The sequence below is a fragment of the Manis javanica genome, chromosome 15, assembly GCF_040802235.1.
Source record: "Manis javanica isolate MJ-LG chromosome 15, MJ_LKY, whole genome shotgun sequence".
In the NCBI taxonomy this organism is placed as follows: domain Eukaryota; kingdom Metazoa; phylum Chordata; class Mammalia; order Pholidota; family Manidae; genus Manis; species Manis javanica.
In genome coordinates, this window is record NC_133170.1 from 23,767,240 (window position 1) to 24,044,552 (window position 277,313).

Consider the following 277,313-nt stretch of genomic DNA (forward strand, 5'->3'; position numbering starts at 1 on the left):
GCCAATCTTATATCTCCCTGCTAATTAAAAGTGCCTTCTTTATCACAACTTAAATTAACATGCATTCTAAGGATTGTTTCTGAGTGATTTGTTCTATTCCATTGATTATTGTTTCACAAGTACTAAAACATTTCAATTATTATAGCTTAATAAAGTGTTTTAATAACTACTATGGCTGGTCCCTCCTTATTTTTCTGTTGTCATTTTTCTTGGCAATACTAAGTTTGTTATCTATTCAAGGTAAAACCTTGAAATGTTTTTATTAGGTTAGTAACCCCAAAATCATATCAGGTATTATTTTGCATTGCATTGAATATGAATTAATTTATAATGATTGTGAATGTCAATATTTTGTAATATTTAGCATTTCTCTATTCATTTATTCAATTCACACAAAGTGAAATCTAATTTTGACTTCATTTCTGAATTTGGACTGAATTACAAAGTTAAAAGATCAACTCCATGCACATATATAGTGAGATAAACTGAGAGCATAAAACAGTGTATACATAGAGACAAATTAAAAGATATGGAGAAAATAAAATTACAAAAAGAATGAAAGACTAGAACAATAGTTCTGATTTGTTGACCGTAACCATTGAAAGACTTTAAGCAGCAGAATAATATACATTTGTATTATGAGAGTTAATCTTCTAGTCAAATACATAACTCCTTGGTGCAGAGGGCAGCTCACTTCTTGCTGAAGTAAGTGTTTTAACACACATGTCTCTTCCACACTTACACAACTCTGTACTTCAAAAAATTGTTTATTTTCCTCTCCTCTATTCTTAGATCTCTTTGAAAGCCAGATTGTATCTTAATGATGTCTGCAGCCTGTTCACCCAACATGGTGCTGGGAATATCATAGGCACTCAATGAAACATTAAATTGAATAGGTCAGTGCCTGAGTGGACATATTCCCATAGACAGGTAAATAGAGGAGAAATGGTGTAACACAAAGGTATGAGCATACCCAATGGAGAAAATGAGCTTCCATTTTCATTCAAACCTGACTTGAACTGATTAATGTTTTGCAGATACTTTATGGAAAAGATTTTCATACTTGACCAAAGCCAACTAAATGAGGACAAAAAGGAATTTTGGTTATTTATTAGGACTTTAAACAAAATTTGTCTAAATATACATTTTATATATTCATTCAGTTCTAAGAGAGAAATGATTGCCTCCATCTTGCAAAACCAGCTGTCAGCAATCATCAAAAGGGTAAATATAAATGATCTCTGTTGTGGGTAGGATTGGGTCTCCCCAAAAGATGTTGAAGTCTTAATCCTTGGCACCTGGGAATATGACCTTATTTGGAAATAGGATCTTTGCAGATGTATTAAAATGTAAGTTAAGATGAGGTCATACTAGAGTAGGGTAGACTCTTTATCCAGTATTACTATTGTCCTGTGAGAGGAAAAGATACATGGAGACAGATACCTACAAAGGAAAGATGATGTGGGACATACAGAGAGAATGCCACGTGATGGTGGAGACAGAGGGAATACCAAGAGTTGCCAGTAGCAAAGGAAGCTCAGAGAAAGGCACAGAGTAGACACCCCCTTAGAGCATTTGAAGGGAGCATGGCCTTGCCTTGATTTCTGGCTTCTAGCCTCCAAAACTCTGAGAGATAAGTTTCCCATGTGTTAAACCACCCAGTTTATGATACTTTGTTATGACAGTCCTCGGAAATCAAAATAATATTTTTTTCATGTATTGGTCCAGTTTACTTAGTTCATTCTTATTTGTCTTTCAAACCAGAACAAATAAATGAGCAGCCCCAAATGACTGAGTGGAGAAAGAAGAAAGTAAGGAATTTGGTTTTGGTTTATATACTTGCACACTGTTTGATTTAACAATGAAAATGTCTTGTTCTATAACTTAAAAAATAAAATCTGAGATACAGGGGTCCAGTTTTTACTTCTATTCCTCTGCCATGCTTATATCTCAAAAAAGATGAATCTCTTCCTGTTAAAAGTTCTCCAGGAAGAATTCTCTAGTTTATTTCTCCTGTGGTCATAGGAAAATAAAATCATTCATAATAAAAAACAAATAAATCCGTAAGTCATTAATATTGCTGGGCTTTAATGCATGTTTAAGTGGAAAGACTGATTTTCTACAGACCGCAGATTTAATCTGTGCTGGTCCACCCCTTTAACAAACGTTTGATTAGCATTTAATACAAAGTAGAAGTATTTTGTATTACCTAGAGACCTTTCTTCTTAGTAATTAAAAATATATATAATTTATATTTCACTGTTATTTAAATAGCAACAGTGTGAGAAATATCTTTATGCTTTTCACTTAATATTCTCAAGCACTTTTCTTCTAAAGTGTAGGAATCAGAGTTCATGACATAACATTAAGTAAAGAATTCTCAAGGCACTCAAGGCAAAAGTTCCACAAGGATTCAAGTTATTGTTGAACAAAGCTTTGCCTGAGAATATCTGTGCCCAGCTGTAATGTGTACAAATCTGACAAAACAAAATTTATCATGGCCAGTAAATGATCTTTGATTACTCAAACTCTGTTAATATATAAACCACACAAAAGACTTTCATCATCAATATACTTGGTTAACACTGGACCCCAAAATTCTCTCTCCATGAGCACTGAACAGCTGAATATAAGATTAAATTGCATCTTGATATCAGGCATTAAAAAAAGAAAAAGGAAATGCCCTTGTCAGATTGTATACAGTAAAAGAGCACTTTTCTATAGAATATTTTATAATTCATACTGTAACTCATAGATATTATTAATTATGGTAGCTTCTTATTTTGACAAATTATTTGTCAAAGTATAATCTTCAAAAAGAAAATATATGTTCATATTATATATAAAGAAAATTTATATTCTCAGGCAAATATAAAATGAACATGTATCAAAGATTTTATTTAACCTATTAATTAATGAAGTGACCAGTAAGATGTTATAACCAGTTCAAAGAGCATCCATAAAATTATGATATTTAAAGACAATTTAACAGAAACTGCATAAGAATGATGGGTTAGGTATAAGGTTGAATAATGTAAATTATACCATAAAATCTTTGGGATTATCTGTTCCACTGGACAGAAATTATTAGCAATGGGTACCTGACAAAAATCAACAAGTAACTTCACTAAGTCTAGAAACTTTCATTTGTAGTAAATAATGAGATGAACTAAGTATATTCTCCTAGATAATCTTCAAGTGGCTTTGCCCCCAAGTTGAAATAAATGTGCACTTGTCATTTTTGCCATTGTTCCCATAGGTGCCTAAGAGGGTTAAGTAGCCCTCTGGGCCTCCTTGAGTTTGTCTGTAAATCTTGAATCTGCAGTAGTAAGCAACTATTAATACCACTTGATAAACTTCTGTCCAAAAGCTTTTATAAAAAATTTTGGTTTAAACTTTCAAGAACCTCTACAACTCATTATTTTATCTGTGTGAAGACTTTGTAGGCATTGACTCCATTGATAATTCTCAATAATGAGCTTATCATGTCTGAATAAATGAGAATTATTTTCAAATATTAGTCTAGGTATGCTTGATTACACAGTCAACCTGTCCAATTACATCCAGGTTAGGAAAATAATGACAGGTTCTTATAAAGCAATGCAAAAAACTATGCTGCCTTGAAAAGTACAGATTGAGTGAAAGGATTTGCTTCTGAATTCTAAGGGAGCCAGTAGGAATCAGGTATCATTTTTACATGTTTTGTTTCATCCACAGAAACAAAATCTACTAATTAGTTAAATACAATGTGAAAAGAAAGAGGACTTTTCCCCATATTTCTTAAGCATACATTTAATGTAATACCTACCATATTCCAAATAAATAGCCACATTTTAATTTCCCTCCTCAGTTTGTTCAGCCCTGGTAATATTTATTCTGATTGATCTTAGGTCAAGCATTTTTCTTTCATGAAGTATATTTGCTTCTTACCTAAAAAAGTCCTGGAAATCCTGTCTTGATACACTAGTACAGTCTGAAAGTTGTCTAATAAATAACAGTTCAAAACTGAATCCAAGCGTCTGTTCTTTGAAGCATCAAATCCAGGGTATCTAGTAGAGTCCTTTTCAGAAGCATCAGCAAGTATCAAGAAGCAGACACCAGCTTGACAGGGAAATTAGTAAATTTGTTACAATTACTAATAGCATGACTATAGAAAAGGACAAGGTGGCTTCTTCATAGAGGTTTAATCAATGTTTTATTCAGAGGAAGAATACACTGTGTGGAAGACATTGACAAATCTCCAGCTGTGTTCACAAAAAAAGGCACAATTTCTGAAATATGTATATTAATACCATTTTACCTATGCAAACTTAACCTAGGGAAGGCTGAGTCTATCTTCCAATATGATCTTTTTTCCCATGTGGCTTTTACAACACTGATGAGCCCATTAACAAATGTAATGAAAAATATCCTAACTTTAATTTTTTTTTATATTTAGGATTCAATATTGACAAGGTCAAAAAAAAAACGGGTTGCCAAATGCATTTAAATAGCAGAAACAAAGCAGCAAAATATTTTTGAATTAATGCAAGAAAAGATTGTGAAGTCAACACAAAGCAGAGAAAAATATTCCAGTGCAACATTGAAAAATCGTTTTTTGGACACATAGTGACAGAAAATAAATAATAACCTCAAGCATTGTTAAGAGCAAAATCTACTAAATTGCAAGTTAGATACAGCATAAAAAAGAGGACTTCTCTCGTTAAGAACACAGTATTTAAAATAATATCTTCTATATTCCAAATATAACCACAATTTAATTTCTAAGACTAATATACCATTTAACAGAGAAAAAGCCAAATTTCAGTTTTCCATTAATATAATATTTTGCTGTAAAATTACATAAGTTTTTAAAAAAATTAATAAACCCATCAAAACTGAGCCAAGAGTAACATCAGCACATATGGTGGAGTAACAAAACCCAAAATATCAAATGTTCAGGGATTGGAAGATTTTTATACTAATATATGATATTTATTATATATTACATTTGTATAATTACATTAATATATTAATATTGTTAAGATGGCAATATACCCCAAAACAATTGATAGATTCAATGCCATCCCTATCAAAATTACAACTGCTTTTCTTCCAAAAATGGAAAAGTTGATCCTAAAGTTCATCTGAAGGGGCAAGGAACCAAGAATAGCTAAAATGATATTGAAAAAGAAGAACAAAGAAGGAAAACTCACACTTGCCTATTTCAAAATTTCCTGCAAAACTATGGTAATCAAGACAATATGGCCCTGGCAGAAGGATAGATCAATGAAGGATAGATCTGGAAGTGAAGGGAATGAATTCATAACTGGCACAAACCTCAATCACTCATAACTAAAGCCAACCAACAAAATAAAAAGATAACATATGGAACGGGAGAAAATATTTGCAAATCATGTATCTGATAAGGGGTTAATAGCCAAAATATATAAGATGCTCATACATATAATAGCAAACAAACAAAAACCAACCAAACAGTATAGTTTGGGCAGAGGATCCAAATAGACATTTTTCCAAAGAAAACATACAAATGCCACCATGTATATGAAAAGGTGCTCAGCATCCCTAATCATCAGGGCAATGCAAATCAAAGCCACAGTGAGATACCACCTCACACCTGTTAAATGGTTATTATAAAAAAAAACAAGATAACAAACACTGTGAAGAATGTGGAGAAAAGGGAACCCTTGCACACTGTTAGTGGGAATGTAAATGGTGCCGCCACCACTATGGAAAACAATACAGAGGCTACCAAAAAAAATTAAAACTAGATCCATATGATCCAGCAATCCCACTTCTTGGTACATATCCAAAGGAAATGAAATCACCATCTTAAAGAGATATTCGCACTCCCATGTCCACTGAAGCTTCATTCACAACAGCCAAGACGTGGAAACATCCTAAGTGTTCATCAGTGTACAAGCAGAAAAAGAAAATATTTTACACACCATACACACACACACACAGTAGAATATTATTCAGTCATAAAAAGAAAATCCTGCCTTTTATGACAAGATAGATGGGGTTTGAAGACATTATGCTAAGTGAAATCAATCAGACAGAGAAAGATTAACACTGAATGATCTTGCTACATGTGGTATCTTAAAAAGCTGAACTCATAGAAAAATGCAGAATGACGGTTGCCAGGGGCTGGGGGATGATGGAAGTGGAGAGATGTTGGTCAAAGAGTACAAACTTACAGTTATAAGATGAATAAGTTCTGGCTAATGTACAGCATTGATGACTATGTTAACAGCACTGTATTATGTACTTGAAAGTTGCTAACAGAGGAGATCTTACATGTTCTCACCACACCGAAAAAAAAAAAAGGTAATTTTGTGAATTGATGGAGGTGTTAACTACTCTTATCATGGTCATCACTTTGCAATGGTGTATGCGAATCAAATTATCATGTTTTATGACTTAAACTTACACAATGTTATATGTCAATTATATCTCAATAAAACTGGAGAAAAAATAAATCATTTTGATTAATGGTAGATATGATTGGAAAAACAAAGTTGTGAAATAAAGACTAACTTTATTAGGGAGAGCATCTACTTTATGCAGAGTGGCCAAGGAAGCCTCTCTGAAGATGATGTATTAGGCTGAGATATGGAGGAAGAGTAAGAAAGTTGATGAGAAGTTCTCAAGCAGAACCACTATGAGAACAGATGCTGGCGTCCGCAGCCTAGGGGGGTCACTGATGTTCAATTTGAACTGGACTCCAAGTTCTGTAAGAGCATAGGCACTGCTATCCTGCTCAATATTGTATTCTCAGCACAAGGGTAGCATTTAAAACTAAAAAAAAAATCTTGAATAAAATATATGATGTGGTCTAAGCGACTCAAACTTTGGTGTCCAAATAGCAGTAAGAAAAGATAAGCACAGTTAGAATTTGATCCAATAAATGCTGTGAAATAGACGAAGGTGACCTTTGATAATATCCACCTCCAACACATCTCATCTTTCCTTCCCCTCATCTCAGGCACCTGCTTTGAGTCACTTTCTCCCAGAGCGTTGTACTCAATCCAACTCTCAAGAAGTCCCCCTAAAGTTATATTACACTCAATCTCAGAAAGGCATCTGTGTTGAATGAATTACTGGCATAGTGACATGCTCATGGGTCCTGACCTTTTTTGACACCTACTTATAAGGATTTTGAAGGAGTTGGAGAAAGGTCAGTCAAAAGTCCCTTATTAGGAGCTTTGCTGTCATGGTATAAGAAAGTTCATTGTTACTAGAACATGAATTTTATCCTCTGGAAATGCCTCAGAGCCTATCAGAATTTAGCCTTGAGCATAATGAGGCAATCCCAGAGAGCAATGACACTTTAGGGAATCTGTGCCCAACTCTGAACTCTATTTGGAGGCCTTGGGTGGGGCTTATTTGCAAATAGCAGCCAGATAAAGCCTGGTAAATTTGAGAGATCTCAGGGACCAGGCTGAGGGCAGGGAGTTGGGCACAACAGAGCCCCTAAGATTTGTCTCTCACTATGGGGAAAGACAGACTACCTTGTTCATGTCCCATGCTCTTTCTCCTTGTCCTGTTTTCTGCCAGCCCCTCAGACTCGGCAGAACCGTAAGTCTCACTCAAAGCTCTGTCCTCAAGAGTACATTATTTCAGTCTCTCCCTTATATCTTTTCTTTGCCTTTCCTATTAAATGCTACCCTTCCATTCCTTAAGATACCTTCCAATCATAAGAGATTAATCATAAATGATTAATACCTTTTTTCTTCTATTTATCTTGCACTCTTGAAATAATATTTTCATTGGATCATAGTCATGGATATAATAAGTAGTCACTAGGAAGCATAATTTTTTAGACACAAAAACCTCAGATCTCACCTTCACAGAATCATTCTTTTGGGTATAAAGTATTGACTATAAAAAAATGTACAGTCGGGTGCAATTTAATACATTTTGTAGATCATATGTGTAGAGAAAGCATAGCTCCTTTATTTTTCAATAACTTATTGAATCTTCATAAAAGCCCTAGCAAATGGTAATGTTGACTGGGGGTGAGGGAGATAGGAGAGTAATTTTAATCCTATTCAGTAGCAAAATTGGTGAAATCCAATTCTTTAAGGCTTCTCTTCCACCTTTTCACAGTTCCTCCCAGGCAGTACCTGGAAGGCTGTGACCTCCATTACTTCCTGGTGGAGGTGAGCCAGAGCCCTTGGGGCTGAGAGCTGCCTGTCTTCCATGGCTACCGTTCATCTGGCTTCTCCTGACCTGCTAGCATTCAGCTGAGTCTTCAGCCATCTGGTTTACCTTTGCTTCTGGACCAAGAAGTCCAGAAGTCCTCTCTGGCTGACTCTGACTCACCTCAGCTCTTTCTCATCCCATAGAACTGCCAGCTTCCCACAGCACCCTGCCTCCAATCTGGTGGCTGATGCTCCAGCACAAGTTGTACTTTAAGGTCACCTTCCCTTTTGCAGTTCAGGACTGCTTGAGGTTCCTGCACTCCACCCAGCTGCCGTTACATTCTTTCTGGAGAGCTGTCAGATTCTTAGGAGCAATAACAGTGCACAAGCACTGAGGTGTCCTGGGCAATTAAACTTCCAGCCCTCCTTTGCCTACTCACCCTGGAATCCTGCCTTTGATGCAGCTGCCTTCCACATTGATACAGGGCAGCCTCTGGAGTCCTAAATGGGGAGAGGCAAAGACACTTTCCTCTGTGTGTTGCCTTAGTCCACTTAACACAGTTGGCCCTCTCCAGGCTAAAGCACAGGAAACAGAAATCAGAACTCCGACCAACTCACTTTCCTATGTTCTCCAGGCTTCTATGAGGAACAATTTTCCCTAACCAGTAGGGGTACACTTCTCTTCCATCACCCTCCATCTCATCTACAACTATGGATGGCACCACCTCCCACTGCATTCCACCCAGACAGCATTGGAAAAAGGGGGTTAAGGTTTTGCGTACAGGTTGAATTGATGAAGCAAGTGGTATTTATTGGGTTGGAAACGTTAAGTAGTGTATGTTTCCAGCCTTACACAACATAGGACTATTCTGTCCATTGAAAACTATCAGTTTATATCATGGCAACCATTTGACAAAGACCAACCCCCATGGCCTAGTCATTATAAATAAAAGTGCTACCTTCTTACTAATGAGAAAACCTTGCCTCATCCCTCCAGCATTATTAGCACTTAAGGTGATAAATGCAAGATACTGCCCACAAGATCCAGTCACTATTCTCCCTCACCTTGGGGCAGGAAGCGTTAGAGCAGGGGAATATGATGGAAAAGAGGAAATTTAAAGTCATCAGTTTATTATTTGCAAAATTTAGTCACTCTTACAAAGGCAAATATTTAAAATGCAAACATTCATGATTGAGTAATATATGAAAACATTTTAGTTGCTTATTTACAGATAAAATCTTGGGCAAATTATTCCATTTTGATGGATCCTAATTTCAATATCTATTAAATGAAAACTAATCAAACCTTTGTGAAGTAGTTGTTTGAAATATCAAATACAAATGGAACTAACTCATTCAATTGTGATATCAATCAGGCTTATAACTAATAAAAATAAAGCAAGTATAGTGAATAAATTTTAATGTACTGATGGCTTCTTTCATTAAGATCAAAGAACTAGAGGGGGAAGTGTTAAAATGATAAATTTTTAAATCATTTATCATATCTTTGAAAGAAATTATTCAGGAAATCAAAAACACCCAGATGCTAAAAAGGCACTGGCTGACAGGTATTATTTGAATTATCATGGGTATTACTTAACTGCTCTGAGCCTCTTGGCTTCAGAACGAAACCTTAGCATTTATGCAATTAAAAAATTCAAGATTTTAATTATTTAAGAGTAATGCTAAAGATTCATGTCATATAGTTTTGCCAAGAAACAGCTTAAAACACACACAGCAAGACTGATGAGCTGGAGCAGACCCCTTGGAGAATGGGAACCAAACTGAACTTCCAGATTCCACAGCTAAGCTGTCCTTGCTATTCCCTGCTCCTGTCTCACGCCTATTCACCTTGCAAAGTGATAACATTGAGTTTCATGTGTCAAATCGCCTGTTGTTTTTTTAAGGGTGAGAGTTTATGGTGGGGGTGGAAGGGATAGGGTAGTAAAACAATACAAGAAAAGAATAGTTCTTTTTTTCTTAATTTGCAAATTAACCCTATAAATAAATGACTTAAACTGTGTGATTTACTGATTTAGTGAGAAAGCAGAGTTTTATCTTACTGTTATACATTTAAATATGAGGAGTGGCAAGGATCTCATGTTTTAGCTCTTATGAACATGAAGAATATAATTTATGTACCCTATAAAAGAATGGATAGAATTGTGACCAGAAAATGGTGTGAGAGGAGAGAAGGGACATAAGAAATAGAAGAAACACATCAACGCAGTCAAGGCAAGAAAGTAAATCTCACATAAAAAAATCGCCATACCTCAGAGTAATGAAATGTATTCAGGAATTTAAATGAAAGAGACTGAAAAAGAGTACATGAACATGTTTTTTAACAAGATAAGATAATTTATCCACCTACATTGGCTTGACACAAGCATACATTTATGAACATAGTATGAACAATATTAGTATTAAAATATTATTACTAATTACCTCAGACTAGGAATGAAGAATGGTAATCAAACATGGGGTGCACTTGTGAGGTGTGTGTCATGAAATTATTAGTAAAAGCAAAAACTTATTTAAAAAATTAATGTTGGCTAAGCTATATCTCAGGATCCTAAGAGAAATAGCATTGTCGCTATTAAGAAAATTGTTTTGTTTTGTTTTGTTTTGCTTTCTTAGCCATTGGAGTCAGTAGGAGAGGAAGAATTGGGTAAATGCACTAGAAATCATATGTCAAAGAGAGGTTGTAGCTAAGTACATATATGTATTTTATTTAAATTTATATAAATAGATACATGTTCACTGAAGTTCTTTCAGGTGAATTTGTATAAACCCAGTCATGGTGTTCATGCACAAGGGGTGTTTATTTAGACAGATGTTAATGTAAATCTTTTTATAAAGTGAATAATCACCCACAATTTATTATGTATGGGCACTCTTATGGATATGTATGCAGGAATCCAGATATCAATGCTCTTTAAAACAAAGAAAGCCTATAAAATTGTAACACCTTGGAAGCCGACATCCCGTAGATTGTGTGGCTGAGGCACCACGGAGGAGTGGAAGATACAGTTCTTTTGCCAGATGGTGATAGAACCTTCCTCTTTTTGTTTTTAGTCCATTGATTCTTGGTAAAGATTCAGTTGTAGCAATAAACACAGATTGTTAAGGAAAATACATGTATGTTTTGCAAATGCTTGCTTATGCTCCGATTGTCTCTTTAGTTAATCGTCTTCTCTTCCCAGGCAGTATATGGTGCTGGTCCCCTCCCTGCTCCACACGGGGACCCCTGAGAAGGGCTGCCTCCTTCTGAGCCACCTGAATGAGACAGTGACTGTAAGCGCTTCCCTGGCGTCGGTCAGGGAGAACCGGAGCCTCTTGAATCTCTTCACCCACCTGGTGGCAGAGAAAGACTTATTCCACTGTCTCCTTCACTGTGAGTACTGGCTGCCAGTCTTGTCTGATATATCATACTGAATCCTGGTGACGGAGAGCTGGCGCTGAATCCCCCCAGAAATGACTTTAAGAATGGTGGCAAGGACATCAGAAATGATGGAAGAGTGAGTTTTCAGCTACTAAGGAACAAAGCATACATTTTCCACCAGAGTAGGAGAGAAATATTTTTCTAAATCTCACAATTCAATGTAAGTCCTAGAAAAATCCTATTAGCCACAGAAATCATATGTCAGAGAGAGGTTGTTCTAACTTTGAAATGTAACCATCTCTTAAAAGCCAGAGCTGGTCAGTGCCTAGAAAGAGATTATACAAAACTCTTATGCTAGGAGAGCATGTAGGTTATGAAGAGATGTTAGGTGTCTTTGTCCTCGGAATGTGTAAATGGTGCAAGATTCCAGCAAGCACCCAGGAGCTCTTCGAGGTGGCCCAACTCAGGATACTCAGCTCTTATATTTTCCCGTATTTTTACAGAGATGCTTCTCTCCATGCCTTCAGAATATATATGCTCTGTTAAAGAGTATAATTTAATAAGTAGAGGTCCAACTAAGCTATATGAAGATTTGGGTTTTCCTGATGGGTGTTCTTACTGATATATTTCTCCTATATCTTTTATTATTACCTCCACTTTTATATATGGAGACATACTCATACCTACCTAGCCTTGGTAAAGCTCGAAAGGCAACAGAACACGACAATGGCTGAAGGATACAAAGGGAGGAGTCTGGTCCCTCACGTAGTCATTGTTCTTTAGCTGCCAAGGATCTCAGCTTCTTCAGAGGAGGTGTTCCTCACTGTCCAGATAAAGGGACCAACACAGGACTTCAGGAAGAGGAACACAGTGCTGGTAAAGAACGCTGAAAGTCTGGTCTTTGTCCAGAAGGACATACCCATCTATAAACCAGGACAGACAGGTATGTAGGTAAAGTCACTGGTGGGAGCAGCCCCGAGGAGAGTTCACTTCCTCCGCAGCTTTTCCAGCCAAAGTTGCCATTGTCCCACTCTCTCAGCCTGCTATTACCCAAGTGTTCTGCTCTATCATGTCTGAGTCTTACCAGAGAATTTCCTTTTTAGTAAAATTCCGTGTTGTTTCTGTGGATGAAAATTTTCACCCCCTGAATGAACTGGTAAGTATCTCAATAGCTGTGGTTTGGGGGTGGGATGGGAGTGCTCCCTCTAGGTGGAGTGGGAGGCCCAGGAAACGCAAGAAGATAAAAGATAATTCTTTTTGGAACCTGAGCTCTGGCCCCACCACAGATCTAAAGTCTTATACAAGGCGTAACTGTGGGCTAAGAGATTATGTTACTTATAACAATAATTAATCAGTCTGGCAATAGTCAGCTACATTTATTTCTCTGAACGCACTATATTAAGCATGATGAAGAGGCACAGTGAAAAAGCTAGGTTCCATCTGTATCCACACTCTCTAGGAGTTCGTGGTTAATTAAAGCACCAAAGAGTTTCACTGCCTCTGAATGTATATGTACATATAATAGATTGTAATATGACAATATACACGTGTACATATAGATTATATTTATATATATTGTATGCACAACATATATTAATTCTATATGTATATTTCATTTATATATATTTATACATATTCTATAATACATCTTATATGTAAGACTTAATTCATACTAGTTTGGTGTCCCTTCCTCCAACTAGTTATCAGTATTAAGGCAAACAAAGCTACCTTTTCTAAAAGGCAATTTTGAAATTAGAAGAAATACTCTTGGTCAACTATTAACCGAAATTCTAGCAATTCTTTTGCTATTGGGTCTAAATCATAATGACATATTACTCTGTTAATACCCATTTCCTAATTTATTTAAGTAAACAGTATAGTCATATTCTTCACTAGGAAGGTGTAAGTACCTATTGGTGAACAATATTAATAAGTTAATAAACATTATTCACCAGTAATATTTTTCAGGGATGTGGCAATGTGATGATTGTTGTAGAAATATATATTATGTGTGCTTTTCTCAGAACTATTTACTGGTTTCTCTGAGCAATTCCAGTTCTTTGATGTTTCAGATTTAATTTTATATATAAATATATACCTTACTGTAGGTATACTTGCCTCATAAGCTGTTTGATCCTAAGTCTGAAATCATAGCATTTGGTGAAATTCTAATTACATCTCTTCTTTCCTGTTTTCATATAGATTCCACTGGTATATCTTGAGGTAAGCATCGGAAAGAGTATTCTATAAAGAAATCGGTACATTAAGGATAAGAAGTTCTGATAATATTCCAGACAGATGAGACTCAGATCCAAATTTTCCTACTCCCAGATGTCAGGTTTGTTGTGCTTTATCTTCCTTCTGTGTCTGTCTTTCTTGAAGGCAGTGCCAGCTACTACCCTCAAAGTCATTTGTTTTGTTCAAGAACTACCATGGCTAAATAATTTTTCCCCATGCTCTTTGTTCACTATTAGGACCCAAAAAGAAATCGAATTGGACAATGGCAGAGTCTCCAGTTGGAGCATGGCCTCCAAGAGCTGGCCTTTCCCCTCTCATCAGAACCCCTTCAGGGCTCCTACAAGGTGGTGGTGCAGAAGGAAGCAGGTGGAAGAATAGAGCACCCCTTCGCTGTGGAGGAATTTGGTATGGCTTATGGAAAATGAAAAGGACATAGCTTTTTAGTTCATACTATGAACTCAGATGTTTTAAATTTCCTGTAGGTATCCTGAATTTGTATTAGAGTCAGCTATATCTATAAAACTATCACAATACTGTGAACACAGAAGCTCATAAGAGCTTGGTCACTTTCAATAGCAAATAGTACAAAAATTCTTATTTAGGGGAACCATCACCATCTGTGTCATTGAGATCTGCTGGGGTCACAAAGTCAGTTTGATTTTGCATAAATTGTTAAACACTATCTTAAAGTTGGTACATTGAAAAATGCATCTAGTTTTTGGGGGGTATCAATTTGGGAAAATTTACTGACATGAAAATATTTGTGTATCCATTAAACATTTACCAGCCTCCCCATTTCCATTGTCTCTACCAACAGTGCTTCCCAAGTTTGAGGTCAAAGTTCAGGTGCCAAAAATAATCAGTATCCTGGATGAAAAAGTGAACATATCAGTATGTGGGATGTGAGTAAAATTGTTTTTGTCTGAAATTTCATATTCTGCCTTAGTTTTGAGTGATTATTTAGTTAGGAACATATTATAAATTAATTCTCCTCTATATTAAAAAAAATTATTCCAATGACTTCTCTTGTATCAACTGCTTATTATTGAAGTTTTCAAATATACAAAAGAATTGAGATACCCATAATCATGATTTAACAACTAACTTCTCTCCATACTTGCTACATTTTTTTTTGCCTTAGTATTTCAGAATAAATTACAAAGATCATGACATTGTCCCCTAGATGCAGCATTACGTACCTCTCAAAGCTCCTGACATAATTTCCTACATAATCATGATGCCATAATCACACTTAACAAAATTAAAAATAGTTTTCCAACACTAATTCCAAGTTTATGCTCAAGTACACTCAAACTTCCCGAAGACTCTCATAGAGCTGGGTGTTTACACATTGCTTTAGTTATTATGACTCATATGTACACATTTTTGTTAGTCTAGATAGAGGTTTTCCAATTTTGTTTATTCAAAAAACCAACTCTTACTTTTACTGATTTTGTTCTATTGTCCTATAAGTCTATTTCTGCTCCAATATTTACTGTTTTCTTCCTTCTGCTAACTTTGGGCTTCATTCTTATTTTTCTAGTTTCTTGTGGTAAACAGTGAGATTGTTAGTTAATATCTTCTTTTTTAATGTAGACATTCATTGGAATAAACATCCTTCTTATTAGTGCTTTTGCTGTACTCTGTAAGTTTGAGTTTGTTATGTTTTTACCTTCATTCTCCTGAAGATATTTTCTAATTTCCCTTTTTATATCTTCTTTGGCCCAATGGTGGTTTAAGAGTATATTTATTTAATTTCCAAATACTGTGAAAGTTTGCTTTCGTTTCATGCCATTGTGGCTAGTAAAAATAGTTCGTATAATTTTGATATTATTAAATTTGTTAAGATTTGTTTTGGGACCTAACATGTGATCTATCCTGTAGAATTGTCTGTGTGTACTTGAGAGTAATTTGTATTCTGTTGCTCTTGGGTGGAATATTCTAAATATGTCTCTTAGGTCTGCGTGACTTATAGCATTGTTCAAGCTCACTGTTTCCTTATTGATTTTCTGTCTGGATGTTCTGTCCATTATTGAAGGTGGGGCATTGAGATACCCTACTGTTATTATGTTGCTATCTGTTTCCCCCTTCTGTTCCAACAATGTTTGCTTCATATACTTAGGGCTCTGATGTTGGGTGCATGTATATTTTAAATCACCTTCTTGAATTGACCCTTTTATCATTATATACTTCCTCCTTTGTCTCTTGTGACAGTTTTTGACTTAAAGTCTATTTTGTCTTATATAAGTACAGCCACCTGTGATCTATTTTTGTACGCATTCTCCTGGGATATTTTTTCTAAACCTTCACTTTCAGCTTATGTGTCCTTAAGCCTAAAGTGATTCTCTTGTAGGCAGTATTTAATTAGACCTTATCTTTTTATCTATTCATCCATTCTATGTCTTTTGATGGACAATTTAATCCATTTACATTTAAAATAATCACTGATAGTGAAGGACTTCCTAATGCTATTTTAAAAATTGTTTTCTGTCTTATAGGGTTCCCTTCTTATTTAGCCTTTTACGATTACAGATAACTCTTACAGTTCATTTCAAACTTGAGAATTAAAACTAATATCCTACAAACCAGCAGTAGGAGAGGAAGAATTGGGTAAAGAAATATGCCCATCTAAATATCACATACCAAGCATCAAAGCATCTGGGCCTCAGCCTCAAGTCTGTCTTGGAGTAATGGTCAAGGTATTACCTGTCTAACTTAATGGCACCCTAGTACAGATATCTATATCTGGGGGAGGGGTTCCCAAATAAGGTGTTCTAATTATATTTTTTATATGAAGTGATATTGGAGTATTCCCACCAATAGGAAAAATAGGAAAGGAAACTAATCCCCGAAGCAAAATGATTATCAATTATTCCATTTTTATTAAGAGAAATAATATAAATATGGAGTGTGCACAACACACACTGTTTTTTATTTGCCCCGTGGTGGTTTGCTCAGGGCTTTGTCTCTCCTTCTTTCTGTGTGTATGTATATGTTTTATTGTGTTTGAGTCTGCTTGCTCATTATTTATTTTCATTCTTCTGTTATCTAAATTTTCTCATTTATTTATTTTCATTCTTCTGTTATCTAAATTTTCTCATTTTTTATAAATCACAAATTTTGATTTTGTGATGACAGAAATAAAAAGAATGATAAAAACAAATTGGCTACAAGGAAGAAAGCTAAAAATTCCAAAGGGAACTTGGTTGTATATTGTAGAAAAGTTTCAAGTGTTCTAATGGACAATACTTCCTGAAGAGATGTTTTTCAGACATGCTTCTGAGCCTGAAACGATAAGATGTACAGAGAACTACAGAGAGTAATTGTTTGCTCTATGGTGGATTAGTAGTAGAAAATTTAGATACCTTCCTCAGTTCCTGATTTATATCTAATGTGACAGATACACCTACGGGAAACCTGTCCCAGGACTTGCAACTGTGAGCATGTGCAGAAAATTACTTTATGCTCCTAATTGTCAAAAACAAGAGTTCTGTGAAGAATTCAACCAACAGGTTAGTGTGCAGTGTGCTCTGAAGGGGCTCTCCCTGTGAATGACCATAGAGCCGTCCCACTTTACTAACTAGAAAGAGGACATCAGAGTAAACTTGTCCCAAAATGTTCCACACCAAAAAAGAAAAAAGGAATTTCCACTGAGCAAAATGAGAATTTTGTTGACTAACGTTAGAATGTGAATGTTAAATTCCTAAAGATCAATTAGCATGTTCATCCCAGAGAAATTGTCCTACCATCAGAAAGAAAATAGTAGATGTGGTGACTATTGGTCTTAACTCAGTGTGACACTTTTCAATTTTTGTATTTCTGTTAGCTCAGCAGCAGCGGCTGCATCACCCACGAAGTAAAAACCAACTTGCTCCAGATTAAAAATGCAGGTTATGGAGCGGGAGCCAAGATGGCGGCGTGAGTAGAGCAGTGGAAATCTCCTCCCAAAAACACATAGAGCTATGAAAATATAACAAAGAAAAATCTTCCTAAAATAGAGACCACAGGACACAGGACAACATCCAGACCACATCCACACCTGCAAGAACCCAGCGCCTTGTGAAGGGGGTAAGATACAAGCCCCAGCCCGGCGGGACCCGAGCGCCCCTCCCCCCGGCTCCCGGCGGGTGGAGAGAAACCGGAGCAGTTTTTTTTTTTGGCAAGCGCTTTTTGGAAGCCTTAGAGGGACGGGCCCCCGTTGCTGGGGAGGCAGGGTGGCGGGACCGGTGAGGAGGTGCCTGGGAACGGCGCCGGAGGACAAAGAATATCCCGCGTTTCTCCCTGCGAGACCTGGGGGCGGGTGCCTGAGACCGGTGCCTGAGGACGGAGGAGGTCGCGCGTTTTTCCCCTTTTTTTTTTTTCTCTTTTTGGCAAACGCTTTTTGGAAGCCTTGAAGGGACGGGGACCCCAGTGCTAGGGAGGCACGGTGGCGGGACTGATGAGCGGGTGGCTGGGACCGGCGCCTGAGGACAAAGAATATCCCCCGTTTTTCCCTGCGGGACCGGTGGGCGGGTGCCTGAGACCGGCACTTGAGGACAGAGGAAATCGCGCGTTTTTCCCCTTTTTTTTTTCTCTTTTCTGCGAGTGCTTTTTGGAAGCCTAAAAGGGACAGGGACCCCGGTGCTAGGGAGGCAGGGCGGCGGGACTGGTGAGCGGGTGCCTGGGACCGGCACCTGAGGACAAAGAATATCCCGCATTTTTCCCTGTGGGACCGGTGGGTGGGTGCCTGAGACCAGCACCTGAGGACGTAAGAAATCGCGCGTTTTTCCCCTTTTTTTTTCTCTCTTTTTGCCAAGTGCTTTTTGGAAGCCTTGAAGGGACAGGGACTCCGGTGCTAGGGAGGCAGGGCGGCGGGACTGGTGAGCGGGTGCGTGGGACCAGTGCCTGAGGACCAAGAATATTGAGCGTTCCTTCCCTGCGGGACCGGTGGGTGGGTGCTTTTTGGAAGCCTTGAAAGGACAGGGACCCTGGTGCTAGGGAGACAGGGCAGCAGGACCAGTGCGCGGGTGCCTGGGACCGGCACCTGAGGAAAAAAAAAAAAAATCGCGTGTTTTTTCTTTTTTTTTTCCTTTCTGTTCCCTCTCTCATTGTTGCTGTTGTTGTTTTGGTTTGGAGAGTGCTTTTTGGAAATCTTAAAGGGGCAGGACAGGTCACTTAGACCAGAAGCAGGGAATCTGGGGATCTCTGGGCACTCTAACCCCCTGGGCAGCAGGGAGCACAGAGGCCCCTTACGGACATAAATAGTCTCCTGGCTGCTCCCCCTCTAACGGGGCTCCACCATTTTGGAGGAACAGCCCCAGCCAGGCCAAGCCCACAGCAACAGTGGAGATAAACCCCAAAGCAACTGGGCAGGAAGCAGAAGCCCTGTCTGCGCACAGCTGCCCAGCACAAGCCACTAGAGGTCGCTATTCTCCCAGGAAAAGGCTACAAACCAACAAGAAGGGAAGCTCTTCCAGCGGTCACTTGTACCAGCTCTGCAGACTATCTCTATCACCATGAAAAGGCAAAACTACAGGCAGACAAAGATCACAGAGACAACACCTGAGAAGGAGACAGACCTAACTAGTCCTCCTGAAAAAGAATTCAAAATAAAAATCATGAACATGCTGACAGAGATGCAGAAAAAAATGCAAGAGCAATGGGATGAGATGCAGAGAAAAATGCAAGAGCAGTGGGATGAGATGCAGAGAAAAATGCAAGAGCAGTGGGATGAAGTCCGGAAGGAGATCACAGATGTCAGGAAAGAGATCACAGAAGTGAAACAATCCCTGGAAGGATTTATAAGCAGAATGGATAAGATGCAAGAGGCCATTGAAGGAATAGAAGCCAGAGAACAGGAACGTATAGAAGCTGACATAGAGAGAGATAAAAGGATCTCCAGGAATGAAACAACACTAAGAGAAATATGTGACCAATACAAAAGGAAAAACATTCGTATTATAGGGATACCAGAAGAGGAAGAAAGAGGAAAAGGGATAGAAAGTGTCTTTGAAGAAATAATTGCTGAAAACTTCCCCAAACTGGGGGAGGAAATAATCGAACAGACCATGGAATTATACAGAACCCCCAACAGAAAGGATCCAAGGAGGACAACACCAAGACACATAATAATTAAAATGGCAAGGATCAAGGACAAGGAAAGAGTTTTAAAGGCAGCTAGAGAGAAAAAGGTCACCTATAAAGGAAAACCAATCAGGCTAACATCAGACTTCTCAACAGAAACCCTACAGGCCAGAAGAGAATGGCATGATATACTTAATGCAATGAAACAGAAGGGCCTTGAACCAAGGATACTGTATCCAGCACGACTATCATTTAAATATGATGGTGGGATCAAACAATTCCCAGATAAGCAAAAGCTGAGGGAATTTGCTTCCCACAAACCACCTCTACAGGGCATCCTACAGGGACTGCTCTAGATGGGAGCACCCCTAAAAAGAGCACAGAACAAAACACACAACATATGAAGAAGGGAGGAGGAGGAATAAGAAGGGAGAGAAGAAAAGACTCTCCAGACAGTGTATATAACAGCTCAATAAGCGAGCTAAGTTAGGCAGTAAGATACTAAAGAAGCTAACCTTGAACCTTTGGTAACCACGAATCTAAAGCCTGCAATGGCAATAAGTACATATCTTTCAATAATCACCCTAAATGTAAATGGACTTAATGCACCAATCAAAAGACATAGAGTAATAGAATGGATAAAAAAGCAAGACCCATCTATATGCTGCTTACAAGAAACTCACCTTAAACCCAAAGATAAGCATAGACTAAAAGTCAAGGGATGGAAAAACATATTTCAGGCAAACAACAGTGAGAAGAAAGCAGGGGTTGCAGTACTAATATCAGACAAAATAGACTTCAAAACAAAGAAAGTAACAAGAGATAAAGAAGGCCACTACATAATGATAAAGGGCTTAGTCCAACAAGAGGATATAACCATTCTAAATATATATGCACCCAATACAGGAGCACCAGCATATGTGAAGCAAATACTAACAGAACTAAAGAGGGAAATAGACTGCAATGCATTCATTGTAGGAGACTTCAACACACCACTCACCCCAAAGGATAGATCCACCGGGCAGAAAATAAGTAAAGACACACAGGCACTGAACAACACACTAGAACAGATGGACCTAATAGACATCTATAGAACTTTACATCCAAAAGCAACAGGATATACATTCTTCTCAAGTGCACATGGAACATTCTCCAGAATAGACCACATACTAGCTCACAAAAAGAGCCTCAGTAAATTCCACAATATTGAAATTCTACCAACCAATTTTTCAGACCACAAAGGTATGAAAGTAGAAATAAATTCTACAAAGAAAACAAAAAGGCTCACAAACACATGGAGGCTTAACAACATGCTACTAAATAATCAATGGATCAATGAACAAATCAAAATAGAGATCAAGGAATATATAGAAACAAATGACAACAACAACACTAAGCCCCAACTTCTGTGGGATGCAGCGAAAGCAGTCTTAAGAGGAAAGTATATAGCAATCCAGGCACACTTGAAGAAGGAAGAACAATCCCAAATGAATAGTCTAACATCACAACTATTAAAACTGGAAAAAGAAGAACAAATGAGGCCTAAAGTCAGCAGAAGGAGGGACATAATAAAGATCAGAGAAGAAATAAACAAAATTGAGAAGAATAAAACAATAGCAAAAATCAACGAAACCAAGAGCTGGTTCTTTGAGAAAATAAACAAAATAGATAAGCCTCTAGCCCAACTTATTAAGAGAAAAAGAGAGTCAACACAAATCAACATAATCAGAAATGAGAATGGAAAAATCACGACAGACTCCACAGAAATACAAAGAATTATTAAAGACTTCTATGAAAACCTATATGCCAACAAGCTGGAAAACCTAGAAGAAATGGACAACTTCCTAGGAAAATACAACCTCCCAAGACTGACCAAGGAAGAAACACAAAAGTTAAACAAACCAATTACAAGCAAAGGAATTGAAACAGTAATCAAAAAGCTACCCAAGAACGAAACCCCGGGGCCGGACGGATTTACCTCGGAATTTTATCAGACACACAGAGAAGACATAATACCCATTCTCCTTAAAGTGTTCCACAAAATAGAAGAAGAGGGAATACTCCCAAACTCATTCTATGAAGCCAACATCACCCTAATACCAAAACCAGGCAAAGACCCCACCAAAAAAGAAAATTACAGACCAATATCCCTGATGAACGTAGATGCAAAAATACTCAATAAAATATTAGCAAACAGAATTCAACAGTATATCAAAAGGATCATACACCATGACCAAGTGGGGTTCATCCCAGGGATGCAAGGATGGTACAACATTCGAAAATCCATCAACATCATCCACCACATCAACAAAAAGAAAGACAAAAACCACATGATCATCTCCATAGATGCTGAAAAAGCATTTGACAAAATTCAACATCCATTCATGATAAAAACTCTCAGCAAAATGGGAATAGAGGGCAAGTACCTCAACATAATAAAGGCCATATATGATAAACCCACAGCCAGCATTATACTGAACAGCGAGAAGCTGAAAGCATTTCCACTGAGATCGGGAACCAGACAGGGATGCCCACTCTCCCCACTGTTATTTAACATAGTACTGGAGGTCCTAGCCACGGCAATCAGACAAAACAAAGAAATACAAGGAATCCAGATTGGTAAAGAAGAAGTTAAACTGTCACTATTTGCAGATGATATGATACTGTACATAAAAAACCCTAAAGACTCCACTCCAAAACTACTAGAACTGATATCGGAATACAGCAAAGTTGCAGGATACAAAATCAACACACAGAAATCTGTAGCTTTCCTATACACTAACAACGAATCAATAGAAAGAGAAATCAGGAAAACAATTCCATTCACCATTGCATCAAAAAGAATAAAATACCTAGGAATAAACCTAACCAAGGAAGTGAAAGACTTATACTCTGAAAACTACAAGTCACTCTTAAGAGAAATTAAAGGGGACACTAATAAATGGAAACTCATCCCATGCTCATGGCTAGGAAGAATTAATATCGTCAAAATGGCCATCCTGCCGAAAGCAATATACAAATTTGATGCAATCCCTCTCAAATTACCAGCAACATTCTTCAATGAATTGGAACAAATAATTCAAAAATTCATATGGAAACACCAAAGACCCCGAATAGCCAAAGCAATCCTGAAAAAGAAGAATAAAGTAGGGGGGATCTCACTCCCCAACTTCAAGCTCTACTACAAAGCCATAGTAATCAAGACAATTTGGTACTGGCACAAGAACAGAGCCACAGACCAGTGGAACAGATTAGAGACCCCAGAAATTAACCCAAACATATATGGTCAATTAATATTTGATAAAGGAGCCGTGGACATACAATGGCAAAATGACAGTCTCTTCAACAGATGGTGCTGGCAAAACTGGACAGCTACATGTAGGAGAATGAAACTGGACCATTGTCTAACCCCATATACAAAGGTAAACTCAAAATGGATCAAAGACCTGAATGTAAGTCACGAAACCATTAAACTCTTGGAAAAAAACATAGGCAAAAACCTCTTAGACATAAACATGAGTGATCTCTTCTTGAACATATCTCCCCGGGCAAGGAAAACAACAGCAAAAATGAGCAAGTGGGACTACATTAAGCTGAAAAGCTTCTGTACAGCGAAAGACACCATCAATAGAACAAAAAGGAACCCTACAGTATGGGAGAATATATTTGAAAATGACAGATCTGATAAAGGCTTGACGTCCAGAATATATAAAGAGCTCACACGCCTCAACAAACAAAAAACAAATAACCCAATTAAAAAATGGGCAGAGGAACTGAACAGACAGTTCTCCAAAAAAGAAATACAGATGGCCAAGAGACACATGAAAAGATGCTCCACATCGCTAATTATCAGAGAAATGCAAATTAAAACTACAATGAGGTATCACCTCACACCAGTAAGGATAGCTGCCATCCAAAAGACAAACAACAACAAATGTTGGCGAGGCTGTGGAGAAAGGGGAACCCTCCTACACTGCTGGTGGGAATGTAAATTAGTTCAACCATTGTGGAAAGCAGTATGGAGGTGCATCAAAATGCTCAAAACAGACCTACCATTTGACCCAGGAATTCCACTCCTAGGAATTTACCCTAAGAACGCAGCAATCAAGTTTGAGAAAGACAGATGCACTCCTATGTTTATCGCAGCACTATTTACAATAGCCAAGAATTGGAAGCAACCTAACTGTCCATCTGTAGATGAATGGATAAAGAAGATGTGGTACATATACACAATGGAATACTACTCAGCCATAAGAAGTGGAAAAATCCAACCATTTGCAGCAACATGGATGGAGCTGGAGAGTATTATGCTCAGTGAAATAAGCCAAGCGGAGAAAGAGAAATACCAAATGATTTCACTCATCTGAGGAGTATAGGAACAAAGGAAAAACTGAAGGAACAAAACAGCAGCAGAATTACAGAACCCAAAAATGGACTAACAGGTACCAAAGGGAAAGGAACTGGGGAGGATGGGTGGGCAGGGAGGGATAAGGGGGGGGAAGAAGAAGGGGGGTATTAAGATTAGCATGCATGGGGGGGAGGGAGAAAGGGGAGGGTGGGCTGCACAACACAGAGAGGACAAGTAGTGACTCTACAACATTTTGCTAAGCTGATGGACAGTAACCGTAATGTGGTTGTTAGGGGGGACCTGATATAGGGGAGAGCATAGTAAACATAGTATTCTTCAGGTAAGTGTAGATTAAAAATTTAAAAAAAAAAAAAAAGAAAGAAAGAAAGAAAAGGGGGATTACTCCTTAACAGGATAAAACTATTGGTAAATCAAAGATCAACGCATGCTTTAAATATCCTTAATGTTGATCACTTAAAGGGTGTCAGATGATCAGCTATGGAGGTACTCTTTTCTGATAATATTCCTTTCTCTTAATTAAAAAAAAAAAAAAAAAAAAAGCAGTTACTGTGTGCTGACCTCCAATGAGTTCTGCACAGTGGTATAGAGGGCATGTCAAAGTGTGGGCAAAGGGTCTGTTTGTTTCTACGCAGAAGATCAAGGCCTAGCTTGGATACCCAGAAAATGAACTAAGATACGATATGAGGAGGAGCTTCCGGCATCAGCACTCTCTGGAGGACTCGTGCCGGGGGATGATCATCAAAAAGCCTCCACAGGGATCCGGACGATGCTGCGGTTGTGGCTGCATCCAGCCCACCATCTCCTGGACTTGCCATAAGAAGGAGGAGGGAGATGTCTAGGCTGGCATGTGCATACAGTGAGACAACGAATTTGACTGGATCTGTACTGTTGGAACTCAACCAGGAGTTGGGAGGGGTGCAAGTTGTAGCACCCCAAAATCTCATGACTATAGACTATCTATGGTTAAAAGAACATATGGGATGTGAACAGATCCCAGAAATGGGCTGCTTTAATTTGTCTTATGGTTCAAGTACAGTTGGAAAATATCCATCATATCATAGATAAATTTTCACAAATGCCTAGGGTGCCTAAATGGTTTTCTTGGCTTCACTGGAGATGGCTGGTAATTATAGATTTGCTTTGTTTATGTCACCGTATTCCTATTATGTCAATATGTGTGTGCAAATTAGTTAGTAGTTTAAAACCTATACATACTTAAGGTACTATACAAGAAGATATGTCAAAGAAATAATCAATCCTCCCAAGTTTCCTTCATATGCTACATCTATAGCTTTTCTTCTTCCTTCCTAATTACAAACTTTAAATAGAATTCGTGCCTCATATCGAATTTACCGAGTATCATAATTCCTCCAGGTGGTAAAGATACCTCGAGACAAGTGCTGGGCATAGAAGCCACAGGGCATAAATCTGCAAAGAAGTAAAAAGCTAACCTTTGCAAACAATATGGCTTCTCTCTCACTTACCAACTTTACATTTCCCTGTATGGCCCCGGAAGATGACTGGTTAGCCAGAGACGGGTAAGATTCCTCAAGGGAGGAACAACCTAAGACAGGCACAGTCGCAGGGGGGCCATCAGGTGAGAATTTGGGGATCAACAGAGGTGAGGCTCAGAACCTCACCCCCCCTGCTTTGAGAGAAATCTTCTGCATCCGTGGATGTCTTGCTGCCCTTGTCTAGCCTGGATTAATACTTAGTCCATAGGCACACACCTGATCATCTGATCATCTACATTTGCCTTCTTACAGCACTAAACTATGTTTTCTACCTTTATCTTGCATCTACCTACCACTTCAGCATTTTATTAAAAATAAAAATAATAATAATAATAGGAGAAATGTGGGATCAACATATAAATCAAGTACAAAAATCAAATGAATATTCATATTTGACCTGATGGTTTATAGGTCATATTGCATGATCAAAACCGAAAGTTTCTGTGATGACTGCCCTTGTACTGTTCACCATGTAAGAATTTATTCACTCTGTAAGAATTCGTTCACCATGTAAGAACTTGTTCGTTATGCTTCAGAAGATTGGAGACTGACGAGAATTAGGCTTGAGATGGATTAATGATTGTACATTGAGCATTGACCCCCCTATACTGAATTTTATTGTTGTTAACAACCATTTGATCAATAAATATGAGAGATGCCCTCTCAAAAAAAAATAAATAAATAAATAAATAAATAAATAAATAAAAATGCAGGTTATGAAATGAAACTTAGAGTGGAAGCCAAGATCAAAGAAGAGGGAACAGGTTTGAGTACTAAATTAACATGGGAAAGAAAACAGTAAGCATTGGTGTGTTTTATAGAACAAAATAACGGTTTGTAAAGAAGGAGGTCGGAAATGAATTTTAGGACTTAAAGGAACTTCCAGAATTACTTACTCTTTTCTACATATTTTTAGATGTCGTATTCACTGGAAATGGAACCAGTGAAATCACAAACATTGCCACCAGACTCAAGTTCCTGAAAGTGGATTCACACTTTAGACGAGGTGTCCCCTTCTTCGGACAGGTAGAGTATATGGGGAGTCACGAGTAAACAGATGTGTCCGGTTGTGTAAGTCCAGGGCACAATGAGGTAGCATATTCCTAGTTAGAGCTATCAATTAATTACTATGACCAAAAGCACAAAGCCCAGCAAAGCTACTTCCTCTTCTAAATATCACTGATAAAAATGTCCAAACCCATACTACAGTATTATAAGACTCAGAGGTACTATTTCTTTTTTAGACATGTAACTAATAAAGATGCTTAATGTAATATGAATTGATTATAATTCAAACCTCTTCTCCCACCCATTTGACAACAAATACATACATTTCTCCCATTATCCAGCCAGCATCAGAATTTTAAGAAAATTTCTTACAAATGACTCAATTTATAGCTGCCAGTATCCTTCTTTATATGTGTTCTATTTAGAAATAGGTGGATAAATGGTTTTGATTTGAGACATAGGAAACATAATCATGTACCTTCTAGGGTTCTTCTGATTATATTATTTTTGTGCTTAAGGTATATATTTTTTAATAATATGTTTAGAATATTAATTTTATTCATTTAATAGTTCATCTGACCAGTTTTATGATGATTGGATTTTTCTCCAAAAGAAACTCTTGGGCAGAGTTGCCTCTATGGTTTTTTCAGGAGAATAAAAAAAAAAATGCATGAGGATCCCACTCGAAGGAAGGAGTTCTGTGATACATCTGGAAGGGCAGTTTGGTGATTGGCTTTTTTTAAGTTGCAGCAGCAAAGGAATTTGTGCCATGAGCTCTGCCTTTCCCGAGTATTGGCCGCATGACCTACCAGGTAATTTTCTACTCCAGGTGCTCCTGGTGGATAGGAAAGGTGTGCCCATCCCCAACAAACTCATCTTCATCTCCTCCAAGAAAGCCCATTACCTTCACAATGCAACTACCAATGAGCAGGGTCTTGTACAGTTTTCAATCAATACCACCAGTATCTTGGCTAACAAATTTTATATCACGGTAAGTATGCAAAAATAAAAAATAAAAATAAATGCCTGAGGAAAAAGAAAAGCCTCACTAACAGTTAAGTATCCAGAAGTGAAGAAACAAACACACAGATTGTCTTTAAGAGACAGAAACAAGAAGCTGCCCAACTTAGCAATAAATTTGAGGCTTAAAATGTTTGTTAAGACACTAGAAGAGATACTAGAGAAGTGTCTGAGCCTTTCATTGGCATTATCTTTACAATATTATGTATTGTGCCAAAAAAAAAATCTTGCTGGATTTGGTCCTGACCAATATCAGTTCTTCAATTGTAAGTAATTTGTGCAATTTGTTTTATGTCGTTTTTACCATGCCCACTTAGACATTGTTTAAAGTGTTCAGAACCCTCCACATACATACTCTCAGCATATATTGCCTAATGAAGATGATCAATAGATTTCTGCAACTAAAAGGATTTTATGCTAATAATCACAAGCAAGGAAGTGGTAAAAGGCAATGGTTTATTGATTTCAGCTTATATAAATGGCACAGAAATTATTTCCATTTTCCAATGTTCACATGTTATTTCCACTTAAAAATGTGTAATAATGCTTAAATGTTTTCTGTGTGATGGATACCCGCTCTTCCCTAGGATTGAAAAGTTGAATAGTGTCCCTATACATGAAAAGTTCCTGTATTAATAGATTAATAGAACTATAACTTATTATTATGATATATTTAAAAAGCAATAATAAAAACATGAATTTTATTATGACAGCAAATAAAAGGGTCACCTAATAAATTCAGGAAAAGAAAATAAGTATGCCCTAAAAAGAGTTAGGGAGCAACCACTGCAGAGGAAATAAATGGAATTATCTACTAAACATCTTCAAGGCTTAAAAGTCCAGAAACTACAAAGCCTTAAAAATCAGAAGTCATAATAATGATGAGGCATAGACGTTTATTTGCTGAGGATTATTTATATACAATTTTGAGACCCATAAGGTAACAGGCATATTGCTATATATAAAATAATTTTAACCAAAATAACTTACAAGGGCCCTTCTATTATGTGAAGATTCCCTTTTCTCCTTGTTCAGATTGTTCTCCATTGTCCCTGGGACATCATTGTTCCTCTGGCTCTGAGATGCTTAAAGAGTCAGTAGTGATGACCTAGCAGAATCTGGGCAACGGAGATCAATTTGTAGATGGTTCCTTTTAATCTCTGCAATATGAGAAGCTAGCAGGTTGTTTATCTGGTGGTCAATAGGGATGAAGGTGATGCATGTGTATATGCCATGTCATATGTTAGATGATAGATGTTAGGGTGGAGGACACCACATTTTATTCATTTTGGTGGGCAGCTTAAGTGCAGAACTTCAAGACAATATAGATTCTTTGTTTTTCTGTTTTCTCAGGTGCACCACGTGCAACCCAACTTCTGTTTTCACCATGTGTGGGCACGGGAAGAACACCAGGGAGCTCAGCACGTCGCAGGTCACGTTTTCTCCTTAAGCGGGAGTTACGTTCACTTGGAGCCTGTGGCTGGTACTCTGCCCTGTGGCCAAACTCATATCATGCAGGTGCACCACATACTCAGTGGGCAGGCCGCTGGGGAGATCAAGGAGCTCCTTTTCTATTACCTGGTAAGAATAAGGCCACAACATTTTCTTCTGTTTAGCAGTAGACAAAGTGGTTAATGGAGCCAGAAATGTAAAAATGACTTGTGTGACCTTATCCTGCGCCTCCGCCACGTTCCCCTGGACTTGTTGACTTCCATGAGATTGTTTCTTGCCAGCAGAGACTCAACAACCAAAAGTAGGTTGTGAGGGAAATAAGATGTTGAGGATTATGTCAAGTTCAAGAGAAGTTCCTCTTCCATTGTTTTTCTTTCCAGATCATGGCTAAGGGAGACATCATCAGATCCGGAACATACACCCTGCCCATCCTGCCAGGGGACAGTGAGTATTCTCAAATCCATCTCCCCATTTCCTTCCCAGCACACCCACCCGTACACCTCAGGGACCATCCACAAATGGGGAAGCTATTTCCATTACCCCTTTACAATTGAAGGAGGACACACAAGAAAATAAAGATTCTCCTTATGACTCTTTGGCATGTTTTTTATACAATACAGTCAACAGATAAATTTGATTGACTACTAAGTGTTAGGCACTTTCCTAAGACATAGTGTTTTCCCACATAGTTTGTCTCTTCTGACATTAAAACTTTTTATAATCTAAGCTTCCTTCTGTTTTTTACTCTAACAAACGTATATTGACCATCTTTAATCTTAGTATTGCAGACAAGAGAGTTAATTATCATGCAGAATGGGGAAGAAAAATGGTAATAGATTTTTTTTTCAGTGCCAGACTCTGGGCTAGGCTCCTTCTATACCTTTCCACACATAAAGAGGATATGTGTTGGGTGCTTCACACATGAACTTGAGTGTACATTATCAATAAGTTGGGGGAAAGAGCCCGGATAATTTTCCATTATAATTAAATCCAAGATGAAGTTTAAACCACTGAAAAGAGAACTCACGCATACTCTTGTAACTCACCTTAATGAAGGCAAATATTTCACTGAGCTCCATGTCACCACACAGCTAAATTAACAACACTTGGTATTTGTTCCATGTCTATCATTTTTATTTTTGTAGTTCCTTCCCCTACCAGGCAATACATCAATTGGATTTTTTTAAATTTTTCAATATTGAAACAATATTGAGGGAGTTATACTTTTTTTTAAATTAAGGTATCATGGATATACAATTTTTAAAGTCATTTTTATTTTTTTACTAAGGTATCATTGATATACAATCTTATGCTCAGATTTCCACATGAGCAACATTGTGGTTACCACATTCCCCCTATTATCAAGTCCCCCCCACATACCCCATTACAGTCACTGTCCATCAGCATAGTAAGATCCTATAGAGTCACTACTTGTCTTCTCTGTGCTATACTGCCTTCCCCGTGCCCACCCTACATTATGTGTGCTAATCATAATGCCCCTTAATCCCCTTACACCTCCTTCTCACCCACCCTCCTCAGTACCTTTCTCTTCGGTAACTGTTCTTGGGTTCTGTGAGTCTGCTGCTGTTTTGTTCCTTCAGCTTTTTCTTTGTTCTTATACTCCACAGATGAGTGAAATCATTTGATACCTGTCTTTCTCTGCCTAACTTATTTCACTGAGCATAATATCCTCTAGCTCCATCCATGTTGTTGAAAATGGTAGAATTTGTTTTCTTCTTATGGCTGAATAATATTCCACTGTGTATATGTACCCCCTCTTCTTTATCTATTCATCTACTGATGGACACTTAGGTTGCTTCCATACCTTGGCTCAGCAATAAACATAGGAGTGCATATGTCTTTTTGAATCTGGGATCCTGTACTCTTAGCGTAAATTCCTATGAGTGGAATTCCTGGGTCAAATGGTATTTCAATTTTTAGTGTTTTGAGGAAACTCCATACTGCTTTCCACAATGGTAGAACTAATTAACATTCCCACCAGCAGTGTAGGAGGGTTTCCGTTCTCCATATCCTCACCAGCATTTGCTGTTGTCTTTTGGATGTTTGCCATCCTAACTGGTGTGAGGTGATATCTCATTGTGACGTTAATTTGCATATCTCTGATGATTAGTGATGTGGAGCATCTTTTCATGTGCCCGTTCGCCATCTGCATTTATTCTTTGTAGAAGTGTCTGTTCAGATCCTCTGCTCATTTTTTTTATTATGGTATCATTAATATACAATCAAATGAGCAACATCGTGGTTAATAGATTCCCTCCATTATCAAGTCCTCACCACATACCCCATTACAGTCACTGTCCATTAGCATAGTAAGATGCTATATAGTCACTACTTGTCTTCTCTGTGCTATACTGCCTTCCCCGTACCCTCCCCTACATTATGTATGCTAATCATAATGCCCCTTAATCCCTTTATTCCTCCTTCCCACCTACCCTCCCCAGTCTCTTTCTCTTTGGAAACTGTTAGTCCATTCTTGGGTTCTGTGAGTCTGCTGCTGTTTTGTTCCTTCAGTTTTTTCTTTGTTCTTATATACCACAGATGAGTGAAATCATTTGGTACTTGTCTTTCTCTGCTGGGTTTATTACACTGAACATAATACCCTCTAGCTTCAGTCATGTTGTTTCAAATGGTAGCATTTATTTTCTTCTTATGACTGAATAATATTCCATTGTGTATATGAACCACATCTTCTTTATCCATTCATCTACTGATGGACACTTAGGTTGCTTCCTTGGCTATTGTAAATAGTGCTGCTATAAACATAGTGGTGCATATGTCTTTTTGAATCTGGGATCCTGTATTGTTAGGGTAAATTCCTAGGAGTGGAATTCCTGGGTCAAATGGTATTTCTATTTTTAGTTTTTTGAGGAACCTCCATATTGCTTTCCACAATGGTTGAACTAATTTACATACCCACCAGCAGTATAGGAGGGTTCCCCTTTCACCACATCCTCACCAGCATTTGTTGTTTCTTGTCTTTTGGATGGTAGCCATCCTAACTGGTGTGAGGTGATATCTAATTTTGGTTTTTATTTGCATTTGATGATTAGTGATACAGAGCATCTTTTCATGTGCCTGTTGGCCACCTGAATTTCTTCTTTGGAGAAGTGTCTGTTCAGGTCCTCTGCCCATTTTTTAATCAGATTATTTGCTTTTTGCTTGTTGAGGTCTGTGAGCTCTTTATATATTTTGGATGTCAACCCATTATCAGATAGGTCATTTATGAATATATTCTCCCATACTGTAGGATGCCTTTTTGTTCTACTGATGGTGTCCTTTGCTGTACTGAAGATTTTTAGTTTGATATAGTCCCACTTGTTCATTTTTGGTTTTGTTTTCCTTGGCCAGGGAGATATGCTCATGAATAAGTTGCTCATGTTTATATTCAAGAGAGTTTTGCCTATGTTCCTTCAGTATTGCTTTGTTCTTAAAATCCACAAATGAGTGAAATCATTGGGTACTTGTCTTTCTCCACCTGGCTTATTTCACTGAGCATAATACCCTCTAGCTCCAGCCATGTTGTTGCAAGTGGTAGGATTTGTTTTCTTCTTATGGCTGAATAATATTCCATTGTGTATATGTACGATATCTTTTTTATCCATTCATCTACTGATGGACACTTAGGTTGCTTGCATATCTTTGGCTATTGTAAATAGTGCTGCAATAAGCATAGGGGTGTATATGTATTTTTGAATCTGGGATCTTGTTCTCTTTGGGTAAATACCTAGGAGTGGAGTCCCGGAGTCAAATGGTATTTTGATTTTTAGTTTTCTTTCTGAGGAACTTACATATTACTTTCCACAATGGTTGAACTAGCTTACATTCCCACCAGCAGTGTAGAAGAGTTCCCCTTTCTCCACATCCTCACCAACATTTGTTGCTCATGGTCTTTTCAATGTTGGCCATCCTAACAGCTGTTAGGTAATATCTAATTGTGGTTTTAATTTGCATTTCCCTGATATTTGGCAATGTGGAGCATCTTTTCATGTGCCTGTTGGCCATCTGAAATTTTTCTTTGGAGGACTGTCTATTCAGATCCTCTGCCCATTTTTTAATTGGGTTATTTGGTTTTGGGGTGTTGAGAAGTGTGAGTTCTTTATATATGTTGGATGTCAACCCCTTGTCAGATATGTTGTTTACAAATATATTCTCCCATACTGTAGGATGCCTTTTTGTTCTACTGATGGTTTCCTTTGCTGTACAAAAGCTTTTAAGTTTGATGTAGTCCCATTTGTTCATTTTTGCTTTGGTTTCCCTTGCCCAAGATGTGTTTAGGAATAAACTGCTCATGTTTATATTCAAGAAATTTTTGCCTATGTTTTCTTCTAAGAGTTTTATGGTTTCATGACTTACATTCGGGTCTTTGATCCATTTTGAGTTTACTTTTATGTATGGAATTAAACAACAATCCAGTTTCATTTTCTTACATGTTGCTGTCCAGTTTTTCCAACACCAGTTGTTGAAGAGGCTATCATTTCCCCATTGTATATCCATGGCTCCTTTATTGTATATTAATTGGCTGTATATGTGTAGGTTTATATCACAGCTCTCTACTCTATTTCATTAATCTATGGGTCTGTTTTGGGCCAGTAACAAGATTACTGTGGCTTTCTAGTAGAGTTTGAAATCAGGGATCATAGTCCCCGCAGCTTTATTCTTCCTTCTCAGGATTGCTTTGGCTATTCAGGTCTTTGTGGTTCCATATGAATTTTAGAACTATTTTCGTTAGTTCATTGCAGAATCCTGTTGGTATTTTGATAGAGATTGCATTGAATCTGTAGATTGCTTTAGGCAGGATGGCCTTTTTGACAATATTAATTCTTCCTATCCATGACCATGGGATGTATTTCCATTTATTCATGTCTTCTGTAATTTCTCTTATGAGTGTCTTGTAATTTTCCGGGTATAGGTCTTTCACTTCCTTGGTTTGATTTATTCCTAGGTATTTTCTTTTTCATGCAATTGTAAATGAAGTTGTTTTCCTGATTTCTCTTTCTGCTAGTTCATCATTAGTATAAAGAAATGCCACAGATATCAGTGTATTAATTTTTTTTCCTGCAACTTTGCTGAATTCAGTTATTAGTTCTAGTAGTTTTTGGGTACTTTTTTTTAGGTATTTTTAGGTAAAACATCATGTCCTCTGCAAACTGTGACAGTTTAACACCTCCCTTACCAATCTGGTTGTTATTTCCTTGTGTTATCTGATTGCTGTGGCTAGGACCTAATCATGATGGATGATCTTTTTGATGTATATTTGAATTCAGTTTCCTAATATTTTGTTGAGTTTTTTTCTATCTATGTTCATCAGGGATATTGGTCTGTAATTATCGTTTTTGGTGGTGTCTGCCTGGTTTTGGTATTATAGGTGATGCTGGCCTCATAGAATGAGTTTGGAAGTACTCCCTCTTCTACTTTTTTGGAAAACTTTAAGGAGGCTGGGTATTAGGTCTTCTCTAAATGTTTGATAAAATTTAATGGTGAAGCCATCTGGTCTGAAAGTTTTGTTCTTATGTAGTTTTTTGATTACCAGTTCAATTTCATTGCTGGTGACTGGTCTTTCCAGATTTTCTGTTTCTTCCTGGGTCAGTCTTAGAAGTATTTTCTAGAAAGCTGTCCATTTCTTCTAGGTTATCCAATTTGTTAGCATATAATTTTTCATAGTATTCTCTAATAATTCTTTGTATTTCTGTGGTGTCCATAGTGATTTTTCCTTTCTCATTTCTGATTCTGTTTATGTGTGTAGACTCTTTTTTTCTTGATAAATCTTGCTAGGGATTTATCTATTTTGTTTATATTCTCAAAGAACCAGCTCCTGGTTTTATTGAATCTTTCTATTGTTTTATTCTTCTCAATTTTATTAATTTCCTCTCTAATCTTTATTATGTCCCTCCTTCTACTGACTTTGGGCCTCATTCGTTCTTCCTTCTCTAGTTTCATTAATTGTGAGTTTAGACTGTTCATTTGGGATTGTTCTTCCTTCTTGAGTTAAGCCTGTAGTGCTATATACTTTTCCCTTGGAGCTGCCTTTGCTGCATCCCACAGATTTTTTAGAGTGTTGAGTTGTTATTTTCATTTGTCTCCACATATAGCTTGATCTCTGTTTTTATTTGGTCACTGACCCAATGATTATTTATGAACATGTTGTTAAGCCTCCATGTGTCTGTGGGCTTTTTTGTTTTCTTTGCATAATTTATTTCTAGTTTTGTACCTTTGGTTTGAGGAGCTGTTTGGTGCCATTTCAATGCTTCTGAATTTACTGAGGCTCTTTTCATGTCCTAGTTTGTGATCTATTTTGGAAAATGTTCCATGTATCATTGAGAAGAATGTGTATCCTGCTGCTTTGGGGTGGAGTGTTCTGTGGATGTCTGTTAGGTCCATCTGTTCTAAGTGTTGTTCAGTGCCTCTGACTCCTCACTGTTTCTGTCTGATTGATCTGTCTTTTGGAGTGAGTGGTGTGTTGAAGTCTCCTAAAATGAATGCATTGCATTCTATTTCCCCCTTTAATTCGGTTAGTATTTGTTTCACATATGTAGGTGATCCTGTGTTGGGTGCATAGATATTTATAATGGTTATATCCTGTTGTTGGATTGACCCCTTTATCATTATGTAATGTCCTTCTTTGTCTCTTGTGACTTTCTTTGTTTTAGATATTGTTTCTATTTTGTCTGATACAAGTACTGCAACTCCTGCTTTTTTCTCCCTATTAGTTGCATGAAATATCTTTTTCCACCCTTTCACTTTAAGTCTTTGTATGTCTTTTGGTTTGAAGTGAGTCTCTTGTAGGCAGTATATAGTTGGGTCTTGTTTATTTTATTCATTCAGTGACTCTATGTCTTTTGATTTGTGCATTTTGACCATTTACATTTAGGGTGATTATTGATAGGTATGTACTTATTGCCATTGCAGGCTTTAGATTTATGGTTACCAAAGCTTCAAGGGCACTTTATTTACTATCTAACAGTCTAACTTCTCATTTATTATTCCATTTCAAACATAATCCAAAGGTTCTTTTTTTTTCTCCCTTCTTTTTCTTCCTCCCCCACTATTTATATATTAGGTGTCATATTCTGTACTCTGTGTGTCCCTTGACTGACTTTGGAGGTATTTAATTTAATTTTACATTTACTTAGTAATTAATCATTCTACTTCCTTTCCTGTACTTTTATTTTCTCTGGTGAGAGCTATTTAGCCTTAGGAACACTTCCATCTATAGCAGTCCCTCCAACATACACCATACAGAAGGTTTGTGGGAGATAAATTCCCTCAACTTTTCCTTATCTGGATATTGTTTAAGCTGTCCTTCACATTTAAGTGATAATCTTGCTAGGTAGAGTATTCTTGATTTGAAGACCACCTGTTTCATTGCATTAAATATATCATGCCACTCTCTTCTGGTCTATAAGGTTTCTGCTGAGAGGTCTGATGATACCTGATGGGTTTCTCTTTGTATGCTATCTTTTCTCTCTCTCTGGTTGCTTCTTTTCATACTCTGTCATTTTCCTTGATTTTTTCCATTTTAATTATTATATGTCTTGATGTTGTCTTCCATGGTTCCCTTGTGTTGGAAGATCTGTGCACTTTCATGACCTGAGACTATTTCCTTCCCCAGATTGGGGAAGTTTTCAGCAATTATTTCTTCTATGCCTTTTCTCTCCTTTGTCTGGTACCCCTATAATGCAAATATTGTTCCATTTGGATTGGTCACACAGTTCTCTTAATAATCTTTTATTTCATTTTTTCTCTCTGTACCTCAGCTTCTTTGTATTCCTGTTCTCTAATTTCTATTTCATTAACCATCTCCTCCATCTCTTCTAATCTGCTTTTGAATCCCTCCATTGTATGTTTCATTTCAGATACTGTACTGTTCAAAGTTTCTATTTCTTTCTTGAAGTCCTTCCTGAAGTCTTGAATATTTTTCTGTAGCTCTCTGAGCATGTTCATGATTTTTATTTTGAAACCTTTATGAGGAAGGTTGGTGGTTTCAGTTTCACTTAGCTCTATTTTTGGTGTTTGAGGGATTTTGGGTTGTACCAAGTTCCTTTGCAGTTTTATATTTGCAATGATTACTATGGAATAATAACTTTGTGTAGGTGGCACCCTCTTGTGCCCAGAAGCTCTACTCTCTGGAGCTCCCCAACCCTTGAAGTGATGGTGGGGCACAGGCTTACAGTGCTGGTGCCTGCCAGGAGCGAAGAGCTCTCTCCTGCTTCCTGGCTGCAGTGCCTGCCTTTGCAGCCAGGGCCAGTGGGCTGAATGCACAGGCAGGAGCCTCTATGCTATGCCCCTGTAGCTGCCGTAGACAGGGCCACCCTCCGGCTGGCCTGGCAAATGGCACGTGCAGCAGTTTTGTGAACTGGTGCCAGCTGGGAGGAAGGAGTAGCAAGCTGTGTATCACAGTGGGAGGCCTTGGTGCTGTATTTCCAGCCAGAGGCATGGAGCGCATGAAGCTCCTGAAAGCTCCCAACCTGCTGGGCTGAGTGTACTAGGACAATTTTGTCCACCTGTCCTCTCCTGGGCAGCAAGTTCTGTGGAATCCTTGCCCCTTCAACAGGGGCCTCTCGCTATTGGGAAATCTTTCAAAGTGCCCTCCTTTCTTTCATCCCAGATCACCTGGTTGTGGGTACCTGTTCTCCACAAGCAGCTGGTGTCTCAGTCTAGCTGAGTACTCTGCCTGTCTTTGCTTTCCAATCCCTCTAATCTCCTGAGAAATATGTAATGTGGGTTAATGTTCCTGGAGCAGATATCCAGGGCTGGGTGTTTAGCAGTCTTGGGCTTCTACTTCCTCTCCACTCCATTTCTCTTCCTCCCACCAGTGAGCTGGGGTTGGGGGCAGGCTTGAGTCCCACCAGATCATGACTTTCCTACTTTACCCTTTTACATGAGGTCTTCTTTTTTCCCCAGATGTAGGTCTTCTGTTGCAGTCTCCTTTCTGGTCACTCTTTCAGAATTAGTTGTATTTGCTGTATTTTTGAGTTATATGTGGTTGTGGGAGGATGTTTCTGCCTCACTTCTCACACCTCCATCTTTTTTGAGGGAGGTTCAATTTAAAATAAGTTATTAATTAGTATTCTCAACAATTAATAATTGTTTGAATTAAATGTCAAAGAGTGCTGCCAGTTTTGAATATCATTTTCCCAATATTTGTTTAAAGGTAGTTAGATATAAAAAATGAACCCTATTATGTGAATTGTTCCCCTTCAGTCCATCTTATTGCCTGTCTTTCTATTTTCTTATAATAATGTAATATGCACCACATTCATAGATATAGATGAGTGTCTTTAAACACTATTTGTTTATCTGATTTTTTCTTCTGATATTTTCATTTGTGCATCATTTGTAAAAAGAAGAATCTCTACATAGTCACATAAGTGCTCATTAATTATTTACTTCATGAAGACATCACAAAAATGTATTGAAAGCAACTGAGACAATAACTGAAAGGAATTTCACTATATAATTAGTTAAATCACAATTATTTTAATCACACATTGTAATTATGTTATTAATTGCCAGTTTGTTCTTTACTACATACTGAAAACCCTTGGCCCCATTAAAGAACTGACTCTGTTCACAATTTGTCTGGAATTCAGCTTTCTGATTGCCTCAGTTTAGCTTGCTCATGGTATTCTTTCTTACACTATTCTGTATAGTGCATTTATATAAAGGTGTGAATTACTAGTTTTGGAACTATTTCTACATCTGGCTGAAATTCAGAACTCAGATTTTAAATAACAAAGCCTTCACAAATCTCACTACTAAAAGGTTACTTTCCTTCCAATATTATCTGCAAAAAAATGTCTGCCATTGCTTGTCTCTCTGCTGTGATATTTCAATCTACTCTTACCTTCTATGGTCAGCTCAAGATGCAGTAATACAAGAGCTTAAATTTTCCCCTTAAAGGGGAACTTATTTCCTTTTAGGGATATAAGCTAAAATCCTGGTCCCTCCAATGGGGCAAAAACATGAATGCAATATAATGTTTTCCTTGGTGGTTCCCAAGGGCTAAGGGGAGAAGAGAAGGAGAGTTGTATAATGGGTATAGACTTCCAGATATGGAGGAAGAAAAAATTCTGGAGATCTGTTTCACAAAAATAATATACCTAACACTACTGAACTGGTTAAGATGATATTTTGCTTTATGGTGCTTTTTTGAATCACAATAAAAGGACATATATTTGAAAAAAATCGAACTGACTATATCTTCCAAATCACAGCTTCATATTTAAATTGAAAATCACCTCTTGCCTGATGTTTAAATAAAATGGTTGCCATTCATTATATATATATGACATAAATTTTCATCATCTATATATATGCACTTGATATATGTGTGTATGTGTGTATATACATATATATATGTATGTATATGCAGAATAATTTTGAGCTATTCCGATTTAAATTGGTTTAGGCATTAGCTAGGTAGAAAATAAGAAAAAGAAAAATATGTGAGTAAGGAATTTGAACTTATTTGACATTTGAAGTTGTGAAGGGAGATATTGACCTATTAATTTCACCAAATAATTAGGATGACATTGAAGACACTTCCATTGAATATTAGGCACAGTTCTAAACTGGACAGAACTAGCAACACGGTCCTGACCATGACCTTTTGTCTCTTTCTCTCCATATCCCAGTGAGAGGGAGTTTTTCCTTATCCTTCCCTGTGGAGTCAGACATTGCTCCCATTGCACGACTGTTCATCTTCACCATTTTACCAGATGGAGAAGTGATTGGAGACTCAGAGAGATTTGAGATTGAAAACTGTCTAGCCAACAAGGTGAGTGTCTTTAGCATAACTCACATGAACACAAATAAATGGTACTTACAGGTATTATCTATTTTACCTCAGAGAAAACTGAGCCCAGAGAATTAAATGAGTTACCCATGGGTTCCCAAAAAGTGAATGTCAGAGCCAAATACCAAGGCACGTAGAACAATATGTTTTTAGTTAGGCAAAACTGCTACCACATAAAACACAATTGAATCATGCATCAGACCCCATTGATTCAATTGTGTGAGGTAGGTGACATGTTAAGATTCAAAAGTTCCAAAGGCCTTAAGGACAAATACAAGTACCTAGAACCACCTTACAAGGATGAGATAAAGATGGGCCTCTAAAAATCAAACTATTTGTCCAAGACTGAGCTATTGACTAAACCTTTTCAACCGCAGAGGAAAGATGAGAAAAGAAGTTCCTGACTTGACACTTCCAAATACAGTCATATAAAGCTGAAGGCAAGGGTGACAGGAGATGGGTGACGGCAGGATTGTAAAGTAGAGAAAGCGCTGTATGACTTTCCCTTCAATCCTACAGGTGGGTTTGCACTTCAACCCAGCACGCAGCCTCCCCGCCTCGCCCGCCCACCTGCGCGTCACAGCCTCCCCTGGCTCCCTCTGCGCCCTGCGCGCAGTGGACCGAAGCGTGCTGCTCCTGCGGCCCGAGGCTGAGCTCTCGGCGGCCCGGGTGAGTCCCGCCCGCGGGGCCAGGGAGGGCGAGTGCTGGCGGTGGGTGGGTGCTGTCAGAGCAGAGAGTAGCGCAGCTGAGAGTAAAATACAGTAAAAATAGTCACTGTTGTCTATATGATTTCTCAAGCTCTCTCAAATACATATACTCATTTGATCAGAGAGTAACAGCCAACTCTTAGGATTTGAAAACTAAGATTCAGAATATTTGAGAGGTTTGTGTCTGATTACCCAGAAGCAAGTGATAGCTAAGATGTGGTTCAGAAACTGCCTACAAGCTGGTATCTCTCCCAAGACATGACTTCTGTTTCTCTAAGGAATCAAATCTATACTTCAATTATTCTTGCTTTATAATGTATTCAATGAAAGCTAAAATTTGTTAAGATTCACTGCTTACAGAGAGGTCATGTTTAAAAAAGAGGATGAATTAGTAAGTTGTCAAAGGATTGGATGATATTGATCCCACATAAAACATTTTTGCTCAATGGACTAAGGAAGCATTTTGTAAAATTATATTTACAAGCATCTATCAGGGACCTTCCAACAGATCTAACTATATCGCTAGAGTCCTTGGGATCTGTGAATGTGGTAACTGATCCACAAGTTATCTTCGATTTAAAATATTTTTTATTTTTACAAAATTTAAACAATTTTTTAAAAACATGACCTACTACGTCTTTGTCAGCAATGTTGATTCACAGCCTAACTAAAATTTTAAGTCCCTGCTTTTTTCTAAATTAGACTAATTCATAGTGGTAATATTTGGTGTGTCATGTTGATTTATTATTTTTATTTTTATTATTATTATTATCATCATCATCATCATCATCATCATCTTGCAAGCACATTCTGTGTTGGGTCTGTTGCAGGAACTGGAGAAATAGCAGTAAACATATCACAGTCCTTGTCCTTACAGAGCTGTCATTTTAGAGGGACTGTTGAATGTGGTTCAGAAAATAAAAGGTGAAAAATCAGTGAATAATTGGCATTAGGAGCAAACACTGTCAAACATGGGGTTTTGAAGGGAAAACTATTAGAAGGATAATTCAGAAACTACTTCCCCAACCTATTTAAGACTAGATTATTCATATTTTGAAAATTTTCAGTTTAATGCAAGAAAATGTGTTATTAGTATTTTATCATTGTCAGAAGGTTATCACAAATTTTACAGCTTTAACTGCTTCCTGCATTAATATTTAAAGATCAGTATATCAACTTTAATAAAAAAAACTTGTCTATTTGGGAGCTATTACCACATCAATGCTGGAAGATAAATCAGTAATATTGACGTTTCTTTGGCATTTGTTCAAGTTTCTACTCCTCAAAATTTGTATTAAAATTTAACATTATGAGATAATTATTATCAAGGATCACTACCCTGTTTTTAATCATCAAAATTAACATTCTTCAAAAAGTGCAATCAAAATTCTCAAGCTTAATTAGTCTTTTATTAATAGGTCAAAATATCTCCTCATAACATAATAATTATTACACAATAGACAATGATTATATTTCTCTATTTGAATTAGAAGATGGCATCAAGAGATTAACCTAAAACAAGAGAATTCCTTCTCCAAACTTCTTTGGAGTAACTGCTTATGTTTTTATACCCTGTATCTGTGGTAGTCTATTCTAAGCAATATTTTTTCAGCTTGTGTTGAAGAAATTAGGCTTCTTCTCAATATTTTATGTCTATCCTACTTTATTCAGTCAAATAATTTAACAGTTGCTTCAGTTGCATAACAAAAGCTTTGAATATTACGGAGGTTCATTGGAATTAGGAATACAGCTGGAGACTAGATTCTTGAAGTTGCAAAAATCTTTAAGCTCACATGCTTTGAAAATAACCTGGAAAGCACTGGTTCATCCAATATAGATAATGCATGCTCATTTATGTGACTATTTGGTTCTTCTACTCAAGAACAAAGGTGAATAGATAAGGAATTTTAAAGGGTATTTGAGTTAGTTATCCACTGCTGCATAACAATTTCCCCCCAAATTTAGTGGTTTAAAATAATAACCATTTACTGTCACATGGTAGGTTTCTGTGGATTGGAAATCCAGAGGTGACTTAGCTGGGTGGTACTGGCTTGTGGTCTCTCATGAGATTGCTGCCAACTTGCAGGTGGGGGCTTGAGTCATCCGAAAGATTGAAGTTGGAAGACCTACTTCCAAGATGTGTTTCTCAGAGTTATTGTCAGAAGGACTGGGTTCCTCACCAAATTTCTACATAGGGCTGCCTGGGTGTTGTTACAACGTGGCAAATGATTTCCTCCAGAGTATGTGATCCAAACGAGAGAAACTAAAGCTGCAATATGTTATATCACCTAGCCCTGGAACTTAGACACCACCATTCCCACAAATTCTTATTCATTATAGATATCAGTCCTTAACATTATGGGAGGACTACTCAAGGGCATGGATACTGGGAGGTAGAGATTATTGGAGGCCATTTTGGAGGCTGTCTTCATAAGTATTCCCTCTAGTTCCCAATGATTCATGAATAATCCCACATGTAAAGTACACTCACGTCCATTCTCTCAACACTCAAAATTCTTATTCCAAAAGAGCAACAGCTCAAAGACTCAACCTCCACATTTAAATCAGGTCCAGGTGAAGATGATTGACCCCAATGTTCAAAAAGGGGAAATGAAAGGTATGCAGGAGTTACTACTTCACAGCTATATGGAGATTCAGCCAGGCAAAGGTAAGAAGTTCTTCCATTAGGACTAGTTTATTCCAGTCTATGAATAAATATCCTGGTCTCTTGGCTCCAACTTACGGATTCTTGGTACTTTCATTTAAGTCATCCTTCTTGTTCAAACAAAAAAGGTAGCCTGTGTTTGCAATTGTGTAGACATTGTTCTGTTGAATATAGATGATACATATTTATTTATGTACCTATCTGTTTCTTCTACCCAAGAAATAGAAGGTTAACAGATGCCAATAATTCCTACCTGAATTCCTCAGGATGTTAAGTGTTCACCAATCATGGTGGCAATTTAGATCTCTTTCTAATATTTGCTCTAGTTTTACCTCTAAACTCTACAGTGAAGTTTCCATTAACCCTTGGTAATTTCATATTTTATTATTCCTTCAAAATATTTCCCCAAGTGGGTTTCATATTTTTAGAAAAAAAAAACTTGTTAAAGAGACTGGATTAAAGATGGCAGCATGAGGGATGACACAGAGACCTCCTCCTAAAACCACATTTAATACAAAAATATAATTAATACAACTAATCCTAAAAAAGCAACAGGAAAGAAGGCTGCACCAGACTGCATACACCTGGAGAAAAGAACAGACCTCACAGAACAGGGTAACATACCAAAGCTGTGACCCCGTGGGACCAAGCCCTTCCCCCACCCCAGCTCACCGGTAGGAGGAAGAGAAATAGAGTGGGGAGGGAGTGGAGGCCTGGGACTGAACACTTAGTCCTGGAGATCTGCTCTGGAAGCACAAACCCCCATTGCATGGTACTCTGGTGATTAGCAGGGTTGGAAAGCTAAGACAGGCAGAATACCTGGAGAGATGGAGATTCCAGCTGCTTGTGGAAAATGGATCCATATCTGGCTGATCTGGGTGGGCAGTCTGAGAGACTTCCTAAAAGTGAGAGGGCTGCTAAAGGGGCAAAGATTGCACAAAGCTTGCTGCTCAAGAGAAAGGACAAGTAGACAAAATTGTCTGTGTGCACTCTGCCCAGCAGGTGGGAACTTAAATGACCTCCAGCCACTCCATCCCCCTGGCTGGCTACGCAACTCCAAGGCCCCCCACCATGATACACAGCCTGCTGCACCTTCCTCCTGGACAGCCCGCACCTCGTTCACAAAACTGAAAACCTGCCCTGGCATCAGGCCAGCCAGAGGGAAGCCCCACCTACAGCAGCTACAAACACAAAGCATAGAGGCTTACACCTGTGTGTTCAGCCCACTGGTTCAGGCAGTGGAGACAGGCATAGCAGCCAGGAAGCAGGAAACAGCTCTTTCCTCCCGCCAGGCACTAATACCACTCCCCTGAGACCCCTGACATCACTCCAGGGGCTGAGCAGCTCCAGAGAGTAGAGCTTCTGGGCACTACAGGGCACCACATACAAATATGAAACATCAAAGGAAACTGATTCAAAGCAAAATCTCAACACCACCAGGAAAAGGGTCAAATGAGACAGAACCAATCAATCTTCCTGAAAGAGATTTCAAAATGAAAATCATAAACATGCTCCAGGAGGTACAGAAAAATATTCAAGAACTCGGGAACAAATTTAGAACAGAAATCAAATCATTGAGGAACACAATAGAGAGTTTTAAAGGCAGATTAGATATGGTGGAGGAGATGATAAATGAAACAGAAATTATAGAAGAAGAATATGAAGAAGCTGAGGCACAGAGAGAAAAAAAAGATCTCTAGAAATTAAAGAATAATGAGAGAACTGTGTGACCAATTCAAATGGAACAATATTCACATTATAGGGGTACCAGAAGAAGAAGAGAGAGAAAAAGGGATAGAAACTGCCTTTGAGGAAGAAATTGCTGAAAACTTCCCCCCTGGGGAAGGAGATAGCCTCTTAGGCCATGCAGGTGCACAGATGTCCCAACACAAGGGACCCAAGGAAGACAACACCAAGACATATAATAATTAAAATGGCAAAGATCAAGGATAAGGACAGACTATTAAAAGAAGCCAGAGAGAGAAAAAAGATCACAAACAGAGGAAAACCCATTAGGCTATCACCAGACTTCTCAGAAGAAACCTTACAGGCCAGAAGGGAGTGGCATTATATATTTAATGCAATGAAGCAGAAGGACCTCAAACCAAGATTACTTTATCTGGCAAGATTATCATTTAAATTTGCAGGAGGGATTAAACAATTTCCAGATAAGCCAAAACTGAGAGAATTTAGCTCCTGCAAACCATCTCTACAGCATATTTTAGAGGGACTGCTATAGATGGAAGTGTTACTAAGGTTAAACAGCTGTCACCAGAGGTAATGAAAAGGGACAAAGAGCACAGAATATGATACCTAATATATACAGAATGGAGGATGAAGAAAAGGAGGTGGAATAAAAGAACCTTTAGATTGTGTTTGTAACAGCATACTAAGTGAGTTAAGTTAGACTCTTAGATAGTAAGGAATTTACCCTTGAATCTCTGGTAAGCACAGATCTAAAACCTGCAATGGCAATAAGTACATACCTATCGATAATGACCCTAAATGCAAATGGCCTGAATGCACCAATCAAAAGACATAGAGACACTGAATGGATAAAATAAACAAGACTCATCTATATGCTGCCTACAAGAGACTCACTTCAAACCAAAAGACAATCACAGACTAAAAGTGAAGGGACAGAAAAAGATATTTCATGCAATAGGGAGAAAAAAGCAGGTGTTGCAGTACTTGTATGAGACAAATAGACTTTAAAACAAAGAAAGTCACAAGAGACAAAGAAGGACGTTACATAATGATAAAGGGGTCAATCCAACAACAGGATATAACCATTATAAATATCTATGCACTCAACAGAGAAGCACCTACATATGTGAAACAAATACTGACAGAATTAAAGGAGGAATTAGAATGCAATGCATTCATTCTAGAAGACTTCAACACACCACTCACTCCAAAGGACAGATCAACCAGACAGAAAATAAGTAAGGAGACTGAGGCATTGAACAACACATTAGAAAAGTGGACCTAAAAGATATCTACAGAACTCTCCATGCAAAAGCAACAGGATACACATTCTTCTCAAGTGCACATGGAACATTTTCAAGAATAGAATATATACTAGGCCACAAAAAGAGCCTCAGTAAATTCAAAAAGATTGAAATAATACCAAATAGCTTCTCAGACCTCAAAGGTATGAAACTAGAAATAAATTACACAAAGAAAATGAAAAAGCCCACAAACACATGGAGGCTTAACAACATGCTCTAAATAACCAATGGATCACTGACCAAATAAAAACAGAGATCAAGCAATATAAGGAGACAAATGACAACAATAATTCAACACCATAAAATCTCTGGGATGCAGCAAAGGCCGTGCTAAGAGGGAAGTATACTGCAATACAGGCCTACCTCAGGAAAGAAGAACAATCCCATATGAATAGTCTAAACTCACAATTAACAAAACTAGAAAAAGAAGAACAAATGAGGCCCAAAGTCAGTAGAAGAAGGGACATAATAAAGATTAGAGCAGAAATAAATAAAATCGAGAAGAATAAAACAATAGAAAGAATCAATGAGAGCAGGGGCTGGTTCTTTGAGAAAATAAACAAAATAGACAAACTCCTAGCCAGACTTATCAATAAAAAAAAGAGCTTTCATGCAACTAAGAGCTTTCAGAAAACACAAAGAAATAAAAGGCATGCAGATTTGTAAGGAAGAAGTTAAACTGTCACTGTTTGCAGATGACATGATATTGTACATAAAAAACCCTAAAGAATCCACTCCAAAACTACTAGATCTAATATCTAAATTCAGCAAAGTTGCAGGATACAAAAGTAATACACTGAAATCTGTGGCATTCCTATACTCCAATGATGAACTAGCAGAAAGAGAAATGAAGAAAACAATTCCATTCACAATTGCATCAAAAGAACAAAATACCTTGGAATAAGCCTAACAAAGGAAGTGAAGAACCTATACATTGAAAACTACAAGACACTCATGAGAGAAATCAAAGAAGATACCAATAAATGGAAACACATCCCATACTCATGGATAGGAAGAATTAATATTGTCAAAATGGCCATCCGGCTTAAAGCAATCTACAGATTCAATGTAATCCCTATCAAAATACCAACAGCATTCTTCAATGAAGTAGAGAAAATCATTCTAAAATTCATATGGAACCACAAAAGGCCCTGAATAGCCAAAGCAATCCTGAGAAGGAAAAATAAAGCTGGGGAGATTACACTCCCCAACTTCAAGTTCTACTACAAAGCCACAGTAATCAAGACAGTTTGGTACTGGCGCAAGAACAGTCACATAGACCAATGGAACAGACTAGAGAGGCTAAGTGAATATGGTCAATTAATATATGATAAAGGAGCCATGGACATACAATGGGGAAATGACAGCCTCTTCAAAAACTGGTGTCTGCTAAACTGGACAACTACATGCAAGAGAATGAAAGTGGATTATTGTCTATCCCCATACACAAAAGTAAACTCGAAATTGATCAAAGACCTGAATGTAAGTCATAAAACCATAAAACTCTTAGAAGACAACATAGGCAAAAATCTCCTGAATATAAACATGTTTTCTGAATGCATCTCCTTGAGCAAGGGAAATAAAAGCAAAAATGAACAAGTGGGACTATATCAAACTAAAAAGCTCCTGTATGGCAAAGGACACCATCAATAGAACAAAAAGGCATCCTACAGTATGGGAGAATATATTTGTAAATGACATATCCAAGAAGGGGTTAACATCCAAAATATATAAAGAACTTACACACCTCAACACCCAAAAAGCAAATAACCCTATTAAAAAATGCACACAGGATATGAACAATTCTCCAAAGAAGAAATTCAGATGCCAATAGGTACATGAAAAGATGTTCCACATCACTAATTATCAGGGAAATGCAAATAAAAGTCACAATAAGATATCATCTCACACCAGTTAGGATGGCCAGCATCAAAAAGTCTAAGAACAACTAATGCTGGCAAGGATGTGGAGAAAGGGGAACCCTCCTACACTGCTGGTGGGAATGTGAACTAGTTCAACCATTGTGGAAAGCAATATGGAGGTTCCTCAAAAACTAAAAATAGAAATACCATTTGACTTGGGAATTCCACTGCTAGGAATTTACCCAAAGAATATAATTTCTCAGATTCAAAAGACATATGCACCCCTATATTTATTGCAGCACTATTTACAATAGCCAAGATATGGAAGCAACCTAAGTGTGCATCCTAAGATGCACCTAAGGTGAATTCAAGCAACCTAAGATGAATGAATAAAGAAGATGTGGTACATATACACAATGGAATACTATTCAGCCATAAAAAGGAAACAAATCGTACCATTTGCAACAACATGGATGGAGCTGGAGAATATTATGCTCAGTGAAATAAGCCAGGTGGGGAAAGACAAGTGCCAAATGATTTCCCTCATTTGTGGAGTATAGCAAAGAAGCAAAACTGATGGAACAAAATAGCAACAGACTCAGAGACTCCAAGGAGGAACTAGTGGTTACCAAAGGGGAGGGGTGTGGGAGGGAGGGTTGCGAGGGAGGGAGAAGGGGGTTGAAGGGTATTATGGTTGGCACACATGGGTTGGGGGGATCATGGGGAAGACAGTGACGCACAGAGAAGGCAAATAGTGACTCTGTGGCATCTTACTACACTGATGGGCAGTGACTGCATTGGGGTATGGGAGCAACACAATAACAGGGGTGAATGTAGTAACCACATTGTTTTTTTATGTGAAACCTTCATAAGGGTGTATATCAATAATATCTTAATAAAAAACAGTTGTCAAAAATAAACAAAATCTTTAACTTCTAAGGTACCAACTATGTGAAGTGATATTGTTATGACTGAATTCATTATTACATGAAGATACTCAAGAAAGGATTGATGCTGATTCTCATACTTCTCTCAGTGCCCTGAACATTTCAAAAGGAAAGCAGGTACGAGTCTGTCTTTTATCTCTCCACTGTTGCAGGTATATAGTCTTCTGACTATGAAGGATCTCATTGATTTCCCTGAAAATTTAGACCAGCAGGAGGAAGAACAAGCCAGCTGTACCCATCCTTATCTCATCCACAATGGGGCCATCTATACTCCCTTAGCAAGTCATGATGAAGAAGATATATATAGCCTCCTAAAGGTAAAACCCTCATTACTTACTAAGGTACTGGCTTATGAATGTTTGGATGTCAGCAAAAACTTTATATATATATAAGCAATTTTACAAATTGTTTATTGCATGACAGTAAGTCAGAGTCAGAGCTAAACCTAACCTCTGCCATTTCATTCAGTATATTTAGTTATATTTAGTTTGTTTGCAAAAGACCATAGGTAATAAAATCTTAATAAGCCATAAAGTATTGTAATTTTATCACTCTATTTATTTATATTTCTTGAGTCTGTGTATCTCCATGGAATTAACATAATATTAAGGCTAGTGGAATTACATAGGGAATTTCTAAGGAAAATATGTTACATATATCCACAAATTTACAACTTTACTGAGTCATAATTTTTACAGGGTATGGGATTAAAGGTGTTCACCAACTCTAAAATCCAAAAAATGCATTCATGCTCAGTTACTGATCTACCTGCAGAAACGGGAGGACAAATATGGCATGGAGGTAAAATAAGTTGCTGTCATTTTGTGTCACATCTAATAATATTACTTAGCCAAAAAAGGTAAAAAAAGATATATAATACAGTCTTATCTCCATTTTAAACATAAAGAAATCAAGATTCAGATAAGATGTTTCTTGCTGAACTCAGCTGGTAAATGGCATAGCCAGAATGGACCACAGGATTGTTTATTTTTAGATGAGTCACATATTTTAAGGCACAAAATCAGATGAAATACAAGATTCTTAAGTACTATAAGAGAGGAAAGAAGCTTACAATGGAAGAAGAGAAATAATTCTAATTATGGAATCAGACATTCACAGAGATTCTATTATCTTAACAGGAGAAAAGGCCTCACTGTGAAAAGAAACAGTGTAATTATGGCAGAAATACCTCATAATTGAGGTATCTCAACTCAAAAAATGACAAAACATCAAATAAAAGAGCCTTTTTTAGGCCCTTCAACATCCCATTAAACTATCTGTCCCAATCCCTAGATCTATTTATACTTGCAGCCCATTTCCAACCCTTTTTCTTCCCTCTCTCCCACAATTCTGACTGCCCTTTTCTCCAAAATATCCTCCATATTTATCTGTTTATAAAGATTAGCATTTTTTGAGATTTGGATTATGAATCAGAGCTTCTGTGTGACATGGGCACGCAGTGTCTCTTCTCTAAGCCTCAAATCCTGCATTAACAAGTCCTTAACAAATTTGACTAAAGGTTCCCCAAGGCCTTTCAAAATAACCAAGAAAAGAAGTAAATGGAATGTATCAAAATAATTCAACAATTTTGTTTAAAAATTGTTTCCTGTGGAAGACAGTATGGAGAGTTCTCAAAAAACTGAAAATGGAAATATCATATGACCCAGCAATTCCACTTCTGGGCATTTACAGTCATAGAAACAAAACCAATAGTAGAAAATACCTGGGGTGCTGACTACTTTTTGGGAAACAGCTGAGAGGTAGATATATGACAGATAGCTTTATTGAAGCATAATTGATAAACATTGTAAAGTTTGAACTATACAATGTGTGGATTTGATACACATATACTGTGAAATGATTATCAGTATAGCATTAACTAACATCTTCATCACCTCATAATCTCTATTTCTTTTTTATGGTTATCACTTTTCAAATGGAAAAATTGAACCCAAAAGAGTTAAGTAACTCAGCTGGTAAGATTCCCACAGCCAGGAGAAAAAAGGAATGGGTGTTCAAATCAGGCAGTTTGAATCCAGATCTATATATTTTTTAACCTCTCCACTATTCTGTCTCTCAAAGACTGTAGGTTGAGAGTTTGCTTGGAATGTTCTAAGAGTAAGGAAACCAGTGTAGTTGGAACAGGGCAAGTGAGAAAAGGTGGAGAGACAGCTCAGAGGACTGGCTGAGGTCAGATTGTGTAGGTCCTTGTAGATCATCATAAGGATTTGACTTCTTACTCTGCATAAGATGGAGAGATGTTGAGAAGAGGATCTTATATGCTTCTTAGAAGATCACTCTAGATACTAAATTTACAAGAAAATAAATGTTTTCATTTTTATACTTTCTGCTTGAAAGTAGTAAAGGTCAAAAATGAGTACAATTACTACAAAGCTAGATTGAGCAACTTTTTTAAAGTCATGATCAAAATAACCCAGTTATAAGTGTTTTGTGATCAGCAAAGAAACAGAATGTGTTAGCCCAGTTGTCAACACGATGTCATGAAATCAGATGGGGAAAAGAAATAAAAATGTAAAATAAAATGTTGTCTTGGGAAATGAATTAAAGGGCATTTACAGGGGAGTTTATTAGTTGTGACATGAGGAAGAAAAGAATTTTAACACCAAGACTATGAAAGGATAAGTAAAGTCAAGTTGACACTGAGAATGAGAAAATAAGGAAGATACAGTCATCTTCACCATCCAATAAATGGCATTCAAATAACACATTATGCCATAGTTTTGTCAGCTATGAAGTGGGAGGGTCTTTGACATCTGGAGTGAGAAGTGGGAAATAGTTCATGTAGATTGATTATTCATTTAGATGGATTATCCATTTAGATATATTTAAGTATTAAAAATCCATTTAAGTATTAAATATGAGGAAAGACAAGAGACAGTAAAATAGCAGTGGGAAATCAAAACTAGAGGTAGAAATGGCTACGACTTGGAAACGCATGAGTGAAAGCTGTATATTTATTAAAGAAATTACAAGTGATGCTTTTTACAGATATACTGAGGGAAAGTATTGATGGAAGCATTGAGGGAAAATGTCTGGAAATATGTTTTTCCATATAAACGTTCTTTCACAAGGGATTCCTGAAATAGATAGGAAATGTGGATGGCCAAATGCAGACTCAATTTTCATTATCAGGCACAATATGAACCAAAAAGCCTTTATGTTTAGTTCTCTATCTTCTCCCTTCTTTGAATATTTGATGTCTTTGTTGCAATCATAGAGATATATACCATATGGAAACGTCTCTCTTTGGCATCTTGAATTTTTCATTTCTCCTTTCTGTAAAATATATAAAATAAAATCTAATGTTCCAGCCTTGTTATCAAGAGAGCAATGAGTTTAGAACTTCAATATAGTACACAAATTGATAATATTAAATTCTGTTCATTACACTGGCAATGCAGTTTCCTGTAGAGCCACCACTCACATTGCCTAAAGAGAGTTGCACATTTTCTGCTCAATCTTCCTGTGGAGGAAACAATGCACTCTGACCTGGAAAACCCTCTATTTCCCCCACAAACCATAAAACTATCTCCAGGTTAGTTTTTTCTTCCAACCTCCATTCACATAAAATGTTGCTCTCTCTAGGATATGTGGAATTTCTACCTTTAACAAGGATTCCTATCTGTTCAAAGAATGAAGGATCAAGCAATTATTTCCAAAATTCTACAGTTCTCCATAGACAATCCAAGCAAGAAAACTGAACATTTGCTCTCCTAAGTCCCACATCTGCACCAGGAAATGAATGGATGCTTTTTCTTTTAACTCGACTGGAATTTTATCTTCTTAGGTGGAGGAATGGCAAGGAGTTCATATGCTCCTCAATTCGACATGTATGGTATAACAGCTGCAAATAACATACAAAGTCCAGAGCCAATCTCTGAAATTGTGAGAACTTATTTTCCTGAGACCTGGATCTGGGAATTGGTGGTGGTGGAGTAAGTAACTTCACTCTCTCCGGTGCTGTGGGTGCGGGTGGGTCCTCCTGCATTCTCAACTCTAAGATACGTTTCTGCGAAGTTCTAAATAATTGTTTTACCCTCCTATCATTTCAGGGTAGACCAAAGAAAATACTTTTATTGCACACGTTCACTAGTACAATTGTCTCAGAGCTGAGAAATTCTAAAATAATTATTCCTGAGGCTGCCAGAAAATGGACATGGGAGCTGAAAATATTTATGCCATAAATATGCTTATTTATGGGGTTGTACAATAGGGAGGGTAGTTTAAGAACCTAACTGACTCACACTCAAATATTTCTATTTAAGACACACACATGTGTGATGTAGCCATAGGGTTGATAAGGGAAAAAGGTACCATATTGTGCCTTTCATTTTCCCAATTCAGTCCCCAATGCATATTCTAGTGTACGTGTGTGCATTTGCACATGAACCCTTAAGTAGATTCAGTTCTTTTTTTAATTGAAGTATAATTGATGTATATTATATCAACTATAGAGAGTTGGTTTCAAGGGTACAACACAATGATTCAACAGTTATCTGCATTATTAAATGCTCACCTTAACTAGTGTAGTTACTATCAACATAGAAAGATGTTACAGAATTACTGGCTACATTCTGCATGCTGACTTTCCTCCCTGTAACTAATTTATATTACAATTGAGATTTTATGCCTCACCCACCCACCTATTTCACCCTCCTCTCTCTCTCCCCCATAGTAACCACCAGTCACTTCTCAGGATCTATGAGTCTACTGTGGTTTTGTTCATTTTGTTGTTAGAGTCTACATATAAGTGAAATCATATGGCATTTGTCTTTCTCTGGTTTATTTTACTTAGTAAATACCCTCCAGGTCTATCTATGTTCTCACAAATAGCAGAATTTCTTTTTTATGGCCAAGTAATATTCCATTGTGTATATATACCACATTTTATTTATCTATTCATCTATTGATGGACTTCAGTTGCTTCCATATCTTGGCTATTGGAAATAATGAGGCAATAAATATAGGAATGAATATGTCTTTTCAAATAAGATATTTTATTTTCTTTGCATAAATTCCTAGAATTCCTAGAAATTACTAGGCTGTATGGGTTTTTATTTTGAGGAACCTATAGTTTTTTGAGGAACTTTCACACTGCTTTCCATAGTGGCTGCACCAATTTACATACCAGCCCCCCACAACCGTTTAGGAGGGTTTCTTTTTCTCCACATCCTCACCAAGACTTGTTATTTATTATCTTTTGGATAGCAGCCATTCTGACTGGTGTGAGGTGATATCTCACTATGGTTTTGATTTGCATTTCCCTGATGATTAGTGATGAGGAGCATCTTTTCATTTGCCCATTGGTCATCTGTATTCCTTCTTTGGAAAAATGTCTATTTGAATTTGCTGCCCATTTTTTAATTGGGTTTTTTGCTTTTTGGCATTGAATCATATGAGTTCCTTACATATTTTGAATCTTAACCCCTTATTAGATAAATCATTTACAGATATATTCTCCTGCCATTTTGTTCTGCTAATGGTGTCCTTTGCTGTACAGAAACTTTTTAGTTTGATGTGGGCCCATTTGTTTATTTTTGCTTTTGTTTCCCTTGTCTGAGGAGATTTTTCCAGGAAAAATTTGCTCATGCTGATGTTCAAGAGATTTTTACCCATGTTTTCTTCTAAGAGATTTTTGGTTTCATGTCTTATATTTATATCTTTAATCCATTTAGAGTTTACTTTTATGTATGATATCTTTTGGTAATACAAGTTCATTCTCTTGCATGTAGCTATCCAGTTTTCCCAACATCATTTATTGAAGTGACTGTCTTTTCTGCATTGTATATTCCTGCCTCCCTTGTCGCACATTAATTGTCCATATATTCATGGGTTTATTTCTGGGCTCTCTATTCTGCTCCACTGATCTGTGTCTGTTCTTGTTCCAGTATCATACTGCTTTGATTATTATAGCTTTGTAGCATAGCTTGAAATCAGAGAGCCCAATACCCCCAGCTTTCATCTTTCTCAGGATTGCTTTGGCTATTTGGATCTTTCGTGATTCCATATCAATTTTACGATTATTTGCTCTAGTTCATTGAAAAAGGCCATTGGTATTTTAATAGGGATTGCACTGAATCTGTAAATTGCTTATGGTGAGTGGATTCAGTTCCTGACAGTGGATGACATTCTCACTTGAGAAAAGACATTTCAACTGCTTACTTCCTGTTCTTCACATTGCCATTCTCCCCAGCTCCTCAGGTGTGGCGAAAGTCAGAGTAACAGTCCCTGATACCATCACTGAGTGGAACACAGGGGCCCTCTGCCTGTCCAATAACACCAGACTTGGTCTCTCTCCGACTGCCTCTCTCCAAGCCTTCCAGCCCTTCTTTGTGGAAGCTCACAATGCCCTACTCTGTGATCCACGGAGAGGCCTTCACACTCAAGGCCACTGTCCTAAACTACCTTCCCAAATGCATCCAGGTAAGGAAAATAAGGGTGAATTGAAAGAGTGGACAGAATCAAAGACTCCTTGATCAGCTTGTGATTATGTTCCCAAGACTATGGATAATTCTGGGATTTATGTTCTAGCACTGCAAATAAATAGTGCAAGGCAAAGCAGGACATGATCAGAAAGATATCACAAGACATATAAGCTACTGAAACCATGGATCTCCAAACCACATGACTTTTCTTTTTTGTTTTGTTTTGTTTCCTGAACCTTGGAGAATCCTCTACCACCAGTTAGGCTTTTTGCCAGGAAAATTCTTGACACTGACACTGAATTCACTTTTCCTAATTCCATGAGTGTCATTTTTCAAGCCCTCACCTTTAAACTCCGACGACATACTTCTAACTTCTTTTACAGCACATAACTCTTTCTACTTTATGTCATCACTTGTGTATAGATTGACCCCTTTGTAACACAATATCCTAAAAGTCAGGAATGTCTTATATACCCACCATAATTTGCTATGTCTTGTATAGAATAGACATGTAATAGATACTGGAGGAAGTGGAGAGAAGGAGGAAGGAAGAAAGGAAGAGAATCTACATTAGGACAGTAGGTGGTGCTCCCCTGGGGCGATATACCATTGCTGCTTTTCCCTCCCCTCCACTGCTGGTACATCTGCAGATTTCTCTAACCTACCCTAACGCAAATGCCAGATCCTCCTACTATATGATGTAATGATTTATGTCATTTCCATTTATGTCATTGCACATCATAGTTTGTTTTTTTCCCCTAAATCCCAATTTAGTACAGCATTTCACATGTGGCCCCAATTTCATGCATCATTGGCTTTCCATACTCTGACCATTTCTGTTTCTATGCCTCATTTGTGAATGACAGGTCAGCGTACAACTGAAAAACTCTTCAGCCTTCCTTCAATCCGAAAATGAAAAGGGAAAAGAATCCTATTGCATCTGTGCAAATGAGAGACAAACTTTGTCTTGGACAATAACTCCTAAAACTCTAGGTGAGTAACATTCTCCAAAAAGATTCACCAATCAACAAGGGTAGTGGATATCTGAACACTACTTATAAAATATTTTCTTTTTTGCCCGCCACTAACATATTCTGTAAAGTTAATTATTTTTCTTCTTTTGATTTCTATCCAAAATGACCCCTTCCTACTACTCCCACTGCCCCTGGGCCTCACAATCACTATGCATGGGCTTTGGTTACTCAGTGTACATTAGCCTTGGGATTTTTATTTTTCAGCTTTATTTCCTATTCCCTCCAGCTGTAAGGTTAAAGTGCAGTCCTTCAAGATGATTCCAGAGCATAGAGTCATTTTCAGCTATTAGGGGTGGCTTGGATTACTATCAAGATGAATACTCATTTTTCTACATTCTTTGTGTTAGGGAATGTGAACTTCTCGGTGAGCACAGAGGCAGTGCACCCTCTTGAGCTGTGTGGAAATGAGGTTGCTGACGTCCCTGAGATTGGGAGGAAAGACACCATCATCAAGACCTTGTTGGTGGAGGCAAGTCAGTCTCTCAACCACCGTATTTCTCCTGAGGCCCTAGCGGTAATGATAAAAACAACATGGCCATTCTTGAGGTAACAAAAGATAATACCATGTTCACACAAACCATCTGATAAGACTAATGGAATTTCCTATCCCATAAGTATCATGGCAAACCTTACTATCTAAGCTTGTTAGCTTATTGTAAATAGTGTTTTCATAAATTGAAAGCCACTTTTTTTTATCTCTACCTCTTTTCTAAGATCCTCATATTTTTCACATGTATGATTTAATTTGATTCTCTGCTTTTATTATCCCTCATTTTCTCCTCTGCCAATTTTCCTGGTTCTTGAATGTTTTATGGACTTGCAATAATTTGATCATAACTAGGATTTATTTAGTTATGTGTAAAACTAAATAAAACTCATTTAGTGTAAAACTCACCCTTCAAAGCAAGGAATCTGTGGTTGTCCTTCAGTTACCTGACTGTTGTACCCTTTTCTCCTTTTCTTTCTTTTCATAAAGCCTGAAGGTATTGAGCAAGAAAAGACTTTCACCTCTATGACCTGTGCTTCAGGTAAGTCCGTCTTCCCGATCAGTGAGAACCATGCCCACAGGGGTGTGTATTTCAAGTTACAATGAATGTCCATACACGAGGACACTGAACCCGAGAGAGTGTGTTACCATGGCCCGGGGATACAGACAAGACTAATACTGGGGCTTATTTGGTGAACATTTAGCTTTTACCTCCATAGCCCAGCAGCTGCTCATTAACCAGGCAGGATGTAGCAGCTAAGAGTGTCACAGGACCAGGCAGAAAGACAGCAGAGTCGTGACACATTTGAATAACAGCAATATTGTTTAAAATAGCTGATGATGAAATATATGGCACTTTGTATCCATCTTAATAAAACAATGTTTGCCATGGCAAAAAGCCCACAAAACTGGGACTTTATCATATCATTAAGAAACCATTGCAGCTTTTAAATTACATTGGCAGATAGATATCATTTCTATGTCTGTAATGTGGACGACACTGTTCTTGTCATTTGTAAAGAATCAATTCAAGGTATAAGATCAGAGAACAATAAAATTAGAGAAATATATGACTAAATAAAAAAAAATATAGATCCCTGCCAGCTCCTAGCCTTCTTTTAGAGAGCTACTTTGCACAGCAACACAAAACATGGTCAAGTGAAAGGGGACAGAATTCTGGAGGTCACATAGAAGAGCTGGACTATTAAAGGTAATATCATAAGTCAAAAGTCTTATCCTTTGGACCCAGGGATCCTGAAGGAGACTATATATACTCATACTACTATTACTAAATACAATAATAATTAAAATAATCATAACTGCTCTCAGGTATTGAGATTTAATATGTTATAGAGGCTGTCCTAATATGTATATTTTACATGTATTATTTCATTGAATCATCACATGAGCAAGTTAGATTATGAAGAGGTTATTTGTCCAAGAAGCATAGCTAGCAAGTGGCAGGGTCAGTACCACATGCAGGCCGTGTGGCCACTCCTACATGCTGCAGTATGTTGCTGTGAAAGATGTCATTCTTTGATATGGGTTGTCTGTTTCCAAAGGTACTGAAATATCTGAGCAGTTATCCCTGAAGCTCCCTGCAAATGTGGTCAGAGAATCTGCCAGAGCCTCTTTCTCAGTTTTGGGTGAGTCCTCTTGAACCTAGGAAACTTTGGATGAAAGAGCTGCCATTATACATCCTATCTATGTATTTGTGTTCTGAATACCAACTTACTGAGAGTGTCTGTTTCGACTGGAATCCTGGAAGGCTCACTCTCTCTAAATACAAATTTCCCCCTGCCTAAGTGATAAGTGTCTGACTCTAAACAGGAAAATAATTTGCCTTCAATAATGTCGGCTACTTATGAACTGAAATTAACCTGACATCTAACCTTTCATGTTCCCCAGGTGACATACTAGGTTCTGCTATGCAAAATATACAGAATCTCCTCCACATGCCCTACGGCTGTGGAGAACAGAACATGGTCCTCTTTGCTCCTAATATCTATGTCTTGAACTATCTGAATGAAACTCAACAGTTGACTCCAGAGATCAAGTCCAAGGCCATTAGCTATCTCATCAGTGGTAAGTGGGACAAAGCTGTTTACTTTGTGACTCTAATAAGACTTTTCCCGATTGAGCTTGAGTTACATCACAAGAGATTAAGCTAATGATGGTGATTTTTGTGGAAATGGCAATTTTTCCACTCTCTAATAGGGTGCTGGTCTTTGAAATATCCCTAATAGCCATGAAACTATGGCAGATCCCACACCCAGGAGACCACAAAACAATGGTAGATCCTAGATGTATTAACCTGCACCTACAGGTGGCCTGCCTTTCTGTAATATTTCTTATACTAACTGAACCTTTCATTCCAGGTTACCAGAGACAGCTGAACTACAAACACCAGGATGGTTCCTATAGCACCTTTGGGGAGCAATACAGCAGGAATCAGGGCAACACTTGGTAAGGAAAGAAAATCTATTCTGAGTTTCAACTACCAGTTCAAAGTGTGTGCATACATTAGCCTATTTACTTCTTACAACAATCCTGTGAAGTGAGAGCTATTAACTTCATTTTACAGAGAGGAAATGATACTCATTGTGGATAATAAATGCCTCTGGTATAAACAACTAATCAGTGACAGAACTCAGAACATTTTGAAGTTGGTTCTTTTTATATCCAATGCACCAAGACACTTTCCTTCCTTGTGTTGCTAATGGACCATTTCAAGTTTGTGGTTGGCCTTCTTCAGCTGTTGCTCAGCACCAAGAAATGCTAGGAACAGGCTAGAAAAATGGTGCCCATTACTCACAGAGCATACTTTGTTACTTTCTACCAGATGACTCTCTGTCTCTATCTACCTATCTATGTCTGTCTATCTGCAAATCATCTATCATCTTTCTATAATCTGTCTGTCTTGACTAAGTCTGACCACACAGGAAAACAAGAGGAAATTAATGACCTATTGGGTCCCAGAAGTCCCCAATTAATGACCACTTCCCAGAAGTGGTGGAGGGGCAGGGTGATGTGGAGGGACATATTTACTGAAGCAGGACATTAAAAGAAGCTAGTCCTTTAGAGCATTAGCTGCAGGAGAGAAGAAATCTGTGAAAAGAAATACATGCGGAAAGATTAGAAGGTGAGAGGAAATATCTTAACCACCCAAGGAAACTAGGAGGAATGTGAACCTCCCTAAAAGGGTTAACACTAAAAGTCTGCAAACTCTCAGGAGTGGCTCACTGACCCTCCTGAAGGTGCCCTGGAGGGAGAGGGAGTCTATGTGTGCAAAACAGAGCATTCAGGTGCCACCTGGAAACAAATGGCATCAGCATCCACTCTTCCTCCCTTCCCCCTAGGCTCACGGCCTTCGTATTGAAGACTTTCGCCCAGGCTCGAACCTACATCTTCATCGATGAAGCACACATTACCCAAGCCCTCGCCTGGCTCTCCCGAAAGCAGAAGGACAATGGCTGTTTCAGGAGCTCTGGGTCACTGCTCAACAATGCCCTTACGGTGAGGTGTTGTGATTACTTATCCTGAGCCTCATGATGCACTGAACTAACCTGCCTGGTAAGGGGAGAAATTGCAATGATGAAGTCCTACATAATGTGCAAGAGCATCAGGGAAGGGGTATAAAACCTGAAAATTATAGCAAAGAAAAAAATGGTACATTGTGTGAGAATGCTATTTTGCTTTAAAGAGACAGATACTGAAGAGAGTTTCCATGGAATAACAGAAGAGAATGTACTAAAATTTGGAAGTAAAATTCATCATTCCCCACCATCCCCCAACCTTTCTCTCATGTTTACAGGGAGGAGTAGACGATGAAGTGACCCTCTCTGCCTGTGTTACTGTTGCCTTTCTGGAGATTCCTCTTCCAGTCACCGTAAGATCCACTTCAATCCCATTTCCTGCCATGAAAACTACAGTCCTGGTGTCTGCAATACTTTCCTGCTAAAAGTCAAGTCTCACTATCGCTTTTGCTCAATGATGAGGCATCTCTCAGCTAGATAAGCTCTTGAATCAATCCCATTAAGGGGACTTCATACTTGCCCAGGAATGCCCTTGGACTATGTACCAAAGCTAATCCTGAAAAGACAGGTTCTCTAGCCTTATTCTTTAAGACTTAACTACAAAGTTAAGAGATTTAAGATTTTTTTTTAATTTAAATATAGTGGATATTGGGGTGTCTACCTGGCTGGCCGAAAACCATGAATGACATCTGTCAGTCAGCACCCAGCTCAGGTCTTGCTCCATCATCCTCTTATCCTAGTCTGACACCAGTACCTCTTTGTCTTTACAGCACCCTGTTATTCACAGTGCCCTGTTCTGCCTTGAGTCTGCCTGGAACACAGCAAAGGAGGGCACCCATGGGAGCCATCGCTACACCAAGGCACTGCTGGCCTATGCGTTTGCCCTAGCAGGAAACCAAGATAGAAAGAGAGAAATACTGAGCGCTCTTGCTGAGGAAGCTGTGAAAGAAGGTGACAGGAAATGGTAAAAATCTCCCCCTTCCATTTCCACTGATTCTATAAAAAGGGAAGAGTATATTCCTGCTGAAAGTAATAGGCTTCATCTGGAATTCCTCAGCCGTCACATATTGAGAGATCAGAGCACCTCTTATAAAAATGTCTTCTCTGGGACTGCATATGTTAAACAGCCTGTAACATAATAGACAGCAGGTAAACTACAGAATTCATTCCTACCTGCTAAGACCAATATTTCAGACCGTGTGTGTGTGTGTGTGTGTGTGTGTACATAAATATGTGTTATATGAATATACTATACTCATGTATATTATACATATTATATATCATGTGAAATATGTATACCATCCTACATGTATTTGTCTATATATTTGGATGAAAAGAGGCACAACAAAAAGCCAAACTTAAGGAAACTGCAAAATAGAAGTGCTTTTATCTCTATTTGCTAGGGAGATTATCACAAAGGTCCTCCGACACCAGTAGGTAGACTTTATATTCCGATCTATACTCCAATTCCCAGGAAATATCACTGACCATGAAAGAACACTCCCTGTCATTTTTCTTTTCCACCAATCCAATTAAAATAGCATTTGAGAGATTGTAAGGACGCCCTGTGCTTCCTCTTCCAACGACATTCTTCAAGTTAGGCCCGCGGGCGAAGCCAGCCCAGCACAGAAGTGTGAGTTAGTGAGATCGGGAGCTGATGACAGAGGATCTTACTTCATCTCTTCATTATTTTCAGTTCCATACGATATGAATGTGTATTTGCTTATTATCTACCAATAGTTATAAGTCTCTCCTTTTTCTCACCCTTAAGACAACTCAGTCCACTGGGAGCGAACTCAGAAACCCAGGGCAGCAGTGGGGTCTTTTAAGCAGCCCCGGGCTCCCTCCGCGGAGGTGGAGATGACGTCCTACGTGCTCCTCACTCACCTCACGGCCCAGCCCGCCCGACCCCAGAGGACCTGACCTCTGGAACGCACACTGTGAAGTGGATCACAAAGCAACAGAATTCCCATGGGGGCTTCTCCTCCACCCACGTCAGGGATTCTCAGATAGTCACCTCCTCCTGATTCTCTTGACAGCTGGGAAGCTTGAAAACGGAACAGTTACAAGAAAAAGAGAATAGAAATCATTAAATCTTAGAAGTGTTATTTAGGGATATTTGAAGACAGCGGTAACATGGAGAAAAAGACCTCAGACATTTCCCCCTAAACAATTTTGCTAAACCCTATATTAACATCCTATATCAATTTGGCTACCTAGCATAACCATTCCTCTCTAAAGCTTAGACACATCAGTCAATGGCCAGACTCTAGAGTTTCTGGATATCAGTACCATTGATATTTTGGGCCAGATAACTGTTGCTGGGGGGCTGTCCTGGCCATTGTAAGAAGGTTGGAGCCTCTCTGGCCCCTGCTCCCTAGACATCACTCGCACCCCACTCCCAGGTGAGACGAGGCCAAATCACCCCAGTTGAGAATGAATGTTCAGGACTACAGACCATGTCTTTAGAATCCTACGTCCTCCAAAGGAAGCAGAAAACTGTGTGAATAAGAGAAATGTGACCAAGTAGAGCTCACTTTCATCTTCATAGAATGATCGAGAAATTCTGTCAAACTACTCCAAGCAGCTCAGCCTCTCCACCCCTTCCTACCTCCCCTGAGAACTCCCTTCTTACTTCCCCTTTGGACTGATTTTTTTTTAAAAGCTCAAGTTCTTGAAAGTTTCTTCTTTTTTCTTACCACAATTCTGGAAATAATTTACTGATGACATAAATGATGGTGTTAACCAGCCAGAGAATCTGGGGTTTCCCTCTTACACAGATCTTTCAACATTTCAGATGTACATAGTGAATTTTTGTTCTTCAGAGAGATTATGTGGGGAAAATGGAAACAAATGTAAAGGGAAAAAGGAAGTTGGGCAAGTACAATTTGTCTTATACCTTTATTGACAGTCAATATCTCTCATTCTTCCACCTCAATTTACACCAGTCACTATTTTTGTCTTAAAATTCTTAATTTTAGACCTGTTCTTTAAAAGATAGAGCCAAGAGGACAGCTGAGGAGAAAGAACAAGTCCACAACTCCCAGATACAGAGAACAGTCCCTCAAGCCAGTACCAGTGAAAGTAACTTGTGAGGCTAATTGGCATCAGTAATGTTTTATTTCATTTGGAGAAACTGTAGAATGACTTTAATTATTCCTGAAAGACAGAGGACAAAAAAAAAAGGAAAAGCCATTAGCAGGTGTATACTGTAATGGGGGGAAGCCAGCATCCCCTGTGGCAGCTCACGCAGACTCGTGGGGGAAATCCCAGCTACCAAAACGGATACCCTGGGGCGGGCTTTTTGTTCATCTCTTCCAGGACACAGTGGTGGCTCTCCATGCCCTGTCCAGATACGGAGCAGCCACTTTCACCAGGACTGGGAAGGCTGCACAGGTGACCATTCAGAGGTCACGCACCGTTTCCCAAAACTTCCAAGTGGACAGCAGCAGCCGCCTGCTGCTACAGCAGATCCCCTTGCCAGAGCTGCCCGGGGAATACAGCGTAACAGTGACTGGGGAGGGATGCGTATATCTTCAGGTGAGACTCTGGAGTGATGTTGGAAAGAGCAACTTTAACCTCTCCTACTGAAAGGGAAGCTCTCTTCCTTCCTTCCCAGGCAATTAAGGGGTAAATCTGGAGAAGTTAAATGATGAGAAAGGGGAGTCCCTGGAAAAGGGAGAAACTGATGGTGTAATTGGTGTTCCACAGACGTCCATGAAATACAATATTCTTCCCGAGAAGGAGGACTCCCCATTTGCTCTGAAGGTGTGGACTCTGCCCCAAACTTGTGATGGACCCAAGGCCCACACCGGCTTCCAGGTCTCACTGAATGTCAGGTGAGACCTCTGACTGTATCACCCAATCCTGGGTACAAGAGCTACCTGGGACCTTCGGCAATAAATAATATATTTGGAAGCTATGCTATTGATGAATATGATTTGAAATTGACATATCTACCAACAAAGGTAGCCTTTTATGATTATGAAGTGATTCTTTTCTCCAGTAAATTTTTTGTTTTCAAGTTCCAGTAATATTTAAAAGTAAAATCTGGTCTTAAATCTACCAAATAAAAGAATGTGGGCTTTTCAAGTGTTTTAATCAATTCCTACTTTATTCTTAAACTAATTTTTGTTCAACTCATTGCTAAAGGATAAATTGTTTTCCTTAAAGATTTGTTCTTTAAGTTGAAGAAAGTTTTCCTTACCTCTTCTGAATAATTAAATTACTTTTCTAATCAAATTGATAAATAACAAATGTTAATATTAAATAAAAAATATACATTAAATATAAAATATAGAAATTGCCCTATCGTAACCCATCAAAAACTGTACAGGATTCCTAAGAAAACATAGCAGCAAATGATACTGCTATGTATCTAATACTAATGGTATTGATATTATAAAACAAATGGTATTTCAGAGAGCCAACCTAATTATTAAACATCAGTTTATTCAAAGTATAAAGCATAAGAGTCTATATCTGATCTCTCAGTACTCTGGAGTATCTCTAGAGAGACATGCTACATTCAGATTGTCCAAAAATATAAAAGTCATACATACTAAATAGCAAATGAATAGTACAGATGGAGTGTCCAAAAACTGTCAGTGTGTTAAAAATGCAGATTACCAAGCTCCACTCTCAAAGATTCTGATTTGATCATTTTAGACTAAGGCTTCAACATCTATGATTTTAGTAATTCAGGGTCCCAAAAATCAATATCATACACATCGAGGGAACACACATTTCTATGGATAGTAATGTTAGGGAAAACTTCATGAAGATGGACAGGCTTATGGTGGGACTTGAAGGAAAACAGCTGGCTTTCTATCACAAACCAAACCCTAACTCTGTTCTTCTTTGACACTACAGTTACACAGGGAGCCACCCAGTCTCCAATATGGTGATTGTTGATGTAAAGATGGTATCTGGTTTTATTCCCTTGAAACCAACAGTAAAAATGGTAGGTATATTTTAAGCCTAGTAGATTTCATGCAAAGATCTGTATCTTCAAACAGAGACCATGCCGGCAATCAAAGCCCTATCAATATCACCCGGCCTCAAAAAAATATTTTTTCCTAACTCAGGAAATTAAATTCATTATTTGTCTCTCAGCTAAGAGACTTCCGTGATACCAGAGAAATGCATGAGTGCCTATCCTTAAGTTACTCACAGTCTAGTTAGGGATTTAAAGCACATGGGCCTGTAACAGTAAAATCACAATACAAGACAGACGATGATTAATTACCAAATTGACGTCAGCAATGATAAAATCAATATGAGCTAAAATCATCAAAGATGCCAGAGGGTCTAATGTGATACTTGGATATTGAAACATGGCAGAAATCCTGATTTCTCAAAATACCTGGTTTCCTTCTCTTCATAGAAAGCCAGAAGGTTTTTCCACAGTCGAGTCATGACAGCGTTGAAGACTGTCTCCAAAATGGGATTCTTTCCCCTCCCCAACCTTTTCTATTTCTAATGCATCCTAGCTATTTAATCATGAAGATGACTTCTAGCTCTCACATTGTTTGGAGAAAACACATTTGTCTCTTACTACTGTCTACTCTGGTTCTCTAACTTTCTGCGTTCTCTCATTTTCTTCAGCTTGAAAGATGTAGCCATGTGAGCAGGACAGATATGAGCAATAACCACGTCCTCGTTTACATGGAACAGGTAAGAGCACCGACTTTCTGCATGTCAGGGGCCTTTCTAAGTTCATCTCTTCACTAGAAAACAAGTAGTATGAGGAAAGCAATACTTAGTAGTGCCCTTCCAGAAAGTGCCTCTATTCTAATGAGAATTAAAGAGAAATCTTTTAAATGCATGGAGTATTCTGCTCTCTTTTTAATTATGTTAAAATTGGAATTTGAGTATTTCTATGAAATTTCAAGTACAAAATCAATAGAATAAAAGGTTTCTTGCATCTGTCTGTTACTTTAAGACCCCCCTCACCAAAAGAATAAATAAACCACAGTGGTTGATTAGTGATAGTGTTAGATTAATAGATACATTCATGATGGTGTTAACTTTCTGGTATATCACTACATAAAATAAAATGTAGATCTTGAGAATATCTTCAAATCTGACCATAACGCAAAGGGAATGTTCTTATCTAGCTACACAAAAAGAATAATTTGATATTATAATTACAAATGGTACAAAGCCAGTCTCTGCATCCTAGAAAATATTCACATAGGCCCAGAGAGTTAATCTCATACTGACAACTACAGAGAATATGGATTGTCTCAGTTGTTTAGGAGAAAATCTGGAGAATTTTGTTCATGGTAAAGTATTTCCAAGGTTGCATTCTGAAATCCATCTTGACATCCACAAATGTTTGCTCACCTAAATGACATGGCATGGGTTCATAAGAGTCAGAGAACAATAAAAAATATGTTTTAGTCAAGAAAGAGAAAGAGGCTTTCTTAGCCTCTTGATTACTTCCACTTTTCTTCTTAGGTGACAAATCAGACACTAAGCTTTTCCTTCATGGTTCTGCAAGACATTCCAGTAAGAGATCTAAAGCCAGCAACTATTAAAGTCTACGATTACTATGAGACAGGTGAGTGAGAGAAAACTGAGACAAATAAATTATCTCAGCCCAGAGCCAAGAAATATTCATATGGTGACAATACATCCTGCTTTGTGTCCATTTAGGCAATACAATATCTATTTGTTTCTTTCCTCTAAGATACATCCCATTAGAAACCACTTAAAGAATATATTACTTATTATTTATCAATACAAAAACCAAAACATTTTAAAAGAAGGATATCTGGTCACCGTTCTTCAATAGTTTGGAGATACAGAGAATATAATGCTTATGAACAGATAACGTAAGGAAAGGCAGCTAATGACAAATGAGTGTTAGGAGATGAGTGGAAGCTGGGAGGTGAAAAAGCACCTTGAGGCTGGTGCTCAAGGAAGATCTCAGCTGGATGCTGAAGGGCAGGTAAAATTTCTACAGTAAGCAGAGGTAGGAAGCGCTTCGGGCTGGAGCAGTGATCTTAGAAAAGGAATTAAGGAAGCAAAATGGACCAAGTGGGTAGAAACAGAGAGTTCATGAAAGAGAGAATTACAAGCTAACGCAATGATGGAAATTGTCCTAAGTATTTAAAATTTGAGCAGCTACTATCAGAACAAGCTTCAACCTCCCCCATGCTCCCAATCCAGAGAAAAAGAATACAGATATTTCAACTACCGTCTTCAACTCTGGTGTATTTACATGGTGTTTTAACAATCCTGATCTGATGTACTTCTCTTCAAAAGTAAAGTGAATAGACTTCACAAGGCCCCTGGTTCACACATCTTTTTGTATCTCCTTCCCCATGATTCTTTCAGACGAGACTGCTGTTGCTGCGTACTCCGCCCCCTGCAGCGTAGGTAAGAGGTCACAGGCGTCACCAGCATCGTATCCCTTTAACTTTGCTCCCTCACATTCCTCTGAACCTAAACTTCTCTACACGTCTCTTCCTAGACTGGAGAGGTTTCATGTAGCACATTCTCATACAAAGAGAAAATTTCAGAGGAGTGGAAATTGGAGGTGGACTCTCCAGTTTCAGATATTTACTCCACTATCAGAGAAGTCAATGAGCCTTGTTTATTTGTGTGTTTGTAGGATAACCATCACTAATAAACACTTCACATCACAGCTGATTGATTTCCTTCAGCCAAAGGATCAACTAGCTATGATTCTGCTGCCAAGTCTAGACTAATATCCATTCTTGTAAATGAAGTCTCACTGGAACAGAGCCACACTCATTACATTACTGTTTCCTAAGGCTGCTGCCACAAGTTGAGTCGTTATGACATAAACCATGTGTCTCCCAAAGTCTGAAGTATATTTATCATCTGGCCTTTCACAGAAAAGGTTTGCTGACCCCTGCTTTAGCCCACTCTGCTGCCCAGGCTCAGCTGAGGGAGTAGTCTTCAGGAAACCCCACGGTCTTTTTATATTTCTCTTCTCTCCACAGATGCAGAGCATGGAAATGCTTAAGGACTATATTTAGGCCAAGTATTTTGCTGGGTTCCCTGTCCTATACTTCCATTTAGAAGGAATGGAGTTGTTTTGCTCTGTAAAACTGACATCAAAAAGCCTTGTTAAATAAATACATATTTCTGGTCAAGCTATCATTTATTCCATCATTCACTCATCAAACATTAATATCATGTTGATCTAATTAGTTTAATTGTTTTAAATAATGTGAAGAATATAGATGTGTATCATATCTGCTGGTATTCCAGCTGTGGATATAACATATAAAGTCAAATAGAGAGTAACTGAAAATAGCTTATGTCCTGAAATACCTTAGGAAGAAAAATCATTTATTGGTCTCGGAAGTCTTCATTTAAAAGCTGGAGAGAAGAGTAAATAGTATTGATTAGTCACTAGGAAGGCATAAATATTTCTTGAGAAGAAACAAGAAATATCTTTGTCCCTATGCAGTTCATCTTTAACACACTAATTTGAAAGCGCATTTTCATCCTACACTACACTCCCACATGTTCTGGTGGATATTTCTGGGACTTCTAGTCTGTTTCTGTGGTCTCTCCATGTTTCTGTGTGCCAAGACCACACTGTTTTAGTATCAAGACTTTAAAATATGTTTTAGTATCTCATAGGGCTCATTCCTGCTTATGGCATTTATTTTTCTGAGTTTTCTCAGCTATTTCTTTTATTTTTCTACCTGAACTTTTAGAATCTGCTTCTTTATTTAAAACAAAAGTTGAGTATTTTACTGGAATGTCATCCAATGTGCACATTTACTTAGGGAGAATTGTCACCTTCTTTAGATTGGCCTCCTATCCAAGAAGAGGGTGTGTTTTGTGTTTTATTTTTAATTTTAATTTTTTTTTCTTTGTGTGTGTGCATGTGTACAACACATTGATGCAACAAATATATACTTTTCAAAATGCTCACCATGATAAGTCTAGTTACCATCTGTCATGGGACAAAGTTGCTACAATATTATTGACTATATTCCTCATGCTGTTTAATTTTTCATTTTTTCAAGTCTTCTTGTGTGTGCTTCAGTGTTATTTTAAAGTTCTTTTTTCATATGATTTATACACATTTCTTGTTCTTTTTTCTAGGTATTTTGTTGTATTCTTAGTGAAAATGTATAATGGTCTTTTTATTATCTAAACCACCAGTTGTCTATAAAAATATTTATTGTGAGTTTCCCTTTTATTGATATAATTTAGATACTATAAACTTTACAAATATTAAGGGCACAGCTTGGTAAGTTTTTATGATTAAATCTTAGAGAACATTTCAGAATCCCAGAAAGGCTTCACATGCCTTCTCCCAGAAAATACTCATCTCCACACCCAAGGTAGCAAATATATTCTGACTTTTGTTGCCTTGGGTTAGTTTTGCCTCTTTGAGAACTTCATGCATGTAGAATCAGACAGAATGCAGTCTTTTTGCCCTGACTTCTTCCATTCAGCTCCATGCCTACAAGATGATTCCATGCTGTTGAGTATATAGGTAGCTTCATATTTTTTAATGCTGGAAATATTCCATTGTATGAACATAACACAATTTATTTTCCCATACTACAATTGGATAAATGTTTTTTTTCTTTTTTCTTTTTAGCTATTACAAATAAATCTGCCACAAACATTCTTGTCTCTTGGTGGATATATGCCCCCATTTGTCTTGAGCAGAACTGTTAGGTCATAGGCATGTGTCACAGGTCACAGGCATACCTGTGCTAACACTACAAATAGTTCTCCAGAGTGGTTGCACCAATCTGATCTGCCACCAACAGTGCACACTAGTTTATGCTGCTCCACATCCTTACCAACACTTGGCACCTCTGTGCGTTAAAATGTAGTCATTCTTCTAGGTGTATAGTGGTATTACATTAAGTTTTTATTTGCATTTCCTATTAATATAGAACAAGTTCTTATATATTTAATACCCATTTGGATATTCTCTCATGAAAAGTGTCCATTAAAGTTGCTTTTACCTATTTTTTATTAGATTATATGTTTTATTTCTTACTGATTTGTTGGAGTTTCTTTGTATATTCTGGGTATATATTTATTGTCAGTTACATGCACTGCAAGAAACTTTTCCCTTGCCTTTTTACTGACCTTATGATATCTAGATGAATAAATGTTCTTAATTCTACTGAAGTTGAATAATCCACCATAAAGCCCCTAGTGATTTGCATCTGCCCTACGTGCAAACAAACACTGATCCAGGCTCCTGTTCTAACGTCTGTTGTCTCAACCTATTATGACATCAATCTCAGGCTTGAAATCCAGGACCTTGCCTTCTGTTTCAGGTCCAAGTACAGACGAGGCTCCTTGAGGCTGTCTGCCTGAAGTACAGTTCCTCAAGCATAGTTTCTTTCCATCTGAAGACCTGTGAATGAAGAGAAAACTTACCTGCTTCCACACTGCAGGGGACAATCATAGGATCGTGGTCACAGACACTTCTGCTCAAAAACGTGGAGACAGGAGGCACATGTTAGCTACTGGTCCGTAGCCATTCTGAAATCCAGCCAGGCACACACCCAGTTCTCTGATCAGGGTTCAGTCTTGTCCATAGTCTTGCTCGCTCCCTCAGAGTTGTTCTCTATGCCTCTGAGGTCCACTCTACACTCTAACTGATCCTCTCTTTCCCATAAGAAAGGGCATATATTTTCAGTTGAGATGTGTTTTCAATGGTCTTCCTTCCTATAGAACTTTGAGGGCTCTGAAATCTCTGAAGTCTATTCATTTTAAACTGCCTCTGTCCTCTGAGTCTGGCAGTGCCTCTGTTAATGCAATTCTCTTCTAAAATGTTGTGGGTTTCCCATCAATCTTAGTCAGATTTATTCCATGAGACAAAGCAACACCCGCAAACCTCTCCAACACAGGCGCTTCTCTATCATAGGCTACCTGTGAGGTTGCTGCAGACAAGATGATTAGAATTCCTATTGTCAGGCAAATATGATCTAAGAGGAATACCTTTTAATTTCTTAAAATTTAATTTTAATTTTTATTTCTACCTGAGAATACCTGCTAGGCATACTGTTATTTAGTTCTGAATCTTAATGTAAGATGCTATCATCAAAACTTTGACTTCAATTTTGCCCCAAGGCCACAATTATTGTTCTGGATTTGATTTTTCTCATGATACCTAGAAATAAATGTAGAAGAAACTCTAAAATATTAATAAGGAATACAAAAAAAACTTGAACAAATGTTAAAACATACTGTATTTTTGGATAGGTTAAGTTAGCATCAAAGCAATGTCAATTCTCCCTAATTTTATGTAATCTTAATTAAAATCACAACATTTTTAAAACCAGAGATGTTGATTCTAAAATTCATATGAAAAATAAGCTTGAAAAGACATAAGCATATGTGAAATAATGGAGAGAGAGAGAAGGAGAGATCTGCCCCCATGTCCTCACACAGAGCTCTTAAATTCCTTGGAGGTCTTTTGATACATTTGAAAACAAAATTAAACAAAGTAAATTTGAATATTGAATAGGCTTTATTAAACAACTCATGAATCAGGCAGCATTTCCTCTAGCAAGTAGAGAGATGCTCCAAAGGGCTACAGAAAGGGGAGGCTTTTTAAGATAGGACAAGGACATCATAAGCCGAAAAAAGGTTTATTTTGGGTGGTCACCTTCCTTTGGGAAATGGAGAGGGTACAAGTAGCATTTCTAAGGGAGGTTGAAACTGCACAAGGTGAGGTATTAAGCCCCAGTTTGGTGGCTTGGCCTAGCAGAAGTGACACCATGGTGGGCCTGTGGTTTTCTGTTTTGCAGTTTTCATGAGACAACTTTTATAGGTGGGCATCTGGATGGCTTCAGAGTGGGGACTGGTCACCGGAAAGATAAGCCATGATCAGAAACTATTCCTGCCCACAAATAACGACTCACGGCTCTGTACCCCAATTTCCTGGGCTGATGTGCCCCCACATCTTTCTTATGTATGTATAATTCTTCATTCAGTTGGGTTGATTTACAAGAAACTTAAAACTCTCCAGCAACCCGATGATGTCCCTTTTATTTTCAGCCCTTCTGTGGATTTCTTCCTCTGCTTTCAGCACCCTTTAAATGGGTCATTAGGGAAAGGAAAGGAGGGAAATTGATGAACATTTGATGCAGAATCCACTTATGTTTCAATTGCTGTCCTCATGATCAGAGAATTTTCAACATATACAATATTTTGGGGGGTGGAATTTTGTCCATTCACTTTTTATTTTTATTTTATGGAGGTTTTCTTTTCTTCTTTTTTGGAGGGGGTTAGGAAAATTAAACATGGATGTGATTTTATGTTTGTATAGTATTTTAAACATCTCAAATACTTTGTATCTCATTTTATCTCAACTGTTTCAGAGAAAATGATAGAAGCCATGTGAGAAACCATTCTTGTTGGTCTTCTTATAGACCAGAATCAAAAGGCACAGTCCTTTACTTGGAAAATTAGTAAAAACTTGGGAATCTTGGAAGAAATGTTTAAAGATGATCCAAAAAATCTGAATTAGAATGTGAGAAGGAACTTTGTAAGAAACAAGGTTTTTCAATCACAGAGATTAGATGGGACAACATTTGGGAGGACAAGAGGGCAGGTCAGCCAGAAGTCTGAGAAATTCCCTCCCTAATCCAGACCACCTCACCTTCATATTTTCAAAAAGAGAGGAATCAACTGTGTGCTAGTTTGATGCATATAGTATATTTATCACCATGCATTTTGATCCCTTTCATATAAGGTCAAGTATTACTGACCCACTTTTATATAAGGAGTGAGAGAAATAAGAAACAGAGATTAACACATTTCCCAACATCTCCCTGTTCCCAGAAAAACAGTTAAATCTCTTAATGCTAGGGCTCTTTATTGAATCCTGGGATTAAAATTCCAGATTTTCCAGACCACATTTTTGTTTGAACAAGCAGTAAAAAGGCATGTGGAGCAGTTATGGCATTCTCAAAGAGGAAACAAAGAAAAACTGGGGGTGGGGCCTCGTTTAATTTATCCACTATTGTGTAAGATAGTAACGTGGGAGTCCATTACCAGAAATCTCTGCATGTTTTCTTTCAGTTGAGTGAGATTTGGGAGATGAGTATATATATGAAAATGGGGATTTGCAAAATGACAAAAAGACTAGCCTGCTCTTTCTGCTTCCCTTTATCTTTTCTTCTTTTTCAAAAAAATTATGTAAATATACTTTAACTGAAACTATACACGCTCATTTTACTTTTCCCAAAATTAGCAAAATATTTCTCAGTTTTCCCAGCTTTCCTTCCTAATGTAGAATGTATTGAAATATTAACCAGTGTTCTGTTTTCAGTGCTGAAAATGATGTGGGAAGAATGTGATCAGCGTTGATCTGATCCCTGGTATTCTTCCTACAAAAGTAGAGCCAGACCCTTGTTTTCTTTTGCCTTAAGAATTTTCAAGGTTAAAAGCAGAGGTGGCTTATAGATACCTTCTGAAGGCACTGGCTACGTCAGCAAAACACTCTAAGTGCTCCCGAAGAGGAGGGGAGAGAAGATCTCTTCAGGGAGGTGAAATCGGAAGCCTGGTTTGCAGGGAGAACCCACCCCAGGAGTTTGGGGGGAGGTTTTTGGGACCCAGGGTAGTGGGCACCTGGGGTCCCCTCCTTCATTATACTTAGAGGAAAAGGCAGTACCTCTGAGTGAAATATATGTGTGATGCAGACTGTTGGCCACAGAGTTCCCAGTCTCAGCAAACACTCTAGTGTCCAAATATACGTAGAAGCAGCTGAGTGGCCAGACTTCAAAGTGGCTGAGGGACTGGAGAATGAAATGATTGTATCAGGAGTAAACAGTTTCAAGCATAGACTAAAGCAATCTTCCCAAACAGCCTGCTTTACAAACCCCAATGTGAGGAAAGCTCTAAAAAAGTTAAGACTAATTCTTATCAGGAAATCTGGAAGAATGAAAGCAGAGTCAGATTTAAATCATTCCAAAAGAAAATAAAGCAATGTCTTATTTCTTGTACGCCAGCATGTGTGGTGCAAAATTCCTGCTACGGCTGTGATTTCTTATTCTCACTCCCCATCATTGTGAAACCACTGTGACTGATTCAGGGCCTAACAAAAAATAGTCTCTTCCTCCCTCCCTCCCTTCCTTCCTTCCTTCCTTCATTCCTTCCTTCCTGTATTTATTTTTATTGAGTTACAATTGACATGCAAAAAAGCTATACATATTTAATGTGTACATCTTGATGACCCTGAAGATAAGTATATATACCCGTGAAACTATCACCATGTGCAATGCTACAAACAACACCTCTGTAAGTTTCCCCCATCCCTCTTTTTTGATAAGAACATTTAACATAAAATCTGATCACTCAACAAATTTTAAAGTATACATTACAGTATTGTTAACTATATGCACTGGGCTGAACAGTAGGTCTCTAGGACTTACTCATCTTGCATATGTACCCTGTAACCCACAGTTCCTCTCTCCCACCTCCTGGTAACCACCTTTCTACCCTCTGCTTCTGTGAGTCTGACTATTTTAGATTTCTGATATAAGTGAGATCATATAGTATTTGTACTTCTGTGTCTGGCTTATTTCCCTCAGCATAATGTTTTCAAGTTATCCATGTAGTAACAAACAGCAGGATTTCCTTCTTTTTTAAGGCTGAATGATATTCTGTGTATGTACATACCACATTTTCTTTACCTATTCTATTGTCAGTGGACATTTAGATCATTCCCATGTCTTTGCTATTGTAAATAATGCTACACTGAACTTGGGCATGCAGTTATCTTTTGAAAGATCCTGATTCCAGTTCTTATTCTCACTCCCCAAAGTAGAACTATTAGATCATACGGTATTTCTATTAATATTTTGAGGAACCTCCATACTGTTTTCCACAGTGGCTGTATCAATTTATATTCCTAGTAATAGTGTTCAAGAGTTCCTTTTTCTCTACATCCTTGTGATTCTTGTTACCACTTGTCTTTTTGATAATAGCCATTTTAACAGGTGTGAGGTGATAGCTCATGGTTTTGATTTGTATTTCCCTGACGATTAGTGATGTTGAGAACCTCTTCATATATCTGTTGGCCATTTGTCTGTCTTTGGAGGAATGCTTATTTTAAGAAATGGCCTTCCACACATTTTTAAATTGGGTTATTTGGTTTTTTGCTATTGAATTGTACAAATTCCTTATGTAGTTTGGATCTTAACCCCTTATCAGGTACACGATTTGCAAATATTTTCTCCCATTCCATAGGTTGCCTTTTTACTTTGCTGCTGGCTTCCTTTGCTAAAAGTTTTACAGCTTAATGTAGTCCCATTTGTCTATTTTTGCTCTTGTTGCCTGTGCTTTTAGTGTCATACACAAGAAATCATTGCCAAGGTCGATGTCAAAAAGGGTTTTCTGTGTTTTCTTCCAGTAGTTTTACAGTTCCAGGTCTTTTGTTTAAAGCTGTAATCCGTGCTTTATTTTGTTTTTTGGTGTAAGATAAGGGTCCAGTTTTTTGTTTTGTATGTTGCTGTCCAGTTTTTCCAAAACCATTTTATTGAAGACACTATCCTTTCCCCATTGGGTATTCTTGCCCCCCTTGTCAAAGATCAGTTTACTGTAAATGTTGGTGTTTATTTGAACTCTCTCTTCTGTTCCATTGGTCAATGTTTCTGTGTCTGTTTTAGGCCAGTACCATACTGTTTCTATTATTGCAGCTTTGTGATATAGTTTGAAACCAGAAAGTGTGATGCTTCTGGCTTTGTTCTTCTTGCTCAAGATTTCTTTCACTATTCAGGGTCTCTTATGGTTACATATGAATTTCAGGGTTATAAGTGGTCAGTTCCAATATCTTCTTGATCAGAATGCTGAGAACAGGGACTTTGTTTTAGTCACTTATGTATTGTCATAACTTAGAACAATGCCTGCGACATAGTGGCACTCAATAAAAGTATGTTGAATGTCAATACTGCCTGAGTTTGCAGACCAACTCTACTACTCAAAACCCAGGGGATTATCAACTCTGTATTTCAGTGTTTTCATCTAAAAATAGAGATGGTAACAGTACCAACTTTGCAGTGTTGTTTTGAAAAGCAAATTATGTAATTCATATGAAGAATTTAGTGCAGGAAGCCTCAATAAATTTACCTTTCATTTATTAATTAAAATAAAATACAGCCCCTGAGTTATCATAACACTCACTCCCTCTATTCAGAACTGATGGTAGTGCAGCATCTATGACAGGAGAAGTGGATTTCAGCATGATCCTGCCCCACTTATGGTGTGTTAGAAGGAAGAACTGGATGAATCAGCAGAACACAGAGGATCTTTAGCGCAGTGAAAATACTCTGCATTATACTATAATGGTGGATACATGTCATTATACACATGTCAAAACCCATAGAATGCACAGCAAAAGTGAACCCCAATGTAAAGTGTGAACTTTGGATGATAACAATGTATCAATGTAGGTTCATCAATTGTAATAAGTACACCACTGTGGTGTAGCATGTTCATTTAGGGTAAGGCTGTGAGCAAATGGGGGCAGGAGAATATAGGAACTCTGTGCTTCTTGCTCAATTTTGCTGTTGATCTAAAATCTGCTCTAAAACATTAAGTCTCTTTAAAAGAAAAAAAATATATATATATGGCTTCCAACTCCATATGGATCTTGCAGTGCTATGTGTTCTTAGCTATATGTCTCTTAGACCCCAGCAATTAGTCTAAATTCCCTGTAGGTAAAACTGTAACATTTTCAGAATATCTCCCCTGGCTTTAGTGCATTTGCATATCCTCATGGGTGGAGAGAAGTTCATCTCCTTATCAATGGATAAGTACCTGGGCAACAGAGGGCGTGTCTGAACCTGAGAGGTTAAAGGGAGGGGCTGGCCTGCTCGCTTGCTTGCTGGCTTCCTCAGGAGCAAAGGAGAGATCCGGCCCTGGACTGCAGTTTGTAAGCAATAAATGGGTTTTAAACTTTATTTCTCCCTTTGACTGGTTTCAGTCTTTAGAGGTATTTTGCCTCGGGATTTCCTCCCCGCGGACATACACTCCCATTCCATCTTTCAAATTGTTTTGGCCACTATTCCTTCCTTACTATCAATATGCGACTTTGCCTTCTATTTTACTGAAAACAAGCAGAGTTTATTAGCCAAGAGCACCATCTCAAGCAGATCAGAACCTATACACTTGCGGTCTTTCATCCTTTCTGGGTCATAGGAGAGATGTGTCCTTTTCTTGCCTGGAGATAATCCTAGTAATTGTGTTTTGGATACTAGATTTTATTTAATTTCTCTCTTTATTGGACCTCTTACCTCATCTAATATATGTTAAAATCAATTCCATTTTTTAAAAAAAAGAGGCAAAAAAAATTTAAATAAACTTTTCTGGGGCCCAATTCACCACAGTTACCATCCTATTTCTCTCCTTTATTTTCCAACTATTTTTTTTTCTATTTATTTTAACTAGATACTAATGAAGCAGTCCCAGAAGGAATTAACCTTGAAATCTTGCTTAAATGGCATTTTACCTAGATAATCCTGTTTATCTGTCTAGGCTTATATCTGTCTGGTAGTTCATTTTTTCTAAATCTTGTTTATTTTATAAACAGCACACATCTACTAAAGTAAATTTGAAAAATGCAGTAAGTCACAAAAGATGTAACAATTAGCTCTCTACCTCTTACCTATATTTCCTGAACAATTCAGTCCAACATCCTTGGGCAGGGCCAGGCAAGATAAATGTTACACTGAACTGGAGAGAATTGAGACATCAGAGAGTATAAAGGTACAGAGGTATTTATGTATATATGTTTATATGTTTAAACATACATAAACCCCCAGCTTAATTTTCTGAGAGAGACTGGGACTAGTGGCACCCCCAATATAATGGGCATGCATAGAATCCAGTTCTTGATTAACAATATCCTTCTGTTAAAATGAAACAAAACAAAACAACATAGGCCCTAAAGAAACACAAGTTCAAGGTTTAGAGAAAAAAAATTGAAAGAAACATCTGACATATTTGGGGCCAAAAAATAAAGAATTGCTCCAAGAATGATAAAGATATGTCAAAAGATTGTCAGATTTAGGTGTCCTACTCCCTTCTCCAATGTTCTATATATAAGTCTTTCAAGGCACTTGAAATACAGTGGTGTCATTGTCTATTTATTTCCCTGTCACTCACCAGGTTAGCTTTTCTCAGGGCTTTTTATCTTCAGGAATTACAAAGCACCTCACATAATGTAAATGTGCAGTAAGTGACTGTGAAGTGAATTGATTGTTTACACAAAGAGAATCTGTACAAAATATTTTTGTGTTGTGGGTTTTTAAATTATGTAGTTAAAGATATTTTTCAGATAACTTGTACTAAAATGTTCAGGATTCAACCAACTTTTCAAAAATCACTTAGCTTCTTTTCCTTAGAATTTTTAATTCATTTTATTTTATGGGTGGCAGTCACATGGCCCAAATACTAGAATGTATAAAAAGATACACATGAAAACTCATCCTCTCAGCCCCATCCCTGATTCACCCAATTTCACTTACCCCCTCTCCTTTTAGGAAACCTCTTTTCCTTGTGCTTTATGTAACTTTCTTAACTTTCTCTGTCGATAGCCAAATCAATTAATTATTAATTCTTATTTCAACCTTGTTAACAGAAAAGGTAGCATAAACACACTTTTTATTTTCATATATCTTAGATGTTTCTGTATCAGTAGTTTTTATTTCTCTATGGTTTCACAGGACATTGTATAGATGCCCCATAATTGATTAACCAGCTTCCTATTGATGTAAATTTGAGCTGTTTCCAGTCTTTTACTACTACAAACAACACTGTAATAAATAACCTTGAACATACAACATTTCACAAGAGTGTTGTAGACTGAATTCCTAGAAAAGTAATTGCTAAGTCAAATGCTTTGTACAATTGTAGGGGGGCCTTTTTGTGGCTGTAGTTTTGATAAGATTTTTTTCTGTATTGACATATATTGTTGTATACTATCCAGCTAACTTACTAAAGTCTTATCATTTGGAGTAGTTTATTGGTTGATTTTCTTATATTTTCCAGGTAAAAAATTATTGCACATTCAAGTAATGATCATTTTACCTTCTCCTTTTATATTTAACACCACTGTTGTAATTTTATTTGTATTGACTGAAACCTGTAGAACAAATTTAAAGTCATAAAATAGCCTTGTTTTATTTCTGACTTTCTGTAACTACTTTGTTCTTCTATTAAGCATGATACTGGTTTTCAGGGGAAGATATGTGTCTATATGTGTGTGTGTATACATATATGTATATTATGCCTCCATAATACTACCTAATTATGGATTACCCATTGATTACTCTTTTACTGAGTTTTTATAAAGAGTGGATATTTAACTTTGTCAAATGCCTTCATTTGTCTATGGTAATGAAATCAATGTGGTCATAGTGTAAAATCAGTAATTCTTTAATATGCTGCTGGATGTTAACTAATGGTACTAGTTATGTCACTTACTTTTCACCTAAGACATATTCTTGGTATTCAAAAGTGAGATTAGTCTCTGCATTATTTTGCCCGGTTTGAATATTAATTCTCAGTTCCAAGAACTTTGAGTTTCTTGTTTTTCTGTTCAGAAACAATTTTGATATTATTGGAATTGTCGCTGGTACCCTGCTGTACTGGGGGAGATATTGCTCCACCAGTGCCACTTTGACTGTCGTGTTTGTTCAAGCCCCATCAGTCCGTGCTTTGTGTATGCCAAGACTTTACACCCACCTGAGTTCACAAAGACAGCCTCTTGCATTTTGGGAAAGAGTTACTTGTAACTCAACGTGTGCTCAATAAATGCTGTGGAAAGAAAGGAATGGCTTACTGATAGCACAGGATGAAGAGGTAGCCATTGTGTAACATGATATGGGGAAGGAATTCAACAAATGATATCTTTATACAAAAAAAGTTAGAAGCATGTGAGCTATATATTTGTTGGTGAATTCATAGCTTAATTCACAACTGAGTTACTATACCTAGAATGTTAGTAAATACATTTTAACTTGGAAAATATGCTCTAATAGAACATTTCAAGTGCTTCATAGTCTTTTCAGTTCTACATGTTTTGTCAGTGACAAAACACACAAAGAATGCTTATCAGTTCTGCAAATAACAGTGCTGGGAAAGACAACCCTGTGGACCTTGGAATCACATTTGAAAAACCAAAGGTAGAGACCATTTTCAAACACAGTATTCTTTTTTTTTTTAGATTTCTATATACGTGATTTATTTTGTCATGAAGAAATGGATAATTCAAAAAGGACATGCCCATTAAAAAAAAATGAGGAGATAGTGTTTCTTTTTTTCTTAAATTTTTTATTAAGGTATAAATGATATATACTCTTATGAAGGTTTCACATGAAAAAACAATGTGGTTACTACATTTACCCATATTATCAAGCCCCCACCCATACGCCAATGCAGTCACTGTCCATCAGTGTAGTAAGATGCCACAGATACACTGTTTGCCTTCTCTGTGCTACACTGTTTTCCCCATGACCCACCACACCATGTGTACTAAACATAATACCCCTCAATTCCCTTCTCCCTCCCTCCCCACTCACCCTCTCACAACCCTTCCCTTTGGTAACCACTAGTCCCTTCTTGGAGTCTGTGAGTCTGCTGCTATTTTGTTCCTTAAGTTTTGCTTCATTGTTATACTCCACAAATGAGGGAAATCATTTGACACTTGTCTTTCTCCGCCTGGCTTATTTCACTGAGCATAATATTCTCCAGCTCCATCCATGTTGTTGCAAATGGTAGGATTTGTTTCTTTCTTAAGGCTGAGTAGTATTCCACTGTGTATATGTACCACCTCTTCTTTATCCATTCATCTACTGATGGACACTTAGGTTGCTTCCATATCTTGGCTATTTGTAAATAGTACTGTGATAAACATAGGGGTGCATATGTCTTTTTGAATCTGAGAACTTGTATTCTTTGGGCAAATTCCAAGGAGTGGGATTCCCAGGTCAAATGGTATTTCTATTTTTAGTTTTTTGAGGAACCTCCATATTGCTTTCCACAATGGTTGAACTAGCTGTCATTTCCACCAGCAGTGTAGGAGGGTTCCCCTTTCTCCAAATCCTTGCCAGCATTTGTTGTTCTTAGTCTTTTCGATGCTGGCCATCCTTACTGGTGTGAGGTGACATCTCATTGTGGTTTTAATTTGCATTTCCCTGATGATTAGTTATGTGGAGCATCTTTTCATGTGTCTGTTGGTCATCTGAATTTCTTCTTTGAAGAATTGTCTGCTCATATCCTCTGCCCATTTTTTTATTCAGGTTATTTGCTTTTTGAGTGTTGAAGCATGTGAGTTCTTTATATATTTTGGGTGTTAACCCCTTGTTGGATGTCATTTACAAATATATCCTCCCATACTGTAGGATGCCTTTTTGTTCTGTTGATGGTGTCCTTTGCCACACAGAAACTTTTTAGTTTGATGTAGTCCCATGTGGTCATTTTTGCTTTTGTTTCCCTTGCTTGAGGAGATGCATTCAGAAGAAGTTGCTCATACTTATATTCAGGAGATTTTTGCCTATGTTGTCTTCTAAGTGTTTTAAGGTTTTACGACTTACATTCAGGTCTTTGATCCATTTCGAGTTTACTTTTGTGTATGAGGTTAAACAATAATCCAGTTTCATTCTCTGGCATATAGCTGCCCAGTTTTGCCAACACCAGTTGCTGAAGAGGCTGTCATTTCCCCCATTGTATGCCCATGGCTCCTTTATCATATACTAATTGACCATATGTGCTTGGGTTTATATCTGGGCTCTCTAGTCTGTTCCACTGGTCTATGGGTCTGTTCTTGTGCCAGTACCAAATTGTCTTGATTACTGTGGCTTTGTAGTTATTCTTCCTTTTGAGGATTGCTTTGGCTATTCGGGGTCTTTTGTGGTTCCATATGAATTTTAGAATGATTTGCTCTAGTTCATTGAAAAATACTGTTGGTATTTTGATAAGAATTGCATTGAATCTGTAGATTGCTTTAGGCAGGATGGCCATTTTGACAATATTAATTCTTCCTATCCATGAGCACGGGATTTGTTTCCATTTATTGGTATTTTCTTTAATTTCTCTCATGAGTATCTTGTAGTTTTCAGAGTATAGGTCTTTTACTTCTTTGGTTAGGTTTATTCCTAGATATTTTATTCTTTTTGATGCAATTTTGAATGGAATTGTTTTCCTGATTTCTCCTTCTGCTAGTTCATCGTTAGTGTATAGGAATGCCACAGATTTCTGCATATTAATTTGGCATCCTGCAACTTTGCTGAATTCAGATATTAGATCTAGTAGTTTTGGAGTGGATTCTTTAGGGTTTTTTATGTACAATATCATGTCATCTGCAAACAGGGACAATTTAACTTCTTCCTTGTCAATCTGGATCACACAGTATTCTTTATACATCAATTTCAGTCATTTGTTCTTTCAACATTATATATTGAGCACCAGTATGAACAACTGAGCACTGTTCTAGGCATTAATATGTATATATATATATATACACACACACACACATATATATATATACTGCATATATTGTCTATATATTATGTATATAATATCACAGTTACTATAATATATTTATATGTCATACAGTCATATATACTTGTATATAATGTGTAGTCATATATATTTATATACACTGTCAGATAGTCATATATATATATATATATAAAAAATGAAATGTGTTATAAAAAATGGGTAAGGAAATAGAAGACAATGTGTGTGGGGGGTGGCTATTGTTCTGGGTAGAATGGTCAGGAAGGCCTTTGTGAGGAGGCAAGGGACAGAAAAGTGAATAAGTGCAGCCAAAAGCCATATGCATACCCTGAGTGCCCCAGGAAGAGGAAAGAGGGAGTGCAAAGGCCCTGAGGCAAAAGCAAGATAGTGTATCCTAGGAACAAGAAAGAGACTGAAGTGGACTTTACAGAGGGAGTGGGAAGAACAGTAACAGATGAGATCAGACCATGGAAGAGAATAAGAAAATTTTTAGGGGCTTTAGGCTCTGATAAACATTTGGATTTTAAGGATGAGGAGGAGCTGGTAGAGGTATTTCCCAGGGTATGACTAATTAGATTTTCATTTTAAAGGATTTATTTTGGCTTCTCTGAAAGAATGGGTTGTAAGAGAGCAATGGCAGAAACAAGAAGACACATTAGGAGACTCTTGGGCTGTTATGGGCAGGGGGTGATGGTGGTTTAGACTAGAATGACAGTAGATGACGTAGGGAAAAATGAGCACATTAAAATATATTTTGACTTGCTGCTAAACTTCAAGTTGGATGTAGGAGGAAGGGAGAAACCAAAGGTCAATATACATATTTTAGGCCTGAACAATTAGTTAAATAGAGATTCCATTTACTGAAGGTAAAAGTACTGGGGAGAGGAGTCAAAAGTTTAATTTTGGGCATGTTAAATTTGAGGCTCCCATAAGACTTAAATGGAGAACCAGAGTAAGCAGTTATGAATACAATTTGGAATTTGAAGGGAGCAATCAGAGCTGGGATCTTTGCAGTGAGAAATTGTTTGCACATCATTAACAATACAGTATTTAGTGCCCTAGAACAAGGGGAGATTCCTTTGGAGAGGGTATGAGGTCAGATGACTGAACTTTGAGACATAGCAATTTTTAAGTGTTAGGAAGATAAATAGTCCACAAAGAATTCTGAAAGTGATTGGCAGAAAACCAAAGGGCTATGTTGTATTGAAATCCAAGTGAGGAAATTCCTTCAAGAGGATTTCAAAAATGGAGTTAGCAACTATACTGGTTGTTCCTGAAAGATAAAATGAAAACTAAGAATTGATCACTGAAATTGCCAGCATGGAGATCATGGGTGACTTTGATAAAGACTATTTAAGTAGAGTGGAGATAAAGCCTAATGGGAGTGAGTTTATGAGAGGGGGGGGAAAAAAGAAGTGGAAGTAGAAAGTCCAGAAAAGCATTGAGAGGAGATTTGTGGAAAGGGGAGCAAGAAAGTGGGGCAGTAGATAGAGGGAAATGTATAGTCAAGGATTTTATTTTTTCACAGATGAAATATATGCTAATGAGAATAATGAGGATGAGAGAAGGGATTTTAGGGTGCATTAGAGAGAACCAAGTCATTATAATGAAATTTTTGAGTGTACAAAAAAAGATAAGGTCCAGTAAAAACCCAGAATGATGGTCTGAATTTAGATGCACGTCCAGTGTAATACAAGAGGAGGCGAGTGCAGAGGCCCAGATACAGAAGGATGACAGTTTTGGTCCTGGAAGAAGATGATCAGAACGTATACTTCCGGTGGCTTCTCTTCTCTCAGGGAAATAAGAAGCAGTGTGATCAGTTGAAAGAAAAGAAGGAAAGCTTTGGAATATTAGAGAGATAAAAGGTGTAAAATAATGACCTAGGAGAGTGGGAAAATGAAGTTACTTGAGCAATATAATACCACTGCAGAGAGAAGCCTGTGTGGTACCTGGAGATGCCTCCAGCTGGTACCCAGGCACAAAGTGAGATCTATCAGCATGCTCCCCTGTTTTCCACCAGCCATATTCTTTAATTTTTATGCAAGTGAATGTAAATGCCCCAGTGACAGAGACATGGTTTTTATTAACCACCGAATAGTGTCTCATACAAGTATGCATTAAAAAATGTACATGGACCGATGAAATACTATCCATCTCCTCCACTTGACTGTTGTGCTTGTCCCAATATCCCCAGAGTCTAATAGGGAGCCTGGTTCATAGTACCCTAAAATATTGACTGAATGAATGAATGGCCCACTTAATCTCTTTTACCCTAATTTCTGAACTTTATACCCAACACCCTGATGAAAGCTTCACTGGATATGTCACAAGAGCCTCAAATTCAACATATCTAAGACCCTACCTTCTACTTTCACTACCTGTTATTAGTAAACTCATCCATTCATTTACCCCAGTGAGAAACCTACAGTCATCCTCTGCATATACCTTTGAAATAGAAAAACCCATAACTAGTTTTCATAAATTTTTTGAGCATAGTAAATGAAATAATCAAAATAAAGTGTTTAGCACAATCCCTGGCACATAGCACCTATAAATATTAGCCATTACCAGCTTCCAGTGATTCTGAGATACACCTCTTTTCACATCTCTCAGATTAGGATGTGTTTTTCAATCAGTAGTGCATCATAATCTAATTAGATGGGTTTTTTCTTTAATAAGGACAATACATAATGGTGTCCTGTACATCAATGGTGTCTTAGGTATGATAATGTATAATAACATTACTTCTCTTTTCAATATACCCCTCAATATTAAACTAGCAGTTAAGTCATGTCTAGTATACTTTAAATGCACATTTTTCTCCCTCTCCTCCCTGTTGCACCTTTACTTTAGGCTCTCATTTTCTCTCACCTGAACATTGAATTTGCCTCCTGAATGGTCTCCTTGCCTCCTACATTGCCCTACTCCAGTGTGTGTACCACATTCTTACCAGGATGGTAATGTTTCTCACATGCCTGATTCATTTCATTGTCTACACTATTGTTCATAGAATGAAACCTAAATTATTCATGCTACACAAAGCTCTAATGCTCTCTCTCCCTAATCTTACCCGGAAGCCCCAGCTGAGCTCAACTCCTTTCTGTCCTCGCAGATTACCTAACACCCCATGTTGTTTCACGGTCTCATGTCTTTAGCACACTGACCCATCTATTTAGAATATATTTTGTATCTATCTGTATCTCAGCCAAGAATCCCTCTGGCAATAAATAACAGAAAAGCAACTAGCAGTAGCTTAAACAAATAGGAAAAATAGGTTGACATTTCAAGGTTGAGGCAGTTGCCCAATAATGCTGGCAGAGTCCAAGTCCCTTTCCATCTCTTGGACTTGCTTAATATGAAGACCTTCATCCTCCTCCTGTTGTTTCATCAACCTAAGGTGGCTATTGAAACTTCAAGTATCATACCATTTTCCATGCAGGAAGAATGAAGAAGGACATTCAGTGGTGTGACCACTGAAACTTTCTTTTTACTAAGAAAGCAAAAGTTTTCCATATGCTCCACACAGCAGTTTTCCACTTATATGTCACTGGTCAAACTAAATCAAATAGCCACTGATAGCATGAAGATAGCCTGAGAAAATGATGTTGCATGGGTAGTTAAGCTAATGAGTAGTGTGTGCAATAGTCTTCTTAACAAATATATTATGAATGTTTGAGACTTAGCTCAAAACTTACATCTTAGGAATTTAGTGGAAAAAATTATATATGTGTGTGTGTGTACATATACATATGTATATGTATGTGTGTGTGTGTATATATATATGTATATATATGTGTGTGTATATATATTCCCTTTCACCATTAAATGAATATTTTATTAAGTACTTAATACATATCAGGTACTATTTCAGGCACTGGGGCTACAGCAATGAATAAAATCCTTCCCCTTGTGAAACCTCTGTCCTAGTATTGGTCATTTGATCGAATATTTCTACTTCTAGTATTTTACTTTACAGACTGCCCTTAAAAGACATAGATGCTCATTGATGCAATAACTAGAACAAAAAAACTGACTGAATATCAATATGGTATTAATTATAATATATACATGTAATATAAGGTAGTTAGTCAAATATGTCTCAATATAGATATTTATGCTAACATGGGAAATCATCTCCACTCAATGAGAAAAGGACAGTCTCTCAAGGAATGATTGGGAAAAACTGTATACCCACATGTCAAAGAATGAAATTGGATCCTTATCTTAAACCATATGGAAAAAATAACACATAATTGAGTAAAGAAATGCATGTAAAATCTAAAACTATAAAAATCCCCAAAGAAAAGATGAGGGGAAACCTTCATGACATTGGACATGGCAATGAGTTTTTGGCTATGATACCAAAAGCATAGGCAACAAAAGCAAAAATACATAATTAGGACTGCATCAAACTGAAAATCTTTTGTACATCAAAGGACACAATCAACAGAGTATAGGCAATCTATGGAATGGGAGAAAATATTTGTAAATCAAATATCTCATAAGGGATTAATATAATATATGAAGAATCCCTACAACTCAACAATAAAAAATCAAATAACCAGATTTTATAAATGAGCAAAGGACTTAAATAGACATTTCTCCAAAGATGATATTCAAATTGCCAATAAACAAATGAAAAGATGTTTAACATTACTAATCATCAGAGAAATGTAACTCAAAATCACAATGATATATTATCTCACACCATTAGGATGGTCATCATTAAAAAAAAAATGTGGAGAAATTGGAACCCTGTGAAGCATTGGTAGAATTGTAAAATAGTATAACTGCTGTGGAAAACAGTATGGAGGTTCCTTAAATAAAAAAAAACAAAACAGAACAACAAATGATCTAGCAGTCTCATTTCTGGATAGATAGCCAAAACAATTGAAAGCAAGGTCTCAAAGTGATATTTGCACACCCAAGTTCATAGTGGCATTATTCACAATAGCCAAAAGGCAGAAGCAACCTAAATGTCCACCAATGGATGAATGGAAAAGCAAAATGTGGTATAAACATACAGTGGAATATTATTCAGCCTTCAAAAGGAAGGAAATGCTGTTGCATGTTACAACCTGGATGAACCTTGAGGACACTGTGCTAAATGAAATGAACCAGCACAAAAATACAAATACTTGTACTTATGTGAGGTACCTAAAGTGACCAAAGCCATGGAAACCAAAAGTAGAATGGGAATTATCAGGAGCAGAAGGGAGGAAGAGAGGGGAGCTGATGTTTAATGGAAAATGAATTTCAGATTTGCAAGATGGAAAGTTTCTAGAAATCTGTTTAATAACAATATGAATATACTTACTACTGAAGTGTACATTTAAAAATGGTTACAATGGTACTGTAAAAAGAAAGAATGAAAAAGACAAATTGCCATATTCACCTTCATATTATTATTTAAAATAATACATATAAACTGAAAATATTTTTGAGTGGCAGTTTATATGTTATTTCTATTTTCTTCCTGCCTATATATTTTATAAGTGTGCATTATTTTTATAACCAGAGAAATATTTGAAAAACTTGAAAAAAAGTGTCTGTCTTCTCTTCAACTATCTTGGATAATATTGACTATTTGTGTTTGCATTGTCACCAATAACATTTATAATATTTACTGAATGAATTAACAAAGTTGTCGACTAAAGAGGAAGAATAATGCCTTTAACAATGACCTACTATTTAGCATCAATTTCAAAATCAGACTTAATATGATTCTTCATTTAATAAATATTTATTATTGTTAAATGCCTTCAATGTACCAGACTGTGTAGGTTTTGAGTAAATATTGTTTTCTTGCAAACATCATTAGATGAAATAAGAGAGAAAAAGAGAAAGAGGTTATGATTAGTTAATACCATTAAAAAACAAGCTACCTAATGCAATCCTATAACAAGCCAAATAGTAAGGCTCAGGTGTGGAGTTTTCTGGTACTTTAGTTGAGTCTAAAAATATAGTGAATTAGTGAATAGATTTAACATCCCTCAAAACAATGTAAATGAAAGGATGAAATACCTTCTGCCTCCAGACACCATATCCCAGCTTCTGTCAAGAAAACTGTTAGGTGAACAATTATCTCTTCACCTAGAAAATAACTGCATTCTTACCAACTATAAGATTTTTTGTGATAAGTTATACATTCTTCTACAAAAATTAAGGAGAAAGATGACTCACAGGAGAGACAGTGGACAAAACTCAAATTTTCCTATTAAAAGGTCCTATGTCACATGAAAATCTGTTTCATAGAGTAGATTTTGTCCTAAACATGGACCATTAACAGTTGTGATTCCTTTGAAATGAAGTTTCAATGGAATATTGTACTTATGTAGCATTTAAATGAATTGTAGCAAAAACTTTCTTAACTGGTCTTTACTTAAGAAACTCCAAATGAAATGACATTCTCCATTTCAGAAAATGAAAGCAGTAAAATATTAAATGCTTGTGGCTAATAAGAATCTTTAATATCCCCTAACAATTTGAGTTTCAATTTTTGTTCCAAACAATTGAATTACATGCTTACTCAGAATCATTGCAGTATATAGCTAAATCATTTATGTAATTGCATTATTATAATCACAAATTTTAGTAATAAATTACATTGATAAAATATAAAAAAATATGAAAAAAGGAAAAGATTTCAGTTTTTTAAATAAGAACTAGGTGAAGTCATTAGAAAGAATCAAAAGAAATGAATCATTTAAAAATGCCATTGAATTAGACATAGAAGAAATAGCTATAAATTTTAAAGAAAAAGTTAAAGAATCTAGGAGGATTTATAACTCCAATTGCTCACACACAAGAGATAAACTGCATATAGAAATGTAGTCAATGTACTAAGATGTGCTTCCTGTCAGAAAGTCGGTGCACAGGATTTAACAGGTAATTTAAACTATTTATAAAATTGTATTATAACATTTATTCCAATAACAGAAATCTTTGCTTATTTCATCTAATAAAATGGAATATCTTAAACTTTCTAATAAAAATTAAAATACATGAACAATATCAACAAGATAGCAGAACAGGATGTCCCCAGCCCTATCCTTCCACAGAAATACTAATATAGCAACCATGCACAGACAAAAGTACCTTTGTCAGAGCTTTGGGATCCAGGTAGAAAACTGTGACACTCCAGTGGATACTAAAACTGATGAAAGCTACTTTGAGAAGGCAGATTCATGCCCCAGTAGCAGAGCCTAGCTGCAGTCCTGGAAGTAGGCCCATCTCCCTGTGGATTCAGCTCTAGTTTTGCTTGTCCACAGTCCTGCCACCAGACCTGCCCATCCACAGATCCAGCAGAAATCACACCCACCTGCAACCCAATAACAGGCCTGCCGACCATGGACCTGACTGTAGACCAGTAGTAGCCTGTGACCCAGTTTCAGCCCAGCTTAACTACAACCCCAGAGACAGTCCTGTCATTCAAGGGATTCTGAAGGAGCAACATCTGTCTGAGCCCATGGTCACAGGCCTGCTGACCCTGGAGCCAGCTGAGGATCCAAAGCATCCTTGGGACCTACTTCCAGCTCTCTCGACCAGGACCATGGTGGCATTCCCATCAGTCCAGGAACATGGCAGGAAAGATGTTTAGCTATCAAAATCTGGAAGAGGTGAGTACCCATTCAAATGCAGACCCATGCAAGACTGCAAGGATCATGCAGAATGAGGCAAACATTAGTTCTAAAGGGAACTAATGAAGCTTCAGTAACCAAACCCCCCATAAAAAATGGAGAGTCATGAACTGCTTCACGAAGAATTAGAAATAATCATCTTAAAGAAACTTAATTAGCTGCAAGGAACACAGGCAGCTAAATGAAATCAGGAAACAAAACATGAACAAAATGAAAACTTCAATAAGGAAACAGTCCATTAAAAAAAAGAACCAAACAAAACTTCTGGAGTTAAAAAATACAATGACTACACTGAAAAATTCAATACAGAAGTTCAAAATCAAATTCAATCAAGTAGAAGAAAGAATCAGTGAACTCAAAAACAAATAATTTGGAATTACTCAGAGGGACAAAAAGAAGAGAGAATGGAAAAGAAGGAAGAAAGCCTGTGTGACTAATGGGGCAGCATAAATAAAAACAATATATGCATGATGAGAGTCTCAGGAGAGGAGAGACTGAAAGCGGTGTTAAATAATTGCAAAAAACTTTCCAAATGTGGGAAGGGAAATGGGCATCCAGATTTATGAAGCTGAAAAGTTTCCAATAGATCGAATCCAAAGAGGTTTACCCAGAGACACATTCTAATTAAATTTTCAAAAATCAAAATCAAGAAGTGAATCTTGAAAGCAACAAGAGAAAAGTGACTTGTCATATTCAAGGAGGCTTTCATAAGACTATAGTGTATTTCTCAGCAGACACTTTGCAAAACAGGAGAGAGGATAGTGATATATTCAAAGTACTGAAAGATAAAAATTTTCAGCCAAGAATACTTAATGCAGGAAAACTGTCATTTGAGACTGAAGGAGAAATAAAGACTTTCACAAACAAAACCTGAGGGAGTTCATCACTTGTTTTTTAAGTGTTTTAAGTGTTCTTTTAAGTTGCCTTAAAAGAAATACTAAAGGGAATTCTACAAGTTGAGACTAAAAGATGCTAAATAATGACATAAAGGATACGAAAATGTAATCCTATTGCAAAAGGTAAATATAAAGACAAACAGAATATTGTAACACTGTAATGGTAGTACATAAATCACTTTAACACTACTATATAAATGAAAAAAAACTAGTAAATTAGTAGAAAAACAATTAACCACAGATTATTTAATGAAAACACAATATAGAAAGAAGTAAATCCTGATATCAATTATGTAACATGTGAGGGGGAGTGGAGTATAGAGTATGTTACTGAAATTATGTCATCATCTTAAAACAGATTTCTATAACTATAAAATGTTCAATGCAAACTCCACTGTAACAAAATAAAGAGAGAAAAGAATCAAAGCATCCACTAGAAAAAAATCATCAAACCACAAAGAAAAACAAGCAAAAAGAGAAGAAAACTACAAATAGACAACAATAAACAAAATAGCAAGTACTTAACTATAAGGAATTACTTTATATGTAAATGAACTAAACCTCAGTCAAAAGTCATAGAGTAGGTGAATGGCTAAAAAACAAAAGATGACTTAAAAAAAAAGACCCAATTATGTACTGCCTTCAAAGACTCACTTTAGATTTAAGGACAAACAAGCTGAACCCAAATCTGTAGAGAAAGAAATTATATGCAAATAGTAAACAAAAAATAGCAAACTCCTTTTATGAGGTCAGCATCACCCCGATACCACAGTCAGACAAAGACATCACAAGAAAAGAAAACTACATCAATATCCCTGGTGAGCATAGATGTAAAAATCCTAAGCAAATACTAGCAAAGTGAATTGAACACTATATTAAAAGGATTGTACCTCATGATCAAGTTGGATTTATCCCTGGTATAAAGGGTGGATCAACATACATGAATCAATCAATGTGACAGATTACATTAACAGAATGAAGGATAAAAATCACATGATTTTCTCAAGAAGCATCTGAAAAAATTCAAAGCACTTTCATATTGAAAACTCTCAATATATTAGGTATAGAAGGTACTTACTCCAACACAATAAAAACCACTTATGAAAACCCACCACTAACATCATACTCAATGGTAGAAAGCTTCCTCTCTACAAAGCCACAACGATGCAAAGATGCCACTCTTGTAAACATATTCAACACAGTGGCAGAAGACCTAGCCAGAATGAAAAGAAATAAAAAGCATCCATATTTGAAAGGAGGAAATTAAACTATCTGTGCTTACAGATGTTACGATCTTATATATAGTAAACCCTAAAGACTCCACACCCCGAAAAAACTGTTAGAACTATAAGCAAATTCAGTAAAATGGCAGGACACAAAATAATATAGAAAAATCTGCTGTGTTTCTGTCTGTACACTAACAACGATCTAAGCAAAAAGGAAATTTAGGAAGCAATTCCTACAATCAAACTCAATACTGACACTACCTAGGGATAGCAACAGATTCTACAAGGTAAGGGTACAATCCTACAAGACTGCCCCCCACCACCATTTCAGACACCAGTCACAAGCCCCAGGCTGTTCCCTGTACTTCTGACCAACAGGCTACAGTTCGGAGGCTCCAATGACCCCCTCCTTGGACTTCAGATCCCAGTTGCAAGTCCAAGTTGTTTCCTATAGTTCTGACTGACTGGCTATAAATTAGCAATCCCTACAACCTCCTCCTCAAGTCAGATTAATTTGCTAGAGCAGCTCACAGAATTCAGAGAAACATTTTATTCACTTAGCTCACCAATTTATTAAAAAAGCTATAACTCAGTAACAGCCAGAAGGAGGAGATGGAAGAGATGCATAGGGCAGCTTCCACGCCCCCCTAGGCCTCCACCCTCCTAGCATCCCTCTGTGCCTACCGGCCTGCAAGCTCTCTGGATCCATCCTCTTGGGCTTTCATGGAGGCTTCACTACAGACTCACGACTGATTAAATCCATGACCACTGCTGACAGACTCAATCTGCAGGCCTCCTCTGCTCCCTGGAAGTCAGGGCTGGGGTGGAAAGTTCCAGTGCTCTAATCACATGGTTGGTTCTCCTGACAATCACCACCCATCCTTAGGTGGGGTCATAAACATGACAAGAAGCACCTGTCCCACACTCAACACTTAAGAAACTCCAAGGGTTTGAGCTGTGACTCAGGAACCTTGAACAAAGAACAAAGGTATTTTAGAAATATATTTTGGTCATCTGAAGGACCAAATTTATGTTTTTCTTATAAATCACAACATTGCAATTTCCAAAAGCCAAAAACCAGAGTTTGATATATACATGTTTACTAAAGGAATACCATTCCTTTTTTTCATACCCCTTGCTTCATAAATAACATAACTTTACCTTCAAATGATGGAGCATTACTCAAATAAGTAATTCTTAATCAGAAAATAAAACCCCTAGACAAAGGTTAAGTACAATCAACAGAGTTATCAACAGCCATGAGCTGTAAACAACCAGTCTCCAGATTCGCAAATGAAGTCATTTCAACAATTACCTAGAAGGCCCCCCAAAACCACCACCTCCCTCTTACACATGAACAATGCCAGATGGTCATTGACAACCTGTTTATGACAGACCATAAACAGGACTGACTACCTATTCCAGGACTTGCCCCACTTTGTGTCAGCCCACCTTCCTTATCTGTAGCCAACGGGAATTTAAACAACTTTCTTTCCTTGAGACTCCTTATAAATGTCCCCTAATTCTCGAGTCTGGCAGACAAGTTTTTTCTGTTAACTGGCTTTGCTGCTGGTGAAGCAGAAACTTCCTATCCTTTTCTGTCCCGCATCTGTAATGGCTCCATAAACCCTTTTATTTCAGACAGCTCTAAGTCTCTAAAGTTTTTTTTTGTCTTTCAGGGGGTTGATAGCACAAATCAGAGAGGCTCTGATCTTTGAGAAAGGCTCCGTAGACACACATTGCCCAAACTCCAAGTTTTGCCTAAGATACCTGTGAAAAGATAAAGGCAATACCCTCTCCAACAGAGCAAATATGGTATGCCATTAACCAAGCTTTCTGATTCTGAAGGTGGTTAATATGTAACCAGCTGAAATGTCCTTCACTCCAGGACCTCATTATCAGGCACCACACTAGCCTCAATGCTCTCTTTTCTCAGGCAAAGCAAATGCAGTGTAACTATTGCTGCCGCAGAGAAGCTGCATGCAGGCCCTACCAAGCAGCCTTGGTACAAAGGATGGAGTACTTTTCCTATTTATTTTTATCAAGGTCCATATAACCTCCTAATCCTATTTTTTCTTTAATTCCTAAATAATTCTCATTTGTTCTCAAAGGCTAGGTTTTTCTGCATTTTGCTCCCTTACTTTCTTGTCCATGAATGGCCTTTCTTCCTGTTTCTTTTCTCTCTTATCCCTGTACCTCAGTTTTCTAACAGGAATGATCTGCTGAGTCCTTTAAAGGTGTACAGAACTTGTCCAAGTTATGTCAAGAACTTGTGACCCAGGCACCCGAACCTTCTCTGTCTGGATGCCGTTCTATACCAAACCTCAGAGCAGACGTGAAACAGACCTCTTCCTCAGTCATTAAGATTCAAAATGTAAATAGGAAGTCTTACTGGTACAAGAAGGTTGGCCTACCCTGTTGCATATGGTGTCTTGGGTAAAGCTGCCCCATGCAGCTGATAGCACAGATACTAGTATCCAGTGGGGACTGATCAGAGAGGAGGCTGAGGCTCCGAGCAGCTCAGTGGCCCAGGGCCAGAGACTGAGCCACAACTAGGATTCGGGAGGCCTGACAACTGATTCAGTCATTTCTTTTCCCCTCCAACTTGTTTTCCCTCTTCCCAAGAAGAGAAAGTTCTGTCTGGGTGAAGGTGAGGGAAGCTAATAGATAAAACTTTCCTCTTTATCTGCGATTATATGAAGTGGTATGGCTTCTCCTGAGGCTAATTCCTCCATCCTCTCCTGGGATGACGGCCTCTCACACCACACAGTTCAGCCTCTCCCCTTCCATGTGCTCCTCCCACTCAGCAATCATGGAAGCCACATTTCATTTAGAACATGTTCGAGTCTCTCTCCTAAAGAGACCTCCCTGTCACCCCAACATCTCTTCCAAGGACCGTCCCTCATTATTGTCATCAGCAAACTGGGAAGCTCGCTCCAGTTCCTGGCATTTCCCCAACTCCTGCACCAGCTGCTGCCAGGCTTCTGCCCCACACAGACACTGAAACACATTGGTCCTGACGTTCTCCTTGTCCCTAATCCAGAAGGAAAACGATCACTGATCACTCACTCTATTTTATTTTCCAGTAGCCTTTGATGTGAATAGCTAGGAATTTAGCAATAACAATCTTTACATACCATCTGTGTAATTTATGATAAGGCACTGAATGAGTGCCATTAATATTGTTGGTACCACCAACTTGAAGTAATTACCCTTGCAAATAAGTATTTAGTTATACCTAGTTTCTTTAAACCAATTTAAGTTCTGTTATGCTTTGAATAACATGTGATAAAATCATGCAAACTTTTGAAATGATTCTTCAAAACTTTGTATGCTATTAACTTTGAAGTTTTGGGATTCAAAGCCCCATTCGCTAATAAAAACCTTCTCTTGACTATTATTTTCTTAAAAGTGTCTCTTCCTTGGGACTCAGATCGCTCACTCTCCTGACTGTTTCTCTCTTTCTGTCAGGCCGTTGCTCCATTTGTGTGTCCCTGCCCTTTGCTACTGGGGATCCTTGGGGCTCTGTTCTGGTTCTTGTATTTTTTCATCAACATATCCTACCTAGGTATTATCATCCATTTCCATGGCATCTACTCTCCCAATAAACTAATAAACCTCTAATCTGTATAATAGGCTAGATCTTGGTACACTGGGGTTGTTAAGATTTTAACTTTAACCCCAGTAAGAAATCTTATACATTTCATGAGTCAGGTCACAATGTAACACTGTAACCACATTTTCACAATGTAACTTTTACACGTTGACCCTGGACCCTCATAATCAAGGCTAGAGATGATCATGATAGAGATAGTGATAAAGAAAAGAATACTAGTTAAGATACAAAACTAATGCTCTAACAGTGAGATCTAAAAATACAATGGCTTACAAACAACAACAAATGTTGGTGAGGATGTAGAGAAAGGGGAAGCCTCCTACACTGCTGGTGGGAATGTAAATTAGTTCAACCATTGTGGAAAGCAGTATGGAGGTTCCTCAAAAAACTAAAAATAGAAATACCATTTGACCCAGGAATTCCACTCCTAGGAATTTACCCTAAGAATGCAGGAGCCCAGTTTGAAAAAGACATATGCACCCCTATGTTTATCGCAGCACTATTTACAATAGCCAAGAAATGGAAACAACCTAAGTGTCCATCAGTAGATGAATGGATAAAGAGATGTGGTACATATACACAATGGAATACTATTCAGCCTTAAGAAGAAAACAAATCCTACCATTTGCAACAACATGGATGGAGCTAGAGGGTATTATGCTCAGTGAAATAAGCCAGGTGGAGAAAGACAAGTATCAAATGACTTCACTCATCTGTGGAGTATAAGAACAAAGAAAAAACTGAAGAAACAAAACAGCAGCAGACTCACAGAACCCAAGAATGGACTAACAGTTACCAAAGGGAAAGGGATTGGGGAAGATGGATGGGAAGGGAGGGATAAGAGGATTCAGAGGCATTATGATTAACACACATAAAGTAGGGGGTCACAGGGAAGGCAGTATAGCACAGAGAAGACAAGTAATGACTATAGCATCTTACTGTGCTGATGGACAGTGACTGTAAAGGGGTATGTGGGGGAGATTTGATAATGGGGGAAATCTAGTAACCACAATGTTGTTCATGTAATTGTACATTAATGATAGCAAAATAAAAAATAAAAAATAAAAAGACATATATATATAAAAAATACAATGACTCAAATTAGAGAAAGTATTTTTCTCTTGAAAGTCCAGGCAAAAGTGGCCTTGGATGATATGGGGACTTAGACTGCATCTTGCTTGTTGTTCGACTTCCTTGGCACATGGCTTCCATCCTGCAGTTTCCAATAAAAGCTCTGACCACAGTCATCATGCCCACATCCCAGGCAGTGGTAAGGAAGAAAGGGTCTAACCCTTTCTGTCCTAAGGCAGGGCCTAAACTTACATCCACCACTTCCGCTCACTCTCCAGTCCCCAGAACTTAGTAGCACACCAGCCTCAAGGGAGAAAGCTAGGAAATAAAAGCTCTTAGCTGGGCACTTTGTTAGAACTCAGGAGTTCCCTTATTAAAGACAGAGTTGGAGAAGGGGTGATAGGACACAGCCAGCAGTTTCTGCTGTGTATGAGGGAAATGCATTATGCTGTGTATGTATTTCTGAAATCAGTATTTCCACTTACTCTGTTTATATGCTATATTTTCTGTTTTATTATACTCTATTTCATTTTTTAAAGTCACCAAGATCACATGATATCATAAGTCACTGTGGAAGGTGACCCATGATTTGGAAAACATTGCTGTAAGGCTGCTCTGTCAAAACCGGCCACCAGGAGCCACACCAGCTATCGAGCCCTTGAAATGGGGCTAGTCTAAATTGACATATGCTGTAAATGTAGAAGCTACACCAGATTTAAAAGTTAATATGAAAAAAGGGATGTAAAGTATCTCATTAACAATTTTTATACAGCTTAAATGTCAAATGATAATATTTTGGATACACTGAGTTAAGTAGAATATGTCATGAAAATTAATTTAATCTGTTACTTTTGTTATTTAATGTGGCTACTAGAATATGTTAAATTATATAGGAGGCTCACATATTTCTATTAGACCACATTGCTCTAAGCTCTAGAAGCAAATGCAAAACTCATGAATATAAACACTTGAATATCCCACAAGCACTTTCTAAAATCAGACTGTCTTCCCAACCCTCCCCCATTCTGTCCTCCTTGGCTTCCCATCCCGTGATTCCTGTTTCACTCAGTTAAAGGCAACTCAGTGACCAGCCAGAAAAATGGAAAGGCATCTTCTCTTTTATCCATCATTTTCATATATTCACTGTACACTTTAATATCACCTCTTAAAATTATATAAATCAGTCAACCTCTTCCCAGTCTCTTTATAAATACCCTCATTCAAAATACCATCATCTCTCCCCTGTGTAATTGTACCAACTCCGAAATGGTCTCCTGTCTCCTGAATTGCCTCCTTCCTGTCAATCTTCCAAATTGCAGTAAGAGGGATCTTTCCTAGAAACAAATCCCGACAAGCACTCCTTTCATTACTCCCCAAACACCTTCGTAGTGCTAGCAAATTCCTTTTCCATTTGAAGCCAGTGTGTTTCACCGCTTTTCTAAAGGCATAGGCATTTTCTCCTGACCAACACTTTTTATTCCCCTGAATGCGTCATGATTGTTCTCACCTCCAGGGCTTTTGTATAAGCGTCATTCCTTGTGTGCTTAGAATACACTCTGCATCTCCTTTCCTCCGGCTAACCACGACTCATACTTCAGAGCTTAATTTACATTTTATTTTCCCTTAGATTTCCTTTCCAAGGCCGAAGTCTGGATTATGTGTCCCCTCTTATGTGCTCCTAGAGCATCCTGAACTGTTACTAATGTTTGGCTCCTGCATTTTTATTGTGTATGTATTTGTCTGCTTTCACGCCCACAAGAATATAAGACCTTTCAGCGCACATACGTTTCTACATATTTGGACATTCTGACTCCGTAATTTTGCCTGCTAGGCTCAACAAATAAAACAATCGAATAGTTGGACAAATGGATGGATGGTTGAATAGCAGGGATAGTTTATATAATTAAAAACTGGTGAGGAGACATTTTGAAGGGGGCATATTTAGAAGACAGTACAAAACGTGTGTGTGGAGACGGTAAAGGTAGTTGGGATCTTAGTCACACAAGTCAAAGCTTGTTTCTGAAGTTCTGCTATTTGTCCTTTCTTCTTTTTACTTTTGAATACAGGAAAAATTTTCCCTTACCATTCTTGCAGGGCCTGGCATTTCATCTTCCATCCAGTAATATCCCTAAGGACAAAAGCCTATTAGCTTAATCCAATATCATTTCCACAGTGTGCTGCTGAGTTCTGAAACCGCGTCAACATTTAAGGCAGGCATAGCTAATGGGGGATTTGCAGGCGTACTGACCCGTAGTGCAAAATGTTTTTTGAGCCTGTCCAGTGTTGCTTAAATTGTAGCTTCCTTTGCCAACCATTCACGCAAGAGATGTGAGGAAAGCCATAAAAGGCACGGTGGGGAAGTGGAAGAAGGGAGTGAAGGAGTGGAAAAGCCGATTAGCTGTTTTACTGTAAATCCCAGAGAAAGTGAGCACTAACGGGAAGGTGGATTTTATCCCTCTGGGAATTCGCCTCGGACCGCCAGCAGTTAACCTTAACTGTAATTAGGCTCTCGTGAGCGATGACCCCTTCACAGCGCCAGAGACCTTTACTTTGTTTAGGCACCTTGTGTGGGTGGAACTTCCTGTTTGCACAGAGAGCAGCATAAAGCCTGGTCGCTCTGAGGACCGTTTGGGGCCAGACCAGCTGCAGGGAGTAGGGCGCAGTCCCGTCTGGTCTCCCCGGCGCCTTCTCTCTGCAACATGGGGAAGAGCAAACTCCTTCCTCCAAGTCTGATTCTCCTCCTTCTGGGCTTCCTGCCTGCAGATGCCTCAGTCTCTGGAAAACCGTGAGTTTCACACAGAGCGTAAACTTAGAGTCCTTTCCTTTATTTCAGATTCTCCTTTATTCGACTGCTTTGTCTTTCCTATGAAACTGTCACCCTCTTGTCTCTAAGGTCTCTTCTCATGATCAGATTTCATAAATTTAGTTTATTTATTCTTAGCCTTTTTTCCCCAAAACTCTGGATCTCTGAATCTCTCAATTCTCTGGGGGTATACAAAGACTTCTTAAGGGATTTGGGAACTGATACTCTTAAAGGAATCAATTTGCAGAGCCCCGCATGCATACTGATAACGCTGGAGACAACGCTATCAATCCTTTCTTGTCCCCCTTTTCTTAATTTAAGCCCACTCTCCACTTTATAAGAGAAAGAAAAGTATCTCCCTCAATCAGATGTTACCAAGGACACTGTCCTGGTGTGGGGGTGCGGGGAATACAGCTCTCTGGGGTGCCAAATAAAGGAATAATTGGGAATACTTCTGTTGATGTTGAACAAAGGCCTCTTGATGGGGGAGAAAATCCTTTTGCAGATCCTGTGGTGACAAATTCTGTTTCAAAAAAATTGACGGAAGAGCTGCAGGAAATACCTACTGATAGATAATTAGCAGCTAGTCTTGACAATAGGGCACTGGATGGTTTTTGGAATGCAGTGCAGAAAGGATTTCAAGAACTGAAAATGATATAATTGTTTTTATCTGTCATTTATTTACTTTCATGTGAATAATTTTTCACAGCACTGATGTCCACACAAACCAAAAACAGCAACAGAATTAATGTTAGAATTAATTCTTCAAAATACCAGCAAAATTAATTTTTGTTTAATTTTGAAATAAGGGATATCCATGCATGAAAACAAAAACAGCTCATCATTCTCATTAAAGATGTGCTTCAAACGTACTTTGGTTTTATATCTAATATGTCTGAATCATAATTTTGTAAATTATTTGTTTTGTTTTGATCAGTTGTATACCAGAAAGAATTTTAATAATAACTCAATCCAGAAGAAAATGTTTAACATTTACAACTTTATGGTCAATTAAATTTAAAAGAAGAGTTGAAGTTAAATTTATGTACCCACATGTAATATTGCACATTTATGTGTGTATATATACTTGTTATTAAAGAAGCAAGAGTGATCCATTTGAAGCATAAAAATCTTAGGATAAACTTTTGTGTGGTGTCAGGGAAATTCAAGTTTAAGAAGGAAAAAGGGAAAAATGTTAAGTTTCTGATCATCACAAAAAGAACATTTTGCTGCATTTTTTTAAATAGGTCGTGTTGGGTACCTTATCAGTATGATATTTAGGGTTCCATGGGAAATGTAAAAAGTAATCAAAGTTTTAACTTAAAATAACATCAAAAATAATACCTTTTGCTCTTTTTAAACCATATGACCAAAAAAAAAAAGATTTTCCTGAAAATATGTGAGAAATGCAGTGTCTAAAAATCAGGGATTCTATAAGCAAAAATGTTTGAAAACTACAGGCTCAAAGAAATTATGTAGGAGGGTATTGGGAAAGTTTCTGGTCTGGTGACTTCCCAACCTCCAAAATCCAATCATTAGACCATTTGAGGGTGGAACCGTGTCTGTCAAAGAGTGAAAGGCAAACATTTAAAATGCAAGCAGCAGCCAGGGTGAGGTAACACAGTAAGATTGCGTTAGTGTCTTACCACAGCTGACACTTTAAACTGATGACTCACATTCACTGAGCCTCAGATTCTGCATCTATAAGTGGAAGCAAGTACTTGCCATACCATTTTCACATAGTTGTGGAATATATATATATATATATGTATATACGCACATGCATATACATATTATATATTCAATATGTGTATTTAATGAAAATTCTGTAAATTGGTCTTTGTAGTGTCTCCCTTGAAAGCTTTCTTGCTTTTTTTGCAGCAATCCTAATATAAATTAGATGTACGTGACTAAATACAATTAGCCTATTTTTTATTTAAGTTTAGATGCTCACATATTTGGGTTCGTTAAAATGAGGTATACCTGCAAATGTTAATCCATTTAAGGTTCACTTCAAGTAAAGTGTTCCCTGCCATGGTGCTGATATTGGAAAGGGGAGTGATTTTCATGCACACCATGCAAAAGCAGAAATCATGATTATCAGTTTGCCTTGTCTTGTTATAGAATTAATGATAGTAACAATAATTGTGAAGGAAAAAAAGTGCTGTTGACAAGTGTATCTCCCCCTACACTGTCCTAACTGGACTCCCGCTTCCCAGGCAGTATATGGTGCTGGTCCCCTCCCTGCTCCACACGGGGACCCCTGAGAAGGGCTGCCTCGTTCTGAGCCACCTGAATGAGACAGTGACTGTAAGTGCTTCCCTGGAGTCTGTCAGGGAGAACAGGAGCCTCTTCACCGACCTGGTGGCAGAAAAGGACTTATTCCACTGCGTCTCCTTCACTGTGAGTATGGCTGCTTAACATGCTATATTTGCTTCTACTTGTCAGGGTCATAGCTATCTGCAGGTCAGTCAAATTAAGGCTTTGAGAGCCTGGCAAGTACTTCAGGAAGGAATCTAAATGTAGCAACTAAGGTAGAAATGAAGAAACGATGCACCAATTTCCAACCAGGAGAGACAAATATTTATAGGCAAATGAAAACTCAACTTAATAATCAAAGAATATTCCTATTAGCCAGAAAAAAAGCAGCATGCACTAGACAAAGGGAAAATGGGACTTTTCCTTAAAATTAATGTGGGAAAAATATTAATGAGCATTTGAGTCCAACGCACAACATAAGCTCCAGAGGTGGACTGACTGAACACGTCACCCAACCCACACTGAGGGTGAAAATCATAGATGCTACCTACCATAAGCAAAAATCCAGTATCTCTTCAGAGCTGCCCATATGGAAAATGCTTACAGGCTGCAGCCCATAAAGTAGTATAGTTTTTCCTGCTCACAGCCTGAAGATATGTTCTACCATGCCCTTTTAGCACGTAACACCCACTTGTGGAGTTCAGCATGTAATTAAATCAAGGCTGAACTGGCTGATCTGTTAAAGATGTGGGTCTCTTTTAGGACCTCCCTTCCTGATGTATTTCCCTCCATCTTGTGTTCTGTCTCCCTGCTTGTAAAATGACAGATGTAGTTCCTGTCCATGCCAACTTTCTCTGGTGACAATGGGGGAGTGACGTTAAAAGGGGCAAGATCTCCAGGGAGCAGTGGAACAGGGGATGGGGGGATGAAACTTGGGAGACTGAACCGGTTCTCAGGATCTCTGCTATGTTCCAGATCCCAAGATCTTCATCCAATGAGGAGGTCATGTTCCTTACTGTCCAAGTGAAAGGACCAACCCAAGAATTCAAGAGGCGGACCACAGTGGTGGTTAAAAACACAGACAACCTAGTCTTTGTCCAGACAGACAAATCTACCTACAAACCAAGGCAGAAAGGTATGAAGAGGTCTACAGTCAGGACAACTTCCCAAAGGAAAGATCTGGCTCCCATGATTATTTCCAGTCAAAGGGCCCATAATCCTGGTTCCTTAATAGTTTGTTTTACAAGCTCTTAGGCCCAGTTAAAGGTTTCTGGGACTCATGGAAAACATTTCTGTTTCAGTGAATTTTCGTATTTTCTTGGTGGATGAAAATTTTCACCCCCTGAATGAGAGGGTAAGTCACCCCATGTTTATATAGACTTCATTACCTATAGGAACAGGCTGGGAGCCTGCATCTGGTGTTGTGCGGAAGACCAGGGAGAGATCTAGTATCACTAAGAGTGATCTCTGGCATTGCAATAGCACAAGATCCTAATTTAACATAGTATCCCACTTCAGGAGAGTGGTTGATTCTTTCGATCTTGGTACTGTTACTTGGTTAATTGTCACATTATTAAACTTCTTTTTAGAAAATTCTCTACTAAGCAAATTGGAAAGATACATTAAGTAGACACACCTAAACCATCAAATAACTTAAATTCAAATCACTTCTCAATGATTTAGAATCTTTCTAAACACACCTACCAAAATCTCTTTCACAAATAATGTAAAAATATGTTTCTTCTTCAAAACTAGCACTTGATATTAATGAAGAGAAACAACATTCGAGTTTAATGCAGACTTCACACCAACGTCTTAATTTTTCTCTCCCAAATCTATTCCTCTACCACATTTTCTTATCTCAAAAAGAAGGAATTTTTTCCTTCTAGCTCTAAGGGAAAAGTTTAAGGCATACTCTTTGGTACTCTTTCATCCCCACAACCGCTTCGTCAAGAAATTAAATTAGAGTAAAATACATCCAGACTATTTCTTATTACCTGAAATGTTACAGCCTTATCCTGGCCAATATCATCTCTAAATAAGACTATTGCAACAGCCTTGAACTGCTGTCCTAGTTTCTATTTTCACTTCTCTAACCAAAATCAAACACCTCATCCATCACTCTATCAATTCAACCTTGTTTTATTTCTAATTCTTGACACTTAGCACTACCTGATATATGTGTATATATGTGATATATACATATATAATATATAAATACATATTTATTTGTATGAAATATATATTTTTATGAGATTTTTATATTTGAGATATATATGTAACATACCTTAAGTATATAAATATCAACTATCAATGCTAAATCAACATCAAATTATAACTATCAATATAAAAAATATCAAATATGTATATCTCAAATATATATGTATATTATACATATGTGTGTGTATTTCTTACAGATCCATCCCTATTAGAATGTAAACTCCATGAGACCAGATATATTGTTCTTTTGTGTGTTGCTATATGCCCTAGAATATAAAAGTTTATACAACCTGCTTTATAACCTAGAATGATAGTTTTTAGAAATGAATAAACATTGATAGTAAGGAGCTATTCTCATTTCTGCTTATTTTTAGAATTACCTAAGAATTCCAAGACCCATATCAATATTTGGATCTGAACATGGTCCCTTACAGTTATGTTAGTGTTTTTTCTCAACCTGTAAAATTTCATAGCAAAGGAATGTTTTTCACTGGGATGCTATAAGCATTTCAGTAATGCTGGTAAATCCCATTCCAAATGATGGCAGTGCACATGTTTGTCGCTAACAGCCTAGTAAGTTCCTATTATTATTTATTAATTGTTTACAGTGGACTAATTCAAAGTTTCATGAAATTGAACTGAAGTTTTTCTGTTTCACTACTAATAGGTTTATTCCAGCTAATGCTGTCTTGCTTATAAATCAGAATTGGGAATATTTGAGAACAGTGCTAAATTTTTCTTTTTCTTTTGTCTTTCAGATTCCACTAGCATACATTCAGGTGAGCAGAATGAAACATTCCCTAATCAGAAGTCAAGTAATAAATTTAGAAAAAATGTTCTTATCTGAGAGGTTCTTAACAATAGCCCAGAAACTTGTCATTAAGAGAGAAACCTTCAATGCATATAGTGCTAGATGGTTCTAAATCATCTCCCCTTCCTCTCCCTCCCCACTATCCCATCTGCCTTCTTTGTGGAGGACACAGGAATTTCCGTAGATTTCATTCATTGTCTCAATGCGCCAGGCTCTTTTGTAAGTTACAATCACTGTCTTCTTAGGACCCCAAAGGAAATCGCATCGCACAATGGCAGAATCTCCAGTTGGAGAGTGGCCTCAAGCAATTGGCCTTTCCGCTCTCGTCAGACCCCATACAGGGCTCCTACAAGGTGGTGGTTCAGAAGGAATCAGGTGGAAAAGCACAGCACCCTTTCACCGTGGAAGAATTTGGTATGGTTTACACAAAAACGTGGAACATTTTTCTTCATTATCTAAACTTCTGAGACCTAGGATATGAGTTTATTGGGAGTTTTTCCATTGGGCTTGGAGTAGAATCAATGGTATCTAACTCCAGGGAAGACCATGGGTGGTCTGTGAATATGACTTCATATAGTTTGGTTATTTTTGTAGCAATTTTTAATCTCAAAAAAAATAGTAAAACATCCTTGTTTAGAAGGCTTCCATTATTCATTAAGGTTACAGTGATCTGTCATAGTCCTTCATTCAGAACGTCTATTTAACAGTAAGGTGAGTATATTGGAGAATACAAGTATCTTTTCAGAGCCCTAAAATATTACTAGGGAATTGTTACAGAGAACCTAAAAATACTAATTTGCCAAAAGTTGAAAAACTCACCTTCCTTTATCTCCAATGACAGTGCTTCCCAAGTTTGAAGTGCAAGTAACAATGCCAAGGATTATCACTATCTTGGAAGAAGAGGTGAATGTGACAGTGTGCGGCCTGTGAGTTTATATTTTTTAAATTCTTTTTAGCTGAATTATTTAAAGGAGACTCACTATTTGGGATATTTTGATTAGTTTCTCTAGAGAGGTGGCAGCACAAATACCTTAAGTACATAGGAGCATCACCATTTCTAGAACTTTCCTCTCCTGTTGTTTTTCTATTTTTCCTTCTAATTTTCTTTCATGTCCTTACCAGCATTATTACTACCATGGGGCAGGCAACTGTTCCTAGAGAAACTACTCTACTAGAATTGATTCTGAGTGTGACACAAACACCCAGGATAGTATTAACAGGTAGTGACTTTCCTTTCCCCAGACTGCAGAGAAAAATTCAGTCTTCAGCGTTATCATTTGCCTGACTTTGTTTGCTTAAATAGTGGAAAAATAGATTAGACTCCGAATTTGTAGAGATAGGCATATTACTGAAATCTCATCTAACTCATTGGTTTACCTTTTTTTGCCATTTTTAGTGATGAGACTGGACATGCTTTCTTAGTATGGTCCTTTCCAACACTGAAAATTCGTATTTCCAGGGTCCTTTTCTCCCATCTCCAGTGGTCCAGGAATATATAGCACTAGCAGGAAAAGCACACAGAGTGGAGAAACCAGTGCTGCCTAAAGACCACTTATGTGCTGCACCTACTATTCAGCTGGGCCCCTGCCCCAGCAATGTCTCAGATCAATGGCCATCAAGTTCCTGATCCCACATAACTAGAGAGCCAGTACTCTTACAAATAGAGATATAGAGGATATTTTTAATAGGGAAGGAAACAGATGCCCTCAAAAGCACATCAATTATCAATGACATATTTATGGCACGACCCATTTTTGACAAAAGTATAAACAAATATAACTCTATATAGAAATGTCTACACAGAGGAAGAGGGTGGTGGAAGGAGAGATACTATCTCATTAATAGTTTGTATTCCTAAGTAGAATTGAGGGTGTTTTCTTCTTCTTTTTGTTTTGTTTTGTTTGTATTGGGCTTTTTTTTTTTTTTTGCTATTAAATACAGGTGTAGCTTTGTAAGAAAGATTTTTTAAAAGATGAGGTTGGAAATAAAAAATTAAGGAAGAAAGACATGATAAAAGAAGACTGAAGTAAATTTCAGCATGTTGCACTGGAGATTTTTTAAAAGAGACGGGTCATTGCTTAGTTTACTTGCCCTGCACCCAGTGTAAGCCCAGAGATTAGAGGGAAGTACAGAGAATAAATATACTATGCTAAAGCGGAACTATAAATAGGTAGAAAATGGGGATGTTCAATGCCTGCTTTGATTTATTTGGCAATGTTCTTACAACAGATACACATACGGGAAGCAGGTCCCAGGACACGTGACTATGAGGGTGTGCAGAAAGTTCAGTAACCCTTCTAACTGTTACGCTGGAGAGTCACAGGCTGTCTGTGAGAAATTCAGCCATCAGGTAGGTGGAAAACTATTCCGTCTAGGGACTAACAATGGAGGCACTGTTGATAATCAGTGGTGCCAGCTCAGGAAGAGAGCAATGTGTAAGAGAAATATATGCTAGCTATAAGAGTTCTTAAAATGTCAGTGATTCTGCACAGTAAGAATTGTTTACTTCTTGGAATTGTCCATTGCGGGTGTTCTTGGTTCACCAAGTACCCAGAATGGTGGAAGCTGAGCCGTCTCCTAACAGCTAGCATCCAAAGCCTCCTTGGGCATCCACTTGTATGAAGGAATGAGAAAAACATACACCTCTTAACCACCGTGGCTGGGAAGGGTATTGGGTTTGCTCTATGAGCAAGAACTTGTCGCATGGCCCCACCTAGATGCCATGGAGGTAAGGGAACAGTCCCTGCATGGGTGGCCACTTCCCAGCCACAGCTATATACTCTAGGAGGGGAGCCAGGTTTTGGTGAATCATTAGCTGCCTGCTACAGTAAGATTACTCCCAAAATTTTTAAGCATTTCTATCTCTTTCACGCTAGGGAATATCAGATACTAAGGAATACACCTGCCAATTGTAAACCAGCACTGAGAAATGCAATAATGATTAATCCTTAGGGAATATTTACTGTGTTCTTACAGACAATCCCTAGGCTGTATTGTCCCCTCCAAATTAACTGGCCACTGACCCGTCCCATGGTGTGTATCTTATTTTATCTCCATCTAGCTCAACAGCCAGGGCTGCTTCTCTCAGCAAGTAAACACCAAGATCTTCCAGATGAAGAGACAAGGGTATGAAATGAGACTTGAAGTGGAGGCCAAGATCCAAGAAAACGGGACAGGTTTGTGAACCACCTGGCGATGGGAGAAAAACAACAGGCATTGATGTATTTATTTATTTATCTCAAATTACAAATTGACAGGGAGGAAGTAGTATAAGAAGTTCAGGGAGATCATCCTTCCAAGAACTTACGTTTTCCTCCTTCTTTTACAGAGGTGGAATTAACAGGCAACGGGGCCAGTGAAATAACAAGGACCATAACCAAACTCTCATTTGTGAAAGTGGATCCATACTTTAGACATGGGATCCCCTTCTTTGGGCAGGTGGAGTATTTTTCAATTCACACATCAGACCTAAGAAGCACGACATATTCTGCTTAAACCACACCTGGTTAATGTTAGCTGTTGATTAACAGAACCAAAGGTATAAAACCACATAAAAATGAATCTGTTCTGTAAATATGAAATATGAAACCTCTAAAATCATTTTAAAGCACTATCAAAATGAGAAGGTTGTTTTTCTCACATTTGGAACAGCATGGTGTGATGTCAATCTCCTTTTCATAGTTTACCAGGAAGTCTCAGATTCTTATGATATTTTGGCACAAGAATCTCAAAATTCATGTCTAACACTAACTTTGGGTAGAAATGAGTGGGTAGGTGGCTGTAATTTTCACTATTCAGTATAAAAGATTCTACTGTACCTAGTGTTTCTTTCATGAATATTACATTACCTTTTTCTATAATATAAATATTAAAAACAGTACACGTAAGGGTAAAATACTGCTGTTTAAAGTTCACATATTTTAAAAATGTATGTTTTCTCACAGATCTACAAGTCTATTGTTATTTTTCTTTTATAAGCAGATATGCAAATGGATCTTTCTGACTCCGGAGTCTGAGGTGACAGTTATGTGCCTCAGTGTGTAATTGCTGTGTAGTATGTTCTTAATGGGAATGTTAGATAATTTCAATTGGGCTACACTCCACAAAGGAGTGGTAGAGTAAATTGTAGAATGTTGTGATGTTATGACAGCGAATATATTCAGAAGGCTTTGCTCACTTCCTAAAATGATAGTCCATGCTTTTTTAATTTCCTAGAATTATATTGTACTTTCTGCTAAATAACTACTCCATGAGTCATAAGAATCTCTCACCAAAAGAGAATTGGAATTCCATGCCTTGCCTTGTCTCGGAACACAGAGCTGGCATTTCAATCTCCCAAAATGTTAAAAATCTAGGTTGAGAAGCAGGTATCATATATAGAACAACTACAGAAGCTCACAGGACAATGTATTAGCAATTGCTCACCTGTGCACTCACTGTACTTCAGAACACTAATCCGTGAAAAGCCAGTGGTCTACCGCAAAATAAGTATTTGGGGTTCAACTAAATTTGGCCAATGGATTAAAAATGTTCATTGTTATATGACTCTTGTACTCTGTGTCTCTCCAAGAGTTATACATAATATCCAGCATTTCCAAAATATTCACCAAGTACATTTTTCTGATCACCCCTATTATGATCTCCATCATTCTCTCTCCCTTTACACTGCTTTATTTTTCTTCTTAGGACTGATCACTACTAATCATTATTTATACATTTATTTAGCCTCTGTCTCTTGTACTAGACTATAAGCTCTATGATAGAAGGAACTTTGGTTCACAGCCACAGTCTCAGTGCATGGAACCATGCCCAACATATAGGACACACTCAATATATGCTTGTGTTATAATAAGTATGTTTGCTGCCTATTGGATATTCGCCACATAACTGATCCACTGCTTTTTATCTTCAGGTGCGCCTCGTGGATGGGAAAGGGGTCCCCATGCCAAATGAACTCGTCTTCATCACAGCAAATGAAGCGAACTATCACACCAATGCTACCACTGATGAGCACGGCCTGGTGCAGTTCTCCATCAACACCACCAACATTATGGGTACCACCCTCACTGTCAGGGTAAGCTGGGAAGGAAGTTACCAATGACATGAAGTAGCCTTGGGGAAAAGGTTGTAACCTGAAAGTGATAAAAATGTCTAAGTTGTGTTTAGTCCTTTGGAGAGAAAAAAACTAGAAATTAGAAACCAGTTTGAGGTTAGCTTTGAGCAAGTTTACTAGAAGGAGGCAGTGTAGTGTAATAGATAAAAGCATGGTTTCTACTTATACATTATTGGTAGGAAAGTAAAATGGTGTGACTGCTCTGTAAAATAGTATGGCAGTTCCTCAAAAAATTAAAAATAGAACTACCATAGGATCCAGTAACTCCAACTTCTAGGTGGGATTATCCAACAAAAGCAGGGTCCTAAAAGGATATTTGCACACCCATGTTCATAGCAGCATTATTCACAATAGTCAAGAAGTGGAAGCAATCCAAGCATCCGTCAACAGAAGAATGGGCAAACAAACTGGTATATAAAATACACAGTGGAATAAATAGCATTCAACCTTACAAATGAGGGAAATCCTGCCACATGCCACAACCTGGATGAACCTTAAGGGCAATATGCCAAGTGAAATAAGCCCATCAGACAATACTGGCTGATTCCTCTTAGATGGGGTATCCGAAATAGTCAAAGTCAAAGAAACAGAGGGTAGAATGGTGAGCGCCAGAGGCTGAGAAAGAGGAGAAATGAGGAGTTATTGTTTAATGGTTACAGAGTTTTACTTTTGCAAGATGAAGTTCTGGAGATCTGTTGCACATGACTTAACACTACCAAACTCCACACTTGGTTAAGATGGTACTTTTATGCTGTGTGGTAATTTTACAATTAAAAAAAAAAGTGTAGGTTCTAGAATCAGATCAATCCGATTAAAATCCTGGCTTAACTCTATATTAGGAGCAAATTATACTTCATTTCCTTACAATTTATATCCTTATCATTTCCTTTATATTTCACTTCTTTATCTTTTAAATGGGTGCAACAAGGTACTTTGTGGAGTTATTATGAAGATTAAATGAAATAATGCATGTTAAAACACTTAGTAAACACCCTTTAATTGTTAAATATTATTACTATAAAGGCCCACTTTAACATCATTACTTTTTTTCAAATATATACAGTCCATAAACTATTATTCCTATTTTATCTTTGTCCCACTATTCTAATATGCTCCAGATTTTTGTCCATACCCATATAACTAAACTTGCTTAGAATCCTTTATTCATCAGTGGAAATGGAGATGTACATTTATAGGTGTATGGATATACAACAGATATTACATAATAATCATGATGGAAACCCTGCCTCTTATCTTTTTTCATATAAATATAAATGAGATAAATAATATGCTTTAATGATTCAGCTTTAAATAAATGGCATAAAAGCCCATACCTCTAATAACTCAAAATTGAATGTAAACTCTTTTATTCAATCAAGAAATGTCTTGAATGCCTTCTAAGAGCTAGGCAATGTGCTAGTCCTGAAAATGAAAATGCTATTTTTAAATGCTCCTGCTTTTTGATGATTTATATGTTATCCCTAGAACATACATTGAGATTCGAACAAACTGTTTTGCTCACACAAGGATTCACTCATGCCCCTTGGGAAGTAAGGATGAGGAAGGGGAAGCTGGAAAGAATATGGGAGAACTTCTACCTGGAGAAAAGTTGAAAAACAACCCAAATAGGGCCTGGGAAGCAGAAGAGTCCAGAACCAGAGGAAGCATTAAAAATAATTAACCTGAGACAGACCAGGATAGGCAGACTTCAGCTGATTCATCAACTCTTGAACCAGTGCTATTTACAGAAGGTGTTTCCAGATCCTTGAAGCTAGAGTATTACATTTATTCATAATACTTATTTGAAACCCATCATAAATGAGGCATTGACTCCCTGAAATGCAATTCTTCAGTTTATGGAGATTATTGAGTTTCCTCACTGAGGTTAATTTAACTGCAGTGTCTCTGCATCGGTAAAAGTGGTCAAAGAAATGCCCAGCAATCTAATCAAAGGATGTTGCCTTTCATGCTCTTCAGAAATGTAAATACCAACCCAAGCAAAAGATATCTAGGTACTAGTTAGGGCGGTAAACTAATGCAGTTCTGGGAGGGCACTGATTATCTGTGACCTATGGTCTGTAAAGTTATATTGTTTTTCTAATTCATTAGGTCAAACACAAGGATCAGAGTCCCTGTTATGGCTACCAATGGCTGTCAGAAGAAAATGAAGAAGCTTATCACACTGCTAATCTTGTATTTTCCCTAAGCAAGAGTTTTGTCCATCTTGAGCCCATACCTCATGAACTTCCCTGTGGACAAACTCAGACCGTCCAAGCACATTATATTCTGAATGGACAGGTCCTGCAGGAGCAAAAGGAGCTCGTGTTCTATTACCTGGTGAGAAAGAAGGCCACTGCATTGACTCAAAAGCTATCTGTGGAGCAAGGGACTATGACACACTTAAAACATCACCACTTGGATATATCCATCTTTTGAATGTTTGACTTCTTTCAAGGTTGATTATTGCCATCAGGGGCTCAGTAAAGCTAGCATATCACATGGGGGGTGCAAAACTTGGGGTAAGATCTCTACTGAACAAATTAAATTCCTTTTCATTTCCCTTTTTGCAGTTAATGGCAAAGGGAGGCATTGTCCGATCTGGAACCCATGTGGTGCCTGTGGAACAGGAAGATAGTGAGTATTTCTGTAATTCTGCATTTCTGCCTCCTGACACATTCACCAAAATACCAGGGATAGTTTCAAATAAAGGCAGATTATCTCCATCTAACCCCAAAAATCAGAAGTTGAGAGAGGAAAGCTTTAATGTTCTTTTTTCTACCCTTTATCAAATATTTCTTTTCTTTTCCTTCAGTGTATTCTGTTCATATTATTTAAAACACTGATTTGTTGTTTTGTAATCAGTACTTATTCCAAATGTTCAAACCATAAATATTCATGGGTCTGTGAGTCCTCAAAAAATGGCATTTCAAAATTGTTTTAGACAAAGGAGAACAGGTAAAATTTTGGAATGCCTTCCATATACTAGGTCATGTGTGAGTCATTTATGTCATGTTTCCTTTTTGAAGATAGTTATGGTTTATGAAGAATTAAATTGGGTACTTTCATCTCATTGAATTCGACTCTCCCCATGAACAAATACAGGACAATACAAACCTCTGACAGTTTCTCCTATTTTAAGGGAGTCTGCAGGATCACTTACTGGAAAACTGTCCATGAACTACTCTTGTTGCCTCTTTGAAGCAGCAGAAGCACCAGAGTAGACGTGCACAGTTTAATGCAATTTCCAAAGAATCCACATAGGCATCAAAAATAACTTTCAAAGGAGCAGGTAACCCTCCTAAGAATAGAATAGAATATTTGGTTCACAGAGAGTTAAAGAGGATATAAGGGTAAATACAATGTGTTAAAACTCTATCACATGTTAGAACTTCAGGTTCTAATTTCCCTTTGCTAGTGTAAAGTCTCGGTCAGATGAAGTCAGGCAGTCCCCATACCCTTAGGGTAGCATCAGGTCTTCCTAAAGGTGAGCTAAAGCTTAAAAGTGGTGAGAAACCATTATATGACCTTTGAGAGAAGAAAGAGCTTTGATAAGGTTTTTTTCTAAAGCTTGAGTTCTTGGAAGTATACAGTTCATAGGGGTAAGTCATCCATTTATCACACCTACTATTTCTTATATCCATTATGCCTTCTAACAGAAAGTCATTAACCAGACCAGGCTCCTCAGGCTCTGTGCGACAAAACACCTCCATTTCAGCCCTGGGGAGACATCTAACTCGTAAATACTTCCCCACTCTCTCTGTGCTCCAGCAAAAGGCCACTTCTCCGTGTCAGTCCCTGTGGAGTCAGACATCGCTCCCCTTGCTCGATTGCTCATCTACGCCATTCTACCTGATGGGGAAGTGGTTGGGGATTCCGCAAAATATGAGGTTGAAAATTGTCTGGACAACAAGGTGGGCATTTTGCATGTTAAAATTTTCAACATTGAAAACTAGAAGTTGCTATCAGTGTTAATTATTTTCTACATGTGAGCCCTGGGGCCAAAGAGGTGAAATTTAAAGAGATTTTTCAGCAAGGTAATGGCAGTTGCACTACAAAGCCACTTGAGCCTCCAGTGCAGAGTTCTCGTGCATTGTCTCTTACCACGTGGTACCGTATACCTTACTTCCTTCTACTGCGCGGAAATGTTGGGAAATACACAAGCAAGTTTTTAAGACTAAGGAGTGAAAAGGCAAATTCAAGGGCACCTAGAACTATTTGCATTCCCCCACCCCTCCCTAATGAGCACCTCAATACATAGCAAAGGTTAAAACTGGCATCTCAAATTTAATAACTTATAATAATCAGATATCATTATAATGGCTCAACTGGTTCTTGCGAATCAGAGTGAAGCATAGGGGGAAGAAGCCTCAAGCCTCCATTGGTGCCAGCCACCAGGCCAGGCAAAGTGGTTCGGCATTGCATGCGAGAAATGCTCAGGAAATGCTGGTGCGGGCGTGATTAAACTGGGAAATTTGTTGTCCTGTCCTTTCTCCCCACTTCTACAGGTGGATCTGAGCTTCAGTCCAGAACGCAGCCTCCCCACCTCACCAGCCCACCTGCGTGTCACAGCCTCCCCTGGCTCCCTCTGCGCCCTGCGGGCCGTGGACCAAAGCGTGCTGCTCCTGCGGCCCGAGGCTGAGCTCTCCGCAGCGACGGTGAGTTCAGGGCAGGGAGAAGCGCGTATCTCAGCAGGATAGGATCTATGAAATTTTTATTTATCTAGGACTTAATAGTTCTGAGCTCCTTCGTGTGTACTTTTTCCCCATGCAGAAGAAACGATGCATTACTTGATAAATATGTTTATATATTTACATGCATATATGTGTATATGCATATTCATATGTGTATATTATAAAATCATGTACCATCCAAGTCCCTGAAATCCTAGAGCTCTGTGAAACCAAGAATAGTTTTCTAACTCGTTCTGATGTTTCAGAAAGCCTATTAAAGTGGTACATTTACCTGCACTAAGACTGCACAGGCGAAATGAAATTGCAAATTTCTGTTTTTATAAGAAGTACATTCACTGAAACACTGGATGTCCCAAGATGAACGCAATTTCTAAAGGAAGATGTACATTGTCTCTGGTGAACAGAAATCAGGAAAAGTGAATTACTGTATGATAAATGACGTCTTTTAAAATATTGGATAATAGAAGAAATAGCAAAAGGGTGTGCCTGAACAGAACAACAAGAAACTACTTAACAACACGTCCTGATAGCAGTTTGCTCATATTTTCATGTTTCCAATGAGAGGCCTCTTGGGATAACCTCTTACCGAAGCTTTTTTTTTAACTAAAATTTTATAAAGGTAAATTTATATTTTTGCTTCCCTAAAAGAGAAGGTTATAAGAAAAGACTTTTTACTTTTTGGTCCTTCCAGTGGAATTTAATTGAAAATATTAGAACACTTCAAGGAAAAATTAAGTACCTTTCAATAGTGGGAGCAAGTAGATAATGTGGATAACATGCATGTTATATGTTTGCATGACAATTTTATAGTGCTCAGAGTTTTAAAAATTTTATCATGTTATATATAATGTATACATTATGTATATTATTTTATGTATGTAATATGTATTTTTTAATTATAACAATGCTGGTGGATAGATAAGGTGGAAAGTCCTACTAATTTGTTAATAATAAAGCAGAAGTTTTCAGGTGTTAAGTAGTAGATCTGGGTTAAAGCACTAGTTCCTCTCAATTCTTGATAGCATTTTCCTAATGAAATACTTTGCCCCTCGTAGCATAAGCCATTCATCCAATACATGTTTATTTTGTGCTGTGTTCTATGTGTGCCTACTGTGTGTTGAAGTGCTGGGTAGTCAAATCCACGCTCTCACAGAGCTGACATTTTCATAGAGGAGTCACCATAATTATATAACATGCTTTGAAGAAACTTAAAGCAGAGAGGGGAGGTGGAGAATAGAAGAGGGAGCTGCCTCTGAGAAAGTGTCTAATTTCATGACACCACTCCCTTTCCTGATCTATTCTTGTCAATCCATTTTAAACCCCTATGAATATAGTAAAATACACTTGACAGCATCTTGACATCTGTCTTACTCTTCTCTCTTCAAAATGAATTTGAAAGCATCATTTCCAGTATTTTACTGTTAAAGATTTATGAATTGTATGAAGATTGAGAGCATTTTGTTCCCATGAATAATACCTAAAGAAAATACTCTCCTGTCCTATATAGAGGATATATACTTACTCATGTGACTGCTTAGAACATGTGTCTGTTAACCTTGTTATACACAGAGTCAGTTGCGAACCACAAGGTAGAAGAAAACTGTGATTTTTTTCTAACATTTGGAAGCCTTGTACAATGTCTCAAATACAGCAGACTTAAATTTATCTTATCAAATTTTTATTCCACTCTAGTATGGAGCCTGGGGTTTGCCTCTGAACTGCGTAACAAAGTGTTATGACACTTGAAGACTTTGATGGGAATGTTCTGTTTTTTTCCTAAAATTGTTAAATAGCTTCAAAATCATCTTCTCTATGAATCAGCTAAGCAACAGAGGCACTCAAGGAAAGACTGACGGTGGTTATTTTCTTTTCTCTCTTCACTTAAGAAAAATAAACCACAAGTAAGTTTGTCCTTTTGTCCTCTGCATTTGTACAGGTTTACAACCTGCTACCAGTGAAGGACCTCAGTGGTTTCCCTGCAGCTTTGCATGAGCAGGAGGAAGACGACGAAGACTGTGTCGATCGCCATAACATCTACATCGATGGGATCATGTATTCCCCAATGTCAAACACACAGGAAAAAGATATGTATAGCTTCTTACAGGTAAATTCCTTATATTGTAGATGGCCAGTTAAGGGTCACAAAATATCACATATGGAAAAAATATTTATTTTAATGCCTTTATATCATAGTTGAGGGTAATGGGACATGAAACAGTCAAGTGACTTCTCCAAGGTCACTCATAGCAGCAGATCTGCTAATAGCAACAAAGCCAGGACAAGGACTTTTGGACTAATAATCAAGTTTCTTCTTTTTCCTGAAATTCACTGCCTTGTGATTTATATAAAAATCACATGTTGAAAATAATTACTGTTGAGTTTTAAAAACAATAAAATTACCTCTTTAAGTATACCAGTATCCCTTCTCCAGATGTAAACATTGAAAGTTTAATAGTAAGCTAATTGGATTGTTTGTTAAATCCAATGACATGTGTGCCTATATATATTTTTTTAAATATTTATATACTGATTAGGTGATAATTTCCTTCACAGGATATGGGCTTAAAGGCATTCACCAACTCAAAGATTCATAAACTCAAAGTATGTTCACATCCTGAACATTATGAAATGCAGACATCTCGAAGACTATTAGCTACTCCAGGTAAAGAAAATTAATAAAAATCAATATATTGCTTAACATACATATATGTTAAATCAAGTAAAAGAATTTTTTAAAAGATAAAACTGACAAAAAAGGCCTTGTGATTCAGATATATTAGGAGTTTTGTTCAAGGTCACATAGCAATACAAACCCCAGAATTCTGATTGTGTCCAGCCCCCATATATGCACAGGTGGAGGGAATACAAGGCAGATCATGAAAACTGTATTAAGAGAAAGGATTAATTCTGACTGAGGAATCAGGAAAGTCATTCATAAAGAATCTGCCTCTATAAATGGGAACACGTGGGGTTGAAAATGGAAGAGAAAGTTGCCAGACATAGGATCAGTGGAAACAGAAATTTGCACAAGTCAGGACTATGTTTTCACCAGCCAAGTAAAGAAGCTCTTTAACTTCCCCAAAATATCAGCCAATATTCATGTTGAAATCACCCTCATTTGTCACTGACACGGGCTACTTTATTGGTAAATCAGATTGTAATCATTTATTCATAGTCTTATACTGTTAAATCATGACTGAATATAGTTTGAGTACAAACAAAAAAGTTTGCCCTAAATCAAGTAAAACAGTCAGTGAGAATTAATTGATTATATAGAATTTAAATTAAGATTATTATGTATTTTATTATTTATAAATTAAATTCTATAATCCTTCTTAGTAAAACTTAGAATAAACTAATATATAGATGCACAATTTTTTGCCCAAAATGCTGCTTGTTAAATATTTACCAGCACACATTAACAGAAGGTAAATGAGGTGAGGATCAAGCTCTGACCCTCTGACATATATGGGAATAAAGAGCCATTTTTATACCTGATCCTTTCCCACCTGTGTACTGTTTCTCAAAGCTACTGTCAGAATGTCTTGGTATGCTTTTTCCTTGCTCCCACGAGGAACACATCAAATGGAAACTTGAACTCCTATCCTCTTCCCAACCCGTGGCCTAGCAATATCCACTTAGCAAACAGTGCAGTAACCCCAGAGGATGCCTTCTGCACCCCAGACATGCCAAGGCTCTTTCTGCCTGTAGGTCTCTGTTCTCTATTTGGGATTCTGTTTCTCAGCTTACTTGTAGCTTATTCTAATACTTCAGAGTTCAGCTGAAATATCATCTCCTCAAAGTTTTCTTTTATAGCACCTGTTACAATTGCTCATAAGCTTTATCTTTATATTTATTGTTTCTGTCTCTTCCCCTCACCCACCACAGACATGGCACAGAACCAAATGCTTGGAAGCAAGGAACTTACAAGAAGCGTACGTGTTTCAGAGCCTCTCACAGAGACTGTGCGAAAGTACTTCCCTGAGACATGGATCTGGGACTTGGTGGTAGTGGAGTAAGTCACTTCCTTTATCTATAAAATAAAGCAATATAGAGTCCTCACAGTTTTCAGTTCTTAGCTAATTTTTCAGTATCCAAGTATTTTTATGACACATTGCTGTTTTCAGGAATGTTGTGACATAAATACTTCTGCTATAAAGTCTCACTAATCTAACTATCTCAGAGATAAGAAATTTTGCATAGATTGAATTGTAAGATCTCTAGGAAGGGACATAAGAACTGAGTATATCCAAGCACCTCACAGATGAACACCTATAAGACATCCTATGTTGGCCAACAATCTTGAATTAAGCATAGAATCAGGCCAACTATATACAGTAGTAGTAGAATTAAAAATTATAAACCTACCCACAGTGGAATAATATTTCAGAAGGGAAAATTTAAGAACAATCTCAAATTACACATTTAGTTTACAAAGGCCACTATTCTAAACTAACTTCCCAAATGCATTTGGGTAAGGACACCTCTTTCCTAAATTGAATACAAGATCATAGTCAAATCAATTAAATATTGCATTCCTAGGAATACTGACAAACTCCTCTGTATAAATACTCACCAGAGGATGGATACTCTTGAGACAATATTATGTTGTCTATAATAGATTACATTGTGATTATAAGTCTATAGGAGAATCTGATATAGACCAGAATTGAAAACAGTCAGAGTTGGAAGAAAAGGACTTATATTTTCCCATTTCAAGCCTTGATTATAACTCTATGTTTATTCTAAGACCTCTTTTTTGGTATTTATACTGAGTGCATTCAAATCATGACAATAGAATCTTTTCTAGGGTTTCTCTTCTAGAAAGGATTCACTTAACTGCTTAACTGTCCTTCACCACATTGCTGTCCTCCCAGCTCCTCAGGTGTGGCTGAAGTTGGAGTAAGAGTCCCGGATACCATCACTGAGTGGAAGGCAGGGGCCCTCTGCCTGTCCAATGACACTGGGCTTGGTCTCTCTCCGACTGCCTCTCTCCAAGCCTTCCAGCCCTTCTTTGTGGAGCTCACAATGCCCTACTCTGTGATCCGCGGAGAGACCTTCACACTCAAGGCCACTGTCCTTAACTACCTTCCCAAATGCATCTGGGTAAGGACCTTTCTTTCCTAAACTGAAAACAAGGTTAAGAGTCAAATAAACTAAAAATTGCATTTCTAGGAATATCGACAAACTCCTGTGTATAACATATGCTCACTGGAGGAAGAACACTGTCAGAGATATTCACATAAAGTACAGTCGCTGGTATCCAACTGCCAAATTGCAACTTCACACAAGTTTCCGACCCTTATCATAAGCCCTTTGGGTTAGGAAGTTTGGGTAGTGTGAAGATTTCTGACATGGTGAACAAAAACCAATATGCTTCATTCTCATGTCTTAGATCTGAGGTTTCAACCTCTACATTCCATGTTTGACTTTTCATATAGCATTGATTAAACCTTATTTTAAAAGTTACCTGTGAGCATCTTCCCTCCACTGAAAACCGTAATGTTAATGTATCTTGTGTGTAGACCTTAAATGTTTATGTATCTTGTGTGTAGACAAGCTCTCCCTCTGCTGGGAAAGGGAGGGAATGCAAAAGATGCAACATGATCCACAGGCAATCATAATTCCTTTTTCTCACCTCCGGTCCCACCACGTGAAAGAGCAGAGTATCCCCAGATACTAAGATTTAGATGTCGGATCACCAATAAGGTATTCAGTCTTCATTTACATCATCTTCAGTGTTAGGCGATCTGGAATCTAACTATCCCCCAATACACCCTACTTCAAACCATTCTCCCTTTGGTCCTTTTCTCCCTCAGACCTTTCTGTCTCTCTGTCTCATTTGCGGTTTCAGGTCAGTGTGCAGCTAAAAGACTCTCCTGACTTCCTGGATGTTTCAGGAAAGAAGGAGCCGGAGTCTCACTGCGTCTGCGCAGATGGCCGGCAAACTGTGTCCTGGGCAGTGAAGCCTAAGTCATTAGGTGAGGGACGGTCTCCCACAGACAATGCTCTACTCAAGGACCGCATGCATCAGTGGGAGCCTTACGTCCAGTGCTACTTCTCTCAGCGAAAGACCCCTCAGATGGTGGGATCCTTTTTGTTTTTTATTCTATCAGGATATCAGGAAAAGTATCCCCACTTCCCTCACCTCCATCTCTGCCTTGGATTCTCAGTATCATTAGCTTCTAGTTTATGCTATTTGCATTCCTGCTCCAAAAAAGTTACAAAGCATTGAACATTTACAGATTGTGAGGTTTAGAGGTATGGAGGAAGGAGGAGATGACACTCATCTCTCCTGGCCCTTTTTTCAGGAAATGTGAATTTCACCGTGAGTGCAGAGGCACTAGAGTCTCAGGAGTTATGTGGGACTGAAGCAGCTGTGGTCCCTGAATTTGGAAAGAAAGACACAATCATTAAGCCCCTGCTGGTCGAAGTAAGTAAGCCTACCCATTTGACAGGTCACAGTGAGTCAGGAGAACAATGGTGAATCTGGTTGAGGTTCCAAGTTTTAGGTAAGAAAGGCTAACTAATATATGATCACAAGATATTTCACAATAATATTATTCTCTGTCTATCTCTGTCTCGATTTATTTTCATAATTTTCCCCCCACTTTCTCATCTACCACCCTGTCTCCTCCACTTCACTTATACTTGTAGAATTTGTTTATATAATACATTTGGAAATCAGTTCCAGTTCTTCTCTTCACTATCAAGAAATCTGTGGTTCCCCTATCAGTACACATGTCCTGAAAGCCAGTTCATTCTCACCTCTAACTTTTTTTTCCTTCTCCCTATAGCCTGAAGGACTAGAGAAGGAAGTAACATTCAACTCCCTGCTTTGTCCATCAGGTAAGAGTGGCCATCATAATTAAAAATAACATTGACTAAAATTTGTATAATATCTAAAGTTCAAAGAATCTTATATATTATTCCTACACTTTTCCTGTGAGGTAAATTAAGACCTGAAGGACCATTAACCTATTTGACAAATGAAGAAACAGTTTCTTAGAGAGGCCAGGTAATTTGATGAGAATCCCTAGCCCGTGCATTCTGATTCTTTATCTATTTACGGCACCTGTGCAAAAAAACACCCAAAATGTCTTTCTGACAAATACAGGATGTGGTTATAGGTAGAAAGTGGGTAGAATCATGATGAATATTGCCAAAGGGGATATTTCCTTGAATATTTAGTAATACAACATGGGTAGCTGAATTCAGAACACCCCAGTGTCTTACAGAGCCAACAGCATCTGATAATGAAGAGCATGCGATTTCTGGAAGAGAGGGTTGTCATAGCCTGTAGCCCATGCCTACTGCCCTGCCAATCATTAGAAAGAAATTAAAGCAGCATTCATGAAAAGGAAATAACTCTATCTTGGTGGAGAATTTTCTAGTCTAAACAAAAACAGAGTGTAGAAATACATTAAGAAATTGATCTCAGTGTGTTCTCACCTCAATGTCAAATTAACATCACGTGTTCTTTGCCTACCTACTAATTTCTGTTTACTATGTTTTTCATTTTGTATTGCTTAAAATATTTAGACTTAAAATATTTAAAATATGTTCTAAAAACATAACTGCCTTGTTGTTTTGGCTTTATTTCTATATTTAAGTGAATTTGGTGCTGCCAACAACAATCGCGATTTCTCTATTTCCGAGTTCTTAATTTTGATTTATTTCTTATACATGCCAGGTTAATCATCAGTAGTTTTATTAAAATTAATTATGATTACCGATGTAATACAAAAGTACATTATCCTTCAAAAAAACAAAACAGAACTTATTAAAGGCTAATATCACTCCTTTGCAATCTTCTTCAATACTTTAATGATCATCTGTGTGTATTTAGAAATGCTATATGTAGATGAACTTGTTTGTGTATGTATTATTTATATAAATATAAAAGTTTTATTCTATAACTTGCTTTTTTTTTAAATTCAGCAAACTGTCTTAGAAATCAGGCCATGTTAAGTTATAGATCTAGGTAATTCCTTTTAGTTTAATTCCATATTATCAATATATAGAAGTTCTGCTTGCTTTTTAGCCATTCCTACACTGGTTTTTCTACTATGTGCCAGAATATATAATAAATAACATATATAAATGTGCATAAAATGCCTCCTTATGGACATATGCAGGTATATCTAAGGTAAAGCCCAATATATGAAATTCCTGATCAAGAGGCAATATGCATATTCTTAGTTTTAATAGAACTAAAAAGCCCCCTCTTCATTACCTAAATGGGTTTATATTTCCCTGCATGCTCATCATCTTTTACCATGAAAAAAATATACTGTTGTTGTTTTAATTCATATTTTTCTAATCACAAGTGAAAGTGAGCTTATTTTTTCTTTTTTATGAATTGCCTCCACTTCCTTTAATCATTCATGTTGGTATAGTTTGTCTTTTTTCTGATTTAATTGTATGATCTTTTTATCTGTTGAATAAGTTACAAATATTTTCTTGGCAATTTGTCTTTCAACTTTGCTTATGGTATCTGTTTTACAAAAGTTTTTTGGGACAAGGTAAAGGTGTTTTCACATACAAATAATACATACATGATTAACATAACTAGGTATGTACTTAATATTTAAGTAAATATAAAATTCAATACAGGCAGGATTGAATTTAAATTTAATTACATAACTGTATGTAATTAAATAATAACACAGTCATAATTCACATATGTAACTTGATGAGTTTGGAAATAAGTATACATCTGTGAACCTGCCACTACAATCTACACCATAAACCTATCTATCACTTCCAAAAGTCTACTCCTACTCTATTATATTTTTGTTATATTGTAAGAACACACTTTAAGATCTGTCCTACCTATTAACAAATGTTTATGTATACAACACACGCATTGTTAACTGTAGGCACTATGCTTTATAGCAGATCTCTAGAACTCTTCACCTTGCATAACTGAAACTTTGTGTCCTTTGACAAAATTTTAACATTAATTCCATGAGGAAGAGATGCATTATGAAGATAAGTACATTTCTCTTTATCTTCATGTTCTTCACCAATATTAAAATGGCAGTAAGCATATGCTTATCAACTGCAATTATTTTCTTTTCAATGAGTCAAATACTGTTGATTTTTCACATGCTTCCCATGTCTAGGGCTTCCATACAAATACTATATTCATACCTGGTGAAATTTGATCGACATATGGATAGAGCATCATTGTAGGATTCAGGAATTTGGGGGAGATTTTCCCTTTGTTCATCTACATGTACAAAGGGATTTTTTTTCCATATAACTGTGGAGTAAGGAGGTTAGGGATGGTTACTAAATAGATAATCTTGTGATAAACATCCTGTGTTGGCCATAGAATGACTTCAGTGGAATCACAGTATCATGGCACTTGTCAATGTGTAGCCTTCTTTTTGAATGCATTCTTCTTACAGGGGGAAAAGATGATTGAAAAAGGAGTTCTGGAAATCTCAGCAACCTGTTTGTACATGTTTAAGATATAAAGCACTGGAATATTACAAAGAAACAACTTTTCAACGGAAGTTTAGGTGTAAGGCATCTGGCTTCTGGGTCTTGGAGCCTCTCAGGAAGATATACAGCAGAAACGATTTCCATTATGTCTTTCTCTAGGTGCTGAGGTGTCTGAACAATTATCTCTGAAGCTGCCACCAAATGTGGTAGAAGATTCTGCCCGAGCCTCCTTCTCAGTGTTGGGTGAGTCTCCAGACCTAGGGGACTATTTTACTCTATTGACAGTTTCTATTATACTCTTTTCCATAAACACCTACTCAAAACCAAAGCCATAATTTTAACTTTATCCTCTCCTTCTTTGGGCTTGTTTATTGCTTCCAGTCATACTCCTGACCTTGGAAGATTCACTTTTCATAAAAATCCTCATTTCTTTACCTCACCCAGTTATTCATTTTTTTATTAATGATTCTGATAGGTTATAATCTGTAAGTTTTATGACTTTCCATCACTCTCATTCCATAGGAGATATATTGGGCTCTGCCATGCAAAACACACAGAATCTCCTCCAGATGCCCTATGGCTGCGGAGAACAGAACATGGTCCTCTTCGCTCCTAACATCTATGTTCTGCGTTATCTAAATGAAACCGAGCAACTGACCCCAGAGATCAAGTCCAAGGCCATTGGCTACCTCAACACTGGTGAGTGACCAAGTGAGTGAGAACTTCACAGTGTTATTTAACAACAGACTGGATTTCCCAAGAAGCTTGAGTTACTTACCAATTCTAGGATACCTTAGTTTACCATACTATGATAGTGACTAGGTGATGGTTAATTTCATGGTAATGATCCAGTGTCCAACCTCCAACAGAGTGTTTAGGACTCAGAACCTGCTTAACATAGGACAGTAAAATTTAGGAAATATCACAAGGCGTTTTTATAATTTCTCTGGCTGCAGCATGTACAGTCATTTATATTGTTTCATTACCTTCCATTCCAGGTTACCAGACAGAGCTGAATTACAAGCATGCAGATGGCTCCTATAGCACCTTTGGGGAGAGATATGGCAGGAGTGAGGGCAATACCTGGTAAGGGAAAGGCAGTTTTTTGAGCTATTTTTGTGCCAGCACTTTTACATATAATCACAATTGCATCCACAGTTACTCTATCAGATGTGTGTTATTAAACCCATAGATGCATATGCTGGATAAATACACCAAGACTAGCAAGGTAACAAGTGAAAAAGCTGAGATACAAATACATTCAAAGAAATGAGGACACAGTGATATGAAACATTGTTTTAAAACCCCTACGGCAAAGCAATGTTAGAAATTACCATCTATAAGATCTGTACATGAAAATATTGTGCCATCTACAGAAGGAAATCACTAAAGAGAAGACAGATTTAAAGCCTGATTCAGAGAAGTAACATTAGAAGTACTTAGGTTCTCTGTAGCAAGGAGAAAATGAGTCAGCAAGGAAATACTAGTCTAGCAGATTAACCAAGGAGATGCTAGTCTAGCAGATTAACTGAGCTGCTGAAGGAGATGGGAACTCTGCACAAGAACACTTGTTAGATGACTCACATCAATGTAAGAAGCATCATCTGAAGCGTGTTGCTGTGACATGGTTACAAAACCACTGTAACAACACAAATATCACTTCCTCCCACCCCAGGCTCACGGCCTTCGTGCTCAAGACTTTTGCTCAGGCTCGAGCCTACATCTTCATTGACGAAGCACACATTACCCAAGCCCTCACCTGGCTCTCCCGAAAGCAGAAGGACAATGGCTGTTTCAGGAGCTCTGGGTCACTGCTCAACAATGCCATTAAGGTGCGGTGTTCTTGGGGCTGGTTTTGATGTGTCCATTCTGATGTGTACAAGGATGAGGAAAGGGGGTGATAGCATAGGAATGTCTTAGGACAGATAGCAGAGGAAAAGAAAACCTGGGGGTCACCAAGAACGAGGGCATGGGATTCAGGTCGCCTGTGACACTTTGAACTATGAATATGGGGATAAATATGGGGAAGATTCAATTCTATGACACAGGAGAATACAAAGATCCAATTAAGAGTATTCTCACAAGTGAAGTTACTCAAGTCTCTCACTCTGCTTTCTAGGGTGGAGTGGAAGATGAAGTGACCCTTTCTGCCTATGTCACCATCGCCCTTCTGGAGATTCCTCTCCCTGCCACTGTAGGTACCACCTCATGCCCCTGCGGAAGCCGGGTTCTGGATGCTGAACTGTCACCCTACTAAAAGCCAAGTGTCAGCCTTCCTTCTCTGCAAAGACAGTGCTTCCCAGATCAGTACGGAATTGGTCAAGCCATTTAGAAAGGTTTACACTTTCCCAGTGATGCCCTAGGCTATTTCTCCCCAACACCCCCACCATACACACACACTGAATTCTAAAGATATGGCCTATATGCCTGCCTGATGAATGGTATAATAACAGATAAAAAATACTATTACCTCTATCCATAACAATGAGGATAAATGGACAAACACATTTGCGAACTTCACTTCCTGTGCTGCAGTCTAGGCACTGACCTGGGGATGCTCACATCCCTGCTCACATGCCTTGGACCCCTTGGCCCTCTCCCTTCACAGCACCCTGTTGTCCGCAATGCCCTGTTCTGCCTGGAATCTGCCTGGAAGTCAGCAAAGGAGGGACCCCATGGCAGCCATGTCTACACCAAGGCACTGCTGGCCTATGCCTTTGCACTGGCAGGAAACCAGGACAAGAGGAGAGATGTGCTCACGTCACTTAATCAGGAAGCTGTGCACGAAGGTGAGCTTCCTCCCATCCTGCATTCTCTGTATCCACAACTGCATTGCAAACATGCTCTAGGCCTCCTCCTGGGATCCCTTTCTCCTCTCTTTTCTAACTATATCATTACAAAATCTAAGAAATCATAACAAGCCACACATCCAGAAATAAGAGGCAGTATATTGAAGTAGTGAGAAACTTAGCCTCTTGAGACTTGTTACAAAACATATTATATATGTGACCTTGGGCAAGTCACTTAACCTGTCTAGGTTTTAATTCCTTCATTGGTAACATGGAGATAATAATAGTATTTACCTCATAGGGTTGTTGTCAGTATTAAATGAGTTAATACAGATAAGTCACTTTTAATAGAGTATATATGGCACGTAGTAAGTGCTATTAAACTATTAGCTATTATGATTAAGACATCAGTTCTTAATACATACTTAACCCTTATGTGATACATCTTATCATCTTCAATATAAGGATTGAGAGAAGTAACCACATGAATAAATTCTGGTATTTTATGCTCATTTCGCAAGACTAATAATGTTGACAAATCCATTCAATTTACACAATGCTTCTATGTATACAATGGTCTAAATGAGGGGTTGAAGAGAGAGAAAATAAAATGTAAATGATAGTAAGATATCCAATAAAGCAGATTCTACCTTTCTCCCCTGACAGTGCCATTAATTTCTTGTTCTTAAAATATACTGGGAAATATTTCAGATATGCATAAGGAATAATTAGCAAACACCTTTTTGGCCTCCTCCCAGCTTAAGAAATAAAATAATACCAATGTAGGAAAAATTCCCTATAGAGCACTGCCAGACCCAAAGACAATCATTATCCTGAATTTGTCATTGCAATTTCCATGGATTTCTTTATAATTTTGCTGCATATGTATCCCTAAATAGTATTCAGAGTTTTTACATTTTTCATCTTTAGATAAACAGTATCATACTTTTGAGGATTCCTGCATCTTGTTTTCCTTCCTGTTTACTTGCTTTTTGTGTTTTAAGTTCCACATTGTGCTAATAGGAATCCCCTATATGGTGCCTGTAGCTCTAATTCTTTCATTTTCATTGCTTCATAATATATTACAATGTATGAATAGGTCACAACTGATATAGAGAGCCTTTCTGTATGGATCTTTTCTTGTCTGTTACTTGTTCTTGCAAACCATGCTTCAGTGAATACTCAGACACATGTCTCCTTATGCAAGTGTATGAGTTCCTCTAAGTTACAGCTGGAGAAGTGTAATTGCTGACTAGTAGCCTAAGCATATCTTCCACTTTGCTAGATATTACTCTCCATATTATTCTCCAAAGAGTAGTTTACTTCCTACAGCAGTGTAAGTCAATTCCCATTATTTCACACCCTTTCAGTATTCTAAAGATTACCGTTTTGTTTTGTTTTTTCTGATTTAACGAGTGCAAACTCCATTATCTAATGTGATCTGGTCATCATCACAAGGACAGGCTTTACAGAATATGTAACAAACCCCATGTAAGGTCTGGATAGCATCAAAAATAGGAAATTACCACAACAATTACCAGTGGAGACCTTGCTCTACTATTTCTCTCTCCCACCAACACCCAAATGCAGCAACCATTTGAAAACTTAGACAGCTATGGGCTTCTGGCCCCAGCAACGTTATGTGTCTTCACGTGGCTGAAACAAATGACATTCAGATTTATATAGAAGGAAAAGTATTGAGACAAGGTTCAAGAGACAATAAATGGATGCAGCCTCACTTCAGCACTGGCTTGGGTATTTTCACCTTAAATATGAATATGTGCTGCCTTAGTAATCTCCTTTTCTTATCCACAGACAATTCTGTCCACTGGACACGACCTCAGAAACCTGAGACACCAGAGGGGCATTTATACCCACCGCAGGCTCCCTCCGCTGAGGTGGAGATGACGTCCTACGTGCTCCTCACTTATCTCACGGCCCAGCCTGCCCCGACCCCAGAGGACCTGACCTCTGGAACGCACACTGTGACGTGGATCACAAAGCAACAGAATTCCCATGGAGGCTTCTCCTCCACCCAGGTCAGGGGTTTGCCAGAACCCTTTACTTCACCTTCAGGTAGCAAAGCGTTGAACAAGATAGAAATGCACACAAGAAGGAAAAGTGAAGATAAGAATAACTTGAAATAAGGAAAATATTATTAGTATTCAGGAACAGTGAGAAATAAGGGAAAATAAAAGTCAAAGAAGGCTAAAAAGAAAATGCCTAGAGTTCTGGCACCCCTTCATTATCACAGTCTCCTCTTTTCAGTAACAACTCTTCTTCTCTAGAGAAACACTGGGGCACTAGGACCCTATACTCAGTGGTCATAGCAGAATGAATAAAATCTACCATTCTTTTAGAAATTTGAAGAGTCCCTTTCAAACTATACCCAGGAAGCTACTCAAAAGCCACTCTTTCTCCTCGCAAACCCTCCAATCTTAGGTCTCCCTTAACTTGCTTCTTTTAAAACCGACACATTTCATTCCTCCACTACCCACCTCTTAATACGCAGTTGTTCATCAAGAGCAGGAAGAACTTCTTTATTCAGCCAAAGAGTTACCATTGCTAACTATGTCATCTTGTATCATTAAAAACTCATCAATACATACATAGCAGGAAGTTTCATCTTCAGAGAATTTAGAGGTCAGCATATAAACCCTAAGAGAGAGAGATAACATGCCAAAATGATGTGCCAATCTTTACCATTGTATTTCATCTCTTATTTTTCCATATGAACGGAAAAAGACTGAATAATTTTGTCAGTCCTTAGAAATCTATTATTTCAGTAATGCCATCCAGGGTCAGTGTCTATGAGAACTGAAAATATGACATACCAGGGGGAGTCCAAACTCCCAATTTAAAAAAAAAGGAGAGAAGAAAATTCCAACAAATCCAGGAGGTGATTATAATTGTTCATCTTTTATTTCCTGTGGAGAAACTGAAGCATGAGCCTGATCGTGGCTGCAGAGGGCCGTGGGTTCTCTCGCGGCACTGACCTCAGCAGCAGAGTAGAGTTTAAACTGGGGTGAGAACCAGCCTGAACTTCGGTTGGGTGGTGGCAGATACAACCATAGTTGTCCAGTGAGACCTCTTAGGCAAATAGCCACTGCCGAGACATGATTTCTATTCACATTCCAGATCCCACTTACATTGATAAAGAGAAAAGGATCAGTTTTCTGAAAAATAAACTCCTAGGGCATATATCCAAGGCAGATAAGGTGGATGTTATGGTTCTGTCATCGGTCTAAGGATTATAATCAATCTTGAAATTGGAACTAACACGTAAGTAGTGGGGGGGACAAGAAACGCAATCAAAGCCCTTTTTGTGGCAGTACTCGTGGGCCTTTAGGTCCCCACAGGGTCACCATTCCCATCTGTGTCTTCCAGGACACGGTGGTGGCTCTAGATGCTTTGTCCAAATACGGAGCAGCCACTTTCACCAGGACCAGGAAGCCCACACAGGTGACCATCCAATCATCAGGGACATTTTCCCAAAAATTCCAAGTGGACCACAGCAACCGCCTGCTGCTACAGTGGGTCCCACTGCCAAAGGTGCCGGGAGACTACAGCATGGCGGCTACAGGAGAAGGGTGTGTCTACCTGCAGGTGAGGCTCCTGGGGCCGATGGGACAGATGGTCCGCATAACCTTTTGTACCAAAAAGTCCTAACTCAGCAAATGATGGGGCAAATCAGAGAGAGAGCTGAGGAAGCCAGGAGAAATCCTGGGGAAGAGAGCAACACAGATGTCTTTGATGTTCCACAGACATCCTTGAAATACAATATTCTGCCGAAAAAGGAAGAGTTCCCATTTGCTTTGGAGGTGTGGACTCTGCCTCAAACTTGTGATGGACCCAAGGCCCACACCAGCTTCCAGATCTCACTGAATGTCAGGTAAGACCTCTGACCATATCACCTGATCCTGGGCACAACAGTCTTCTCACTGGAGCTGCTCATTAAGCTGAGCAGTATGACAATGAATGTTTACACTACCCTTACTGAAAAAGCAACGTGTCCTGTTGTTGATATAGGATTTCTCAGCGATGGGGTTTACATCGTACATCCCCTGGCTCCAGGACCTGTTTTTGTCCAACTTTATTATTTAAAGGTTATTAATTCTCCTCAGTAGTAACTAAATAGCATTACTCCTTACTGCTGATCTGAATTCTTCATTTAATTCCAATATTATTGATTCATCCAGTTTTTACTCTATTGTAATGAAATTCTATATTTTACTTGCTCTATCCAAGACAGAAACGAAGGATTTTTGTCAAGTGTGAATAGAAGGAAGTACTGACTCTCTCATTAGAATTCTTAGTGGCAATAAATAAATCTCACTATATACAAAATAATCAATTTGGGGGGAAATACATATATATGCAGCAATATTCAAAGAGCTACAGGGCCTTAAAAAAATGTGTCCACAAGAATATTTTCAACTGGTTGGGGACACTAATCAGGAAAAAAGTTAAAATATATGCAACAAATAACAGGCAGAGATTAGAGGGCTCAAGCCCAGCTATGCCTCACTTCTAGAGCTTTCTTAAAACACAGATCCCGAGAATCTACACACATGAGATGCTGATTCAGTGGGTCGAGGGTAGGACCTCATCTCTGGCTTTCACAGGCTCCCTGAAGATTCTAATGCACAGCTCATTTTGCAAACCACTTTGGTAGGATATTTAGGGAGACTTCCGAGTACCTTTCAGGGCTCTTGAGTGCTTCCTATGTACATAGAAAAAAAGAATATTTAATAACACAGAAAACCCTAATTTCTTTCTTCCCTGGACCTTCAGTTATACTGGGACACGTCCTGCCTCCAACATGGTGATTGCTGACGTGAAGATGGTGTCTGGCTTCATTCCCCTGAAGCCAACAGTGAAACTGGTAGGTTTATTTTAAACCCAGGAGGTCCTGTTTATTTAATGTTTTATGTATCTCCAGAACTAAGACTATATTAATATTCAAATACTATTAAATCAACCTCTATCAAAGACATACTTTCTCCAAACTCAGGAATATAATTTAGCATATTTCTATGGAGGCTTTGATGTTATTTTTTTTCCTCATTAAACTTTGTTTTAATGGGTCTCAAAATTCAGTGGCAGATTTTTTGTCAAGTTGTTTCTATTAAAAAGTACTGATTATAAAAACTAATAACTTAAAAGTGCCACACACAAAAAAAAACGAATGATCCACAAAACATTCTCTTTTCCTTTGGAAGGTTTTACGACGCATTGTTATCATTGACCAGTATTTTACTATTGGACTTAATTGGTCAATTGAGACAAACAGTTCTGAGGCCATTCTTCTACCACTGATTAAGACTGGAGTGGTAGATAGGTGTTAGGGATGATCTTTATTCTGCCGTCTGAGCTTCCTGGGCAGAACTGGTGACCTTACCAGCCCCAGCAACCCTCTTGTCTGCTGATGGACACGCACTGCAACCATCTGTGTCATGTGACAAACAGCAGTCTTCTAGGAGCCACACCTCCTAGGAAAATGATGTCAGCAGGTTCCTGCTTTCCTGGAGCTTGGAATCTTAAGGAGATAAAGTGTATGTACATGAACCAGCAGGAAAAACACATGAAAATGACAGATTAACATAAACTTTAAGTATTATCAAATTTCAGAGAAAAAATGAGATTGCTATAAATAAGAGTAGGCAAAAAAAGTGAAAAGAACAAACAAAAATACCTCCTTCAGGAAGGAACAGAATGAGAATTGAACCTTGAAATATGGGTAATTCCCAAATTTAGGATAATTAGTTCCCTTTTCTTCAGATAAATCAACTTTACACAGAGGTCATGTGTCATATTAAATATTAATATGATTACATATAGTTATTTAATGTAATATATATTAATATAAATATTAAAATATTAAATCCTGCATCCCAATTATCTTTAATTTTTAATTTTACCACGTTATCTTTACTTACAAAAATCACTTGAAGAAATTTTACCTTCAGGCTTAATTTGGTAATAAAAATTCTTTTCTCTGGCTTCCCCAGGGGTTTCATCTGTGTATTAACATTTGTGATACCTTAATTTTCCTCAGCTTGAAACAGCAAAGCATGTAAACCGAACAGAAGTCAGCAACAACCATGTTTTGATTTACCTGGATAAGGTGAGGTCTGCTACTCTAGTTGCCAAAAATAATAGATAATAATCCCTTTGAGGTAGCTATCTGGCAAGTGACTGAAAGCATTTTGGAGACATCAATTCCATGCTAAAAATTTGAGAATTTTCATATTCATTCCAGTAAAGTTCTCCTTTTCTTCTTTATTTATTATTTCATCAGTAACTATGAGAAGAAATGGCTTGTTATAACATTGGGAAATGAATATTTCTGGGACTCTGTAAGCAAGAAATTTTCCACGAAATGTGTTTATTATATCCACAAGTTATTTTGGAGATATTAATAAGGAAGTAACCCCTAGGATTAGTCAATTATTAGATCATCATATCAACATTTAAAAGGGGAAAAAACTGTCAGTATCAGCAAGGACTTAAACAATAAAATAATAAGGTCAGTCCACAAATAAACCTATCTCATTTAATAGTTGTGCATCATTGCACAGTTTACATATTAATGGATATTATAGTTAACAAATTTTATATAACTTAAGGCTGCAATGATCAACCTTTTATTTCTCCTTTGAGTCAACACAAGTACTTGTACAAAATAGAGAAGTGAATCTGTACCAAATCTCTGGATATTTAAAAATAAACATAGGTATTCACCTCCTATGGATTGATCCATGTAATAGCATTGGTGGCAGTTCATGAATTGTTTTAGTGATTTAAGAAATAATTTGGGAAAGTTTTCACCCACTCTGGGAGTTTTCTGCACAATTTAAGGACCCTGGTAGTTGATAAGTTTTCTTCCCCCAAACAGATGAATACTTAAAGTCATTTAAAGAAGAGAGAGAGGAAAGCTGCCCTGGAAGGTCATTTAATTCCCTTTTGCTTTCTAGGTGACAAGCCAGACACTGAGTTTGTCCTTCAAGGTTCTGCAAGATATTGCAGTAACAGACCTGAAACCAGCCATAGTCAAAGTCTATGATTACTATGAGACAGGTGAGTGTGAGCACCTTGCACATAGAAATTAAATTCCTGATTGCAGAAATTCAGATTTTAGAAATATGTTGGGGCAGTTTATTACACTAACAGCTCTCATCATTTTGTCCCCACTAAGCTTGTTCCCCTCTTGGTTCTATACACACATTATAGAAATTACCTACAGTATAACATATCCACTGCTGACACAAAACACAAGTAGGATATGCAGCTCCCTCTTCTTCAGATAGGTCAACTATATATAGGACAGGAGTTCAGGATAAAAGGAAACATACTATATTTGAAAAGTTAACAATATAAGGTGGCAAGCAATGCATCAAATGATGCTAAGGTTTCTGATGCGATTCTTCCCATAATAAAGATATTGCACTGACCTGTATCCCTTAGATGTTCACTTTCCCTCTCACTTCACCTGATTTTGTTTTATTTATTCAGATGAGTTTGCAATTACTGAGTACAATGCTCCTTGCAGCAAAGGTAAGCAATTCACACTCCTTTCAAATGCAGTCAGAACCCCTTCGGCTTGTGCCTCAAAGCTCCTCTATAAAATTCAAGCTAAAATGTTTTTTCATAGACATGGTATTTCTCACAGTACAACTGTTATAGAAAAATGTACCTATTGGAATAGGGCCACTGATGGTCAAACCTCAGACAATTCCTAGGATTGCTTATTGGATAACTATAAGTAACGAATCTCATTTCACACTACATCGATTGGGTTTCCTTGGGCACTATACCACCCAGACCTAAGGGAAGGAATAGTCACTGCTCAGAAAACCCAAGTCTATCTTTATTTTCTATTCTTTCCACTATAACAGATCTTGGAAATGCTTGAAAACCACGTCAATGAAAACTGCTTAGCTGGAATCCCTGTTTCACAGACTTGGTTGGTTCTCTGTGGAAGAAAAGGGTTTTGAGCTCTAAAGACTTGATGAATAAACCTTTTTTTCTGGTCAGTCTCAATCACTGCTTCCTCATTCTTTCAATAAACACTTACTCCATTTCCATATGACTCCCGACAGAATCCTGAGATAGAAATGTGCAGCCATCAAGGGCTGAGGGACTTCGGAAAATGTAAACAGTCACAATGATGTTGGCTTCAGTAAATTTCATGTAGAGGCTGCAGGGTAAAGAAGACAGTACTGGATTAGGAACTAAGAGAGTGTAAAGTGTCTTTGGTTGGGGGAATACCCTAAGAAAAGGCCAAAGAGTGGACTTTATGAGAAAATAAAAGACTGACTTGGCCGGAAAATATCTTCCACATCAAAGAGAAATAATGTATCCACATATCCATGTATAAAGTTGGACAGGTTACATTGGGAGACAGCATAATTAATTGGGACTTAAGTGTCTTCAGTTAGAACCAAATCTACCATTGACATGAAAGATCAGTCTGTGAACTGGGGGTCTCAGTTTCACTAAAGGATGCAGATTGAAATTTTTAAAGGGTTGGTACATGGAGAAGCAAGCTTTCTTAAAAGAAAGAATATACAGAACTCAAAGCCCAAACAGGATATATTGGAACATCTTTTTTCTGGAACTTGGAGCCAAGATCAAAGGATAGAAATAAACTCAAGGAGTATTCAGAGGTAGGAATCAGCTCCCACAACATTTAGTATCTACATTTTCTTTGTGGTAAGTATCAAAATCATTTATTATATAGCTAGAGGAGCAGAAGCTTCAGGAGTTAACAGAGATCTCTGAGGTTGTCTTAGGAGTCCTAGTCTTCATTTGGTTTAGTTTAACAGAAGCCTGGATGGTAAAGTTAAGAACTCTACAGGACTTCTTTGAAGTTCAAGCATCTTAAGCTCTGTCTCCAGGCTGGGCAAAGATAAAAGATGAAAACTATCACTTTTGTGCCAGGTTCTGCTCTCAGCTCCTCACAGGTATTAATGTATCAACCCTATGATACAGGTATTATTGTAACAAGTGAAGAAACCGAGGCACAGCAATGTAAGGCCCACAGTCCCTCAGCAAGTAAACGGCAGAGCCAGAATTCAATACCAAGAATCTGGCTTCACAATCCACACTTAATATTTTCAAACCATGCTGTCTCTCCAACCTACTTTAGATAAGTCCAGGAGAAAATGTTTCAGCTAAATAAACTAAATAAACATTACAATTAAACATCAAACCAGAGCGTGGAACATAAAAGAAATTAGGAGTATGGCTAAAGGAAACAAGCCTAGAGGATTCTAATTTTATCCCTTAGTTCCCCTCCCTTTCTCTCTGTTCATTTGGTATCCTGACCTCAAATGTATTTGAAGGGTATACTTGTTACAAATAATTAGTTGTATCTCCTGGACCAAAAAAATTCATTCCCAAAACATACTGACTATGTGTCAGACACTGTATTTAATGCTATGATACAAAATTGAACAGTGGGGTTCCTCCCTTAATGAAACTCACTGCAGAGTAAAAGAAAGACACATATTTGGATCACTATACTACTACGAGACAGGTACTACAAACTCTTCATACCAGGATGGACTGGAAATTCCATGGCCGCCTCAGGTTTTGAAGTACCACATCCAAATTCTGAGATGACCCTGAGCTAGGGGCCTAATTATAACTGAAAATAGTTTTGCCAACAGTCTGATAGCATGGGAATTTTGAAATTAAAATTGGGTAGAATTTTATTTATTATTATTTTTTTTATTGAAGGGTAGTTGACACACAGTATTACATTAGTTTCAGGTGTACAACACAGTGATTTAACATTTATATACATGATAATTCTAGGTACCAGCTCTCACCATACCAAGTTGTTACAATATTTTGACTATATTCCTTATGCTATACATTACATCCCGGTTACTTATTTATTTTACAATTGGAAGTGTGTACTTTTTTTTTTTGTGAGGGCATCTCTCATATTTATTGATCAAATGGTTGTTAACCACAATAAAATTCTGTATAGGGGGGTCAATGCTCAATGCACAATCATTAATCCACCCCAAGCCTAATTTTCATCAGTCTCCAATCTTCTGAAGCATAACGAACAAGTTCTTACATGGAGAACAAATTCTTACATAGTGAATAAGTTACATGGTGAACATTACAAGGGCAGTCATCACAGAGGCTTTTGGTTTTGATCATGCATTATGAACTATAAACAGTTCAAATATGAATATTCATTTGATTTTTATACTTGATTTATATGTGGATACCACATTTCTCTCTTTATTATTATTTTTAATAAAATGCTGAAGTGGTAGGTAGATACAAGATAAAGGTAGAAAACATAGTTTAATGTTGTAAGAGAGCAAATATAGATGATCAGGTGTGTGCCTGTAGACTATGTGTTAATCCAAGCTAGACAAGGGCAATAAAACATCCACGTATGCAGAAGATTTCTCTCAGAACGCGGGGGGGAAGTTCTAAGCCTCACCTCTGTTGATCCCCATTTTCTCACCTGATGGCCCCCCTGCGACTGTGCCTGTCTTAGGTTGTTCCTCCCTTGAGGAATCTTAAAATTGGGTAGAATTTTATAGAGCAATATGTCTTCTCCATATTTTGTGAATTAAGGTTTATTCTTTCTATGAAGGTATATAAGACATGAGAGAGGATCAATTTATGTAGAGTTTTGTATTTTCATATTTTATTTTGAAATATAATAAGCTGCATTTTCTATATGTGCCTTGCCACCAAATTCATCTTTCCCTACATTGGGCCAGTTGGTCAGAGGCATCCATTTGCTCAGAAACACTTGGGTGGGTCTGACAGGAATTCAAAGAGAAAGAAACAGAATACTTGAATCTACCACATAAGGATAACTTTTAAATTTATTTAGACCCCATTGATAAATCAAGACTTAATCCTGGCAGATTAGAGTGTAGCAATTCACACAGTAATTGAGAGGTGAGAATTCAGGATATGATATTAGTAAACACTTAAACAATAGTAAGATACATAGATGAAAACAGAATTATCAATTCAGAAATATTTCCAGGATGCTATTGTTAAAAGAAAACAGTAGAGCACAGAACAGAGTGCATACTATGGACTCTTTTATGTAATAAAGGGTAGGGGAGGAAATAAAGTGCCTGTATTTTTTGCATTTACATAAACATAGCCTAGAAGGATGCACACCAGAGGAGGGAAAAAAGTAAAAAGCATTTACCTGTGTATTGGAACAAGGAAAAGTAAGTGGAAATTTTCAAGGATGACAAGGAGATCACTTAGTGAATACCACTTTCAATTATTTGACTATTGAACTATGTGAACATATGACTATTGTGAGAATTAAACTAAAAACCAATAAGCAGAACCTTAAGACTAAGAATATGAAATTCAGTACCTGCCAATTTGTATAAGGAGAAAGAATACTTTTTAAAGCACAGTTAAAGTTTCCTTACCTCATTATCCACATTTGGTCTGCAGGGAAAATGGAAGTTCCATAGCCAGGATCTTCACCTGACCCTAATATACTTGCCCACTGTGCACATGCAGTGATGTAATAATTGGCCTACTGCACAGGCACATGCTTACGCACTGTTGGCAATGAGCCATAATTGTCTGTGTTGCTATGTCAGAGCTCCACCCAGAGGCAGAGGGGACTTGTGGACTTGCTAGATGCAGATGTGATTCTAGTGCTCAACCTGCCTCCATGAGAATAAAGCTTGGTATCAGACCTTTTACCCACAATTTTCCATTGTTGTTATTCGGTCTCACCTAAGCCAAAATGAACTTGCAGGGAGGCTGAAACCCTCCAGCACTACAGGTCTTAAATTCCAAATACTCTTCATATATTGTTTTATGAAAAGCATTTCTTGCTTTTCCTTCCTTTTTCCCTCTTCTTCGATTTCTCCTTTCCCCCAGAAGTTTACCTCTTTCTCCTCAGCCTTTGTCTACTTAAAAAGATAAGAAATTAGTTCTTTAAAAACAAATAAGTCATGTTTGCCCTGATCCATGAAATATTCCTACAAAGAAAATGTAACACTTTTATTCCAGGAGATGATAATTCATTTCTCTACATATTTTTAATAACAACAATAGTACTGATTGCCAACATACTAAGTCTTGGAGAGATTAAGACATTTTCTCAAGATTTCACAGTCTTGTTATGATGTCTGTAATTTATTTTAAGTAATTTAGCATAGACAGTGTGATATTTTTAGGCATGTTTAATCAGTAGAAGCTCGTGCTCTGGAATGTGGCCTGGGATCAGGATTTTTCAAAGCTGCTCAAGTGATTTTAATGCACAGCCAAGGTTGCAAACACTGCCCTAAGCTGGTTCTCAAGGTGGTCTCCAGACAAGCAGCAACACTGTCACCTGGGGCAACATGATAGAACCCCAACCCGGACCTATGGAGTCAGAAACTCCATTGGTAGAGCTCAGCAACCTGTTTTAATAAACCCTTCCAGGGACCTCATGTGACCAAGCTAAACTTCAGGGCAGAGAGTCAACAGCCCTCATTGCACACTAGAACCACCTGAGGTTTTTGGTTTGTTTTATTTCACTGATACAATGGTTCCATGCCCAGATATTAAGATTTTATTGTCCTGAGATAGGATCCAGGCAGTAGTAATTTTATTTAATTGATTCTACTATACAGATATGGATGAGAGTCACTGCTTTGTGGACAGTGGTTCACCTAATCAATAATTCATGTTCCGGATAGGATAGTTTCTAACCTAGTAGTTCTAAATTTTATACATTAGGATCAGCTACAGAGCTTTTAAAAATATACTTATGCCAGGGCACCAACACAAGTGCCTGATTTAAGAGGCTTGAGGTGGGGAAGGTATATAGCTATCCCAAGCTTGCAGGTGAGAATTCCTTTTACTGGAAGTTGAAAACCACTGATCTAATCAGAGGCTGTGGTCCAGCCAGCTACCAGGAGTACTTCAATTTTCTTTATATCCTATCAATAGAGGCTGTCTTGCCAATGGGTTTCAGCCCCAGACAAGTTCATTGTGGATTCAGTGAGACTGAGGAATGACAATGGAATGTTCTTGGGGTGAAAGGGTTTATTACCTGGCTTTGTTCTCCTGGCTATAGGTCGAGCACTAGAATTACATCTGCGTCCAACAGTCTACAGGTCTGTAATCCTCCTTAGTCTCTGCCTCCACCTCTCTGCCCCCAACAGCCATCTCAAGCTCTGTCCTCAGCACTGCCACCACACCAGTCTCTGATCTCCTGAAGCCATGCCACCCAGAGCACTGGGTGGAGCTCTTTACATAGAGTCAATAATAACATATTGCCCACACAAGTGTAGTGAGCAAGCTGACTGGGCCAGTTGAGAATCCTTTGCTAATGTGAGGAAAATGAAATTTCCTATGGCCAGGATCCTCACCTGACCCTAAACTACCTGATGATGTAATTGGCCTCCTGCTAGGCTACTGCTTCCACACCTGCTAGCACTGAGCTACTACTGACTGAGTCACTATATAAAGAGCTCTGCCCACTCTGGGTGGAGCAGAGACGAAGGTGGATTATGGACCTGCAGACTGCTAGATGCAGACATGATTCTAGTGCTCGAGTGCTCAACCTATCACTGTGAGAATAAAGCCAAGTATAAACCAAACCCTTTTACCCCAAGAACGTTCTGTTGGCATTCCTCGGTCTCACTGAGTCTATAGTGAACTTGCCTGGAGCTGAAATCCTCAGGCAAGATAGCTAATTACCTTAATAAATGTACAATGGGTTTTCATTGGTGAAATTATTGGCTTTTATTCAGCCTAATGGTTGGAAATGAGTTTTCATTTGTGAAATAAATGGTAATCAGATATGTTAATGGCTAAAACTGAAACGTCTCAGAGGAGTGGTTTTCCGTTGATCCCTGGATTATCAGCAACAGCAATGTTACAAATGCACATTATAGACCTCATCCTAGATTTACTGAATTAGAAATTGCAGTTCATGTTTTAACAAGTCTTTTAAGTGATTCTGAAGCATATCAAGCTTTGAAAACTAAATGAACTAGAAACTAATGAACTGCTACCACAAATAACCTAACAACCTCACCGGACTGGAAAAGGCCAGTTCATAACATTTGACACAATTGAACAAGAATGTATTTATTTCAATTATGAATCAAGAATAGGACAAGTGTAATCTCTAAGAAATAAACCTGGAAGCTGAGAAGACTTCTCACCCTGTCTTGGTTGCTGTTGTATGAAGAAAAACAAAACCAAGAAACTCTAAGGATTATTTAGACATGCATCCTCACTACTAGATTATTCAAAAATTGAAAGAAAAATTGGGAGAAGAAATGGGACTGGCCTTTAAAGGAGAATGATAGATTCTCTTGCAGAAATTTTGTCTGAATTTGGTTAACGCTAGAATGCTTGGGAAATATGAAGAAATTAAAAGTACAAAACAGTGAGGTTCATCCAAATTATAAACTACTGGAGAAGAAACATTTCTTTATGTTAATATAAGCAGACCTATTGCCCAGATGAGTATGACAAGATCTAGTTTCCAAAAGAAAGATACTCATGGAAAATACAGAATTAAGGAGTAAGAATTTGATATAGGACATGAGGTTGGAGACTTAAAAATTTACAAACGGTTTGAGTGTCAAACTATAAATCTCACAAAAGACTAAAATTACATACCATAAGAACCCAAGAGAAGGAATGGTGTGGTCATTGTGTTTGAACAGCTTGAAAATGATGGTACTCCAGTGGTACAAAATGGAAATGCACCCTTGGTGCACAGATTTAGGTGTGAAATACTATTCTCTTCTAAAAGAAACCATGGCTGATACCATTTCTGAGATACAGAAGATACAAAATGAGTCTGGGAATCTTTAAATGCCAGAAAAATACAGGAGCTTCCAAGATTATTGGGGCCATGAGAAAAAGACAAGAAGTCAACTTGAGAGATCCCAAAGTATAAAATTACAGTAATTTGAGCATCTAAAAGAAAAAAAATGGCTATAGAAGATATCACATGGGAATCACTAATTAACTTTGACAAACCCAGGTCTTTCATATTTCAGGCAGAGTACTAGGAAATTTTTCAGAGCAATTTTTCCGCCAGTTACAGTAGATCTCAGATGTTTAAAACTTTAATAAACATTTGTTATCCAATTATTTCTAAGGCATCAGAATCAGAGACATCAGATTCTGGAATCTATCATAATGTGTCCACATCAACAGGGAATAGACCAAAGATTCCAGGGTAAATGATAACAATATCAGGATTGGGAAGACTCAACAGAAATTGTGAAATTTATTGGGTATATCCCAACACTGAACACATTGAACACATCTTTGCTTGGTCAGTAACTAAGGTTTTTCAGGTAATAACAACATGAAACAAAAAAGAGGAAAAGTAATCTAAAATTATTGTTCCAGATAACCATGAAGAATAAACAAAATGAGAACTTTTAATGTCATAGACATATTACAGCAACTGCAATGGGCCATGATGGAGCAATGCTAAGGAAATCACAAACACTGGAAAACAATCTTAGAAGCAAGTAAAAGGGTAGATTTAAGCATTTAATCTACCTTTCCACTTGGAACGCTACAGAAAAAAGCTAGTAGCTAATGAATGCAGAAGAACTAAAAATCCATACAGCAGAGTCAAAGTGATAATACTCACATTCCTCTTACAGTTCCAGGGAGAAAAGAGCATAACTTTACACTGAAGAAATCAGGCTGCCCACGTCATGACCTAGCAACATCTCTCATTATAGGATGACCTGATACCATCCCTGGAAAGTGAGAAATGAAGTATATATGTAACATCACCTATAATATCTTCTAAGCAGCCTTCAGACTTGAGTATAATTTTAGAGGAACCAGGGTGTAGTGGAATCAGCCAACAACTCCAGGAAAAAACAGACAAATGTGTAAAGTTCATAACTGTCTGAGACACTTCAGTTTGTTCACAGGTCATCACAAAAGAGACAGTTGAAGACTGAAGATTCATGGAACATGAAAAACAGATGTAACATGTGGTCTTAGATTGTATCTGACTTTGGAGGGACCACAGACAAAGGGTATTTTTGGAACTCCTGGAGAAATGTGGATAGAAATTGGATCACATCACCATTACCTTCCAGGGGGAGCTTGTACAGCAGCTGGTGCCCCGGTTTTTGTGGCTGCTGCCCAGCAGATGCTGTTTAGTTGCCTGGATCTAGTGTCCAGTGGGGCTTGTGTCCATGAGTCCCACAAGACTGTAACAAACACACAGACAGTTCCTGGCAGAATACCACCCCTAGGGCACAGTGCAGACAGCAGACTGAAACACAGCCCTGGTCTTTCTGTGTAAGAGGCCTACCTGCTCGTGTTGGAATTTCAGCCTGAGGGGCAGAATTCCAATTTGGCACCCAGAGGGGCCTAATAAGGTGCTCTCTGGGATGGAGGAAAATGGTACCATCTTCATCTGCCTCGCTCTGGGCTGCGAGTATCTCCTGGAGGGGAGATTGTGCCCTCATTAAGTGCCCTGATTTTTGTGCTGGCCACCCAGGGGACAACCTCTTGGTCACGGGGCCCTGATGGCCAATGAGGCTTTCACAGAAACAAAATAAAGCAGTTCCCAAATAAAGGAAATACAAGTGCTTGATAAACACAGGAGCTGCTTAGCCTCTCCAGTAACAAGAAACTAAACAACATCATTTGTGCATGCAAACTAAAACATCATTTATGCATATCACATCAGAAAAAAGTTTAAAGTTTGATATTTAGCAAGTTGCAGTGAGATGGGTAATCTCATAGTTCAATCTCATAGTGAATGGGATTATATGCCTTCAAGGGCAATTTGTTAGTATTTTAAATATCCATACCCTGGTGCAATTCCACTTCTGAGTGTCTACTACAAAGACATACCCTACATGTAAACCAGGACATGTTCACAAGAATGTTCATTTCAGCATCATGTCACTAGAAAAAAACAGAAACCACAGTCAGGATATTAAAATGGTTAATGAAATGTAATATTGTACAATATAATACTATAGAGTCAAAAAAATGAATTAACTGGCTTTTTATACATATCAACATGAACACATGGACCCATACAATTGAGAGAACAAAACAAATTTGAGAACGCTTACATTTATAATGTTACCATTTATATAGAAAAACACAGAACAGCACTTTGTATTTTCTTTTGGTACACATATACATGTAAATTAACAATTTTTTTAAATTGTACATCTCTCTGGGGAATGTGGAAGAAACCAGTCAAGAGGACTTTCACTTTATCTGTTTTTTTAAAGCCTGTGTATTACTCCTATATTTTTAAGAGAATAGAAAGACAACAGTTCTGGAAAGAAAGTAAATTACTAGTGCTCACCTCTGGAAAGAAGAGTAGAAGAGTAGGAGTGACTGATAGAAGACATTTCTATTCTCTCTAATTTGCATTTTTACCCAGTGTGCATATCACTTTTGCAATTTTTAAAATGCTGAATTGCTTCCCCACTTTGTAAGCAATACATAAGGACTGAGACTGCTATTTTTACATTTGTGAAATGGGGTTGTGAATTTAACTCTTATTCTTTGTTAGACCATTCAGAAACTCTTCTTCCATTAGATAAAATTCTTAATCTTTTACTCATAAATGGCAAATCATAGCCAGCTGGGTTAAGGAAGGAGAGACTTGCAGCAAAATCAATGGAAAGTTCATGCGATCTCTTAGGCCAAAAGGTAAATACAATTGATTTTCATTTGAAATATTCCATGAGTCAGTTCATTTAATTTCTCTTAGAACTCAGAAAAAAATGTTAAAAAAAATAACAAAACCTGAATTTGAATTCCAGTTTTGTTCTGTTTTGTATCCCTCAGTAACTGACACTATGTTGTGGACTACCTCAAAATGTGTCCTTCATGTATCCTTTAAAAAAATACAGGGTGGCAGTCATTAGAATTCCCATACTCAGAAATTTAGCAGGGGAATAAATAAACCTTTATTTTCACTGGACAATGGGCTTAAGGCCTTTACAGGATGACATTAAAGAAACAAGATTTTAATTTTCAGCTGTTGACACTATTACCAAAGTATTTTACTTTTAATCATTTCAAGAATTGAATGAAATTGCCCAAATTATAATTTATTTAAAAAATAAAGTAATTATAACTTTATGGATAACAGTGGTCTGAAAAATATTTTTCACTTTGTGTATTCTTATTAGCTTCTAATTAAAAACAAGTAAAAAGAGTTAATGTCACATTGCACCCACATTCCAAGAAGGAAAACTAAACTTCATCATGTCCAGTAATTGCTCTTTCTGTACTTGAAAGTGGTTAATATTTAACCACTTGAAATGTCCCTTAGCACTTGGAGAATTCAGGCAAAGTGCAGCTAAATATACTCTTGTGTAACTTAATTGGATAGAGTTCAAATACAAGACAGACTTGGGGGATGCAAGGAGAAGACAGGAGAGTTAATTTAGCTACACGTAACTTATGAGAAACAAACATTTTATCAAGTTGATTTTGGCATTTAACTTCATAATCCCTATTTTGTCTCCAATTTCAAATACTCCTGCTCTCTGTTCCATATCAATCCACCATATATTCATTCAACAACTATTTATTGAGCAACTACACTGTGGCCCAAAAGGAAATAAAAAACAAAAATCCCCATTTGCAGAGAACTTGCATTCCAGAGGGAGGAGAAAAGATAAAAAAAATAATAAACAAGGAATCTTGATCTCCTTTCTTCCTTTCCTTCCACCTTCTCTCTCTCTTCCTCTTAACTGGAGAATCTATGATGACGTAAGTATTAAGACAAAGCTGTAGAGTCTATATCGATATTACAGTGGCTCTCTTCCCTCCCAGAATTTTTGCAAAGATAATCTAACATCTGTATTGTCTAGAGGTTAGTGAATCCCTTTCCTATAGTGGTATCAGTAACAGACTTGGAACCACTCTCTTGTCACCCCTTGGGAAGAGTAAAACTAGTTATTACTAATACAACAAAGCTGGGAGAGGAAGGTGCTCCAACACTTACTGTTGCCCGCCCACGTCCTGCACCAATGAGCACAGTGCACGGCTTTCTTCCTGAGCCCTCACAGTGCCCCTTATGAGTGGATGCTTTTATTATTTGTATTTGCGGTTGAGAAAGTAAAGCTTAGAGATGATAAATAAACTGGAGAGGCCAGGATTTGAACCCTGGAGTTCTAAGTTCAGAGACTATATCCTCCACTGTCAGGCTAGTCTTGTACTTTTGAATGTGCTTTTTAATGAACGTAGTTCTCATGAAATGCAGCCTTAAGAATGAAGCAGGGAAAATCTTGTTATTCCAGCTTTAGTGCTCAGAAAGCTGTGGCCTGGGTTAAAATCAAAGGTGATTTCATTAGGAGCGCATGACAGAGGCAATGCTGTGCAGAGGTGGTAAGGAGCCCAGACCCCTGAGTTCAGCTCTTGGCTCTGCTACTTAGTAGCTGTAAAATCCCCAGTAGGTTCCTAGACCACCGTGTGCTCCATCTGTAGAAAGGGGGCGATAATAACACTTGCTCCATGATCTTGGGAGTGTTAAATTACATTAACACAAAGCCTAGCAAACCATAAGAGCTCAATAAATATCAGCTGTTAAGTGCAAATCCAGGACTAGAAATCCATTTAGACTTGTGGTTCAGTGTAGTACCCAGAGTATATAACTTCCAGTCCTGAGGAGGAGAGGGATCTGACTTGGGAGAATGTTATCTCAGTCAAGGAACCTTCCTATTACAGGGAAGTTTTTGGTATTTCACTAAAATAAAAATAACAAATAACAATAAATAAAACACTGGAAGAATAAAACAATCAATAGAACTATAGACCAAAGGATGAATTCTCAATATGCAAATTACACTTCATTAAACTTGTCAAAAGAAAGGAAATACAACAAATTTTACAATTGTCCAATTTTTTAGTGATCCTTTTATATTTTTATGCCTCTTAAATTTTCATGCCTGTTTTTCCTTTAACTTCCATGAAATGACATTATCCTGATTTTCCTCCCACACTCTGGCTACTTCTTCTGGGTCTCCCTAAATGTGCTGTTTCTTAGAACTCTCTTCTAGACATCGTGTTCCATGTACTCTGTAACTGGGTGTTTCATCCATTGCCATAGCCTACGTGCCCCAAATATGATAACAATTCTAAAACTCGTATCTCTAGCCAAGAACTTCAGCCTCTCATATCCATTTCAATGGTGGACATCCATCCACAGGCTCATAGTGTCTAAACAGCACTCAATCAAATTCATACACCCCTCCCTGTGTGCCTCTAATCCACCAACTCACTCTCCCACCGCTGCCCTTCTTTTCACCGGGTACCACTTACTACCCCAAGATTATAGTTGACATTAGCTTATGTTATTTATCCTCCCCAGGAACATTTTCATAGGACCTCTGAAAAAACACATCATCTAAAAGGAAAACACTAATGCCCACACCCAGCCAATATACTAATGTGCTGCAGAAAGAATTAAGGTGTGTCTCAAATACTGGTCCCCTAAGCCCTCAAAACAGTCACCTTCAGCTGCAACAACTCTCTTTGACTTGACCAGTATACTGTGCAAATACTGTCATTTTCCACGTGTGTTGTGTTGCGAGAAATAGGAGAGGCACTCTTCCAGTGGAGGACCCACCGGCAGTGACACATGGTTGGTCACAGTTTTTAAGTCCACCTGACACGCACACATTGGAAAAGCTGACCATCTCTTACCAAGACTTCATAAGCCAGTGGTTCTCAACTAGGGAGAAGAGACATTTTTGGCTGTCCCACTGGGAGAATGCTACTGGCAACCAGTGGGTCAAGGAAGGGATGGTGCAAAATGTCCTTCAATCACAGGACAGCCCCCCTACAAAAAACTTTATCTGCCCTCAAACTGTCAATTGCTGAGATTGAGAGATTCTGTTCTAAGATAAGGAAGTGGGTTCTAACTGTAACGTGGATTTCCATACCCTCAATCCTTTGCTACCACCAACAGCTACTTTGATACCAGTTCTGGCCACCACTAAGAGCAATGACCCCTCAGGGTTCTTTTGCCAAATTCTACACGCTGCGTCTGGAAGCCTTGGGGTGTGGTTTCCCATTTGCACAGTGCACTCACAAACAAATTCCTGTGAATTCGGGGAGTTTCTGAAACCAGGCAGAGTTCAAGGAGGAGGACACCACATTCTCTGATCTCCTGCACTTTCTCCCTGCACCATGGGGAAAGGCAGACGTGCTCTGTCATGCTGTGTTCTAATTCTTGCCCTCCTACCGGCAGCTGCCTCAGCCTACGCACAACCGTACCACCCAGGACCCTCGTTTATAGTCCTTTCTTCTTGCAGTCTCTCTTACAACATTCCATTGGCATTTCACCCCCAAATCTCCACCTATATTCTTAAATGCTCCTTCCAACTTTAATATATTTCTATATAACCTTTCTTTCTAAAGTAATTAGTGTGACTAAACTTAGATGTGATCTTACTTTTTAAAAAACTCCTCTCCTATTAGCCTGTCCTTGAGACCTGTAATTCCAATAAAGAGCCATCCTTTTGTATTGAAGGCATTGAAACACAATGGTTTAGAACACAAATATTTAACTTGTGGACACTTGCAATTGGATTAAACATTAAGATTGGAGCCATAACTTGGGCTCCGGGTGAGTCTTGGGACAAATCAGACCTCTTTGAGACTATCTCAGCATCTATATGATGACACTATCTGCTCTGCAGGGCTATTGTAAGGATCAAAATGCCTTGCACAAGGGTGCTACCAACAGAATGTATTAATAGTGATAAGAACTGACACATTACCAAGAGTTGTATTGTCACATTCCTTTTCTCCTTTTTTATGCTCTTAAGAACAAAGATATTTAATAGGAGTAGTAAAAGAAGATGATGTGGTGATATTTAGAATACTTTAGAGACAGCAGGCTTGGGGTTGGGTTTTGAAAAACCTCAGATGCCAGGACAGGAGAGGTGAGTCATCACTGAAAACAAACTTTGTCTATTTCACAGTTGTGACCTGGGTCAATTACGCAACTCTGAGTCCCACACTTAATGCTCTGAATCTAGAGATTAGGAGAAACTAAGAATAAAAAGGGGCACCAGGGTAATTTTCAATAATTAAATATGTCAATTGGGAGTAAGCAAAATTCAATCGTTTTATGTAGTGAATAGTTATTTCTCTCAGTTTTTCCTTTAAAAAAGTTCAGAAATTTGAGTGTTGGAGGTTTCATGGGGTGAGCACACAAAGTTGTAACACCTTTAAAACTCACCTTGAGTGTAATGTCATTGCCTGGCTGAAATATTACCAGTACCAGTGAAGAGAGAGAATAATTTTCTTGCCATTCAGCCGTAACTTCATGTTGCCAACCTGCCTTCCCTGGTGTAGAAGGTAAGGATGCTAATAATTACTGTGATGAGACCACAATCATGGGTGATGATATCTGCCTTCCACTGACCTGACACCTTTCTTTCCAGGCAGTATATGGTGCTGGTCCCCTCCTCACTCCACACTGAGACCCCTGAGAAAATCTGTCTCTTTCTGAGACGCTTAACTGAAACAGTGGCTGTCAGTGCTTCCCTAGAATCTGTCGAGAAAAGGAGGCTCTTCAATGACCTCAAAGTTGACAAGGACTTATTCCACTGTGTCTCTTTCATAGTAAGTACTAGCTGCCTATCTCTATTTTGTTTTTTCTTCCCTCCCTCTGTTCTTTGCTTCCATTCTTTTGCTTCCTTTCTTTTGTTATGTTATTTTAATGTTCAGAGATCGTTTTTCAGTATCAGGAAATTAATTTAGACGAGCATCAAAGACTTCGAAGAGAAACCTATAGTTTACCCTAACAAAGGGACAAAATATAGATTTCCCACCCCAAAATGGGGAGGAGACAATACTTAGAGACATGCTGATTTTCTATTTAATTCCCATGAAAATCCTACTAGCCAAAGAAAGCATAAGTCATTTCTAATAGTAAGGTGCAAACTTTGAAATAATACCAGAACAAGGGCCCCCACCTTCCACATATAATTGATACCCTGAGGATATTTCTAGTTTATTCTTGGGGCAATTTATCTGCAAGGTACAAGTTCTATCATTATTCGAATATTAATTTTTCACTTTCTTGTAGTTTTCAGATCTACTTTTGAATCTACTTTTAAATTAAGATTATAATACTCTATGAAGTTGACATGTTTTAACTGTTACAGTTGTCACATGGAAATTTGGGTTTCACTTGCTACACTTCTATCTGAATTATTCTCCTCTGCCATGTGTTTAAGTAATATCACCCCCTACCTACCTTTCTGTGATGTTGAAGAACAGGTAAGAGGTAAATACAAAGGCTTCCAGAGGGAGTTCATGAAGCCTCTCATGATCCTTTTTGTTCTTAGCTCCCAAGATCTTCATCTTTTGATGTATTCCTCTCTGTCCACATAAAAGGACAAACACATGAATTCAGGGAAGAGGCCTCAGTGCAGGTAAAGAACACAGGAAGTCTCATCTTTGTACAGACCGACAAACAAATCTACATACCAGGACAATCAGGTATGAAACTCCATGGTGAACTACCTCCAGAAATGAGATTTCCTCCTTAGTATGTTACTCAAAATGCCTCACGAAGAAAATTTCTCTTTTTCAGTCAACTTTCGAATTGTGGCTGTGGACAAAAATTTTCACCCACTGCATGAGTTGGTGAGTCTTTTATGTGTGTATCAATGGTTTGGGAGATAGTAAGTGGCAATACAGAGCAAGAAGACTGTAAGAAATTGTCATGTCTACAAACCTGAAATCAACAGCAGTGACCCTTCACTCAAGCAGAAAACCAGATGGCCTTAAGAGGTGTTACCAAAAAGGAAAGAATGAATGAATTCCTTTTCTTCTGTGCTTTTTAGTAAACCAGATATCAGTCGAATACATTTATTGTTAGGAGGACTTGTATAAGCATTTCAGGGGGCATACACATATAATAATGGTGTCCCTTGATACCATTTAATCACATAAATCCTCAAAAGCTTTACATCTCCACTAGGACCTCTACAAAACCGTAATAGTGGACTTAACAAAATGAGTGTCTTGTTAAGGAGATGGGTCATTGGTATGAATGTTACTCCACAAACTCAAGTATGCAAACAGCAACATATTCCTTTAAATCGAATTAAACTCAAGATCCTTGTGGAAAATTCACTTTTTGATATTTTAGAAAATGCCTCCTCTTCCTTTGTGGCATAAAATAATCCAAAAGACTTACAGGCAGCCCAGAAGTTGGGGGAAAAGGCCACTAGGTTTCCATTCATCAAGGTCATTTTTATGCCCCTTTCTCATCAAATCAAACACAACCCTTGCCCTACACCCTGCCAACCTCACCTCAAACTTTACCAAGAAAAATAAAACAATAAGTCCCAACTCCACTATTTTGCATCTTAATCTGTATTTTTTGTCTTTTTTAAACTGATAGTTGTTATATAGTATTACATTGATTTCAGGTGTACAATAATGATTCACAATTATACACATTATATACAATTATACACGTTTGCCACAATAAGTGTAGTTACCATCTGTCATCACACAAAGGAAAAAAATTACAATATTACTGGCTATATTCCCTAGTCTGTACTTCCATCTTTGTGACTAATTGATTTTATAATTTGAAGTTTGTACCTCTTTATCTCCTTCACCCATTTTGCCAATTCCCTCATTCCTTCCCTATGGCAACCACCCACCATTCTATTCTCTGTGTTTATGAGTCAGTTTCTGCTTTGTTTATTCGTGTTTTGTTTTTTAGATTCCACATATAAGTGAAATCATATGGTATTTGCATGGCTGACCTATTTCACTTAGCATAATACCCTCTAGGTCCATCCATGTTGTTGCAAATGGCAAGCTCTCATTCTTCTTCATGGCTGAGTAGTCCATAGTGTATATGTACCATATCTTCTTTATCCATTCATCTACTGATGACACTTACCTTGCTTCCATATCTTGGCTACTATAAATAATGCTGCAATAAACATAGAAGTACATATATATTTCAAAGATATTTTTTTGAAATGATATTTACCAGTTTACTTCAGGTAAATTCCTAGAAGTGGAATTACTGGGTTGCATTGTATTTTTAGTTGTAGTTTTTCAAGAAACTTCCATATCATTTTCTCTAATGGCTGCACCAATTTACATTCCCACCAACAGTATACAAGGGTTCCTTTTTTTCCACAACCTCATCAACATTTGTTATTTCTTTTTATATATATATTAGCCAGTCTGACTGGTATGAGGTATGAGGTGATATATCATTGTAGTTTTGATTTGCATTTCCATGATGATTTGTGATGCTGAGCATCTTTTTATGTCTGTTGGCCATTTGCATGTCTTCTTTGGAAAAAAAAGTCTATTCAGGCCTTGTGCCCATTTTGTAACCAAGTTAATTTTTTTTGCTATTGAATTGCATGAGCTTCTTACACATTTTATATATCAACCCTTTATCAGATACATGGCTTACAAATATTTTTTCCCATTCATGTTTCCTTCTCATTTTGTCGATTCTTTTGCTGAAAAGAAGCTTTTTAATTTGATGTAGTCCTGCATGTCTATTTTTGCTGTTGACTGTGTTTTTGGTGTCAATTACCCAAAAAAAAAAATCATTGCCAATATCAATGTCCAGGAGTTTTTTCCCTATATTTTCTTCTAGGAGTTTTATAGTTTCAGGTCTTATATTTAAATCTTTAATCCATTTTGAATTGCTACTTGTGTGTGATATAAGGTAAGGGTCCAGTTTCATTCTTTTGCATGTGGATATCCAGTGTTTCAAACACTGCTTGTTACCAAAACTGTTTCTTAACTGTGTGTTCTTTGCACCTTTACTGAAAGTGACATATGAATGGGTTTCTTTCTGGGCTCTCTATTCTGTGCCATTGGTCTACAGGTCTGCTTTTATGCCAGTACCATAGGGTTTTGATTTCTAAAACTTTGAAATATAGTTAGAAGTCAGGAAGTATCATGCATGCAACATTGTTCTTCTTGCTCAAGATTGCCTTCACTACTTGGGATATTTGTGATTTCATAGAATTTTTAGGATTTTTTTTTTCTATTTATATGAAAAATGCCATTGAGATTTTAATATGGTTGACACTGAATCTGTAAATTGCTTTGGGTAGAATGGACATTTTAACAATATTAATTATTCTAATACATGACCACAGATATCTTTCCATTTATTTGTGTCTTCAATTTCTTTCATCAGTGTTTTATAGTTTTTAGTGTACAGATCTTTCACCTCCTTGGTTACATTTATTCTTATGTATTGTATTCTTTTTGATGCTGTTGTAGATGGGATTGTATTCTTTATGTCTTTTTCAGGTAGTTCGAGTTGGTGTAGAGAAATACAACTGAGCTTTCTATGTTGACTTTGTATCCTGCAACTTTAGTGAATTCATTCATTAGTTTTTAACTGCTTTTTGGTACAGTCTCTAGGGCTTTCTATATATAAGACATGCCATCAACAAACAGAGGCAATTTTACTTGTTCCCTCCTCCTGATTTAGATGCTTTTATTTATTTTTCTTCCCCAATTGCTCTGGCTGGGACATCTAATACTATGTGAAATAAAAGTAGCAAGAGTAGGCATCCTTGCCTTGTTCCTGATCTTAAAGGAAGAGCTTTTAGCTTTTCATCATTGGTATGATGTTTTGTTGTAGGTTTGCCATATATGGCCTTTGTTACATTGAAGTACTATCCTTCTATAACTTATTTGTTTAGAGTTTTTATCATGAAAGGATGTTGAATTTTCTCAATGTTTTTCTGCATCTATTGAGATGGTCACATGATTTTTATCCTTCATTCTGTTATTGTGGTATATCACATTGTTTGATTTGCATGTGTTAAATCTTCCTTGCATCCCAGGGAAAAAGCTCACTTGATCGTGGTTGTATGATCCTTTTAAATTAAAAATAATTTATAATACTTACTGTGTCTTTTAATACATTTATTTTTTAAAATTATAGTTTTTATTACCAATGGATTACTGTGTCTATTTTTGCATATTTCCCATTTTCTAAGTGATTATTATTTTTTCCTACTATTCCATTATTTTCTTAATATTGATCTTGGTGGATAATTTATTAGACCTAATAATTTATCAGTAGATTCCATTGGTTTATCTATAGGAACAACAATATAATCTGAACAGCTTGTGTCTTCTTTCATAATTTTTATAACTCAGTTCTCTTTTCCGGTCTTATTGTTTAGTACCTGCAGAATGATGTTAAATAGAAGCATGTTTATGACTTTTATAGGAATTCTACTAAAGTTACACTGTTATATGTGATGTTTGCTGTAGGCTTTTGATCTCTCTTCTATTTTTACCATTCACCCTTATCTTTTTAATATTTAAAATATTGGAAGTTGTTTTCTAAAAAAGAAAAATATGTCTTCTGGGCACATGAGGAAGAAATATGATATGACTGTAAGCAAAGAGATGGTATTTAAATATAAAATTGGGTGAAATAACTCAAGAGACTGCATTTAGAAAGAGCAGGGAGGAGAAAAAACATTGAGTCCTGAGGACTAAAAATCCTAAGAGATTGGGAAGATGAGCAAAACCCAACACAGGCAACTGAGAAAGGGCAGGAAGAGAAATCAGGGGAAAACTAGTAAAGTGTTGTGTCCTGGAAGGAAGGACTTCCGTTTCATAAAGGAGAGAGAGAAATCAACTGTGTCAAGGGCTGCTGGTAAGTGAAATAAAATGAGGGCTGAAAAAGTGAACATTGGACATAGAATGAAAATATTATTGGTCACCTTGATTAGAGCACTTTCAGTAGAAGGATGAATTCAAAGCCTAATGGGAGTAATAAAAAGAGAGAATATGGAAAAGAAACTGGAAACAATGAATGTCAAGAAATGCTTAGAGTTCTTTTATAAAAGAAACAAGATGAGGGAGTACCAGGATGGGAAAAGGGAATTAAGAGATACTACTGATTATCTTTACAAAACTTATCATTTTAACATCTTTGAAATATTTTTATTCTTTTACCATTTGAAATGCTTTTTCAGTGGATTCTCTTCAGTTTTCCAGGCTAACAACATATCATCTGTAAAAATAGTAATAATAAGTTTACCTCTTTCCTTCCAACTTTTATAAATTTTATTTCTAAAATCTAATTTTGATAGTACCTGTAGACCAAGTCCAATAAAACAAATAATAAAGATCTTCCTTGTCTCATTTCTGACTTTTCTGTTGAAATGTTTTTTTCTTGGACACGGTATATAAGCATTTAATTCTTATTTTTAAAGAACTTTTGAAAGGTTGTTGAATGCTATCAAATACTTTTAAAATGTCTACATAAATGATCATATTATTTAGTCTTTCTGTAGCTACTATAACAGTGAATGATATGATTATTTGTCCTTACATAAGATAATCTTCATACCCTCAGAATAATTAACTGCAACATAGTCATGATGTTTTCTGGGGAATTCTGTTAATATTTTATATAAAATATTTGCTTGATATTTATATATCACATTGGGTTGAAGATTTAAGTGCTTTCTTGTGAATTCTGATAATATTATGTTAGGGTTTTTTTCCAGCTGTATGTTTTCTATGCAATTGCTGTTACCAGTTTCTTAAAAAATTTGTTGTTTTTCTGGAATTATCTGGGACTAGTCCTATTTAGGGTGTAATTTGAAGATGTTTTCATTTCTTCTATGCTAATTGCTATGTTTATAATTCCTCTTCTGGGGACATTTTGGTGATTTATATGTTTTAGAAAAGCATCTTTTTAGAGTCATCATCATCACTTAAAGCATTTTTTTAGAGTTATGATCACTTACATATTAGTTTTAAATTTGTATCTTATTTCTCCATTATTATTTCTAGATGTCTGTAGTTGTCTCTTTCATGCTTTTTATGAGTGAGTGAATAGATTTTTATTCTACCAATAGAATCCATTTTTAGAATAATTCATTAGTTCTCCTGATTTTTTCTTTTCCAGTTCCTTGAAGTATAATTATATCTTTATTATTTGCTATTAAATGTTTCTTTGGGGTTTGTTTTTTATTCCTTTTTATATTGAATGTACACTTTCCATGTTTTTTAATTATTAATAGAACTATTTAAGGCTACATCTTGTCCTATGAATACCACATTTGAAGAATTTCACAATTATTTTTTAATTAATTTTCTATTTCTGTTTGATGTCTTCCTGGATCTAGTTGCTTACAAAAGAACTTGTAAAACAACTTGAGTTGTTTTGCATTTTAGTTTTGTTAGAGTTAGGATTCCAGTTAAAATTGATTAGTAAGATTTATAGTGAAAAGTGTGTGGGTTCTATTTGGTGATCTGTCTTGTAATTCACTTTATAATGGGATATTAATATCCTTGAATCTTGGCTGAAACTCCCATTGTAATATTTAATTCTTATAGTCTATTTGAGTTTGCTATTTTAGAGAGATTTCTGAACTAACTTCTTTTTCCTTTCCCTTTTGTTTTCTAGTGTCCACTGATTCACATTGAGGTAAGCAACTTAAAGCATTCCATATTTAGAAAGAAACAGTAAATTGAGAAGAAGGTGCTATTTGGAAGGTCATAACAATATTCCAAAGATACTACAGATTGAAAGAAGCCTTTGCATATCTGAAATCCTCCCATGATCCAGAGAACTGGTGTGGTACCCCACGTGCTTTTATTTATCTCTATCTGAGGAAAAAAACAAGAAATGTCCAAAATAATCTATCACTAACACAGCAGTCTTCCAAAATGTATTACTGCCCGTAATTCTTTTTTTATCTTGATAAGTTATAATAACCTGTTTCATGTATTTAGGACCCTGGAATGAATCGAATTATGCAATGGCAGAATATCAAGTTAGAGAATGGTCTTAAGCAATTGTCCTTCAGCCTGTCGTCAGAACCCATTAGGGCTCCTACAAGATAGTGATACAAAAACAATCAGGAAGAAATATAGAGCACTCCTTCACCGTGGAAGAATTTGGTATGATTTTGGAAGATTGGAAAGGGAAAGTGGGAGCCATGAGCTTCTCGTTACTAGGATGTGAATCTATTTGAATACTTTTAACCCCCATGCGGTGAGGGTAGGCTTCATCTGATTCTAACCAGGACCATCATCCATGAACAGAAAACTTTGTAAGTTTTGGGATTTTTCAAAAGCATCTTATTTTCTCCAATTTGGAAATATCTTCATATTTCAGTGGAAGGTCTCTGATTTGCTAGGACTAATACAATCTATGACCATGCAAGTTTATAGCTCTATTGGGTCATTATCTTAAGATTTTAAAGTTAGAAGGGAAGTCAACATTTCAGAATGCCGGTTTGTCCTTTGGCAACCACAAAAACAACTGGCCAACCCGCCACATTTCTCTACCTCTTTCAACAGTGCTTCCCAAATTTGAAGTACAAGTGAAAGTTCCAAAGGTCATCACTATACTGGATAAAGAAGTGAATGTGTCAGTATGTGGAAGGTGAGTTTGTGTTTCTTTTTTCTACCCATTAAAATGTTCTCAAATGATGAAAACATCTTGGATGACATCTTGTTGCAGCACCATAAAAATGTGTATAAATATCTGAGGCATCTCTCTGCACTCCTCTAAAACTTTCTCTTCATAACTTTATTTTCTTCTTTCTTTTCCTCATTGTAATTAATTATCTACCTCCATTACTGTTAAAATACCCACTGTATAACTTGTTGATAGGAAGAAACAAATTGAGTTCCTTCTGATAATGACTGAGTTCTTCCAAGGTTGGAACAAATTACCTTAGGCAGCAATGAGTTCCCTATCCTTGAAGATATAAAAGCACATGATCAAATCCACTTAACAGGACATGTACAGAGATTCCAGCACTAAGTGTGGCACTGCGCTGACCCAGGGAGGTGTAGTGGAAAGAGCAGGTAACTAAGAGTTCACAGTCCTTGCTGCAAGTCCAGCATCTATTACTAAGTCACTAGGACTATGTATATTACTTTCTTACTCTGAACTTGCATTCTTCATCAAAAAAACAAAAACAAACTAAGAACATGGACTTATAAATGATTTCAAATTACTATTAAAGTCTGCAGTCATAGACATGGAAAACAACACTAGCAGAAGTGAGACATTCTATTTGCCTGAGGATTAAATACAGGAGACACTGCGTCAGCTGGACCCCTTTACAAGCTCTTTCAAAGTAACAGTGATGGGATTCTTTTTTTTAGATTTATTTACATCCTATAACCTATATTTCTTTCTTAGAAGAGAAAGTTCAGGTAAACCAGAACAAATTATATCAGTAATTTATCACATAGTCAAAAAGTGTGTAAATGGGGCAGTTAATTCTCCTTAAAGCAGAATGATAAATTATATATAATGTGATACAATTTTAGTAAATATGACCACATAGAAGTGTAAGACAGTCCCATGGGTTCTTGGAAGATTCTGGATGACTGTGTTTAAATGAGTGCGATTGTAAGGATTTCTTCTCTTTTTCACTGTCACTCTTTTCTGATTCTTCTACAAAGGACATTGAAAATTCTGTTGTGAAATATTAGAATAAACATTTTGAGAAGAATAAATAGAAGAGATGAACTGGAAAAGAGAAGTATTAGAATAAAAGGGGAAAGATTGGAAGGGTTTATTAGGGAATATTTTCAGTCTATTGAGCTATGCTTCCAATTAACATGAATCGTACACCATGAAGACTTGAAGGCAGCAGAGTGCAGAGGTCAAGAGCTAAGCTGCCTAAGTTCAAATCTCAGCTCCATTCCTTCAGTTGAGCAGCTCTTTTGGGTTACCAAACCTTAGTGTGTTTCATTTTCCAGAACTACAAAATGGAGAAAGTAATATCACACCCCTCATGAGGTTATTAAGAGGATTAAGTTACTTAATATATGTAAAGCACTGCGAACTTGGCCTATAGTAGTATTAACTATTATTGTATTTGTTGTTATTATGCTGAGTAAATATGCTATGACTGATTGATAGTGTAGAATATGGATAAGAAGGAGGTGGGTCTCTGCTCTTGGGAAAATTTATTGTCTCTGGGAATTTCTCTTATGACAGATACACATATGGCAAGCCTGTCCCAGGGCATGTAACCATGAGTATATGCCAAAAATATCTTCACCCCTTAAATCACTTTGGCAGAAATTTAGAGATTGCCTGTGAGGAAGTCAGCCAGCAGGTGAGTGAAAACTATTCAAAAAGGCTTGCTGACATCCAAGAATAATTGTAAGTACAAATAAAGTCTGGAAGGAGAAGCATGCTCACAGACCAAAAGATGAAAGCCCTGTGATCCACCATTATGGAAGGGAGAATTACAGATATTTGTAACTAAATATCTGTCAAGAAAACACTAGTCATTAATAAGAGATAATAGTGGTTCTTTTAAATAATAGCTACCAGCAATTGAGTACTTATGACATGCTAGCCCATGTTAAAGAATATATATCTACTAATTCACTTAAACTTCACAACAGCCCAATGAAGTAGGTGTTATTATTATCACCATTTTACAGATGTGAAACAGAGACATGGGGATGCAATGAAACTTGTTCAAGATCATGTCACACAGCTAGTAAATGACAGAGCTGAACTCCATGCTCAAAGCTGACATACTGTATTACCTCTTTATAGAAGGCCTCACATTTTGGGTTGGATTGACCACTGATCTGAACAGCATGCCTGTTTGTTTTTTGTCTGTGTTTTTCTTGCTTCTCAGCTAGAGAGCCATGGCTGCATCACACAACAAGTAAATACTAGTGCATTCGAATTAAAGGAGCAAGAGTATCTCACTGTGAATCTTCAAGTGGATGCCAAGATTATAGAAGAGGGGACAGGTGTGTGGCTAACATAAGGATCCGGGAGACAAAGCTGATTAGTGATGCCTTTTCATCATCAAGAGGGTAGGGAGACGGGAGTAGAAAAATTATTTGAAAGCAAATCATTCCTTTCCAACAGGAACTTTTTTTAACTTCTTTCTCAGAGCTGGAATTCAATGGAGCTGGGACAACTAAAGTCACAAGAACTATAACAAAACTCACGTTTGCAAAAGTGGATTCACACTTTAGACAAGGCATTCCATTCTCTGGGCAGGTAGAGTAATTTATATTTAATTCATAGTTAAATTGTAATGTGACACCCAAACAACACAGATCTTTTTGCTCAAGACCATACCTGATTAAAATTATCAGTTGCTTTATAAGGCCAAAATTGCAAAACGATATATAAGTAGATCTTTTTACTTATGAATAATGCTCATGAAATCTATAAATCCCAAAGCATTATTATGTTTCTCTTACAAAAGAACAGGGGCTAAATATTCAAAATAAATCCATACTGTTTCAACCTTCACCTCTTGGCAGGTATTTAATATCTCTAAGCACTAACACAAATACCAGTCTTTTACAAGTTATTCTTATAAGTTATCTTAGTACATATGCCACTCTAAGTTCAAATGATAAATGCATTAGTGAGTCAGTGGTTTTCTTTTGAAGCACAGGTAAATATGATACACTTAGTGACTTTAAGGGTGTGACCGTCACTTTCTGTATAATAAGTAAATATATGTTAAATATAGGAAATGCAAATACTAAGAAAATGTTATGTTTCCATTTGATGTTTCTAGTATTTAAGGACTAATGAATTTGTCAAAGTCCAACAGAAATCCCTGGTGAGTTTTTCTGGCATGACTTAGAGAGAGAACATGATTGTCTAAGTTACTTTTTGATTGTAGGAGTCAATTATTTTGATTCTACATACACATTAAATCACTCCCAGTATAGTTAGTGTAAACCATTCTGTTCTTAATGGAAAAACCACAGAATTCAATGAAGTACACTTGGGAGAGACAAAAGGCCTCAAGCTGAGAAAAGCAGAGTTGGGTTAACTTGGGAAAATATTTAGTCTTCATACAATGTCAGAAAAGGGGTTTTGCTTCCTTATGGGTGGTACTGTTAGATGAAATCTACGGCTTTATTCATTGTTCTATTACAGGCTCGCCTCGTGGATGGGAAAGGAGTCCCTATACCAAATGAACTCATCTTCATCCAGGCAGATAAAGCTAACTATCACTCTAATACCACCACTCATGAGCATGGCCTGGTGCAGTTCTCCATCAACACCACTAATGTTACGGATCCCTCCCTCACTGTCACAGTAAGTTTGGAACAGAGATTTAATAAACAAGGAGAAGAATTGGTAACAGAGATGCAACCCAACAGTGCTTAGCTCAAAGAAAAGAAATTCATATTACAAATTGCTTTATTTTAAGGTGAAATATAAAGGTACTACATGAATAACTGGCCAAATATCTGCCCATACCATAAAGACATTCTTTAAAATATTAGATGATGTATGTATTCTCAAATTCATTACCTCAAAATATGATGTTCACCGTCTCAACCAATAAGCCTTCATTGCATACTTGCAAAACTAGAACTGTGCTAGTCCCTGGTAAGAAAAATGCTTGTCTTATTCTTTTGAAGCTCCTGTCACTGATGGTAAGAAACTCCATAAGGATTGCCTGTGAGTAATGCCTGTGAGGGTTTTAATCAAGGTATGGACAGTGTAGACTAAGGAGAGGAGAGTCTTTTGAGGGTATTAGTAAAAGAGGAAGATGCATCTGACCTATTGGAGGAGCAAATGCTAAATGAGAGCACAGGTATAATTGCCACTCAAATAACTCAAGGATACAGAGCTTGCAGAGACCTTCCAAAAGTAGTCCATGACACCACAGTAGTGTAAACTTTACCTATGAATACTCTCTGCCATTTATTTCTACAACTTTAATTAGCCCAACTAGATAGAGACATCTGCTTACTGTAAGTTGCCAATCTATCAGTTATTCACCTCAATGAGATTTCCTAGTTCCACTAGTTCTGGTCTGTCTAGACAAACAGCCTAAGCAAAAGACAGATACATTTCATTTTTTTTTATTCATAGGTTATAAATATTTCCCCCATATATTCTGAAAATTAGAGATAATGTCAGTTCATTTATTTAATCAACAGTAAGAGGGAATTTTTCCCCATTTTTACTAAACACAAAATTCCTAACTATTCAGTCAGATAGAAGAGTAAACTCAAGCGGCTCAGAAGAGCTCTTTTTTTTTAACACGCTGTCTACAATGAGTTTCCTTTTGATCCTCCAGGTCTACCACAAGGAACAGGGTTTCTGCTTTAGGTACTACTGCATGACAAAAAAACATCAAGAAGCGTATCACACTGTTAATCATGTTTTCTCCTTAAGCAAGAGCTATGTCTACCTTGAGCCTGTGGCTGGCACCTTGCCCTGTGGCCAAATTCAGACAATTCAGGTGCATTCTAGTCTGAATGGACATGTCTTAGCGTTGCTGAAGGAGGTCGTCCTCTATTACCTGGTGAGTACTGACTCTGAGTTGAGGAACAGAAAGAAGCTTCCTAGGAGGCCAAACATTATGAATTCTCCTTTGATTCTCAACCATACCTCTTTTGACACTTTAACTGAATATCACCACCTGAGTCTCAATGATGAGTATATTAATGGGGGGATGAACCTCATGGTAAGCATAGTAATGAACTGAGAAAATACTTTTTATTTTAAGATTGTGGCCAAAGGAAGCATCATCTGAGCAGGGACCCATGTTCTCCCCATAAGGCCAGGAGAACGTGAGTGCTCCCAGTTCATCAATCCATCTCTGACTCTGCTCCCTACACACTTCCCAATGGATCCCCACAACTGAGCAAAATAGGGGTGCTATGATGCTTGTGTATCACCATGAAACATTCTCAACAGCCATGGTTAAAGGTGTTTAATATGGGTTATGATATCATTAACTTAAAGACAGGAAAATCTAAAACATCTCACACTGAACATAACCAACACCATTAAACACCTGTCTCTGGGGCTGGAACATCTGAAAACATAAAATATTTCTAAATATACCTGAAATGAATAATCCATGTAGCCAAATGAGAATTAAAAAGGCAAACTGTATTATTTCAATTTCTTTTTCCAAAAAGATCTAGAGGCCACCCACTTTGAACCTTGACCATTCTAGCCACACCAAATTTCAAATAAAAATGATTAGGAAGACCAGACTATAAAACATAGTAGATGGGAGATCACGATATAACAATTTCAGGGAGGAATAAAAACTTGGGGAATTTAATGCAGATTAGTTATTCTCGCACCCCCTATTTGACAATCATGATTTTCCATGTCAATGACCTATGTATCTTGTTTGCTCATGTTTATAAAGTTTCCCTGAATGTTATTCAAATAAATGTAAGTATCTTCTTTGTCATCAAACATTTCTTCCTACCTCATTACTGACCATTCCCTAAGAATGCTTTTCCTCTAAGTATCTATATGGTTAACTCACCTATTTCAAGGCTTAACCCATTGTCACTTTCTCAGTTAGGCCTATCCTGGCTGCCCTTATTGTAATCTACCACCCCACTCTGGTGTTCCCAGTGCTCTTTTCTCCATAGAATTTATCACATGTAAACATGCTATCTATAAATTACCTGTTTATTCTATTTATTTACTGTCTTTTTCTTTCCAGTACAATTTAAATAGCACATGGGCAGAGATTTTTGTTGGTTTTGTTTCACAGATATGTACCAGCTGCCTAGAACTGTGCCTGATACATAGATGCTCAACAAATGTATTGATATCCTTGTTACCCAATTTTAGCTATTTAATAAAAGTTTGAAATAAATTCCTAAGGCATGCTAAATAGAAATCATAAAGTACATCATTAGGAGATCATCCTCAAGTTGGCCTAGAGCATAAAGAAGACTTCCAAAATTGCATAATTGTCACTGAGGAAATGTTAAGTGCTATAAAAATGTGGTTCACACAAGAGGTTTTCAAAAGCTGTCTACGCACATTTGTAAGTGTTGACTGCTCCACTAAATTAGGCTATAATTTAGTTCCATCACTGAGTTCCATCATTGCCAGATTATCATCTTCTATTTCCCCCTGCTCTAATCTGAGTTATAAATGTAATAACAAAAAGGTGGTTTCATTACTTGATACAAACAATAACTTTCTAGCTGATGACATTAGGCTTGCTAAGGTTTAAAACAGACAGGAAATCACTACATTATTAACCAGAGGGATAAATAACATGGATGAAATTTTCAAGAGTAAAGATTCTTGGCGGAACATATCCTGCACTACTCTTTTCATACCTTTCTCAGACCATTAGCCAATAACACCCAAGCCGTTCATCATGGAGAGATGTAGCCATGTCTTCAGTGTGAGCCACAGTTCGCAAAATTCCAACGTGTCCAGCCATTTGGGTTTTCCTGCCATTATCCTGGCCGGTGACCATTTCCTCTCACTCTCTCTGTGCCCCAGCGAAAGGCCACATCTCCATGTCAGTTCCTGTGGAGTCAGACATCGCTCCGCTTGCTCGATTGCTCATCTATGCCATTTTACCTGATGGGGAATTGATTGGGGATTCTGCAAAATATGAGGTTGAAAATTGTCTGCCCAACAAGGTAGGTGATTTATATTTTCATAAAATTTTTAAAATCTTTCTGAAAAAGCCATGAGACTTGGAAAGACATAGTTTATTTTCTAGATGAGGAGATGGAGGCCATGGTAACAGAGTAACTACTGCAAGGTCATATGGTAATTTAATAGCATTCAGTGCATTCTTTTTAAGTCCCATCCTAGTCCACATTCTAGCATATTGTATTTTATTATTTTTGTGTGTGTGATAAGATCATACATCATACATACAACATAAGATCTATCCATTTAGCTAATTGTTAAGTGTATATACAATACAGTACTGTTAATTATAGGCTATCTGCCATACAGTAGGTCTATAGGGCTTATTCACCTTGATACTGAACTCTGCCTTCTTTAATACCTCCTGCTTCCCGTCTCAACAGCTCCTCCTGGCAACCTCCCTTCTACTCTGCTGCTTCTATCAGCACATTTTCAATCACATTGTGCAACCCTTAAAAATCAACCATCCAGAGCCATCCCTTCATGAAATGGGAAGCATAAAGTGATAAATAAATGGTAGATGATAGATTTATATCATACCATGTATTATCTTTATATTTAGAATGACATGGAGCAGTAGATCAAATACGTAATTGGTCCTTAAAAATAAGTAATTAACAAGCATATATTTCACTCCAAGCATTCATTTGTTGTGTCAGAGTATCAACGGCCTGTACACTAACCGATCGATAAACCTTGGTGAAGGAAAGGCAACCAAAGAGCCTCAGGACTATCTGACAATCAAAATTTGGCAAATCAAGAGTGATGTGTGTTGAATATGCAGATAACAAAAATGTGAGGGCCTTTAGGACTGTAATACCAGGTAGGTTACTAGCCTGATTCCCGCCCCTGCCCCGTCTCACAGGGGGGTTTGCACTTCAGCCCAGCACGCAGCCTCCCCGCCTCGCCGGCCCAACTGCGTGTCACAGCCTCCCCTGGGTCCCTCTGCGCCCTGCGCACCGTGGACCAAAGCGTGCTGCTCCTGCGGCCCGAGGCTAAGCTCTCGGCGGCCCAGGTGAGTCCCGCCCGCGGGGCCAGCGAGGGCCCCTGGCTCAGGACAGAGAAAAGCCCCTGTTCAGAGAATTTTAAATGTTTTCCGTTTGTTTGGGAGTTAAAAATTATCAAAGTCCTTCAACATATGTTATCTTATTCAATGCTTCTGGCATCTCCAAGACATATTTATTAACTTAGAAATGTGTTTGTTACACTCTTAAACTTCATAAAACAATTTCAAACTCTTCACATTAATTTAATGCCACCATTTTCACCTTAATCTAATTTTCTTCCAGAGTATATCATCTTCATTTCCACCTAAGTTGTCTGAATGTGACACTTTAACAGTCTATGTTTATGTCTTAGCTGGCCATTTTACCTCAAAGAGTAGTGCAGATTTACATAGAAATAGGCTATTTGAGTGTTTTATTTTTCATTCTTTTTATAGGCGTATATTCATGACCTTCACCATATAAAAATGTATTGCATTTTTTTAAAAAGATTTGATTAGAGAAATAATCTTTCTCAAGGACTCTTGGGAAATGTAGCTATTTCAAATATTTTGTTTCTTGAGAATTTCATTTTTATATTAATTTAGTCTGACTTCTAACATCTCTTAAAAATAAAGTATTATGAACCCTAAATCTTTACTTCTGAGCAAGAAGTTTACATGAAGAGAAATTTTTGGATGTTGCATATTTCAAAGGTGGAGATACAAATGCTTTTGACTATTTTTGGACTTGGGAAGTTGCATAATACTAATGGGTTTCCAGAAAGACTGTTTAGTAAAGCCTGTAAATAGCAATAAATAATTCTTAGTTTGTGTAATTCAAAAGAGTTATTCAACAAATAGCACTATTTCTCCAGAGTCCTTGAGGAAATCATTGCTGTAATCAACTCTTTAAAAAAAAAGCAATAAAGTAAATGTTTATATGGTGAAGATCATGAATATACATCTATAAGAAGAAAGAAAAACAAAACACCCAAATAGCCTATTTCTATGTAAATCAGTACTACTAGAAACCTGAAGTACAACAACCAGGTAGTTTAAAGTGCCACATCTCAGACAACGTAGGTGGACCTAAGTATATAAGAGAATACCCTATACAATGAAAAACTTTGTAAAGAATAAAATAGAAAGTGAGACTTTCTTGTCTGAGCAATAATTTGGTAGAAGAAAGAAAACCTCATTTTGAGCATATATGGGATAACTGAAACTTTGGGATGATCATTGGATAAAAAGTTGTGGACTTCACCTCCCATGAAAAATGTCTTGAATTACACTGATGTGACTGAGATGATATGTGATGATTCATGTAACTACTTAGAACAGGGTGCTCACTTTTCATCCTATATGTAAGGGTAAATGTAAGTGGATATATAAACCCTTTGAATAATGGCAAGATTGCCTTGTGCTCATTTGGATTACAAACCTAAATTTGTGTGCTCCTTGAGGGTAAGACTCACAAAACTCATTATATTCTTTCACACAGTAAAATTCTATCACTGACTGATATTATATTATTAGCATGTATTATTAAATTCATATTTAATATGCACTCTATATATTTTTATATTATAAATATATCTCAAGCTTAAGGTCTAGAATTTGTCTTTGAACTCACTTTTTAATGTTCCTGTTACTCTTGGGTGCTTGGAATATGTTTAGACTTTTCTTGAACATGGTAAACACCTTTAGAACAAAACACTGTTTAAAAGAAAATATCCACAAAAAATCCCTTTTGTAGATCATAGACACACTCGAGAAATGATTGGTATGATTACATTTGGTTATTTTCTTTTCACTGGATAGGAGCCAAGAAAGAACAAGGAAGAGTTTTTCCCTTTTTTCCCCATTTTTTATAGGTATATAGTCTGCTGCCCGGGAAGGACATCACTTATATCATTCATAGTTTAAGTCAGCGGATAGAAGACCAAAAAGACTGTATTAGACCTAATAATGTCTCTATTGATAAGTACTCTGCTGTATCCCACAGCACAGAAGAGGATGTTTACAGCTTCATAAGAGTAAAGCCCATATTATCTATTAATAGTCTGCCTTTTGCTTATTCAGGGTTAATAGAATATTAATAAAGAATATTCAAAAGTGCCCAGTCTGGGTCTTTGTTTTTCTGCTGAGGAAACTGAGGCAGAGAGCTTAAGTGACCTGCTGAAGTAACACAGCTAAGTGTAGCAGAGACAAGACTCCTCTGGTTATGAATCCCATGTTCCTTTCAATGTACCCTATGGCTTTACAGCACTGACTTCACAGTACTCAGCTTTCCTATGCGGAAGAGTATGAGCAACAATTATTGAGGAGCCTTTCAAAGAACAAAACTGTATTATTCCACTATTGCCTTGAGCATTCTGCAGCTCTTCTTGGTTCTGGAAGATGATAATGCCATGGAGCAGTTACTATGAGTTTTATACAAAGTAGAGTTTTAATATAATTTTTAAATGTTTAGGTTTGATTTGGTCATCATTTTCTTTCCAGGACATGGACTTAAAGGTATTCACCAACTTAAAGCTCAAACACCCCAAATTTTGTCCTGAAGAGAGAAGGTTCCATCAACCAGGTAAAATAACAAATCAGTTTGTGTTTTGAATTAAGGGAAATAGTAGTTATTTAGCCAAGATGATAAAAATGAAATGGTAGAGCAAGCATAATACAGGTTCATATCAAAGGGAAAGAACCCAAGATTACATGGGTCAAATTAATTGCCCAAAGTCACAGAGACAGTAAGTGGCAGAGCCAGGACCAGAGCCAGTGATTTTGTTTGCATTGTCACCAGTAAGCAAGAAAAATAGACAATAAGATAAAATGTAACAATTATTATAATAAGTGGACAGAATACACACACAAGAGCAATTCTGTGAGTCTGAAAAAAATTTTCATAGAGATGTGTCACATGGAATGAAAAGAATTTGGGCAAGGAGAGAAGAAAAAAACCACTTCCACCAAAGGAAAGAGTATCAAAAGAAAAGAAATAATTTTTAAGTCAAATCACATTACAAATGAAGTAGACTAGCTACTCTTCCTAACCCCATCCTAAATTGTTTAAAAGTATTGTCTTCTCGAGCTACTTACTGTCTGAGCCCATGGTCCGTCATTTTTCCCCTCTGATTCTACCCATTCTTTTGAACATTTTCCAAAATATCATCTGGCAATACATTACCCATTGGCATATTTTTTTTAAAAGACCAAGTAGGAGCCAAAAGTCCTGATATGTGGCATCAGACACAACAATCCTCTTCTCTAAGCCTCAGTGTTATTAGTAAAATAAGGGAATCAAAACAAATGTTCTTTAAATATCCCTCTGACATTATACAATAATATGATGTAAGGTATTCATATGATGTGATTACTAAGGGCAACTTAAAGAATCATTTCCTAAGCAAAATTTAAGTACTAGTCTGTAAATAAACTCATGGCACAGCTCTGTAAATAAACTTACGCTTTCGAAACAGCATTCCTATTTTCCGAAATACACCCTTATAAAATGCATTTCAAATATTAGAGGACACAGATTTTGAACATGTATTTCTCAAAGTAGGTCACAAGGATAGATATATAATTTATCTGTAGAAAGATACTATTATAATAAAGATATTATTCTTTACCTATAGAAAGATATTACTATAATAGAGATATTATTATCTGTAGACACTAGATTTATAAATAAGGAATAAAGGAAAAGAAAATGATAATGGGAGTCCACTCCAAAATAGACTATATTCAACACAGGTAATTTTCTAGGATATGCAAGTTGACCAGAATTAGTGTGATTTTTATATTTTATTACTATTTACTGAAAGCTAAAAAAGTCCACAGGTATGAATACAAAAGAATGATGAAGCTCTAAAACAGGTGTAATAGATGGAAAAAGGGTATCAAGAACAGTCATTTCTGAGATGGATGTAGAACAATGTCGGGTATATACAATAGTGCAGTATGAGATAATCTGTAATCCCTAGGGAAATTCCTTGGAGTAATATTGGTTGACATCTTTATGAGAAACCACATACTACATTCAGACATGACACTGTACAGAGTAGATAACATAGCTCTTGAGAATGACCTAAAGAAAGACTATGGTAGCAGGACCAAGACCAATAAAGGGGTATAAAAAGCTGAGCTAGTTAGTGATAGAAATAAAATACAGATATACTCTAAGCATGAAAAATAAAATGTCATAATTTATCACTTTTTGTCTGTGAATAGTAAACAATAAAAGAAATAAAGTATTTCTGAGGGGAAATGATTAGCTCATCTTGACTCCATCTGAACAGTAAATAGAAAATCATTGGATGCTATTTTATGGACAACAAGGCACATTTATCTGGTGAACAAAGAAGCCAAAAAAAACCTTCATGTCAGGAGAAACACAGGAAACTATTATCAGTGGAGTTAGCTAATTTTTTACTGAACAATAATACGTAAGACTGGATACTTGTAAGGAGATAGGGCAGGACTCTGACATTGTCATGGAAGATAATAAGAAAAAGGAGAGTGATCACATTACAGAGGAAGATTAATTGCTTGTAAAATTTGTTTTTAAATTATAAACCAAAGCTTGTAATTGCTGTTAATAGCAGTCGCTTGTAAAAGCTGGAGAAATTGGAAATAAATGTGCTAAATAAATAAATGCATCCATGCAAGATGCATTAGGACTTTCCTAGGCCCCAGATATTCCTGCCCATGGGGGCCCCTACTTTCATAAAAAAAGAATTAAAAATTATTTTGTAACTATGTTGGCAAAAGACAAATATCATTCAGTCTGGATTGTACCTATTTTTTTCATCTTGATTTGAGAAGAAATTAAAATATTTTCATGGGTTCCTAAAAGCATTAGGGACCTTAGGCACTGTCCCTGCTGTACATACTGGATAAATTAACTTACCTGCAGAAACTGAAGCTACTAATTGGAGGACTGAGACATTTGAAAACTGTGGAATGAAAGTTAAGTAGAAAGTCAGAGGCCAAGGTAAGAGGTCAGTGGCCATTTAGAGAGAAAGGCCTAGAGAAATGAAGCATATAAGGGCTGGGGAAACAGTTGCTGTAATGTGTCTCCTCATTTTATCTGTTCTTCACAAGTTAGTTCTGAAAACAAATCAATTCAAGAAGAAAATACTCAAAAGCCTTAACTCTGAATCTGTATATAGACATGTTCTAAGAAAAGGCAGACCAAAAACCTCATTTACTAGTTGCAGGATTTTCATTTTCTGCAATGCCAAACCAATGTATGATTCTTGTGCCACAATTTTCCATTGCCTCACCAAAGAAATACACTTGATAGTAACTTTTCCCTTTTGTTTGTTTTTGGTTAGGAAGTTTGTACTTTCCCTTTCTTACCTTTTCTACCAATTGAAAACAGAGTCAAAGTATTGAGTTTGATTCTATTGATTTACAGAAAGAATACACTACAAGAATCTCTCTACTAATATGTTGGCTTGTTCGGCTCTGGTCGTTAGTTATTCAAATGATTCCTCTTAAAGCCACACTTGCCTGAAAGTGATATTATGGTTCTTGCTTCCGTCTAAGTTACAAGTTCTACTCTCTTTTTGGTAACCCTCCCCAGCTATCCCAACCCCAAAAATACATACTGTTTTTCTGTCGATGCTAGATTATGCTTCCTCCAGTATTTTGCCATTTGTATTTTTGACAAAGATTCTACTCATCCAGAAAATGACTGACCTGGCACATTGTTTTCAGTGCAATTGTCATAACATTTTAATTTTAGTCAGAAAACTAAATATTTAGCCACATTATTCATTTGTGTCATATTGTATGGAAATATCTTCTCAAAGCAGTATATCCTTTTCTTGCACTGTCATATCCATAGTGGCACTTCCTTTTGTGAAACAGAATGAAGTGATTGAAAATTTCCATATACAGCCGTTCACTGAGACTGTACGAAACTATTTCCCTGAAACCTGGATCTGGGACTTGATAGTAGTCAAGTGAGTAACTTCCATTTTTACCACTTGCTTTAGATGTGAAAACATGACTTCATTACTTCCAACTATTTTTCTAATTAATTTCTGTCATTTCAAGACAGGACTAGGCTAATTTATAAAACATTGGTCTAATTATAACAACTCACCAATTACAGACATATTTGTATTCCTGGCACTTCCAGAAAATGAACACAGTGACTAATGTTATCTGGGTTTCTAATGTTTAGCACCATTCAAGGACACTATGTTGACAACAAACAGGAAGCAATCCTACATGGAGCAAACCATTTTTAGAATTATTACTTATAAAATTTTCAGATGGTATTTTGGAGAAGGAAGTTCAGTGACACCTGCAAATCCATGTTCTCATGGATTTGTACAGATTTCTAATGGTAGTAGACTTGAAGGTGGTGTGGGAGGCATGACCATGGTTGGGGAAATAGGGCCATTGAAATGCCTTCCATTTGTCCATCTTGGGCCCTGATTACACTCTTAATGTCTGGGTCACACTCATCAGTTACCATCTTAGAAATAACCGACTTTCTGGCTCACTTCCTGTTCTCCACATTGCCGTCCTCCCAGCTCCTCAGGTGTGGCTGAAGTCGGAATAAGAGTCCCCGATACCATCACTGAGTGGAAGGCAGGGGCCCTCTGCCTGTCCAATGACACTGGGCTTGGTCTCTCTCCGACTGCTTCTCTCCAAGCCTTCCAGCCCTTCTTTGTGGAGCTCACAATGCCCTACTCTGTGATCCGCGGAGAGGCCTTCACACTCAAGGCCACTGTCCTTAACTACCTTCCCAAATGCATCCGGGTAAGGACTCCCTCCCCCAAATTAAGCATTCACAAAAGATTGGGTTTGGCTCAGAGCACCTCTTCCAGATCTCTGAGCTATCCCAGCTCCAATTATGTATATTACCACACCAGTAATGATCAGGTTCAAAGTAAGAAGGGACATAACAAGCACATTTTTTCAAAAAAAAATATATAAGACACTTGTGAAATCTGCAAACTCCAGATCTCAATTTTATTTTGTTTCTCATGTTTTCAAAACTATTTTATTATAACCTAGGCTGAGAGCCTAAAAATGAGATAAACCAGTACTGTTCAGTCCCATTATTTAGATTTTCTAAGTCTTCCTCTAAATCCCTGACACTTTCTTTGTACTTCTTCTCAAACACGAATTGCATTTAACTATATGTAACTTAATTCTCCCTGGGCATCTTGTATGTCCTGCCAGTAAAAACACCTTGAGGACAGGAGCCACTTACAGCCTAGAAGTGTCCTGGAAGACACTCAAGCTGGACTATAGCCACAAAATAAGCTGGGAGAATTCTCAAGAGTCTAAGCTAGTAGATAAATTTCCTCAGGGAAACATGCTGTGGTCAACTTTTCCTATCCTGCACTATTGGCACCAAAACAAAAAAGCAAATAAATATGCTTATATTTCTATTAAACATTCATAAATGTATGTTTTCTATATAAAGTTTATACAACTTTTTTGTGTAAATAGTCTCGGCTTATGTCATTTTCAACCCCATGCTTTCCAAAAGTGCTCCTCCATGTCCCCATTTAACACCTAACTTCACCCCAGGCTCTTTCACTTACCCCATCCTATACATCAACTTGTTGCCTTTTGAAACTCATACCTTTGTGCCTCTCTGTCCCTTGCGGGGCTACAGGTGAGTGTGCAGCTGCAAGAGTCTCCTGACTTCGCAGCTATCCCTGCAGACAAAGACCAAGATTCTTACTGCCTCTGTGCAAATGGGAGACAGACTGTGTCCTGGCTGGTAACTCCCAGGACACTAGGTGAGTGAAAGCTCTCTCAAAGATGATGAATATAGGAAAGTTTCTTAAATTAGGTTCTCCTCTTTGGGGTCCACAAACACTAGATTCCAGGTGCTTGCTGTTTCTGGACCTATACTTGTGAGATCCTTCAATAAGGAGCAAGTCTTGGAATTGCTCATGGAACATAGGATGCCTTGTGGATCTTGGGAGTGTAGAGAGTACCACGGGACCTCCATACTTACATGGATTGTTTGTTTGCTGGGATCTTTTTTTTTATGGATTTCCTTTGTTTCAGGGAATGTGAATTTCTCTGTGAGTGCAGAAACACTGCAGACCTCAGAGCTCTGTGGTACTGAGGTGGCTACGGTTCCTGAAATTGGGAGAAAAGACACAGTTGTCAAACTTCTATTAATTGAGGTGAGTAAGCCTGTCTTGTTTGATAGCCATGATGAGTCCAGAAAATGGTAGCAATACTATCTATAATCTTTGGGTAAAAGAAGAATGAATAATAATATGAAAAAAAAGAATTTTACATGAACTCAGTATACTTCACAGCATATGACAAGTTTGGTGTTTTGTTTTTGCTCTTGCCTTTTAGCCATTTTCCCAGTAGCTGAAAATTTAACTGGATAAATTTTGTACCTATTACTTTTCCTTCATCACACCTCTCGCCTCTGTTCCCCTCACTTGTTTCTCCCTTTTCTCTTAATTATCCTTCTTTATTCTTGTCTCTGTCACCTGGGGTCCTCCAAACTTCTCATACTTCCAGGTTTTTACTGCTGTAATGGAAATTTGCAATCATCTAACTCAAGCCCATCACTTCACAAGTAGGGAGGATTTAGATACCCACTTATAACCCATATTGTTTTTTTTACTTGGAAGCTCAATCCCTTCTCATCTCTCTTCTCCTTCTTTCCACCCAAGCCTGAAGGAATCAAGCAGGAATATACCTTCAACTCCTTACTCTGTGCATCAGGTAAGAGTCATTCAAAACAGCAAGAAGAAGATGGCAGCACTTATATTACAACAAATTATTTTCTGTATAAATCATCTCATTTGGTTTTGCAATATTCCTAGAATATCCCAGAAGTTGGGACAACAAGTACCTTATGCACATTAGACAAACAAGAAAACTGAGTCATCAGATCAAGTTTCTTCATTGTGTTAACATAGCTATTAATAGTACATGAGGGTTCAACTAAGATGTTTTTGTTTTTCATTTGTAGCTCTTTTTTTAGAGTATAGGAATTTCTTTGTCCAGCACATACAAGGGCTTAGAAAGGGACCTCAGGAATAGCCACAAAGAGGTCAAAATCAATGTCTAAGCTAATGGAGTGTGTCTAAGCTAATGGAATACGATAGAGAATACTTGGTGAAGGAACATGTATTTCTGACCTTAGAGCTTATATAAAAACTAAGTTTTTATGACCGAAGACATTCCACACATAACCTGTACCAAGTCATGAAAATACAGTTGTCATAGTATTTTTCTCTCATTTTTGTGATATTACTTGCTCTTTTACCACTGTATACTGAACTCATTTGAGAAGAGGCTGTAAGAATTTATCATAAAAGATTAATCTCCCACTGAATGCAAGCTTAACAAGAGCAGACATTTTGTCTATTTTTGTTCATGACTGTAACCCCAGTGCCTAGACCAGTGACTAGCACAAAGGGGTTGCTCGGTGCATATTTGTTAAAAGAATGAATGATGCTGCTTAAAAGGTTTTAATTCTAAGGCAAGTTCATACAGTAAAATCTATTATCTTAAAAAAATGTAACAAAGCAGAGGCCAGATAAAGTAAATAATTTAAACAAAAGTGAAACATCCTATTTATGCAGTACACCTAAAGAAAATTGTTTTACAATTATTGAAAGTTGTAAAAAGTTTTTGTATGAAAGGCAGAAGTTATGAAGAGAGTCACTGGAGATTAATAAAACTTGCTTATCTCTGAAATTCCCAAGAGTAGACTAGTAAAGGATATATTCTTATCATTGTTTTCCTGAAGCTTCATCATTACAAACTAATCTACCTCCCACCCATCCCACACAGGCACCTATATCAAGGACTTCCATGAAAGTAATATCCCTGAGTAGTGAGTGAAACCTACTGAGATCAGAGCAACAGAGAGCAGTTACCCTAGAGCAGCAAAGAACCATGTTTACTGTGTCCATTCATGTATTCTTGTATGTTGGATATCTAGTCATTCATAAACTAAAACTTGAAGCAAAAAAAATGCATTATCTTCATACAGCTATAAAACATTTTAAGAAGACCTCCATAGAATTAAATAAGCATGTATCACAGAAAACTGGTAGCCCTCTTTTGGACAGCTGCTGTGCATTTAATGCAATGGATAATAAAAAAGGATAAGACATAGCTTGGCAAGCCACACAATACCAGCAAATGTAAATTTGGAGTATTAAAATCGAGGTCATTTTTTAAGGAGGTAGCACATCTAAGGTGCATTCCCAAAACCACTGGCCTTGGGATTTTTCAGAAAAGTAGTCACCATTGATAATCTTCTTTGGATCTTACTTGTTTGTTTATCTAGATGTTGGGGTGTCTGAAAAATTGTCCCTGAAGCTCCCACCAAAAGTAGTGGAAGAATCAGCCAGGGCCTCTTTCTCAGTTTTGGGTGAGTCACTCTACCCCTTAAGAACTTGCGACAATAACCAACCCACTCTCTCCGCTTTTTTCAAATCCAACTTTTAACTATACTTCATCTCTTCAATCTTTTTTCATATCTCTATTTTTTCCCTTCAATTTCTACTTGGTTTCTGGCCTGACCCTCCATGCAAGTTATAATTCCTCCAAGCCAGCTTTCGAATGACCTAAATATCGGAGTCTTTTGTTCTTAATGATATCGGCCTGTTATCAGTGTTCCGACTTCTCATCTTCCGTTCCCAGGTGACATTCTAGGCGGTGCCATAAAAAGCACACAAGATCTCCTCCAGATGCCCCACGGCTGCAGAGAACAGAACATGGTCCTGTTTGCTCCTAATATCTATGTACTGAAATATCTGAATGAAACACAACAGCTGACTGAGGAGATCAAGTTCAAGGCCATCGGCTACCTCAGTACTGGTAAGGGACAGAAATCTCACTTTGTCACCATAAATGTTCTCTGCACAAATAGGCTTAACTCGCTGGCAAGAAGAGCACTGCTGCTGGGGGTCCCGATTGCCGAGGCGGCCAGGGCGTACCGGTGCCCCGGGCTCGCACGTTTCGGGATCCTCTCCTTCTCTGATGTGCTGCTGCTCCTTCCTGGGCCATCAGAAACCTTCCATTCCAGGTTATCAGAGGCAGCTGAGCTACAAACACAGAGACGGTGCCTATAGTGCCTTTGGGGACCAAATGGCCGAAGCAAGGCAACACTTGGTAAGAAAAGGGTTTTATGTGCCAGGCTTTGTACATGTATTGCTACTCATTCCTCAGGGAACCCTACACATTAGATATTAGAAACCTCTTCTTATAAGGGTAGAAACTTACACCCAGTGTTGAGTAAATGTCTCTAGGTTACACAAATAGTAAGCAGCAGAGCTGCGACACATCTGAAGGTTTTCCTGCCTTGACTCCTACATCCATTTTTGTTCTTTCTCATATTAAGACCCATCATAAGTAAAAAAAAAAAAATGGCCACTTTATTTTTCAGCATCCAAGGGTGACCAAAAATGGGGACTAGAAAAGCTACCTCCACTCTTCACACTATCTTGTATTAAATGACACTGGTCATCTGAGACAAAACACACAAGCAAACGAGAGGTTTGGGTGTAAAGGAGATTGGTGGAAGGAGAGGAAAGAAAGATGTGGGGAAAAGTATTTAATTCTGCGAGGCAGAAAACACTGCCAAGAGGTTACTCCACATAGGAGGGTCTGCAGAAGAGGTGTTCCTCGTCTAGAGTAGAAAACCTAGTATGAGAGCAAACGTCTTAGTGAGCCACCAGAACACGGCAGGTGGAGCCTGGATCCTTGAAGCAACGAGAAAGTGAGCAAGGAGGGGAGGACCACTTAGAACCACACTGCCGAGGAGTAACAGCCAGCACAGCCTGAAGGAAGTGAGCGGTGTCGGGGATCAACAGATTGCCCCGCTACGAGCAGTCAGAACGCTGACTCGCACGAGTGTTGAGAGGGAGCCCGAGAACCTGTGCCTGTGAGGTGAAGGGGCTGCATGGGAACAAACGGCCTCGGCACCCACTCTTCCTCCCCTGCCAGGCTCACAGCCTTCGTGCTCAAGACTTTTGCCCAGGCTCGAACCTACATCTTCATCCATGAAGCACACATTACCCAAGCCCTCGCCTGGCTCTCCCGAAAGCAGAAGGACAATGGCTGTTTCAGGAGCTCTGGGTCACTGCTCAACAATGCCCTTAAGGTGAGAGCTTTGTAAGCTAGGTCTTAACCTCCTGCCCTCCCTAATGGTAATTTGTCCAAGGGTGCAGGTATATTAGAAGAAGGTACACAGGAATCCCTAAAGGAAAGGACCGGGAAGTAAAGGAGGGCAATGATACGGGAGAATAAACCTGCATGCCGCTGAGGAAAACAAAGTGGAATCATGGGGGGAAATGGTACTTCACAGAGTGGAGACAGACATAAATTGAGAGGAACTTCCAGGGAACCAGGCAAGAGAAACAGCTGACCATGAGGAGTGGTCACCTTCACAAGGCCTTCAGAAGTGGAAGTAATCTCCCTCTCCCTCTTGCATCCAGGGTGGCGTGGAAGACGAAGTGACCCTCTCTGCCTGTATCACTATCGCCCTTCTGGAGATCCCTCTCCCCATCACTGTAGGTACCACATCACTTCCTCAGCTTCCCAGACTGCTAAGAAACCAATGTCCTGTGGTTATAATCGTCCTTTAAATGCCAAATGCCAGCTTTCCATCTGCACAATACTAATGCATTTGCCAAAATGATAGAGACTTGGATCAATTCATCAAAGATTCACTTGCTCAGTAAGGACCTGGACTATGTGCCAAAGTTATCCTAAAGCATACGGTCTCCCACACCTCACCCTTATCCGTTTCATCTTAATTAGAAAGTAACTTTTTTTTAAGAGTGAATTCTGTTATGGGCTTTTTACCATGACCAAAAAAGAAGTGAGTTCCAAAAAGATGGACAGGGAAGGGATAGATAGATGGATGGATCTGGAAAGCACTCGTTCCCCTTATCCTATGGTATTTATGTTTATTCCAGGACCTGCTAGGATACCCGTCCACATGACTCAGATGCCGTTGCTCTCCCTCCACAGCACCCTGTTGTCCTCAGTGCCCTGCTCTGCCTAGAGTCAGCTTGGACAAACACACAGGAAGAGGTCCACGGCAGCCATGTCTACACCAAGGCACTGCTGGCCTACGCCTTTGCCCTGGCTGGTAACCAGGACAGGAGGAGAGAGATACTGAAATCACTTGATAAGGAAGCTATAAAAGAAGGTGAGAGCACACGTTAATTTTTTTTTCTCCCTACCCACTCCCACTAGATGGAAAATGAGAATATTGAATTTCTGAAAATTGCCTCCCTTTTTGGTCTACACCACTATAAATGCTGACATTTTTATGTAAACTCACCCACTAAGAGATCGATGCTCCTTTTGCATACAAACTTCCCCTGACATATCTTGTTGTAAAGAGAAGAAGACATGTAAAAGTAGTATCACAGGAGAATTCGGTGTTTCAATCTCCCCTTATTTACAAAAATAAATTTAGTTGACATATATACTTTTCTTTATGGTACATGAATATATATCAGGGTGAGTAGAAGCTACTAAGAGTGATAGCAAAGACACTGTTACCTATAATAAGAGCCTCCATATTTTACTATTTCTAATACAACTCTCTGAAATTAAGTGGTAGGTTTTATATCTCATTTCAACAAACCCTAAACGATGACCAGATCATTTAAGGTTGGGGGGGAGGTACCAACCAGTGAGGAAATCTCTACTAACTCTACTAGAACAATATTTGCAATAGTAGATCAATTCATAACTTATGAATTTCTGTCCTCAGTATTTCCCTCAACCACATAAGATAATATCAATTTGAGACTTTTATTCTGGGATCATTGATCTAGGGATATTATGTTTGAAGCAAAAAGCTTACTTCAACTTTTGTTAATTTCTTTCTTTCTAAATATAAACTTACAGCCATACATTAAATAGCAGTAGTTTTCATTCTTTCTTCATTCTTATCCTCTAGACAATGTAATACATTGGGAGCGACCTCAGAAACCTGAGGCACCAGAGGGGCATTTATACCCACCGCAGGCTCCCTCCACTGAGGTGGAGATGACGTCCTACGTGCTCCTCGCTTACCTCACGGCCCAGCCCGCCCCGACCCCAGAGAACCTGACCTCTGCAACGCACACTGTGAAGTGGATCACAAAGCAACAGAATTCCCATGGGGGCTTCTCCTCCACCCAGGTCAGGGGTTTGCCCAGGATTCTTCCCCTTTAGAGTCAGGGTGTGCAGCTGGGCGGCTTGAAGAAGAGACGAATGAGTAATAACAGGAGGAGAGAAAAAGGAGAAGAGCACATGAAACAAGGGAAAGCTTATTTATTTTGAGTCTGTAAGAAATAAGGAAAAGAGCCTAAAATGAACTGTCCCGAAATGAGTTGTCCTAGTCCCTATGCCTGCGAACTAGAGTTCTCTCCATACCTTACTTACTAAAGGAGGGTTGCACCATACCACCTTTTGATCAGGAACTGCAATCTTAACTTACAGAAATGACATAAATTCTGGAAAGTCTAGAATCCTAGAAGTAGTCTGTTAAACTGAGAGGCAGATTGCCTAAGAAATGATGTATGTACCAAAGGGACTCACTTACATCTTCATGTGTCCACTGCATCAAGAAGCATCTCTTAGGCTTACTTACAAATTATCCTAAAGTGAAAATTGTTTTTCTCTACTCTCAACACTTCTGACAAGAGCTGCCTCTAGTTAGCCCAGACCTCATAGGTCAAGGGCTCAGTCCCAGAAGACTGCCCCCACTTCAGATGCCAGTTGCAAGTCCAGGTCCCCTGCACTTCTGACCAACCAGCTATAAATCAGGCATTTTTGATAATTTGATAATTTGCTAGGATGCCTCACAGAACTCAGGAAAGCATTTAACTAATACAGGCACACCTCGTTTTGTTATGCTGTGCCTTACTGCACTTCACAGACATTGCATTTTTTACAAATGAAAGGTTTGTGGCAAGTCTATAGGCACCACTTTTCCAACAGTATTTGCCCAATTCGTGTCACATTTTGATAATTTTCCCAGTATTTCAAACTTCTTCATTGTTAATATTTGAATTACTGCATCTCTTGATAAAAACTTTCTATGATGAGGAGTTGCTTTTTATGGAAGAGCAAATAAAGAGGTTTCTTGAGATGAACCTACTCCTGGTAAAGATGCTGTGAAGACTGTTGAAATTACCATAAAAGATTTAGAATATTATGTAAACTTAGTTGATAAAGCAGCAGCAGAGTTTGAGATGACTGATTCCAATTTTGAGAGACATTCTACTGTGTGTAAAATGCTATCAAACAGCATCTCATGCTACAGAGAAATCATTTGTGAAAGGAAGAGTCACTTCATGTGGCAAACTTCACTGTTGAATTACTTTAAGTAATTATACCTTCAGCAACCACCACACTATTCAATCAACATTTAGGGAAAACCCTCACACCAGCAAAAACATTAAGACTCACTGAAAGCTCAGATAATAGCATTTTTAAGCAAAAATAAGTAATTTTTAATTAAAGTATGTACATTGATTATTTTTAGACAGCATGCTATTTCACATTTAATAGACATTTAAAGTATAGTGTACATTTAAAGTATAGTGCAAACATAATTTTTATATGCACTGGGAAACTAAAAAATTCACTTGACTTACTTTATTTCGATATTCACTTTATTGACATGGTCTGAAACCAAACGGGCAAGATCTTTGAGGTGTGCCTGTACCAGTTTATTATAAAGGACACAATGCAGGAAAAGATGCATAGAGCAAGGTATGTGGAAAGGGGGTGCAGGGCTTCCATGCCTTCTCCAGGCACACCACCCCCCAAGCACCTGGAAGCTCTTGGAACCCATTGCTGGGTTACATACATACATAGGCATGACTGGTTAAATCATTAGCCCCTGGAGATTAACTCAATCCAGGCTTAAAGTTCTAATCCTCCAATCACAAGGCAGTTCCTCTGCCAACCAGCCCTCATCCTCCGAGAGTCACCTCATTAGCATACAGGAAGACACTCATCCCTCCAGAGGTTCCAAGGGTCTTAAAAGCCCTTGTAGCAGGAGCAGAATCCAAATATCTATTTCTGATTATGCCACAGATTCTCTTTGGATTTTCTTAAAAGTAACACAAACTCACACTTCCTGTCTCCATTCCCTACACTTGAGATCAACCAGGACTGTAAACCATTAACTTTATTATCCAGACACATCTAGTCCTATCAAATAGTATTTCTAAAAAAATACCTGTAACATAATACCTTGTCATTTCCACTCTCTGTATTCTGAGTGTACATTGTAGAATATATCTTCAGAGAAGTGTGGCAAAAAATGATGGACTTCTCTAACAGAGAGATGAAATATAGAGAAATGAAATGTCAATTATCTGTGCCACATGGTTTGCAGTTCACCTCATCCTCTCCATCTTCCCTCTGAAATGGATGATCTTCGTTATGATATTGAAACACCCTCTCTCCATGTTGGCTTTCTCTTTCTACACTATTGTCTGAATGACAGCGTCAAGACTCCTTTTTTTTCTATTTTGCTATCATTAATGTACAATTACATGAGCAACATTATGGTTACTAGACTCTCCCCATCATCAAGTCCCCCCCACATAGCCCATTACAGTCACTGTCCATCAGCGTAGTAAGATGCTATAGAATCACTACTCAAGACTCATTTTTAATAAGAAGTAATAGTTCTAAAAAGAAAGATTCTCTAGGGCAGGGACATTCTTATAGAATAGTATCGATAAAGAATGATAGACCCTAGGGAGGAGTGGAATTATATAAATTTTTCCTTTTCTTTGATTACAGTGCAGATCAGAGACCAACACCTGTTGATCACCTTCAAAGGCATGCTGAAAGTAGAAGTTTGGTGATAAGAGAGAACAAGCTATAGTTTTGTGGGAAGATGGTGGGTGTCAGAGGCAAAGGAAGAGGAACAGCAAGTCCTAGGTGACGAGCTCCCTTCATATATACATTTCCCACTTGCTGTGAGAGAACTTGCAAGCTCTAAAGCAAGCTGTGTCAGGAAATTACATAAACTTTTTGATTCTGAGATATATCAAAGATTGAAATCAGTCGAAGTTTCCAGAGTTCAGATAATGAGGGAGAAAAGTCCATGGCAGCTTTGTAATAGTAAAAATGGACTTTGGGAAAAACCCAAGCCCCCAAATTTGGCCCTATCCTGGACTTTCACACACCTCTCTTCTAGGACACAGTGGTGGCTCTGCATGCTTTGTCCATATATGGAGCAGCCACTTTTGCCGGAACTGGGAAAGCTGCTTCAGTGACCATCCAGTCTTCAGGGAAATTTTCAAAAAGATTCCAAGTGGAGAACACCAACCTCCTGTTACTACAGCAGGTCTCATTGCCAGACATTCCCGGAGAGTACACCATAAGTGTGTCAGGGGAAGGCTGTGTATACCTCCAGGTAAGACCCTTGGGTAAAGGTGGAGAGATTCAACTATAAACCTTCCTCCTGAAAGTGGAAACCATTTATTCCTACCTGGGCAATAAAAGGGCAAATCAAGAGAAATGAAATTGACAGATTAAAGGATTCTGTGGACTGGAAACTATTTCTATTCATAATATCCCCCAGACAGCTCTGAAATACAATGTTTTCTTGGAGAAGAAGGAATCTTCATTCAATCTGCAAATACAGACAATACCCCAAATTTGTGATGGACCTGAACCCCACAGAAGCTTCCAAATCTCACTACAAGTCACGTAAGAATATCTGTCTGTATTCTAGTTCCAAAAATAGTAGCTACCTAGAACTTTTGAGCACATAGATTCAAGGCCTAAAGGAACTCTCTTCATTAAGTTTCTGCCTTGTCAATGAAAAACTAAAATTAATGTCTTCACCAATGTGGACAATGAAGAGTTTATAGCTATGAGTTCAATTTTTCTGCTTCCAGGATTCTTACCTGCCACCACTGTTGAAGAATATATAATTTCTTCCAATAATAACATGGGCTCATTCTTCCTTATATCTAAAGGAAAGGCTCCCTAGTCTTTTTAAAATTCTGTCCTTCTACAGAAAAAAAATTTATAATTCACTAACACTCTTCAAAAGCTTTACTTGGAATAGAACAAGTAACTCTGGTTATATTATAAAATCTAATTGGGTCTCAGATTAAAAGAAAAAATAATATTCACAATTTGGTCCATCATCAATAAACAAATAAGTTAAATGTATAAGCAAAAAATACATTCAAGTAGCCACAGGGAGTATACATACAGGCATGGCCTCTTATAGCCTAGTTGTGTAGATAATTTTCATATTAAAAAAGATAATCATTTAATAATATGGGTAACTGTTGAACCACTGTATTATACATTGGAAACCAATATAAGACTGTATATCAATGATACTTCAATAAAAAAAGATAATCATTAAAAAATGCTATATTTAGTAATGTATATAATATCAACTCACTATGTTGCACATCTGAAACCAATATTGTATATCAATTATATTCCAATTTAAAAATACATATATATGTATATATATATATACATCTGTGTGTGTATATATATATTTATTTTTTTTAATGTATATTACCAGATTCCACCCCCAGAGATTTAATTCAGTATTTTTGGAGCTCTGTTCAGGCATCTATGTTTTTAATGAGCTCTACAGCTGATTCTGCTATACAGTCAGTTTTCAAAACCACTCATTTGACTGTTAAAGCTATACAGCATATTTCTAGGAATGGAAATATCACTGATGATAAGGCAGTAGTTAGGAAAACTACATAAAGATGCGAGGGCTTATGCTGGACCTTAAAGGAGGGCAGGAAGCAAAGCATAATGATACCTGTTTCTTCCCTGTGTCTACAGCTACACAGGGAGCCACCCCACCTCCAACATGGTGATTGTTGATGTAAAGATGGTATCTGGTTTCATTCCCTTGAAACCAACAGTGAAAATGGTAAGTAGATGCTAGATATTTGAATTTTCTACATCCCCAGCTAAAACCATACCAACAGCACCCTAAAAATGTCAACCTGCATCAAAGCAACACTGGCCCTAAACTAAGAAAATTAAATTTATTTGATACCAAGCATATGTTTAGCATTGTGCAAGACGCCAATACAAAAAATATAAGAAAGTTGTCTGAATTAATTAACCTATAGTCTAGTTAAGAATATTAAAAAATGGGTAATTGAAGCCATCAAGTGACATTTCAGGGCAAGATATAGTTAAGTATCAAAATTGTTGGTATAGTCTTCAAATATGTGGGAATTCAGAGAAAGCTGAGATCAGTGTTAGAGGAAGATACATCCATAATCTCAAATGAATAGTTTTCCAATTTGAGGATCATTGTCCCTCATCTTCAAACAAAAGCCAAGGATATCTATTAGTCAGTCGTATGAAGGTTCAGTCTTGAATCTAAGTGTTGGTGTTCACAGTTTTCTATGCCTGTTCCCATTCCAGTGGACAAGTATCTCCAAAACCATTTAAAGGAGTTTAATCTTGGCTTTTTTAATAAAGATTTCAGTCCCACAGTCCACTTGCCTCTTAGCACTCAAGGGCTTCATTTATTCAGTAACACTGGTGATTTCTCTTATTTTCCTCAGCTTTAACTGTCTAGCCATGTTAGCAGGACAGAAGTGAGCAACAGCAATGTCTTGATTTACATAGAACAGGTAAGGGCCCTGCAGTCCTGCTTGACACATCCAGGTAGGTGATCTTTTTAGGTGGGTCTCTTCACCTGGGAAGGACATGATATGGGAAGAACAATCACAAGGGAGCTTTTGGAAAAGCATATATTTTCTGTTCCATTAGATAATCATTTAAATTCTCATTCCTCATTGCAGGCTTTCCTGGAACTTGGGCTGTCAGAAATGAGGGTGTTTGAAGGAGGCCAGTGGAATAGATTTGTTCATATTAATATCAGAATATGAGTATTTCTGTTTACTTCAAGTAAACATTCTTTTTCACAAAAAGGCCTGGTCACCTAGAAATCCTGTTGGAAGTTGCTGATTAAGGATAGGAAATGTTCCCAGGGGTTGGTCAGTGATTATATCAGTATCACCTAACATATTTATATAGAAAATTAGACAACTGATAGATGATTGGTATGTATAGGTATAGATAGATGATAGATAGGTAGATATATTGTTGGACAGCTGCATCTGGGGAGGTCTCTCCCTAAACACTAGGTGAAACCTCAGTCTGGATGGGGGAGGGTTCTTGACTCTGAACAAGAAAGAATTCTTGAACAGGTCAGATGAGTGTAGGTAAGGAAGGAATTCATCAAAGCAAGAGTATCATGGAATAGCAGCTGACTTGCAGGCAGCAGAGAGCAAGGGAGAACAGAGGGAGGAAAGGGAAGTTCACTGAACTCCTGCTCAAAATGGGGCAGATTCCTTGCCAACTCCTAAAGCCAGGGTCACCTGGCATCCAGTGTCCGCTTGGATCTGCACAGCGTGGGAACTAAGCCCCTACCAGCCCAGGATTTGCAGGAGCCACAGAGCACTGGATGGAGTGAGAATATGTTCTGAGAACTTCCCAAAGACAAAGAAAGGAGATTTTGGGGCAGGCTACTGAAGAGTATGATCATACAGCTGCAGTCCTGTCTGGGTCACCCAGGTGATGAGAACTTGCAAGCCCAAATCAGAGATCTTTGTAGCCCCTCCCTACTTGTCTGAAGTAGAACAGAGGGAAGACTGTTTAAGTCTAGAAAATAGAATGAAATAGCAAAGTAACAGACGCTTACCACTGGAAGAATGCAGAGACAAAACAGTAAGTTGAGCAGTGAGAAGTCTTTATTTAAGGCAAAAAAAAAAGTACACACTGGAAGTAAAGGCAGTGTGGGCAACGGAGGTGCACTTAAGGGCTTGGGATTCTGTCTTTTATGGCTTTCAAGAATGGGGCAAAGGGCAGCCAGGGTTTGGGGTGTGTGTAGGTTTGACTTGTGGTCTCGTGATGTCTTTCTCCAGTGAGAGACATTATGTCACCATCCACAGTCAGTCCTCTAGATATTCTGTAAGACAAACTTAACACAAGGAATTTATCAATCCTGTTCTTCTCCAAGATAGTGGTTACCCTTAAGCACTGGGAACATCATTTAGGACTGCTTGCCCTGTCTTAAGACAGGTTGTTGACTGATTACCAAAGAATATGTTAGGAATCTTACCTCCTAACTCCCTGGTTTTTAAAATGGAATCTTAGCCTTAAAATGGATGGTTTACTATGCTGTTTATATCTTGGCATTTTTATCACAGGCAGGAAAAAATAATCATGATGCTTGTCCCATGTCCCTGCCCTTACTCAGATAGATAGATAACAAGTAGGTATGATAGATATGCTATCAGTCTAAATGGATTAATCACAGTAAGTTTTATCACAGAGTAATGTGATTTCCTTAACAACCCAAGAACACCACTCTGATTTTATACATATATGTTTGCACTTTGAAAAATATCTGTTTTCTAGATATTTGGAAATATTAATATGGATAGAGTCAGCCTGCCAATATAAGGAATTTATCTCTTCCTATGAGCAGAGCCATGTATTAGGTACTATGGAGGAATATGAATTGTCTTATTTAAAAGATTGATAAACTTTTCATTACTCTAAGCAATCCTTTCTCTAGTTCCACAGGTTCCTACTCTAAAACCCTTATTGCCATCCACATATATAAGCAGTTAGGGAGCACAGCTGGTTGGAGATTGAATGCTATTAGCTAGCTAAGAATTGCTTTTCAAAAGATAAAGACTGAATCATGTCTAATCCCATTTATAATTGCACCAGATGCAGATGAGGCCTCCCTGGTTCTGGATCATCTCCCCTTTCCTTTTCCAGGTTAGCAGTCAGGCACTGAGTTTTTCCTTCACTGTTACACAAGACATCCCTGTAAGAGACCTGAAACCTGCTATTGTGAAAGTTTATGATTACTATGAGACAGGTGAGTAAAAGAGAGCTAAGAACCCTAAATACAAACTCTCAGCCCATAATAAGGGAATTAGAGTGTGATAGACATTTGTGAATAAGTCCTGGTTTCAACATATTCTGTCATCCATACTTTTTGCCGGTTAACTTAGCCTACAAAATACCACCTAAAACATAAACTTAACAATCATGCAAATTGATCCATGGTACTAAGAGTTTTACAAGAAGTACCTACAGATAAAGAGATATATAAACCTCCTTAAAAAGCTACATAACAATGAAAACAAATAAATAAAAGCCTAGAGAATTATACAAATAATTACAGTAGGAAGTTAGAAATGGGGAAAGAACTATATAGCCTGAATGGTCACTGGAACCACAGAAAGTAAAATTAAAGTTGGAAGATAAGGGTGGGTATTATTCTGATTAGTGGAGAGGAATATGATGCATGTTTCAGACTAGGAGAAAAGTCTAAGAAAGTATCATGAAGGAAAAAAGAAGCAGATATTTAAAGACAGCTGAAAGGACACATACCTACAGTTATCCCTCTTGTACTATAGTATGAATGAGCTTTTATTTTTCCTCCAGAGAATGAGATTGTATCAATGTTGTTCAATTATGGTTATGTCCAATTATATCAATCAAGAGTGGAAATTCCTTGACCAATTTTATCTATTTCCCCAGAGCTGACAATTCTGCAATGATGCATTTTCTGATCCAGTAGAGTTTGCAGTCTATGTCAAAGCCTCTGCATGAAACCTTGTCCCATTGAAGTTGCACTTCTTGAGCTTTTCTCCCATTGTGTCTTTCAGATGAAGCAGCTTTTGCTGAATACAGTGCCCCCTGCAATACAGGTAAGCAGTGTACACTCCATGTTGCACGCCTTTGTTTTGCTTTCAAAACCAGTCCTCCGAAATATAAAGTCCTCTACATCTCTTTTTAGTTAATCTCAGATTCCTTATACTGCATGATAACACAGAAGTATACATCTTGCGAGAGGAGCACTTCTCTCAAGGAAACCTCTAATTCCTTTATCAGAAGAGTCTCCATTTATTATAGGGTGGATATCTGATGGGACTCCTTCTCAACTATAGACACTTTGGTTTCCTTTAGCAAGCTGTATTATTCATATTCAGTTAGGAGTATATTTAAGAAAAGGTGCTAACCTTTCTTTAAATGTTTGGTAAAATTCACCTGTGAAGCTGTCTGGTCCTCAACTTTCATTTTCTGGAGTTTTTTAATTATTGATTTCAATTTCAATACTTGTAATCAGTGTATTCAGATTTTTCTATTTCTTTATGATTCAATCTTGGAAGGTCTATGTTTCTAGGATTTATGTATTTTGTCTCAGTTTTCCAATTTGTTGGCATATAGTAGTCTCATAATCCTTTGTGTTTCTGTGGAGTCAGTTGTAATTTCTCCCCTTTCATTTCTGATTTCATTTATTTGGGCCTTATCTTTTCCTTCATGAGTGTGACTAGAGGATCAGTTTGTTCATCTTTTCAAAGAACCAACTTTTAGTTTCATTTGTCTTTCCTTTTTCTTTTTTTAGTCTCTATTTTATTTACTTCCACTCTAAACTTTATTATCTTCTTCCTTCTACTAACTTTGGGCTTTGTTTATTCTTCTTTTTCTAGTTCCTTTAAATATAAAGCTAAATTATTTGGGATTTTTCTTGTTTCTTGAGTTAGGCCTGTGTCACTTGTGAACTCCTTTCATAGAACTGTTTTTTCTATGTCCCACAGATTTTGGAAAATAGTGTTTCCATTTTCATTTGTATCAAGGTATACTCTGATGCTAAAACCAGACGATACCACAAAAAAAGAGGAAATTATAGGCCAATATCTCTAATGAAACACAGATCCACAAATTCTCAACAAAGTATTAGCAAACCAATTCAACAATATATTAAAAGGATCATACACCATGATCAAGTGGGATTTATTCAAAGGATGCAAAGATAGTTCACCATCTACAAATCAATCAACATGATACACCACATATGATCATATCAACAGACGAAGAAAAAGCATTTGCCAAATTCAACATCCATTTATGAGAAAAACTCTCAACAAAGTGAGTATAAAGGGAACATATACCTCAACATAATAGAGGTCATATAGGACAAAATCACAGCTAACATCATATTCAGTGGTGAAAAGCTTCTCCTCTAAAATCAGGAACAAGACAAGGATGTCCACTCCTGCCACTTTTATTCAACATAGTACTAGAAGTCCTAGCCACAGCAATCACACAGGAAGAAATAAAAGGCATCCAAGGAAGAAGTAAAACTATCACTGTTTGCTCATGACATGATACTATATGGAGAAAATCCTAAAGACTCCACCAAAAAACTATTAGAACTAATAAATGAATTCAGTAAAGTTGCAAGATACAAATCTAGCATATGAAAAATTGGTTGTTTTCATACATATCACAGCGGCTGTGATATGTATGAAAATTCCTTGATTTCAAACTATACTTTGTCATATACTACAAGATTCTAGTAATCAAAATGGTATGGTACTGGCAGAAAAAATAGACACATAGACCAATGGAATAGAATAGAAAGCCCAGAAATAAACAAGCACATGCATGGTCAATTAATCTATGACAAAGGAAACAATAATATACAATGGGGAGATGACAGTATCTTCAAAAATGTTGTTGGGAAGACTGGACAGCTATATGCAAAACAAACTACACCACTATCTTATACCACATACAAAAATAAACTCAAAATGGATTAAAGACCTGAAACCATAAAATTCTTAAGAGAATTTTACATAGGCAGTAAGCTCTTTGACATCAGTCTTGGCAATATTTTTTTGGACCAGTCACCTCAGAAAGGGCCAGCAAAAACTAATATAAACAAATAGGATTATATCAAACTAAAAAAGCTCTTACATAATAAAGGAAACCAGCAACAAAACAAAAAGGCAACCTACTGAATGGGAGAAGATATTTGCAAATCATACATCTAATAAGGGGTTAATTACCAACATATATAAAGGGCTTATACAACTTACTATAAAAAACAAATAACCCAATTTTTAAAATGGGGCAGAGGACTGAATGGACATTTTTCTAAAGACATACACATGGCAAAACAAAAGATAAAAAGATGCCCAACATCCCTAATCGTCATGGAAATGCAAATCAAAACCACAGTGAGATATCACCTCACACTAGTCAGAAGGGTTAATATCAAAAACACAAAAAAATAACAAGTGTTGGCAAAGATGTGGGGAAAGGGTAATCTTCATACACTGTTGGTGGGAATGTTAATTGGTGCAGCCACTATGTAACAGTATGGAAGCTCCTCAAAATATTAAAAATGGAACTGCCATATGATCGAGCATTCCACTTCTGAATATTTATCCAAGAAAATTAAAACACCAATTTGAAGAGACATACATGGCATGTTTATTGAAGTATTAATTATAATAGTCAAGTTATGGAACCCAGGTGTCTACTGATAGGTGAATGGACAAAGAAGATGGGTTATATATATAATGGAATATTACTCAGCCATGAAGAAGGAAATATTGCCATTTGTGACAATATGGATGGATCTAAAGAGTATTATATTAAGTGAAATAACCCAGACAAAGACAAATGCTGTTTGATTTCACTTATATGTGGCATCTAAAACAAAATAAATCAATAAACAAAACAGAAACAAAGATACAAGAAATAAACAGTTGGTTACAGAGTGGGGAGGCATGGGGGATAGGCAAAACAGGTGAAGGGGATTAAGAGGCACAAACTTCCATATACATAAATATAAAATATGTAAGTCTTGGGGATGTACTGTACAGCATGGGGAATTTGTCAATAATATTATAATAACTTTGTATGGTGATCATAACTACACTTACTATGGGGATAATTTTGTAATGAATGAAAATATCAAATCACTATGAGGTACACTTGAAACTAACAGAATATTGTATGTCAATTATACTTTAACTTTTTTTAAAAAAATTATATTCTCTCCTTGGCAAGCCCTAAATCATCCTGCTTACTTTCTCTTCTCTCCACAGACACAGAGCAAGGAAATGCTTGAGGCCCATATCAATAAACAAGGCTTTGTGGGAATCCCAAGAACTGGGATTCCAAAAGGACTGTTTTGTCTCCATAATATAGATGCTAACCAAGCTTAGTAAATAGATATATATTTCTAGAAAGTATCTATCATTGATTCCTTCTTCATTCAATGCAAATTTACTCTAAGCATTGCACCCTGTTATTTGCAATGAACAGATAATGACATTTTAATTGAGGTAATGCCATGTAGTATAAAACTGGGAACAGTTCAAACAGATTAAATTCTGCAGAACCTCAAAGTATTCAAAATAACTTAATGGCAATCTGAGAAAATTTTACCCCCCCAAAATTTTTTGACTGGCAGTTTAGTAACAAGAAGAGTATAAAGTATATCTGGGTGGAAACATTTTTTGCAAAGGCATAAAGAATGCACTTTATGCCAGGTAAAATGACTAACCTGACTAAATAGCCACTCCATGTTGCACAATGCTAGAAGCCAATTAATTAATGTTATGTTAAGGTGGAAGACAGAAAATATTACAGCAATTTCACTGAATTAAGAATTAGTTGGCCTGACTTTTGGTTCAAAAACTGCTACTGACTTTGGATCAAACAACAACTAGCCTCTGGATATCAATTTCATGTATAAGAGAGTCTGATGTTATTGGAGAAGGGATAAGTAAGTATGGTAGCAAGGCTTCTGAGGAGATAAGAAAATGTAGAAGCACAAAAAGAAATATAAGTTTGCCATGGGCATACAATGGGGAAATGACAGCCTCTTCAACAGCTGGTGTTAGCAAAACTGGACAGCTACATATAAGAGAATGAAACTGGGTCACTGTCTAATCCCATACACAAAAGTAAATTGGAAATGGATCAAAGACCTGAATGTAAGTCATGAAACCATAAAACTCTTAGAAAAAAACATAGGCAAAAATTTCTTGGACATAAACATGAGTGACTTCTTCATGAACATATCTCCCCAGGCAAGGGAAACAAAAGCAAAAATGAACAGGTGGGACTATATCAAGCTGAAAAGCTTCTGTACAGCAAAGGACACCATCAATAGAACAAAAAGGTATCCTACAGTGTGGGAGAATATATTCATAAATGACAGATCTGATAAAGGGTTGACATCCAAAATATATAAAGAGCTCACATACCTCAACAAACAAAAAGCAAATAATCCAATTAAAAAATGGTCAGAGGAGCTGAACAGACAGTTCTCCAAATAAGAAATTCGGATGGCCAACAGACACATGAAAAGATGCTCCACATCACTAGTCATCAGAGAAATGCAAATTAAAACCACAATGAGATATCACCTCACACCAGTAAGGATTGCCACCATCCAAAAGACAAATAACAACAAATGTTGGCGAGGTTGTAGAGAAAGGGAAACCCTCCTACACTGCTGGTGGGAATGTAAACTAGTTCAACCATTGTGGAAAGCAGTATGGAGATTCCTCAAAAAACTCAAAATAGAAATACCATTTGACCCACGAATTCCACTCCTAGGAATTTACCCTAAGAATGCAGCAGCCCAGTTTGAAAAAGATATATGCACCCCAATGTTTATCACAGCACTGCTTACAATAGCCAAGAAATGGAAGCAACCTAAGTGTCCATCTGTAGATAAATGGATAAAGAAGATGTGGTACATATACACAATGGAATATTATTCAGCCATAAGAAAAAAACAAATCCTACCATTCGCAACAACATGGATGGAGCTAGAGGGTATTATGCTCAGTGAAATAAGCCAGGTGGAGAAAGACAAATACCAAATGATTTCACTCATCTGTGGAGTATAAGAACAAAGCAAAAACTGCAGGAACAAAACAGCAGCAAACTCACAGAACTCAAGAATGGACTAACAGTTCCCAAAGGGAAAGGGACTGGGGAAGATGGGTGGTAAGGGAGGGATAAGGGAGGTGGAGGGGGCATTAGCAAGTATAATGTGGGGGCAGGGACATGGGGAAGACAGTATAGCACAGAGAAGACAAGTAGTGATTCTTCGGGATCTTACTACACTGATGGACAGTGACTTTATTGGGGTTTGTGAGGGGGACGTGGTGATGGGGGGAGTCTAGTAAACATAATGTTCCTCATGTAATTGTAGATAAATGATACCAAAAAAAATTGATGAGATAATTGGATAAACTTGAGGACTAATTGTATATTTGATGGTACTAAGAAATTACTGCTTTGGATAAGGTTATTGTAGTTATGTTTTTTAAAAAAGTCATGATGATGTGATGTTTTTAGAGGTATGTACTGACATTTTTGAGCTTGGTAATTGCTGAAGCTGGGCAGTGGCTATAGAGGGATTATTATATTGTATTCTCAACTTCCATGTATGTTCAAAGTTGTCTGCCAAAAAATAAAAATGAATTTGGATGTGGAAAAAAAAAATATATATATATATAAGGTTTAACATATTTTTTAAAAAGCCAATACTGAGAGTCTACCAAATGGTTAACACTGTTCCAAGCATTTGGTTGGTATAATGTAATTCCATCGTCACAATCACTCTTTGATATGCATACTACGATTAACACCATTTTTAAAGTGAGGAAACAGGTTTAGAGAAGTTAAGAAACTTTCCTAGGCCCCAAGTGATGAAGGAGGCCAGATCTGAACCTGGGCATTGTATCTTCAGAGTCCACACCCCTAACTAGTACCCTCTAAAACTTAGCCGTGGGAGGGAGAAGGTTGTCCCTTGAGATTTCAGATGATGGTGGCAGGCTGAATGCAGAGAGATGTGTTCAAAGGAAGAAACATGTATGTGGGAGCAGGGAGGTGAGAAAAATTGGACAGAAGCAGCAGGAAAGGCAGAAGTTAGGGTTTCTGGGACTCCTCAGGTGAGCTCCCCTCTGAGACCTGCTGGCATCACTACATAGCAATTGTCCTTCTCTTGGGTGAAGCATATACAATCGGCAGACTGTGGCCAGTACTGCCCAAGATTGAATATGCCTCTCCCAAAAGTCAAACTACCCTGAAAAAGGAGAAGAGGTAACATCTACAAAATCTCTTGCTTAGAGCCTGTTTATTTAAGGGCCACATTGGCTTATTTATTAGAGTATGGAAAGAAAAGAGCCCTTCGGTATTCTGAAAGAGCTAATAAGACTTTTACTGGATAATATCATGGGATCCAAGATTCCTTCTCTGAATGATCTCAATAAAAGGCTAAGAAAACCTCCACTCTCAGACTGGATCTGGCCATGCCCACAGGTACTCATACGAGGCACATGCTACTCCTATGTTACGATCCAATCACAAGAGAGCTCTATCAGCTTGGAGCCCAGATTTGTGGTGCGCTCCCCAAAAGTGAACACAATGAAGAATCCCAACCTCATGAATTAGAAATGTTGCAAGTAAATAACCAAATACTGTTAGCACTGTGTGTGGTGGGGAAGAAAGGAATAGGGAAAATCTTGTTGTTTGGTCTGACTCTTGATGCTTTTATGTTTTTGTCTAGTTGCAGTTTAAGTTTTTATATATATATAAATAATGCCTGGGACAGAAAGTGGAAGCAGCTTCAAATTTTGGTCTGTAAAAGAGAGTTAAACCAAGTTAAATGTTGAAAAAGCATAACACTATTTGTAGGAGTGATAAAAAGTAAGGCTAGAGAAATCAGCTGAGACTTATTTATCAAGTATCTTCAAAGAAGTCTGTATTTTATCCTATAAGCAATAGATAGCCAATGGAATCATTTAAAAACAAGAAAGTGTCATGATCAGATTTGGTTAGTATGGTGACAAGTGGCAGACAGAGGCTAGATGGTAGAAGAAGGTGGCAAAGCGATTATTACACTAGTTCTTATTTCTCATGAAAAATGTGCTTAGAAAATGGGGTGTGTGTATATTCTGCTTCTTAAAATGGTATTCTTTTAATTCTTATCACTTAGGGAAAGCCAAAATGCTTTGCACCAATATGACAAGTTCTAGACCAAAATGAAAGCCTACAAAGAAATTTTAAAACATAGACCTATGTAGATTCAGCTTACTATGCAGTTTTTTTTTTCTGGAGTTCATTAAAAGCCATAATTGACACTAAGTGGCAAGTCAGGATTAACAATTAATGTTCCCAGAGTAATTATGCATCTTGGTTTGAGCTAGGATGAGGAAGGGGAACTACTAAAATAAAGTTAGATGCAGACTAATAGCATTCTCAGTGACAAATACTGATACATGAGATACATATAGCACATACTAGATTCATGCCTGAGATCCTGAGCATTACAGTGAAATATTATCTTGGATGTTCTTTTTTTTTTTTTTTAATGTGCTTCCCCACACTTGTCCCTGTTCTGTTGGCTTAGCAGAAACGAAGATGCCCTCTTTTTATGTACAGTAATGAGAGATAACCACAGGGTGGCAGCAAAGGTTAAAAATATATTAGCACTTCTACTTCATTAAATTACAAAAAATCTTGTTAAAAAAGAAAGAAGTTAGACCAAAGGAGGAGAGGAGAGGAATAAAATAATAATGCAAACTTAAAATAAAAAGATAACAAAATAAGGTACTTAGCACAAACTGTACTTATCTGGTCAGAATTGCATTCACAACCCTGGAAATAGTTGATTTAGCAGGGGGAGGGGGTCTTAGATTGTATTCTACAAGAAATATTACATTTCTTTGTTGTCTATAATAAAATGTGACTCTAAACCCCAGTTTTATTGGACTACAGGAAATTTATCTCAGATATTCTGGGGTTCTTCACAGCTGGTGATCTAATGCAGGATCAAGGCCTTGCATCCCCTGCCTTGGCAGTCATGTCTGTTGTCTACATGACCATTTTAGATCCACCACTCTGTGTCCTCCTTGTCATTCTTAGGAATAGGAATATTTGACAAAGAACAAGTGGCTGAGCCTGGCACTTCAGGGACCTGTAAAGCCCCTAAAAACCTACTGACCCATTTCTATCCAGCCCAGAATTGTTTTAGTCTGGGAAATGTTTGAATCATGTAAACGTTCAGTCATTTTAGTCAAAATTGGCTTTATGGCTTAATTGACTTTCTCCCTTCTCCAATTCTGTTATTCCTGTTTATTCTTTTAAAATTAAAAGCAAGGAACCCTGCTCCAATCCTCCTCCCTTGAGGTTCAATTCTTTCAGATTTTCTACATAGACAATCATGTAATACATGATCAAAGACAGTTTTATTTCTTCCTTACCAATCTGTATCTTTTATTTCCTTTTCTTGTCTTATTGCATTACCTAGCCTAGAATTTTCAGGAAAATGTTCAATAGGAATGGTTAGAGGGGACGTCCTTGTCTTGTTCCAAATTTTAAGGAAAAGCATATAGTCTGTTCCATCAGTATATTAGCTATAGGTTTTTTTGTAGGTGTTCTTTATCAAATTAAGCCTCCTTGTATCCCTAGTTTGGTGAGTTTTTATCATGAATGGAATTTGGATTTTGTCAAATGCTTTTTTTGCATGTATTGTTAAATCATATGATTTTTCTTCTTTAAGCCTGTTATTGATATTATGGATTACATTTCACTGATTTTCAAATGTTGAACTAACCTTATATACCTGTAATAAATCCCACTTTTCAAAGTGTAGATTTATGTTTATACATTGTTGGATTTGACTTGCTAATATTTTTATTGGGGATTTTTATGTTTTTGTTTGTGAGAGTCTGCAGTTTCCTTTTCTGTAACGTTTTTCTCTGGTTTTGGTAATACTGACCTCATAGAATGCATTAAGAAGTATTCTCTCTGCTATTTTTCTGGAAGAGATTTTAGAGAATTGGTATCATTTCTACTTCAAATATTTAGTAAAATTCAGCAGTGAAAACATTTGGTCCTGGTGTTTTCAGTTTTGGAAGCTTATAACTACTGATCCAATTTCTTTAATATAGATCTATTCAGATTATTGATTTCTTCATATGAGGGTTTGGTAGATAGTGTCTTTCAACTAATTGATCAATTTCATCTGTTATCAAATTTATGGGCATGAAGTTGTCCATAACATTCCTTTATTATTATTTTATTTTCCATGGAATCAGTTGTAATATTTCTTCTTTCATTTCTAATATTGGTAATTTGTGTGTTTTTTTAATTACCCTGGTTAGTTTATCAACTTTATTTACTTTTTCAAAGAACCAGTTTGCTGATTTTCTCTATTGATTTCTTGTTTTCAATTTCATTGATTTATGGTCCAATTGTTATTAATTCTTTTCTTCTACTTACTTTGGATTTAATTTACTGTTCTTTTTTATGTTTCCTAAAGTGGTATCTTGGATTATTGATTTTTAGATGTTTCTTCTTTTCTAACATATGCGTTCAATGTTACAAAATTTCCTCTAAGCACTGCTTTTGCTGCATTATACAAATTTTGATAGGTTGTGTTTTCATTTTCATTTACTTTTAAATTTTTTTAAGACTTCTTGGACCCATGTGTTATTTAGAACTATACTGTTTAACTGCCAAATATTTAAGTATTTTAAAGCTATCTTTGTTTTTGACTTCTAATTTAATTTCACTTTTATCGGAAGCATATTTTCCATAATTCTATTCTTTTGAGTTTGTTATGATGTGTTTTATGAATCAGCATGTGGCCTATCTTGGTGAATGTCCCTTGTGAGCTTGAGAAGAATGTATTCTGCTATTCTTGGATGAAATATTCCATAAATGTCAATAAGCTCCAGTTGCTTGATGGTGCTTTTCAGTTCAACTACATATTCTCACTGATTTTCTGCCAACTGGATCTGTCAACTGCTGATAGGATAGTAACAGCTCCAACTGTAATAGTGGATGTCTGTTTTTCCTTCCAGTTCTATCTGCTTTTGCTTTTTGAGTATTTTGAGTCTCTGTTGGGTACATACATTCTTAGGATTGTATGTCTTCTGAGAAAACTAGCCCCTTTATCATTATGTAATTTGTCTAAGATGAATATACTGAAAAGTAATTTGTCTAAGATGAATATAGCGATACCAGGCTTTTTTAAAAATTAATGTTAGCATGGCATGTCTTCCTCCATCCTTGACTTTTAATCTGTGTCTTCATACTTAAAGGGGATTTGTGGTAGACAACATATGATTGGGTCTTGTTTTTTATCCTGAAAGTGTCTTTGAATTGATGCATTTAGATCACCAACATTTAAGTCAATTTTTAATAGAGTTGGATTAATCTCTACAATAAAATTTTACTATTTTCTATTTATTGTCCTTGTTTCTTTTTTTTTATTTATTTTAATCACCCACTCTTTTTTTGCCCTCTCTGGTTGTTACTGAACATTTTCTCGTGATTTCATTTTCTCTTGTCTCTTATCATGTCAATTATACTTTTTCAAAAAACTTTTTAGTCCTTGCCTAGAGTTTGCAATATGCATTTACAACTAATCTAAGTCTACTCTCAAATAACATGATACTGCTTCACGGGTAGTGCAGGTACCTTATTACAAGTTATTCCCCACTCCCATCCCTTATAACATTTCTGTCACACATTTCATGTATCCATACACTATAATCATCCAGTATATCATTGCTATTATTATTTTGAACAAACCGTTATCTGGTAGGTCAGTTAAAAATTAGAAAATAAAAGACTTTATTTTACCCTCATCTCTTCCTTCTTGAATGTTCTTCCTTTATGTAGATTCAAGTTTCTGACCTATACCATTTTCCCTCCCTCTGAAGAATGTTAACAATTTGTGCAAGGTAGGTCTACTGAAAACAATCTCTCTCAATTTTTGTTTTTTTGAGAGGTTTTTATTTACCTTCACTTTTGAAGGGTAATGTATCTAGATACAGAATTCTAAGTTGGTGAGTTTTTTCTGCCAACACTTTAAATGTTTCATGCCATTCTCTTCTTGCTTACATCGTTTCTGAAGAGAAGTCTAGTGTAATTCTTATTTTTCTTCCTCATAGGCAAGGCTTTTTAGTTCCCTCTGGGTTCTTTCAGTGTTTTCTCTTTGTCTTTGATTTTCTGTGGTTTGAATATATGACTCAGTGTAGATTTGTATGTGTGTGGTATTTATCCTTCTTGGTGTTCTCTGAACTTTCTGGATCTAGTTTGGTGTCTATCAATGACTGGAAGATTCTCAATCATTATTACTTCAAGTATTTCTTCTGTTCCTTTCTTCTCCTTCTGGTATTCCCATTACATGTATGTTACACCTTTTGTAATTGTTCCTGTTTTTGGATATTCTTTTTTTTTCTCGAATCTTTTTTCTCTTCTACTTTCAGTTTGGGAAAGTTTCAATTGTGATGGCAAATGCTCTGAACATCCTCATTTTGTGCATAAACACCCTAGCTTAATGTCCTGTGTGGTAATTTCTCTGGATTATAGAGCCAGGGTTGGAATTGTTGGATGAAAGTATAATACAAATTTAATTTCTGTATTCATACAGAATCTAGGATGGCTGTGCCAATGTATACTACCTCCACTAGTGCATAAAGGGGTCACATTTCCACTATATTCTTGCCAATACTCATCTATATTTTGTACTGTTTTAAATAAAAAGTCTTATTTCTTGATTTTTTATTTTTTTACTTCTCTGATTATTAGAGAGGTGAGTCCTCTTTTTATATTAGCCATTAGGATCTCTTCTTCTGCAGATTACCTATTCATGTAGATACACATTACCTATTCATGTGTTTCTATTTTTGTATTTCGTCAATTCTAATGTGTACATTTTTGACATTTTAATATCCCTGAAATTGGGACACATCTTACAACGGACAATATCTATTTATCAATTGTTGACTAGCAAGCCACCACAAAATACAATAAGTTAAAACAAAAACAATTTTATTGTATTTCACTTTTCCATGGGTTCACTGGGCTTAGCTGGGTGATTCTTCTGATGGTCTTGCCATGGGTCCCTCATGAAACTTCAGGCAGACAGCAGGGGGTGCTGGAATGATATGAAGACTCTACTAGGATCCTTGGGCAGATGGGCCTATCTCCCTCTCCATGCAGTCTCAGGGAATTTCCTTGTGGTTTCTCCAACAGGGTAGCTGGTCTTGTTATATGACATCTCAGAGCTCTCAAGAACAAGGGTTTTCCAAGAAACTATGGCAGAAACTGCAAGGTTACTTATGAACTAGTCCCACAAGTCATGTGGTATCACTTCCATCACTTTTGATTGGTCAAGAGCATCACAGGGTCAGCTTATACTCAAGAGAAAGTAAAACAAACTCCACATCTTGAGAGAGGAGAAGCAAGATCACATTACAACAGAGCATGTACTTGGAGATAATATTGTGGCTATCTTTGGAAACACAATGTATTAAATCTGCCATTTGGCTATAAAGTCATATCTCTCCTATATACAAAATACATTTAGCCTCTCCCCTAAAAATTTCATCTTATTATGGATAAGTCTAGGATCTCACCATCTAAATTCGTTGTGAATGGGGTTTTAGGGTGAAGTTCCTTAAGCACTACTCCAGAACAGTTCCTCTCAACCTGAGGATATTTGAATTCAAGAGACAAGGTAATTGCCATACACACAAACTCAAAATATGATGGTGAGACAAAGAAAGAATAAGTGCAACAAATACTCAGTCGAGATTCAAAGGCAGGGAAAATAGCCTCCACATCTTGATGGAGGAGTGGCAAGGACACAATGCAGAAGAGCACATGGCATACCAAATTGTACATTTTAAACAGGTACACTTTATGGTACACCAACTGAACTTCAATAAAAGCATTTGTTTGTTTTTAAAGAGCATGTTGTTTGGGACTTTTGCAGTCATCTTTGGAAATACAGTCTTCCATGGCATTTTACACAGCTGAAATCAGGTGGGCAATGTCATGATGTAGTCATTCCTTCTTCATGCTAATATTAACTTGGTTGTTGTCCCATTGAACTTCCCACTGAACAACTTTAATCACTCAATATTGAAGTCAATGAATCATTTAATAATCATTTGAACAAGGAATTGAAATTCTGTTCTGATTGTTGTTTGAAACCCTCCATTAGCATGCCAGTTTGTTTTCTGTATTTATGAGTCTGATTATGGAATTTCATGGTTTTTTTTGTTCATGTGTTTTGTGTTTTAGATTCCACATTTAAGTGAAATTATATTGTTGTCTTTTTCTGTCTGATTTATTTCACTTAGCATGATACCCTCTAGGTCCATCCATGTTGTTGCAAATGGTGAGATTTCATTCTTTTTCATGGATGAGTAATGGATTACCCAATATTCCCCCAAATAGATCTAGACTTGAATTTTTGCTCAAGCTATATATATATAATATTCTATTTGTACTGATAGCTGCACTTACTGTGGTGAGCATTTCATAATGTATGTAGGCAATGAGTCACTATGTTGTACACCTGAAACTAACATGTCAGCTGTACTTCAATTAAAATTTTAAAAAGTAAAAGGAAAATATTAGCATGAAGACCTGAAGAATGGTTATCAGCTTAGCAAGCAATCCCAGAGATATTAGTGAGGCACTCTTTTAGGAAATGCTGCATCACCAGCAGTTACTTGATATCACAGTCTACAGTATTATATATAAGAACATGGAGTATGAAAGTGATTCAGAAGAATTGCACTCTAAATGAAAATAAGTTTTAGGAATATTGAATGTCAGGTGATCAGAGGGAGGTACCGAACGCAATTTCTACCTGACATTCCAAATATATCATTGCCATATACCAGTCAAATAGTGAAAGTCACTTGATTTCCAGCCTAATGTTTCCTATAGAACACTAAGGAAAGACTTGTTGACTTGGATAGCTCAATATGGAGGGCACTTATACAAACAGAAAATTGAAAAGCATGGCATTTGTTTATCAAAATGAGGTGGGGTAAGTTAAAGTACATATTATTCTTTAAGGACAGACAAGGCCTGGACACCTAGCACTGTGTCTGTGACTCTGATGATTCTATGCTATATACTGAAATTATGCGTATGTGATTGATAATCATTTTAAATGATAACCAGATGAGCACTTGATTCTACCCTTCTTTTCCTTTCTCTCCTACTTTTCAGAAAGCTTAATGTCCTCCAATCAAATGTCATCTTTTTATTAAGAATATGATGTGTTTCTATTTTGCCGTCTTTTGTTCTTTTCTTCACTAATGAGCCTCCTACTACTGATATTCCACTTCCCATGCTACTAAATGTTATCAATTTTTCTTTCTTAATCACTCACTATTATGCTAGGACTAGTGTCCGTAACTAGCAGTGATCTGAGTACAGTATACAGGCCATCTTGCTAATAAAATGATCCTAGATCTCTGTGTTGAAAATGTATGGTGTCAAAGGTTATATGACTGGCCACAAATGAACTATTTATACCTGAGTAAGGTAAAAATAATATATGACTTTTTCTAGAATCAAGGTAAAAAGAAAATGTTCTTTTTACTAGTGATTGTATAGAACAGATTCTACCCTTGATTGGCCATTACAAAAAAAGAAGAAATCCTGAAAGGGTATCTTTAACTCAGCACCCTCGGAAAGGCCCTTGGCTGAGTGCTTCAGCAGCTGACATCATGACTGCAATCACTGGCCCTGTCCACAAGAGGGCAATTAAATCCCACAATAGGATTATACACATTAGCTTTTTAAGTGATGATTTAGGGAAGAACAGAGGAGGTAGTAGGATAGGAAAAACAAATAATGTTAAAAAAAAAAAAAAACAGCATAGAATTATACACATGCAGAGACCAAATAAGACTATTTTGCCAATCCTCAATTTCTATATGCATGAACTGATACTTGAAAAGCTTTACTACTCAATCTGAATCAAACTGTCAAACCTTGTAACCAATTCCCAACTTCTACCTACATTCATTTCCATTCTAATCCTTGATGCCATAGACCAGCAGTGGAGAAGTGAGGCAGCCCTCCAGCCTCAGGACATGGAGGTTTGGAAGACAAGAGCAGTCTTTCTCACTGGTACTGCTGGTATATGGTAGTGATTTTTTTGTGTGGAAGATACCTGCAATGGTAGTTTGTGGTGTCACCTTGGCAGACAACAGTCCTCAGATATTCTATCAAATGCTAATCTAGATATTGCTGTGAAGTGTTCTGTAGATGTGATTAAAGTCTCTTCATAATCAGTTGATTTTAAGTAAGGGAGATTATCATAGATAATCTGAGATAATCATAATCTGGGTGGACTTGATTCAATCCATTGAAAGGCATTAGGAGCAAAGGTGAAAATCCCCTGGTGAAGAAGAAATTCCACCTGGTGGACAGCAGCTTCAAGCCCCTGCTCTGGAGAGTTCTAGCCCGCCCTTTCTGACAGCCTTTCTGGACTTGCCTAGTTGGCTCCACAGCTGCATAGACCAATTCCTTTGCAATACATTTCTTGGTATATATCTCCTACTGGTTCTGCTTCTCTTGTTGAAGACAAGAGTCAGGACTGAGACAACACCCAGATACCAATTATCTCTCACAGGCGCCTCTGTGGATTTTAGAAGATTCCACATAGAGACAGATTCATCCCTAAGGAATGTCTGCACTGCACCATTCTCTGAAACAGGTGATATGCTCTCTGAAAGGCCTCTTATGACTCACCAACTTAGGTGAAACATTCCTCATGACTTTCTTCTGAGGTCCCCTGGTCTGGCAGGAAGTCCTCTTAGATAAAGCCCTTTGTAGATAACTCACACTCCATTACCTTCTGCTTTTTCTGGGCTCAGGGAAGCTCATATAATCATTCAGCAAACGTAAAAATTGCAACTTGCCTTCACTGCAGCTACCCCTCCCTACCCTATCATTTGGGGTAATTTTTGCTAGCATCCCACTGTCAGACCTCTGTAAGCAACATTCAGGCACAGCTTCTATGTCACTTATAAAAAGAATTTAAGTAAAGTTTTTCCAAGCACTCTCTTGTTCAAACAGCGCCAGATCTATGTTTTCATAACTGAGCAACATAGAGCCGGGGAGTAAGACTCCATCCACCTCCCGCAAGCAGCACCCCATCTCTCCCTGGAGTGTTCCAGTCCCTCAGTTGCTTGGCTTGGGGGTGGAAGGGGAAACACCCAGCAATCTCTTCATCCACAGATTCCTTCAAAGAATTTGCCTCTGTAATCATTCTTTACCTTTTCTCATATGGGCTGCTGGTAATTGTCCCTAGACCAGCTGGTGGAGTCCCGCAGGGTATGGTTAAGGACTCTCTTCTGGAATATAGGATTTCTCATCACCTATTATTTTCAGCTTTAGGTTTCAGCCAAATTTTGAGACCCCAGAAAAAAGTCCCTTTCTAATATTCTATTACTATCATAGCTGAATAATTTCTTGCATTCTCAGAAAAATCAATTATTCATAGGTAAGCTTATATCTAGAGTTTTGTATCTTTACAGAGCATCCCCAGACTGTTCTAATCTCTCAATAATGTTTTCCACTTGTGGTTCTGTTTCTGAGACCAGGGATACTTCCTGAGTTCATGCGTCTGCCAGTGAGTATCTGCCATGCTGTTCACTGGCTCCTAAAGCCTCCTACATGAGCTTTCCTGAATGTAACCACTGCACTCATCCCACTGTTTCACTGACAGATGCACCAATTTTCCATCCGTTTTGCCACAACAATGCTGATTCCAGTTAACTTCTGATGCCTCTATAATTATGTCTTTTATTAGAAGTTAAAGGTAATTGCCTTATACTCTCCCTTAACTAATTTAATCTTACAATGAAGAAGAAAGGATTTCAAATGATATGAAACCCACAATTTATAAAAGATAATAAATTTGAAGATGCTCCACATCGCTTGTCATCAGAGAAATGCAAATTAAAACCACAATGAGATATCATCTCACACCAGTAAGGATGGCTACCATCCAAAAGACAAACAACAACAAATGTTGGCAAGGCTGGGGAGAAAGGGGAACCCTCCTGCACTGCTGGTGGGAATGTAAATTAGTTCAACCATTGTGGAAAGTAGTATGGAGGTTCCTCAAAATGCTCAAAATAGAAATACCATTTGACCCAGAAATTCCACTTCTAGGAATTTACCCCAAGAATTCAGCACTCCAGTTTGAAAAAGACAGATGCACCCCTATGTTTATCGCTGCACTATTTACAATAGCCAAGATATGGAAGCAACCTAAATGTCCATCAGTAGATGAATGGATAAAGAAGATGTGGTACAGATACACAATAGAATATTACTCAGCCATAAGAAAAAAACAGATCCTACCATTCGCAACAACATGGATGGAGCTAGAGGGTATTATGCTCAGTGAAATAAGCCAGGCGGAGAAACACAAGTACCAAATGATTTCACTCATATGTGGAGTATAAGAACAAAAGAAAACTGAAGGAACAAAACAGCAGCAGAAGCACAGAACCCAAGAATGGACTAATAGTTACCAAAGGGAAAGGGACTGGGGAGGACGGGTGGGAAAGGAGGGATAAGGGCAGGAAAAAAAGAAAGGGGGCATTACAATTAGCATGTATAGTGTTGGGGGGACACAGGGAGGGCTGTGCAACACAGAGAAGACAAGTAGTGATTTTACAGCATCTTACTATGTTGATGGACAGTGTGAACGGGATGTGGGGGGGACTTAGTGAAGGGGGGAACCTAGTAAACATAATGTCCTTCATGTAATTATAGATTAATGATACCAAAATAAAATTTAAATAAATAAATAAATAAAGATAATAAATTTGATATATAAAATCCTAAATTTCTAACTAGGAAAAAAAATTCTATCACATACAAGTTACAAGAAAAATGACAAACTTTGACAAAATATTTTCAGCTTGCCTCACACTTAAATGGCAAATTTATTTCATTGATAAAGAATTTTTTTCTTACAAAGTATTTAGGAAAAGACCAATCACCCAATTTTAAAAAAAAGGATGAAAGAAGAGAGGATTCAAGATGGTGGCATGAGAGGTGAGACAGAGAACTCCTCCCAAAACCATATATAGCATGAAAATATAGTTAATACAACTGATCTTAAAACAGCAACAGGAAAGAAGGCTGCCCCAGACTGCATACACCTGGAGAACAAAGCAGACCTCACAAAACAGAGTAATGCACCAAAGCCTTGATCCGGTGGGACCCAAGCCCTTCCCCCCACCCCAAATCACTAGCAGGAGGAAGAGAAATGGAGCAGGGAGCAGGTGGAAGCCTAGGACTGCTGAACACCCGGCCCTGGAGCTCTGCTTTGGAGCATAAACCTACATTGTGTGGTGCTCTGGTGGTTGGTGGGGTTGGGGAGCTGGGACAGGCAGAGTGCTTGAGAGACTGAGATTCTGGCCATTTCTGGACAACTGGGATCCACATCCAGCCACTCTGGGACAAAGGAAAGGTGAGCAATCTGAGAGGCTTCCTAGCAGTGAGAGGGCTACTGAAAGGGCGGGGTTTGCATGGAGCTTGCTGCGCGGGAGAAGGGATAGGTGGACAAGGTTGTCTGGACACACTCTGCCCAGCAGGTTGGGAACTTTCAGGAACTTCAAGAGCTCCATTCCCCTGGCTGGATACTCAGCTCCTGCCCCTTCCTCCTGGCCTGCTGGCACCAGCTCGCAAACCAGCAGTCACTCTACTGGCATCAGGCCAGCCAAAGGGAGGCCCCACCTACAACAGCTAGAGACACAAAGCACAGAGGCTGACACCTGTGTGCTCAGCCCACTGGCTCTGAAACTAGAGACAGACACTGCAGCAGAAAAGCAGGAAACACCTCTTTCCTACCCCCAGGCACCAGCACCACTCCCCTGTGACCCCCAACCTCACTCCAGGGGCTGAGCAGCTCTGGAGAGTAGAACTTCTGGGCACTAGAGGGTGCCACATAGAAATATGAAATGTGAAAGGAACCTGGTCCAGACCAAAATCTCAGAAACCCCAGAAAAAAGGCCAAATGAAACTGAACTCACCAAACTTCCTGAGAGTTCAAAATAAATATTCATAAACCTGCTCATGGAGGTACAGAAAAATACTCAAGAACTGAGGGACAAGTTTAAGATGGAGACTCAATCATTAAGAAATTTCATAACTGAAATGAAACATACAATCAAGGGATTTAAAAGAAGATTAGATGTAGTAGAAGAGATGGTAAATGGAACAAAATTAGAGAAGAGGAATACAAAGAAGCTGAGGCACAGAGAGAAAAAAGGATCTCTAAGAATGAAAGAATATTGAGAGAACTCTGTGACCAATCCAAATGGAACAATATTCACATAATAGGGGCACCAGATGAAGAAGAGAGAGAAAAAGAGAAAGTGTCATTGAGGAGGTAATTGCTAGAAACTTCCACAATCTGGGAACAGAGATAGCCTCTCAAGCCATGGAGGTGCACAGTTCCCCCAACACAAGGGACCCAAGGAAGACAGCATCTGACATATAATAATTAAAATGGCAAAGGTCAAGGATAAAGACAGACTTTTAAAAGCAGCCAGAGAGAGAAAAAAGATCACATACAAAGGAAAATCCATCAGGCTATCATCAGATTTCTGAACAGAAACCTTACAAGCCAGAAGGGAGTGGCATGATATATTTAATTCAATGAAGCAGAAGGGCCTCGAACCAAGACTACTCTACCCTGCAAGGTTATCATTTAAATTTGAAGGAGGGATTAAACAATTTTCAGAAAAGCAAAAGCTGAGAGAATTTATCTCCCACAAGCCACCTCTACAGTGCATTTTGGAGGGACTGCTATAGATGGAAGTATTCCAAAGGCTAAATAGATGTCACCGGGGGAAATAAAACCACAGCAAAGTAGAACAATTAATTACTAAGCAGATGCAAAATCAAATCAACTACCCTCAAGTCAATCAAGGGATAGACAAAGAGTAAAGAATATGATACATAATATATAAAGAATGGAGGAGGAAGAAAAAGGAGGAAAAAGAAAAGAATCTTTAGGTTGTGTTTGTAAGAGCATATGAGGTAAGTTAAATTAGACTGTCAGATAGTAAGGGAATTACCCTTGAACCTTTGGTAACCTCGAATATAAAGCCTGCAATGGCAGTAAGTACATACCTAGTGATAATAACCCTAAGTGTAAATGGACTGAATGCACCAATCAAAAAACATAGAGTCATTGAATGGATAAAAAAACAAGACCCATCTATATGCTGCCTACAAGAGAGTCACTTCAAACCCAAAGACAGACTGAAAGTAAAGGCATGGAAAAAGATATTTCATGCAACTAATAGGGAGAAAAAAGCAGGTGCTGCAGTACCTGTATCAGACAAAATAGACTTCAAAACAAAGAAAATCAGAAGAGACAAAGAAGGACATTGGATAATGATAAAGGGGTCAGTCCAACTAGAGATATAACTATTATAAATATCTACGCACCCAATGCAGAATCACCTACATATGTGAAACAAATACTAATGGAATTAAAGGGGGAAATAGAATGCAATGCATTCATTTTAGAAGACTTCAACACACCACTCACTCCAAAGGACAGATGAACCAGAGAGAAAATAAGAAAAGAGAAAGAGGCACTGAACAACGTATTAGAACAGATAGACCTACCTGATATCCACAGAACACTCCATCCAAAAGCAACAGGATACACATTCTTCTCAAGTGCACATGGCACATTTTCAAGAATAGATTATATACTAGGTCACAAAAGGAGCCTCAGTAAATTCAAAAGGATTGAAATTGTACTAACCAGCTTCTCAGATCACAAAGGTATGAAACTAGAAATAAATTACACAAAGAAAATGAAAAAGCCCACAAACACATGGAGGCTTAATAAGATGCTCCTAAATAATCAAGGGATCAATGACCAAATAAAAACAGATATCAAGCAATATATGGAGACAAATGAAAACAATAATTCAACATTGCAAAATCTGCGGGATGCAGCAAAGGCCATGCAAAGAGGGAAGTATATTGCAACACAGGCCTCAGGAAAGAAGAACAATCCCAAATGAACAGTCTAAGCTCACCATTAACAAAACTAGAAAAGGAAGAACAAATGAGGCCCAAAGTCAGTAGAAGGAGGGGCATAATAAAGATTAGAGCAGAAATAAATAAAATCAAGAAGAATAAAACAATAGAAAGAATCAAGGAAAGCAGGAACTGGTACTTTGAGAAAATAAACAAAATAGATAAATCCCTAGCCAGACTTATCAAGAAAAAAAGAGAGTCTACAAACATAAACAGAATCAGAAATGAGAAAGGCGAAATCACTACAGATACCACATAAATACAAAGAATTATGAGAGAATACTATGAAAAATTATATGGTAACAAACTGGATAACCTTGAAGAAATGGACAACTTTCTAGAAAAATACAACTTCCCAAGGCTAACCCAGGAAGAAACAGAAAATCTGAATAGGCCAATTACCAGCAAGGAAATTGAATTGGTAATCAAAAAACTACCTAAGAACAAAATTCCTGAACCAGATGGTTTCACTGCTGAATTTTATCAAACATTTACTGAAGACTTAATACCCATCCTCCTTAAAGTTTTCCAAAAAGTAGAAGAGAAGGGAATACTCCCAAAATCATTCTACGAGGCCAACATCACTCTAATACCAAAACCAGGCAAAGACATCACAAAAAAAAGAAAATTACAGGCCAATATCCTGATGAACATAGATGCAAAAATACTCAACAAAATATTAGTAAACCAAATTCAAAAATACATCAAAAAGATTGTCCATTATGATCAAGTGGGATTCATCCCAGAGATGCAAGGATGGTACAACATTCGAAAATGCTAAAAACCATCCACCACATCAATAAAAAGAAAGACAAAAACCACATGATCAACTGCATAGATGCTGAAAAAACATTTGACAAAATTCAACATCCATTCATGATAAAAACTCTCAACAAAATGGGTATAGAGGACGAGTACCTCAACATAATAAAGGCCATATATGACAAACCCACAGCCAACATTATACTTAACAGCAAGAATCTGAAAGCTTTTCCTTTAAGATTGCAAACAAGACAAGGATTTACACTCTCTCCACTTTTATTCAACATAGTTCTGGAGGTCCTCGCCATGACAATCAGACAACACAAAGAAATAAAAAGCATCCAGATTGGCAAGGAAGAAGTTAAATTGTCCCTGTTTGCAGATGACATGATATTGTACATAAAAAACCATTAAGAATCCACTCCAAAACTACTAGATGTAATATCTGAATTCAGCACAGTTGCAGGATACAAAATCAATACACAGAAATCTCTTGCATTCCTCTACACTAACAATGAACTAGCAGAAATAGAAATCAGGAAAACAATTCTATTCACAATTGCATCAAAAAGAATAAAATTCCTAGGAATAAACCTAACCAAGGAAGTGAAAGATCTATACTCTGAATACTACAAGACACTCATGAGAGAATTAAAGAAGATATCAATAAATGGAAACACATCCCATGCTCGTGGATAGGAAGAATTAATATTGTCAAAATGGCCAGCCTGCCTAAAGCAATCTACAGATTCAATGCAATCCTTATCAAAACACCAACAGCATTCTTCAATGAACTAGAGCAAATAGTTCTAAAATTCATATGGAGCCACAAAAGACCCCGAATAGCCAAAGCAATCCTAAGAAGGAAGCATAAAGCAGGAGAAATTATGCTCCCTGACTTCAAGCTCTACTACAAAGCCACAGTAATCAAGACAATTTGATACTGGCACAAGAACAAACCCATAAACCAGTGGAAAAGAATAGAGAGTCAAGATATTAACCAAAAACACATATGGTCAATTAATATTCAATAAAGGAGCCATGGATATACAATGGGAAATGACAGCCTCTTCAACAGCTGGTGTTGGGAAAACTGGACAGTTACCTATAAGAGAATGAAACTGGATTATTGTCTAACCCCATACATAAAAGTAAACTTGAAATGGATCAAAGATCTGAATGTAAGTCATGAAACCATAAAACTCTTAGAAAAAAACATAGGCAAAAATCTCTTGGACATTAACATGAGTGACTTCTTCATGAACAAATCTCCCTGAGCAAGGGAAACAAAAGCAAAAATGAACAAGTGGGACTATATCAAACTAAAAAGATTCTGCACAGCAAAGGACACCATCAGTAGGACAAAAAGACATCCTACAGTATGGGAGAATATATTCATAAATGACATATCCAATAAGGGGTTGACATCTAAAATATCTAAAGAGCTCAAGCACCGCAACAAACAAAAAGCAAATAATTCCAATTAAAAAATGGGCAGAGGAGCTGAACAGACAGTTCTCCAAAGAAGAAATTCAGATGGCAAACAGACACATTAAAAGATGCTTCACGTCACTAATCATCAGAGAAATCACAATGAGATATCACCTCACACCAGTTAGGATGGCCACCATCCAAAAGACAAACAACAACAAATGTTGGTGAGGATGTGAAGAAAGGGAAATCCTCCTACACTGCTGGTGGGAATGTAAAATAGTTCAACCATTGTGGAAAGCAGTATGGAAGTTCCTCAAAAAACTCAAAATAGAAATACCATTGACACAGGAATTCTACTCCTAGCAATTTACCCTAAGAATGCAGCAGCCCAGTTTGAAAAGGACATATGCACCCCTATGTTTATTGCAGCACTATTTACAATAGCCAAGAATGGAAACAACTTAGGTGTCCATCAGTAGATGAACAGATAAAGAAGATGTGGTACATATGCACAATGGAATATTATTCAGCCATAAGAAGAAAACAAATCCTACCATTTGCAACAACATGGATGGAGCTAAAGGGTATTATGCTCAGTGAAATAAGCCAGGGGGGGAAAGACAAGTATCAAATGATTTCACTCATCTGTGGAATATAAGAACAAAGCAAAAACAGCAGCAGACTCACAGAACCCAAGAATGGACTAAGAGTTACCAAAGGGAAAGGGACTGGGGAGACTGGGTGGGAAGGGAGGGATAAGGGGGGAAAAGGGGCATTATGATTAGCATGCATAATGTAGGGGGAGGGGACATGGGGAAGGCAGTATAACACAGAGAAGACAAGTAGTGATTCTATAGCATCTTACTACGCTGACGGACAGTGACTGTAACGGGGTATGTGGGGGAGGGACTTGATAATAGGGGGAGTCTAGTATCCATAATGTTGCTCATGTAATTGTACATTAATGATACTAAAATAAAATTTTTAAAAAACATAACTATAATTTATGCAGATGTTATGTATTCTAGCCTTAAATACATTATTTTATAGGGTACAGCAAAAAATAAAATAAAATAAAAAATAAATGGAGAGGAGAGTTATGAAAGATATTAAGGAGCGAGAATTGTTTGACTTTGAACTACAATGCTAATGGCAGGTGAGGAAAAGGCAAGTGTCTTTGATGGCTCCCATTTTCCAACCGGGTGACTGAATGGATGGTAGTGCAGTTAAGTGAAATAGGAAAATACTAGAGGAAATGGAAATTTGGGGTGGAAAAATGTCAGTTTTTAAGATAACTGAGTTTGACTTCTAAATATAAAGTCAGTCAGTCATGGGAATGGAAAGTACAGCACAGGGAATATAATCAGTAACATAATATCTTTGCATGGTAACAGAAGATAACTACACCTATTGTAATGAGCATTTTGTGATGTATGTCAGTATTGGATCAGTATGTTGTACACCTGAAACCAATACAATATTGTATATAAGCTATACTTCAATTTTAAACTTTTAATACAGAAATTTTTACAAATAAAATAAAATAAAGGCTATGAACTGATAAAGGAAATACAAATGGCTCTTGAGCATGTAACAAGTGCTCATTATCATTCCTAATGAGGTAAATATAAATTAAAACTACAATGAGAGACTATTTTTTATCTCTCTAATTAGCAAAAATCAAAATAATAGGTGAAGATGAAGAGAAAATGAAACTATTATAAATTGTTGGTGGGAATTAACTGCAGATTTTTGTAGAGCCATCTGGTATGTACAAAAACAGTCAAAAAGTATGAAATTACATCTGTAGAAATAGAGTCAATGCAGCATTGTTTGTAAAGGCAAGAGAGGATATAATCTAAACATCCATTAATTGGAGACTAGCTAAGTAAATTGTTAAATCCATAAAATAGAATTCTATCCAGCCATTAAAAAGAATGAGGCAATTTTGAAAATAAATATAGAAAGATTCAAGAAATACTGTTAGCCAGGGGAAAAAATAAAGTTCAGAACAGTGTGTATACTACGCTACAACTTAAATTAAATTGTGTGTGTGTGTGTGTGTGTGTGTATGTGTGTGTGCATGCCTATGTACACAGATACTTGTATATGAATAGATTATCTTGGGAAAAGAACATAAAAAGCCAACAGCATTTTTCTCCAGGGAATGGAACTGGGTGAGGCAGCAATCAGAGATGGTAGCAGAAACTCTGTTCTCACTGATACATCCCTTTATTACTTTTGAATTTTGTACTGTGGGCAGGCACATCTTCAAACCATAGCAAATCGTAATTTTTAAGAGGTAACACATAAAGAGAATCACTCAGAGTGATGAGTTTTGAGGGAACTAGACAAGTGAAGTCACAGAGAGTAAGGAGACTGGCTATTTTAGATGGAATGATCATGTAATATGGCTAAACCTAGGCTCAGAGAAGTTAAACATTTTGCCTAAAGTCACGCAGCAATTATTAGGAAAAGGATTTGAACACAGGTTTGTCTTACTGACTTCAGCATCAGGATTCTTTCCACCATGTTCCCATACCTCCCAAGTGGGGATAAGGCATTTTCTAAGGAAAAATACATAACATATAGCCAAACGAGGAACATTTTTAGGAAAAGTGAGCATTCCATACCTGGCACAGCAAGCAGCATTTTGATGCAAACAGTTGGTTACAAGTCATGCAGGGTCTTACGGAGAAAAAATTACTTAAGCAAAAAATAGAAAGAATTAACAAAACAAAAACTTGCTAGTTCTTAAGAGGGCTCTACAGAGCACATTCCAGCCAATCTGTGGAGACATGCCATGTATAGAGCAGTTAGTTTGGGAGCAATTTGGTGAGGCAGCCCCAGGCCACAAGAGCCATTTTAGCTAAGACAGGCCCAAACCTTAGAGCCATCTTATCATCCGTTACAACTTGGAATGTGAGCAGTGAAGTTGCTGACCCTGTAGCTAAGTGACCAAAGATGTGGGCTTTTTGAAGATGCACAGGGCTTGTTCTCACAGGACAAAAAAAGAAAATGCAACTTTTGAAAGTTTTAGAAAGGGGTTGCTGGTGAGGAAAAAGAAGTCACAGTAAGTATCCAAAGCACAAAGGAACAGCCAGGCCAAAAGCCGGGAGAGCGATCTGGTCTGAGGCACATCAGTGTCTAGTCCTCTCAGCATGAAACACTGATGCCTACCCTTAGTTCCTGCCCATGCCCATGTCCCACTCCTGATCCAGGCCTCCTCCACCTGACTGTTCTCTCACTGTCCCTGCTAGTAAACCCCAGCTGGTAATCCTGTTAACCGCAATCCTGTTACACTGAATAAAGGAGACTCTATATTATTAGCCTTTATCAGAATGTTCCCACACTTCTTAGGCTTAACTGCAACCCAAATGTTCTTAAAAAGTGGTATCCTCTCAAAATGAGGCTAAATTCCCCATAGTAGGAATGATGAGATGAGGAAGTCTTTTTGCTGCTGTTGAGGTATTGTTCCCTTGGCTGATTTCCAGACCATGATTTCTTCACTATATAAAAAAAAAATGGCTCCTTGAATAGTGGTGGATGGTTGTGTAATCTTGTGAATGTAATTAATGCTACTGATTTATACACCTAAAAATGGCTAAAATGGTACATTTTGTTTATATATTTTACCACAATAAAAAAAAGTGGCTCCTTTGAGGCACATACCATTTGCCACCATATTCTCCTTTCTGACATTATCATTCTCAGGCTGTTCCATCCCTCACAATGCCTAATGCAAAATCCAAGATTTTGGCCCCCAACTCAGTCATCTTCTCTATTCTAAGTTAAACCTGTACTCAAAAGAGCAAAAATAAATTAATGATTAAAGTGTAAAACAACATAGGAATAATATAAACTTATTAGAAAAAACTTTTGGAAAATGTATATAATCCTGAGTAGGGGATTCTAGCTGGAAAACGAAAATCCATAACAAAGGAGAAAAAGAGAGATTTGACTTTATTAAAACATAAAATGCATGAAAAAAGAGTATCTCCATGATATCTAGAATATAATTATAATAAACAGAAAGAAAACACAATATATATGACTGACAAAAGGCAAAAAGGAAAATACAAACTATAACTGGGATAAGCCATTCTAATTCCTCCACAAATTAATAATAATAATAATAGTAATTAGCTAATATTTAAACATAAAGAACACACGCCACTGGAAAGAGGGAGGACCAGTATGCTGATACATTGCTAGTTGGAGTACAATTGCTCCCTGTAGCTGCCATAGTCTTTTTGTAAAGCAATCCAATGGTACCTATTAATATTTTTTTCTCATAAAGAGTTTATTCCTTTTTTTTTAAATTTAAGGTATCATTGATATACAATCCTATGAACATTTCACATGAACAACACTGTGGTTTCAACATTCACCCATATTATCGAGTCTCCCTCCACCCCACTGCAATCACTGTCCATCAGCATAGTAAGATGCTATAGAGTCATTTCTTGTCTTCTCCTGTGCTGTACTGCCTTCCTTGTGACCTACCTATATTGTGAGTGCTAATTATAATGCCCCTTAAACCTCTTCTCCCTCCCTCCCCACCAACCTTCCCCAACCCCTTCCCTTTGGTAACCACTGTCCCTTCTTGGAGTTTGAGTCTGCTGCTGTTTTGTTCCTTCAGTTTTGCTTTGGTGTTACACTCCACAAATGAGTACAATTCTTCTTTCTTGAGGTAAGCCTATATTGCTATATACTTTCCTCTTAGAACTGCCTTTACTGCATCTCACAGGTTTGGGGGTGTTGTGTTGTTGTTTTCATTTGTTTCCACATATTGCTTGATCTCTGTTTTTATTTGGTCATTAACCCACTCATTATTTAGGAGCATGTTGTTAAGCCTCCATGTGTTTGTGGGCCTTTTTGTTTTCTTTGCATAATTTATTTCTAGTTTTGTACCTTTGGTCTGAGTTGCTGGTTGGTGCAATTTCAATCCTTCTGAATTTACTGAGGTTCTTTTTGTAGCCTAGTATATGATCTATTCTGGAAAACTTTCCATATACACTTGAAAAGAATGTGTGTCCTGCTGCTTTTGGGTGGAATGTACTGTAGATGTCTATTAGGTCCATCAGTTCTAATGCACTGTTCAGTACCTCTGTGTCCTTACTTACTTTCTGTCTGGTTGATCTGTCTTATGGAGTGCGTGGTAGGCTGAAGTCTCCTAAAATGAATTCATTGCATTTTATTTCCCCCTTTAATTCTGTTAGTATTTGTTTCACAAATGTAGGTGCTCCTATGTTGGGTACATAAATATTTTTAGTGGTTATATCCTCTTGTTGGACTGACCCCTTTATCAATATGTAATATCCTTCTTTGTCTCTTGTGTTCTTTGTTTTTAAGTCTATTTTGTCTGATACAAGTACTGCAATTCCTGCTTTTTTCTCCCTATTAGTTGCTTGAAATATCTTTTTCCATGCCTTTACTTTCAGTCTGTGTATGTCTTTGGGTTTGAAGTGAGTCTCTTGTAGGCAGCATATAGAAGGGTCTTGTTTTTTTATCCATTCAGTGCCTCTATGTCTTTTGATTGGTGCATTCAGTCCATTTATATTTACGGTGATTATCTATATATATGTACTTATTGCCATTGCAGGCTTTAGATTTGTGGTTACCAAAGGCTCAAGTGCAGCTTCTTTACTACCTAACAGTCTAACTTAACTCACTTATTATGCTATTTCAAACAGATTCTAAAGGTTTTTTTTCTCCCTTCATCTTCTTCCTCCTCCTCCCCTCTATATATTAGATGTCATATTCTGTATGTGTATCCCTTGACTGACTCTGTACATAGCTAATTTAATTTTGCATTTGTTTAGTAATAAATTGGTCTACTTCCTTTACTGTGGTTTTATTTTCTCTGGTGACAGTATTTAGCCTCAATGAGCACTTCCATCTACAGCAGTCCCTTTAAAATACACTGTAGAGACTGTTTGTGGGAGGTAAATTCTCTCAGCTTTTGCTTGTCTGAAAATTGTTTAATCCCTCCTTCAAATTTAAATAATAATCATGCTGGGTAGAGTATTCATGGTTTGAGGCCCTTTTGTTTCATTGCATTAAAAATATCATGCCACTCCCTTCTGGTCTGTAAGGTTTCTGCTGAGAATTCTGATGATAGCCTGATAGAGTTTGCTTTATACATGATCTTTTTTCTCTCTCTGGCTGCTTTCAGTACTCTCTCCTTGTCCTTGATCTTTGCCATTTTTATTATTATATGTTTTGGTGCTCTCTTCTAGGGTCCCTTGTATTGGGAGATCTCTGCAATTCCATGATCTGAGAGACTATTTCTTTCCCCAGACTGGGGAATTTTCAGCAATTATTTCCTCAAAGAGACTTTCCATTTTTCTCCATCTTCTTCTTCTGGTACCTCTACAGTGCAAATGCATTTGTTTGGATTAGTTGCACAGTTCTCTTACTATTCTTTCATTCCTAGATCTCATTTTTCTCTCTGGGCCTCAGCTTCTTTGTTTTCCTGTTCTCTAATTTCTATTTCATTTACCATCTCCTCTATCATCTAATCTGCTTTTATATTCTTCCATTCTAGGTTTCATTTCAGGTACTGTACTTTTTTTTAAGTTTCAGTCTTTCTTGAATTCCTCCCTGAGATCTTGAATATTTTTCTGTAGCTCCATGAGCATATCTATGATTTTTATTTTGAAATATTTGTGAAGAAGATTGGTGATTTCAGTTTCACTATGCCCTCTTTATGGAGGTTTTTCTTGAATTTTTGTTTGGACAAAATCCCTCTGTCTCTCTTTTTTTTTTTAAGTGTTTCTTATGGAATAATACCACTGTGTAGGTGGCGCCCTCTAGTGCCCAGAAGTTCTGCTTTCTAGAGCTGCCAAGCACCTGTAGCTCTGGCCGGGGTCTCAGGCAAGGAGCACCAGCACCTGCCAGGAAAAAAGAGGTCTTTCCTGCTTCCCAGCTATAATACCTGCCTCCACTGCCAGGTCCAGTGGGCCAAGCATGCAGTGAGGAGCCTCTGTGCTATGCCCCTGTAGCTGCCATAGGTGGGGCCACTCTCCAGCTGGCCTGAAGCAATGGCAGGGGCAGCATATTAGCAGGACTTGTGTCTGTAGAGGAAGGAGTGGCAGGCTGTGTATCAGAGGGGCCTCGTGGCTATGTTGCCAGCCAGGGGGATGGAGCATATGAAGCTCCTGAGAGTTTCTAACCTGCTGGGCTGAGTGTGCCAGGACGATTTTGTCCACCTACCCCTTCTCCTGAGAAACAAGCTCTGTGTAATCTTTGACCTTTTAGTGCCCCTATTGCTGTTGGGAAGTCTTTCAAGTGCCCACCTTTCTTTTGTTCCAGGGGGGCCAGTTGTGGGTACCTGTTCTCCACAAGTGGCTGGAATCTCAGTCTCTCCAAGTATTCTGCCTGTCTTTGCTTTCCAACCCCACTTACCTCCAGAGCACCATGTAATGTGGGTTTGTGCTCCCAGAGCAGATCTCCAGGGCTGGGTGTTCAGCAGTCCTGGGCATCTACTCCCTCCCTGCTCTGTTTCTCTTCCTCTCACCTGTGAGCTGAAGTTGGGGGAGGGCTTGGGTCCCACTGGATCACAGCTTTGCTACTTTACCCTTTTCTGTGAGGTCTTCTCTTTTCCTCAGATGTAGACAGTATGTTAGGCAGTTTTCAGATCACTCTCAGTATTAACTGTATTTTCTGTATTTTCGTATTGCATGTGGTTTGGGGAGTTTTCTGCCTCACTTCTCAAGCTGCCATCTTTTTCCCATCCTCTATTAATATCTGTAACTGGCACACACTGTCCCATGACTCACTTTTAGGAATCTACTATAAAGAAGTAGGATATATGTACAAAAATGCTCACTTTAATATTTATTTCATCTTCTATACTGTTATTTGCAAATCTTTTCCTCTCCCACATGTTCCTCTTCATTGTATCAAATATATCTTTTTGAGTTTCTGGTCAACTTCCAGGAACTTCTATTTCCTAACACCTTTTTTCTGCCCTGAAACTATACTGTAAAATCCCCATCCTTCATCATTCCTACTATTTGACTTCTCTGCTATTATGAATAGTCTGATACAGGTTTCTGCCAATGACAGTGCAATGGTGCAGACTGTTATCACTAAAAATGTATGGCTTGGCTCACCTAAGCTCTCAGTGCTGACCAGCAATGTTGTGTCTCTAGGTATATGCCTATATTTCCCATCTGAGGAAATTCCAAAATTCTGCCGTCCATAGAACCCAAACCTGTCACTTCCTCTTTGATCCTGGGCATATGACCGTGTATTTTATATTACCGAGAAAATGGAGTTAACCAGGCAAGAAAAGTCTACATTTTCTTCCCTATCACTTACACAAACATATAAGAATCCTCACCCATCCTTTTCCCTTCCCTGGGAAAGGGGCATTCTTTCCATCCAAGGTCATTTCTTCCATTTGTGCACTGGGTCTCATATTCATCTACTGCTTCAAGGATCTGGGTCTTGCATGTATTTTTAATCTCTCCCTTTCAGCTGAATTCTTCACCTCAAGTTAGAAACATGAGGTTTCTAACATACTCTCCTTTATCTGTATGTAAAATTATATCAGCCAGACAGATAACCTTTTACTTAGATATTATCTCTTTCCTTCCTGCAGTAACAACTTACTGTTTCCACTTCCTTACCTCCTATTTGTCAGCTCACTGAAATTTCACATCTTTTACCACCATACCAGTGAAATTTGCTGAACAATGACTTCTACATCGTCAATTTCATTATGTTACTTTACATCTCTTTAGCAATTTATACTGATGAATGGTCCCTACACCTTGAAAAATCATTCCTTCCTGAACTTTGATCACATCCCTTTCAGGCTCTCTCCTGTGTGCCAGACCAGGAGTTTTCTCCCCTCCCCTTCATTTCCTTCTCCATCTCAGTACTAATATGGAAATAGACTTTATTATCATCAGTTTTGCTATGAGAGATCATTACTAGCAAGCAAAAGCTTTGTATTATAGCTGCCCCAATGTGAAGAACATGAAAGACCTTCTCCTAAGTAAAAACTCACCATTACCCTTCCAGACTAGAGCCAAGAGTGAAAAGTTCTCATGATCGTGAGGAGCCTGTGGTTCACCTCACCTTTGCTTGATTGTATATAGCAAAATAGGTACCTTTAACTCATTAATTTCTGGATAGTGTAGTAGGCCCATTTGAAAGTACACACCAACCCAGCAATGCCCCCAATATGTTCATACATGTACAAAACAACAGGAATAAGGATATTTATTTAAAATCTATAGGAAAAATAGATAGGAAATCTATAGGGAAAAAACAGGACCTAACAACTAAAGCAATTTTGAAAAAGAAAAACAAAATTGGAGGACTACACTACCTTATTTCAAGACTTACTATAAAATTACAGTGAGTTTGAAGTACAGGATAGAAATATAAATAAATGGAACAGAAGAGAAAATGCACAAATGCCCTGCATGTACATGATCATTGATTTTCAACAAAGTATCAAGGGAATTCAATGATGAAAAGGTAGTTATTTCAATAAATGGTGCTGGAACTATTAGGCAGCTTGCTACAAGAAGATAAAAAAATGGCCTCCACTCATACCTTACATCACATACATAAATTAAATCAAAATAGATCACAGACTTAAATGCAAAACTTAAAACTTTAAAGTTTCTAGAAGAAAACATATAGACAATCTTTGTGACCTTAGAATAGGCAATGATTTCTTAGACAACATACCAAAAAATACAAAGTATAAAGATTGATAAACTAGACATCATGAAAATTAAAAACTTTTGTACTTTGAAATACATTATGAAGAGAATGAAAAGAGAAGCCACAGACTCGGAGACAATATTTGCAACATCTGTATCTGATAAGAACCTGGACCCAGAATATATGAAGAACTCTGAAAACTCAATAACAGGAAAACAAATGAAGGGACAAAATATCTGAACAGATACTTCAGAAAAGAAAAACATATGGGTATAAAATAAGAAAAAGATATGGGTAGCAAATAAGAACATGAAAAGATGCTCCTCATCATTAAATTTAAGGAAATGGTAATTAAAACCACAGTGAGATACCACTGTGTGAGATTAGAATCGCTGAAATCATAAAGATGGACTACATTGAGTATCACTGAGAATGTGAAGAAAATGGAACTCTCATATACCATATAAAATGGTACAAACGCCATTTTAAGAGATTGACAGTTTCTTAAAAAGTTAAACATCCAGTTTTATTGCCCTTGTCTAGCTTGGATTAGCACATAGTCTACAGGCACACACCTGATCATCTACAATTGCTCTCTTACAACACTAAACTATGTTTTCTACCTTTATCTTGCATCTACCTACCACTTCAGCAGTTTACTAAAAATAAAAATAATAATAATAATAAAGGGAGAAATGTGGGATCCCCATATAAATCAAGTATAAAAATCAAACGAATATTCATATTTGACCTGATTGTTTATAGTTCATAATGCGTGATCAAAACCGAAAGTTTCTATGATGAATGCCCTTGTACTGTTCACCATGTAAGAACTTATTCACTATGTAAGAATTCGTTCACCATGTAAGAACTTGTTCGTTATACTTCAGAAGATTGGAGACTGAAGAGAACTAGGCTTGAGATGGATTAATGACTGTGCATTGAGCATTGACCCCCCTATACAGAATTTTATTGTTGTTAACAACCATTTGATCAATAAATATGAGAGATGCCCTCTCAAAAAAAAAAATACTAGGACTGAAAAAATAACAAAGTAGTATAAAGAAAACAAAAAATGCCCCATAACACAATACCTATAAAAGCTCTTCTGATAATAAAGTAACACATGCCATCACTAGAAAAATTGAAGAGTACAGAAAGACAATGAAAATCAAAGGCTTTCCTCTCTCCAGCCAGTCCTTCTCCCCAAAGGTTACCAGCTTCTGTAAAATGTAAACCTTTCTAGACTTAAGGTCCAGCGTTTGTATGTATGTGGAAATATATTCATGTGTACAAAAAAAAAAAAAAGTTAAACAGCCAGACATTCCACCTCCTTAGTATTCACTACAGAGAAAAGAAAGCCTACATCCATAGTAAGATTTACACCCAAATATTCATAACAGCTTTATTCTTAGTAGCCAAAAACTGGAAACAACCATTTAATAAATGGAATATTAATAAAAAGGAGTGAACTATTCATACATACAAACACATGGATGAATCTCAAAACAGTTATTCTGAGCAAACAAAGCCAGGAAAAAAAAACAGTACATACTTAATTGTAAAGTATGTGCTGTAAAACTAGAAAATGCAATCTAATCTACAGTGACAGAAAGTAAATCAGGTGTTGCCTAATAGGTTGGAGGGGGAGTGTCGGGTGACAGGACAGAGAGAGGGGGAGGAACTACAAAAAGGCAGGCAGAACCTTTTCAGGACAATTGGTATATTCATTATCTTGATTGTATGATTCTTTCATGGGTATATACTTCCGCAAAATTTATCGAATTTTATTCTTTACATATATCCAGTTTATTGTGTCAACTGTACCTCAATAAAATTGTTTTTAAAGGAGGAAAAGGGAAGTAACAAAAGAATATGTCACAGTAATCTGAGGGAATGATAGGCTCAGACTAGAGTTAAAAGTGGAGGCAAAGAAAAGTGGTGAGATTTAGAATATTCTGTGGTGGTAGAAATAAGAAAATTTACTGATGCTATGAGTGAAAACGAGAAATCAGAAAGCTCTTCAGTTTGGAATCTGTACACAGCACAACATGAACAGACCTTACAAACATAATCCTAGTGGAAAAAGTAGTGAGATAAATAGAAAAAGATCATTTAATTACATATAAAACAAAGAAGAAAACTAATTAAGAATATAAATAATCTGGGAAATATATCAAACATCAAAATAGGTCCTTTGCTGTAAAGGTGAATAGAAGTGGGGATGCAAGAAGGAGGGAAAAAGTAAATAGACCAGAAAGAGGCATAGATGGCCAAAGATGGTAACCCCATGAACTAAGGAGCTTGATTAATCACTGTACCTGAAGTCCAGAAATTATTTATTAAAGTACAATAAAATAACAAAAACAAAAGTACAAGTTTTTACTATACTACAAGGATTCTATAAACTCATCATTTTCACTTTTCCTACTGAGCCCTTAGATACCATGTAGCTGTGACCTCTACAGAGGTTCTTCCCTCTGTGGATTTTCTTCATTCTTATTTTGTTACTGCTCTTTTATTATCTTTAATATATGTCTTACTTCAAACACTGTACACCCTGGAGAAGTTGAGTATACAATGTTTATCAAAGGGATCAGCTGTGATGAGCAAGTGCTGACAGAAAATTTTATTTCTACTTTTACCAAATTTCATTTCACAAGGCAAGGTAGCAGAATTGAGTCAGTAAGCCCCTAATACGTAAGCTTAGGAAATAAATTTTTAAAAACTAGTAAATAAGCTATTTCTAATTTAACATCCTTAATGGAGACAAAGTGGTGAAGAATCAGACCAAATTCTGATGACTGGTGGTGAAATCCTTACCAAATCCTAGTCCCCAAGAGGAGCTCACATTTGCTGCCTACTCAGGGAAGAATTTAGGAGTGTGCTGTCCTCCTTTGTTCCTCTTTGAATAAAGAAAGGAGATTGTGTTTCCTGTAGCAGCCAAGAGTGGCCCAAGTAGAACCACTATCATTACATCATTAACCAAGGGGAGTCACTAAGCAGCCCATCCATAACGGAGAGATGACTCGTGGCCCCAGAGCTGAAAGTAAGAGATCACAGGAGCTGGGAGTCTGTTTCCACTACAAATGTCTGTGAGCCTTGTATCCAGATCAAAGAGGCCCCTTAGAGTCAGCTATTGATGTGCACATGGGTGGGGCTAGGGATAAACTGTGTTTCCTGCCCTTAATCCCTCAAATTAACGTGCAGGTTAACAAAAACAACTAGAATAAGAATTTTTAAATTCTTATTTCTAATTCATCCATTTATTTATTTAATATTCATTGATAAGAGCACTATTTTAGATGTTTGGGATACAATGGTGGATAAGATACAGTCCATGTCCTCAACTCTACAAAAAAGAAAGACAAGTAAACAGATTATAATCTGTTGTCATCAACTGTTCAGAATAATAGTCCCCCTAATTACTCCTTCCTATGTTTTTAAACAGTACCTTCCCTCCTTACCTAGGTCCAAACTCTACTTAGAAATAATAAATTTTTTTGTCACTTTTGAGGTATTGGGGAGCAACCACATAAACTCCTTCTGTAAACTTTCCTCTATAAAAATGCCTTACCTGATTGACCACTATTATGAAATTAATATGCAAGTCACACATTCACAAGATGGAAAACATGTAGCCACACATTGGTTTATTCAACCACATCTACACATACTCAAAAACAACAGAATTCGGTCAAGGCCAGTTTTTGACTAAGTGTGAAGAGCTAAGAACCAGAAAGCACCACACAGCTCTCAACCATTGTCTACAGGATATTTTCTCACCATTAGCATCATTTTTTAAACAAAGCTTTATCTGCAAAGGACCAATGTTAGGAAAAATATACTATCAACACAATTAACATGTCAACCCATTAACACACGCAAAACATATTGCATCAGACCAGCTCAGAATATAACATAGAAAAGATGTATTTTTGACACAAGTAAGGATGAGATTAAGGAGGTAGCATTAGTCACCAGCATAATACTTAAAGTAAATCTTATCTACTTCTCAAATTTGCCTAGATCTGGTGTTTAAATTGTTACAACAGTATCTAAATATTCTCAAAGAGAGTCCAGCAATAAACCATCAGTCCCAGGGAAACTGCATTAATCTTACATATAATGCCATATCATAGAAGGTTGAGCATTCACTAAAGATATATTTATGGCTATCTACATGCCCAGAAACCCGCTTCCTCTTTTTAGGGAACCATATGACAGATGAGATATCACTCAAAGTCTGACCTTCTTACAGAGCCAGCGCAAAAGCACTTCACAGCTAGAGGCTTGGAGACCATCTTCATTCATGGCGCCACACTTCTGGACCAAGCTGTTGGAAAGGACCCTGTCAGTAATCAGAAGAAACAGTCACTTAAGGGGACATGCAGAATAAAGCATAAAGGGACACACACAAAAAAGAGCAATTCTTTCTCTCTATTTACACCCCACTCAGCTCCCAAAACAGCAGAATAGATACTGCTCATGGGCTCTCTGAAATGTCATCCTTTTTTCCACCTTATACACTGTTCATTTCCTTCCTTGTTCCTAATTTCCTTTCAGCCACATCATTTCGTCCTTTTATTTTTTTTTCAGTCTTTTGATGCCCCTTACCTTGAAAAGTTTAGAGCTGACCCATCTTCCCACCTCCAGCCAGAACTATTTCTCAGACCAATCCAGTAAAAGCTCTTATTGAGGAAATTTTTGAGCAGGTTCTAAGGGAGAAATTAAAGATGATGAAAAAAGTAAGAAAGATGCAGAAAACAAGAGGTTACTGTAATAGTCAATTATTCCTTACACCCCTCTCATCACCATTATCATGGACTGAATATTTGTGTCCCCCCACCAAATTCACATGTTGAAGCTCTAACCCCAGTGTGATGGTATTTGGAGGTGGGGAGGTGATTAGGTTTTGATGAGGTCATGAAGGTGGGGCCCTCACTAACGATGATTATGATTAGTGTTCTTATATAAGAAGAAGAGAACAGAGGGACACCAATGCAGTAACACCATAACAGAGATAGAACAAGTTTTTTGTGCTATTTCCCATTTCCAGAATAACCTCTATTTTCTCTTCAGCAAATTTCAGTCTCAGTTTCCATTAAAGACACATGGTTCTAGATGAAGCATTTGAAATATCTGTACAACTTGTTTATCAGCCCTTCCTTCCCAAATAATGTATGTCCTATGGTAACTCTGTTCTCTCAGGGTAGAGCATCCTGAAACATCCTGAAAACATTACATCTTACATTCGTATGATACTTTTAAGGTTTACAAGACCCCTTTGCATTCACTCTTAATTTCATTTGAAATGCTGGATATGTATATGGTATTTAGGAAATTGAAACACAATATACTGGAGTCTGCCACTACCTCCATTACTGTTATCTGAAGATGAACAAATTGCCTAAACTGGCTGAGCCTCAATTTCCTTATGAGAATTTAGCTTAGATTTTGCTAGGATTTTTTGCAGTTACAAAATTCTTGACAATCCTAAAGACAGGCAAAAATGATCCTCAACTTCATAGATGGGAAAACAGGTTCATACTGGTGAAAGGACTTCACCAAGGCTCCTTACTGAATAAGCATCTAAGTTTTCTCTCCCAGTGATAAACATTTGCATTATATGAAGTTCTCCACTTCTGGTAGTAAATAAGATCACATTGTACCCCTGATGAATGTTCTCCAATGGTTTCCCTTTTCACAAAGAATAAAATATAAAATCCTTCTCATGTATTACAAGATCTTACATGATCTAGCCCCTGCCAACCATTTATTCCTTACTAGGTTCCAATCACATGAGCCTTCTTTCTGTCCTTTTAACATGCCAAGGTCATTTTAACTTAGGATCTTTACATAGCTTTTTCCTTTGCCGGGAATACACTTTCCTGAGATTTTTCATGGCTCTCATTCAGTTCTAGGGCTCAGTTCAAATACTACCTCCTTAAAAAGGCTTTCTTTAATTGGCCAATCTAAAGTAGTGCCTACATTCATTATTATAACATACTGTGGCATTTTCTCCAAAGCACGTCACCATATTTTTTTTACTTGTTTGATTGTCTGCTTTTCCTCTCACTAAAATATAAACACCATAACAGCAAGAATTCTTGCTGACAACTGTATTCCCCATATCTACAAAACTATATAAAATTATGTTTAATAATATTCATAGAATTAGAGAATATAGAATCAAGTCTTATGCTGAAGAGTTTTAAACACCAACTCTGCATTTTTTACTTTACTCCCGTAGAGCACTTAATTGTGTATGTTGTGGGTAGGGAGGTGGACTGAAGAGTAAAGGAAGGGTAAGATAGATGAAATGATGTGCTAATTTGCAGAATAGCCTGAGGTCTTTCATACATTTAACCAGTTTGCTTAAAAGGATTATTTAAATTAGGGGAAAATGAGTTTTTCCTCATTTCTCCACTGGAATTTTAAGAAAAAACAGTCCATTTCTTTCTTCCCCTCATTTCAAGGTAAGGAAAGCCAGCTAATAAAGAACAGAAATGAATAAAGACTTGCTCAAAAAGCACAACCAGAGTCTGAAGAGCCAGGATCAGATAATGCCCACTCACAAACTCCCGTCCTGTACTTTCTACTCTCAAGAGCCATACAACTCTAAGTCACATGATCAGGCCAGTTTATTATTTCTCACTGATGATGCTGGATAGTGAAAACTTTTACTGTATCACTTTCATGTGAAAATCTTCCCACTTGGAAGAAGCCTTTAAAACCAGAGTACAATTATCTATGTTGTATGTACTCGTGGATAATGTGTGTCTGTCTGTTGAATTCAGCAAAAAAGTATAAGCAAGAGTGTTAACACATCACTCCTGTCCTCCAGGGAGAGTGTGAACTATAGCACTTAGGTGTTAATGTCACTAATGTTTTGGTTATATTCTAGAGAGAAAAAAGCAAAACCTAAGGGCAAAATGAAGACAAACCAAAGCAAATGAAATCAGTACATTTTTCTTTACTTGTGTTTCTTTTAAGTCAATATATTTATCATCATGCACACAAACACACACACACATATACACACACATGCTTTTCCAGGTAATATTCCTAAATTGTAAGCAAATATTAAGACATACAACAAACTCCTTAAACTTCCAAATTCAACATGGCTTGTGGGATGTATAAGTTATTTCAAGCCATATGGAGATAAACTAATAATATATCAAATCTACTAAATGATCATACCTTGGATTGGCTGACTTAATTTTAAGGACTATATCTTAAAGAAATTACCTCAAGAAAAATAATTCCTATAAATATGCTCATAGCTACTTAAAAATTGGAAATAAAATTTTGTCTAGAATATGGAAACACTTAAGCAATAATAGAATAATACAGATTTTTAAAAAATACATACCTAGAATAACTTAATGTTTGGAAAAAACAGGAATGCAATAATGCTATGTGATAAAAGCAGAACATAAAAAAGGGTGTCCAAAAGGCTTAGAAACACCGGGGAATGTACTTTTAAATAGTATGTCTGTTATATTTCAAAGATTGATCCTTGAACAACATGGGTTTGAACTACATGGGTCCACTCATGGGGATTTATTCTAATAAATGAATTGGTAAGTTTTTTGGAGATATTCAACAATTTCAAAAAACATTTCCTTTCCTCCAGCTTACTTTTTTGTAAGAATGTAACACAAATAACACAAAATATGCATGAATCCCCTATTTGTGTTATCAATAAGGCATCCGTTCAACAGTAGGCTATCAGTAGTTAAGTTTATGGGAAGTCAAAAGTTTTGTGTGGATTTTCAACTGCATTCGGATCAGCACCCCTAGCCCCTAATGAGTCAACTCTAACATCATTAATATGTCTTCCATCTCCAGACAACTTTTCAGAAGTATTTCAAGCAATAGATGTGGTTATCCATTTGAAAAATGGATAATACAAACCACTCATAAAGTCCAAAATCAATCAGATCTATTGCTCTAAATTTAGAGGTATTTCACTTGAAAATGTATATGGAGGTTGAATTAAAAAAACAGATTAAGCATATTACTTGAAAATTTAGCTAACACATTTAAGTATCATGTTTCAACTTATTTTTAAACATCGGAAATGTAGCAAATCCAACTCTGTTTAGCTGACTCAACTGTAGAGGCAGGATTCAAGAAAGGTAAAGAAAGAAAGGAAAGACAAAATACCTCTAATATTCCTCCATTCCTCTAGGGCACCTCAGAGAAACAGAAATATCTCCAACTTCCAAATATTCTATGCCTTACCCACTTTTCTCCTCATCTTTCATTATTACAGTGTGTAATTTTCAGCAGCTGCCACACCACAATTCTCTGTGGCCATGTTTTGCATTATGACTCACTACCCTGTTTATCAGTATTTGCCCAGCAGTGTTTCAAGCTCTTTGTACACTTCTGCTATTGATGTCAGTCAGCTCACATCATCGGATGCAGAGGAAAGGAGAGGAGCTGTTGCAAAAAAGTCCGGAAAGCAAGATTATTACCTGTTGCTACAAAACCAAGATTTCCTATGTATAATGAGCTGACTCCAAAGCATTCTGCCACCTATTTTAGGTAAGGCAAAATGGAAAAGTAAGCCACAGAAGTAGACTGATTTGGAGTTAGATTCTATGCAGAATTTCAAAGGAATGAGTATTCCTTTGATAGAAAACAAAAATCTAGATGCTTTAATCTTTCCTTCAAATAGGAAGTTATAAATTTAGAACTATATATTCTCCCCAATTGCTTTAGAGTAATTATCACTCTGAATTTCCCCAAAGGATGTTAATATAGTTGAATTCTTAATAAACTGTTCTCTGTGACTTGGTTCTACCCAAAAAAGAATACAGAAAGCAATATCAAAACACAAAATCAGCATGAAATTAGCACTAAAAACATAACTAGGCTTTCTTATTTTCTTTGTACAGGCATACCTTGTTTTACTGTGTTTTGCTTTATTGCACTTTGTAGATACAAATTGAAACTTTGTGAAAACCTTGCCTTGAGCAAGCCCATCGGTGCCACTTTTCCAAAAGCATTTGCTCATTTCATGTCTCTGTGTCACATTTAGGTCATTCTTGCAATATTTCAAACTTTTTCATTATTATAATATTTGTTATGGTGATCTATATCCCGTGATCTTTGATGTTACTATCATAATTGTTTTGGGGCACCATAACTGGACCCACATAAGATGACAACCTTAGCTGATAAATGTGTGTGTTCTGACTGCTTAACTGACCAGCCATCCCCCCATCTCTCTCTCTCACTCCTCAGGCCTACTTACTCACTGAAACACACCAATATTGAAATTAGGCCAATTAATATCCCTAGTACTGCTTCTAAGTGTACTAGTGAAAAGAAGAGTTGCACATATCTCACATTAAATCAGAAGCTAGAGATGATTAGGCTCAGTGAGGACAGCATGTGGAAAAGTGAGTAGGCTGAAAGCTAGGCCTCTTGTACCAAAGAGTTAGCCAAGTTGTGAATGCAAAGGAAAAATTCTTGAAGTAAGTTAAAAGTGCTACTCCAATGAACACAGGAATAATAAGAAAGCAAAACAGCCTTATTGCTCTATGGAGAAAGTTTTAGCGGTCTGGATAGAAGATCAAACCAGTTACAACATCTCCTTAAGCCAAACCCTAATCCAGAGCAAAGCCCTAACTCTCTTTAATTCTATGAAGGCTGAGATTGGTGAGGAAGCTGCAGAAGAAAACTCTGAAGCCAGCAGAGGTTGGTTCATGGGGTTTGAGGAAAGAAGCCATCTCCATAACATAAAAGTACAAGGAGAAGCGGCAAGTGCTGATGGAGAATCTGCAGCAAGCTACCCAGAAGATCTAGCTAAGATGCTCCATGAAGGTATCTACACTAAATTTCATTTTTGAATGTAGACGGAACAGCCTCCTATTGGAAGAAGATGCCATCTCTGACTTTCACAGCTAGAAAGAAGTCAATGCCTGGCTTCAAAGCTTCAAAGGACAGCCTGACTCTCTTTTTAGGGACTAATTCAGCTGGTAACTTGAAGCCAGTGATCATTTACCATTCCAAAAATCCAAAGACTCTTAAGAATTATGCTAAACCTACTCTGCCTGTGCTCCATAAATGGAACAACAAAGCCTAGACAACAGCACAATTTATTGAATATTTTAATGAGGCCACTGTTAGGACCTACTGCTCAGCAAAAAATTCCTCCAAAATATTACTGCTCATTACCTCTTCACCCAAGAGCTCTGATGGAAATGCAAAATGAGATTAATGTTTTCATGCCTTCTGACACAACATCCATTCTGCAGCCCATGGATCAAGGAGTAATTTCAAGTATTATTATTGAAGAAATACATTGCATAAGGTTGTAGCTGCCATAGATAGTGATTCCTCTGATGGTTCTGGGCAAAGTAAATTGAAAGCTTCCTGGTAAGGACTCACGATTCTAGATGTCACTAAGAATATTTATGATTCATGGGAAGAGATCAAAATATCAACATTAACAGGAGTTTGGAAGAAGTCCGGCTCTCATGAACTTTGAGGGGTTTAAGACTCCAGTAGAAGAAGTAACTGCAGATGTGGTAGAAACAGTAAGAGAACAAGAATTATACATGGAGCCTGGAGATGTGACTGAATTGCTGCATCTCATGATAAAATTTTAACAGATGAGGAGTTGCTTCTTATGGGAGAACAAATAAAGTGGTTTCTTGGGATTGAATATACTCCTGGTGAAGATGCTGTGAAAATTGTTGAAATAACAAGGGATTTAGAATATTATAAAAAACCCAGTTGATAAAGCATCATCAGGGTTTGAGAGAATTGACCCTAATTTGAAAGAAGTTCTACTATGAGTAAAAGCTATCAAAACCACCTGCCATGCACAAAAGGATGAGCCAATCAATGCAGCAAACTTCATTCTCTGCTTTTAAGAAATTGAAGCCACTCCACCTTCAGCAACCACGTGCCTAATCCATCAGCAGCCATCAGTATCAAGGCAGCACCCTCCACCAGCAAAAAGATGACTCCCTGGAAGCTCAGATGATGATTAGAATTTTTTTTAGCAATAAAGTATATTTTTATTAAGGTCTGTGCATTGGTTTTTTTTTTTAACATAATGTGACTGCACACTTAATAAGCTATAATATATGCTCAAGTGCCTACAGCTCAGAACCATCAATATCCCAAAGCAGCATATTTTGAGGTGGCATGTCCTAAACTCCTGTTTTGGGTGGCGTATTCTGCTACCCTTCAGTGGGAACCCCCAGCTGCACCATAATTCTGATTCTCTCAGAAGTTGTTTCCTTTTCTGCCAAATAAACTATACTTTACAGAGAAAAAAAATAGACTACAGTATAGTGTAGACATAACTTATATGTACAGCAAAACCAAAAAATTCACTTGACTTGCTTTATTGTGATATTCACTTCATTGCATTGGTCTGGAACCAAACGCCAATATCTGAGGTATGCCTGTAGGTGTTATTTACAGTGACAAGTTGGAATTCAATTGATCTCTGCCAGGTTACCTCAAAATGTCAACTCCTTTTATTACCTTGAGATGCTCTAAGATTAATAAAGAGCTCTCCTGCAGGAGACTTCTGAGCGGACAGGAAGGATCTGAGAGGCCTGAAGGAAGCGGAGCCCACCAGATTGGCTCTGCAAGTTCAAGACCATACATGCACATGTACACACACATACATGGTTTCCCTCCTTTCCCAGCTTTCTGGAACTGCTTCCTCCTCACACACACCCCACCCCACCACCCCACAACCCCATTTGTTTCCTACCCTGGAACTTAGTGAAGTCCAATGAATGAAGGGAAACCATTAAAAAGAAAGGAATTAAGCCCTTACTATGGTCTCTTGGTCTCCATTATACCTCAGTTCCCCTCCTCCCAAGTTCTACCAGCTTTTATACAAGAAACTGCTGCTTCCTTGCTGTTGGGCCACATGTTTCTGTATCTAATGCTTTCTTTTAATTAGACCTGCATTTTTCGTTTAATTCCTCTTGGCAGTTCTCATCATCCTTGTCCTTCCAACACATACACACACACATCATGCCCGCCTATGCAACATCTAGGTTTCTACAGCTGAGGGGTATTGGGTCAGTCAGGGAAAGGGTAAGGAGTTGGGAAGGAAAGGGAAGAAGGCGGGGGTACAAAGGAGGAAGGAAGGGCAGAAGGAAAGCAAAGGAGGGGGAAAGACAAGAATCTTCTGCTTCTTCGTCACAAGAGGATACAAGATACATTTGAAGAGCTTTCACCAACAAAACGACCTATATTTGCTAAATATTTGCATTTACCATTTCCTGGTTGTCTGTCAACATAAGGAGATGTGAGTCTTTGGCTAAGCAGAATTCCAGACTTGAATTCCAGTCCTTTTCCTCCAGCGAGAAATAATAACAATGGTCACCATACCGCATCCAGAGGTCTGGGCAGCTAGAACAGCTGGCACAGGTGGAGTGCTTGGAACCTAGAAAGAAGAGGACCTGGTTCACATCTCTATGGGCTTGGCCATGAAATGGGAGCTGAAGTGGAATCTGGCAGTCCCAGTGTCTTCCCTGTCCCACCACCTTACAGATTAAGGTTCAGAGAAATGCAGAATGCATGGCTTCAAATTAAATGCCTCACAATGGCCAATTCCATCACTGCTACTGTACCTTGCACCAAGCAGGATGTAACTATGAGTAAAGGTGAAGGGAAGGAAATGGGCACAAGGTGGCTGAGGACTGTGGAGAGAGTACATTACTTGTTCTAGCGATCTTTGTGTGCATGTAATATATACATACGGTGTACTGTCTACACAGACCTAGTGCACACACTGTGTAATTGCATAATGTATACTGTTTAAATCAGGCAGAATCTCTCAGAATACCTAACCTGAACCTGATGCCCCAAAACATTGCAGAAGAAAAGAACAGAAACTAGAAAGAGCAAACTTAACAAAAATAAAAGTTGGTTTAAGTTTTTTTAATCCCAAATGCGATTGCTTGCCATCAATGGAAATTGGATAAAAGACTAGTACTTCAGCAAAAAAAGAATTTACTTTAGATAACAAAAAAAAAATTTTCCCAACACAGGAGGATATCCTATGCCTGTGAAAAGTGATAAATTTCACTTCTGGAAATTTACCCAAAGAAAAGAAAATCACTAATTCAAAAAGATGTCTGCACACCTATGTTCATTGCAGCATTATTTACAATAGCAAAGATATGGAAGCAACCCAAGTGCCCATAAATAGGTGAATGGATAAAGAAGATGTGGTACATATACACACAAAGGAATATTACTCAGCCATAAGAAGAAAACAATCTTGCCATTTGCAACAACATGGATGGACCTAGAAGGTATCATTTTAAGTGAAATAAGCCGGGCAGAGAAAGACAAATACCGTATTATTTCATTTAGAGGTGGAATTTAAGAAACAAAACAAACAGAAAAGAAATAGACCCACAATGAAAACGGACTGTTGGGTACCATAGGGAAGGGGGTGGGAAGATAGGTGAAATAGGTGAAGGGGATAAAGAGGTACAAACTGCAAATGGTAAAATAAGTTAGACATAGGAATGGAGGTATAACAAAGAGAATGTAGGCAATAATATTGTAATCATCTTGGTATGATAATGGGGTAACAACATTTACTATGGCAAGGAGGTAGTAGTGTATATAATTACTGAGTCACTATGTTATACGTCTGAAACCAATATTGTATATCAAATATATTCCAATAAAAAAAGAGAAAAAAAGTGATACAATTCTCACTGAATTCTTTTAAATACAGAACATTCTCATTCCTTTAAAACAGTTGTATTATAGTTCTGTGAAAATGAGAGGAAATTGAATAATTTCAACCAAGATTCCATTATTCAACTGATTTTCTACTTCCATGAGACATATCTGAATACACTTACCATAAGCATAATTCCACAACAGGCAAGTATGAGCCATTCTATCAAGTGAGCATGTGTGTAGATACGTAACTGCAGAATCAATCACATATATATTCTAGATTTGGGAGTTAAAAAGTAGAGAGAGTAGTTTTTTAATGTAAAGAGTAAACAACTTTTTTATGGGGACACCTGGAGTTCTGGAGATCGAGCTATAAAGTTGTCACCTTATATAGATTTGTGCCTTTTTCATACAAATACGCCATTACACACCTGAATGAGAAATTCCCAACTTTCCTAGGAGTCTCTTTCTGTCAAAGGTAGGAGTTGAGTCTGAGGTAGAGGTCCTAGGCTGAATCCACAGAATCCTAATGAATAAAGTATTTATGACCTGCCACCAACAATCATCCCCACATAACATAAACCTGAGTTAGGACTCTGGACTGTGAAACAATAAATTGAGAGCCTCTGGAGCATCATATATGAGGATGTGGAAGAACTAAATTCAGAACAGTTCACTTTAGAAAAAGTGACAACTCTCTAATTGGAACAAAATTACAGTATGTTTATAATATTATATCTCTATTATGTGAAAAGTAAACATAACTAATATTGTAATTATAATTTGATTATCATGATAAACTAGTGGGTAGGAAAATGTTTATGATACAATATAAAATTAAAAAGCAAGGTATAGACAATTATAAGCATAAATAAGTAGAACTACACCTAGACTTCCTTTAAAAGACAAAAAAGGTAAGGGAGATTTTAGAGGACTTGATTGAAATACTGTTATGAGAATAAACACTCACAGTAATGAATGTATTCAAAGACTAGGAGGATTTGGCTACATACCCAGAAAATGGTGATTTATTTTGTTGGGATTATTTTTCATTTTTCAAATTTCTGTTATGTTAGGTTGCTTTTATAATACGAAATGGACAAAACAAAAGATTTATTTTGGTTTAAGCAAGTACTTACTTTGGCACAGAATCCATTGGGATATTATCAAGCTCACAAGAATGCCATTCAGAAGTCCAAAAGCTATTGCCACATAGCAAGAGAGAGAGGACCTGGAAAAAAAAGCTGCAAGAACAGAATCCAAAGCAAAATCTTGAGTCAGAATAAACAAAGGAAAAGGAAAGGTCAAGGAAGGGTATCTGGGATCTTTAAGGAATTTGGCGTTGTGGGAACTGAGAGCCAAACCCTAAAAATTCCTTTACCAAATCTGTTGGAACTTGCTCTTAAGTCCAGAGTAACCACCCCCATGTCTATCAAGGAACACACCATGCTTACCAAGTTAAGAATACCTTTTTCCTTTGACATTGTGGCTTACACAAGTCTCATGCTCTAGTGGTAAAAATACAAACTAGTACAGCCTCTTTGGAAGACAAAATTGCCATAGCATTTACCCTTTGACCCAGCAATTTCTCTATGAGAAAGGTTTCCTACAGATAACCATGTGCAAAATGTCATATTTATAAGGGTACTCAGGGCAACAGTATTTGCAGAAGGAAAAGCTTGAGCTTAACCTAAATGTCTACCAATAAAACACCAGTCAAATACTCTTTGATATATCACTAAAGTGCACATACAACTTCTAACAAAGGAATAAAGATGTGCTTTTTTACAGATATGCAGTGATTTTCAAGATATACAGTTAAGGGAAAGAAACATTCCACCAAACAATATATGCTAATATCTCTGAAAGTAAACTCAAGAATCTGGTAACAGTTTTGCCTCGGGGTGGGGAAACAGGTCATTGAGGACAGATAGGAAAGGGAGACTTTTTACCGATTTTGCACCTTTTGAAGTTTGAACCATGTGATGTATTACCTGTTGGGATGATGAGTTTGTTCTCTTTGGTTCTTGTCTCTGCAGCAACAACGAATTGAAGAGCAGAGACACGTAGTGAAGCAGAATGAAAGTTTTATTTGAATATACTCTAATGGAGGAACAGGCCAAAGTCAAGGCAGATAAAGGCAGGTTTACCTGAATAAAGCAGAGAGGAAGGAAAAACAGAGGGAGAAAAGGGAAGCTCATTTGAACTGCCACTTGGCATAGGGAATAATCCCTTGCCAACTCCTAAAGCCAGTGTCCCCTGGTGTCCAGTGTCCTCCTGAATCTGCTTGGTGTGGGAACTAAGTCCCTACCACTCCAGGAGTTGGGGGAGCCACAGAGCACTGGATGGACTGAGATTATGTTCTGAGAACTTCCTAAAAGCAAAGAAAATATTTTCAGGCAGGCCACTAAGGAGCATGACTGTGTAGCTACAGTTCCGTCTGGGTCACCCCAGGCAACAGGAACTTGCAAGCCCAAATCAGAGCTCTCAGTAGCCATTCCCTACTAACCTGTAGTAGGACAGAGAGAGTGAAGACTTATGCTTAAACTCTGGAAAGTAGAACGGAATATCAAAGTGACAAAGACACCACTGGAAAAGCACGGAGACAAAATGTAGTAAGTTGAACAATAAAAAATCTTATGAAAATACACACTCCGAGAAAGGGGAGTGCAGGCAACCTCAGAGAGAAGGAGGCATGCCCAAAAGCTGGGATTCTGTCCTTTAAGGAGTTTCAAGAATGGGATAAAGGTAAAGGGTCAGGAGTGGGGTTGGGGAGCATAGGCTTGTCAGGTGGTCTCATGATGTTTATCTCCGATGAGAGATAATATGTCATCATCTATAGCCAGTTCTCTAGGTAATTCTGTAGGACAAATCTTTCATTCCTAAAACAGTGTCCACTCCCCAGTATTGGGAGCACAGGAGTTAAGACTGCTTGCCTTGCCTTAAGATAAGTCCCTCCCGTTTCTTATTATGCTAATGTTGGCATTTTTTTTTAGGAAAATTAATCATGATGCTTGTCCGTTGTCTCTGCCCTATCTCACCTGCATTAGCTGGAGCAAGTCTCAAAGGCAGCCCGGATTCAGAGCATGTGGAATGAACTCACATGGCAAAGGACTGAGTCCTTGCTGGCTCTCTGGTTTAATCTGGTTCACTCCCTGAGTTGGTGGTGGGCCCCCACCCCCTTTTCATCCCACTTATCTCTGTCTTTCTACCTAACATTACCTATTCATAATTTAAATCTAGAAACACTAGTTTTTTACACACAAAAAAATGCATTTGGACTGTAGAATATTTAATGAATGTTAATTTTAGATGTTATGCTAAATGGAAAAAAGTATCAAAGCATAATTATATTTGCCTACCTATAATCCAGTTCAAGAATTAAGTGAAACACAAATTTAGTTTACTTTCAAAATATACACATTAAAAGCCTCTTAGTGGAGTACCTTTGGTAGAGTCAGCACAGAAACGCAAAAAATATCAAAGTAGTAATAGTGATGATCTCCATGTTGTAAAATTATTAGTGGTTTTTATTTTCTTGTTTCTGCTTTCACAGTTTCTCTATTTTCTATAATAAGCATGTAGTACTTTGTAAAGATGTTTTTTAAAGATGTTTTAAAGCTCCTAATCTATTTTCCCATTTGCAAGTAGAGCACCCTGGAAAGCCAGGGCAGGAATGATCATACTGGAAATAAATAAGAATGTGCAATATGCCCTGTGTATATATAAAAACCTAACTGCCTAGAAATCAAAATAATTATACTCACATTCCAAATTATCACCACTATGTGACCTTGCACTTATACTTTAAATGTACATTCCTTTTGATTAAACATTTCTACTCCTTAGAAATTAGCCCATATATAATCCAAAGGAAGGAAAAATCTATACAAATAAAAATACCCTATGTTGTACTATTTACAATAATAGAGATGAACTAAATCTAAATGCTCAAGTATACTGGAATATTTTAGCAAATTAGCCCAATGCTTTCAAAGGACAACACTAAAAATTATAATAAGACTAAGGAGGAAAAAGAAAAAGGCTTATAGAACTACACTAAAGATCATGCATTATTAGGAGTTTACTGCCTAAGATATAAAATCAAATGTTAATTTTGGTACTTACAGTATGATTTGCCTGTCTCAGAAACTATTTTTCAGAGCTCTAAGTAAAAAAAATGTTTTCACTCTCAAATCCCCAAAGAGTCACAGGGACTGCTCATCTGTAGTGTTTTTGATATGTTCTTGATACCCCTTGTCCCCATCCTCATGCAACACTACGGGGGCAGAAACCCAGATACGTGAATCAGTTTTTCTGACAAAGTAATACTAATACCAAAGACATCCAAACTGGTAAGGAAGAAGTAAAACTCTCTCTTTGTAGGTGACATGGTACTACATAAAGAAAACCCTAAAGACTCCACCAAAAAACTATTCAAACTAATAAATGGATTCAATAAATTTACAGGATATAAAATGAATATATAGAAATTTGTTGCAGTCTTATATATTAATAACAAACTAGCTAAAAGGAAAATCAAGAAAGCAATTCCATTTACAATTGTACCAAAAAGAATAAAATTCCTAGAATAAACCTAACCAAGGAGGTAAAACACCTGAACTCTGAAAACTATAAGACATTGATGAAAGAAAATGAAGGAGACACAAACAGAAACCTATCCCATGCTCAGGGACAGGAAGAATTAACATTGCCAAAATGGCCATCCTTCCCAAAGCAACTTGCAGATTCAATGCAATCCCCATCAAAATACCAATGGCATTTTTCAATGAACTAGAGCAAATAATCCTAAAATTTATATAGAACCACAAAAGACTCCAAATAGCCAAAGCAATCTTTGGAAAGAACAAAGCTGACAGTATTGTGCTTCTTGATTTCAAGCTGCACTACAATGCTATAGTGATTAAAATAGTATGTTCTAGCACAAGAACAGATACACAGATCAATGGAACAGAATACAGAGCCTAGAAATAAACCTATGCATATATGATCAACTAATACATTTTAAAGGATGCAAAAATATACAATGGAAAAAAGGCAGTGTCTTCAATAACTGGCGTTGGGAAAACTGGACAGTTATCATCAAAAGAATGAAACTGGATCACTATTGAACACCATACACAAAAGTAAACTTGAAATGGATTAAAGACCTAAAAATAAGACATGAAACCATAAAACTCTTAGAAAACAACATAGGCAGGAATCTCTTGAATGTAACTATGAGTAATTTTTTCAGGATGCATCTCCCTGGGCAAGGGAAACAAAAGCAAAAATAAACAAGTGGGACTAAATCAAAGTAAAAAACTTCAGTACAGCAAGGGAAACCATTAACAAAATGAAAAGGCCACCTATTATATGGGTGGAAATATTTGCAAATGATTTATCTGATAGGGGCTAACATCCAACATACATAAATAACTCATAGAACTCAACACCAAAAAAATAATAATAATAATTAAAAAATGTGCAGAGGACCTGAATAGACATTTTTCCAAAGAAGACATACAGATTGCCAACAGGCACATGAAAAGATACTCTACATCACTAATCATCAGGGAAATACTAATCAAAACCACAATGAGATATCACCTCACACCAGGCAAATGGCTACTATCCAAAAGATAAGAACAAACAAGTGTTAAGAAGGATGTAGAGAAAAAGGAACCTTCCTACACTGTTGGTGGGAATGTAAATTGGTGCACCCACTATGGAAAGCAATATGGAAGCTCCTCAAAAAATAATGCCATACAATCCAGCTATTCCACTTTTAGGAATTTACCTGAAGAAAACAAAACTACTGAATCAAAAAGATATATGCATCCCTAAGTTTATTGCTGCATTATTTAGAATAACCAAGATATAGAAGCAAACAAAGTCTTCATCAATAGATGAATGGATAAAGAAGATATGGTACACATATGCAATGGAATATTATTATAAAAATGAAAGAAATCTTGCCCTTGCAACACCATGAATGGACCTAGAGGGTATTATGTTAAGTGAAATAAGCCAGGCAAAGAAAGACAAATACCATATGATTTCACTTATATATGGGATCTTAAAAAAACAAAACAAAACAAACAAACAAAACAAATAGACTCATAGACACTAAGAAGGGACTGGCAATTACTCTGGGGGAGGAGTTAGGACGAATGAAATAGGGGAAGGGGATAAAGAGGCACAAAAATCTCAATCATAATATAAATTAGTTACAGGGATGAAAATACAGCATAGAGAATATAGTCAATAATTCTGTAACATCTTTCTATATTAACAATAACCATGAGTTGGGGTGAGCATCTAATAATGTAGACAACTGTTAAGTCACTATGTTGTATACTTGAAATCAATATAATAATGTATATCAACTATACTTCAATTAAAAAAATATATTACCCATTAGCAAAATTGACGTCTTTCCCTCATTTCATAATCAGAAAAACAGAGATACCTGGAATTTAGACAGCTGGTCCAAGGTTACTCCAAACATTACTGAAGAGTTAAAGTTCTCTCAACAATGTTCTTGCTTTAGTTTAGGAGCACTAAAGAATAATAGAATGCCCTAGCTTGTGTTTCATAGATGAGATCATAACAGTGAATGGTTAAAAAAAAATTTACCTGAAACTTAAGATCAGATCCTTGACCATATACCAAATTTTCATATTCCAACTCTGGACTTTGAACTGAACCAAAGTACTTCCCCACGTAAACTTCAATTTTTCTGCAGCCTCTACTCCAAATTTACATATCTCTTATTCATCCCCTGGTCTATGGTCACTGCACAGGTTTCCACACTAACATGGCTGACTCACCTTTTTGCTTCTGTCTCTGGTCATTCTGTTCTTGGGGTGCAGAAGACAATTCTAATATGGAATAAACTGAATTGTCAATCATCTCTACCTAATATCTTTTGCATTCAGTTGAGAGAGTAAAATTATAGAAGTGTGAGGAAACACATGCCAGTGAGGAAACAGCCCAATCTCTTAACTGCTAGCAGGAAGTGTGAAGGTTTAAAAAAAAAAGGTCCAGCATGATAAAAACAGAAGTAATTTTTCAAGAAATGACTCCAATTCTGGGGCTGCTTATAAAAATTAATATTCTCAACTGTAATTTTTTGTTTTTGCCTCACCACACTCTAGATGCTCACTAAATACATACTAAACTGATTCACCATATCACCTAATTCAGTTGAGCAAGAAAAAATTGCTCTTAAATCCAGGAATTTCAACTATGGAAACTGGGATTAAAAGGGGTGTTTCCTAGTTTTGAATTTATCTCAGATTTTGTATTTGCTTTGTTTCCTTTTGAGAAAATAGATGCAATGAAAAGGGACTGATTTCACTGTTACATGGAGCTTTTGGTATATATGTGATAGAGAAATGGACTGTTGGTTACAGATGCCTGGAATCATGAGAGAAATGGAATATTGCCCAGATAGATATTTTGTAAATATGCTGTATCCCTATGTTCCCCCAAACATTCTCCAAATTGTGCTCTAATCTTTACCAGTGTCAGAAATTGCATTAGGTTTTCTCTTCCTGTTCTCTTACCTTTATTTGCAAAGACAACCTAAAGGGGAACAAGTTAAATAAATACATACTAAAGTGTTAGTAATTAATTTATAATAGATTAATTTTCATAGAAAGTTAGTAAGGAAAACAATGAGAAAAGAAACTCTCTGAATAGGTAAAAGATAACCCAGAGATAATGTATAAAGACAGAAGAGAGGGAAGAGAATAGAAACAGGTATAAACATACTAATAAAAAGTAATATAAGTTGTTTGAGTGAGGAAAGATGGCAGAGCAGGAAGGCAAGGCAGAAACCTCCTCCCACATACACTAAAGAAGCAACTACAGCAAATACAACTAAACCTGAAGATGATCTGAAGACTGCAGATAAGACCACCTGCACATGGGGAAGAAGAGAAGGCCACACAGAGAAGAGTAAAGTGGCAGAGCCATGATGCAGCAGGACCAAAGCCTATCCCCCATCGCAGGCCACAGTTGGGAGGAAAAGGAATGGAGCAGAGAGCAGACAGCTACCCAGGAACTCTGCACACCTGGCCCAGAAGATCTGCTCTGGAAATGCAAACCCAAACTGCACTGGGTTCTGTTGATTAGATGGGCTGACACCAGGGGCAGTTGGAATGCTCTGGGAGGCTGAAACCCCAGCAACTTGTGGAGGACAGTCAGGCTCCACCAGTCCCACTGAGACCCAAAGCAAGTGTGGCAAATTTTTGGAAAGATTTGCCAGCAGTGGGAGGGGTGCCACAGGGGCAAGTGTTGGACAGAGCACTCTCCACAGAAGACAGGGCAGGTGGACAACACTTCCCCAGGCCTCCCTTGGCCCAACAATTCCATCATTCTCAGAAGTCTCAGATGCTCCCCACTTGTTAAAGGATTACCCTGATGGGATTTCCTGCACACTGCCAGAGCACCAGCCCACTCAGCCCAGCAGCATCAGAATTTGCAGCCTGGGAGGCAGAGGGAAGCTCTCCCAGCTTTCTCAGCCACGTCTCAGCTCAATTGGAGAGGTGCATGCAGGAGCCAATTCCAAACACTCCATCTTCCCCTCAGGCAACAAAGCCCAGTGCTTCACGCCTTGCCACCACTAGGCGGCGCATGCGTGACTAGCGCAGCAGCCGAGTACCACAGCACATCCATGCGCCCTCCCCCTGTAAGACCTGCCATCTCCAGGCACCTGGAAGCCCTACCACTTTGTCACTGGCCTCCACCAGATGCCTGCCTGTCCTGCCACTGTGTGATTCCCTGTGCCACTGTGCTGCCCATACCATTAACCCTTCAGCCCTGCCATTGCTGCAGTGCAGGCAGAGCTCACAATAATCCCACCAAAGCCACTGGTGAGGCAAACTACAGGTCTCAGCAGACTGAGAAAAACCACTGCCAGCAGAGAGACAGAAAGGTGTGCTTGCCCACTGCCCATCAACAACAACTGGAGTTCCACAACAAGGAGAACCTGGCACTGGAGAGGAAAGAGTCTTGAGTTTCTAGGTACCACTGGTTGCCTCCTTCATAGAGCTTTAACTCTCTAGACTGGTAAGTTTAGCATACCATCTAATACAAAGGAAGAAACACAGAAACCATGATAAAATGAGGAGGCAGAGGAGTATCTTCAAAACAAAACTATAGGATAAAACACCACAAAGAGGGATAAATGAAACAGAAATCACCAATCTTCTTGATAAAGATTCCAAAATAACGGACATAAATATGCTCTCTAATCTGTAGAAAAGCATTGAAGATCTCAGGGAGGACTTCCACAAAGAGATAAAAGAGTTGAAAAAGAGCCACTAAGAATACAGTAACTGAAATGAAATATACAATGGAAGAAATGAATAACAGATTGCTGTAAGTAGAGGAGACACTCCATGAAATGGAAATTAGAGAAAAGGAACATAATGAAGGTGAGGAACAAGAGAAAAAAGATCTCTTAGGAATTAAAGAATGAAAGGAGAGGTGTGTGGCCAATCCAAACACAATGATATTTGCGTAATAGGGGTATCAGAAGGGGAAGAGAGAGACAAAGGAATAGAAAGTCTCTTTGAGGAAAAAATTCTTGAAAACTTTGCCAATCTGGGGAAGAAATTGACACTCAGGTCATGGAAGTACAGAGAGTCCCTTACAAAAGGAACCCCAGGAAGACAAAACCAAGAAATATAATAATTAAAATGACAAGTATTATTGAAAACAGCCAGAGAAAGAAATAGATTACTTATGATGAGCTTATGCCCATCAGGCTATAAGCCAACTTCTTAGAAGAAACTTTACAGGCCAGAAGGGAGTGGCATGAAATATTTAATGCACTGAAACAGAAGGACCTTCAACCCAAAATCTTCTATCCAGCAATATTATGATTCAAATTTGAAGCGGAGATTAAAGAACTCACAGATAAACTAAAGCTCAAGGAATTTATAACCACCAAACCAGAATTACAGGATATGTTAAAGGGACTGTTGTAGATGGAAATGCTCCTAAGCCTAATAGTTTTCACCAGTGGAAAAAAACAGTAAAGGTGGTAGACCAATTACTTTTCAAGCAAGTATAAAATTAAAACGAAAGTAGTCAAACCAACTATACACAACCTCAGTTAAGGGATACACCAAAAGTGGATATTATGACATCTAATACATAAAGTGTGGAAGAGGAAGAAGAAAAAACATGTACTTTTAGATTGTGTTTGAAATAGAGCAAACATCAACTTAATATAGACCATTATAGAGGAAAGAAGCTACCTAGAACCTTAACCACAACCCTAAAGCCTATAATAGATATACACAAAAAATTAAAGAGAAATCCAACCACAACACTAAAGAAACCATCAAATAACAAGAGAAGAATGAAAAAGAGGAAGAAAGGAACAGAGGAGCTATAAAAACAACCAGAAAACAATTAATAAAGTAGCATTAACTACATACCAATCAATAATTACCTAAAATGTAAATAGACTAAACACACTGACCAAAAGACAAAGAATTGCAGAACGGATAAAGAAATAAGACCTACTTATATGCTGCCTACAAGAGGCTCATTTCAGACTCACATACACAGACCAAAAGTGAAAGGACGGAAAAAGATATTTCATACAACTAACAGGGAGAAAAAAGCAGGAGTTGCAGTACTTGTATCAGACAAAATAGACTTCAAAACAAAGAAAGTAACAAGAGACAAAGAAGGACATTACATAATGATCAAGGGGTCAGTCCAACAAGAGGATAAAACCATTATAAATATCTATGCACCAAATACAGGAGCACCTAAATAGGTAAAACAAATACTAACAGATAAAAGTGTGAAATAGATCACAACTTAATCATTTTAGGAGACTTTAAGACACCACTCACATCAATAGACAGATTAACCAGGCAGAAAATAAATAAGGAAACAGAGGCACTGAATGACACATTAGACCAGATGGACTTAACAGATATCTACAGAACACTGCACCCAAAAGCATCTATATACACATTTTTCTCAAGTGTGCATGGAATGTTCTCCAGAAGAGATCCCATACTAGGCCACAAAAAGAGGCTCAATAAATTCAGAAAGATTTAGATTGTATTAAGCAACTTCTCAGACCACAGTGGTATGAAACTAGAAATAAACTACACAAGAAAACTAAATAGGTAAAACAAATACTAACAGATAAAAGCGTGAAATAGATCACAACTTAATCATTTTAGGAGACTTTAAGACACCACTCACATCAATAGACAGATTAACCAGGCAGAAAATAAATAAGGAAACAGAGGCACTGAATGACACATTAGACCAGATGGACTTAACAGATATCTACAGAACACTGCACCCAAAAGCATCTATATACACATTTTTCTCAAGTGTGCATGGAATGTTCTCCAGAAGAGATCCCATACTAGGCCACAAAAAGAGGCTCAATAAATTCAGAAAGATTTAGATTGTATTAAGCAACTTCTCAGACCACAGTGGTATGAAACTAGAAATAAACTACACAAGAAAACAAAAAAGCCTACAAACACATGAAGGCTAAACAACATGCTTCTAAATAATCAATGCATCATTGACCAAACTAAAACAGAAATCAAGTGATAATGTAGGCAAATGAAAACAAAAATAAAGCAGTCCAAAATTTGTACAATACCACAAAAGCAGTTCTAAGAGGGAAGTACATAGCAATACAAGACTACCTCAAGAAACAATCCCAAATAGTCTAAACTCACAATTAAAGAAACTAGAAAAAGAACAAATGAAACCAAAGTTAGAAGGAGGGACATAATAAAGATCAGAGCAGAAATAAATAGAGAGGAATAAAACAATAGAAAAAAAAATCAATGGAATCAAGAGCTAGTTCTTTGAGAAACTAAACACAATAAATAAGCCCCTGGCCAGACCTATCAAGAAAAAAATAGTGTACACACATAAACATAATCAGAAACAAAGGAATAATCACAATGGATCCAAAAGAAATACAAAGGATTATTAGAGAATAATGTGAAAAATTATATGCCAATAAATTGGAAAACCTAGAAGAAATGGACAAATTCCTAGAAAAATACAACCTTCCAAGACTGACCCAGGAAGAAACATGAAATCTGAACAGACCAATTACCAGCAATGAAATTGAATCAATAATCATAAAGCTCCTAACAAACAAACAAGTTCAGGACCAGATGGCTTCACAAATGGATACTACCATTCATTTAAAGAGCTAATAACCATCCTCCTTAAAGTTTTCCAAAAAGTAGAAGAGGAAGGAATACTCCCAAACTCATTCTATGATGCCAGCATCACTCCAATATAAAACTCAGGCAAAGACACCACAAAAAAAGAAAATTACAGAACAATATCCCTGATGAACACAGATGTAAAAATTCTCAACAAAATATTAGCAAACCAAGTTCAAAAATACATAAAAAAGAGCATACATCATGATCAAGTAGGATTAATTTCAGGGATGCAAGGATGGTGCAATATTCAAAAATCAATCAACATCATACACCACATCAACAAAAAGGACAAAAATCACATAATCATCTCCATAGATGTTGAAACAGGATTTGACAAAATTCAACATCCATTCATGATAAAAACTCAACAAAATGGGTATAGAGGGCAAGTACCTCAACATAATAAAGGCCATATATGACAAACCCACAGCCAACATGATACTTAACAGCAAAAAGCTGAAAGATTTTTTAAGGTTGGGAACAAGACAAGGATGCCCACTCTGCCCGCTATTATTCAACATAGTACTGGAGGTCCTCACCATGACAATCAGACACACAAAGAAATAAAAGGCATCCAGATTGGTAAGGAAGAAGATAAACTGTCACTGTTTGCAGCTGACATGATAGTGTATATAAAAAACTCTAAAGAATCCACCCCAAAAGATTAGAACTAATAACTGAATTCAGCAAAGTTGCAGGATACAAAATCAACACACAGAAATCTGTTGCATTCCTTTATACTAATGATGACCTAGCAGAAACAGAAATCAGGAAAACAGTTCCATTCACAATTACATCAAAAACAATTAAATACCGTAGCTCAGAGAAGACAAATAGGGACTCTGTGGCATCTTACTACACTGATGGACAGTGACTGCAATGGGGTATGGCAGAGACTCAATAATAAGAATGAATGTAATAACCACATTGTTTTTCTTGTGAAACCTTCATAAGAGTGTATATCAATGATATCTTGATAAAAAATAAAAATAAGAAAAGGATTAAATACCAAGGAATAAACCTAACCAAGGACGTGGAAGACCTATATTGCAAAAACTACAAGACACTCGTGAGAAAAATTAAAGAGGACACCAACAAATGGAAACACATCCCATACTCATGGGTAGGAAGAATTAATATGGTCAAAACGCACATCCTGCCTAAAGTAATCTATAGATTCAATGCAATCTCTATCAATATAGCAACAGCATTCTTCAAAAAACTAGAACAAATAGTTCTAAAACCACAAAAGACCCTGAATAGTCAGAGCAATACTGAGAAAGAAGAATAAAGCTGAGGGGATTATGCTCCCCAACTTAAAGCTCCACTATAAAGCCACAGTAATCAAGACAATTTAGTACTGGCACAAGAACAGACCCATAGATCAATGGAACAGAATTGAGAGCCCTGATATAAACCCAAGCAAATATGGTGAATTAATATATGATAAAGGAGCCATGGATATACAATGGGGAAATAACAACCTCTTCAACAACTGGTGTTGGCAAAACTGGACAGCTACATGTAAGAGAATGAAACTGGATCATTGTCTAATTCCCCAAACGAAAGTAAACTCAAAATGGATCAAAGACCTGAATGTAAGTCATGAAACCATAAAACTCTTAGAAGAAAACATAGGCAAAAATCTCTTGAATATGAACATGAGCGACTTTTTCCTGAACACGTCTCCATGGGCAAGGGAAACAAAAGCAAAAATGAACAAAAGGGGGTATATCGAACTAAAAAGCTTCTGTACAGTAAAGGACACCATCAGTAGGAAAAAAAGGTATCCTACAGTATGGGAGAATATATTAATAAAGGACATATCCAACAAGGGGTTAACATACAAATATATAAAGAACTCATATTCTTCAACACCCAAAAACCAAATAACCCAATTAAAAATGGGTGGAGGACCCTCCTACACTGGTGGTGCGAATGTAAATTAGTTCAACCATTGTGGAAAGCAATATGGAAGTTCCTCAAAAAACTAAAAATAGAAATACCATATGACCCAGGAATTCCACTCCTAGGAATTTACCCAAAGGAAACAAGATCCCAGATTCAAAAAGACATATACACCCCTATGTTCATCACAACACTATTTATAATAGCCGAAGCAACCTAAGTGTCCATCAGTAAATGAATGGATAAAGAAGATGTACATATACACAATGGAATATTATTCAGCCATGAGAAGAAAACAAATCCTCATTTGCAACAACATGGATGCAGCTAGAGGGTATTATGCTCAGTGATATAAGCCAGGTAGAGAAAGACAAGTACCAAATTATTTCCCTCATCTGTGGAGTATAACAATAAAGTAAAACTGAAGGAACAAAACAGCAGCAGACTCACAGACTGCAAGAAGGCATTAGAGTTTACCAAAGGAGAGGTGGGAAAGGGTGGGTGGGGAGGGAGGGAGAGGGGGATTGAGGGGTATTATGATTGGCACATATGTTGTGAGGAGGTCACGGGGAACAGTGTAGCACAAAGAAGACAAGTAGTGACTCTGTGGCATCTTACTATGCTGATGGACAGTGACTGCAGTGGGGTGTTGGGGGGACTTGGTAATATGGGTGACTGTAGTAACCACAATGTTTTTCATGTGGAGACTTTATAAGAGTGTATATCAATGATACCTTAATAAAGAAAAGACAAAGAATAACACCTGAATAGGGGAAAACAGTAGCTTTACAGTAGAGAAACCTGGCAAACACAACCTCAACCATGTGAACTGGTTAACTATGTGAACCACCAGTGATTAAGTCTTGTTCATACCATATACCCCAATACACTGCAATGAGGAAGCTACCTAAACACTATGGTATATTTCACCAAAACCCCTATCCTCAGTATAAACATGAAAAAAAACTCAGATAACTTCAAATTGTGAGGTGTTCTACTAAATATCTTACCAGTAATCTTTCAATATATCAAGGTGAAAAAATAAGGAAATACTTAGAAACTCTCACAGACCAGAAGACACTAAGAAAATATAAAGACTAAATGCAAGGTGGTATCCTAGATTAGATTCTGGAACAAACCTATTTTTAGTGGGAAACTGGGCATTAGTGGGAAACTGGTGAAATTCAAAGAAAACCTGGATTTAGTTAATGCTAGTGTTGCAGTTTTTATTTCTTAGTTTTGACAAAGGTACATGATGAGTAAGATGTTGACATTAGAATAAATGGAGTGAAAGGTATAAAGGAATGCTCTGTACTGTCTTTGAAACTTTTCTATAAATCTGAAATTCCCAAATAAAAAAATTTTTTTTAAAAAGTATAATGCAGACTTCCCACAATGCAACATATTTAATGTCCAGCATACAATTTAAATAATTAGAATGCAAATAAGTAAGCAGATGTGGGCCACAGCCCAGAGAAAAATAACTAGAAAAGAAACTTAAGATGACCTAGATGTTGGAATTAGCAAATAAGAATTTTAATAGCTATGTAATATATTCAAAGGGGTAGATGAAAATATGGTCAAAATGAACAGAAGATGAAGAATCTCATCAGAGAAACAAACTATGAAAAAAGAACCAAGTGTACACTCTAAAACAGAAAAGAACAATATACATAATTTTAAAAAAATAACTGAATGAGAAAAACAGCAAATTGTAAAGGACAGAAGAAAAGGTTGGTGAATGTGAAGATAGATTGCTAGAAATTACCCAATATGAAGAAAAGAATAAATAACAGAGCCTCAGTGACTTGCAGGATACGTCAAGTACAACGTAAGTGTTACTGAAATCCCAGAAATATAGAAGAATTATGATGGAGCAACAAAAGAATTGGAAGAATTAATGGTCAAATACTTCCCAAATTTAGTGTAAAACTTACAGATATGAGAAGCTCAATGAACCCCAATCAGGATAAATATAAGGAAAGTCACATGTAAGAACATCATAACAAAACTGCTAAAAACCAAAGAGAAAGAAAAAATATTACAAGCAGCCAGCAAAAAATAATACATTAAGAGAGAAAAATGATACAAATGACAGTTGAATTCTCACCAGAAACCATAAAAGGAGAAAAACAGTAGAATGCTATCTTTAAAAAGGTCAGAGAATAACAGTATTGGTACAGCGACTATCAAAAATAACATGGGAGTACCTCAAAAAATTTAAAAAATACAAATACTAAATAAGACAGCAATCCCACTTCTGGGTATACATCCAAATGAAATGAAATTAGGATCTCAAAGAAACATCTGCACTCCCATGTTCCTTGCAGCATTGTTCATGATATCCAAGATATGGAGAGACTCTTAGATATGGAGAACAGGGTGGTGGTTGCCAAAGGCAGTGGGAAGGGGTGAAGAGATGAGTGAAGGGGGGTAAAAGGTACGATCTTCCAGTTATAAGATGAGTCAGTCCTGGGGATGTCACATACAGTGTGGTGACTATAGTTAACAATACTGCATTGTATATCTGAAAGTTCCTAGGAGAGTAAATCCTAAAATGTCTCATCATATGAAAAAAAATTGTAAATGTGTGGTGATGGATGTTAACTAAACTCATTGTGGTAATCATTTTGAAATATACATAAATCAAATCATTATGTTGTATAACCTAAACTAATAAAGTGTTATATGTCAATTGTATCTCAATTTAAAAAAACAAAAAGCAGCAAAACTAAACAAAACAAAGTGTCATATAGGTAAGAGGAACTAGAAACCCAATGGTACTAACCTGAGACTTTTTCATTGACACAATAAGAAAGATAATTACAAAGGGGGAAAAATAGTAAGTTCTGTTAGAATAATTGACTTTATACACCTGAAAAAAATAAAATTTAAAAAACCAACAAACTTTAAATAATCCATGGGTCAAGTAAGAAATAATAAACAAAAATAGAAAATATATCAAACTAAATGTTGATAAAAATACAATATGGAAATCAGTAGAACACAGCCAAAACAATGGCCTAGAGGGAATACCTTTAAATAATACAAAAGAAAATTCTAAATAAATAATCCAAGTTTCTAATTTAAGAAGACAGATAAAGGAGAACAAATTAAAAGCAAAGCAAGCAGAAAAAGGCCATAACTTAAAAACCTGAAATCAGTAAAATAACTTTAAAAAAAAAGCAATAGAAAAACTAACAAAGCAAGAATTTGGTTCCTTGATAACATTATTGACTGATAAACTTCTGACAAGACTGATTAAGAAACAAAGAGAGAACACAAATTATGAATATTAAGAATGAAGAGAGTACATCCAAAAGACAAGAAATAGCAAGTGTTGGTGAGGATGTGGAGAAAAGGGAACCCTCCTACACTGTAAGGGGAATGTAAATTGGTGCCACCACTATGGAAAGCAGTGTGGAAATTGCACAAAAACATGAAATAGAAGTATCATATGACCCAGTAACTGCACCTCTAGGAATTTATCAAAACAAAACAGAACCCCATATGTCAAAGATAAATGCACCCCTATGTTTATCCACACATTACTTACAATAGCCAAGATATGAAAACAACCAAAGTGTCCATCAATAGATGAATGGATGAAGATGTGGTATATATACACAATGGAATATTATTCAGCCATAAAAAGAAAGAAATCCTGCCATTTGCAACAATATAGATGGACCTAGAGGGTATTATGCTAAGTGAAACAAGCCAGGCAGAAAAAGACAAGTACCAAATAACTTCACTTATTTGTCCAATCTAAAAATACAACAAAAACAAAATGAAAAATAGCAGTAGACTCATAGACACTGAGATGTTACCATGGGGGAGGGGTTAGGAGGTGGGTGGGAAGGATGAGGGGGATAAAGGGACATAACAATTCTCAATCATAATATAAATTGGTCCCAGGGATAGTAGTACAGCATGGGGAATATAGGAAATGAAATGATTCTGTAACATCTTTCTATGTTGGCATATAGGAACTATGTTAGTGGGGGTGAGGTTTTAATAAAATGTGTAACTGTTGAACCACTGTTATATACTTGAAACCAATATAATATTGTGTATCAACTGTACTGCAACAAAAAATGAAGAGGGTATATATCACTGTAAATGTTAAAGACATTAAAAGGATAATAAGTGAATATTTTATCTGTATGCCAATGAATTTAACAATTTAGATAAAATGGAAAAATTCCATGAAAAACACAGTTTACCAAATTGGCACAAGAAGAAATAGAAATTTTGAATAGCTCTTTCCACTAAAGAAGTTGAATTTAATATAAACCTTCCCATTAGGAAATCTTCATATCAGATGACTTCAATAGCATAATCTATCAAACTTGAAGGAATAAATAATGCAATTCCTTCAGAAAATAGAAAATGAAATTACACTGTCTGATTTGAGGAGGATTTCATGACCCTGATACCAAATCTTACAAAGAATTATGAGAAAAGAAACAGACCCAATCCTCATAAGTACAGACAAAATCTTTTTTAAAAAAAAAAAAACTTCCAGCAAATCAAATCCAGAAAAACTATAAAAGAGATAGTTCATCATGACAACTGTGGTTTATACCCGAAACAAAACAAGTATATCTAATATTACCATCTCTATTCAACATTGTACTGAAAGTCTTAGATAAGAAAAATAAATTTAAAAGATCAAAAGAAAGTAAAATTTACCAATGAAGAAGCCATCTGGGCCCTACATTTTCTTTGTGGGAAGATTTTGACTACAAACTCAACTTCTTTAATGGACATGAGATATTCAGGCTATCTAATTTTTTCTTGAGTAAACTTTGGTAGTTACTATTTCTTTCAAAAAATTTGTTCTTTTCATCTAAGTCAGGAGTCAGCAAATTTTTCTGTTAAAGGCCACAAAGTAAATATCTTGGGCTTTTTCAGCAATATTGTCTCCCATGCCTACTGAACGCTGCCATTGTAGCACAAAAGTAGCCACAGATAAATGTAAATGAGTAGATATCTGTGTTCCAATAAAAGTTTATTTACAAAAGAGGTGGCAACCCACAAACCATACTTAACCAACCACTGACCTAAGTTGTCAAATTTATTGACATAAAATTGTTCATATTACCTTATCCTGTTCATCATGTCCAATTTTCCTCTATCATCTGAACATACAGAATGTATTTATAATAGCTATTTTAAAAACCCTTTCTGTGAATTCTCTCATCTTGCTCAATTCTGGGTCAATTTCTACACTAGTAAATAATCAACAACTTTTCTTACCCTAGCATCAGTAATTTCTCCAAGGGGGCCTTGTTCCTTTGAGAATGGCTTTGAGAAACCAAGATCAGATTACAAGGTGTGTTTATTGGACTTTAGGAAATACTGGGTGATGAAAATCTACTAGATCTTTATTACATACTAATTACAGTTATGATGCATTTGTCAAGATTCATTGCATTGTACAAAGAGTTATGCATTTCATGACTTATAAATTTTACCTTAACAACAGAAGAAAAATAGAAGTTTAAATATTGAACTCTAATAAGTAGGCTTGCTTTACACTATGGTATGGTTTATCAGTTATAAAACTACTTCTTCTGTTTTCTTATGTGTGAACAAATGTATAAATATATTAATGATAATGGGGACCTGGTTTCTCACTCTTGGAAAGATACATAGATACATAGACTTCCTAACACTCTGCTTAGAGGGACTAAAGCAGTGACCCACAAGTAGCAGTAAACACATCTTGTAATCAGATGTTGGTTTCTCAATGCCATTCTCCACTAAAAGGAACCAGGCCCCTTGGAGAAATGACAGATGCTGGGGTAAGAAAAGGACCAAGATAAACATAGATCATCTGTGTGTCCCAAAGCGAAGAGTTGCTCAAAAAATGATGGGGACAAGTCTAAAGGACAAAGGAGCCACCATAAAGAGGTTCCCAGTGGCAGTTCAACAGTGACCCACAGGCTTCAGCAATTTTTCTGTGACCTCATCAATGGACTGCGTGTTACTGTGGCAGGAACCACACCCTCTTTAGAGGTCTTAATCTCTATGCTGTGGTTGGGGAATATGGCACTTCCTTTAGGTTTCTAAATTACTCTTTTGTCCCTGTTTAGTAATTATTTACTAGAAAAAATTCTTTATATTAATTTTTCCCATATAATCACCAGTATGGTCTGGTTGGATTTGGACTGATACAAAGACACAGGACTTCTTAGTCCTATCAAACATGCATACCTCAATATAATCATGAGGACACATCACACAGATCCAAAATGAGAAATTCTACAAAATAAGTGACCTGTACTTTTCAAATTTTTGAGGTCAGATAAGGAAATATGGCAATAAATTGCACGTGAGACTCTGACTTGGCTTTTGTAGTTGGGGAATGAGAAATAATTATAAAGAATATTTATTGGGACAACTGATGAAATTTTGACTATGGACTATGAATTAAATATTAATATTGTTTCAGTGTTATAGCTCCTTATTTTGATAGCAGGATAATGTTAAGAGAATGTCCTTATTCTTAAGAAATACACACTGATGTACTTAGTGGTAATGGGGAACTTGTGTGTGTATGTAGTGAGGGGAGACAGAGACTAATAAAGCAAATGGGGCAACAAGTAAACAATTGGGGAATCTAGGTAGAGTATATATGAGAGTTCTCTACACTATTCTTGCATCTTTTCTAAAAATGTTAAATTATATTAAAATTACCAACAGCAAAAAATATATTTAATTCCTGAAATACATTTTACATTATCTTTTTAAAAAGAAGATATCACTAAAAATTCAAAATTGAAATCTGGTTCAAGATGGCAAATTGAATACATGCATAAGAAGACTGAGAAAATTACCAAATATAAAAGCATGCCTCAGCAGATCAGAAACTGTGAGCAGGTTGTAAAGTTGGAGGTACCGAAGAGAGGATAGCAAGGACAGTACAGGCGGAACAAAGACAGCACCAAATAGCTCTGTGCCATATAAGGAAGGAACGGACGGCTCTTCCTGGTTTCCAGTCCCATGACGTGCGGACAAACCCCAGATGCAGACCCCCTCCATCCAGAAGGAGGAGACCTCTGGCTGTCCATCACCCGACCCTGACGCAATAAAAATTCCCCACATATCCCTGGTGTGGCCCACTTCCCCCTCCCTTCCCTTTGCTTATAAAAATTCCCCGCCTGTCTGGTTGGGCATGACTTCTCCAGCCTGTGTCTGCACAGACTGGTGAACCTCGCCTGGGATTGTGCCTGGTCTTTTGTTGCCTGTCATCGCCTGCTCATTTCAGTTAGAATTTATCTTACATTTGGTGCCAAAACCCGGGAAGGAGTGTGAGTGCAGGGACCTGACTGGCCATCAGCGGCCCTGCCCCCTCCTTCCCCCAACCAGGGAACTCAGCCTGCTCTCTGCTGCTTGGACTATTTTCCGGTGAGTCCCTCAGTTTCCCTGGTCTGTTTCCCTTCCTAACTCCTTTTCACCTGGTCTGTTCAAAATCATAGCTACGTCCAGGTTGGGGCTTCTGGCCCCTGGGCATCTGGCCCATCCTCTGCGGGCATCCAGCCCACCCCTGGCCCTGTGGTGTGAGAGACATCCCTCACCCAGACTCCCAGAACATCTCCCCTGACATGGCGTGCTTGGGATGCTGGGTGCTCCTCTCAGCGGGATTAGTTGGGAGGGAGTGATGCAGACATGGGGAACAGTGATGCAGACAAGGCTCAGACTCCACGGTGGTGTCTCATTTCTAATTTGACTACTCTATATTTGTCTCAGGAAGTTCACAAACAGAAACTAGTCTTCCTTTGCTCTCAGGCCTGGCCTCAGTATCCTTTGGACAATCAATCTCGCTGGCCCCCTGAGGAAACTTTCGATTTTGGCCTCCTCACCGACTTGACTAATTATTGCCACTGAAGTGGAAAATGGGGTGGAATCCCATATGTGCAGGCTTTTTGGACTTTGCATGTGTAGGACCCCAACCTCCCTGAGAAATAAGTTAGCCTAAGAGTGGCCATCTTGAAGCCCAAAAAGCCATTCTGATATATGACTCAGAGGGAACAACTGAAACCAGGTAACTCCTCTGGAAAAACAAGTTAATCAATCATGACTGCTGGCAGCACTAACCTCTCGGTTAGTTAATCATAAATGCCGACCCTACCTTGCTACACCCCCAGGACGTGGCACTAACCCAGAAATCGTAGGTTTGAAAAATTACTGCCTTTGTAGTATTGTTATCGTGCTTTGTAGTATTGTTATCTTGTTATTACAAAATAATCTGTAACCCTGGCAATCCTCTAGGGCTGAATGCCTCAGAAAATCCTATATAACCACTTAGTTGTAAGTACTCAGGGTCCTCGTTGAGACCCACTGCGACGGGCTGACTTGGACCCCAACTAGTTGGCTTCTGAATAAATTCCTCTTGCTTGTTGCATCAAGAAACGTCTTTGGTGAGTGATTTGGGGCGGCGCCTTCCTCAGGGGAATCCAACATTTGGGGGCTCGTCCGGGATCGGGCGTCCACCCCGCTTCACTCCCGAAGTCGCTCTTGGAGGAAGAGGTAAGATTGGTGGCGCCTTGAGTTATATGTGTTCTGTTTTCTGTTTCAGTGAGACCGGTCGGAGTTCTGAAGGGTACCCGCTGTCTGGCAGCCGTCTCAATCCCGTAAAGGGGCTGTGACTGCGGTCGGTAGACGTACTAGAGCACCGCAGGCTGCAACCCTGGGGGACGCCTCAGGGAGGTTGGGAGGCCAGGGACGCCTGGTAGCCTCCCGTCTGTTTTTCCGGCAAACTGAACCTGATGAGATAGGGTTGATTTTTAGGCGCCGAGAATATCAACCCTCTGATTCCTTTCGGTTTCTGTTCGAGGCTCTGAAAAGAACCAAAAGCGGCCGCTGTGTGTCTAATCTGTGTGTGTCTTTGTTTTTTGTGTCTTTTACGTGTCTAATTATTGTTATACTGACAATGGGACAGACAGTGACGACCCCCCTTAGCCTGACGCTAGATCATTGGACGGAAGTTAGAGAGAGGGCACATAATTTGTCAGTAGAAGTGAAAAAGGGACCATGGCAGACTTTCTGTGCCTCCGAATGGCCCACCTACAATGTTGGGTGGCCCTCGGAGGGGACTTTTGATCTCCCCACCTTATTAGCAGTAAAAGCTGTTGTCTTCCAGGATTCGTCTCAAGGACACCCGGATCAGCAACCCTACATTGTAGTCTGGCAAGAGTTGGTGGAGAACCCACCGCCCTGGGTAAAGCCCTGGGTGCTAAAGAAAATGGGCCCTCGAGTTTTAGCTGCCCAGACTCAACCTCGGAAAAAGGAAAAGGAAACTACCAAAGTTTACCCTGATACTCAAGATTCGCTTATAATTGATGATCCCCCTCCCCCTCCTTACCCTCCTGCCCCCACGGCACCCCCAGTGCCCCCACCCCCAGCACCCTCAGCACCCCTAGCACCCCCAGCTCCGGCACCCTCAGTCCCTGATGCCGAGGCAGTAGGGCAGGCTCCGGGACCTGCCCAGGGCACCCGGCGCCGCCGAGGGGCCATCTTGGACCCACCGGGTATCTTTCCTCTCCGGTCTTATGGAGTTCCCATCCTTGGAGAAGAAGGGGAACCGCCTTTCCAACCTCTGCAATATTGGCCCTTCTCCTCTGCTGATTTGTATAATTGGAAAGCTAACCACCCGCCCTTTTCAGAGGAGCCACAGAAACTAACTGGTTTAGTAGAGTCTCTGATGTTTTCCCACCAGCCCACCTGGGATGACTGTCAGCAGCTTTTGCAGGTGCTCTTTACCACGGAAGAGAGAGAGAGGATTCTCCTGGAGGCACGGAAGAATGTGCCTGGAACCGACGGACGGCCTTCGCAACTCCCTCATGACATAGAGAGAGGGTTCCCGTTGACTAGACCCAACTGGGACTTTAATTCTCCAGAAGGTAGGGAGCGACTAACCATCTATCGTCGGGCTCTGGTGGCAGGTCTCCGTGGGGCCGCAAGACGCCCCACCAATTTGGCCAAGGTAAGAGAGGTTAGCCAGGGAGCCACTGAAGCACCTGCAGTATTCTTAGAGCGCCTGATAGAAGCCTTCAGGCGGTATACCCCCTTTGATCCCACTTCTGAGGGGCATAGTGCTTCAGTGGCCCTTGCTTTTATCGGGCAATCGGCACCCGACATTAAGAAAAAACTTCAGAGATTGGAGGGCTTACAGGATTTGTCGCTGAGAGATTTAGTGAAAGAAGCAGAGAAAGTTTATCATAAGAGAGAGACTGAAGAAGAGAAAGAGTTAAGGAAAGAGAAGGAGAGGGAAAGTAAAGAAGAAAAGAGAGATAGGAAGCATGAGAGAAATTTAACAAAGATCTTGGCCGCAGTAGTAGAAAGTAAGGGACGACCGCCCTCTAGTGGTAAAACTAGTAAGGCAGGGTCCCTGGGCAACCGACCTCCTTTGGATAAAGATCAGTGTGCATACTGCAAGGAAAAGGGGCATTGGGTGAAAGAATGCCCAAAGAAACCACCGCGGGGACCTCCAAAGAAAGTGTTGTCTCTGCTAGAAGACGAAGACTAGGGAAGATGGGGCTCGGAGCCCCTCCCCGAGCCTAGGGTAACTCTGAAGGTGGAGGGGCAACCTGTTGAGTTTCTGGTAGATACTGGTGCTCAACATTCAGTACTGACCCAAGCTAGAGGCCCCCTTTCTAGTAAAAAGTCTTGGGTGTTCGGGGCCATGGGTCAGAAACAATATGCATGGACTACCCAAAGAACAGTGGACTTAGGAATGGGACAAGTAAACCACTCATTCCTTGTTATACCGGAATGCCCTACACCCTTGTTAGGAAGAGACATTTTAACTAAAGTCGGGGCCCAAATATCCTTTCAGGCTGAAGATACCCTAGTGACTGATAGAGAGAAGAAACCCTTGGGCCTAAGCATTCTGTCCATAAAGTTAGAAGACGAGTACCGCCTTTTTAAGGAACCAGAACCCTCCCGAGTCAATCAGAGGTGGCTCAACCAGTTTCCAGGGGCCTGGGCAGAGACGGCAGGTATGGGACTTGCTGTAAACCAGCCCCCGGTGGTCATAGAATTGAAAGCCTCAGCCTCACCAGTAACTGTGAGACAATATCCAATGAGTAAAGAAGCCAGAGATGGAATTAGGCCCCATATCCAGAGGCTCATAGAGCAGGGGATATTAGTAAAATGTAAATCCCCATGGAACACTCCCTTGCTGCCTGTAAAGAAAGTGGGAACAGGAGATTATCGACCAGTGCAAGATTTGAGAGAAGTTAATAAGAGAACACAGGACATTCATCCCACTGTGCCAAATCCTTACAACCTGCTAAGCTCTCTGGCCCCAGAAAACACTTGGTATACAGTCTTAGATTTAAAAGATGCCTTCTTTTGTTTGCGCCTGCACCAGAGTAGCCAACCGCTGTTTGCTTTTGAGTGGAAAGACCCCTCCACAGGAACTACTGGACAATTGACCTGGACTCGCTTGCCACAAGGATTCAAGAATTCACCTACCCTCTTCGACGAGGCTTTACACCAGGACTTGGCCTTTTACCGAGCCTCCAACCCACAGGTAACCTTGTTACAATATGTTGATGACTTACTGATAGCCGCTCCTACACAGGAGGTCTGCCAAGCGGCTACTGAAGCCCTTTTGACTGAACTTGCTAGGCTGGGGTATAGAGCATCTGCCAAAAAGGCACAGATCTGCCAACAACAAGTGACTTATTTAGGGTATTCCCTGAGAGAAGGGAAAAGATGGCTTACTGAAGCCCGGAAGCAGACTGTGACGCAGATCCCGGTCCCTACTACTCCGCGCCAAGTCCGCGAATTTCTGGGAACAGCAGGGTTCTGCAGATTGTGGATACCCGGATATGCCACCTTAGCCGCCCCCCTGTACCCCCTAACCAAAGGGGCAGCCCCGTTTGTTTGGGGACCTGAACAGCAACAGGCCTTTGATGAAATCAAGAAGGCCCTCCTGTCGGCACCCGCTCTGGCCCTGCCAGACGTGACTAAGCCATTCATCCTTTTTGTGGATGAGCGGAGTGGAGTGGCTCGGGGAGTGTTGACCCAGCAATGGGGACCGTGGAAGAGACCTGTCGCCTATTTGTCAAAAAAATTAGACCCAGTAAGTAGTGGATGGCCTGCCTGTTTGAGAGTAGTGGCGGCAGTGGCCCTCCTAGTTAAAGATTCTGACAAACTGACACTGGGACAGAAACTTACTGTAGTTGCTCCACATGCGTTGGAGAGTGTAATTCGGCAACCACCCGAGAGATGGATGTCGAATGCCAGAATGACTCACTACCAAACCTTACTCCTGAATCGTGATCGAGTAGAGTTTGCCCCCCCTGCCATCCTAAACCCGGCCACTCTGCTCCCCGATTTGGGGAAAGAAGTGCGTCATACCTGCCAGGAAATCCTGGCTGAAGAGACAGGAACCCTCCAGGACTTGCAAGACCAGCCCTTAGGGGGAACGGGACTCCTGACTTGGTACACGGACGGGAGCAGTTACATCATGGATGGTAGGAGAATGGCTGGAGCTGCAGTAGTAGATGATGACCGAGTTGTATGGGCCAGTGGACTCCCAACGGGCACCTCTGCACAGCGAGCAGAACTCATCGCCCTGACTCAGGCCCTAAGGATGGCAGAAGGTAAGAGACTTAACGTCTACACTGACAGCAGATACGCCTTTGCCACTGCTCATATACACAGGGCTATTTATAGACAGAGAGGACTGCTAACTTCTGCCGGGAAAGATGTTAAAAACAAACAAGAAATTTTAGATTTGCTAGAAGCCATCCATAGGCCTAAAGAAGTAGCAATAATGCATTGCCCTGGACACCAGAAAGATGACTCTCCAATAGCTCGAGGAAACCGGAGAGCAGACCAAGCCGCAAAGCAAGCGGCTCAGAGAATGAACATTTTGCCCCTTCAAGTGTGTCCGGAAGCCACTCACATCAAGAGCTTCCAGTACACACCTGAAGATCTCGTTTGTATAAACAAATTAGGGTTCAAAAATTCCTCACCCCAAGAGATATACAAGTCTGAAAAAGGGAAAGTTGTCCTGCCCCGGAAAGAGGCAGAAGAATACTTAAGGCAATTACATCAACTGACACATTTGGGAGCAAAAAACCTAAAGACTTTGGTTCGAGACTCCCCTTATCATGTTATTAGATTAGAAAAATTGGCTGACGAGATTGTAAAAAATTGTGTTCCCTGTCAATTAGTAAACGTGAGCAAAAATCAAGCAACATCCGGGAAAAGACTTCGAGGAGATCGCCCAGGAACTTATTGGGAAGTTGACTTCACTGAAATTAAGCCTGCTAAGTATAGATATAAGTACCTCCTAGTTTTTCTAGACACATTTTCAGGATGGACAGAGGCGTTCCCCACCAAAACTGAGACAGCTCAGACGGTGTCTAAAAAAATCCTTGAAGAAATATTTCCCAGGTTTGGGATCCCAAAGGTAATCGGCTCCGACAACGGCCCTGCTTTTGTTGCCCAGGTAAGTCAGGGATTGGCCAAGATCCTGGGGACAGACTGGAAATTGCATTGTGCATACAGGCCCCAGAGCTCAGGACAGGTAGAAAGGATGAACAGAACTCTAAAAGAGACCTTGACTAAATTGTCCATAGAGACTGGCTTATGTGATTGGTTAGCCCTCCTTCCCTTTGCCCTGTTTAGAGTCAGGAACACTCCCGGCCGCTTTGGACTAACGCCTTTTGAAATAATGTTTGGGGCCCCAGCTCCGCTTCAGTCAGCACATCTTCATATATTCCCTGAGTGTGCAACTAATAAGTTTTTGCTTGAAAGGTTACGAGCCTTGGAGGCTGTGCAGAAAGAGGTGTGGGCCTCCATCAAGGAAGCCTATCGGCCAGAGGACCTCTCGGTGCCTCACCAGTTCCAGGTGGGAGACCCTGTCTACGTGAGAAGGCACCGGACAGGAAACCTCGAGCCACGGTGGAAGGGACCTTTCGTCGTCCTCCTGACTACTCCCACAGCTGTAAAAGTGGACGGCGTCTCTTCCTGGATACACGCTTCACATCTAAAGAAGGCACCCCCGGACCCGGACTGGCGAGTAACTCGGACTGATAACCCCCTTAAGCTTCGTTTGTGTAAAAAGAATTATGCTGTTAGTAATTCTGATGCTCCTGCCACTTTCAACCCTCCAGAACCCTAACCCCCATGAACCTAGGTTACTGACATGGCAAATCATTACCCCAGCTTCCCACCAAGTAGTAGTCCAGTTAACAGAACAGCATCCTAGGGGGACTTGGTGGCCTACCCTCACTGTAGACATATGTACTCTTTTCAAACAAGACCCTCGGCACGGAGGTAGAATAGGAAGGCCAGGATGTGAATCTCGGGCTTCTATAAAAAAACTCCAAGATACCTGCTTCTATGTGTGCCCAGCCCCCTCAACCGATCGTGCCAAGGCCTCACAGTGTGGTGGGCAGACAGACTTTTTCTGCAAAAATTGGGGCTGTGAACAAACAGGGACATGTCATTGGATAGGCAGAAATGCCGGGAGCTCCCCTCCAAGCCTTATAAGAGTTAAAAGAAACAGTACTCAGACCCAATGTATGACCAGCTCTACCTGTAATCTTATTGATATTTCCTTTACTGAAGCCGGAAAAGGGGCAAATTGGGAAAGAGGGCTCATGTGGGGATTAAGACTCTATCAGGAAGGATATGATAATGGAGTTGTATTCACTCTTAGACTCAAAGTAGAAACCCTCCCGGCTATTCCAGTAGGACCAAACGCTGTCTTACCAGATCAACCTCGCCTCCCAACCCCAGCCCCGAAAAGAACCCTAACTATTTCAGCTGTCCCCGTCTTTGCTCCTAGCCCACTGACCTCCTTTTCTAGCAATGGACAGCGCCTCCTCAACCTTGTTGAGGGAGCTTTCAGAGTCCTAAATGCCACCGACCCTAAAACTACGGAGTCCTGTTGGTTATGTTTTTCTTCTAGACCACCTTATTATGAAGGGCTGGGATTGTCAGCTGATTTTAAAAATACAACCAGCCACGAAATTTGTAGTTGGGGCAGTCATAAAAAGCTAACACTAACCGAAGTGTCTGGAATAGGAAAGTGTCTAGGTACGGTTCCCGCCACGCATAAAAGTTTATGTAATGAGACCATCCTCATGATCCCCACAAGAGAAAACAGGTATTTAGTCCCACCACCTGAAGGATGGTGGGCCTGTAATACTGGACTAACTCCATGTGTTTCCACCTCTGTCTTCAATTTCTCCCACGAATTCTGTATAATGGTCCAGTTAGTACCCAGACTAATGTATCATGATGACTTATCATTCGTGGCAGAATTAGAACCTAAACTAAGGTATAAGAGAGAGCCAGTCTCACTCACTCTAGCTGTATTACTAGGAGTAGGAGTCGCAGCCGGAGTAGGAACAGGGGCCGCTGCAATTATACAAGAAAACCAACATTATGAAGGACTAAGAATAGCTATCGATGAAGATTTGAGAACTATAGAACAGTCTATTTCTAAACTTGAAGAGTCCCTAACCTCCCTCTCTGAAGTAGTGCTGCAAAACAGACGAGGGTTAGACTTACTATTTCTAAAAGAAGGTGGATTATGTGCAGCTCTAAAAGAAGAGTGTTGCTTCTATGCAGACCATACTGGAGTAGTAAGAGACTCAATGTCTAAATTAAGAGAAAGATTAGATCAGCGAAAGCGAGAACGAGAAGCTAACCAGAGCCTGTTTGAATCCTGGTTTTCTAGATCCCCATGGCTTACAACTCTAATATCCACCTTGGCAGGACCCCTGTTTATTTTTATATTGCTCCTCACCTTAAGTCCCTGCATTTTAAATCGAGTAATAACCTTTATTAGAGAAAGAGTGAGTGCTGTGCAGGTGCTAATGCTGAGACAACAGTACCATACCCTCACACATCAAGAAGAAACCAACATTCCATGATTAGAATGTTCAGAAAAAGAAGTGGGGAATGTAGGACCCCAACCTCCCTGAGAAATAAGTTAGCCTAAGAGTGGCCATCTTGAAGCCCAAAAAGCCATTCTGATATATGACTCAGAGGGAACAACTGAAACCAGGTAACTCCTCTGGAAAAACAAGTTAATCAATCATGACTGCTGGCAGCGCTAACCTCTCGGTTAGTTAACCATAAATGCCGACCCTACCTTGCTACACCCCCAGGACGTGGCACTAACCCAGAAATCGTAGGTTTGAAAAATTACTGCCTTTGTAGTATTGTTATCGTGCTTTGTAGTATTGTTATCTTGTTATTACAAAATAATCTGTAACCATGGCAATCCTCTAGGGCTGAATGCCTCAGAAAATCCTATATAACCACTTAGTTGTAAGTACTCAGGGTCCTCGTTGAGACCCGCTGCGACGGGCTGACTTGGACCCCAACTAGTTGGCTTCTGAATAAATTCCTCTTGCTTGTTGCATCAAGAAACGTCTTTGGTGAGTGATTTGGGGCGGCGCCTTCCTCAGGGGAATCCAACACATGCCCACCCAGATCTGTGTGTTAAGTGTACTCCTTCCCAAGTTTTGTTGGCCCAGGCCTCCACCAAGGACTGCCGATCTCTCCCACTCCTATTACTGGGAAGCTCTTCTCTGATGGACTTGGTGGAAGAGCTTGGCTACCCCCCTTCCCACTCCTCCAGGCCCACCGCGGGGGCCAGCTCCCTTCTTCAATGTCTACCTTATTCCCCTTCTCTTCCCACCTCTCTGCCATCTTATTCCCCTTCTCTTCCAGTCTCTCTGCCATCTTGTTCCCCTTCTCTTCATGTCTCTCTGCCATCTTGTTCCCCTTCTCTTCTCGCCACTCCGCCATCTTGTTCTCTTCCCACCTCTCCACCATCTTGTTCCCCTTCTCTTCCGGTCACGCCGCTGTCTTGCTCCACAGGTGCCAACTCCACTTCGGGAAAAACAGATAAAATTCCCCCATATCCTGGCCCCCAGCCTTCAAGTTCCACATCGCTTCCCAGGTTGTATCCCCCACTGCCAGTGTCGCCTCCTCTGTCCCTCCTTCAAACCCACCACCGTCCTACTCACCACAGCTAGTGCCCAAATGGTCTAGCCCTCCCATAACCTGCTCTAAGTCACAGTGGTCTCAATCTCATGTGATGGCTCCTCTGAGAGGGGTCGTGGGGGCTGGAGGGGTGGTGCAGGTTCATGTTCCCTTTTCCCTGGCAGACTTGTCCCAAGTGGAACAGCAATTAGGGTCCTTCTCCTCCAACCCCGTAATGTTCACTAAACAGTTTAAGTATCTCACTCGAGCTTACAAGCTCACCTGGCACAATGTACATGTAGTAGTCCAATCTACTCTAACCCCGGAGGAATATGACTGTGCCAATGAGGTACACACCACAGATGAATGGGAACCTATGGGCAGAGAGGCTGTTCCTCTACAAGAACCCAAGGGTGAGGCATGCCAGGATCTCATGGTTCACTACTTGTTGGGGGGTATGAACTCAACCACTCAAAAAGCCATCAATCACAATAAGCTTAGAGAGATTACCCAGAGGCCTGATGAAAACCCATCAGAATTCCTCAAGCACCTAAAGGAAACCCTAGGGGCTTTTACTAAGATCAACCCGGCCTCAGCGTTAGGTTTCTCTCTCCTGGCTATGCATTTTATAACTCAGTCGGCTCCCGACATCAGGTGCAAGCTTAAAAAGGCTGGGGGTGGTCCCCAGACCCCTCAAGGAGACCTGGTAGATATGGCATTTAAAGTTTTTCATGCCCAAGAGGACGAGAGCGAGAAGAGGTTAGCTGCCTGAATGGCGGAACAGACTCACGCCATAACAGCTGCTCTGCAGCTGGCTCGTAGAGGTTGTTGGGGTGTCCCTGAAGATTGACTCGAACCTCTGGGCCCTTGCTTTCAGTGCGGTGAAGAAGGGTATGGCATTTAAAGTTTTTCATGCCCGAGAGGATGAGAGTGAGAAGAGGTCAGCTGCCTGAATGGCAGAACAGACTCGTGCCATAACAGCTGCTCTGCAGCTGGCTCGTAGAGGTTGTCAGGGTGTCCCTGAAGATCGACTCGAACCTCTGGGCCCTTGCTTTCAGTGCAGCGAAGAAGGGCACTGGGCATGGAAGTGCCCCAACCAACCAACCACGCAGACTGACCAAACCATGCCCCAGCTGCAGTAAGCGAGGTCATTGGAAAGTAGACTGTCCACTAGGGGGTAGTCCTCCTCCAGCAGCAGAGCCCCACGGGGGGGCAGACATCCTCAAAAAACTACCCTTCAGACTTGCTGGGGATCCTTGAAGATTGAAGACGTCTGGACTTGGACACCCCGATCACCCTCGCCGAGCCCAGGGCCAAGCTGTGGGTAGCAGGTAAGCCCATCTCCTTCTTGGTGGACATGGGGGCTACCTACTCTGTTCTCCCCTCCTTTAAAGGGCCTTTATATCCTGCCAGAGTCTCCATAGTTGGGGTCATGGGAATCCTCTCCAGGCCTCTAGAGACAGACCCATTAGCCTACACCTTTCAAAGCATCCCATTTACCCATTCCTTTCTAGACATGCCTTCCTGTCCTACCCCTCTGTCAGGATGGGATTTGCTCTATAAGTTAAGAGCCTCTATTTCTCTCCCACCTTTTGAACACTTACAGGACATCAGAAATTCCCTCATTGCTTTGGTCGGCGAAGGGGGGTTAGATGACGGGGACCTGAGTTTCCCAACTCCCTGGACTGCTGTCAATCCGGTCATGTGGGACATCTCCACTCCTGTAGTAGCAACCCACCGCACCCCAGTTTTAATACATCTTAAAGACCCATCCCTCTTCCCTTCTCGGCCTCAGTTTCCTATTTTGCAGGCTCACCAAAGGGGACTGCAGCCTATTGTTAATCATCTGCTCTCACAGGGGCTTTGAGTACCCACTAACTCTCCATGCAATACTCCCATCTTGCCAGTAAAAAAGCCTTCTGGAGCATATCGCCTCGTTCAAGACCTCCAAATAATTAACGAGGCTGTTATTTCCTTACACCCAGTGGTGCCTAACTCATATTCTCTTCTGTCTCAAGTCCCCTCCAGTACCTCTCATTTTACAGTGCTAGACCTTAAAGATGCCTTTTTCACTATACCTCTCCACTCAGACTCGCAGCCGCTATTTACCTTTACGTGGGAAGACCCTGACACCTGTTGGTCTAGACAATTAACCTGGACAGTTCTACCTTAAGGTTTTAGAGATAGCCCCCATATTTTTGGACAGGCCCTGGCGGAGGACCTCTCGCGACACTCAACGGGGCAAGAGTATTCTCCTCCAATACATAGATGATCTTTTACTTTGCAGCCCCTCAAAAGAGACCTCGGTTCTAGATACCACATCCCTTCTTAATTTCCTGGCAGACATCAGATACAGGGTATCCCCTGCCAAAGCACAGCTGCCTCTATCTCAAGTTACACACCTCGGGCTAGCTCTAACTCCCACCACTAGAGCCCTAACAGTGGACCGAGCAGCTGCAATTAAAGCTCTCTTGCCACCTACTTTGGGAGCCAAGATACTATCCTTTCTAGAATTAGTAGGATTTTTCAGACACTGGGTGCCTAACTTTGCCCTTCTGGCCAAATCGCTTTACGCAGCTGCCACAGAGACTCCTACTGGGCCGCTAACTTTACCCACCGAAGTAGCTTCTGCTTTCAATCAGTTGCGGGATGCATTGCTCTCATCCCCCCCATTGATGCTCCCTGACTTAACTAAGCCCTTTACCCTATATACAGCAGAGAGGGCAGGGGTGGCAACCGGGGTGCTAGTACAGCCAGTAGGGTCAGGGTACCATCCTGTTGCCTTTCTCCCCAAACAGATACCACCGCCAGCGGGTGGCAGCCTTGCCTCTGAGCTCTGGCAGCTGCAGGAAGTCTGGCCCGAGAAGCCCTGAAATTAACTCTCCAACAGCCCATCACTGTGTATTCCCCACACCGGTTACAGGATCTTTTGAGTCATAAATCCCTGGCCTCCTTGAGTCCTTCAAGAGTACAGGAATTCCATCTTCTGTTCATTGAACATCCACAGGTAACCCTACAAATTTCTCCACCCCTTAACCTAGCCTCCTCGCTTCCCATCAGCGATCAGGTGGATCAGCCCACTCATTCCTGTGTAGAGATTGTAGAAGCTCTTAGAAAACCTAGAGAGGGCCTACAAGGTGTGCCCCTCGAAGACCCTGACTTGACGTTTTTCATGGACAGAAGCTCAGTGAAAGAAAGTGATGGGGTGCAAAGGGCGGCCTCTGTTGCAGGTGATAGAAGCAAACCTACTCCCATCTGGGACCACCTCCCAGAAAGCTGAATTAGTGGCTCTTACCCAGGCATTACAGCTGGCAGCTGGGAAGAGGGCCACAATTTATACTGACTCTAAATATGCTTTCCTAATTACACACACTCATGCTGCGATTTGGAAGGAGATGAGCTTCCTTACCACTAAGGCAACCCCAATCATCAATGACAGGGCTATCAGCCGCCTGCTACAGGCCCTACAGGACCCCAAGGAGGTGGCCATCATGCATTGTAAGGGATATCAGACTGGAAACGATCCAGTAACCAGGGGTAATGTGTGAGCAGATGCCACAGCCCAACAGTTAACATCCAGGTCTAGCCAACCCTCTGTGCTGTTTCTTCCTCCCTCTCTATTGCCCCAATACCCCGATGATGAACGGTGACTGCTTCTACATCAAGGGGGGATGTTGGGAGATCAGGGATAGATATACCTCAGGGGACAAATTGCCCTCCCCCGAGCCCAAGGCCGAGATATCATATACAAAATTCATCAGTTTCTACACATTGGGCCGGAGGCCATGCACTAGTTTCTCTCCCCCACATTGGCCCCTTATAATCTCCGCAAGGCAATAGATCAGGTGCACCAGACTTGCACTACTTGTCATTGTGTCTCGTCTCAAGGTGCTCTGAAAACCCAGATGGCCCTCCACCAGATGAGAGGAACGATCCCCGGACAAGACTGGCAGGTCGATTTCACCCATATACCTAGGCATAAAAAGCTCTGGTGTTTACTAGTTCTGGTTGATACCTTTTCAGGGTGGATTGAGGCCTTCCCCACCTACCAAGAAATTGCATCAGTGGTGGCACAAGTGCTGGAAGAACATATCGTTCCATGTTTCAGGCTCCCCACTTCACTCCAATCCGATAACGGACCTGCCTTCATCTCCCAGGTCACTCAACTAACAGCCAAGGCTCTCAACATCACCTGGAACCTCCATATACCCCAGCATCACCAATCGCCAGGTAAAGTCAAAAGAGCTAACGGTCTCTTAAAAAACCAACTAACTAAGCTGTTTCTAGAGGTAAAGCTCTTGTGGCCCGATCTTCTCCCCATCGCTCTCGCTCGGCTGCGTGCAGCCCACTGGGGACCGGCTGGACTAAGCACATTTGAGCTGATGTATGGCAGGCCCTTCTTACTGAACACAGGCCTGCCCACTACCTCTCCTCCTTTGGCCTCCTACCTTCCTTACTTTACACTGTTAAGACATCTTCTTAGGGAACATGCAGACCAGCTCCTACCACAACCTACGTCATCCAACAACCCAGAAAACACAGTGATCCTTCAGCCAGGAGACAAGGTACTTTTTTTTTATTTTGGTATCATTAATCTACAATTACATGAAGGACATTATGTCTACTAGGCTCCCCCCTTCACCAAATCCCCCCCACATCCCCATTCACAGTCACTGTCCATCAACATAGTAAGATGCTGTAAAATCACTACTTGTCTTCTCTGTGTTGCACAGCCCTCCCCGTGCCCCCCCAACACTATACATGCTAATTGTAATGCCCCCTTTCTTTTCTTCCCACCCTTATCCCTCCCTTCCCACCCGTCCTCCCCAGTCCCTTTCCCTTTGGTAACTATTAGTCCATTCTTGGGTTCTGTGCTTCTGCTGCTATTTTGTTCCTTCAGTTTTCTTTTGTTCTTATACTCCACATATGAGTGAAATCATTTGGTACTTGTCTTTCTCCACCTGGCTTATTTCACTGAGCATAATACCCTCTAGCTCCATCCATGTTGTTGCGAATGGTAGGATTTGTTTTTTTCTTATGGCTGAGTAATATTCCATTGTATATATGTACCACATCTTCTTTATCCATGCATCTACTGATGGACATTTAAGTTGCTTCCATATCTTGGCTATTGTAAATAGTGCAGCGATAAACATAGGGGTGCATCTGTCTTTTTCAAACTAGAGTGCTGCATTCTTAGGGTAAATTCCTAGAAGTGGAATTCCTGGGTCAAATGGTATTTCTATTTTGAGCATTTTGAGGAACCTCCATACTGCTTTCCATAATGGTTGAACTAATTTGTATTCCCACCAGCAGTGTAGGAGGGTTCCCCTTTCTCCACAACCTCCCCAACATTTGTTGTTGTTTGTCTTTTGGATGGTAGCCATCCTTACTGGTGTGAGATAATATCTCATTGTGGTTTTAATTTGCATTTCTCTGATGACAAGTGATGGGGAGCATCTTTTCATGTGTCTGTTGGCCATCTGAATTTCTTCTTTAGAGAACTGTCTATTCAGCTCCTCTGCCCATTTTTTAATTGGATTATTTGCTTTTTTGTTTGTTGAGGTGTGTGAGCTCTTTATATATTTTGGATGTCAACCCTTTATCGGATTTGTCATTTTTGAATATATTCTCCCATACTGTAGGGTACCTTTTTGTTCTATTGATGGTGTTCTTTGCTGTACAGAAGCTTTTCAGCTTGATATAGTCCCACTTGTTCATTTTTGCATTTGTTTCCCTTGCCCGGGGAGATATGTTCATGAAGAAGTCACTAATGTTTATGTCCAAGAGATTTTTGCCTATGTTTTTTTCTAAGAGTTTTATGGTTTCATGACTTACATTCAAGTCTTTGATCCATTTCGAATTTACTTTTGTGTATGGGGTTAGACAGTGATCCAGTTTCATTCTCTTACATGTAGCTGTCCAGTTTTGCCAGCACCATCTGTTGAAGAGACTGTCATTTCCCCCATTGTATGTCCATGGCCCCTTTATCGAATATTAGTTGACCATATATGTTTAGGTTAATGTTTGGAGTCTCTATTCTGTTCCATTGGTCTGTGGCTCTGTTCTTGTGCCAGTACCAAATTGTCTTGATTACTGTGGCTTTGTAGTAGAGCTTGAGGTTGGGGAGTGAGATCCCCCCCCCACTTTTTCAGGGTCTTTGGAGACAAGGTACTTTTAAGAGAACTCCAGCCTCAACTGCTCCAGCCTCGCTGGACAGGACCATACACTGTAATCCTCACCACCCCCACTGCTGCCAAACTATCAGGACACCCTGCATGGTACCATATTTCCCGACTAAAAAGAGCCCCTCCTCCCAATGAAGTTTGGCAAGCAGAACAAGTTGGACCTCTATGGATCCAACTCCAATGGGGTCCTTGTCCTACTCCTCCTCCTACATAGTGGAGTGGCCTCACCTCCTCCCATCAAGTATCGATTTGAGGCCACCCAAAGATACACCATAGAAAATGGACATATAGAGGAGACAATCGGGACAGCCTTCTGTGAGGTTAACAATTGTTAGTCCATAATTGCCCTACCTCTTAACCGAGTTTGGTGCCCTGATGGAGAGACACCTACCCACATGGCCCTCTGCTTCACCTTTCAACAAACAGGAAAGTACAAAACACAGTGGATCAAAGAAAATTTTGGGTGCCCCTGGGCCTCCTGTGTCATGAACTGGATGGTAGAAGGCCACCCAGGCGATAGCCACCATATGCTTACTTTTCAATGCTGGGCACCCCGGGCAAAGAGGTATTTAAACATCAAGGACCCCTTACATAATCGCTAGAAAGAGGGCATTACAGGGGGTGTCTACTTAAATAATTTTCAAGCATACCCTGCCTGACCATCACAATTCGCCAATACCTGGAGGTAAGCACCCCAAACATCTTGAAGAAGTACAACAGGCCATTAAAACCCAGGAAACCCACCTACAGTTTCACATACAACAAAACACTAGGACCCTTCCCTTTTCTTGGTTAAGTCTCCTATAGGAAGGGCTGGATTTATTCCAGCACACCCTCCCCAATATTTTCTTGACTCAATGCTTCCTCTGTACTTCCCTTATAGAAGCCCCTGTGGTAGAAGTTCAGGCACTGCCAAGAGAGAACCTATCTTGCCCTCCAGGCCCTGCCTCAAAGCCCAAACTTATCGAGGAGGTACCATTATTTGAGACACCTGACGCAAATGTGACCTTGAGACATCACTATAAGCAGCCTTCCCTTCTCTGCTTCCCGCCAAGCACCTTCCTGTGGTGCAATGGAACCTTATACAAAACCAACTTTGCAAACGCTTCTTGCCTGCTCATCACCCTGGTCCCTAGGCTGATTCTGTACAGGGGAGCTGAGTTCGCCAACTCCTGGGCCTTGTATTCCCATCACAAGAGAGCAGTCCTCCTGCCTTTAGTGGCAGGGATCTCCCTCACTTCCTCCATTCTGGCTGTGGGAGTGAGCACTGGTGCCCTGGGTTACAGTATTACAGCCCTAGAAAAACTGGAACGGTGGCTTGAGGCAGCCGTCCAGGCATCTGCAGCCTCTCTGGCATCCCTCTAGAGGCAAGTCACCTCCTTGGCCCAGGTACCTCTCCAAAACTGCCGGGCTTTAGACCTCCTTACTGCAGAGAAGGGAGGGACCTGTCTATTCCTCTGGGAATAATGTTGTTACTATATCAATGAGTTAGGACTCATGGAGCAAAATGTTCAAAAACTACAAGAACTAAAAAAGGAACTCCAGGGCATATTAGATAGTAATCCATACAGCTGGTTTCAATCCCCTATTATGGCCTGGTTGGTGCCTCTCCTGGGCCCTGTTGCAGCGATCTGTTTTATACTCCTTATTGGCCCATGTGTTTTCAGTATCCTTCAACAGCACATAGCAGAAATATCACACATAAAAGTCAATCAACTGCACAGTACTTGCCCCTCCTGACTGAGCCTCCTCCAGCCATCAAAACCCCCCTTAAATCCCCCCCCCCCCATGACACCCCTTGTCAGCCGGAAGTAGCCAGAACAAGTCGTTGCTCATTATGACCAAAAGGCTGGAATGTAAGGTTGGAGGTACCGAAGGGAGGAAAGCGAGGACAGTGCAAGCGGAACAAAGACAGCACCAAATAGCCCTGTGCCATATAAGGAAGGAACGGACAGCTCTTCCTGGATTCCAGTCCCATGACGTGAGGACAAACCCCAGATGCAGACCCCCTCCATCCAGAAGGAGGAGACCTCTGGCTGTCCATCACCCGACCCTGAGCCAATAAAAATTCCCCACATACCCCTGGTGTGGCCCACTTCCCCCTCCCTTCCCTGTGCTTATAAAAACTCCCTGCCTGTCTGGTTGGGCGCGACTTCTCCAGTCTGTGTCTGTGCAGACTGGTGAACCTCACCCGGGATTGTGCTCAAATAAACTGCCTGGCCTTTTGTTGCCTCTCATCGCCTGCTCATTTCGGTTAGAATTTATCTTACACAGGTAGGATGTATTTGACAGTGAAACCAGAGCAAAACCTGCCACATAAAACTCATAAAGAAATCTGTTGAAAAGTTAAAAAGAGCATTCTCAACAAAACTCCCATCTTAGAGTCTATAAAAGAGCTGATCTGGGACAATTATCAAAGCAAGGAATTGAAGGAAAATTTCAGAATACTTACATCTTTCCAGCTCCTTCCTCTCTTCTGCTTGTGTTAAGAAGTGTCCTCAACATTTGATTTTAAGACAGAACTCCTAGAACTGCCTTCTAAACAAAGTGAACAATTTACTTTGTGTGTAGGAGGGTGGTTGTAGGCATAGTGTGGAGGATGTCCTTGCTACTGATGAGATTAGAGGGAGGCAGGGAAGAAAGGCAAAAAAAGAATTTCACTTTGTCCCTGGTAAGAGCCTTGAGCTCGGTTCTACCACAGACCGCTCTCAGAAAGGGCACTGAAGCCTGAAAAGCCGGGAAGTGACCCAGGTTATTTGCAAGTGGATGGAAAGGAAGCTCTCCCTGGCTCCCACTCCCACATTAGACAAAGCTATTCAAGCTACTCAATTACATTTCTGGACCTTTCCTCACTTCCACCAAGCACACTCCCCTCCTTCCACAATGCAACTCTAGGCAATGATCAAGATGTAAGATTTCTGAAGTCAAAACTTGAATTCACCAACAAATGAACATGAATTCTATAAAGCTCATTACAAAAGGGATTTTTGTCTTTTTTCTCTGCTGTATCCCCAAAACTTGTAACAGTGTAATCATTCAGGAAATATTTGTTAAGTGAATTGATAAAAGTAAGTCACCAGAAATAACTTCAACACCCAACCGAACCGAATTGCCTAAGTAGCAATCCATAGTTAAATATTATATAACCATTTAAAAGTTTATTTGTAAAGTTATTGATATGGAGAAACATTTGATTTTTTTTTTTTAAGGAAAGGAGTAACATTCATTACGAAACATATTTTGGTGGGTTTATGGATTTTTGCTTTGTTCTCTGTGATTTATGTTTACAAATTTTATTAGAAAGAAACGCATCTTTTAGTTTTATTTTTTTCTTGAGAACACATCTAAACCCAACGCAGGCATGATTACCACATAGCCTGAACTGAATGTACCTATTATTCCAGTATCCTATATAGTCAGTGTAATGTAGCACTTGCGAGCATGGACTCTGGAGACTGTGTGCCTATATAACTACCTTATGCCTGAATTATGGATCCTGAGTACTGACTCTACAGCTTAATAGCTAATGGATCAGACCAGGTTACTCAGACTCTATTGGCTTTAATTTACTCATTGGTAAAACTGGGTGAAGAGTCATCATTAACGTCAGTGTGAAGATGAAGTGAATTAACACTAATTGAAAGCGCTTAAGAACAGTGCCAGGCCCTCATAGATCACTATGTATACAAGTGTTGGCTTCTATTACTATTGGATTCAAAACCCTCCAGCAGCTCTGGTGAGGATGACATCAAAATCCAGTCCCCGTGCGTGAAGACGGATGGAGGCACGCGGAAAAGCAACGTACGAGCCCAAATAGAACGAAATCAGGCTAAAAACAAGCAACAAGCGGGCATTTAGAGGAAGGAGTGATTCATTCTGAAGAGTGAATCCAGAAGTCACAGGAGCAGTAGTAGCATCGAACCAAGTTCCAAGAACGACTAGGATTTCAAAAGGCGGTTAATAAGGCAGACATGAGCGAAACCGCCAACGATCCCGGCAAAGGCGCAGACTAAATTGAGTTGCTCGTTCCCCGGGACACCAGAAATGCAGGAAAGATGAAGTGAGCAGGCCAGAGGAACGTCTCGTCAACAGAACTGGCTGCAGACTGTTTACCACGCAAAATGCCGCGAGACGGAAGGGGGCCAGTAAGGATAACAATACGCAGTAACAATAACAATCCACGCGAGGTTCCAAACTGTAGAAAGGAAATAAAAGAAGAAAGGTTTCGTGAAAAAAGCCAGAACACCACGACCCGTCGCTGTCCGCCTTCCTCCGGGTGCCGACTTCGCAGACACGGAGACTCGGGGCCCACACACCACCAAACAGCGCCTCCGGCGGACAGCGACACCAGGACACGCCGCGCGACGGCCTAATCTGGCGTGAGAACTACAACTCCCGTGAGACCAGGGGCCCGCACTTGCGTGACTTCCTCTTCCGGCACGCCCTCACG

General features: G+C 38.2%; 4 protein-coding genes and 1 long non-coding RNA gene across 7 annotated transcripts; 3 read left to right on the forward strand and 2 right to left on the reverse strand.

Moving 5' to 3' along the window:
* Window positions 1-7,460: 7,460 nt before the first annotated feature.
* Window positions 7,461-68,820, forward strand: PZP (pregnancy zone protein). The gene is given in 39 exon segments (XM_073222896.1): window positions 7,461-7,581; window positions 11,351-11,529; window positions 12,299-12,472; window positions 12,633-12,685; window positions 13,732-13,752; window positions 14,004-14,172; window positions 14,585-14,669; window positions 17,168-17,279; window positions 17,594-17,657; window positions 26,427-26,477; window positions 26,630-26,739; window positions 27,551-27,712; window positions 29,095-29,322; window positions 29,574-29,637; window positions 39,849-39,991; window positions 40,529-40,678; window positions 49,354-49,518; window positions 49,900-50,002; window positions 53,010-53,157; window positions 55,416-55,560; window positions 55,562-55,645; window positions 56,514-56,640; window positions 57,029-57,150; window positions 57,658-57,709; window positions 58,731-58,814; window positions 59,077-59,253; window positions 59,547-59,634; window positions 60,528-60,684; window positions 60,983-61,057; window positions 61,475-61,655; window positions 62,476-62,604; window positions 62,607-62,698; window positions 64,026-64,244; window positions 64,416-64,543; window positions 65,577-65,667; window positions 66,312-66,380; window positions 67,167-67,269; window positions 68,049-68,090; window positions 68,681-68,820. Coding segments are annotated over 39 exon segments (4,455 nt in total). The 5' UTR covers window positions 7,461-7,495; the 3' UTR covers window positions 68,704-68,820.
* Window positions 68,821-100,032: 31,212 nt separating this feature from the next.
* On the forward strand, window positions 100,033-135,829 carry LOC108385629 (alpha-2-macroglobulin-like). The gene is made up of 36 exons (XM_017643131.3): window positions 100,033-100,432; window positions 102,670-102,853; window positions 103,685-103,844; window positions 104,011-104,063; window positions 105,688-105,708; window positions 105,986-106,154; window positions 106,582-106,666; window positions 107,970-108,090; window positions 108,802-108,916; window positions 109,069-109,178; window positions 110,653-110,814; window positions 112,963-113,190; window positions 113,424-113,487; window positions 114,622-114,764; window positions 115,359-115,508; window positions 117,481-117,648; window positions 118,098-118,206; window positions 119,433-119,559; window positions 120,422-120,650; window positions 121,399-121,525; window positions 121,856-121,977; window positions 122,342-122,393; window positions 125,157-125,240; window positions 125,520-125,696; window positions 125,996-126,083; window positions 126,673-126,829; window positions 127,117-127,191; window positions 127,606-127,786; window positions 129,602-129,825; window positions 131,174-131,392; window positions 131,551-131,678; window positions 132,581-132,671; window positions 133,845-133,913; window positions 134,764-134,866; window positions 135,302-135,343; window positions 135,685-135,829. The coding sequence occupies exons 1-36, from the start codon at window positions 100,347-100,349 to the stop codon at window positions 135,699-135,701; spliced, it is 4,440 nt and encodes a 1,479-aa protein (XP_017498620.3). The 5' UTR covers window positions 100,033-100,346; the 3' UTR covers window positions 135,702-135,829.
* LOC140846629 (uncharacterized) lies at window positions 132,678-141,384 on the reverse strand. Its single transcript, XR_012125953.1, has 3 exons — window positions 139,225-141,384; window positions 135,864-135,986; window positions 132,678-133,325 (listed from the first exon to the last, which is right to left on the reverse strand). It is a non-coding gene; the product is annotated as an uncharacterized lncRNA (long non-coding RNA).
* A 7,284-nt stretch (window positions 141,385-148,668) lies between these two features.
* On the forward strand, window positions 148,669-199,283 carry LOC108385630 (alpha-2-macroglobulin-like). The gene is given in 38 exon segments (XM_073223890.1): window positions 148,669-149,046; window positions 150,226-150,406; window positions 151,135-151,288; window positions 151,383-151,435; window positions 157,233-157,253; window positions 157,562-157,652; window positions 157,655-157,729; window positions 158,132-158,216; window positions 159,792-159,912; window positions 160,450-160,567; window positions 160,714-160,823; window positions 161,724-161,885; window positions 162,880-163,107; window positions 163,312-163,375; window positions 165,075-165,217; window positions 166,099-166,248; window positions 168,093-168,254; window positions 168,721-168,802; window positions 172,070-172,187; window positions 172,767-172,995; window positions 173,864-173,990; window positions 174,265-174,386; window positions 174,894-174,945; window positions 176,525-176,608; window positions 176,881-177,057; window positions 177,266-177,332; window positions 177,334-177,351; window positions 178,186-178,342; window positions 178,677-178,751; window positions 179,215-179,395; window positions 180,158-180,381; window positions 183,404-183,622; window positions 183,791-183,918; window positions 185,035-185,125; window positions 185,775-185,843; window positions 188,005-188,107; window positions 188,904-188,945; window positions 192,138-199,283. Coding segments are annotated over 38 exon segments (4,389 nt in total). The 5' UTR covers window positions 148,669-148,963; the 3' UTR covers window positions 192,161-199,283.
* KLRG1 (killer cell lectin like receptor G1) lies at window positions 165,081-242,518 on the reverse strand. Of its 3 annotated transcripts, XM_073223889.1 has the most exons (7): window positions 242,382-242,518; window positions 236,688-236,792; window positions 234,123-234,292; window positions 226,471-226,571; window positions 226,105-226,204; window positions 174,212-174,339; window positions 165,081-165,179 (listed from the first exon to the last, which is right to left on the reverse strand). In XM_073223889.1, the coding sequence occupies exons 1-6, from the start codon at window positions 242,461-242,463 to the stop codon at window positions 174,331-174,333; spliced, it is 567 nt and encodes a 188-aa protein (XP_073079990.1). In that variant the 5' UTR covers window positions 242,464-242,518; the 3' UTR covers window positions 165,081-165,179; window positions 174,212-174,330. The 3 variants fall into 3 exon arrangements, with proteins under 3 accessions (XP_073079990.1, XP_017497581.1, XP_017497582.1); XM_017642092.3 differs by lacking the exons at window positions 165,081-165,179; window positions 174,212-174,339 and adding an exon at window positions 200,847-201,007; XM_017642093.3 differs by lacking the exons at window positions 165,081-165,179; window positions 174,212-174,339 and adding an exon at window positions 224,932-225,205.
* Window positions 242,519-277,313: the final 34,795 nt, after the last annotated feature.

Bases quoted from the DNA above. Each gene is read 5' to 3' on its own strand.
- KLRG1 (XM_017642092.3), bottom strand. From the start codon at position 242,463: ATGATTGACAATTCAGTTTATTCCATATTAGAATTGTCTTCTGCACCC. The intron at 234,293-236,687 runs GTAAGTACTTGC...TCTTCTTTCTAG, and splicing joins CCAATGGATTCTGTGCCAAA to GTTCCAAGCACTCCACCTGT. The intron at 201,008-226,104 runs GTCAGACTTTGA...ATATCATTCCAG, and splicing joins TGCGCTGGCTCTGTAAGAAG to CACCCCCTGCTGTCTGCCTG.
- LOC108385629 (XM_017643131.3), top strand. From the start codon at position 100,347: ATGGGGAAGAGCAAACTCCTTCCTCCAAGTCTGATTCTCCTCCTTCTG. The intron at 121,526-121,855 runs GTGAGGGACGGT...CCCTTTTTTCAG, and splicing joins AGTGAAGCCTAAGTCATTAG to GAAATGTGAATTTCACCGTG. The intron at 125,241-125,519 runs GTGAGTCTCCAG...CTCATTCCATAG, and splicing joins AGCCTCCTTCTCAGTGTTGG to GAGATATATTGGGCTCTGCC.